The sequence below is a fragment of the Anabas testudineus genome, chromosome 6 (assembly GCF_900324465.2).
Source record: "Anabas testudineus chromosome 6, fAnaTes1.2, whole genome shotgun sequence".
In the NCBI taxonomy this organism is placed as follows: Eukaryota; Metazoa; Chordata; class Actinopteri; order Anabantiformes; family Anabantidae; genus Anabas; species Anabas testudineus.
In genome coordinates, this window is record NC_046615.1 from 7,066,371 (window position 1) to 7,307,008 (window position 240,638).

The 240,638-nt window shown below is 41.1% G+C and overlaps 3 protein-coding genes across 5 annotated transcripts; 2 read left to right on the forward strand and 1 right to left on the reverse strand.

Annotated features, from left to right (window-relative positions):
• The first annotated feature begins 29,629 nt into the window (after positions 1-29,629).
• cracr2aa (calcium release activated channel regulator 2Aa) lies at positions 29,630-45,985 on the forward strand. Its single transcript, XM_026365984.1, has 18 exons — positions 29,630-29,763; positions 32,796-33,158; positions 34,633-34,744; positions 34,842-35,031; positions 36,122-36,268; positions 36,921-37,011; positions 37,140-37,235; positions 38,088-38,275; positions 38,667-38,738; positions 38,991-39,036; positions 39,205-39,293; positions 39,449-39,797; positions 41,549-41,681; positions 42,124-42,205; positions 42,438-42,552; positions 42,859-42,960; positions 43,224-43,300; positions 43,801-45,985. The coding sequence occupies exons 2-18, from the start codon at positions 32,976-32,978 to the stop codon at positions 43,886-43,888; spliced, it is 2,160 nt and encodes a 719-aa protein (XP_026221769.1). The 5' UTR covers positions 29,630-29,763; positions 32,796-32,975; the 3' UTR covers positions 43,889-45,985.
• A 134-nt stretch (positions 45,986-46,119) lies between these two features.
• LOC113166060 (protein arginine N-methyltransferase 8-B) lies at positions 46,120-63,545 on the reverse strand. The gene is made up of 10 exons (XM_026365985.1): positions 63,471-63,545; positions 59,561-59,806; positions 57,995-58,150; positions 54,869-54,932; positions 54,032-54,174; positions 53,553-53,640; positions 52,212-52,327; positions 50,152-50,302; positions 47,407-47,528; positions 46,120-46,939 (listed from the first exon to the last, which is right to left on the reverse strand). Exons 1-10 carry the CDS (start codon positions 63,537-63,539, stop codon positions 46,856-46,858), a joined length of 1,239 nt encoding a protein of 412 aa, XP_026221770.1. The 5' UTR covers positions 63,540-63,545; the 3' UTR covers positions 46,120-46,855.
• A 38,727-nt stretch (positions 63,546-102,272) lies between these two features.
• On the forward strand, positions 102,273-240,322 carry tspan9a (tetraspanin 9a). 3 transcript variants are annotated; one of them, XM_026366626.1, is made up of 10 exons: positions 102,273-102,561; positions 139,717-139,768; positions 163,514-163,576; positions 180,429-180,508; positions 224,937-225,128; positions 227,095-227,169; positions 233,597-233,698; positions 234,029-234,160; positions 236,068-236,151; positions 239,174-240,322. In XM_026366626.1, exons 4-10 carry the CDS (start codon positions 180,446-180,448, stop codon positions 239,243-239,245), a joined length of 720 nt encoding a protein of 239 aa, XP_026222411.1. In that variant the 5' UTR covers positions 102,273-102,561; positions 139,717-139,768; positions 163,514-163,576; positions 180,429-180,445; the 3' UTR covers positions 239,246-240,322. The 3 variants fall into 3 exon arrangements, with proteins under 3 accessions (XP_026222411.1, XP_026222410.1, XP_026222409.1); XM_026366625.1 differs by lacking the exon at positions 163,514-163,576; XM_026366624.1 differs by lacking the exons at positions 102,273-102,561; positions 139,717-139,768; positions 163,514-163,576 and having other exon boundaries at positions 180,125-180,508.
• The last annotated feature ends 316 nt before the right edge of the window (positions 240,323-240,638 follow it).

The window sequence follows — 240,638 nt, forward strand, 5'->3', positions numbered from 1 at the left end:
TACCTATTATTCATCAATTACCATGTTCATTCAAGACATTTGGGCTTTATTCTGAAGACGCATGTAACACACTTCCGCTCCTACTTGTGCTGTTTTCAGTAACTTGACGCAGTTGTGAATCAACTGCATGTGCTTAGGAGATCTTGAGCGCATGCGCACTGCCCCCCTCCGGTGATGGAGGTAAATCTTGCTGTTGGTTAGAATTACTTACCACTATTAACAGCAGTATGTGTGGAGGTAGATCTCAGAGTGACGGTCAGGTAGGCTCCATAAATATCTGATCATACTCATTAATATTTGTCTTTTAATATTTTCTTATTATTTTATTCTATTCTGAGTTAGCACCAGAACTAATGCCATATTATTGTAATTAGTGGTGTAACTATCCTCATTTAACAGCTACAGTGTAGAATAAATGATGTTATAGTCTAGTGGTCTATGCATCCCTAATGGTTTAATTAAAAAACTAATGTTTCAGGCAACTAATGGCTGTAATTGTCATTTCTATACAATAATTCCTGTGTTGTGAATTAGTATCTTATTGAAAATATTTTTATTACAATTATTGTACCACTCTGGCTAATTTTAATTAACTAATTTTATAAACATAAGGGCTAAACCCACAATGACTCATGAAAACGCCTCGTCAACTAGAACCAACAGTCCACTGTTAGAAATGATAGTGAAGAAGAGGTGAAATGTTGATCACACTGTCCCCTGAGAGCCTCTGCAGTGTTACTGTTACTCAAGTGCTTCTATTGATTTAGGTCCGACCAGAACAAATAAGAAGTGTATAGCTGACCCCACAGTGACCAGTAGAGGGCTCACAGTGCATGGCGCCTGAGGGGAGAACATACATCACATAAGTCCTGAGGCAATGATTTCAGGCTGGAAAGTACATTAAAATGCATTGTCCATGATTAAATCGATGTTTTTCACTGATTATCTCCTTGTTACAAGTTGTTTTTCACGATGAGTAACTTAGGTCTGGTCATTATTAGATTTTTAGATCTTTATCAAAAACAGGTTTTAATTTCCAAACACAACAGTACAGCACTTTATTAATTAAACTCTTCCACTATCCATGACTGTTAAAATGTTCTTGGACTCCCCCTCCAAAGCAGATGTTGCACAATTCAAAGACGTGAGAAACCAGCAGCAGAAAACAAGAGAGAAAATACAGAACAATTATGAAAGTGGTGCACAGACGAAGCGAGTAGCCCAGCTCAGTGACTATTGATTCAGAGTTGTTTCAATGGACGGCCTCCATCTGTCGGCACAGACTTCAATGTAACCTTTCAGAGAACAGCAGCAGGACACTATGATGTAACACAAAGGAATTAATTAGACTGATCAGAGCCAACCTTTTTTTTCACTTGTAGGGTTCAGTTCAAGAAGACTTTTGAAATAAACAGATATTATTTTATTATTTTTTAAAGTTCATTAAAAGTTTAACTTGGCATAAAAATTAGTTCTCGATTCATGTCCAAGCAGTGTTTTACAATTATAAGTGGTTGAGGTGGAAAGTCTGTTTAGCTATTTTATATCAAGTTGCATTAAATTATGTTTATTAATTGTAATATTTATAAATGTACAGATAGTTTCCCACTTGAAATAATAAATAATCAGAAAAGTTAGTGCCAAAAATTCACAGGTCACTAAATCCCAAAGTGACATCTTCAAATGTTTGCTGCTTTATTGATTAAGTGATGCTATAAATCCCCAAATTATTCATTTCACAGAAATTTATGGAAATCCTCACTATTATGTAAATAGTTGCTGATTCATATTCTGTCAGTAAACAAATCAATTGATCCCCTAACCTTTCATTTTTATATAGTTCAGCAGTTTGATCTATAACAATACATAATCTTTATGAGCTGTTTTGTATGTAAAATTAAAACTCCTCAAGTACACTGTACTGTAAAATACTTTTTCCACTTAATACTATGTACATTTTAATGTTTTACCACTGGATCATTCCATGAACCTAACACAAAGTGACAATTCAGTGACTTGTGTCTTACAGAAATGACCAAATTGATAAAAACAGAACTCATCGACTTAGGGAATCAAATTCAGACAGACTTATGGAGTAAAATAAAATGCATTGTGAAAAGGTTTGGAACATGTGCGTGAAGGAATCATAGCATATGTACATTATGATGATAAGTTCTCAGCTTTACAGATGTAAAGTGTCCATTAAAGTAGAAACATGTGTACGCGTGTGTCGGTGAAAGACGGAGAGAAAGGGGTGATGGGGTTCTTTTCCCTGATGTATGCGACAGAGGAAGACCTCCCTGAACGTCTTTGGATCCTGAATGGTTTAAAGGAATTACAGGGACACTGCTCTGGCTGTTAGATAATTACAGGTTCAGACCCACGTCTGAGGGCCAAATCACTTCTGCATGGAAAACAAGAAGAAGAAACATGAGTGCGGTGAAACAGAAAGTGCTGCTTAACGGAGGCCCTTGTACTGTAAGTATGTCTTTGCATGAAGCCAAAAAGCCTAATCTACATGTGTGGGTGTTTGTGCAGGGAACTTGCAATATCAGCAGCATGAATGATAACTCAAATTACCCCAAGATTAAAAAGAAATACTACTACTGCTTCTGTTTTGTAAGATCATTTGTTTCACTGTCATGTGCATGATCCAGTTGGTTCTTCATGTGCATGATCCAAGCGGCTCACACTTGTGCTCTTAGCAATCAGGCGAAACATGAGATCATTAGTAGACATCGACCCTGAATATTCATTTCAGCAGTAAACTATCATCAGTAAATTACTTTTCAGTTGATGGCGTCATTGTAAGGAATGCAATGCTGACAGAACTAGAGGAGGTGGAAGATGCCTGTGTACATCAACCGAGTGACAGTGGCATTTCCATTAATATAATGCACACTTCTCGTTTTCATTAGGGAGGTAGCTACATGGCAGGTATATTAACTGTGATAGAAACTATAATCTGCCAGATTGTGTGATGTCGGGAACACTACACCGAGCCTGGTCCTTCTAAACATACAGGATACAAGATAACATACATCCACCCTCCACCTCAGTGTGCATCAGAGCATGGAGAACGTTTCCAATTTAAAAAGCAATTAAATTCAGAGCAGAGAATCCAGCTTGCTGTTATCTCTAGAATGAATTCTACTAAATCAGGATATATAACCCAATGTTCTTTGGTTGTCTGCAGTGCTCTTTTAACCACGAGCATCTTAAGAGTGCATCAGCACACTCTACATCTTGCTTTGAGCACTGATGCCCCCTGCAGCGGCAGCCGCGCTGCTGTCTCTCTCTCTCGTGAATCAAAGCAAAGAGGCAAAAGTCTTGATCCCGAGCGAAGCAGGGAAAGGTGTCTCTTTTCTTTTAAGTCACAAACTCTCAAACTGATTCTGATAAGTCTCCCAGTGAAATTACAGCAGGCTGTAGTGAGTTAGCCGTGGATGAATACCGTTGAGTCCTACCGTCCTTAAAGCCCACATCTCTCAACAAATAATGTAAAGTGCAGTAGGAGACAATTTAGCATCCATTTATGCAGAAGGTTTAGTAACAGCAATGGGTGACAGTGATTATTTATAACACTACGGCATAAAGGAAGAACAATAAAAATGTCTACGTGACCAGAAAGCCAACAAAATGGCGGCAAAATAAACAGTTTCCATGGTGTGTTTTTCAATGGAACCCATCATATTAAATGTCAACTTTAATTTTTGTTATCATTAGCAAAGGTTAGTAACTTCCAGCCCCATTTGATTAGACAGCAAGTTCTCCGCAGGATGAAAACGCAAACACAGCACTGCACAGCTAGAAATAAAAACAATAGATCTCAAAGTTAAAGTTAAGCTGGGGCTCAGCAGAGCCAGTGACTACCATCTGTTTATGCTATACAGACATAGGCATTGTCCGAGGAATGCTGTGGCTTTTTTCTGAATGCCATTTTTCCCTGTTAACTCGACCCAAGGAAAGAGGATAACTGAAACTGATCAGGAGATCACAGTGGTGGTGGTGGCACGCTCTCCGCCAGCTCACATGTGTCTGGCCAGCCACACGCCGCCTGCGTCCCTGTCAGTACGGTCACAGGCACAGGAGCGTTCACACTCATCTGCATAATGAAATTACCCGAAGCAAGGTCCTTCCACGGATGAATCAACATCTCCACTCCAGAGACAATTGCAGAAACCTCAGTTATTCCTAACCTCCGCCTCAATAACCAACATAACTGTCAGGTTTCAAACTCCAATCCACACTAGCTGTGTAGATGTATAGACTTCCTTTCCACAAGAAAACAAATGAAATATATATATATACATATATATGTGTCCTGTATTTGGCTTTGTTTTCACTTGTCTTTCATTTGCCACCAAAAAAAAAGTCAATAAAACTGGGTCTTGGTCTTTAACTAACACAGAGAGATTGTTAAAACATAAGTAAGAAGGGAATATTTAAAGTTACACACATAAATTCAAGACGTATTATGTGTAAAACTGTCTGTGACTAACTGTGGCAACAACCTGTACTAAAACCCTTACAATAACAAAATAATAATCAAAATAATGAGGCCCAGTAGACTTCTTGAACGTAGACCAGCGCATCTCTTATCCTAACCCCATAAACATGTTCAATCAGTAGTTTGAGCTTCAATCCACAGCTCTCTAGTTGTTTGGGTATCTGTTAACGTAGCACATTGTGCAGCGTGCATGCCAGAAAGACAGGTTTTGTGTGTGTGTGTGTGTGTGTGTGTATGTGTGTGTGTGTGTATGTGTGTGTGTGTGTGGATGTGCTGCACATGCACATAAAACCGGTGTGTCCGTTTCTAAGAGTGTGTGTTTACACAGTCTGTTGTTTTTGATGTGTAACATTTGGTCCCCAGCCTGAGTGTCTCTGATGAGAACTGCAGCTGATCGGGGCTAATGCCTTCAGCAGAGGATTAAACAGGAGAGCCAAGTGGAGGCATCCTGAAGACGTCAGCTCAGGTCTCCTCTGACTTCTCCTGCTGCTCTCTGCCTCAACTCTCTTGGTGAGTGCACACAAGAGCAGGGCTAACTGTGAGTGGAAGTCTCGCTGATGTTAAAAAAAAAAAAAATGTATATTTTATGATGTCATGTCTTGAGAAAGAGTTAGACAGAATTACACGCTTTGCACGGTTGCTGGTTATGAGCATCTTGGCTTTGCTGCAGTTGGGGGGGGGGGTGTTCAAATGTTCAGCATTACCTGCAGATGACAAAGGCGTGTTCATAAATACATGACTTTGATCTGTTTATAAAGGTGGAAATTGCCTGTCCTTCCTAAATTAGACCTTTAAAGGATTACCTATTACCACAAACATAAGACTAACTGGGACCAGTCCATAGAGCCTTGCTTAATCTTTGCACAAAGAACTGCAAAATCTTGCAACATTTGCAAAATGAGTCGAACTTGCCGAGAGTAGATGCTATCAGAGGCACTTTATCGTTTGCTCCTTCAAGATCACCCAGAAGGAAAATCAGTTAATTGAGTTGAATCAATTACTGGGAGCCATTCCTGGAACGAGAGCTTTTATTGTCTGTCAGATGCCAATTATTAGCCAGATCAATTTTATCAAGATGTTCTTCTGAATGTCATTAGCATAGAGAACCGGCGTAGGCCGCAATCTTAGCACATAAAATCAAAATCAAATGTGAAGTGGTCTCATGGTGTGCCTTGCATCAGCAACAATCCCTTGGTCGGTGCACTCCTACGCTGTAAACATGCTGTTTGATTTATAGTGAAGTGAGCACATAGTGCAGACTGAATAGTCACTGAATGCTAATGTGCCAAAGTTGAGACTTGCATACAAATGTCTGGCCCCTCTCACCTTTGCCAACACACTTCTCGCACTATTTCTCTCTCTGCTTTTCTTTTACGTTTGTTTTTTTTTTTTTTGGTGCCCACTATCCTCTTCTTCCTGTCGCTATGACTTTCTTTCATTCTCTCTCTACAGAGGGCAACACGCAGCTGACAATTTGTTGGGTTCATGTGATCATGCTTTCTACATAGTGGGATTGTTTCGGTGGTGAAGACAACCCACAAGCAGCTCCAACATTTTCCTAGCTTGTTTTTTTTTCCCCTCCAGAAGCGTTCATGGCCAGATATTCACATGGTGCGTCTGTGCTTAAATGGATCCACATATCAAGATTTCAGACTGGATTAATATGGAGAGGACATGCAGTAACCTCTGTTTGTGGCTAACAGAGCTGCAAATAGACTATAATTTGTTCATATAATGCGGTTAAGGAGATTTTGCACTATTTTACATCAGAAAAAAAACAACATCTTTTATACCGGTAATAATGTCATTACATGTATGAAAGGACAGAGACAAATAAGTGGGATGAAGTGCATCATGCAAAACTAAATACTGATGCGTTCTGGATTGAATTTTAAAATGTATGGACATACTGAATTGATTTTGACCTTTCATGATGGCATTAATGTACATTATTAATGTACACAATGTAATAAAAAACAAAAAGGACAATGAGTGCTTTGCTGATGTAATCAGATATAATAACTAGGTCCTATGCATTCATCAAAGAAGACATCTCAAAGACCCCGTCGGATTTTCTAAAGCCAGCTGAGGACAACAGGGCTGTTGTTGCAGACATGTTTGCCAGCCCACGCAGCGCAAGGCACAGAGATGACAGATACTAAACAAAGGCTGAGCGTTCAAAAGACCACAATGCCACAAGCAGTCTCTATGTATTTTCTGTCAAATGTGATGAATTGGATTTAAATGTTGCATATAGGTTACATGAGAATGTTTGCCAGGGTCAATGTACAGTACACAGCCTCAGACTGTGAGAGGAGTTAATGTGATGAGCAAGATAAAAATTAATGAATGTAGTTTTTTGTCCCTAGAAGCCAAGAATGTGTTTGTTTTTTTGTTTACTTATTGTTTTTAACTCAGTCCATTGTCATTTTGCATTCTAGCTGAATGTTACAGCAGGCTATTTTCCACCATCATAATTTCTTGTTGAAAAAGAATGGGCCTCAGCAGACATTGTTTGTCTCTGATTGCCATTATTCCACTGCCCAGAGCTGGCAAGCGGTCCATCTGAAACCCAGTGTTTAGAAATTAAAATCTGATTCATAAATTCCCTAGAGCAAATACTGGGGTGTAGATCCAGCATGGCGATGTGGTAAGTGCAGTAGCCCATTATTTTTTATTAGATGCTGCATCAGTGCAACCGTGCATAGACACTATGTAGACTGGAAAAATTAGTCAACACATCGGACACAATAACTTGGCTCCTTTTCAGCTTTAATAGCATTAAACAGAAACAGAGTAGATCCACAAAATATGTGCACAACCTTTAGCAACACTTATATTCCAAATAATCACAGTCCATCCATCCAGCCATCCATTATTTCATCCATCATTTTAGCCATTTTTCCTCTTAAGGGTTTTGGGCATCAGAGTCCAAGTAACTCTCCAATATCTTCAAACCAAAACTTAAAGAAATATCAGTCATGGTTTTCGCAATAGCTTGGTTAATTAACCATATCTTACTCAATGCTGTCACCATGTGACCACAACCTGTAATGGCAAGTGAGTCTCTGGCAGCACACCACTGAACAATTTTCATAATGTAAATTACATAAAATTATATATATATATATATATATATATATATATATATATATTGTTATATATGTTATTACTTCTTTTACTACTACTACTACTACTGCTAATAACAATAAATATAATGAAATAAAAATAAATTCAATCGTTTTAAATTTACCACCTGGCCATATTTATATACAACTCATACTGTAATTACTCAAATCATAATGAATGTCTGGATATATTTTAATTAGATGAATGAACCTGAACATTTGTTAACAGCAGCCATCTAGTGTGCTAGGTTTTCATATCCAGGGGTTTGCATCCATAGTGTTTCTGGTCAGGTGATTCAAATCATCTTTTAAACAACTGGATAATCAGCCCATTAAATGACCATTATCAGTAGTTATCCCACCCATAATTAAATTTCACTAGGGGCAAACTATACCTACCAGTAGGAAGGTGCACGTCACTGAACTCTGTATAATCAGACAACTTGTACTAGCAGTTGTACTAAAGACATGAGCAACTTTGATGTCGGAATATCAACACAGTTTTCTCACCATCAGTAAATCTGCAACTTTGCAAGTTGATAGGAAAAAGTCAAGCAGTTAGAATTATGTTAAAAAAATTGTGTGAAAAATGTCTATCTCTGGTTGACGAGCCACTTAATACTGTAAACGTAATATTGTAAAAAGTATGAGCATATTTAAAAGCACTCAGCTCATTCACTACATTGCCAAAGCCTGGGAGATAATAGGAAGAGAAAAATGGTTCAGACTCCCATGTGAAATTGCAGAGACTGCTCTGATAATGCAGCTCAGCATTCTCATATCACGAATAATGACCATGAGTGAAATTCCTCCACATACAGTACATAATGATGTTTTTTGTCCTTCGCGATGCTTTGGGAGCTGTGATATTTCAAAATGTTTATACCGTCATCTAGGATTACTGCAATTCCACCACACTCTCCCTGTGATATAGGATACAGTGTCACTGAGGCTGTAATGGGCCCTTTAATCTGCACATCCTTTCAACAGTGCAGACGCAGCAGACATGGGTGGGGACAGATGTGGAGCACGTCGAGGAAAATATTTTGACTGGTGATAAACAGAGGCTTGATAATGTTTGGACATTTTTCTGCAACATTTCAATTTTGAAGGAGATTGGGTTTTGCAGGTTTACATGTTTGTTTGAGCTTATTTCTGTTCTGGACATCTGGAAGTGATTCAATGAAGAATTTCAGCTTCTTCTTTTTTTTTTTTGCAGAGATCAAGGTCAAGCAGTTTGACCTTTTGGGAGTTCCTTATTTCAAATTAATGTTATTTTTGTCCATGAGGAATGCTATTTGCGCAGTACCTTAGACCTTAGATGTAAATGCTGCATTTTATTTGAATAATGTTAATATGCATTACAATGCCATGTGAAGCCATTTGATGTTTCAGTCAATCATCCACTAATCACCATCTTACATGAGGGATTTTCCCAAAGGGAATTTCCCTGGTACTCAGGAGGACCCATATTACCCCTTGAAATTGTATGTCCAGCAGCTTTTGTCCTTACACAAAACACTTTATTTTAGTCCTCTTTCCCATTCACTTAAGAATGCTAACTAAACAGGAATCCCGCCTCGTTCTTTAGTATTGGCAGTCCTACCATTTACTCGGCACAGAGAAAGCCTATAGGTTTCAAGATCCCAGAACGAGGGACACTTGACTTGAGTGCTGAACTTGAGTTATGGGATCTATGTTTATTGTGGCCTCTTCTTCTCCCGTGCTGTGATCATGCTTATCTCTCGTTAAACACACACAGATGTGCTGAAAGTGACTCACCACGTATTAATGATCTGTTGCTGTTAACATGAAGCGTCCTATTTCAGCGCATCCATCCTAATATACTGTGTTCTATTTTAAAGAGGCAAGCAACTGCAGCAATTCATTTTGTTTGTCAAGAAGTACTAGGCTGCCTGGTAAAATAGTTATACAGCATCTTCCGTGGTTCTAAAGAGAGATTTCAAATGCCACATTTTGCTTTATTTTGAGCTCATATTTTTCTTCTGGGGCTCTACGGAAAGTTCTTTGATGATTTACAAATACAAAAACTGCTTATTTTTCTCATAATGGACCATTATTCAGTAAGTCTTGTAGAGTTTGGTAAAGAAATAACAGTTTGTTTTAGCTCCTGTCTCTTCAAGGTCCCCCTCACCCCAAGGGGACTGTTGGTTCACAACAGACTTAACACAACAAACAGAGAAACCAGATTTCTTTTACATGCATTCAACTCACGTGTTGGAACTTTGGGATTTTTCCATATGGCCCCCCCATCATCACCCAAAAAGGCACTAATCAGTAGCATTATGGAAAAGGAAGAATCGTAATGTAGAACACATTCGGTCTTGTGTCAGGCCACCTTTGTAGAAAAGTAATGTGAAATAACTGGAGTGCTCCTTTGAAATAAAGGTGTGGACTGAAGTAGAAGGTTTGACAGCTGATCACACTCTTCCCAGTGTGTCTCTGAGTGGCCCAGAGACAGATGGTGTGACGATTTTGATTAATAGCAAATCATAGTTTTGAGAAACGATCCCTAAACCGTTCGCTAAGTCACAATCACTAAGTGCAAGCTGTCTATCGTATAAATATCTTTCCAATTGTCACTAATTTATTGCTGGGTTTTTTGCTGTGAATACTAATGTCGGGCTTTGAACTGCAGGCTTTGCATGCGAGGAAGCAATGTGAGGTTAATGATGATGATGATGACGACGAGCAGCGAGTTGATCGGCCTTGAATTCTCCATTCGTAGTTACACAACAAATCAGCTAAGTAATGTTCTGTCCTTGTTTCGGTCGTTTAGTGCAGGTTACACACAGTTCAGGTAAACAACAATTTGTTAGCATCTCATAACAGGAAGTAGAATAACAGATATTACATCATGAGAAAACAGATTACTGTGTTTCCAGAGTTTGAAAATGACCGTGCTGAAGCTTTTTTTTATGGTTTTGGGCCCCAGTTAAGATAAGAGAGGGCAAGAAGGTCTGCATTTAAATGTAATAGATATACCTACTGTATATAGCTGTGTCCAACATGTTCCTTACTTACTTTTACGGCTACTCTCAAGGTAATGAGGTCAGATGTTGGAGCAGGAGGGAACACGCATTTGAGTAAAGTGTCCTTACTGTACATGCAGCCATGTACATTAATACAAAGCCACTATAGCTATTATTTCTCCCTTGGTCTTCTTTTTCATCCTCAGTCTTCTGATCACCACTTATTCCATCTCTCTGTAAGTTGTGGTTGTTTTTCTGGCCTCAACACGCACAGTCTGAGTCTTATAAGGGAGTGTAGCAAGTCATTTTCACTCTCAGCATGCAATGACACCTAAGAGACCAGCCAAAAGAAGTTATCCTATCAGTTCTCGTTTTTTACTGGAAATAAAGATTGAACTTTTGCACAGTAAAACAAAATGCATGCTATTTTTGGAAATCTTTGGCAGCTCAGAAATCAGGACACTGGGCTCAGCCTTGGGCTGTGTCAATATGTGTGCAGTGCTTCGTGTGCCTAAAATTAACTCCCCCAACTCGCTGCTTTGAAACCGTGAATGAAGGTGAAAGCTCTGTCATGTATGTATGACAACTTCAATACCATTGGAGCAGGTTGACTATGTTTTTTAAGAAGTTAAATAATGTGTTTAAGATGTTGGAGACCTCTGGTAACCACCAGGACACATTTCCCACTGTGTTTGTGCAACAAGTTCTCCACTTTCCACTTCCCACAAAGAGTCCGTTTAGTTTCCAGCAAAAGTTGTCAAGTGCATCTCGTCCAATACTCTGACTTTTGCTTCTACTTGTGTAAAAGAGGCAGTACTAGAGGCAGTGATTGAGTTTGTATGCTGCTGCTGCTGCCAAACTCTTATGAGGACAATGTTGCCATTGTATAGCTGCATGCTTTGGGTGAGTATCAAAGTGAGACAGCACATATCATTCTAAACAACAGGATGCGACAATGCAATGCCCTGAGTAGCCCTCTGTCTCTCTCTCTCTCTCTCTCTCTCTCTCTCTCTCTCTCTCTCTGTCTTTTGGCTTTAAACCACCCTGCAAACATCTTGAAGCACTTAATCTCATCAAGCCCCCCCCCCCCTTCTTCATGCAGCCTTAGAAGTGGTGGACTGGCTGGACTGAATACACTCCTCCCATATGCAGCATCCCAGAAAGTGAGGACTGAGTCCTGTGACAAACTAATTAGTCCCTGCTTAAATTCTTTGATGATAAGAACTGGTGGTTTGTCTGTGGGGCAGCAACACTGATATTCCAGAAGCTGGAAAAACAGCACCCCCTGCAGGAGGGAACAGGAAGGAAAATGAGACCAAACACAGGTGTACTGTTGGAGAGAGAAATATTCAAGACAGAAAAGAAAAAAGGCTCCACAGTAAAGTCCCCACCCACAAAGTGAGAGTGTGGCTGTGGAATATGAAGGATTTATGTCAAACTGGAATCATAATCTCATCCAGAAGTGTTTCTTTTCGTGCTCCCATGAAGAACTAAGCTGCTCTGTGTGCAGAAAGACTTGTCGCAGTGTGGAAGCAGCAGCACAAAGGTTACAGATCTCTCTCCCATCCCTCACATTCACATTACAAAGCCACCGTTCATCCATAAATCTTCACCACTGCACCATCTGGAGCCCATCTTCACATTCTCTCACACACACACAAACACAAACCCATCTCACAGACATTCACTTCACTCACACAAGTCCCATGTACAAAGCCCCAAGAATGATACAAACAGGGGCTTATCTGTGCACCCACGTTACATTATAAAACACAAAGCATACGGCATGGAGAGAGTGCACCACAGAGGACAGGTCACCCAGCAGCAAGACGACTTAGCAGTGGAAAGTTCTGCAAAGCCCAGCATCACATTTCCCTGCTTCAGTTTTGCCTCCGTGAGACTGTTGGGTTTGAGTAACTCAAAGCTTTTTGCACGTCAGGCAGGTATTCGTTTGCCTCTGTTTCAAAGTCTCCCGCCAGCGAGCAACATTTCATTTTGACAATTTGCAGTTCGGTGTTTCAAATCCTCAAAAAAACACACAGGTGCAGATCCTGGAAGCGCACCAAAGCAGAACGCATGCAAGTCGAGTTTGACTGTTGCTCGACAAACACAGCCTCTGAACTGTCGTATAAATAAAACAACCGTCCAAGGCACGAGGGCTTTTGTGAAAGGAAAGCTGCGTTAACAGATGAACGTCAGAAGGTGCCCAGAGAGTAACAAATGAATGCATGGATGGAGGAGTTGACGTTGAAAAGGCGGATGTTTGTGCACTGCCTAGTGATGGGCAAAACATTCAGGAGTTTTTGCTATAATTGTAAGCAGGGACATTTTGTTCTTGCAACTCTTTTATGTACTGACAACAGCTGTTGATCGATATTGACCCATCTGATGATGACTAAACACTGATCGATGCAAATCGATGTAAATGAAATGCTAATAACATACGGTGACAGCTCGATGAGGCCTCTTAAAGTGGGCTGACCTTTCACATCTGTCTTCAGAGCAAAACCATGGGGACTCGGCAGTTCAGGTAGGAGGGCGTATCTCGCAGGCAGAACAGACTCTGTGACATTTAAAGGACACCCAAAGATGAATGGCTCGTTGGTAGCAACGAAATCCGTACAATGGGTTCTGTAATTACTGTAAATGTTACACTGACAGATGTATCACCTCTCTATTATGTCTGTGTTTGTGTGTATCTGCGTGTTTATGTGTTTGGGTGGTTGTGCATCCCAACTGGCGCCAGGCAGTTTTGGCAAAGTCCAAGTCTACTGTACTGTTAACACTGTTTGAAACCGGTTTAAAAGCATCTGAATTCAGCTTTTGTAAAAGGTGGTGTTCTGAGACTGGACCTCCTTTCAATACAACACAACCTAGAAGTTTTTCTTTTCTTCTAGTCATCAGTCTCACTCTCGTCTCTTTATCTCACAATTTCATCATATATGTCGTTGGCGTCCATGCTTTTATTCTCCTCTACATCTTCGTTCTCTCTTTGCTGTTTCTCGCAGCAGCAGAGTAGGAGACACAGAGACAGAGCTGATCTGCAAGAAACTGCATTTACCTTTTGAAATGCATTTCTTCCACAATGTTTTAGGTACACGTACAGTCTCTCATCAGTAATAACAGTTGAGACGGTGGGGTATTTATTTTACATCCAAAATTACAGCAATGGGGAAAGGTACTGCTCACATTAGACAAATGCAGGATCTACGGCTGTACCACCAGGACTCAGCTGAAGATATGTGTAGAAAAACAGATTTCTACACTGTGCAAAGAAATCCCCTCTTGCCGGGCTTCATTGCTACTAGAGAAGGATACCTCCATCGTAGTGGCCCCACTCGTTGCAATTGTAACATCTGTCTGGGGAGAACCTGTGCAGACTGAAAATGTATAACACCTCTGCTTTCATTATTTGAGATGAACCCATTCACACAATCTTTACGCCTCACAGGGAGGAAGTCAACACATTCTGGATTTGAAACTATCGTTCATAGCCTTGCTGAGACCACAGAGGAGAGTAGACGGATCGTTTGACATGTAAACAATGCAACAGACGCAGGACGTGATCTTAAATCAGACGCCGCGTGGGAGCCATCGCCTTTCCTATGGCGTGGGATCAGGTCCGTATAACTCACCGTTCCGCTGCAAACCAGCTGGTCTGAGGGTGGAACTGTAACACACACAAACTCCCACATAGCAACAGCCTGTCTTTGTACAGCAACATTAGATAATGCATGAGCCTCATGGATACACAAGAGGAAATTCGGCTTTTTTTTCTCCAGCAGGTTTGGATGCATCAGGGCTCCAGGTACGACAAGCAATTACATGACAGAGTCGCTGTCTCCTCTAGTGGCCTTCAAAGCAGCTAGTTTTGTACCATAATAGATTGCCAGTGATGTGTGCTGTTCTTCTGTGATTTGAGATTTAGTCAAAAAAAAAAAGAAAAAGAAAAAAGCTGTATTATCCGTATTATGTCTGCATAAAAGTGGCAGATGGTTGTACTGGTTGACTGCAGCATCACAGCCAAGAACCATGAATACATTTCACCAATTTCAACAATAAATATTTTTGCTTTATTAGGTTGTAAAAGCTTGAATTACGATTCAGCCTAAACATCACTTTAAAAACCAGCTGTACTGCATTGGAGGAAATTCCACACAATGAAATCCACGAGACCATCAATAAAAACGAAGGCTGGATACATCCTGAGAAACATGGATGATAGCTGTGTTGATCCACATGAATTTGCTTTGAAGGACTGATAAGCCTGAGCAGCAGGCCATGATCTAGTTCTAAAAACAAGAAACAATTACAGCAAAGCCACAAATGTTACTAGAATTCATCATCTGGGAACTGTGAATATTTGCACCAAACTCGACATCAGTCCATCTTGTAAATGTAAATGTTAGACTTTATGAGTGAAAAGGGAAAACAATTGGAAAACCCCAACAGCTTCTAATATATATTTTTCCACACTGACAAGGATTAAAAGTGACTTCAGTTTCAAAGAAATGAAACGCGCACGTGCACATGCAAAAATAAAAACTGCATTCAAGTGATTGAGACGTTCCAGCTGCAGACTTAGAGATTAATCCGACGGTAACACGTTGATAGAAATAGGGTTATGAAAAATAACTTTGAGATGCATGAAAGAAAAACAAGTAGCTGTTTCTTTCCCTGTGGCTGCGATCCCTCAGAACTGCTGGTGCAGATAATTGTGGAGTCTCTGTGAGAAACATAAATCTCTACACAATATCGCAGCCCGGATTCCCAGTTTCATTAGACACGTTTTCGACAGCATCTACCAAACCCCGGTGGAAAAGTATGGTTAAACAGTCCCTTCATGGAATCAAAAGAACGGCATCTGGAACAGTACATCTGGAGCCCAACGGCATCTTTTACTAAACAAGCTAAATTACACAAAATCATCTACATTATGCATCTCACGTGTTTCTGATACGGTTCACTTGGATGCACAGACAGATTTGTGTCATGGTCTCTAATTAGGCTTTTACCTCCCACAACGGAGAGACAGATTACTACTTTAGCTTTTGTCTCTGTTCCTGTTGTACAAAAGAACACTGCGTCATTTTAATTAACAATCTGCAGAGCAATCGCATCCCACACGTCTCGATACTGCTCCCACTAGTCTCTCCTGACACGGTTTTAAGGACCCGTTCTCTATTTTCCACCGTACATCCTTCATTCAACTACTGGACTGTTGAACAACCTTTACATTGGTTCACATTGTTTTTATGTTTCTTCTCTTATAAACGTTTTCCTGTGACGTTTATGAGCATGGCTGAAGGTGCAGGACAGAACAGCTTCCAAACACAACCCCACTAACCCCACCGCAAAAAAATAGACATCGACATGGACGCTGTGTTCATGTATATCATTTGCAAAGGCAAAGCAGACACCCACACCTGATTGACCTGCTGTGTGTTTGTCTGACAGTTCAGCAGATGAGCGTCAGAGGAGCCAAGTTTCATTTTACCTCACATCCAGATGTGACTCGTATCAGCTCATCATTTATCTTGGTGTTTACGCGTAGCGTTCGTCTCATCATAAATATTGGCAATTAAACATATAGAAAGTGTTCTCATGTGATTCATTGGAAGTTTGGACTTTGTCTGTGAGGTTCAAACACATGACAGATAACAGAAGCATGACAAGAACCCATATTTTCCCCGTTTCGTTTGAGACCGATGCATTCCACCCTCACCACTGTTTAGCAGGATATTTCAAATAGAAAGTTGAGAAGATGCAGCTCACTAATGTCTTCAAATGTTAGAGACAGTTAGAGGACAATAAATCTACTAAAAAAAGTCTTAGTTCCACGACAACAGCTAAAATATAAAAACAACTTAATGACTCATTATAATGATATACATTTCTTTACGGTGATGTGTTTTTATTCTTTGATTTGATATCATGCAAAGTCAACATAACTGAATGTATGGGGCAACTCTGCAACAGCAGCATCTCTAAAGGTTAAATACACACTCAGACAGTGTGATCTTTACACCTTTGAATATAGCTGAAGTCATTGTAGTGATGATATTATATCACGGTGACTGAGAAAGCATGTATTCTTTTTGGTCTAATTTCTACACTGTAAATCAGTTTGTTCAACAAAAACACATATTAAACTGAATTTAAGTTGACTTGTTAGTTCAACGTTGTCTTACAAGTTTTGACATGTGAAACTAACCGAATTACGATGAAATGAGAAACTTGAGAAAACTAGTTCAGTAAACATACAATATTAAACTCATTTGTTGTCTTATACAGGTCTGCTTAAGAGTTTTTCTTTTACTTTTCTCAGTTTAGTGTTCTTGATTTGATGACTGTAAGCTGCATCTGCAGATGCTTACAGGGTGCTTGTTAAAGTGTCCATGCAAACAGACCAACACTAACCTTCACGAACAAATCCTCTAACTTCAACACCTATATTATGACTTGAAGAGTCATTTCAAGTTGAAAGATCTCAAAATCTTTTTAGTTGTACAGTGTTTTTTAAATAAAAATTCTAAATAGCTGAATTTTATTGAAATGAACACACTATTCTGTATATGTTGAATGTCACTTTCTGCTAATGGATTAATGTAACGTCATTTGAATGTCTAATAAACAAACTCCCTTTAATTTTCATGTCTGGAGTGTGGATGATTATGTGTCTGACACATTTACAATCTGTCATTACAGAGTAAATTCAGGCTTAAAATGATGTAGTCAGATGTTAATGACAGCTTCAAGTGAGACAACAACTGCTTGTCATACTGTATGTATGCTGATCCCCACACATGTTTCAGAGCAAGCCAAAACAGTCCCGTTTCCAAAGAGCCACGCTGCCTCAGTGTTACCATGTGAAATGCATTCAGACTGACAGAAGCTTTGCTTTCAGTGACTAACATCTCAGGCGCTCAGCAATCAAACTCTTTTTTGATCCACCTCTCTATGATACAGGGGAAACATAATGTCCCAATTTGGTAAGAAATGATTTGCAAAAATATTTTCCTAAATACTAGTTAATGCATCTATTAGAGGAGTCTTTTGATATTTTTCTTTTATTCAAAGCCTCTACCAAAGTTAGGCCTTTAATTATATGTTTGTATGATGGGTGGCATGGAAAAAGCTGCTGACACAATGGCGACCCAAGACACAAGACAAGCGTTTTTCCTGTGTGATTGGTGATTGATGTCAGGCGTCTTTGAATCTGTGACAAGCAAAATAAAAAAAAAACATGATCACTTCTGGCAAATGTTGCTCATATTTGCCTTTACCATGACATCTAAAATGGTGGATGTTTTTAGCTCTGGCACCACTTTAGGGCTCGCTTGTGAGGTAAAGACTGTCAAAGCAAAACGTTCTACTTTTATTCACTCTTATGATTCTAATTGAAAATTGGCTGTTTTACCAATGCAGCATCATCTGGGGGCTAATTAGCCCTCACTTTATACTGTATGAAAACTGTGCCACCCGTGTGCACAACTCATCAGGAAAAAAGCGATACAGAGGGCATCTCAGGCCTATCGAACAGCAGGAAGCCTGGAACAAATCATCAAACAGTAATTTGCGCGCAGCAAAAAAGAGAAATTCAACAATTATGTAAGCATTAATATGCTTTTTTGTTTGAGTGATATTACTGTTACAAATGTTGTTCCTCGTTCAGCTGACCCCTATCCATCCAAACAGAAACAGGCACTGCAATCAGAACACAGCCTTTTAATCCTGCTACAGCACAGAAGAATTTATCGAGCATGTGGTGTGCAGATTCATACAATACTTCATCTCAAGCTGGAAAAGAGGAGACTTGATTCATGGTTTCTTGCTCAGCTTGATGGCGCTTATCTTTCTTCTGACAGCAGTCTTTGCTTTTCAAACCCAAAACAATAAAAACTGGAAACATATGTCGAGATGGAACCAAGCGAAAATGACCCACTGTGCTCTCTGCCTACAGCCTCAGAAGAGCATTTGTTTTTAAATGTCTTCTTAATTTATTTATTTAACCAGTATATGAGTGAGCTGAAGGGAATGAGGTAAGTCTCCGCTACAGACAAATAGCATTAGGTTTAATAACCCAGTATTAACACTATGGAACAGCTGTCATTAAATGACTGCGGTACTTGTGGAAAAGGTTAAAAATGATTAGATTAGTGACTGTTTTGACACTTTGGGGAATTCGTTTGCACGTGTCCTTGAGTTGCTGTGCGCTATAACATGTGCTTCAACAGGAGGTGAGACGGCACATGTAGTTTTTGAACGTCAACGCCATTTTCCAGGTCATTTAAGCTCATCATCACTCTTGACATTGAAAAAAACATAAATGAACTGATGAGTTAATGAGTTAATTTGTTCACATTTCCTTTTATGTTATGTTTTGGGAGGTTACTATGGTGATAAAAAATTTAGACAGATAAATAACAAATCTACTCTTAAGAAACAACTTTTTTTCTCAACTCAAACTCAAAATTGTGTCTTTAGTAAAACCCCATTAGTATTTCTTGGATATGTCTTGCAAAGATGTACCTCAAGGGAACAATGACCGATCATAATCGTTGCTAATGCTTTGTAGAAAATGTGCGCATCGGGAAGCAGGAATGAGAAACTGATCTGTTTTATCTCTCAACATCCAGGCACAACGTGCTGATTCTTCTGCTGTCTCTTGGTGTTTATGGGATCTTATTCTGGCTGCTGAAGGAAAAACAAGAAAGGAGAGAAGTCAGTCAGACGGTAATAGTCACATTATGCAATACAGTGAAATAATCCAGAGCACAGTGGACTAATAGTAACTTTCAACAAGTTCACCCATTTCTTATTGAAATACAGACATGGGGAGGAATCGTAGTAGATCCTTTTTTTCTCTGGCTCTTCCAGATTCCAGTGAAACAATATTTCTGCTGACTGAAGCCAAATCAGGCTCCTCCAACACCATCAGATTATCATTTCTTGCAGTTTATTTCTTCACAGAGTTTGCACTTCTTCTGCCAGAACAAGAGCTTGTTTAAAGCCATTTCCAAAGTGTTCCTTGTACTAGCAACACTCAGAAATGATTAATATGCTGAGAGGGGCCAGCACAACTCTGCCATTAACCAAACATAAGGAGCAGGAACGGCGAGTCAAGAACATGTCATCCATCATGGATTAAAAATGACTTCATTTCGGACGATTTCTTGGAAGGTTTTCATTTTGTGTGTGTGTGTGTGTGCTCTGCGTAGCTGGACATGTTTCTCTTGCGCAGACATTCATTAGATTCATTCAAATTGTTTTATTTTCAAGGTCAGACATGCTGCGCACTACGTTTAGAACATGTCATCTGATATTTTGGGTCAGTGCGAATGAATGAGTAAAGAAATGTGGCAGGTTTCAGATGGCGAAACCTTAGCATTAAAAATACGCCAGCAGGTGATTTCTGTTATTCAGTTATCCATCAGCGTAATGCATTTAATGTAGCCTTGCAGTTTCTGGACATGCAGCAGAGTAACAACTGTTGGCATACAGATATGAAGTTATTTGTAGTACAAGTTTTACATTTGGTGATTGGTAATAACTGATGTTGCACAGGAATTAATTTGAGTTTAGATATGTTGTGGGTCATTGTACTAGTAAAATTAAATCAAAATGCACACTGACTTCACATGTGTTTGCACTATATCTGTGATAAACAAACCTGCAACACCAAAACACACAATGCCTTGTATTTTCGTCACAGTTCACTTGGTAATGTGGAATAAACAATCTCCATGCTTGTTCAAAGTAATAAATCTCTGAAAGGCTCATTTATTGGAAAGAGGGTGCATTTGTCTTGATATTACATCACGGTTATGGCCACGTTGTTATTGTTTTGAGAATGCCTCCGTAATTGTGCACAGAACACCTCTTTGTCCAGAGTTTTCCCTGCAAACCGAGTGAGTTCACATTCATGAATCACACAACACCATTTCAAATTGACATTCCAATGAGCGAGTTGCAAGATGTGAGCAAAACTTGTAATCTGGAAATCCGTGTGGACGTCTACATGGCAATCTATTCAGAAAAAAACTCCATAACAAGCACCACCAAAACTTCACATGCAGTCTATCCAAAGGAACATCTGCAACAGCTCCAGGATGTGGGCAAGGGAAATGCACCATAGTTAGATTTATTTCAGGACAGACTGGAATTGTAGCTAAGTGGCTTTGGGTATGAGATACAGAGTTATGACAGCTCCCATTTCACTTCACACTTTGACAGGCGGAAAACACATCAAACATTCTGGGTTTTCTTGGGCTCTGAATTTACTGTATAATACTGACAAAAAACAGCATCGTTCCATATTCCTTTCTGTTTTTGGATATAATGCACCGAGACACGCCAGACCCCCAGAGGCTGAAAGGTCAAACCATGTAAGTGTTATGGTTTGAAAATTTCTTTAACTGAAGTAAACAAGCCACTTAAGACGCACCAAATCCCTCACTGCAGCAGTGCTTGGATAAGTCTGCTCACGGCCTAAATGCGGACATTTCTATTCCCAGATTGTTTTGTCCTTCCAACCACAAACCTCTGGAGCCAACAGCGCTATTCAACACCTCCACAAAAGAGCCCTGACTGTATGTCAATCTTGCCTGCCGGGCCAGCTGTATAGTCTAAGGATTTAAAGGATATTTACACTGACTAGCGACTGGTGTTGGCCAATAATGTGGTAATGTGGCATTCAGAAAGCATTTTATTCAGTCGTTATAAGGTAGATTTGAGCGTGAGGCATTACAAATGTCTAGTTTATTAATTGGGTGTTTTACAACTGCAAAACACTGTATTCTGTTACTGTTCCACAAAGCTAGAGAAATTATTCATACAGCAATGTTTGTTTTGGAAACCACTCTCAGATGAGGATGGTTATGATGCCTTCACTGACTCACTGACTGTCCCATGAGTGACAGAGAAAAGGTGAACGAGGGCTTGTTCAACTCGTCATGGTGATGCAGCACTCAGTGTGATTTACATCCAAGTGGTGAATGAACAAAACATTTCTTAAGCAGTAGTACCTGACACTGATTTTTTATTTTCACAACTTGAACGTAGTTTTATGAATACAAATTTGAAACCATTAGTGTTCTGAATTCAATCCAAGCCAAACTGGTGACCCACTTTCACCTAACGAATAAAAGTATGCCACCATCTGCCGACCACAAAGCTGTAAAAAAGAGTTTACAGGAGACTCGACTCGATCAGGATTCAACAGGACAAGAACAAGACCTCTTTAGGCCTTCTGATACCATCAAGTACAAAAAACATCAGGGCTCTCTTGTCCATAAAATGTTGTGCATACCAATACTGTTAAGCACATCCAGAAAACGTCGTTGAGTTATGGCTCACTGGTTGACAGTTATCATCCTAAGCCAAAAGTTATGATATCCAATTGTTTTAAGTTATCTTTTAGGTTCTCGCTTGGACCAGAAAACACCACACTAAATCACGACTTGCACGAATAACAGGACGTTACTGGTAGCTCTCTGGAAAAAAGACTGATTTCAAAAGACGGACTCTATATGAGCTGGAAAATCTATCAAATTTGGAGCAGCAATGGAACCTAATGGATAACGTCAATGATATTCAGCTCTAGTTAGAGTCATAATCATGAATCAACATTCAGCAGAAACCATTTCATCAACTATAATGCAACATTTACTATATTACAGTGTAATTACAGTGGGATGTGTGTTAATTCACTTCTGACAGACCAATTAAAATCATCTTGCACTCATAAATCCATGTCATCGTTCCCCCCACATGATGATTATAATAACAACCTGCTGTACATCAGCTGCTCTGCTCTGCCTCTGGTGAGGTTGAGAAACCTTTCTTCTCTGGCCTGCCCTTCAGTCTGACTGATGCCACGGCCTTCGGAGACGCTGGGCAAACACGTGGCTGGTACTGCTGTGGTATTTGCCTTCTGGTCAGAGCAGACATTTACAAGACACACCACCCAGTTCGAAGGCACTGCCCATTCAGCACAGTCATTATCAGTGGGAGGTCCAGTCTCTCCCTGTCTGTCTCTCTCATTGCATGCCTTGTCTGATTCCATGCCTGCAGATAAATTCCTTTTAATAACAGCACTGGGTCTAGCAGCCGTCAGAGCAGGTGTGACCATTATGTGCAGCCCATGCACCCGTAAATTTACCCTAAAACAAGTCTCTAACTTCAGAAGTTAGAGTCAGATCAGCAACTTCCTATGCATTGAAATAGTTTTTCTCGTGACACTTTGACTGTCTTCTCCCTGACTTAGCTTGCTTTATACCTCATTTCAAGTCTTTTTTTTGAACCAAATGATAGCTTAAAGTCTCTGAGGCTGCTGTGCTATGTGCGCTCTAGTTGACAGACTCTGACTATATAAAAAAAAAAAGACTGCATTTTTTGGCAGGAAAGCTGAATGAGGGCCAGGATGGAAAGTATCAGCAGGAGCCTGGCTGTGGATAAGGAGCTCTAAACTGAAGCCCTCTGATCCCTTGAGGAAGATACTGTTCTCACCACCCTCTTATTCTGCATGGGGTGATGTGAAACTTATCGAGAGCTTTAAAAAACCAGTTACACCCTGGAATCTCTCAGAAGACAAGATAAACGTAATGCGTTTGTGCATCTATGACATAGGAAGAAAAAAAAAAAAACAGAAACATACGATACCATGTGTAAGAGATCATTTGAAATTGGATTTCTTAGTATTTTGTTCCTACTATAGTTTCCCACAAGTAGAAAAACATGCACTTCCATGTCAACAAAATTTAACCCAAGCTTGAAGGTGTCAGGGGGCCATGTATAATGTAAAATATAGGAATCAATTGACTGATTGATTGACTGACTAAAAAATCTCTGGAATCATCAAACGCTGAAGCTGAATCTGTACTTTCAGCAGTGCGGGAATTGAGTTATGTGGACTCACTCACACAGTTAAGGATAGATGACCCATATCTTTTCCGTCTTGGCATGTTTGTTTACTGACATTCTGAAATGTGCCAGATTTTACATACCATGAGTTTTCTCATTTTAGTATGTTCGTGTATATCCACGTACAAGTTACCAGCAAGTAAATGATTTCACATGAAGCATTTACTTGAAGCAAGATAAAGGTATAATTTATGAATATATACATATAAAAAACACAAACTATCTTCCTTAAAAACTGAAAAAATTCTTAGTTTATAACACTGCTCTCATCAATGCATGTTCACAAAGTCCTAATTTACTGGTTCAGATATTTTTTTAATTTAATTTTATTTTTTTATTATTTTACAATAATGACCTGACATACAAATGTTGACATATACAATAAGTTAATTATGTTTGTCATTTAAATTCAACATTAGACATTCGTTTATTGAAAGTAAAATTTACGTTGTGGTGACTTAACAACATTTCTGGAATTCTAGCTAACTCCCTTTATGTTTGTTGGTTCAACATAATTTCACCAGATGTTGTCCCAACTTACAAAGCTTGACACAAACTGTTGTGTTAATTTTCTTTAATGAGTCAAAACATTTGCTTCTAGAATAAAAAGAGGGCTGGCACATCTTGGGTTTGTTGATCAAATAACATGTACTGCTGCACACAGGCACGTGTGACATACTGCTGACTAAAGGGAAACTTGACAACCATTTCAAGATGTGCAGTGCAGTCTGCATGTTACATTGACATGTAAAGTACTTTACTTTTTGAATTCTTTGAGTGTTTCATTTTATACACACTTGTGTGATTGTGATTTCACAAATCCACAAGACCTGATCAAATTCTTCGACTAACTGTCTAAAAATGTATATTGTGTTGATTTGATGAACATGGCAAAATAGGAAATAATTAGCACAGTAAATACACAGACAACAGAGCAATGAGATGCAGGTATTTAAACCTGCTTGAACTGAGAAAAAGAAGTGAATTATTTCATCTGGCTTGCTTTCAGCTTCATGAATCAATCATGTGTTTATGACAAGGCCTGTAAAAAATGTAGTGAAGCTGAAATCTATTTACTAAATATGTACCAGCTTATTGCGTTGTATAACACTGATATGAACCGGTTTGAGGGGCAATTGGCAGGTGTGCTATTTTTAGAGGTCAAAGGTTACCACTAGTTTGTTAAAAACGAGTAAGTGTATACATTTTTATTGCAAGATATACATTCAAATCTCAGCATAAATGGTCTTATTGTTGGATGTCACTGAGTGGGTAAGTGAGTGGGTGAAGAGTGGCTCAATGACAACAAGTCATGAAGTGATACAAACTTAAAAAGAGACTTTAAAAAAACACAACCATGAACTTTTCTTCTCACGCTCACAAATAAGAAGATCTGTGAAATTGTTGAACTGTGAATTAAATCTGAACTACAACTTTTACTACAAGACAAACTGAGTTCTACAGTTTTATTCTCTTCTTTGGTAAAACAGCAAATCCATCATTGTTTAGTTCACTTTACTACAAATCTCACTCAGTTTATTCTAAAATAGGGCCATGCCATGATTGAAATAACACCTGCAATTCATTTCTGCAAGCAGCATCTATCTTAAGGCTGTGCAGGACATAATATTGGCCCCTTTCTTCCTATGAGTACAGAATTTGACTCCTGTGGGTTGTAAAATGGGACTTGTGAAAGTCTGAGCCAAATAAAAGATAAAACGATAATGTTTTCACTTGCCCAGGTTATGGAAGTGGCTCAGAATATTGCATCTGGGACACATGTTTCAAACGCTGCATTCTTTTATGAAGTAAAAGGCCTTTGATTGTGGGTCTAAAAGTCAATCTACTCCTTCAGATTGGATCTGTACAGCACATTATGTCTGACGCTTTGGCTTTCAGGTAATTAGATTAGGTAAGCATGAAGTCTACTTGATGCTACTGTATAGTAGCATTGAGACGGAAAGAATGTGAGGCAGCAAGCAAAAAAGTGTATTAGCAAAATGTTCAACTTTAAATCATTGTTTATTTAAGCATATCATACTAACTACACAGTTGGTTTAACCTTTATTTACTGTTTTGCTTTAGCATCGTGGCTCCTTTATGTTATATGATCTGAAGGCAAAGAATGTAGGGGAGTCTGTCGAAGTACACAAACACTGTGAAATAATGGGAACGTCGCTGTGGTGAGTGTGTGCAGATGAAGAAACCCGTGTAACAATGGGAAACACATGTTCTCATGTTCCCTTGGGAAGGTGCATATGGCAAGTGGTACTCATATGTGATCATGTCTGAGGGTGTGAATTCAGTTTCAGGAGGGAATGGAAATCCCTGATGCAAATACAGAGTGAGGGAATAAGTGGAGGTATGAGATACGAGAGCATTAGAGCGTCACTAATCAATCAGAGATAATATGTTTATCATGATGGAATCTGCAAAGGCTGGGTGGGATGGATTGGTGACACAACTGCAGCAGCTCTGGAAAGCTTCCCCTTGTGTCACACGCCAGGCAAAAAGTTCTAGCCCTCAGTGTGTCGGCAGCCCTGCTCCAAATGGAGCGTGTAATAGCTTGTCTTGCACAATAAGAAGCTGTGCGATAAGAAGCGTCAGCAGCGGCACGTTTGCTTTGCATGCACTCTGCGTTGCTTTTAACTTTGCAATAGTCAGGAGCCAGGTCGCCACATGGCTGCATGCCAACCGTCACCACATCCTTGGAAAGTGAGCCAGACCGGTCAGATCTTTCATCGCTGTAAGGGAAAAACATTTTGAAATGGTAGAATTAAAAAAATGTGGGAAATGAGTGATGGCATTTTTTTGTGACAGCAGTTTGCCTCTTGGGGTACTGTGTTTTGCTGTACCAGCAAACAACCATACTGATTAAAAACACTGCCACCTGATATTTACCCTCCTACCCAATATGCAGCACTTGAAGTCCTTGCATTTCTGTGTAAAACATTGCTTCTCACATAACATACCATGAATGGTATGGAACAGCACACTGAGGTTTTCCCTCTGGTAAAAGTGTTGTTAACAGAACTGAAGAATTGAGATCATCTATTCATAAAATCATTTCTACTACTCAGCAGTGATACATTAACCATAACATACTCTATCTTCATATCCACAGCCCATTACTGTGAGCGTTTCAGCTGCAGATGCAGTGCACAGGTGCTGAGCTGTGTCCTCATCACATTAGCCTATTTTAGAGTGCCACCTAGAGGTTCTAGTAAGAAAGTGAAAGCCCAGTGAAGGCTCCCATTGAAGATAACATTATAAAGTTTTCAGTCATAGATTACAAAAAACATTTAATTGCTATGTTTTTTTTATGTATTTCTGTTTCAATCATTTCTGATCCATGTACACACACGACTATAAGCACAGCAGGTATAAAAACACAAACTTATAACAAGTAGGTTAAAGTGATCTTGAGGCTGTGACAGAACAATTGCCAGTGAACCTTAAGAAAAAGGGCACGGAAGTAAATGAAGCCTGAGTGCCAGTAGGGAACAACCAGGTGAAAATATGTGCAAGCACACTGTATCATAGCTGTCAGAAATGGTCTAAATTTGGAATCTGTGTAGGTGACAACAACCCTTCAAAGTAGGTTTGCCCTACATCAGGGTTTTCAAGTGTTTGTCCAGTCTGCAGAGTGGCAATGACAAAAGAACACCTCAGAAAGTTTTACAGTATTTCTTTTGCTGCACAAATATGCAAGTTAATTTTCCCTGACAAACACAAAATCCTTTAATCATTCCAGGTGTGAGACTGAGCACAGAAGAGCACATCTATAGCAAAACAAAACACAAAACCATACCCATGAATATACACAATGATACAGTATTCTCTGATCATAGCCACACACTGTGATTGCAGAGCCACCGAAAGACCATTTAAGCAGCGGCACAGATGACTCTAGGCCCCTAACCACACACCCCCACATACTCTGAGATGCAGTGCAGAATGAAACTCTCCAAGCGTGATGTCAGTCCTTCCAACGCCTTAAACCAGAGCAATGTGGTGACAGTGACTGCATACGCTCTCCCCTATTTCTTTACACTATGGTCACGTTCCCCCCTCAAATGGTGGGAATGGTTCCCAGAGGTCTTGTAGTTGCTGAGCTCTGCTTGACATCAGCGTTGAAGGGGCTGGACGAGCTACAGGCCTAATAAGAAGACTTGAAGACACAATAACTAGTTTTTTCACAGTAGTTTTCTCTACTGGATACAAGAAATGAAAATGCGTGACAGAACAGTCGTCTGCTTTCTCTCATGTGAGAAATTAATACTATTCCAGTGATCATTTCTCAGCGTCCTCTAGTGTAAACACATCTGGCTTTAAAGTCTCATCTGGAGCATTGGCTCGCATGCATCTGTTTGCTGCAAATCAGCCTTTTTAAAAACAACTTGAAGAGGAGACAGTCTAAGCTCAAGGGACCTCATAACCGCCACACATGTTGAACATCTATGTGGATTCAGTGCATGGAGGAGGAAAGTGTGACTGGGAGAGTGATTTTACACCTGCTTGGCTGATGTGCAATGGAGCAGACATTCTTTTATGATACATTATGAGACTGTTCCTCCCACAGACCTACTTCATTTAAGACTAAGTCCAACATGATCTCTGCCATTTGTGAGACTATTTCAGGCCAGATGGAGTGTATAAAACCAGCAATAGTATGCTACCAGGTCAATAAGATTAATAAAGATTTCTATAAAATCAACGATTAGACTGTTTCCTGGTTTATGTTGAAAAACTGGTGGTGAAAGGCAGTAATGTCTATTATAGTAGGTGCTATACTGCCCTCATCTGACTATCACTGATACTACAGCTGTTGATGCTCACCAGCACACATTATGTTCAATATTTGTCCAGGTTTTCCATTTTATTTGAATTCCCAACTGCATTAATAATAATGAATACTTTAACACATAGTATCTTTCTTATTTACATTGTAACAAGGTGAGCCACCATAAACAATAACAAACTTTATTTTTTATTATAAATTTATCAATAACACCTGGGATTTTCCTGCTGTGATGTCAAAATGTATACTATATAAAAATAAATACTTCTCTTTTAAAAGAAGAACTAGAATTTACAGTTGTATTTGATTAATCTCACATGAGTCTTTCATATTATTATTACAGATCTTTTTCACAGTATACATCATTGTTCCATGTTGTAACATGATAAAAAGTAGTTGATACTATTTATTAGAACATGATTGTGAAGACTGTATTCCATTTGAGTATTACTTTTGTGATGTTCCTTATTACTTAATGGAATAGTTCACAGGTCATTTGATGTCTCTTAGCCATAGTTAGTGTTTTTAATAACATGAATGCCTTTCCTGCATGTCACAATGTACGATTCGTTGTTATGTTCACCTGTACCAGTGCTCAACACTTCTTTATGCCATTGTACCAGAGTTCAGTATTGTACAGCGCTTCAGAGCTGTAGGATCTTCTCTGTAAACACTGATGAGCCACATCATTTAAACAACCTGGTAGTTTTAATGGTGTGGTGGTCGACACCGAACATGACACACAGGGTGTCACACCTATCAGACATCCCATTAAGACACCCCAGTGGTTTAATGTTGTGGTTGATTGATGTATGATTCATTCTCACTTCTCTGATCAGAAAAAAACTAAAAAATTAAAATAAATAAATAAAAATAGAAAAGCTGCCCTAGCCACGTGGGACAACGTCATCACTTCAGGCAGTGTTGTGACATTACTTTAGGTTTTTCCTCATACCTTGCTAACAAACATGTTTAATACGTTATGCATCATGAACACAAGGAAACAGATAAATATCACAGTAATGAAAAGGTGCCATCATCTAATTTGGTGGGATAATTAATTTTGAGTTCTTGAAAAGTCAGACTAGCATGAAAAGCTTCCAAAAATATGACAGAGAAACTTTACGGAAAGACTTTACGGAAGATTATAAGAAAGGACTTAGTGAAGAGCGCTCCGGCCTCGGCCACGCTGCATGTTGACTTCCTGGTTTGGGGTTACTATGGCTACTACCGATGACGGCAGTTGAAGCCCCTCCCTCTGAGGCTGCTCCGGCGGTGCTCGGTCAGATTCCTGCACACTCGCTAGGTGACACTTAGACAAACAGAGAACTTCACTTAAAGCGGATAAGACCGTCACAGAGCAAGTTCATGAAGTCCTCCGAGCTGAAATTCACTTTTTATTCACCGGTACGTAGCAAACTTTGGTTCCCCATCAGTCCTCCACCTGTAGCTTGGCGCTAATTAACCTGTGAGCTGTCTGCTCTCCGCCGTTAGCCTGACTTTACAACTTCTAGGGAAGTCCCTTCTAGCTAACGCTAACTTAGTTTATGGAGTAGTTTATTTACACAATGTCAAGGAGGCGTTATGTATTACAGGAAGTTTCTCAAAAACCCAGGGTTTATCTTGTAAACTACACGTGTTTTGTGAAACTGGAACCTGTTGTGTGTCCGTTTTGCTCATCACGACCTTTTTCCGCCTCTGTGCGACTTCTGTTTACTTTTTGCGACGACATGTAACAGAAGTCCTTAGAAGATGTAAAAGCTATTTAAATTGGTATATGGTAACCTCGGCAGCTACAGGTGGCTTTTGATTGTTATCGGATGTGAATTTCATTTTGATTTGCCTTGTGACTTGTCTTCACACCTGAAATACATCCAGCGCCATAGACGAATACATGTTTAGCTAACGGGGCCTAATTAGGAGCTTTTGGACAGATTTCTCCAGAGATTTCAACTGATGTGCTGTAAATTTCACAGTGAACTATTTTATATTATATTTTGTTTATTGTTTATTTGAGCCCATAAGGCTGGGAAAAGCAGAGAGGAGGATGAACCACTGAAGTGAGTGATGAGTGAGGGTATGAACATAGACATGGCAAAGCAAAGGAGACAGCGTGCTGCAAAAGGATTGTTTTTCCTCAATAGCCCTGTAATTTGTCATCATAGAAAATCAATCAGTGTTTTTTTTTTTTTTTAAATAGCTAATGCAAAATGGTCTAGTGAGGTAGGCCAATCTGTCAAGGACTAGATGCACCAAATTTCAAGTCAACCACAGAAACCGTAGACAGAGCTATGGGATGACCAATACATCCCTAATTGGCACAAAAAAAAAAAAAAAGAAAATTAAACAATTACAAAATAAATACAACAAACAAACGACAAAAAATTGTCTCCAGATAATAGCCTAAGTGTGTGTATGAGTAAGAGCATCATGCGGCCTGTATTCAGACAGGCAAGTGAAACTCATATCAGTTGAACACACTGTACCTTATTTGTGTGCATCCTGTTCAGTATTGTAGCTTTGTAAGCCTTTAGGCACACAGTCTGTCCTCCATCTGTTCCGTTAATTTTCTTATACATCTTAGTTACTTTGTGTTGCTATAAACATGGTTTTCATTCATGTTTAAACTTGTGTGACTTGGCAGGTAGTAAGTGTTGTAGCTCAAGCAGCTGTTTCACATGAACCCTGAAAAAGATAAGGTAACTGTATGCAAAGCAGAAAGCTCCAGCATTCAACCGCAGATCTCTGGACGGTGAGAAATAGTTTTGTGTCATTGCAACTAGTCAATTTGATTCCGTTCAATTGTGTTGTAGTGTAGTAAGGTTGGACCAAAAATGTGACCTCAGACTCTTGTGTCAGAATATGTGTAAGGTGCAGTCTATGGACAAAACGTCTGTCTATTGAAGTGTATGTATGAAATCAAATGTCCTGCCAGATGCCATCAGAATGTTTCTCTTTTCTGATGTCCTTTTTCTCCAATCTTAGGTCACTGGCCACCAATCCCAACACATTTACTGAGTTGTACAAAATAGTCTTTAAGCTTTCTGTGGCTCCTGTCCAATAGGTCTGTTCCAGTCTGGGTATAGGTCTGTAGAGATTAGACAATATTATGTATTATTGTGCACCTTGGAACAAAAAACACTACATCATTCATCATTCTTTCCAAACAGCAGTAGTTCCCTTTCTTATTTCCTTCCTCATGCTTAAACTTTATCTGTTGTTTATTGTGGGTTGCTGATTTTTGTCATGAGGTTTGTCATGCTTGCAAGATCTTGCACAACGTTCAGGCTCAAGCTTCCAACAATGACATACATAATAACAAAAACCACAAAGTTTTGTAGAAATGTTGAGATCTATAAAATGTTGTTAGTTACGTTTTCTAGTACCTCTGAAAATGATGTTTTATTAGAAATATTTGGATATAAGTCTGAAGTAGCAGCCCAATGTGGCTTTATAGTAATGGGAGATACAGAATCAGAAGGGAATTAGATGTAGGTTTAATGAATTAACACTTGTGAAAACTTTATAAGCAAGTAAAATATTGTGCTACTAAGAGTAGTAAAGTTTGAATTCTGTGTAATGTGTGTAGTACATGTCTGACCTTATAGTTTTTTCTGTCCCACTTTTCTACCCACACGTCACCTTTTCCTGTGTGTTTGTCTCACCTGTCCCACATATCAATATTTGTGTGGGTTCAGCGTGCACTGTCTGATGTTCTTGGTCATGAATTGACTGAGCAAAGTCACGGTGCTCAACAACCACCAGAAGGAAGTCTTCCAAACCAGAGCACATTGAGCTGTAGTCTGTATGAAGCTTGCCGCTGTGTTATTTCAGTCAATATTTCAAGGACAGGACCCATCTCATCATACTGCCATCATAAAGTTTCTTTTTAGTTTTGCGTTTACAGTACTTGGCAGATGACATTGATTAGAGCAATGGTTGACATACAAGTACTTGAAATAAAAATAAAAAATAAAAAAAAGCTGCATTTGGTTTAGGTGTACAGCACACATTGGGCCATGTTTCTCACACATGGTTTCATTTTACATCTTTATCAGATTGTTAGAAAGAGAGTGCTATGATAAAAAAAAAAACATACAGGTTTATATAATGTCCTAACGTCATAGCACAGTGATGTGCTTACTGGCAGTATTTCCCTGTAAATTTATGCTATCTATCGGTGGACAATTGAATTGATCCGATTCGCTGTCCTTTATTTTAATGCAAATGAATTTGCTACAGCCGGTTTACACTTTGTTTTTATTGCCATTAATGTGCTATTTTTTTTAAAGAGTGCTGTGTTTTATAGACTTCTACAGCATCATGGTTTAGGGTGTTATTAGTTGGTGTAGGTAGTAAGGTGTTGTTATTGACTATATTCACTAAACAAGGGACTGTACTTATTTAAACCGACGACTCTCCTTCTGTCTCTCTCCTAGGTTTCATCAGCTAATTAAAGAGGTGGTTGCTAAGAGATGACTGGTGACATTGGTGAAAGCTTCTGATGTACAGCATCCTGAAGCTTGACTTGCCCAGGACCTCTTTCCTCCGCTCTTCTGTTTGTACCTGGCTCATGTGAAGGAGCTGGGAAAGGCTCTTAATTCAGACTCACAAACACCATGGCAGCTTTTACTGCTCCTTGTGCCATCACAGGCACCTCGACCCCTATGGCTGCATGGAAAAGGCAAGAAAGCAGTGAGAGTGGGGACATGGACCAAAATACTATCTTGGAGAAAACCCATGAATTCTTCCAGATGTGTGACATTGAGAACAAGGGTTTCATCAACAGACGTGACATGCAGGTGAGGTTGCTGATACAGATGCATGCTGTGGACCTACCAAGCTCTAATATCTTGTAGGTAGTGTGAAGACTAACCTTTGTTGTGTGTTAGATATTGAAATAACAAATTTAGAGGTATGCTATCCTGGAAAAAAACAGAAAGTCAACGTTACTAACTTTAATAATTTGTGGAGACGTCTAATCAGGCCTAGTAATTATCAGTTCTGATTTTTGGAATCTACTTTTGTACATTCACATTATTAATTTTTTCGGCAATAACACCATCATTAATACATAATGAGCATAAAGAATAGGAAAGGTCTGTGTGCTCATTATTCTGAACAGAATTCATTCAGCACCTTTTATGCAAAAGTGGCATGAAAGAGACTGAGGACACAGCGAGCTATGTGGAAGCTTTGTAATGCAACTCCTCCACTCACATTATTGTGCAGATTCACTTCACGGGTATTCATCTCTGCCATGGCTAAACCTTTGATAAAGCACTTGTAGTCTCACTCAGAGCAGCATAAATACATAGAGAGAAGGCTTTGATCTGGCGTTTATGATAATGAATAGGAAATTGGTTGGTGAGATGGACAGTCTAGTCCCTCTATGATTGGTTTACTAAATAGTACAAACTGTACGTAATTTGAACACTTTGTACTGTTAGTTAAATTTTTTTTATACTTTTCAAAAATCTGTCGAAGTTTGGAGAGGATGAAACAAACTGTACTGTTGACATAGCATTTTTAACTGCAGTATTTTCACTGCTAAATGTGTGTTTCACACGTTGGCCACCAACTGACAAGCTTTACAGTTCTACTGTTTGCTGACACAGGGGATATGTTTTGCCCAGATAACACACTTTACAAGAACAGCTGATACTCTGACAATGATGCTATCGTTTTCCTGTCCCTCCTCTGGATTGTACAGTATGTGTGGCTTGAGTCAACATTTGGAGAAGTGTAAACACAACATAAAAACCATGAGATGTGCCTGTGTTGGCTTTTCTCGTAAAAGGTCCAAAGGTTATTGTCATTGTCTTTTATGCGATTTTTGAATGTTTTCTTTTTTTACTTAAGAAACTGCTGTCACTGCTTTCTCAAAAAATATCTCATTCTACTAAAACGCCTGTAATAAAGGATCAAAATCTGTTCTAGTGGAGCTGACCAGTGGTCAGTCATTGGAGATTTTAGCTGCACTAAAGAGCTCACAGATGTTAATGGATTTAAAGATGCATGGACATTAAATATATTCTAGTTGAAGTAGGAATATATTCCATCCTGTGGTGTCAGAACTAATGCAGTCTAATTTTGGCTGGTGTAGGTTGAAACCACAAAACCCTACACCTAATTTCTCTGCAGAAAATGTTTGTCGCTGTGGAAATCGCTGTCCTTATAAGAGTCATGCATCAGTTGTTATAGTTACAGTAGAGTTAATGTCCTTGAGTCTTTGTTATTGCCAAAAGCAGCTGTGTTTTGTGTCTTGCAATACAGAGGCTGAATGGCGAGCTCCCTCTCAGTGCAGACGAGTTGGAGAACGTCTTTGATACCCTCGATTCTGACAGCAATGGATACCTTACCCTCAGCGAGTTCTCCTCAGGCTTCAGTATGTTTATATACTCTTTGTACTTGCACAGTGCTTCTAAGATTATCAGGGGCAGTCTGAGGTTTTGATTGTGACCCTGAGCTTTTGCTTTTTCTAGGTGAGTTTTTATTTGGCCGTAAGATTTCTGTAGAAGAAAGCATGGAGGAGAAGAACCCCTGTGAAAGCCCTCCAGAGATTCTGTACCAGACCCAGTGGGAGGAGAGCCTAGGAAAAGGAGATGAGGATGAGGAAGAGAAACACTTTTGCATGCTTATGGAGAGCCTCGGAGCCAACAGTGTATTTGAAGAGTGAGTACTGTATGCATTGGTGTGTACCTGTGATTATAGCCTGTGTTGTTAGATCAACTTCATATCTTTGCCCACTTTGTTAGCATTTCCTGTAGGTCTACACTGTATTTTAGGTGACTTAGCCTGAGAATTTAATCAGCTGTGCAAAATAAACAGGAGTTGGAAGTTTCCACTCAAGCAATCTGTGCTCTGTCTCTGTGTATTAAAGCGTTACTATTTAAATATTCAAGTGTTTTACTGGGATTGCATTTGAAGCACAGAATATATATATTTTATATATACATATACAGTATATACATGTATTTTTTTTTTTTATTGATTGGATTTTTGAAGAACTTAACTCTAGAGCCAGTCACATAAAAAAGGTGACAAACAAATCTAAATGAATTACTATAAACATTTTTATATTTCTCTGCATTGGTATTTCACACAGCATTAACAGGTCATTAGTAACCCTAGTTGAGGTCTGTTTACACACTGGTTTGTTAGACTGGAAAAAATATAATGACAGGATCTTAGGAAATGCATGACTAGACTCACCTTTAACAAACACGTCCAACTCAGTATAAGTAAACAGTAGCTGTGGTGGATGCCAGATTCACACAGTCCGTTGGTTTCCGCCTACCTGAACTAGAGATGGCATTTTAGATCAGGTCAGGTTGTGCAGCACTAACTGATATTGATGTTGGCCAGACTTTAAGGATGAGAAGTCTTTCTGGGATTTCTTTGAATATCCTGACCTTAACGTAGTTCACAGGCAAATGACTTTGCTCTGGAAATAAAATCACACAGTTTTGTGTCTCATGTACTGTATATTTTTAATGTGAATCCTATTAATTACATTTGCTGTCTAGTTGGCGTATATGTTGCCTTGGAACACACTGAAAGAGTTATGAATGTTTTGTCCTTATAAAGGCCTCTGTAATCTGGTACAGCACCTGAGTTACTTCTATGTTGAGCTGGGATTTCCACCTATGTTGTCACTACGTTATTTATGTTTTTATGTTCAGGATAGTAAAATCGTTGTCAAACCTCTCTGACAACGACTCTGACTCGATGCTCTTAGTTACTTCTGCTTCTATCCTATCAGTCCTGCTGAGGTGCGCAGTTTGTGGGCTCAGCTGCGCCGAGATGAACCACACCTTTTATCCAATTTTGAGGACTTCTTGGCCAGAGTGACCTCCCAAATTAAAGATGCCAACCAGGAGAGAAGGGAGATGGAGAGCGCTCTCAAAAGGTCAGGGAAGGTCATTTAGATTATTATTTGTTGTGGAAGGTTTAGAGGATTATGAGATGTATTTTTGTATTTGAAAACGTGGTTTCTATGTAATCTCCCACATGCTCTGTTGTTGTTGTGGGGAAAATAAGATAATTTTGTAAATTGTCACGGAGTTCTAGATTATAGATCTCAGAAAAATTTCTCAACAGAAGATTGCAAATAATGAAGATATTTCACCATCTATAGTGCATAATATGTTGAAACAATTCAGGGAAATCTCAGTGCGTAAAGACTGAGGGTGAAACCACTGTTGAATGTGCCTGAACATCGAGCCTTCGGGTGGCATTTTATGAGAGACCAGCAATGCTACTGGGAAAAAAATAACATCAGGTTCTCAGTGCTAAAGAGAAAACAAAAAGACCATCCAGAGTGTTAAAAGTGAAAGAAGAATATCTCTGATGGTATGTGTGTGGATCAGTACCTACAGCATGGGTGACTCAGTAGACACAGACAAGTGTAATTAAAAGGAAAGGTGAAGTAATACAGTAGTAAGCATACGACAGTCGCAAGTGTTGCATCATTTTTTTTGCATTTTAGAAAGAAAAATGCCAACTTTACTACAAATGAGGTTTGTAGATGCATGTATCACATCAGAATTGTATTCATACAGAAAAGCAGCAACACACGATGATGAGATCCAGCGTCTGTATGAAGAAATGGAGCAGCAGATAAAAAATGAAAAAGACAGGATTGTACTGCAGGTACAAACTTCTTAGTACTGTCAAAGCAGTTTTCCTCTTTGCTTTCAAATTGACTAAACATTGTTATGTTATGTCATTTTGGCCTCATCTGTGTTCCCTTGCCTCCCTCTTTTATCTTTGCCCTAAAGGACTATGAACGGTTTCTGTCTCGTAGTCAAGATCTGGAGCAGCAGCTGTCCAGCAAAGAAAGAGAGCTGGAACAACTCTTCCAGAAACAGAGAAGGGTGAGTGAGATGTAGCAAAAAGGATTTTCTAATAGTGGATCAGTGTTGACAGTCACAGTTTATGGAAAAACTTTACATGTTAGCAGTTACGCAGTACTTACAGAATCTGAAAACACCTTTCAGGAAACACAAGTACTGTAGATGGAGAGGTGTGAATGGTCATTTGTCTCAGCAGTCCACTTGTGATCCCTTTGCCCAAGACACATTTTAAAACCAAGTGTAAACAGGGTTAGAAAGATAATGTGGTCCACACATACTCATTACCACAGTCAATCTGATGTGAGTGAGAACATTTTCATAGCAGCATTAACACTCAGTTGTATCTAGTTGTCATTTTACTACTTTTATCAAATAATGTTTCTTCAGTGAGCAGCAATAACAACTTGTGTTGATAGGTGCTGATGGATGTTAATAGGTTCCATCACACCTCTATTTACAGACTTGCACTCAGGCTTTTAAGTCTAATTAGTGAGCTGGAATTAATTCTGGTCACGCCTCACTGCAAGGACTTCTCCTCTCTTCACAGCTCCTTAGCGCCTCTAATTAATTTGTCAGATCTACAGAGTGTTTACCAAGTTCCTTGTTTGTGGAGAATAACAGTTGTCCATTCACTGGTAACACCTGACACAGCTTTGAAAATATTTAGTGTGGTTTACTGTTTATTAGAAGATATTTTGAGGCAGTCGGTTGTTTGAAGGTTTTCATGCCATTCTGTTTCCTCATGTTCATGCTATGACTGGGACAGCCATTCTTTCTAACAGCTGAGGGAACAAAGACAGGCGGTTGTCTGGATGTGTACCCAGGACACTTTATTTATTTGTCTTCTCTGATATTTTCTTGTTACATTCCCAGTTAGAGCACCAGTGCCACGAGCTTCATAGTGAACAACATGTTACCAAGGTGGAGAATGTGAAGCTGAAGCAGGTGAACGATGAGTTAGCACAGGAGCTGGAGCGCACCAGCCAAGAGCTGATCATGGCACAGGACCAGCTGAGTCTGCTGCAGGAGCAGTCCACAAGACTTCACGAGGAGAAGGAGATGTGAGTTGTACTGTTGATAGTCGTATTTTCTAAGGTGTCTTATAACTTCAGACTTGATTATTCAGCCTCTATTGTCCTCAGGCTAAAAACTACTGAGATCATTTAGCCTGTTATACAGGCAGATGGTAACGATAGTAGTCAAGTTGATGTATTTTTAGGGGCTCTCATTCTTATGAATAGTCTGAGGTTTACTCTTTTATTCTGTTCATCTACTTTCTGTTAGTCTTGTTGCGACCCTCTGTATCATTTTAATCTCGTACTGTAACTTGGTTTAACTTTCTGTGCTCTGGGTTAAATTTCATCACATGTTTATAATAAATTGTAACCTCAGACCATGTCTGCTTGATTATAGAGTTTTGGTAAAAATAAGATGCATTGTTGTCCAACACAGGGAAATATACAGACTGACTGAGGGACTGCAGCGAGAGCGAGCAAGCCTCCTCAAACAGCTGGATCTCTTGAGGTATGATCAGAGAGAAAATATAATAGAGATATAACTGTGCAGAGCTTACAAAAAGGTGTGTGAGTTGTGTATCAAAGCCATTATAGCTAGTAAACATCTAACAGCTATCAAACAAGGCAAGGCATTAAAATTAAATATATTCAAATTTGACAATCTAGTTACACAGTGGTGGCAATTGTGTAATAGTCCACTGCCATGGAAAGACTTAGCACTCTGTCTTCAATGCTGTTTTCATTTTGTTGTTGTATCCAGGGAAATGAACAAACATTTACGAGATGAAAAGGACATGTGTTATCAGGTATGTGTAATTTATTAGCACAGATAATTTACATATTATTTTAAATTTCTCTGGTCTGCACTTACTTGTCATCTTTTTGAAGACAAGTGGAATAGAAAAAATATAAATGATCACCAGTGGCCTAACAACTAATCACTCACAATGTGTATTTGTGTTTTAATTCTGCAGAATCCAAAGAATTCTCAGAAGGCGCCATGTTTGAAGGAGAGGCCTTTAATCGGTGTTGTGAAACACACAAACACAAATTTCTTCAAAAGGTAAATCATCCCTGGGTGATAGACCAAATAAAACTGAACATGTCCTTGTCAGGTTGTCAAGTTAAGCATAAGCCACCTTTGTACATTACATTTGATCTGTCTTGTTCCATTACTACTGTGTGCTGTAATGCTTTTTTTCTTAAAAAAAAAAAAAGTGAGGATCAGGAGGAGCAGACCTCCAACTGTGTAAGGCAGAACCTAGCCAATGGGTCATGCCAACCATCGTGCCCAAAGACAGGAGGGCACCTCCAGAGGATCATCTCCATTGAGGAGGACCACCTCCCACACTTACTCCAGAACAACTGTCAGGCTCAGACTCCTCTTCAGGAGTGTAGTGAAGGAGAGGAAGCCTCTGACAATGAGGAGAATATAGACTTGGTGATGAGCGATATCTACCCATGTGCATCATCTCCCCAGCAACAACAATCAACGACAAATACGGAGAAAAGAGAAACTCCAACATCTCCGAGGGGTCAGCCTGTTGGCAAGGAGACCAGCTTAAATGTAAGCATGTGTAGTCATTGATTGATTGTAATCACTGTATTCACTGTGCATAAGGCACGCATTTAATTTCTGTGATGTACGTGAACTACAGCAATGAAAATACTGTAAATATAAGCACAAACTAGTGCTTAACTGGAGTTCTTAAAACTAGTTCCTACACTCCCCTCCAAAAGTAATGGAAATCAACATTTCAACTTTCATTTACAGGTGTTTACATCTGGATCAGATACACAACTTAAAGATATCACCATTTGTTTGAACCCACACATTTTTAATGTAGGCTAAAGTATCAGAACATGGGACTGACAGGTGTGTTTTGTTGCCCAGCAGTGTCCTATTACATAATTATTTAAACAACAAACAGCACTGAATGTCTACGCTCAGTTTCAGATTTGGGTTTTGCCTGTTCAGACTGCATTTATAGTTAAGAGGTGTAACCAGCATGAAAACCAGAGCTGTCTATGTGTGAAAAACAAGACAACAGCAGTTGAAGACAGTAACATTCAGTGTGTTTACTCCGCTTTAGTAACCAGGTTACAGTCGGCTTTCTCAATAAAACTAATTTCTGAAAATTCGGCTTGTTCCCCAATTACCTAAGAAACCTGGTTTCTCTTAGTAACCTGGTTACTTGTGTGCATGTAAATGCATTGATTGTGAGAGCTGTAAAGAAAGACCCTAAAACAACTTTTGTGACATCAGCAAAAACCTACAGAGTGCAGAAATGAGGGTATCACAATCTACTGTTTGCAGAAGACTTGCAGAATAAAAGTACCGTGGCTGCACCACAAGATGCAAACCACTCATTAGCAGGAAGAACAGGGAGGTCAGACTGGAATTTACCAAGAAATGAGCCTCAAAAAGTCTGGGACAAGGTTTTATAGACTGATGAGACAAAGATAAACCTTTATCAAAGTGATGGAAAGACTAAAGTTTGGAGAAAGAAAGGATCTGCACTATAATCTTCAATGATTATGTAACACATTATGATAATGACCCAAAACTCACAGGCAAAACAACAAAGAAGTTCATCAGTGGCAAGAGGTGGAAGGATTTAGACTGGACAAGTGGATTTATACCCTATAAAGCAGAGGGGGGCATCTGGTCACCCACAGGGATGGCGCAAGTCACCTTTTTGAGCTAATAACACTTGCACTGGTGTAGATTGACTTATGCACAAATCATGCTTATAAATGCTGGAAATCCTGAGACGTGTAAACAGGCACAGCTATGATGGGCAGGTAGCTGTGGTTTTTAACCCTCCAAAAACAAGACAAACATGGCAGAAAAGCGAGAAAAACTCAAACATTTTCACAATGACTGGGAGGAAGAGTTCTTTTTTACGACAGCGAAGAAAAAGTGCATATGCCTCATTTGTGGAGAAAAATGTGATCTATGCGATCTATCCACCTGGCAGCAAACTACCAGCAGAAAAAGCTTGGGAGTTAAAGGCAGCTTTAGACAAACACCAGTCCACAAGGCCAGTGAAAAAGTCACAAAAGGCAACTGGAGATTAATATAGATCTGCACATTTTGTGATGAGCGGGGTAGGTCTTGAAAGGAGCAATGAAGATAATTACAAAACACTGTGTTTAAAGATGAAAAGAATATGGCCAAAGTGAGTACAAAGGTGTGAGAGGCTACAGTGAAAGGCTGGAAAAATAAAGTAACTGGTTGCACTTTTCCAGTACTTTAGGAGAGAAGTGTATACCCCTTTTAAAGTAACTGCTCTCTATATTCATCTATTCATTCAGGAGGAAGGTGGTCCCTCGTCGCCTGACCGTCTCTTTAAGATTGTGCTAGTGGGAAACTCTAGTGTTGGAAAAACCTCCCTCCTTCGACGTTTTTGTGATGACTGTTTCCACCCTGGCACATCTGCCACTGTGGGTACGTACTTTATAATTTAAGCGATGGTGCAAACACACTTACAACCCTTGTTAGTTCCTGTGACTGAAGACGAAACACTAGGCCCTGTGGTTGACCTCAGGCCCTGCACTAAGCACTTTCATTTGTATGAGTACAGCAGTGTTAGCAGTACTTTGGAGTGTCAGGGTAGTTAAAGACAAAGAGCAACCAGACACAGACAAAGAATTACAGTTAGGCCTTCGAAAGGTTTGGAAGTACAGTAGCAGATTATGTGTTAAAGCTATTAATCTGTGAAAGCTGTGGACTTTTCCAACATATTCGTTCAACGTATTACAACATTTTTAGGATTAGTTCATTAAGGCCATTGGGTACTTCTAGTTTGGATATTTGTCATTAACTATAACAATTATACAATGCTCAATATTTGTTTTTGATTAGAGAAACCCTTTTCTTGTATGTGCAGGTATAGACTACAGTGTAAAGACAATAACTGTGGACAACATCCAGGTGGCCCTGCAAATGTGGGATACAGCAGGACAGGAGAGGTGAGGTTTCAGCACGAGGCAACGACAAAGCCATATTATACTCTACGTCACTTCTATCTGGTGCGGTGTTTTAATAATTGGTAGCAATTTAAAATAACAGTGAAACATTGGACTAATATTTCAGAAATAACAAGGTAATAAGAGGAATATCTCAGTATTAAGAAGCTTAAAGGGTAAAATTGTAGTAATAACAAGATAATGTATTGTCTACTTCCTCCTTTTCCTACTGCAGGTATCGAAGCATCACCAAACAGTTCTTTCGTAAGGCTGACGGTGTAATTGTGATGTATGACATCACAATCGAGCAGAGCTTCACAAGTGTCCGACAGTGGCTGACGAGTGTAAAGGTAGTTCTGGTGCACGCACACAGAACATGATTTTGTTTTACTTTGTATTGTGTGCAAATCACCTTTATATTTGAAGAAACAGAGTGGGTGTATGTTTTCACACCATGGTAATGTTCAAGGGACAAATATAAGGTTAGGTGATGCAATGTTGATTTGCCTGTTCTCACAGGCTAATTTTCAAGCAGTAGGTAGGTAACAGTGAAGCAGATGTACTGTTTTAGTGTTTTAGGCTTAATAGAGCCTCTGAAGATGAAGTGATGATGTTTTTCAGCTTCTATTCTTTTCGTCTGTGTTCTTTTTTTATAGGAGAGTGCAGGCGATGACATTCCCACCATGCTTTTGGGAAACAAAACAGACAAAGATTTGGAGAGACAAGTTCAAAAAGGACTGGGTGAAAGACTAGCCAAGGTTTCCTCTATGCACTTTTCTTTTTTATGATTGTGGGGGCATTTTATCTTCATTCTTCTTTTCTTTTATTTCTAGTCTGGTGCTGTGTGGTGTGTCTGTGGAACTTGGAAAGTACTATGGGAGCTAATGTGAATTTTTTCATAGGCTTGCACTTATCAATGTGCAAAAAGTTAAAATTGCACAGACAGCCGGCTCATTTCAATGACAGGTTTCCTTCTGTTTTGTGGTAATGACAGCTGTAATCAATTGGCTAATTTTTTCAGGACTGCCAAATGACTTTCTATGAGTGCAGTGCATACTCTGGACACAACGTGGTGGAGTCCATGGTTCATTTGGCCAGGTAAGCAAAATTAATAGTTTATGTAGTACAAGAACAAACAAAACAAACAATAGTTGTGTTTCACTAAATGCATATATAGTGCAATTGCCTGCTTGAAGGGCGTCAGATTGGGATTATTTCTGAAGCAAAAAAGACAGATACTTCATTAGTTCTAAGATAAAGGTACTTCATCAGCTGTTTCTGCACTCAAGCTGACTGCAGTAATCTGTGGTCACAGACATTTCTGCCTAAAGTAATCACACAGTAAATTTAGATGCAGCTAGACTTCACACAGCTACATGACAAACAACTGCGGGAAGTGCTACAAATAACCCCCCCCAGAGTTTAAAAAAAAAAAAAAAGCTCTTATGGCATCCATGCAGACCTGGTACAGCATGTGCAGGTTGAAATGTTGCAGTTGCAGCCACCAAGCACACGTCTTCAAAGCAAAGAAAGTACAAAGGACACCGGACTTTGTGGTTTACTTGCAGCATATTTTTATGCCTCATTGTGTTTCTAAGAATTTTGAAGGAACAAGAGGACAGAGAGAAGGAGAAGACGATCCAGCTGGACAGCGTCTCATCTGAGAAGAAGAGATCCTGCTGCTAGCAGTTAAACAGTTAACACACATACACAGTAGCACTACCCTTTACTACAATACACAATGTGGTTTTCACCCACTCTTCAGCCTTGTAGCAGTCTGGGTAAACCCAGCACTATAATATATGTTGTCCTGTATCACAATGTTGTTGCACTATTATACAGAGTCTACTACAGTTTACATGATCACCCATGTAATTAGCAGTTTGAAAATAATCTCAAACTACTGTTTTATGACATTGTACTAAAATAATAATAATAATTTAAGAAATGTCAAATACCTGAACAAATGTATCTCTTTTAAGTCAAACTATGACTGTGTTATTTTTTAAAATGTGTGATATAACATTCACTAACTCAGAAATATTTATGTCAAATTGGGATTTTACTGTATATATTAATATATTCGTTCTCTGTGTCGTGTCGTTTTAGGTATTTAGTTTTTTCACCTTTTTGTACACATGTATCACATACACACAGTAATATGAACAACTGTCTAATTGAATTGTCAAACAGCCCTGCAGTTCACACTAACTTCGTGAAGAGGTGTTAATTGAATTCTGTGGCGATTTGAGCCGAGATTTCAGGTGGTGTTATGTGACATTTCCCAGCACAGATGTACTTTCACTGCATTAAAAAAAAAAATGTTGTGTTAAAGTTAAATCCACAAAAGAACCTTGTTGTGGGAATTGTGGTGGAGCATAGCTCAGTTGTATTGTACTTTGTAAACTGCCAAAAGACAATACAGTCTTTTCACTCCCCTCCTAACCAAGTATTCTAGTATACTAGTAGTATTTTATGAAAAAGGTGTTGCTGTAACATAACATGTTTGATATTGTACTACAGTTGAGTCACCAAGAGTCCTTCACTACCACAGTGTCTTGCACACCACTTTAATGTGTGTATATATGACAGACAGTAAATAGCATAAAGTGAAATAATTAATTTAATAAAAGGTTGGTTATGTGTATATTGTATGTAAAGCTCTTGTCACTTCCTTCTCATACAGCTTTTGGTTCAATGATATGAAAATCAGTTAGACAGCATCACCCAGTGGATAAGTTTGGACATTACTGTTTATTTCATCAGTTTAACTTGACATGACAATATGTGAAACAACATATTCAGTATAAGTAATACATGTGGAATTAACATGCCAATTTATTTTATTAGATATAAATATCAATCAATATCAATTTATTAGAATTATTGTGATTTTTAAAAATATGACCGTATATGGCATTTAGGTGTGTGTTTATTTAAGCAGCTTTCCTCAGATAAATACTTGTGGACAGAATCCAGATGTGCTCTTTCAATACAGTTATTTTACATTAATAAATGTACTTATCAAGTATAATTTATTATAAGCAATAATTTCTCATAACATTGTATTGCTTAACTGTCAAAGAAATAGTCATTCTATGTGCTCAGAGAAAGCAGCACCCAGTTTGTTACTGCACTTTGCATTGGTTGTCAGTAGCGTTAGCTGCATGCTTAAAAAATAAATTAGATTCCTTCATTGCTCCCAGGTGTTCATTTTGGTTTCAGCCTTTGGTTACAGGTTCTTGACTTTCTCTGGACCCAGTAGTGTCACATTTTAATCCTTAGTGGATATATAGTTGGAGGCTAATACTAGGAATATTGAAGTGATGTTTTAAAACTATTCAGATGCCCTTCAGGTAATCCAGATCCACATCGTGACTGAAGAAAACCCTTCAGTGGGTACCTTGGCAATGACTTTAATAAAAGCACAGGTGAAGTGGAAAGACTCCAGTAATTTGCGCCAGTAATGTTTAAGACTTCAGTAGCCTGTAAACACATCAATGCATCCACATGTATAGTAAAACAAACAGGATTTTTCAGGTTTCAAACCAAGATATTAGCAGAGCACTGCTGCGGGTCTCCAGCTTTGATCATTATTTCCCTCACTCGTCTTAGAAGCACATTGACATCTGAGATCAGATACTGGTTTACTAAAGCTTAGGAGCAGCTCTTCCCACGGAGCATGGATTACTGTCCAAATACAAAGGAATTTACGTGGAATTCTCTTTACATGAAATGTGTCCAGATGGACACTAAAGAAACTCTGTTATACTGAATCTCAAACCCCCCCAAAAAAAGAGTGTTTAATGGATGCGTATGAAACTATAGGAAGAACTCTAAATGCAGCAGTGGGGAAAAGAACTAGGTATACTTCGGCACTTGGTCAAGGCATAGGGATGGGGAAGGTATGTTATTGGCATGTCAACATCACAGCTCAGACCGACGACACAGGTCACGTCTCGAGTCCAGTCTTTGTAACAGTGTGAGCTTCTGCTACACACGCACAGAAAGCAACTAGTACACCAACTACGCAAACACATTACCTTTCACATTACACATAGTTGTACACGTACCTACGCAGGTTTCTCCTTGGCTGTGGTGTTAAATTATCCAGCATTGATAAATGAATACAGCTCTAAATGAAACTGCTTCACTGATAATTATTCCCTACAGTACAGTACATGACATAAGAACTACACCTTAAATTTATTGTCTATTTATAACAGAATGTGAACAACACCTTAATTCATTAGATTAGTTCTACTGTGCTGGAAAAAATGGCAACTATTCCTCCATAAGGACCAAGTAATTATGGAAAATGAATACTGAACAAAACACACAGGTACGTCACTCCATCTCACATATACATACATCACTAATCAATGACATTCATCGAAACTGGAGAATATTCCTGACCTCTTTTTGTCAGTGTTACATTCAGAACAGTGTAACAGTCAGTATCAGTAACTTCCCACCATCGCCGTACACTGCAGTGACAGTAGTGATCAATGGGCTACCTCTGCCTGGTCTTTGGCCTGGTCTCTCTTCTACATCACACAATAGTTTCCCTGTGGTCATGGGAGTGTCTCTGTCTCCCTCTCGTGGTCGTGGGTGTTTGCACTCGCTGCGGCACCAAGGTCCCCTAAATCAAGCTTAACGCATCTTGTAGTCGTGAGATATGGCTGCTTCGCACAGCTGGCCTTTGAAATCCAGCTCGAAGGTGAAGTCCAAGTCACGCTGCACATGAACGGAGAGACAAAGGAGAAAAAAAACAGGAAGGTGTGGGGGGTGGGGGAATGTAAGACATTAGAAAGTACTATCACATTTTCCATTTTGGTCTGAGAGCAGCAGAACATGGTGTTAAATAAGCACAGACTGTTTGTGTCAGACAACAGGAGGACGCCAGCTCTGCTTCTCCTTTCCCAGAGAGGCAGGAGGGGACACTGTCAAGGTCAACAATACAATCTGTCATTGTTAGTCTGGAAAACACTGCACTGCTGCTGCTGCTGCTCGCTTGACCGCTGTCCAACACAGAGGTGAAAACAACCTGCCGTGGACAGGCAGAGCAGGAAATTAGTCATTTCTGAGCTACCGCACGTGGCTATAAATAAAGTTGAGAACCCAAGTGATCAAAAGCAGATGTCTCTAGTCGCTGGTTAACATTTCCACAAACACAATATGAATAATTGACTATGAATACTCACAATATTCTTCTCATTGGGCTTCATTGCAATGCTGCCAATAATCTCTTCTCCTCTTCGCACCGTCAAGTAGTCCTCCAGATAAAACACTGTCTGCTTCCAGTGGGTGTACGGAGCATCTGGAGCTAAGATACACACACACACACACACACACAACGTTTAAGTACGTTAGTATCAGTAGTGGTCATCCCAGTATCACTGATACAGTTCCTGACATGTCTCTATTGGTTAATCCTCTTCCATATTGCCAGAGATCTGATGTGTGTGACAGCCTACACTGTGCAGAAGACAGATTGTCAGTCCATCATGTGGTTAATAGAGGAGGGCCGCCATACCTATACAGCCTCTCTCTGATGTGAATGTCAGGTAGAGAACACACAGTAACTGCACAGAGAAAGAGCGGAGGCAGAGAGCTGAGTCAATGTCCTCCCATTTGTGAAGCTGCCGGGGCGAAAAGAGCAAGGAGCCCCACTCGAGTTCAAGATGAGGGCGCTGAAGTAAAAGGCAGAAAATGCCTGTCAATGCCTTCACGACCTCTCCCGCTGCTGCTCGAGTCAGTCTTCTTACATCGCCGCTTCACTTCGCTTTTTCTACATCAGCCTGTGTGTACACATGTGCATGGAAACACGGACGGGTACGAGCTGACACCCCAGCCCCAAAACAAAATGTGAGCGTTCCCCCGGTGCTCCAAGTGATCACTGATCACTTGGCAGAGATTCAAAAGGTCAACAGCACTTAAATCGCATTTCTGCCAGCTGTCCTGGGGGAGCCTTGGAGGCTCTGCCTTTATAGACAAGCTCTTTGTAAGTCCATACATAAAAGATGCTGCCAATCAGCATGACTTGGCCCTCCCTCCTCCCTCCTCCCTCCTCCCTCCCTCTCTCTCTCTCTCTTTTGGCATAGTTCAATAAAGACACTGACAAGCTGGCTGTGTTTCTTATGCAAATTCATTGGATGAGATAGCATTTCTACTGGCCAAAATGAAATGTATTCTGTGACCCCGGCTTGCTTTTTTTTCCTCACTGGCTGGGAAAGTGTTTGCGTGCGCGCGTGTGTGTGTGTGTGTGTGTAATATCACTGTCTGTCTTCCATGACTGTATGGGAAATCAATGGCACACTGGCTCGTGTGTGTGTGTGTGTGTGTAAGTTTAGATCTGTATCTGTAAGTTTTGGCAGACAAGGAGTCTTCAGGCACTGGAAAAACTTGCTTGACAGACAAAGTTACAGAAAATCCATAGAAGGAAAGTGGGTAGGGCCGAAAAGGCTGAGGTTAGGACAGGCTGTGTTTTACCCATTTACTTATTTAATATGTTTACAGGATACAAAGCTTATGATGACAAGTCAATTACAAATCAAAATGTAACGTATCTAACTGATCACCTGGGTTGTTTGTACTCTGCTTTACATCTCATTTGAACTGATGGCATTTCTAATAAGACGTCTTTCTCCCTATCACCACTAGAGGTCAGTCACACACAGATCTTGACACAACAGCGTCTATCCATTTAAAGTCACTGCCATTTGGATCATTCATTCAGCCTGATCTGAACTGCTCTAATACACTGGGACAGATGCTTTTGAAATTTGACAGTCATCTATGTAACCTCCCCATGACCTGTCTAAACACAGACACTAGTAATCCCCAGTAATCAGCTAGGAAGGTTAAGGTCAAGTGATTTGAATCTTTGACGTTTTGGTCCTTTCACCCCTGACTTACTTCAACTGGATTAATAATGCAAGTGCCTTGTGAAGTTGTCCTGCAGCTGAGGGATTGGATTTCAGAGGCCTGTCAGTATTGCATCCTCACATAAGATGTTCGTTTCTGGACGTTTCTGTCTGTCCAATAAAGTGAATTTCAATTCAGTTTATAGGAAACACGCCAAGCAAAAACCCTGTCATGTTCTCTCGCTCTCTTCCTTGCGCCACGTGCAGCGTAGTAAGGTTTTTGCAACCAGCAGCGCTTGTTTATTTCTCGAGTGGTCGTAGCCAAAATATACTTATTCCCTTTCCGTGCTGGAAGTAAGATGGGAAGATTGATACAACTCTCACATCTACCCGCCGCAGCGCAGAGATTATCGTAAACCTAAAGGAGGACCACTGGCTCTCTTTAAGGGTAACAGATGTGTCTACCTGCACCTATAACATTCAAAAATGCTTTTGTCCTGCTTCGGACAAAACGCCATCAGGACCACTGTTTCTCCCTGCTTCCAGTTTAGCTACACTACAGCTCGCTGTAACTCGGAGCGGTGAAGAACATCAGCTCTCGTAAAGAAAGCTAAATTTAAAATGATCCTGTTGAGCAGTTTTATTTGATCAGAGGTGCTCACATGAGGTTAATATGTAATTAAATATAGGCTGTTTCATTTAACGTTTTTGTAATGTGAAATCTACAGATTTCTGTTGTTCCCTTGCTGAGGATCAGAAGGTTTCTTTTACAATACACATTTCATCTGTACAGGGCTCACTGAAACCATCAGTGGAAGAGAGCATGTTATTGTTGGACCAAGAGCTCCCACAGCTTCAGTAAAAGTTCCACAGCGCTGCAGTGTCAGACAGATGCAAAATCTGAGCTCCTGAGGGTGCTGTTTTATTGCTAAAGTGTTCCTCATGAGGCAGATATAAAAAAAAAACAAAAACAGACACACAAAGTTGAAATGATTAAAACTATCACTATAATAATCATAGTGCAGATTCAATGCTTTATAGCTGCGGTTAAATAAGCCCATGTCAGTGTGTGAAGCGTCTTACCAGTAGAAAACCCGGTTTTCTTGTGACACTTGGTGAACTCTATGTTGAAGTAGGTGACGAGTGCATGGATGTAATCGTTCCTCTGGATCTGAAGACAGAATGCTGACGTGAATGAGAGGTCCTCAGTCTTTACTGTGTAGATATCCACTTCCTGTAAGAGTACAGACACAGTCTCTTGAGAGGTCTTAGACACAAGCCATTAGTTACAGTATCTTAAGCTCTCTCTCTCTCTCTCTCTCTCTAGTCCTTATTCCATGTTATAGGAATATTTTGAATTTTTCTGCAAACATCGTCATTTACTTTCTTGCCAAGAGTTAAATGAGAGAAAACATATGAAACTACCATCTGGAACTGGTAACTTTAAGCAAAGATAAGGAAATGTCAAGCTAACATTAATTTCAGCGATAAACAAGATCTATAATACGTTAATTTTATATAACGTATTATATATAATATGTTATTTTTGATGACAGAGGGGGAGTTCAGTTCACCAAGTTCACCAAATCTACTCTCCAGGGTAACCACGTAGGCAGAGATGTAATACACGTTGTTTCATGTACCGTGCTAAAAGAAATTCCCAATCTTGCTGACCTTGGTGCCAAATGCCACATTAGCTATGGAGCAATGAGCCTGGTCTCTCCTCTACACTGCCCAACGCAACCTTGTCCATGATGGTCTGATGTCTTTAAAAAGTATCAACCTCATAAGCACATTTACCAGATGTTTCATCTGAACATGTAGCCTAAACTTCTTAAAACTTCTCTCTCCTTTTTTTTTTTTATCAACCCTATCCATCATAACCACAACCATTCATCTTAACCTTTTTTCCTTTAAAGGTCACAGGGTTGCTGGAGTCTATCCCAACTGTCATATCTGGCAACCTATCCACTCGGGATAGGTTGCCAGTCTATCTCAGGGCTGACATTAACTTAACTGTCTTTGGATTGTGGGAGGAAGGCAAGTACCTGGAGAACACCCATGCAGGCAAAGGGAGAACATCCAAAACCCACACAGAAAGACAACTAGTTGGCTGAGTTAAAATGAGGTCATTTTACCTGAGAGGCAACAGCGCTTAACACCCCACCACTGTGCCATAACCTGCAATTACTCTACATGAGATCCTGTGTGTGCTCCTCTGCTGCTTTCCAACCTTAATGAGGTCATTCAGTAATGAATTTAAAGGCAATAAAGCTTATGAGTGTATCATTCTCCAAAGGCAAGCAGCATTCCCACCACCTTCATAGATTTTTTATTATATTAAACCCTCATAGCTAACATCTTTGTTGCTTTTATATTGTACTGTATCTCACTTAAAAATGCCAGGCTCTCTGATACCAAAGAAAACCAAAGCCAGGTAGTTTGCAATCAACAGCCTGGAAAAGTAACACTGAAGTCAGAAAGATATGATTGCAGGGCAATTTTCCACAAGGACAGAGGTGAGACAGGGCAGAGCCGTCTAATTAGAGCCACCAATAAGAAGGTCACTGTGACTAGGAGCACAATCAGGAAGCCTAGACGGGCAGCTATTGACATGCATGGCACAGCCGCTTAATCAGTCTAATCCACAAAGTGAAAGGCACAGACAGGGCCAACAGCCACAGGTTGAAGTCAGACAGTGACAGCATGTTGGACAATATGTACACTGATCAGTCAGTGTCTCTCAGTAGTTTGTTTAATCTGGGTTTATTTATCACTGAAATAGTTATGTTTTTATTTTTTAACACAATTTCCGTTTAGATTTTGTTAAAAGTTAATATCAATATCAGCCTCAGAAACACAGCCACAGTAGGAGCCGGGATAAACTTGATAATCTTTTGCTGTTACCGGTGGACATCAGTGGCTTTGGTGCATAACAGGCGCTCAGTTTTCCACATGCTGCCTGAAACCATATTGATTACACGCCACGAAAAAAGTCGTGCAATGATGAAGCTGCAGATCAATACCGCGTTGCATTATGACAAAATATTGAATCAATTCTGTAATGCATTGAGTCCACAGCTGACTTTTTCTCAGGCTTTCTGATGAACACATCATATCCATCATAGCAGCATTTTACTAACCTTGACCAGGCAGGAGTTTGTCACCACCTGCTTTGGGTCCACTACGTCCACTAATGGTTCCTTCATGGCCACGTTACGGATACAGGTCATGTCGAAGCCATATACATTCTCCCACCCTGGTAAATATAGCATTACGAAGTTAGCATTAGTAAAATAGAAACATATGAAGCATTTACATTCAAATGTCTGTTCACTTCCTAAGATGGAAAGGTGTAAATGGGTTGACTGCAGCTGTGCAACATCACAGAGCGTGTCAGAAAAGCCTGGTCTGTGACCCTACAGTTAAACATCCTGTCATTTCGGTCATTACAGTTTTAATTTTAACAGATAAAGGTCACCTTGCATTCAGCGATGATTTATAATCTCAAGACCCCTTAGAAACAGGCTCCACTCCACTTGCCTTGGACATCCTTGCAGCTTATGGGCTAAATCACCACCATGCATTATTCATTACGCTCCTTAGGATAACGTGTGAGCAAACATCTCTATCGTGACCCGAGAGGAAAGTGCTACTTGAGTGCATCGGAGAACTGGTGATAATGAACAGGTCACAAACCACTGGGGACTTTTATAATGTTCTGTATTTGCATTTCTCGCTGCCTGCTAAACTAAAGCAGTGTTCGGCACAGAGTGGCTCTAATGACCACAGCATGCTGGGGTGCTTCACAATGCCACGATGACGCACGTGTAAAGGTCATCTGTGGCTAATTGTCTACAGGGAAAGAAGTTCGTGGTGTAACTTCAGACATGATATGAAAGCTTTACAGCGGAATAAGACAGTGTGATATGACTTTGTATGGATATTATCTGGTGTGCTGGGGTTTTTCATAATTTCCCAGATGTATGGGGGCGTGTGAGTAGGAGGCCTATGGGCTATTGTTCAGTTTGACTGCTGTCATCTAGGTTGTGCACTGGCTTAATACTGACTTTGGCTCTATTCTTATGCTTTGTGTCCAGCAACAAAACATCGCCCACAGTCCTCCTGGCAGGTTTAGAGTGGGCTGATACAGTGATGGAGAGACTTGTTGACTTACGGTATCAATTATCGCCCCCAGTGTGATGCCTGAGGAAAAGTTCAAAATCATTTGCAGAGTTGTAAGGCTTGTGTACTGTGTGAGTGCAGCCACATTTGTGCGAGCTCAGTGCAAATGGGTGGATGGGGTGCTACATGCACGCATCAGTTATATAATGTAGAGACATAATCTTGGTTGGAGAGGTGCACAGAGTACACTAGACACGGTGCGTGTAAGTGGCATTTCACAATCCAGGTCCAGGTAATACACACATTGTATTAAGCCCAACATAAAAAGTAAAAGAAAAACACTCTCTCGCTGAACTTACAATGTATCTTGAAGTCTTTATACTGCCTGTCTTCTATGGCCACCACATACAGAGAGGCACGATCAGGAAACATTAATCCGCCAGGTTTCTGTTTGGGAAGTGAAGCAAGGAAATAACTCAGCAATTAATTCTGAGCACATTATAAAAGAGCTAGATTTCACAGATGGTGCCATTTCATTCGTCAGACAAATGGAAGGTTAAATTATTTAGCTTTCTAGTTCTCTAAAAGTAGCAGCAGTTCATAATGTATTACTACAGAGTGAGAGTGTAACTACTATTTTCCAGTAACAAAATATTATCTAACATCATCCGTATACTGTAATTATTCCACTGATTATGATTAGAACATTAATAAACAGTTCAAATCACAATAGAATATGTTTTGCTGGTGTGTTGTTGTATTATGCGCTGAATCACTACAATCACGTCTGTAACATAGCACACACACTCAAATACATAAACAGCACACATCACATTACCAGCCACTTGTCCCTGGCAAAGATGACGGTGTTGAGCATGGACTCGTAGAAGAGGCAGTAGCCCATCCACTCAGATATTATGATGTCAACCTTCTCCACAGGAAGCTCCACTTCCTCCACTTTGCCTTTGAAGATGGTGATCACTGAAACGCAAAATGGACAAATAATTTTAGACTAATAAAGAGGATTAATATAATATATTCAGATGTACTGTAAAGCTCCATGTAAGTAAGCAACTGGTGTCATTGCCATGATTTTGTAACCAACATAGCAAATGACAATTCCCACCAATAACAGATCATGGCTTTGTGTATTTTATATGACATAGACAAAGCAAGAAAGATGTCAGTTCATTCAGGAAAGTACGTGGAGCCATGGCAGCGATGATGCTTTACAGTGGAGCAGTGGATCTTTGCCCTGTCTGGGATCAGCTGACTTCAGCTTTGTTTATTCTTCTCTGGCAAGAAGCTATTGAAAAGTGTCCCTGGTGACACGCGTCTGTCAGGATGACATGTATTCTGTTGCTCCAGCTGGTGATCTCATTCTGCTTATAAGTGTTGACTCATTTCTCAGCTTCTTTGTAATACTTGATATTCAGAGGTTTATAGATAGAACATCTGCTGACAGGATGGTTTGTGGAGTCATTATTTGGTAGATACATAGCCAGTAGCTTAGCAGTAAATTTTAAAAACATACACTTTGAAGCAAAATCCAGAGTAAAAGTGCTAAATGGTCGATACCGATTGTGAATTTCACCATCATCCCACATTAGCTATCGTTCAAAGGTGCCGTCACTACCATCAGAATGGCGAGAGGAGGAACAGCTGCAGCTCTTACCGCTGTCGAGGTGGTTGGACTTGATGATCCTCTCGGAGTACTCTGATATGCTGGAACATTCAATCTGGGGGAAAAAAGGAAAAAGTAATTAACGGGCGACGGATGAAGGGCTGTGATATTTAGGGAAGAATTCCTTTTTTTCAGTCTTTATTTTTTGAATCTTTTCTGTCCAACACTGCAGCCACGCATAAGGTTCTCTGTGGGATAGAAACCAAGGTCATCTTTGTTTTGGATCTCTCTGCGGATTCAATTCCAGTCCTGAATAAAACACAGGATGCTTACACATGGTTGGCAAAGCTAAAAAGTGTATTTAAGCTGATGGTGAAACCCCTTGTGGTCAGCTTTGTGTTTTAAACGAACCCCACTGCAACTGTTGGACAGCTGGATATACAACAGGGAGGAAGTGAGATACAGGAGCCAGCTAGCTTTGATTTTATAAAAGCTTGATATCAGGGGTTTTTTGTCTGCAAAGTTTGATAGCAATAAGTAGTTTTCTTGAACCGGACTGCAGCCGGTAACTTGCAAGGGAGGGATTAACATCTGACACTGTGCACTAAGGTTTATCTGGCAGTGTCCTGGAGTAAAGCTGAAAATCGTAGATGTTAAAAGAATATTAAGGAATACAATTTACAAGGTGGCCGGCCTCTGTGAGAGTCCCTGAAATGCTGCCAGAGCATCTTACTTTAAGTAATTAAGCTGAAGATTAGTTACTGCTCAGCTGCAATCATGCATTCAGCCCTGATGGGACCTTCAACTTCTACTCTCATTACTCTTTTGACATTTTAAATTCTTTTAAATTATCCTTATCTCGCTGCTTCACTCCCATTTCTCTCCTCTCTTCCTCCTGAAATCCCTGTGCCTCCATCCATGCCCTCTCGTTATTTTTCTTTTATGTGCTCATTTTCTGGAATCCAGCCTGCCATATTTTGCGCTTCCCGTTCTTCCCACCACTGCAGGGCCCGTGCCTGATTTATTGAGGTGCCAGCTGTAACATGGTTAAAACATATTAAAGCCCCTTCATTCATCAGAATAAAAGCTGCGCACTTCTAGTAAGCAGCTCTCAAACAGAATTAGGGCATAATTCAGCAGAAGGCATTTGTCGATACCAGGCTCTTACAGCTTGAGGGAGTCTGAGAGTATAGATTTTCACCTGAGCGTGGAGTTCCACCCACCCAGGGACTCTTTGTCAGAGGTGGGAAGAGTTATTCATGGTGCAAGAGAGATCCATCTGGTGCTAATCAAGCAGAGGACTTCTGAATGAACTTGATTGTTAAAAAGCTAGGCCAGGCTAGGACGCTTGTAGGTGGACTGAAAAGCAGAGGCACTGAGCTGTGCCTCAGACTGTCAGGGAAAAATGAGGTCTGTGAGGGGTTTTATTTTGAAGGTATTTTTCCTTTAATGAAAATACTTTTGTATATTTCTGCTTTTTCTTGCAGCATTATATGACACACGTGCTGTCTCAGGTCAGCAAGTGCAGCCATCACACAGCTACATAAACAAACTGCAATGCCAAATGTTGCACCAGGTGTACGGACACGTGCGCAGGCCACCTCTGTCTAATGCCGCAGTGTTGGTGTATGATAACAGTCATGCCAGTGCCAGCCCTTCTAATTAGCAATGATTCCTCTCCTCTTTCTGAAGCTCTGTGAGAAGAGACAGCCATTAGCCACGTGTCCGTCAGAGCCATGCCTCAGTGGGAGCACTGAACCCTCGAGGCGTGCTTAAAGTCAACACCTCCACACACACAGAGCTTCTTGCACCTCTCACTAGTGTCAGGTGCAGTCACTGTCACGGCGCTCATCCCCGTGGGCTCCCAGTAGTCCTCCCACAGCAAGTACAAGTTTCTAACTTTGCCCGAATTTCACGGCACGTCTGCCCTCTGCCTCACCTGTCAGCTGGAAATAACTCCAATAAAACAGGAGCCAAATGTAAATGCACTAACCTCTCTTAACGTCAGTTTAGTTTGGCACTAGTTTCCAGGTTGGATTTGAAATTCACTTCAAATTTTTAAAGACTTTTTTGTGTCAAGTTTTGCTTTATTTGAGATGTAGAACGGGACCTTGTTGAAGGCTGAATGAGATCCTGCCAAAGTTCATTGCACACAGGCATCTGAACTTTGACTAAACACATGGAGAAGATTAATGTTCAACTCTGCTGAACCTGTCTGTTACATAAACGTGAAGAAAATATTCAAGCATCATGAAGAAACAGGCAAAAAACAACAGTTTCCATCATTTTCACACCTACAGTTACATTTTCAAGTTAACCATTTTCTTATCCGATACTAATGCGGGATCAAACATGTTGATTGCAATATTTGGTCCTCACATGTGGAACGTATCAGCCGTGAGTCAGTCATCAGTGCATTGTTGATCCAAAATTGAAGTTTTCATTTTTCTTTTGACTTGAGATCCATGTTGTGGGTCGATGTTTTTTTTGGACGACAGCCCGGTCCTTTCACCTCACAGGCCCATCTTTCACACATCGATTTTCATAAGTGTAAGGTATGATAAAGGTGCTGGACTTTGGTGCACGGTCTCGTTTATGTGGCTACAGCCCTGCAAGATGGTGTGAAGTAACGCAGATGTGAGGCGAAGCACAAACTGTGGTCATATTTCAGTTTACAGTGCAAATACAAGATGTTAGGGAGGGAGAAAACAGACGCAAGGCAAAGTCTCACACACACACACACACACACACACACGTAAACACATTATGCCAACCAGTAACTCAGAACAGGTCTCTTGGCAATTCCAAGTTAATCCTTCAACCCCTGAAGCAAATATACACAGTCTGGAGCCACCATACAAAAATAGGTTCCACGTGGTTGTCCCCAGCTAGTGGTGTGTATCCAGCATGTATTTTCAGACATGCCCGGACTAGCAATTACTTCTGCTCGGGTGCACGATAAAAGTAAGAGCTCTCAAATCGCTAGAGCTCAGCCTGTCAACCTGCCTGAGGAGGCCGCACACTTTTATCACCTGCCCGCCAAACAGGATAATCCTGAGAGATCACTGGGAGTCTGACCAAAATGTTTCGAACGTACGTACAGTCAGAGATGCAGAGAACCGGCCGTGCATGCGGTGTGAGCACGATAATGCTCCACTGAAAAGAAACCCGTCTTACCCCATACACATGCTTTGCCCCCGCCTTAGCCGCAAACATGGATAGGATGCCGGTCCCGCTTCCGACGTCCAGCACTATTTTGTCCTTGAAGACGTGCTTGTTGTGGTACATGGAGTTCCTGTAGGTGAGCGTCCTCACTTCATCTTTCAGCATCTCCTGGGTTAGGACATAAGAAAACATATCAGGAAAATGCTGACGCAGCGAACCCCTGCGAAGGGTGATAATTTGCTCAGTTGAATTAAAAACACCGGCTGGACATTAGGGGGTCTTGGATTTGTGCTGATGCTGGCGTTAAAGCAAATAAAAATACAGGCTTCAGCTACAGTTACTCTGTTCTGTCTCAGACATGGTTCTACATTCAGATCCACAGCCTCTTTTCTGTCTGCATCTCCCTCAGAGACAGTGTGTATGCATGTGTAAGAAGAGAGAAGAGAGAAGAATATTCAGAAGTCACAGCGAGAAGTGAGAAGGGTATTTGGAAATGACAAAAATACACCTGACCTACATTCCAAAAATATCAAAAATTCATTTCATAGGTCACACTAAGAAGGTGTTCTTCTTTATAGCCTGTAATACTTTTCTCTCCTCTCTTTAGAATGCAGCTGAACCCTGAGGGAGGAGGAAAGACGAAAATAACACCTTGGATATGTGATATATGAATTAAAGATTATTCAGGATGTTTAATAATGTGTCGATAAAGACTGGAAAATGTGATATCTTAATTAAAACTGTGCCGGTCAGCCACCGCTCTTCAACAAGTGCGGACTCTGTGCGGACTTTAAGTATGACATCTTGCCTGAGTTGAGTCTCCCAGGCAGACATCTCTTGCAGGATGTCTTTTAAAGAGACTGGCAGATGATAACCCCAAGAGAAACCATGCCAGTGATCAAACAGGAAGTCTGTGTTATAACTGTATCATCTACATTAGCCAATTATGGAAGAGCAAAAAGACAAATATAATTATTCATGTGAAAGTCAGCTAGATGTTGCACAGACGTTTTCTGGTTTGACTTCAACATACTAAAAATAGTTACACTCATTAACAAGTGCACTTCTGAAGACTGACTGGCTTCTAATCCCCCACAACCACATCATGTGCAATGTGAAACATAAATTGTTAGCATTTAGTACTGTATCAAAAAAAAAAAATATTTTTTTTTTTGTTAAACAATTTCAATCTAAAAATGTCAAATCAATGTAAATTAAAAAAACCCTGTTTGAAACATAACATTATTTCTATCTGTTGCTTGTCACACACTAAATGTGTGTGTGTGTGTGTAAATATATACTACAATTTACCCAATATCTTTGCCTTATTGCCTTGTTCTTCACAAAAAATGGGCCAAGGCTAGAGTGTCCTTGACCGTTTTCTGTTTTAGTCAACACTGAATCACACAAGGATTAACTGAGGGCAGCAGAAGAACCCATGTTTATCCCAGAGCTTCAATAAAAGTTGTGAAGGACATTCAAGCTGGTTATCGTGCATGGCAAATATCTGTCTCATCATTCCTAACTAGAATCGATACAGGAAGTGGAGGCTGAAAGGAAGTTTTTAATTGTTCTTACCTCGTGGATACCAAAATGGGCGTAGGAATCAAAGTAATAATCTCGTGACGTCATCTCGTCTGGGTTAAGGAACTTGGCCATCTTGCCCCGCCCCGGGCAGCTAGGGAGGCTGGCAGCATGTGGCGTGTGTGGCGGGAGAGGAGGCCGCGGGGCTGGCTGAATCGAAGGCACAGGCTTGGGCAATGAGGTGGGCTGTGCCGACTGGGATGGAATGATGCGGATCGGCTGTGGCTGCAACTGCGGCTGCTGGAAAAGGAGAGAAAGAAACGTACTAAAGCCGAAGCCACAGTCAAACTAACTATGGAGTAAGAAACAAGAGGAAATGACAAGGTGTGGTTTGCATCCATGGCCAGTAATTGGGTTAGACTCATCAGCCATTCCCCTTAACGTTTTCAGCTGCATCTGCTCTATGCCTCTCAGCTAATCTGTCAGTTTGCGGTTTCATGCAGCTGGCTGCTGCAGTCCAGAGAGGCCACGGAGTCTGGAGGAACTTTTGATCACTCGTATGAAGTCAGCCTGTCCATCAGCAGAAAGCAAGAAAGTTCTTCTCTGCACAGAAGGCACACACATACTGCCCTGATTATCACCTCTTAGGCCTGCTGGGAGGGTCTAACCGTCTGTGTGTGTGTGTTTGTCTGTGATGTAGACAAAGAGACAGAGGGTTGAAAAAATGGATGCCCAGCATCCCAGTACCGAGCCAGGAAGCCTTTGTGGTGTTTATTCTCATTCCAACTTTCAGGCTTCTAAAAATAAAAGAGAAATAATTGGCAAAGAGGACACAAATAGGAGGCATTCTTGGACATACCAAATGGCTATATATCATTATAGTGTCGGTGTGTTTAATATTTCAACTGAAAGAAAAGACGACTACTGATAGGCATGAATATTTTTACCATTCACTTCCTCTAATCTTGGGTATAATACTTTTTCCATTACTGGTGTTGCCTTTTCATTCTGCATTTATCCAAACTGATCCTGCTACAGAATCTTTTAGAGCTTTCATTTACATGACCTATTGTCTTGTTCCCATTGTCTGGCATTTCAAAAGGCAGCTTTCCATGTTCGGGCAGCAGAGATATGTTCAGCTTAGCCACGGGATCACAGCGCACTGCAGTAAGAAGAAGTCCAACTTCTTATTCTTTAACTATATATCACAAAGTTTCCTTCAAAAAGGTCTAGGAGCACAGTCAATGAGGTGGATAATAAGCTGACAAGGAAGTCATACGGTTGTGACTTGCAGTGACAGCGCCGTGTGATGCAGTGAACGTCAAGTGGGATTTCTGTCAGCAGCATTGATTTTTCCACGTCCGAGCACGTTGATTGCCTTTTGCTCTCTCCATCTCCTTTTCTTCCTACCTGCACCTGTCCCTTTAAAAACGGCCACCATACATTATTTATCTCGGCACTCCCTCTTCCTGCTGGGCTTAAATGGCACTGACCAGGACACAGTGACCAGGAAAATGATGTGTGAAGATACCTGGTCACAACAGGGCGCTCTCACGCTGAAGCTGACCTGGGAAGGCTAAATATCAGATGTAGAAGTCGTCCTAGCAGCGTGGCCGGCCAGGCCACCAGACCTGCCCACTTCTGTCCTATTAGTTTAATCATGCGAATCCAAAACCACAGTTAGAGTAATTAACCTTTATTTCCAGCTAGCCTTATGTATGACTCCATGTTACATATAAAAACGATTTTATCACAGAGCTGTGACTTTGTGACCAATTAGTGCTTTGAATCGGAGCGAGGTTCTAGTTCAGTTGTAGGATTCCACCAGAGCGACGTTTGATTGTGACATTTGGTCGACAGTTGCTTTGCTTACTGAGCTCTGCGCCATTCTCAATCAAGTGAAGCGCCTGACTGATAACAGCTTCTATTTTTATAATACTGAGAGACGTTTGTGTCTCTGCTTGTCAAAGTTTAGGGCGTGTCTGGTTACTAGATGAAATACCCGACTCCTAATGAAGGTTTGCGAGGAACTTGTGATTAAACAGAAAAAGACCACATGTTGAACTTAATCCCTCAGAGGGAGCATCTCAGGACGGTGCAGGGTATCGACATATAGAGTCTTCTAGGATGAGAAGTCTCACGCTGTGTTAATCATTTAGTTCATCAAGATAAGGTTTTACCTGCTGAAGATTTTCTTAGGTAATGCAATACTTCACTTAGCCTTCAGAGATGACAAACAAATGTTTCTCTTTAGCAGCTGAGGCCACGCACTCCGCCAAGTGCGAGGGCTGCAGAGAATTACAAAAAAACAGCTGGCTCCAAGCCAACACTGTTTTCAACACAGTCAATATTTACAAGCAGAGCCTGTCAGGTTTAATCCGATGCAAAAAAAAACTTTTCAAAAGTTGTAATGCATACAAAGAAAATGGCTCCGGGGCATCAGTAAGGCACAGAGTGAACCAGACACAGTGTTCAGAACAGGCAGAGCAGAGCAGCTGCAGAGAGACTAGCTGAGATGCCCTGACACGGGAAACAGAGTGTAGCACACGTCCTTTTCTCTGACTCTCCAGACAGATAAACACGTTTGAGTTTCTATTTCACACCAAATGCTCCTGTCTACACTGAGGTGTGACTTGATTTGAGAAGGGCAGTCACTTGGTACTTGTTACACTTGTGTGTATATGTGGTGGGGGGGGGGTCTCACACAGTCAGTTTGTACCTGTCTGACCTTTAAAGTTGACCCCCGTTTGAATACAGTTACATGCTGCGGTCAGTGTCAATGTCTCAGGTGCACTAGTGGATAAATGCTTATGGTAGATTACAGCAGGGAGGGATTTTTACTCTAAGGTCACAGAAAATCAACCCCTTAATTGATTATTTCACAACAGTCAGGAAAGAGAATCACTTTGGTCTGCTGCCATTTTGCCACTTAGGCGCCTCTGATGGCGCAAATGTTCCAACATAACAACAGAGAGCAGCAAAGGAAGGAACAGCTCCATCCTGTGTGGTGTGATGTATCAGGAATCAGGAAACATATTGATAGAAAGGAGCTGAGTTTGAGGAGGAGGGATTCTCCCGTGAATCAACCTGCTTTGAGGGAACTTTTTTTGGTGATGAATAATGTATAACAAAAGCAGCGCGAGGCTGTCTCCAACTTCACAGGGTGTTTGAATCTTTAAAGCATCACTACCAGATAGATCAGCACTGCTCCTACAGTATCCGCCCACACTGTGAATACAGATGTGGCCCAGGACCCAGTGAAAACGCAGGGATCGTGTTGCTGTGCGGTGCGGTGCTGATTTCATTTGCACAATGAGTCGGGATAGATACGTGTCCACATCCAGAATGTGGCTCATAATGTGCATTTGTAAACTGCCTGGTAAGGTGTTTGAAGGCTTGTGACGGGACCTATTTGGACGACGCATCTTATGCTTTCGCCACACATCACTCAGTGCAACCTTTCTCTCCACTCCAGCGTTTCGTCTGCAATGTGCTGCAGTACCTTGGACAGCGCACGCAATCCCCACGTCGGCGCGGCGTGAAGCAGCAGCGCCCTGTCCCGTGCAGTCAAATATGGCACCAACAGAAACCCACAGCCTTCACTGCAACTGGCCGTTCAAGTGCAGCAGTTAGTTAGGATTCAAGTGAAACCACGCTGTTAGCCCGCCATAGCTCCGCGGTTAGAAGACGAGACCGGTAATGCGACGCATGACGTTTCCACGTGCACCCGATGCTGGACTGACTTACAGTACTTGCCTGGTGCCTGCTCTGCACAAAAATGCACAAGGGCTTTGCACATCCTTGCACAGAGGAAGCCTGTTACTCAGATTGCTGTCTTACTATCCTGCATTGTGCCCGCGGTGCAACTTCTACTAGATGCAGGGCTGCGTGGTGCAGAACTCCAAAGGAAATAGCGTGCACCCTCGTTTTAATAGGGGAAATCAAAGGTGTCTCTCACACTTACCTCACTGCTCTCAGACTCCGCCATTTTTCTCCTGAGGAGCATGCAGCGGGACGAGTGCTTAATTCCCATAAGAGCCTGCAAAAAAAAAAAAAAAAAAAAAACCTGCTCACACTTGACAGAAGTAAAGAGGGAACAATATGCGCCTCCCCGGTGTCCAGGCTGCCTTAGTTCTCTGTCATCAAATATAACTCTTATCAGTCACATCACAAACTGCAGTGTTTGTGTTCTTGAGAAATTCTAAGACTGGGGAAGGACACAAAAGTACACGGGGTCCCAAAAAGACTGCAGCCACTCTTGCCAGAAAGTCGAGCGGGTTCCATGGCGCAAAAGTTTGCAGTCCACCGGTTCCTGGAGAGCAGGGGGAGGCTCGGCATCATCGGGCAACAGCTGAGATTCAACTGATACCAATGCAGCATCCTATCCCACGATCCGGCGAGCGTGGATAGGGACTCTCAGAAGCCCGCAGCTGTAGCAGCAGCAGACTGTCATGAATACTCTGTGTTTAGCCGGGTTTGATTGATTCCTCTACCGCAACGCTTGTTTCTAAAAATAGCCCCGCAGCCGCCTCGCTGAGTGGAGAGACTTGTCGCCGAGCGCACGCACAGAAACCCGATGACTTTCACATTAACACATGCCACCATTTATGCCCCCCCCCCCCTCCTCCTCACACCACTGATCATCTCTAATGTAACTCTCGTGGCTCCTCTCTCTTCGCTCTCCGTCTCCACAAAGTGCTGGACGCCGCCTCTCCAGAGAAAGTTCAGAGTCCTGCGTGTCGCGAAGCGAGAGGACGCTCTGTGCTCAGGTTGCACGGGAGGCGACCACTCCTGCTCCACTAGCCTGAGGGGCAATATCTGAGCTGGAAGCTGTGTGCACGCCTATTATCTGCTTCACCTGCTCTGCTCTCTCCAGGATGAATACAAATAAACCCCTTTTTTCCTTGATGCCCATCTCTTCTATCAGCTGTTGGACATCCCTGCTTTACCTCTACAAAGGAAATTAATTTCAGTGCTTCCACTGGGTTTTTTTTCCCCTTTGACCTTTATTTGACCAGAGTGGTCTGCTGAAATCTCTTGTTGTATTACACGACCCCCCCCCAACACTGGACTGGTTTTGCTTTTATAAATGACTGCAGAATTGTCAGAACTACTTCATAAATAAGCCGCTCCACTATATATCATCTCTGAAGTCCTTCGGCTCCTGCAGGAGTCTATTTTGAGGAGAGGCCATCCCTCTCTACCACCCACACCACTCACCACTTGTTACATTATTCAGCAGAGAGGGTAGGCAGACACTCACCAGTCGGTAAGCGGGCACCAAGATAGAAAGCTGCCCCGGTGCTCTTTTTGTTGCCCACACTTTGTGCTATAAATACACCTGTTACATGCACATGAGTAATTCATGAAATGATGGGTACATGCATTATGCACAAGAACCTATGCAAAGGTTGGTACTGTACATGGCATGCATGCAAACAAACAACACTAAGACATGCTCTGTGGGGCTGTACCATCAAAGACGGTACTTCAGCATAAAAACATGACTGTGCAGGCCTTTTGATGTTTAGCCTGTGCTCCATTAACTCTCATAACCTCATATGCATCCATTTAATAGTTATATTATTCTAATATAATTTATATTTCAGTCCAGACCAAAGTGTTGGAGCAACTGTTCAACTTTCCCCTTCGTAAAACCCTTCTGCTCGCTGACCAGCCCACAAATTTCAGGTCTAGCCAGAGCAAGAGCATCGATATTACACCGCGCAGACAATTGATCAAGCAGTCAATCAGATTACACACTAAGACGTTCTCTGATCTGGACCTTATTGCTCTCCTGTAATGTGCTGCATCATTTCTCACAACGTGACTGAGACGTCGCTCCTCGCTGTGAGAGGATCAGAATCTGAAATGCGCCGAAATCGCTTCAGTTACCTCGTTTGTCACCCGTGTGGATCTCGTGTGTGGGTCTTTTTAATTGTTGTAAAGTTGATTTAAATTTTTGAATGCTAAGAGTCCATTGTCTGGAGCTCCATTAATGGATTCCTCCTGTCTAATACTGTGAGAGGATGTAGTTGAACTGTGTGTGTGTGTGTGTGTGTGTGTGTGTGTGTGTGTGTGTGTGTGTGTGTGTGTGTGTGTGTGTGTGTGTATAAGAAGCTACTCATTATCTTTGAGAGGGCGCTACAGCCTGGTGGAGCTTAATTAGGCAATTCTGCCTCTTTCATTTTAACTTGAACTTTTTGAATTCCAGTTACACTGCGCTACACTTACACGCTTACAAACAGAAGCAGCAAATGGCTTGGACTTCATTAACTTCAGTGTACAACCAGAGCTACAGGAACAACTCAGAGGTTTTATTATGTGCTTACACTTTATTATTCAGCGTAGGCAGCTGTAAAATGATTAACACTCTTATGTTTGCTGCTTTACTTATTCATTCGGTTTGCAGGAAGTCACATTTAATAAAGATTCAGACTGTGTTCCATTTACCCAGCCACCTCCTCTTCTGTACTCTTGTTTGATTTAGCCTTAGCATTTGTTCCTTCTTGTGTCTATTTACCCAGAGTTCACTCTGGATTCATCCTCAGGTTTTTTCTTCATATACATTGTTTGGCAGAGAGAAAATACATCATATTGCTTTGGTACAGGTGGAGCTCGCACAAGATGTTCTGTATAAGGTTGTTTGTCTAGTATATCCGAAGAGCTTTGATGGCAGGTGCTAATATTTGCCTACCTTTGCAGAATAAACCACATACAGATAATATAGTTTGGCAGGCTGGTTATTCTTTGGATGTCAAAACGACTTTTTTTTTAAATCATTCAACCAACATCATCACAACCGTAGATGTATCCGCAGGCCAGGATTTGTTTTAGAAGCTTGTCAACACTCCAATGCAGTACAACTACACGCTGTACTGATTGGAGTAAATCAATCAATACCAGATTCAAGTCACAATCACAACTGAAATTCTGCCAGACGCGATCTTATCTCACATTGTCACGAACCAGTGCGCGGGCCTCGTAATTTCGAAGACACGGTTTTGATTCTTTCCACATCCTCGTGTCGCCTACTCAGGAAAGATTTGCAAGTTCTCCATGTTCTGCACATCCAACCTTTATCAGCAGTTCTTTTATTGCTATGTGACAGTACCTCATATGTCATCCAATAATGCTTCCCATCCCTTGGCTTTCTTTCTACTTTATGCAGCTGATTTGATTTCTTCTGGGATTTGGATGCAGCAAAAGCTCCCACTGCACCTTTATCATATGATTTCCGCCAGAGGGAGGGACCTTGTTTCCTGCATGTAACACACTTAGATAGCAGCCTTCCACTGTACCATATTTTATGTATAGCGTTTCCTTCTTTCAATGGCTGCTTATTCAGTATTTAAGCTAAAATTGCATATTTATGTGGTGTACCACGGTGGTATTTGAAAATGAATTAGTACAGGCTGGAGATGTTTCTTTCACAGTAGAGCTTATGAAGATAAAACATTTTTTTCAAGCAGACTCAATATTCTTAAGCTTATTAAATCTGCCTCCGTCCTCACCCTTGGCATCAGCTCATGGAAAACAGTTAGCATTAGTCCATATTGTAATATGATTATCACAATCAAAACATCCATCTTATGACTCTTTTTATATACACTAATACAGTCCAACCCAAATTGCTTGTTAATCAAACCATTAACTTGGCTGACAACACATACTGGGCTCCTGGCAAACCTGATAATGTGGCTCATGGTGGTTTTGAAGCACTACTAAACTAAAATGTAACACACACACACACACAAATCATACTGTACCTACATATCTCCTTATCCAGTCAATGTCAGACCTTGGGCAGTAGGCTCATAGTCTGACAGGTACCCAGGTGGGTCATTGGCCTCTCAGAGACTGGTAAGCCTGGGACCTCATCACCGCCAGTCATCAGTGGCTTGTTTTTTCCACCTTAAGGTCCCAAATCTGGTGGGCTCAATTCATCAGTCTCTCTCTGACAGTGTGCAGGACCAGCTTTATTTATTCCCTTTGCTTTTCCCTTCAAAAACACTGACAAGACACAAAACAACAATAGACCTGATAGGTTTTTATTAAAAATTGGCTCCCTTGAATAGCACCAAAGCACTCTGCAATGTTTGCTGTCAGCTACTGCAGTGTTAGAACAAACACTGCATAATTTCACATCAGTGGTGAGAGTACAACGTACAAAATGCTCATGCACTAGAGTAAAACGCTGTTGCTGTTTGGCTCTTTTTTTGTTTTTGTTGCTGTTGTTGCATGTTGATTAGACCTCAGTGCTGTGGAGTGAAGCCGAGGATAAGGACGGATGTAGCCGTCATTCGGCGCCTGCTGCAGAACACAGCACATGATGAAATGACTGTCAGATCAAAGGTTGACTCTGAACCTTATTAAGCTTTCTTGTGTGCTGTGGTTAAATGTTGCCTGATTGTGTGACATTATTTTTAGCTGTTTTGTCTGATGCCCTGCAGTCGTGGGTTGGCGAGAGCCATTGGCTTCTGATGATAAACTGTGTTTAGACTGGCATTTGAATGAGTCATGCAGATGCTTGAGATTTGCAGCAGTTGATGTAGCCGTTTGCCTTTAAAGCCCGGAGCATTGTATTGTTCTAATAGAAAATGCTGTGTGATTAATAAAGGTGTGTGGTTATTATATGGTAATAGAAGATTAAGATGACATTACAGTACAACCTGACGATTATTAATCGTTAAACACGCATCCAACATGGTCACGGGGAGCAGTTCCGTTTGTATAGCAGTTGAACCCCAGATCCTCTTGGCACCATATTGAGGTGTCCTTGGACAAGCCACTGAAACCCTGTAGCAGCGCTGACCTCTAAGATCTGGCAGCTGTCCAACAACAATTTCCCCAAAGGGATCAATAAAGTGCTATGACAGGGGCCGAATCAGCGTGAGAAACCATCAGCATTAGCATTAGGAGCAGTTGAGCCGCGCAGAACTCACCGATCCCTGCTGAAGGCACTGCCAGTACAGGCTGTGTCCTGGTGTATTTTTGTATTCTTGAGACAGAAAACTTGCAAAAATGTGCATCGTGCTTCCACAGACTTTTGTTCACACTAGAGGTGTTGTTTCAAACACAAAGCCTTGTGTTTCCAACTCATTATCTGCTGCTCTGCCGAGCCCTCTGTGGGATAGGTCTCTGGAATTGGAAAAGGATCAACTGGAGGGAGCTGAATTAATTGACTGTTGCGTGTGTTGGTGGTTTAAGTAGATTCGTATGGGAGCAACTTGAAAGGTGGGTATGTACAGTTATCACACTAGTAGACAGAGTCATTGCCCACTAATGTACTGCATATCACACAGATATAGTACACACACACACACACACAGGGCTTTGGCAGCATCCTTTTAAAATCTACTTCTATTACATGTATAGTGGAACTAAAAGATAGATTGACAGGTTGTTTGTTTCATATGAGGCTGAAGGTAAAACAAACAAATGTTTTGCTGTTAAATCCACCATATGTGAAGGGACAGCATGTAATAGTTGTAGGCATGGACCTGTTTCCTGTCTTTATGAAAGACAAAGGTTATAACGTCACTTAACTAGTTATTTAACAGCAAAGTAATTAAATTATGTTACAAAACCTGTTACTCACCACAGCTCTGTCAAAACAAGCTTTGATCCAAAACCACAAACTGGACAGTTGAACGTGTTACAAACACAGTGCTTGTTAGATTTAGCACCATCTATGCGGCAGTTAAAGTTACACTTTGCAACTTGGACAAACATGATGCTCTGTTACAGTCAGATTCAGGCATGTATTTACCTGGTTGTTGACTTTAAAGCTATTTATAAGTGGAAAGCTACTCTGGTAGCACTTCACCCACGAAGCTGCAGGGATGACACACACTCTCTAGCAGAATCAGATCACTCATGAATATAGGCTTACCTATGGATAACATTTTCAAGACAGCTAAGAAGAAGAAAGCAACGTGTAAATATATTAATGGCGTCTCAGCACCAAACCAATTATCCAGTAAATCCCAGTATAGGGTAAAAATCTAATGTTTCTAAGCTCCATAATTGTAACGCCAATGTTGCAATGCACAAAGCAAACTACAAATTGCACTGTAAATTAAGTGCCGTGTTGTGTCAACTCTTTCTCCCACACTCTTAAGTCTAATGATAGCTATCATTAGAAAAACAGCAAACGTTTCTCAGAGGGCTCACTCATTCCGAGCAGCAGCTCCGCTCGTTGGTTCTTTTTTTCCCACAATGTTACTTTGTGAGAAATTGAGGTCACGCAGAATGGTGAGGTGTGTGATGTTACTGTGAGGTAGGAGAGCATTGGGGGCATAGCCTACATTGTTTGGCCTAGAATCCAACAATTTCTGAGTGTGAACAATTTTGGAGGAGGGAAGATCTCCAGGTGGCATCTGTCGACAGGAGAAAGACACAGGTGTCAAATGTCATCTCAGGGTGAAATTGCAAACACTTTGCTGATTGAATAATTTAGGTACCAGAGATTTTACGGCACTCTGAGGATATTTAAAACATAATCAATGTGTTTCACAAGCAACCAAGTAGGGTAAATTGAAAAATGTGCTTGACATCTAAAAATAAAATAGGTTGTTATGTAACCTGAGACTGTGAGTCCATTAGAAAATCTCAGTGTACAGAGAGGTACGAGTTTTTTAAGTGATGTAACAATGTGTGTTTATAAGACAGGGAATAAAATCCACAAAGCAAAGTTCTTAGCATATGTAAATCCAGATGAGCAATATACTGTATAATTGCATCAAAATATTACCAGAGAACCGAGGGGTTAAATGCAGTTTTTCCTGCACTAAGTCCTTTCTTCCTCCTTCTCGTTTTCCTCTCCTCTATAAGTTCCTGCAGTCCCCTCTGGGGAGGGGATCCATATTTAATGACCCAGCAGAAGCTGCATGGAAATGGGCCAGTGTAGAACCCAGCAACAGACCCACTGGCTCCTTTTAATGCTGTGCAGATATTTTAGGAGGACATCTAACTTGCATTGATGAAGATGCAGCCATTCCCCAGTGGGACAACTGAGGCAGAGTGCTGGCTAAACTTTTCACTGGGTCATTGACTGAGAATGTTAAACAGCTGAGCAGAGCAAAAGATTAAAGACTTTTTTACTTCATGTTTTCAACAGAGTCTCACAAACGTATCAATCAGGAGCGAAAAAATCCTGACCTTGCAGAACATGTGACCCATTTAGTCGACTGCATTCAGTTCAGTTCAGTCTCTCCTGACTACGTCCAGAGGCATTCTTAAAACTAATACCATTTAGCTTGTTTCTCTGGGTCTCCTTTCAATCTGACAGCCAGGTGTAGACAAATACGATTTCAAAGAAACAATCTAAATAGACTGAGAGAGTTTTTGACTCGCTCCCTGCAGAATGGGAGTGTGTTGCTACAAGTGGGGTCTTATTCATGACAAGGCTGACTGGTGCAGAGTCAGCAGTTATGTGGACAGTGATTGATGACCATAAGGCAAAGCTTTCAGTTTACCAATCAATCTATGTACCAACCCGCAACCATTGGTCATGAGCTCTGAATAGTAAACATAAGGTTGTAAATGCAAGCGGCCAAAACGAACTGCACCAAGAACTTCCAGCGAGACGACGTATCTCATGTGGCTTGGGAATACCTTGGGATCCTGCTGAAGCAGGAAAAGGTTCCTAAGGAAGAGAGACATCTGGACTACCTTGATGACCCTGCTGCCACCACGACTCATGACCATCGCTCCTATAACGCTCTCAGACTTCATAAAAACATGTAAATATGTTCTCAACAGTTGACAGTTTGTTCAGGGATTCAGTAGTAGCAGCTGATGAAGCCTCTAACCCTCTACTCACAAAACAGAGAAGAGCAGCAGGCTTCAAACGTGTGCTGAACACTTCAGATAACCAGTTTTTTTTAACAACTCTTTTCACATTCTCAGCAGTACTCCTGAATACCTGTAAGGCACGGTAAGCTCTATTTTGATTTCATTCTGGTTATTAAAACACCTCACTCTGCCCCTAGAGGTCCCAAGACATGATGTGCATACAACCGTTCTCCCTTGCATGGCGGCACAGATCTTCATCCCACCTGCAACATCACTCACGTACAAACAACCCCAAAACACATTCTGGTGTGTGCAACCTAATGAGGTCAGTACAATTACGCTACATCTGCAAAACGCAGAGATGAAAGAGAGACCATCCAGCTGGATGCTCTCCAGTCCTTGGCTGTGGCTTAAAACTACACAATCAGTGCACTTATCTGACTTTTATGTCTCACAAAACATCCTGGCACTTTATTTGCAAGTCGCTTTGGATAAAAGGACTAAATGTAAATGTTCTCACTGGGCTTGACCATAACAACTTTATTGTTGCTGCACATGTTGATTAAATGAGATGTGTGATAAAAAAAGCTGATCAGTCTTCATATCTGAAATAATGAAGAAGCCTCTCAGTGCAGACCTGTTATTCATCCTGAGTGTGATAATGGTGCTTTTATCGCTTACTGGTTTTCAATAAGAGCTGTCTGTCTATGGGTGTGTGTGTGTGGGTGTGGGTGTGTGTGTGTGTTTTTGCTTGTGTGGCTCGGTCACAGCTGTTTGTTTTGTTAGCTCTATCATTACTGATCTTCACTCCATTATGCAGAGGCAGAAGCTCAGATTGATGTGCAATGTGCCTTTTAAGCTCATCCAGTAAAGGAAAAGTGTGGTGGCTCTGATCACACTGCCAGGCAAAGGGTTTGCAGAGTATGAATCATCAAAATACAGAAAAAAAAAGTTTAAAGAAATAAAAAATGCTGATACTGAACAGGTGTTTATCATCTAAAAACTAAAAATGATGAGCCCACATTTACGTTCAGTGCTAAATACTTATATCATTGGTAAAGCTGTGCTTATACCTTCGTGTTGTGGTGCATAAGTGTATATCTTTTTGTGGAAAAACTTTTGGGCCCACATGGCAGATTCATTAAAAGTGTATAATGTATGCTGTATCAATGGAATACAATGAGAATTAAATGAGTGTGTAAGCAGCAACATTATGAATGATGCAGCGATCTAATCAGTGTTTGCATGTGTTACTGTTTGCTTGGGCATTAATCACTGTCCTTTGATTCTGGTTTAATTTAAGTGCATTGTGAACTAATTCTGTTTTATTTACTTCAGTGATTTAATACGATCGCTTTAATAGGAATTTATGAAAGAATTTCGGCTTTAGATCGGACGTGGTGTCTTTTGGTGTGCTCCACGTTCACACATGCACAGCTGTGTGAGGTTATGTATGCCTGTGTGCAACTGTGTATAAATCCCTCCAAACCCCAAAGCCAGGCTATGAAACCCACATCATGTGTTCTTCAGACCTTGACAGGGCTGCAGGCACTCAGTGTGTTTGTTATGGCTCCTTGTGGAGTCATTTAGCATTAGGTTGCAGTGATTTAAAACTCAGTCCCCAGGCCTAACATGTCCCCTTTAGGATTTAATGCAACAAGCTAAACATTTAGAAAGGTAGAAGTCATTCCAACTTCCTATCTATCAGTCCAAATGCCACGACTGCCCAGTTTACATTACAGCCACATGTCACACACACGTCAGCCATTGTGTTTTAATGTTTGGTGGCTTAGCTGGTGTAAAAGTTAATCACCTTTCATTTAGCCTCTAATTATCACCCTGTCGATATGGTGTAAAACTTCAAATAGTATATATGGACATCCATCAGGCTCTAACAGCCAATTGGCCCTGCTTGGTATGCAGGAGGGAGCAGGGCTATAAAACGGCTCATTGCAGGTGACATCCTCCTGAGGGCATTCTGCCAATATAAAGGCTGAAAACTCATTCATTCTGGAGCACCAATTCATATTCATTACTGTCTCACATCTGTGGAACATGACAGATTGATTGAGACTGCCCGAAAATGCGGACCCGAACTGTTTCTCCGTTAGCCGTCTTTCCATCAGGAATAACTGCATTCCTGCGTGAGCTGATTAATTAGCCCTGGTTTCTCAGGAGCGTGGAGCCAACGGGAGAGGACCCGGTGAGGACAGGAGAGTGATGAGGGTGAACATAAGGCAGAGCGGGTCACTCCCAGAGAGGGAAACGACAGCACGTACGAGAAATACTTGAAGCAGAAAGAAAGAGTGATGTACACCATATGATTCACTCTACAGTAGTTCTAACACGAGGTAGTGTGGCGTAGAAGAGGGTTTCTGACTCCTGACGTTGTATCTATTTTTAGGTTAGTATTTTCTTTCTATTAAAGTTGAAAATTAGGAATATGATCAGCTAAATGTTTGGTAAGGCTACTAACTGTGCACAAGAACTGGCCCTGTTATTATACACTAATGATGTGTAATATCATTTATTACTGTGTGCCATTTCATGCCTGTGAACGTGGGACTACCAATGATAGTTTTATCGTGACAGAAATAATTGTCAGAAAAGCCACTTTGCTTAAAGCTTTCATTAGTTTTTCAAGTGAAGCCTTGGGCTGTCACAAACTCATATCCTATTCATTCGCATTAAAGTCGGTGTGAGCAACACGTCGCTCTGCACCGTGAAGGTCAAAAATTCAACAGAAGCAGCGATAAGAAAAACAAATATTTAAGTATGGCACAACCTGAAAGCTATTCTAATTATTTTGTTCTCTCTTTTAACTGAAAGTGCTTTTCCATCCACCTGTCTTCATCATTAAACTGTGCATCTGGACATGGGAAGAACAACAGCTCTATTAGAGCTTCAAAAAACAGTTACACACAAATAATAATAAATCTAGACATGAGGTAATGCCGAACTGTCCGAGCTTTGAATTTGTGTTTTGACAGCAGAGGTTATAAATCCCAGATAGTGACAGAGCCACTGATGTGTGTATTGATGCGACTCTATTTGCCCGTGGAGGAAGTGGAGATGGTGGCTGTCTATCGGGGGCCCTGCTGCGGCTCAGCAAGATAAGATGTACCTGGCCATCTGCCTGACTTTGATGACTAGATGACTGAGGATGATGGACAGCAAACCTTATTATGGATTTGACATTCAGATCCGTGGGATCAGAGGTACAGACGCAGAGCCTCAGACGGCATTGGAGGGAGCAAACCAGCTGTGGTCCTGACTGTCTGCTTGAGTCCTGTATTTGTATAACAAGGCTCTGGGCTTTACTTTTGTCACCTTGTTGAGGTGTCATTGATTCAGGTTCTAGTGATAAAAGCTCACAGTGAAGTCATTTGATTTAGGCATTGATGGAAAAGGAAGAATCCGCCTGAATTCATATGAACATCTCCCGTTTATTGCTTTTCTTCTTTTGATATTTGTATTGATACAGATGATTTTACATCAATGTCTGGAAGTCAGCGGGCTTCTTTTCTCCTTGTGTGTGAGACATAGGAAGGCTTCCACACAAGCTGAGCATTCATCTCGAGATGCCACTTCATGGCTCCTGAATTTGATGTTGGCATTGCGAGCGTTGATGATTAAGGCCACATTTCCTAGATAACTGTTGTCATAAAAGATGAGGGAGCACTGTGAATCAGTGGTGGTAGCTCCAAGGACACCTGACCTCGACATACTAAAAATAAGTTAATATTTCATCCTCTGGTGACAGTTTGAGAGCTTCCTGTTCCCTCGTAGTGAGATTTGTTTGGCAGTAAATTGAGAGGTTAAATTCATAAGGTTGTTGAGCATATCCTGCATTCATGAAAACAAAACATAGAAGTTAAACAAATGTTCTCTTGTAACTCATGATTATGTGATGAAAACGACAGAAACGTAGGGTTAGGTTGAGTGAAAAGCTAAACTAAAAACAGGTAAAACATAAAATAACAATCAACATGTGGAACAGACATTGATGCAACACGCAGGACTCAAACTGCGGTCTCTCATGGGAATGTCCTTTCACTTAATATACTGCGTCACTGCTCCAGGCGTGAAACATGAAGTGTAGTCGACTGACATCCCTGTGTGTCTCATGCTGCCACAAAGAGAAAGCTTTAGCATTAGTTTGAGATGCTTGACAAAGTGTCGGTGTTTGTCACCCTGGGAATGACAACGAGCTGAAGAGGCTGTCGACGTTGGTACTTACAGTACATCATCATAACGTAACTTTGTCCACATCCATAAACACTATGGAAACCAGCAGTCTCTTCTAATGTTGTTTATTAAAGTCTAGCTGAAGTCTCTGGTACAGTGCTCTGAGCAGATCCTCAGCTCCCTGCCTCCCTAGCTGTCACATTTACCCTGCAAACATCTAGAGCTTTCTAAAAGATGATACTTGTGAACATACAATTTCATGTTTTTGTATCTAAACATATAAAGTTAGACACACTCACACTGTTATGAAAGGCTCTACTTCAGGTCTGTGTTTGCAAATGATTTGGAGGTTTTTATACTTCTGAAACAAAATAGTTTGTAGTTTCCCAAAGAAGCAAACTTGTCATTGAGGAATGAAGAGCTTAGCAACAGTAATTAAGGAGGGTGGGGCACTCAATCATCCACTTTATAATCATTTTTACAGTCATCCATCTAAGTATGTGTTAATGGTAACATCCTCTGGTCCACGCTTTACATCCCAACAACCTCTTCTCTTCTCCAAATGCAACCTGCAACACTGCGGCACACATACTGAAAAGAAGCCACGCATAACCCAAAACTGTAAAATGGCTCATTTCACAATCATTCACGCGTGATTAATTCTGTGTGTGTGTGTGTGTGTGTGTGTGTACCACTGTACTTATTCTGCTTGAGGAGTAATCATATGTGGCTCATTCTTTATACACCAGGTGAAGTGCTGTTGCCTGCTGCTGATTCATCCAATCCAGGTCTTTCGCGTGACAGCTGCTGAGCAGGCGTTAGCCCCTTTTCTTGCCTATGCATTTGAGATGATGATGAGAAAGTTAAACCGTGACAAGCACTCCTTACTCTGTGCTTCCCATCAGTCCTTAGTACAACCAGAGAAAAGCTGATAGGATTTTTAGAGCAGTGAATAAAGATGCCCACAGTTCGCTCTTACTGCATATTAGCTACCTGGCTGCAGCCCGGTCTCATCAGACAAACAAGTTAAAACCAAAACACATGCACAGGCATGGCTTTTGTCTTGTTGGATTTGACCTAACCATACAAACACCGGCAGGCAAGAACTCTGGATTGTGAGTTTCTCAGTTTTGCAAAGTCTAGACTGATCGTAAACACACACACACACACACACACACACACACACACACACACACAGGGGTTCTTGCAAGTTAATAAAGTGGTGCTGATGGAGAAAAGAAGCGCTCGGAGGGCTCTTTCTCCATCAGTGGCTCCTAACCAATCGTACCAATCTTCTGTAATCAGGTTTAACTATCTGACTGCAAGTGGAAAGAAGAGCCGATGCTCGGTGAGCTTCTGATTTCTCAGTCAAAGCCGCTCAGACTGAGTGCTTCCAGTTGCCTTGCTACCTACTGAGGATAATGCACTTTGTAACATGATTAAAGCTCAGGGAGACACTTTGAAGCTGCATCTGAGGTCACTCTATAGTTACGGGATATAGATCCTAACTCATACCTGGTGTGTTTGAGAGTTTGAGCTCAATGAGCAAAAAGCAAACAGTTGACGCTAATACTGAACTCTCCTGAAGATGTTTAGTGAGAATGAAGATATTGTTGTTTTATTGTTGTAGATATAGATACAAATAAATACAAGTTAAACTAGGATCTTTATTACGACTTTGGTTATCATTTGTTTTCGGTACAGATTCCTCACTTTGAACAGCTTTCTATTTAAAAATGTCTCTGAATGCTTCAGGAGGGAGAGCACTTCATTTAGATTTTGTTAAATTCCTTCACTGTGATACTCGCTTTGCAGCATTTCGACCACAGCAGCATCTGCCAGGTGCCACTGGGTGAGAAAGAGGCAGGTGGACCTAATGTTCATTGTGTCATCCTCATGTTGATGCATCGTTTCACAGGACGCAGCCGCCGTCTGCCGAGAGGAACAGTTAGAGGGCTGCAGATGCTCTCTAATCTCAGGGAGGGCTGCCTCACACACACACACACACACACACACACACACACACACACACACACACACACACACACACACACACACACACACAGATTTCCCCTCTGCACGGCTGCTGCTCCGATTACTCCTGCTAAGTTGACCAAATCCATCAGCGAGGGAATGACAGTGACTCATTTGCTGCGACAGTCATGGCACCATCACAGGGTGATTTCATAGTAAAGTCAACAGGAGGCAGTCAGCGATGCAGTCAGTTTACTCGAAAACACACGGGACGCACTGAACGGCGGCCTGAGGAATAAATGAATGAAGATGTTTTACAGCTGCTGTATCCTCTCACTGAAACACAGTGTCGATATAAATCTGTTTACTGCACTTTTCTCGATGACTGAGCTTTCGTCACATTACCGCCAATAATGATCCATTCTTCTCTTACACGGGAAAGCTTTTTAATGTGCACCATAAAGAGGAGGAGGACAGGAGGAAGGAATCCAGTTTCTAACTTCTACATAGATATTTTCAGGAGTTTTCAACCCCTTTCCCAACTAAACGAAATGATCTGGATTTATTACAATGTAAAAGCTGGTGTATGTGTGTCGTCCTTTTAACATGAGGACTTTCTTGTTTGTTTACTGTAAGTAAATCTTATTGCCATTCAGCTACATGCTCTATTTATTCTGCTGTACTGTGGCCACAGCCACCAGTGGTTTGTGCAATAAAACAAAGTTTTTTCTCCCACTGACCCAAGACAGAAGTCAATATGCTGGACCACGCTGGAGTATTGCTACACCAGAAAGCCTTCCTTTAGCATTTATGTGTGTGTGTGTGTGTGTGTGTGTGTCTGTCTGTACACTATTTGGAGATATGAAGGGTGTGTGACACATTGGAGACTCTCTGATGACAGTTGTAATGAGTCAGCCATCACTCAGCGATTAGCATCATTAACCTCTGCTGCTGCTCTCGCTTCTCCAGGCTTCTGCGGTACTTCATCCGTGAATGTTTGCACTGCAAAGAAGCAGCTTTTTCATCACATTTTCCTTTTTGTGCGAGGATTTCGCTCACAGTTGTATTATTAAATATAAATATCTTCTCAGTAGGACGACATTTCTTCTGATTTGACATACAATAGTATGCTGAAGTATAATGCTGCCGTTATATTGTAATTTTATAATACAAATAGTTATAATATGCTGTATTTCATAAATATACAACTATACTCACAAGTAGTTGCTGCAGATACTGCAACTTCACTAATTCTCATTTAATATATACTAACTAGTGTTTTGGATTTCATGTTAATGTTTTATTTTTTCCCAGTGGACAGTCTAGGTTCTGTGTTATCGTTCCTTATTCATTGCATCTGCCTGAAGTTTTTCTCCTCCGGTGCGTCTCATCCATTCTCACCTGGTGATAGATCGTCTTAGCACAGTGTCTACCGCAAGCTTTGCCTGCAGATTTAAGACCACTGGCCTGACCAGAAGGTGATGTCCATGGTGTCTACCACTCCCCATAAACACTTGCTACTTATTCATTTTCACCCTGTGCCCCAAGCTCCTTAACCACATAGAAAGGTCCTTGACAGACAGACAGCCAGGGGCACGGTCCCAGGCCCTCGGTCCCACAGCCTCAGCCGCTCAGCCCTGATAGCATAGAGAGCTGCACACGGGCTGCCAGCTGATAAATGAGCTGACAAGCCTTCTCCCCGTTACTCATTTCCCTCCTGAGGGAGGTAGGGAAAAGAGAAAAAAAATGGGAATATTAGAAAAGGGAAAACGAGAGAAAGACACAACGGGGGGAAAAAAATGAATTGACTTTGCAGCAGAGCTATTTTTAGCAAATCTGTAATGTGCTCCATTAGTCTGAGAGGCTACAAGAGGCAAGGCTGATGAGGGTTAAGGAAGGGGGCAGGTGGAAGACAGGGATTGAGAGGAAGATAAAGGGATAGGAAAGGTGAGGGGTAGCACGAGGGAAGAGAAGAACGAGATCGATGTAGAGGTGAAAGAAAAAAAGGGAATGAAAATGGGGATGAAGATTAAAACAGGCATGTCATTTAGAAAGCGGAGACGGATAACTGTGCACATGACAAGAGGATCATTTCTGCAATTGTTTCCACAAAGACTCCATGCGAGCATCCCCCCTGTTGTTTTTATTGAATTCTAATTTTGTCATGCATTGTGCTGTTGCTGGTGCATGTCCGAAGTGCGCTAAATAGCTCTGGCGAACAATCAGGGTTAGATCTTCATCTGATATGACAAGTAATTACAAAAGATCTCCTCTACATCGTGATTTATTTCTCAGCCAGTTTGCTGCCAGTGCAGCTGCAAAAACACATTTGTCATTTTTGTCAATAGCAAACTGATCCATTCCGCCGTGTGTTCGCCAGATGGCAGATCAAGAGGTAGCGTTGTTGTCACCGCTAAATCTTTGTTATATGACTATAGCATATTTATAACTGATTCGTTTCTATGAGACATGGAAGAACATCTTTGAATGACAGATGGCCAGAGATCGAACACTCTATCGCTTTAAATACAACAGAACAGGTTTTGCTTTATATATGGGCTCGTGTTAGCTCAAACTTTACACCCACCACAAACTACCTGACACTTTCCCTAGTTTGCAGTTAGGCCGTAACACAGCAATTTTAGCTCTGCTTAGCCTGCATGGACTTGATTTCCTGGCAACTAAGAGCTGCAGCCACATTAGCAGTAAATAACAAAGCATGGTCTTCAATCTTGGACTCCAGTGGGTCTTAAAAGTGAGTCTTCATTGTCTAAAACACTGTGCTATGGGTGAAGCAATCCTTTAATAGGGCTTCTTGTTGAAATAGGAGAAATTTCCTCTGGTATCAAGTGAACTTAAATGCTCTTGCAACATCTATCATACGGGCTTTTACAATACAGACTTGTTTCCAAGTCAAGGTGACAGCAGAGAACTTCAACCTGTTGACACGAGCCCCTTCCCGAAGCCCTCGAACAGCCATTGATTTTGTTGGGCAGTCCAGCAGGAGCTTGGATGTGCACGCTATAGTTTGACAACAGCAAAGAGTTTTGCTGTCCTCAGTAAGAGGTAACATTTTTGTTATTGATCTTTAGTGAAATAAATGAAAAATAATGTTAATACCTTGATTCATGTTCCTGTTTTCGCACGCCAAGGAACACTGACTCACTGTATTTGTGGATATTATGGCGACATGATCATTAGTCGAATTATAATTGCTGTTGACAGCTTGTTTATCCTCATTTTCTATAACCAGTGACTTTCCTTTAATTTTGCACATAATTGACCAACGTTTTAAATGTAGGGGTACAAAGCAGGAGGTTTGAAGATTCATTTAATTGCATATGCAGAAGAAAAAAGCAGGAAAATTCTTGTTAACATACTGGTTGGAACTTTTTAGACTGTGCTGCAATAGAAAGGTTTTACAATACAGAGGATCATGAATAAATAGGTGCTCCTGCAGGGTTTGTAAGTAAAAGCTGTTTGTACATACAGACAGATGTTCTGCCTCTCTGTTTAAAGGCTGGAAATAAGGCTGTGTGTGTTTCCTTCCAGTGTTCTGCATTTTTCAAACGCCCAAAGTGAATAGCAAAAGTCAGTTTACCATCATGGCAGATTCCATTTTCTGTTGTAGGTACAGTGAATTATGTGTTTAGAGGACAGTGACAACCAGCAAACCCTGCAGGGTGGTGCAGATAGAAACAGCATAAATGGTCAGTGGGTCACCATGGTCTGAATTAGTCCTATGAAGAAGTATATATGGCCTTGAACAATCCACAGCTTTTTCTATTAAGACATTTTCACAGACGTATGGTACCGAGAAGGTCCAGCACTAGTGTGCTGTTAGATGGGAGAAAAGCACTGCCCTTAGCTTCACTTTTAATGACTTTTAGAATAGTGTCCACGAGAGGAGACGTAATTCTTTTCCCGCAGTTTCCCTCACAGTCACTACAAGACCCATCATCAACCCATCCTCATTCCCTTCAGCACCACCTGGCAGTGAAGGGGAAACACATTGTGATTACAGCTGTCCTTTATGTTTCCACTCTCATTGCCACTCCTGTCCCCTCCTCTCCCTTTTTCTAGTTCATTGGTGCGCTCTCCATTTGCTATTTATTCGGACTGCCTGTTGTCTGTCTGGGATGTGAGTAGAAATACTAATCCAGGGGACTAAATCTCTGGTACCATTCATTCATTCATTGTCCAGACAGCTTATCCTTTAAGGGTTGCAGGGGTGCTGGAGCCAATCCCAGCTGTCGATGGGTGGAAGGCAGGGTTCATTATGGACAGTCTTTCTCAGGGCTGACATGTCAGCAGGCACATATACTATCACACCTTTATGTGCAGGATTTTTGACACAGCTTATTGTGAGTACTTAGCTATAAAATGTGTTTTGGTGTAATTTTCACAAAATGTCTATTTGGTGCACGTGTGATGTACATTTATATAATAAATCGTGTCCTTTGATGAACTTGTACATGGCATTTCACACTTAAGTAATGAGCAGGAGTACAAATATTCTTGAGCTGCTTTCATTTCCTGCCTCTCTGTGGTTTGCTTATCTTATCTGAAGCATTGTCTAATTGCTAGAATAGAAATGAAAGTGTACATTTTATACACAACAAGCAGCGGAAAATATTTTCCGATGGCTGTAGAAACACTGATTTTACAACTTGGATCCGCAGTTGATTACAGATTCAAGTGTTCTGGTTAAGTCCATGAAATCCCTGCATACAGCAACATTTCGCAATGCCTGAAGCTACTGTATGTTCCAAAGTTTCAAAACTGCCAAAGTTGAAGGTTTACTGGCAGTCAAGATGAGGGATTACTCCATGTCTGCATGGATTTCTTCTGGATACTCCAGTTTCCTCTTGCAGTCCAAAGACATGCAGTTAGGTTGATTAGTGTATTTTGAATGTGAGTGTTGCCCGATGACAGCTGGGATTGGCTCCAGCACCCCTGCGACCCTTAAGAGGGTGGATGGATGCTCTGCAGAAATTTATAGAGACACACGTTAACATTTGCCCCGGTACAAGTGCTGCAAGAATTCAAAGCACTGATAAGGCCTTAGTCCAGAGCTGGGCAGCACATTCAGACTAGATTTTACGATGAGTCAGAGTCTGTTGGAATAGCTGCATTATTTACTGCTGTCAATAAGTCACAGCTTAAATGTTTGCTGTATCATAAAGACCTACTTAAATAAAGGCTTAATCCTGGGAATGGGAACTGTGCAACTTCGATGTAAATGTGTGGCTCAGATTTACTGGCAATCCATTCAGCTACTATTGTTGTTTACGCATTAAACAACACTAGTGACAAATGACTACCTACTGGTGGCACTAATCGATCTTTTTCCCTAGATTGCTGATATCCAGAAACGTTTTGCTATGTGCTATGTGCTTCTAGGCTTAGGAGTATTGTTAGGTTTTCTATGCGCTCCAGCATTATACAGCTGCTTGATAAATATATCAGCTGAGGCTCAAATGGGTCACTCCAAGGGCAAATGCAGATAGAAAACTGCAATGCCAAAAATCTCCCCTCAGCCTCTCCCACTACTACTGTCTCCCACCACCGCCTCTTTCTCTTTCTGTCTCCCCCTGCTCCACTGATGGTTTTCCTCTACTCACCCTGTTTCCATTCCTACCCTCTCATCCCTCTGGCACTTTTTGGGCACCAATAGCATCCCACCTGTTTCTATAGAGATTCTGTTGTTGCCTGTATTGAAGTTATCCAATCCACATGTTAGATTGCAATTCAATAAAGACAAAGACAATACGGTAGATCTCACTCAACAATAAACATTTTACAAAAGATTTACATTTCTGGGCCCAACTAATTTCATACCAACACAAGAGAATAGTGTTAACTTGTACATGTACGTCTGAAAGCAACATAACTGTGCCACACAAAGAAGCCTGTCAAAAGAGTGGGAAGGAAAGCTGTGGTTTTAAATGTGGATTCAATTTTAAAATGTCATTTACCTCAAAAACAAGAATTCAATAAATGGGTTCCAATGAAATTTTTATCAGGACAGTGATGCGCTGTGGACGTCTCTCTCTGTAGCTTTAAGCTGTGTCTTTTTTTAAAGCATTGTGATCGTTAAATATATTCCACAGATTTTCACATGTAGCCTTTGGGGAGAACGATTTCATTGGAAGTGTCATTATTATTGAGTAGGAGGATAGTGTTAAGAAACACTGACCGTGAAGAAGCCTGTCTCCATATTTTTCCTGACATATCTTTGAGTTTAACTCACACTTTTCTCTAATGAGCTTCAGAATTAGTCCTTCTACACCAACACTTGGTTCCTTTTAAATTAATGATCTAGTCTATCATAAATTGCCTATGAAATTGAATGCACATGGGAAACAGGCAGAGAATATATAAATAATCTGATACCAGTTTATATACTATACTGTATCTCAGCAATTGTTTGCTAAAGTGAATTCACATATTGTTGATCAGATGTTGTTAATGGAGTTAATGGCTTTATAATTTATTTACATTACGCCTCATCAGCCCTACACTAAAAAAAAGAGGTGTCGGTCTGAGAGGCCCCTACATCTTGAAAGTGTGTGTATGTGTGCATACAAATATAATATAAGTGTAGAGCTACGAGTGTGCACCTTTCAGTGTGTGTGCAGCTTAAATGTTTGAAGAGGAACGTTCGATGAAAGCCTAGTGGAGGGCGACTGTACGGTTTGTGGAGGAACGCCTACGGCCCTCTGTACACAGAGGATGTGCACAATGTAATGTTACACTTTCATGTAGGACCTTAGTGAAGTAAATCCAACATCCTTTATTTCTTTTATCTCACATAATCTATGCAGGTTTACAGTAAATTTGGACGTGTCATGACTGTATAAACCAAACAAAATCGACAAGTGAGAGAAAAAGCACTAAACTCCTGAAGGGATCTGAAGGGAAATGAAGAATTGTCTCTAATTATCATTTTGTTCCACCTTGGTTCAGACTAAAATATAGGAAAAACCTCACCATAGATTTTCAGTATTACTCTGTGATCCCCCAGCTTGTTTATGTACTCCACCAGCAGGTTTTGCATTTCAGTGAAATATGTTAACTATTAAAAGACTTGCTGTGAAATTTGCTATTTTGTTCATCTCTTGACATGTATGGTGCCACTATGATGTAGGTGTCCAGTTTTCAGCGAAAAATGACTAGTTTTTCCACTTGCACTATGAGGTTTTATGGTTGTTCTCAATAAAGACATGAAAGATCAAATCTTTGTTTGTGTTATTATTTTAGGCACATCATACTTGTTAATACTCTTTGACTTGAATGAAGATCAGATAAGGTTTTATGACATATTAATGCAGAAAACCACGAAACTCCAAAAGGTTCACATATCATTTTCAGTAAAGCTGTTTGCCTTTATAAGGGAAAAAGACTTCTGTTCAAGATTTGAGAGGCACTCAAGTCTCTCAGCAGCCATCATGCCTCATATGGCCTATGTTATTACCCAGGTGATATGAATCGGCCACTTGAAATAGAAGAGCTTTAACGTCACCCCCTCTCCCTGGCAAAGTCGCATTGCCTGTCAGGAACTTTTTCATTCCAGGGCCAAGTGACAATAAGGGACAGTGTGATTTCTGGAAACATACACTGTTTCAAGGTTGTTTTCCTTTAACCCAGTGAGTAGGTGCACACAACAGTCATCTGCAAATATTTGTGTTTTGCAAATTAGCTAATGGTAGCATGTCAACATGGTAAATTAACATTGTCACCATGGTAATAATTATGTTTGCATAACAACATCAGCATTTACTGTGGCCAGTACGTTCCAACAGAACAGCTTGCATGACTTTAGAGTCTCAGTCCAGTTATAATGTTTTGTACTTTTAGCACGATGTGAAAATGTTGAAAAACCCTAAGAACCGAAGCCAAGTGGCTCATTGCATGTAATGATCACGCAGTGCTGATTATATAAACAGTTCTGTAGTGTGTTGTGTTTGACTGATGGCAGTGGGAATGCCAGTCTACTGTGTGTGCTTCACAGTATAACTACTGCACTTAGAAGGATTCTTAAGTCTGGCACTGTGCTGAATGTTTTTGGAGACCCATGGGCCTTTACACCAACACAACAACAAAACTAAAACATGTATAGTTGTGAATATTGAAACAGAAATTCATACAAGGAGACACAACCATGTCTACACACAAACACACACTGTATCTACTGGTAGAGGTAAGTAGAGGGGAACCAGCCTTCTTCTACTACGCTGCTTTACTAAACACGATCACACTCTTCATTCTCCAACAGACCTTCTGTTCTGCCTTTATTAAGCCCTTAAGGACCTTTTCTTTGTAGCCCTTTTAATATTTCTCAGGTGAAACATGAATAAGAATGTCACTGAAACTATATTTAAATTCTTTTGCATTTAAAGTGCTCTATTCGTGTGCTTAGAGCTGCCTTGATCTCATTGTGATAATGTCATTAAAATGATGTGAAGCAGTAGTCTACAGTAAAAAGTGGTGGGAAAGGGGCTTCTGGCTTTCTTCTATGGTCGTTGTTTTTTATTTTACTATGAGCCTCTGAATGACTTCATTGTATTGTAAGTTTTAAATCCCAGTTTAGGATTTATCTTTCAGACTTTTGTCAAATGAAAACATTAAAGAGACCTACGCCTGTATATACAGTGGCAAGAAAAAGTATGTGAACCTTTTGGAATTGATAACTAGTTCAACCCCCTTGGCAGCAATAATCTCAACCAGGCTTCCTGTAGCTGTGGATCAGACCTGCACTTTGTTCAGGAGGAATTTTAACTCATTCTTCCTTCAGAACTGCTTTAGCTATGTTATAATCTTTGGACGTCTCGTGTGTGGCTCTCACTTTCTAGCATCTCTTTTGGGTTGAGGTCTGGGGTCTGACTTGGCCACTCCAAAAGGTGGATTTTGTTTTTCTGAAGACATTCTGTTGTGTGTTTTGGGTCATTGTCCTGTTTCATCATCCAACTTCTACAGAGTTTCAGCTGACGTACAGACATTATCCTGAAGAATTTTTGATACACTTGGGAATTCATCTTACCCCCAATCACTGCACGCTGGCCAGGCCCTGATGCAGCAAACCAGGCCCAAATCATGATGTTCCCTCCACCATACTTCCTACAGCAGTTCTTTAGGCTCATCATATTTGTTAATACTCTTGACTTAGATGAAGATCAGAACCTGACAAATTAAAGCAGAAAACCAGGAAATTCCAAAAGGTTCACATACAATTTTACAGTAGAGCTTTTTGTCTTTATCAGTGAAGAGGCTTCTGTTTAAGATTTGACTCCAGTCTCTCAGGAGCCATCATGCCTCATATGGCCTATGTTATAACCCAGGTGATATAAATCGGCCACTTGAAATTGAAGAGCTTTAACGTCACCTCTCTCCCTGACAAAGTCACATTGCCTGTCAGGAACTTTTTCATTCCAGGGCCAAATGACAATAAGAGACAGTGGGATTTCTGGAAACATACACTGTTTCAAGGTTGTTTTCCTTTAACCCAGTGAGTAGGTGCACACAACAGTCATCAGCATACATGTCAGGAAAATTGGGGCTGTCTCACAGCATTATGACCAAGACAGAGCAGAGTTCTCTCTGTGGTTAATGCTGTGTAAGGGAACCATACATGTTGTATGAAAGACAGAGAAAGATAAGCTGAAGAGTGTGCACTGGAGGAAAAGCTGTGAGACAGCGGCTGATTACCAGTTCAGGGACAGAAGGGGTAGATGGTGTTGGGAAGATAACAGAGTGAGAGAGAGAGAGAGAGAGAGCGATAGTAAAGTAAACATACACCCAGAGAGCATACAAAGCGAGAGCTGAGAAAACAGCTTTGGGTCCAGAAGTCTTTGTTACGAGAGACCCATAGAGCTGTAGCCCTGTCAGCACAGGCTGTCAAACCTGCTGGCCCACCAACAGTTACAGCCCACACAGGAGTGATAGTTTTCTCCAAAGCCAAGGTTTACTGCCCCTCACACACATGCACATGCAGAAGGAATCACTTTTCCTCATAAAGGAACATTCCTACCCTTTATGTGCCACTTGTTAAATATTTAAAGACAAAAGCCTGAAGCTTTGATCATTGGTGAAGTAATACCGAGCTCAACTGCTCTTGTCCTATTTCAGCTCCACACAACCTGAAAGACAGGAACACAATGAAGAATTTAAAGAGCTAATCTGTCATTTTTTATATATCAGTTTAGACACACCATAAAAAAATAAAATTGAAAAGTGTTGAGCAAAAATTTAATCTCATAAACATACAAATCAGTCACATCTAAAATTCACCTTGTCTTCTATCTGTACAAACCATATTAAACACTGTATGTAACAATCAGTATATACGACTGACATACCAGTAAAGAATGGCTAATGATAGACATGGAAGATTGATGTAAGATTACAAGAAGTAGAACATGGCATTTATTGGTATGATAATTAAGCCTAAGGGGACATTAATCACACGACATACAATAATGATATGAATTACTTGTATATGACCATGAACACTAAGTATGTTTCCGCTATCAAGGACATTACAGTTAACTTAACCTTCACCCAAGCCTGGTTTGACTCTGCTGCATGTAACGGGTTGGTTTGCAAAAGCAGCATGCAGACAGACCTTTATTTACTTTGCTGTTCTTCATTCATCTCACACTGTTAATTGCAACTCCTTTTAAGTTGTTATGTTGATTATTTAATGCTCAGTCCAGTCACGCAACGCTCTCTTACTCAACAGCTTCAAAAGATGTTCTGTGGTTCCACTGCTGTCCTCATGTACTTACACAATTGAATGTTTCATTCAGCTTATATTAGGGGAAACCATCCAGACATAGAATTACAATTCTTCTCATTAACCTTATTTACTGAATCATTATGTGTTATTCATTTTACCATATGAAAGTGAGTTTATTATTGTTTATTGCTTTATTTGTATTTATTTTATTTCTTCCTTGTCATGACATAGCTGCTGAGCAGAAACGGAAGGAAAACATGTTCATGTAGATTTTTATTAATTTTAAGTTGTTAAGTTTCTTTTAAAAGCAAAACCTTTAAAACTGCTATATTGTGCTCTGTTTCACTGGAGCACAGCCTTGGGCCAAACACCCAAGTGAACAAAATTAGATGGAAAGGTGCTAGTAGGGGTGAATTGTGCCTTTTAATTTCCATTTCAGTGGTTTGACCCCTTGAGCCCATTAACTTTCTCAGAGGTGTTTCCATAAACAAGGGCAAGAAAAAGCATTTTAAACCTTTTGTGTTTTTGTTTTTTTTTTTTTGCATTATTTTGTCATAAAATTGTTAATGCTCTTGACTTAGATGAAGATCAGATCACATTTTATGACAAATTAATACAGAAAACCAGAAAATTACAAAAATCCATGTTTTCTTGTCACTGTACTTAAATAAAAAGGAAAATATGGCCTGACTGTATATTTCAGTGAGCACTACACAGTACCAAGATCACTGTTATCTGACACGACATTAGGAAAGGATCAAAATCACTTATTATGAATTATTGTGCCACTATTACACCTCAGCTGTCTAAACCAATGAATTTCAACAAACATTTAAGTGTTTGCAGCACAAAGAACAAAGAAACAGACGCCGTCAGCTCTCACTGGTCACTGCAGGGTGGCGTGCAACTCAATGGGTCACATATTCTTTCTTGCCCCTGTAACTGCTTCAAAATCATTTTATTTCAAAGTCTCCAGATTTCTTTTCTCTTTTAATACACTGACTTTGATTCCACTGATAAACTCCACTGCCTGTGGTCTGTTTGCCCCTTGAAATAAATGAATGCTTCTGAAGATGGATTGCAGTAGTTTATTCCAGGTATAGGGTTACATCATCATTCACATCGACTTAAACATCACAGATGCTGCTGATGTTGTTAAAAATTGACTACAGTCACATTTACTGTCCCAGCAGAGAAGCTGACAGCATCCTTTATGTTAACTGTCACCTGAAGAAACACTGCAGTTCTCTGTTTCTTTATAAATGGGACCATTGCTGCTGTGTTCAATACCACAGAAGGGTCCAATCAGTCACAGAGAGAAAGAAGACACCATGATTAAAAGAACGCTGGTTATTCCACTTTGAAAGCCGGTCTCAATGCTCCAACAAAGATTGGAGTAAGATAAGGCATTTTAAAATGCAAACAGTGGAACTTTTGGAAGATAAGATCTTTACTCAGTTTCTCCTTGAATCCAAATGAAGCTTCAGTCAGTGTGACTGTCGCATTGTCCACTTACAGTCAATGGATTAGCTTCAAATAGCCCTCAGCCTTACTAACTTCCTAGTATGCCCCTGGATAAACTTAAGTCCAGCTTGGGTGTTTGACTATTGTTAATTGTGTAAATAAATGTATTTAGCTGCATTAATAATTTGGCTTAGTTTAGCCAAAAGACTGGAACCAAAGGTCAAAACTAATCTGGCTTTCTCCAAAGCTTAAAACGTCCACCTACCAGCACCTCGTAAGTTTATTTATTAACATGTTGATCCGGAATGCACTGTAAAAATAATCTGTAGATTAAACAAATATATTTCCAGTTTGTGCGCCAGGCTAACTTGATAATTAGTGTAGTTACAGACATCGGTCAAAAAAAGAAAAAAATGATGAAAGAGTTGATGAAATGAAGGGCCAAATGAAACAGGTTGTCATTCATATCATATTTTTTAGAGAGGGGCCACAGAGAACCTTTGGGGGAAGGGAAGCCTGCTCCGTCTGCCTTTCCTGTGTTTGACTTTGTTTCTGCTGTAGCACCTTTATCATACAAACACACACACACACACACACACACACAGCATCACTGTCACCAGCAGATGGGAGCTGAGCAGCTTCATTAATCCTACTCCAGTAGGATCAGATAATTACACACCTTAAATGGAGTTTAAAGACTTTAATAAGTAAAATGCCACTTTTGGTCCCAGCTGGAGCAGTTCATGTACTCTGTCTAAGGCTTTCTCACACTCACAGAGAATGATTTGCCACACTTACTAATGGAGCATGAGAGGATTGTTATTGCTGGAGTCTTGTAGTGTGTTGATGTTAAAACTGTAATCTTCCACAATGATAGCAACCAGATTTCAAAAGGTGATTAGTTTGATTAAACATGATTTAATTAGATTTACTTACGTGCTTGTTGTCGTGGATCTACACATGCACTGATAGAGATAATTTCACAAAGCTCTATTTTCAGTCAAACAAAGCGTTATTTTATTGCAAAGTAATGAGTCAAGGAACTGAAGATCACGTCTGGTGTTGTTCCTGCATGCACAAAGATAGATATACAAACAAATCAAATGAAGAAAAAAAAGTTAATAGACAACCAGAAAACACCAAAATCTTATTGAATTTTCTTCCCTGCAGGCAGATGTTAATGCAAAAGGAAATATAAAGGGAACATTGTGTGTCAGCTAGCAATTTCCACCTCTGTATTGGCATGGACCTGGAGAGACCTCATTCTGCTTTCTTAAAAGCTTTCTGGATATTACATTGCGACATTTATTGAACAACGACAAGAGAAAAAGGACACAAGTATAAAACTAGTATTACCTAGTATTCCACTTACCAGTGATGTTGCAGGTTCACACTTCTGTCCAGACTAATGTAAATAAGTTTACATGCGTCCAAGCAGATGTTTGTGACCAGATGTAATGAAATTCCTTCCTTCCAGATGTTTCTAAGACGAGAATGGGTCATACATGAGGTCGCAGTAACCTTGACCACAATAATTTAATCAGTTCGTTCTTGACTCCAAGTGGTAATTTGTGCCAGATTTGAGAAAAATCCCCCAAGATGTTCCTCAGTTATCACATTCACAACAAGAATTGGATTAACATGAGTTGACTGTGACCCAGAAATTTGAGCCTTGGCCTCCAATATCTGAACAGTTTATCACAGAGTGGTAGACAGTTGTAGCAGATTTAAAGAAATTCCCTCAATGCATTTCTGACGTATCAGTTCACAAGATTCCCTTAAAGCACTTCATATATATCGCGTTTTTGCTTTTATTTCTTATATATTCATTAAAGTTTGATGAATGGGATCCATTTACTCCCAACAGTGATTGATGATATTGTCACTTGGGAGAACATGTAAACAGACTTTAGTCAGACAGTGGAGAACAGAGATGCATTTGACTTTTAATTTTCATGTTTTTAGTGAGTATCAACATCATTCAAATTCATTTAGAGTACCACCATTTCTATTTCCATTCCCTAATAAATGCTAATTTTGTATAAAAACCTTAATTCAACTAAAATATTTTATTCAAGTAATTATATGTACTTGTGTGTATGTTTTACCTGGATACATCATTTTAATTCCATTTGATTTAAATAATCAAACAATGTGAAATTCACCTCAGTACGCCTGCTACTTTATATCATACTACTTATACTTTATATTTATTCCATGTATTGATGGATGCATCATTTTTGGCTTAAAGACTCTGCACGAATCAAAATCCAGCTACATGTGCTCACAGGTTCTCATTTGTGTGCCAGAAGTGTCTTGATTTAAATCCAGCTGACATCTGCCGTGTCCTGAGGTGAAAACTGTCTTACACAGTTGTTCTGTGTAAATTAACCACAGTTTCCTGCCTAATACAAATGTTATTGCTCACTTTTCTTTTCTGCACTAATTAGGGCTGGCAAATGGTTAACATATACCAGATGAAATCAACGTGATTGTTCATTCTTTACACTGTATACGACACATCCACACAAGCTTGCCCACATGCAACTCTCGTCAACTACTTCCAAAGCACCGAACACTTCGCGCTGGGTCATGTTTGTATCGTCATCAGATTTGATTCCAGCCTCTCACACTGGTCTGCTACAAAACCAATAAACAATTTAGCCCAGCAGAAGCAGAAATGTGCTGACAAGAGTTTGGCAAATAGCAGTAATTGTTAATGATAAGTACACTGCGCAAAGAAATTAAAGGAACACTTTGAAAACACATCAGATCTCATTAGGGAAAAAATCCTATTTATACTAATATGGTCTGAGTAATGTAAGGAACACCAGTTCTGGTGTTCTATGGTAAATGATCGTAAATCGAGCTTCATGGTGCCCGGCAGTGAGCACAGGGCCCACAAGAGGACGTTTGGCCCTGAGACCACCAGTGGCCTCCACCAGTAAAATCATTCCTGTTTTGGGGGTTGTCTCACTGTTGCTCAAGTTCTGCACCTATGCAGACTTTTCTACCTGGTATCCAAAGCACTTTGCAATGTTGCCGTTTTAATGTTATTAAGAGTTTGACTTTGCTTTAATATGATAAATAATATGATAAATAGAAAGTTTTATTCTCTTGGGTTCTACAGCATCAGAGAGCAGGGGCCAGCTAACCCTGCTTGATGACAGACGCTCATAGCAGATGACTCACAGTCCGCAAACCGTGGCTTTCTGTCATCGAGCGTCTAACTACTGACCTGGACAAATTGATATAGGCTCTTATGTAATTAATTCCTTCACGTTTTAGGACATCATTGCTATATCCCAATGAGGAGCTTTATGGCGACCCCACAGGTGGTTAGCTATGTGGGATCTTAAACTAAACAGCCAAGGCCCTCAGGCGAGCTCTGAACTTATTATCTGACCATGCCATCTGTATCAAGGGCTAGAAGGCTGTGTGCTACCCCCATCTCGCTGGAGCAACACACTCATTACGGCTGACATATACAATACACTACTGTATGTTTACAAAGGGTGATTAGTGGAGCATAGCTGCCAAGGTACACCTATGTCTTCCAGATGGCTGCGTTTCAGATGCTCCTTATCATGCACACTCAGACACTCATCACTGGGGCCCCACACAGAGAGAAGCACCCAGTCTGCACTTTGATGATGTCAGCCACAGGGGACCATTGTTAATGCTCCATATGTGTTTAAAGTAACAACAGTCTTCAATTTGTGTTGCAAGGAACTAGCAGTTTGATGGTCATGTCAGTAATTATTTTAGGAGTTCAAGGTCTGTCTGCGAGCTTTGAATGACCATGACACAATGATTATGATGATGTCATTTTTAGTGTCTGGTCACTTTTGAAAATGTTGTTTTGATTTGGCATTTTATTTAATTATCTGGCTCTACAGCACTCGGGATAATATTTTTTTTTTTACGACTAGATGAACAAAATGCATTCATTTCTTTTCCCCCCTCGTCAAAACAGATGCTGCCTCGAATTCAGATGCAGGATGTTTCTCCTGCCATTTCTCCTGTCTCCCCGAGGTTACATTAGCCTGTTTCGCTGAAATAAAAGAAAGAAGACAGAGCTGAGATTATAAGGCGCGTCATGAGAAGGTAGTAAATGAACGGTGGAGCGTAAACTGCAGCAATCTGTCACGACTCCTAATTAGCCCCACGGTGAGAAAGGCTGGTTCACCCTTCAACCTGACTTTGTGCCATAATTGTTCTAACACATGAACACATATATTGCTCTAGTCTTGTGTTTAAGTGTGTGTGTGTGTGTGTGTGTGTGTGTGTGTGTGTTCATCCCTCTTTCTTTTTTCCCTATTTTCTCTTTCTTAACAACCTAATTACCGCTCCACTGGAATAACCACAGACTCCCGGCTCCCATAGTGAATATAATGTACAAGCTTTCACGGCATAAAAAGTCTGCGAGGTCACCCATCCAGGTCACTTTTTTGGAGAATGCCGGCTGTCACGGCACTGTGACAGCGATCAAATTTTACTTGGAAAATTCATGGTTGTGTTGTAATAATAGATGATGGTCAAAGTGAAAACCCTGGTGTGGTGAAGTCATGAGGTTCAGCTCACTAAACTTCGAGAGCTCACTGGCTGACATGTTTTCCCTTGACAGTGTGTAGACGTTCCAATATGTAAACTCAATAATTTGGGTGATTAACATGTTAAGGGTTCTTTTGTTGATTCTCTGTTGATCGGTCTGACAATTGGTCTGGTTAACGTCCTCAGTGAGGCCTTCTGCTGCCACAAGTGATAACCAGTATCGACTTAAGAAGTTAAGCTCATTTCAATTCCAAATTAATTATAACAAATGAAAGCAGAAAACCCTGAAATTCCCAAAGGTTTACGTTTTTCTTTTCCTGTTTCTTGCCACCGTATAGCTGAACCTCTGCTGTAATTATACTAAAATGGTAGAGTGGGTGCTTGTTTATTTGAACACAGGCAGTTTTTTTTTTATGTTGCTGCTGTACTGCAGTACAAACAGAAATACTGTAACTTTTACACTGAGCAGCTGTCTTCTGATCATTACTGTGTCTTTGATGGCACTAAGTTGTGGTGCCAGCAGAAATCTTCAGTTGAGTCATCAAACATCACTTGTTTCATTACTCTCTGTTATATAGATGAAACTTATCCACCACTAACAATGCCAAATGTTTTAAGGAAATATTTTTCATGGAGGTTAGGGCCTGGTTCTCCTGTGTTTCACCATTATGGCCAGCAGCAGGAAAACTGTAATGTAATACAGCCTTAGGAAAATGCACAGAAAAGCTGATAAACCATTTAAAACATCAATGTTAAATAGTTTCCTGTGAATTGTGTTATGCATTGGCAGGCAGGTTCAGTTCAGTGCAGTGCAGAAATGGAAGAAAGCAGAAATAAGATTGTAAATACACTGATGAATCTGACTGATTATGACCTAATTGTGCCATTTATTTCATAGCACAGGTTCTGAAAACTAAACAATTCTAGGTACATTTAGGTTTTACAAACTACCATCTGTCATGAATAAGGCTATGAGATTTATTACCTGCTATGTTTCATTATGCCAATAACCCATGCAACAGATGCTGCTGTGCACTCTCCTCAGTTATAAGCAGGACTAGCAGCCATGGCTGTTTTGTGTCCTTGTCAGAAGCATTTGCGGAGGTCTTGACTCTGTTATTGCAGTATGCAGAGTAGTGGCTCACCACTCTATGATAGTCTACAGAGGACCATTGTTACACAAACAGCTCTCAACCTCAATTGCCTCTCACTTGCAGGTGTTTAATGGTGACTCATGGCTGCTCGGGTGCTCCTCTCCAGGGAAAAGCCTGTTACCCCTAATCACACTCTGCCGCTGAATACAGAATCTGCCTGAAATCGATTTTGCAAGGGAAGAGAATTTCACCTTTCAGTTTAAAGTGGGGGTAATCAGCAGGCATCTAAAGCAAATAAATAGTTTTTCTTCTGCTGCATTCCTGAAGCAGCATTAAGGGATTTCTGTGTTAAAGTATACTCACAGCAACAACTTAATAGGATTTGTCCTTAACAGAGACATTGGGTTTGCCCTTTCTGTAACCTTAACGCTGTGACCCTAAGCAGGAAAATGGATGGATGGGTGGTTGTCTCATGTTGCCTTTGTCTAGACAAATAAATGACATTTTGAAATAACTTTCTATACCAGCAGGTGGCGGTAGTTTGTATTTCTCACTCAAAATAAGAATACAGAGGAAGACCTACAGCACAGAAGAGCTGTATACATACAAAAAACAGGCTATTTTCATACCACTCTCACTCACTATAGATAGTTTATAGCTTCTTCTAATAGAGATTATCTCTAATAAGAAGTTGTAAGTGGGACTGTGGTCAATTCCTTTTCTCGTGCAGTCATGATAAACAGACAATCAGAGTGGTCTCGCCAGCGGGGGTCTGCCACAGAATCGAAATGATGAACCAAAGGTGCAGGACACACATTTAAAAAACTAGACAGACACTCCCCGATAGTTGACCACTGGCTCGGTGTGTCCGAGCCCTCACTCTTTCACTTTGTTCACCAGTCAATCACTCATCATGTCTGTCTGCTGTTTTACAGGAGATAGGTGATTTAGCGCGCAACTGATGCATGTGAGTAAGTTGGTCAAGAGAGAATAGAAAATTCCACTAACCCAAAATAATAAGCTGCAAAAACTATGATTACACCATAGTGTGTTGATTCTCAGTGTGATCTGTAGAGAAATACAGGGGCAAAATAAAACTACAGTGCGGACTTTAAGAAGGTACAGTATGATTACACTCAGTTGATATGTACCTGCATGGCATGCAGGGTTGGCTGTAGACAGAAATCGTGATGGGCAAAATGGTGTAAAATGGATGTAATGTAATGTAAACCTTAGCATCCCAATGCAGAGTCAGAGCAGGTGGCGGAGGGGAATCAGGAGCAGCTGCAGCAATTTTTTTCTTTTTTCATTTTTTTTCCCGTAGCTTTTTTGCTCAGATGTGGTTGGTGAACAATTTATTAGCAGCTTGCCACATTGTCCTACTAAGTCCTTGACCTCTCAGCTGTGCTTCATGGCTGCTTGTTGCTGTAAAATGAACGTAATAGATACTCATTGTGAGTGTCACATTTTAATTTGAGTGTCTACACGAGCGATTGGGAACACTGTCCTTGTTACGCTTACTCTGATTTACTGTCAGCTGCTGTATGTCATCTTTTATTGTCTGTATTGAAAACATTGTTTTGGCAAATGTCAATTACACGTGTTTTAAAGCCCGAAGGCAAATAAAGGCCCCGTAGTTTTCACTTACCTCAGGGTTCATTTATGATGAGGATGAATGATGTGTATTACTGTAATAGCTTTTAAAGTAGCTTCCCACAGTGGGAGTGTCAACTGCAGCTGCATATAGAGCCTCGTTGTTCACAAACTGCTGGATGCTAAAACCAGGAAAATGCAGCATGTAATCTAATATGAGCAGAGCTATTTATGATATTATATGAGCTGCCACGGTGAGGTCCCTGTTGAGACTTAGAGCCATAAAAAGCCAAGTCCTTTTCCACCCTGCAATCATCAGTTAGCGTAAAGGTTTAACTACTGAGCGAAAGCCCTGGGCCTTTGGTCCCAGAGAGGGGTAACACTTTGACATATGGACATGGACAAATCCAAACATTTGCCGGCGGGAAAAGAATGAATAAATCCCATCTGCACTGTTTTCAAAAACTGATTTTTGGATTTTCTCCATGTGAGATCTGCATAGCTACTTGAGAAAGTGATGTATCTGGAGTTATTTGTGCCTGAGTTCATCTCTCTGACTATGACACGGCTGGAATGCTCATTGCCACACACTGTGTATGAATGTCCAATTGGACACTGTAGAAACTCTTCAGCACTAAAGGAGCAGATTGGCTTTTGACCCGCTGAGTTGCACGCCACCCTGCAGTGACCAGGGAGAGCTGACAACTCTTTTCTCAAAGCGTCTGTTTCTGTGTTCCTTGTGCTGCAAACACTTACATGTTCATTGGTTCAGACAGCTGAGGTGTAATGGTGGCACAAGCATTCATAACAAGTGATTTTGATCCTTTTTCAATGTCGTGTCAGATAACAGTGATCTGTGTACTGAGTCAGTGCTCACTGAAATGTACAGTCAGGCAATATTTTCCTTTTTTATTTAAATACCATGGCAAGAAAAGGTTTGTGGATTTTTTGAATTAATTTGTCATAAAATGTGATCTGATCTTCATCTAAGTCAAGAGTATTAACACATATAATAGAAGTATATGAATGCTTTGAATAACAAACTCAAAGAATCTAATTGGAGTCAGGTTAAGGTTCATTAAATGTGTTAATACTCTTAACTTAGATGAAGATCAGATCACATTTTATGACAAATTAATGCAGAAAACCATGAATTTCTTGTCACTGTGTATTTAATATACTTTGTGATACTTTTGTTTTGCTTGCTGATATGGTTGCAGATGAGGACTACACCAGGACAAATCAATATTATGTGAACTGTCTCACTCGTTGAAATGAGTCCAACAATTGTTTGTGTGTTGGTGAATTTGTGCAGCACTTACAGCTCTCTACACTGGAACCACTTGTTTTTTTGACCTTTTAGAAAAAGCAAACTAAGGGTATCGGTTCTTCCATGCTTGTCTCGAGGCACAGACAGTATTAATCTACCTCACAGCAACACTTCACTTGATTGCAATACTTTACAGCACACTAGAAATAAACTTGGTTTCCCTTAAACAGAAGGAAGACACACGTCTTAGTTCAGTTTGCTCAAGGTCGATCCTCCTCTCTGTGCTCTGACAAAGCCGATAAGAACACCTTCCACCTGCATCAGTCACTCGTCGATGCTGAGGGTCCAGCAGCTACAACAACAAACACATGCTGATTGGACAAAGACTGGCTCTAACTTAATGAACTACACATAAGAGAGAATGATTACATTTGTGGACATGTTTATTTATTGTGACTTTTGTCATTTGAAGATTAACTGTGGTCCATCAGGGACAAACATGTAAGTGAAGATAAAGGACAGAATGGTAGATAGTATGAACAGCACGACAAAAACACTTCTGTAACACACAGCCTGTAGAGAGTTCTCTAGCTCCTCAAGTAACTTCATAAAGCATGTTTTCCTGAGATTTTAGTTTATCTTTCTTTGACTTGCTGTTATGAATATAGATATAATAGTCTTATAAATAGACATTTATATAAACTGTATCTATATAACAAATGTGAAGTGAAAGATGTTCAGTCTGACTGTCATGAGCTGCCGGATGGACTCCATGGCCAGAGATCAGACAGGACAGAACTGAGTAGTCAATCTTTAATTTATATCGACAGAACACAGTAAATCAATGAATTAAATGAAACAGTCACTAGATGGGAGGAGATGAGGTAGGGTGAGTATGGTGGTCTGGTTGGTAACCGGAAGTGACGTCAAAACCAAGATGGCCGACCAACGGAGAGCACATGGATAAAATGGAGGACAATAGAGATGGTGAATGGTGGCGACTGAGAACCAGTGGAGAGTGTCCAGTAGTGTAACCAGAGTAACAGAATCACAATGACAAAACAGTCACAGAGTGTGATGAAATTCAATGTCCAAAGCAATGCAAATAAATGTCTTGTGTGGAAAAACAGGCTGGGGGAATGAACACAGGCAGTCCAAACGATTAATCCAAAAGGCTAAACTCAGGTCAAGGGTAATCCAGGTCATACACGGTTATGGCAGTTCAGAGGTAAGTCCGGCAGGCAAGATCCACAACGAAAAGACAATCCAGGTCCAAAACACAAAGGGGTCCAAACAGTCTGAGCGGGGAAAAGAACAACGAGGGAACAAAACAGAACAGAGAAAAACACTCACTGAACCAAAGGGGTGTACAGGAAGCAGAGTCAGGTCAGGCTGGTCCACTGAGGGGGAATCCAGGGTAGACAGGGTGGAAGGGGTACAGGTCCGGGAAAGGGAATCAGGCAGGTACGGATACAGGTCTGGTAACGTGAGCAGGGGGAATGACGAGGAAGAAACAGAACTCACAGCACCAGGCAAGAGACGGGGTCCAGAGCAGGCAAAATCCGAAACAAATTAGTCCAAAAGAAAACGCTGGATAGTGTCCGGAAGTTTAGAACAGACTATCTGGCAGGGGAAACAGGTGAGCAGGCCGGTATTTATACTCCAGGGGAAAGCAGGTGTAACCAATCAGGTGAGTGCATGTGACCATACCGGGAAAGGGAAACAGAAGGCTGCCAAAATAAAAGCACGGCAGGAAGCACTGGCAGCAACGAGGCTGGAACCATGACACTGACATAATCTAAATATGTTATACTTACTTTTCAGAGCAAAAACATTATTAAGTTGAGTAGATTAAGTTCTGAAGTGGATGAGGACATGCTGTAGGTACACGACACACTACAGTAACTCAACCCAGTGCGTAGTTCACATGAAGGACTGCTTCAGCTGCTTCTGGTATGAAGCAAGGCTTGAAGTTATTTTGAAGACAAGTGTTTCATGATCAACATCTGCTGTGTGTCAAACTCTGTCTCTCCCAATCAAGTTATGATAATAATGACCTCCATAATGTTAATAATATCATACAGCTGCTGATCCTGCTGTTTCCCACCTGTCTAATAACTAATTACTTACTGTATGTTTTATTCACTACAATATAGACTTAGATATATATATATATATATTTTTTTTTTTTCCATAGCTGCCATGATAGGTGACCTTCGCCACTTCCCACACACTCAAATAGGTGAGCAGCAGGGGCCACATGTCAAGTCTCAAACCATTTTTTATTTCCCAGCATGCTGAGCTTTGCCTGTTCATCTTTGTTTTCAGTGAGAGTGATCTGCACGATAGGCTTCACTGATTATCATGAGCATGCAGGTATTGTAATTAGAACAGGTCTGGCTGCCTTCCAGGTGCATCCCGTGCTGGCTATTAAGTCATTAACCTAGCATGCTCCACCTGAGCTGCCCTCCCATGCTGTAGTCATTACCGCTGCTGAGAGCAGAGGCCAAATTAGACTCATATCATGACCTCTGCTGCAATGCAAATGAGCTGTCGCATTGAGACGTACGGTTTGGAAAGTTGTTTTCCTGTTCTCTCTTTTTTTCTTTCAGCCACCTGAGACACTGTACATTGCAAGCTGATGGCCACGCAGTATCTCCCCCTCCTCATTCACCATGGGAAATGATTGTGGAATACATGATGCATAACTCTGGCAATTGTCATTGTTGAGTCATAAGAATGCCGGGCCAAGCCCCGGCTGGGAACGTTTGTAGGCTGCAGTGATTCTCAACTTGTGAGATGTCAGCTGATGGATTCCCATGCTAGCAGAAGAGAAGCAACTAATAAATATAGTGAACATATAAATATGTATATTTAAAAGACTATGCCACGCATTAGCTTGACAAACTCACAATAATGGAGGAATAGCTCACATTAATTTTGTGCAGAGGAAACTAACAGTTGCTTTGCAAATCCTTGGTGACAATTTTGGACCAGTTTGCTCCCTCTGTATTAGTCGTATTACTGAAATACTGACAAAGGCCAGTGCAGAGGAGAGCTTTTAAGTGGGCTGTCATTACACAGAGTTTTAAACACATAAGGTTTCTGCACAGATGATCCCATCCATCGGGGGAACCAGCGTGTGTGAGCACAATGATTATGTCGTTTAAATTTGTCTCACCAACAGTCATTTAAAAGCAGTGTAATCACCGACAGCAGCGGGGTCCACAGACTCTCCTGATGACTGACGAGTTCAAGATTTCTCACCCCCCAGTAGCTTTCATCTAATGCTACTGAGAGAATGCCAAGACGAGACGACTGCATTAATGAAGGTCAGGGTCTCAGGTAAGATCTTCTCGGTTAAACCGAGAAGATTTATTTAATTCTCCTCCTACTTCTGTTCTGCTGCTGATTATGATGATGACCAGGGGATTACTGCAACTCCAACACACACACACACACACACACAAGAACCACACGTATGCAGATACATTCACAAAATGTCTAAAGGGGCCTTTTTTCTTCAGTTCACTGCTCGGAGGATCAGTATGGACTCACATGTTGGCTTTAAATTACCTCTTTACTCACTTCAGTCTTATGTAAATTACACTCCTGGCCCGATGGCTCTTTAAACACCATGTTTGTGATTTGAACATATGAACCCGCTACAGTCTTGTCATCATCTAATTCATGAAGTGATTAAAAGAGACACCGGGAAGTGGAATATGCCACAATGATCTGTCACTGAGAAGTGTTTTGGGTTGTTTTGAAGATTATTCTTACCACTTAAACAACAGTTAGTGGCTATATTCAAACTATGAAGATTTATTGATGCATTAAATCCTAATTCCCATTCGTGCTAAGGGAATGATACGTTCCTAATGTTCCTAATATTTACTTTACCGTGGTCTCTGGGGTTAGATGGTGAAAGTAGCTTTTACAGCCAAATTATTATAATGTACTTCACCCTCTGAGACTAATCTCAATAAATCAAGCTCCTTCCACTCTCATGGCCTCAACCCAACCCTCTCTCTTATAAAGGTCCGGACTCTGACGCGCCTGTAGGAGTCAGTTAGAGCCTCCTCCTCTTCCTCAAACTTCATTTTGTCCTTGTCCAACCAGAATAGTCTGTCCGCAATTCATCATCAAACGGAGACAAATACCGGACACCGCAAGTTGTCAAAGCGCGATCCCGCATACTTTTTTCTTTCTTTTGACAGGACACAAGCGGAATGAAACAGTGCGTCGCGGCGACTGGAAAGTTTGTGCGCTGAAGCTGTTGCGCTGAAGTTTGGTGGCAGCCGCTGCGTCTCCTTCCCCCCTGTGGTCCGACAGGTTGCAGCTGCTGAACGGTAGTTTAAAGCAACTTCGGGTTTTCCAGGTAAGACGCACAGGGTTTGTTGGAGTGTGTTTACGCGCAGTTTGTTTTTGGGCCACACGCAGCGCTGCGTCATGGCACCGTGATGTATCTCCACTGTGTGTTGGACTCATCACGACGTCTTGTTCTTTTTGCTGCCTGTCACCGTTAGAGGATTTTAACACGACTGAACACATCAACCTGAATTAACTACAAATGAATGTCTCTATAACGAGCAGGAGAATAACAGCCTGTGTAACTGTGGGAATACTGCTTCTGTATTAAAGTACTGTTTTTATAGTGCGCCCACAGAGCTGAGTTGTCAGCGATGAGTGGTTTTATTTTCCCTCATGAACTCTAGTATAACTTTTTGATATAATAAGCTGTTTATTTTTGGCAGGGGAACATGAGTCTGTCACATGCTAAGCAGGATGTGAGCTACAGGACAAAAACACAGGCTTCATATAAAGACATCACTTGGAACTGTTCATCTTGTCTATTTTGCTTTCTAAAAATCACTTTATTTATTTATTTTATTCACAAGTCACTCTGTTTCTGTTTTGTGGCAATGTGCATTCTGCGTGCTCAGCGCCTTCACATTTGACTTGTGCTCCATTATAAGGTGATCGTGAAGGCCTGAAGGAATGTCAGGAATCTAAAGCATAAAGTCAGAGACTCTGCAGTGGTAACAGCTGAATGAGATGTCGCTCGGACTCGTGTGTGCGACTCATTCAACAATATGCTCATCACCAGTGTCTCACTGATGGCCCCTTCGATTCAGCATTGGACTGTGTGTGTGTGTGTGTGGGTGTGTGTGGCTGGAAATGTAAATTTATACCTAACCACTCTGGAGGAAAGCTTCTTTCCATCCACAGACCTCAGCTCTACATTGTGTGTGTGTGTGTGTGTGTGTGTGTGTGTGTGTGTGTGTGTGTGTGTGTGTGTGTGTTGGCCCCTGTGTTAACCAACTCCTGTAAAGCAAAGTGGTGTTTAAAAGTGAGAGGAGAATGACGTTTTGTGGTGCATCCCATTGGGTGAATAATATTTTCCAGATGTGCTGAAAACCCTGCACTTCAACAGTCCACTTGTTTGCTGCTGTAGAGCTAGAAGAAGCTTTACAGTAACAAACAAAACAAACAAAAAAACAAGGTTAAAGGGCCACTTGTAGTGAAGTAGTCACGTACGTCAGGTATTTGATAGTTTGATATTTGATCATTTCTATTCTGGTGTGAGGGAGGGGAGAGAGGTCCTGCACTGTCTGACCCCACATTCCTTCCTCCTCCGTGGCATCAGGGTCAGTGCCCCCTTGTCCCAACTGTTGTGAAGTAATATGTACATTTCCTTCTTAATTTCACTCGATGATTTTCACCAGCTTTAGAGGCTAAATTGCTCCTCGGCCGCCCTCTAACCCCAAACATCTACCACAATCTGGTTGGTTATAAACCGGGGGCTTACCAAGGATTAGAAATGCAGCTTTTGAATTCAATTCCCAGCAGTCACAGTTATCTACTACCATATCCACCGGTAAACTACAGTCAAAGCGTAGCATGAGCTCTCAGCTGCTTCTCATTGTGTTCAGCTCTTCAGCGAGGCCTCGCTTTACATAATGAAACCCGCATGCAGGCACTGACATCAAAGGCATCGACGGCAAACTTTCTCTTTGACTATTTTCAATCGATAACAATCATAACCTTTGTCGAGAGGCTTTCCTCTGGGATGCACTGGCTGATGCTCGGCTGTGGTAAACAAAAGCGCCAGTGTGAGCCTCCGACTGTGTTTTCTTCCTCAGCTTTCTCTGTGGTCCCACACAGTCGCCACAGAGCTTGGCTCTCTGCTCCGTCCCTTCGTGAAAGTTCCTATTCTCTGCGTCGAGGGGACAGGACCGTCCGTGCTGGGCAGATTTAATTCCACCAGGCCTCACAATGGAGGAGCTGTGCTGCTAAATCAACATTTATTTCATCTGTTTATTTCTCTCTTGTCTCCTGTCCCTCCTGATTTTTTTTTTTTTTTCTGACACTTTAATTACATCCCTCCGGGCCCGTCAGCACCAGGGCGACCATATCGGGGGGCTTCACCCTCACTCTGACTTTGCATCTCGTGTCACAGAAGTGCTGTGCTATTGTGCTTATTTGCAGTCTTGCAGGCGAGTCTCTCCATTTTTATATGTGCCCCTCTCAACCTGTGCGTTCATGAGATGCAGATCAGATATCTGATTCCTAGCTCTATGTACACCGCCAGCAGCACATTCTGTGCCTATATTTTGACCGCGCTCTGTGAATTGCAGGCGGTTGTTTACAGTAGAGCCTGTTTTTGAGCCGGGATCCTGCCAGCTTGAGCTGTCGCTACAAACCCATTTATCTTGATGAAACTGAATTGATGCCTGAATGTGGTTGACCATTGGTGGAGAATATTAATTTTTAGCGGGACAGTTTTGCTCCCTTTCTGTTACCACTTACAGCTTTGACCATTTCAGGCTTTTGTTTAGTTTGTTTCTGTGTCATTGCCACCTGATCTGTAAAAGAGCCTCTGATAAAGAGTTATTGTGCAGCACTTTGTGTAAAGTTCACCACCATAAACCCTGTGTATGACATGCACATGTACATGTACATGCCATCATTTTGTTCGGTACATTTGGAGTTTTGCTAGATGCGTTTAGATGTGTATTTCTAATATTTTCTGCATGTGTATGTATGTTTCTCTCTCTAATGGCTACTGCAACACCAGAATTTCTCTTGGGATTACTAAAGTATCTATCCAGCTCTCCATCATCATCTAAGCAGTATTTGTTAAAGTAAAAGTTAAGGTATTGCCTTTTACTGCTGACCTTGTGTTGTGTTGTTTCAGGTCCAAATGTCAGACTTGTTGACTTTAGCTGGCAGAGCTTCCTTCCCTGCTGGCCTGTGTAACTACAGCCTGTGTTGCTTGCCTTTGTCGGTGTTGGTGCAGTAACCACTGACACTACGTAGAAATGAATTCATAGACAAAAACAAAAACTTTTATTCAGTCCTGCTTTATTTCCATGTTGGAAAAAAATAACGTGTGATGCTCCTTTTTAAAAAATGTCTATTTTCATCAGCCTTTTCTTGTGGCAACTTTGCTCTAATTGCAAACAAAACGGTCTTACAGCTGTTTAAGGTTCTGTCTTGTTTTATTATGTTTTATTTAGATCCCTTTATAAATTGCAGGACTGAGTGTTCTTTTCTGAAGTAAAAAATAAAAGAGAAAAAAGCAGCACCTGGTTGTAAATAACGGCATTTATGTCTTGTCAAATTACATAGAGTGCTATAATTATACCCTTGTCTATATCCATTCATTAATTTCAGTCAAAACCAGTGTGTAAGTCATAGTGAAACTGGAGCCATATATTATTTTTGTTGGGATGAAGTTTATTTTTTAGTAATTATTTGCTTTAAATGTGGAATGGATTTCTGTTTCAATTTACTGGCCAAATATTTGACTGCTCAGAAACCCTCCTCCCGTCCTGGTCCAGGACTGGGAGGATCACATCCAGACGAATTTGAACATTATGTGTGAGAGATGGCTCCAGTGACTATAAACAGGACTCTGAATAATTGAGGACATGTGAAGTCTCAGCTTTCAGCATTTTAACCGTTTAACTGGACCACACTTTGTTGTTTTTAGAGATTTCTTTTATCACAGGTAAGCTCTGTTTTACGTCAGGAGGAACAAAACATACAAACGGGTGCAGTTTTAGATAAAGAGGTACACCAGCATCTGTATCAGTGAACCAGCTACACAATGAATTACAACACATGGCCTGTAGCCTGCTGGTACTGCTTGATGATAAATAACTTGTTGCCAGCTGAAAAATAATCATCCATCTAGTAATTATCCAATGGGAGGCTCTTAACTATTTGCTTAGATTAATCAAAATGGGGACTTTTTTTTTTTTGGATGGGCAGCCAAAGCCAAAAAAAAAACATTAAGTACCACTAAATTCTTCCTTGTGTCTCTAGGTAAAAACTAAAAGGCAGTCTTTCATCTGGTCTACGTTGGCAGGAGAGTGAGTGGACACTGTGTGGAGAGCGTTATCCGCTGATTAGCAGTGTCGCTGTTTTGCATGATGATGAGTGGCATAAATCACAGACATTTCCTTTCATCTTTGTGTGTAATAAAGAGCCAAGTCCTGTCAATTCAAAAGAAAAGACAAGAAATTGGACTCTGTCCCTTCAAATTAGAAGTCTGCAGATGAAAGACCCACCTGTACCGCCACCCACAGACAGCCAACGATATTTTATCAAACCAGTAATCCTTGACACCAAAATTGCTGCTACTCCTCCCATCATACGCGCCTCCACAATTCAGTCTTAGTGTGCTCATGGTTAGTCACCAAAATGCCAAATGTGCAAATGCAGAAAAACAGCATGTGCCTGAATTTAAAAATACCACTTTTGACAGTAAGCCATGCCACGTACAATGTGCCATTTCAGAGAACTGATTTCATGGAGTTCATATTAACTCCAGATCGCATTTAAATGATCCCATTAACACAACGTGTATTGTGTGATGTGTAATATAGTGTATGGTAAAGGACTTTTAGATCATTATATCAAGTATGAGCAAAGCAGAGCTTTTGTTGGGTATTTGAGGAGTTTAAAGAGGGAAGCACCGTGAGCTGCAGCAACCTAAATGTTCTTTGAGGGGCAAGAAGAGTCACAACAAGGGGGAAAAAAAATTGTTGGCAATTTGTTGGCACAACTCTGAATGCTGCCTCTCCTGTCTTGGTCTTGTTTGGTCTCCTAAATGCTTGATGCTACAATAAAAAAGAGTAAGAGAAAGAGTATTTCATTACCAGCTTAGAACCGCTACACAAGGGAGCCTCATAGGCAGAGCCAGCTCTCCTCCTGCCTCGGGCCAGTGCTCTAATCAAAAGCACCTTTTATGAGCCATTACTGAGCCTGGTGCTTCTTGGATTGGGACCTCAGCATGGCAGTTGAAATCTTTGAACATGATCCTCTCTACTTATTTGTCACTTCAGTGGACACTGTTGTGAAACTGAGCGCTTCCCTTCATCATTTGGGGAGGAGGTCAGTGGGAAGAGGTTAATAGTGGCATCATCAAATACAAAACATGGAACTGAATTGTTGTCCAGCGTGATTAATTTGAGGGAGGATGATTTGATTGGACTTGATTCATCAACGGTTCATTAAGTCGTTCCAGAAATTGTCTTACTGAAAAGCTGCAAAAACACACACGTCAGTGTAGGTTACTAGAAATCAAAGTGAAATCCACTGACAGAAAACACTTACGCACAACATTGGAAACATTTGGTTAATTAAAATGAAGAAACCGCAATTTCCAATCATCAAAGTTATACATAAACAGACTTTAATGGGCTACTGAATAAATGGAACTTTGGATTAATAAAAGCCCAAAAACCACCAAAGTACTGGAAGTTGTTCAGTAAATACTTTACTTGAAGTTACGTTTGTGGTAAAAACGTTCATTACTAACCTTCCAACCCTTTGCCTGTGCTGCCAAATGCTCTGTTTTGGGCGTGGGTGTTTTTCTGGGCGTAGGAGTGTCTGCGTCATTTAACGCGGCCTTTTGTCTGTGCAGTCTGTACCATCACTGAAACATAGGATTTCATTTCATAGGTGTCTTGAACCTCTTTACTTTTCAGTCACAATCGTGCAGGATCTTATTTGCTCCCTGGATTGCCATAAAATACGATAAGCATAGACCTTCCCTCATGCCTCAGAATTAAATGTAATGTCATCTTAGTCCATCATCAGGTCAGTATCAACATGTTTAATGCGTAGGTTTAATACCTGCAAAGCAACAATCCTCTGCTGCTTTGTGCTGATGACTAATTAGCAAATAGCAGAAATGCCACATTTACAGTATGTTTACAGTAACAGTAGTTATGAGTTCCTGAGTAGGAAGAGACAAATTACAGTAGCTCATTTAGGCTATTTAGCAAGTGTGGCTACAAGGTTAGCACATGACATTAGTGTAGTAGTTCTTTACTGCGAGTGAAGGTGTTATACTGGTTTATTTCTGTTACTTATAAAAGTACAAATACCTTTTAGTTGAAGGTTTGTTGGGGTAGAAGGAAATAAAGAAAAAGGTTTGTCCGGTGATGCACTTTTATTAGGAGTGACGATGGAAAAGCTTGTGAAGTTATGTAATAGTTGCTCAATTTACTTTCATACTTTACTTTCATTTACTTACTTCCATTTAAATTCTTCTTAAATTAAATCTGCAAAACCTTTGTGTCTGCTGTCGACCGAGAACATGAGCATTTAAGCACGATGTCACACAACCACTTGCACGGTATTGTGTGGCTGTTATTTTGTCTGATTGCTGAGCAGAGAAAGAGACTGCAGGCATCTGAGCAAAGCAAACAATCTAAAAATCAAGACAGAGTGAAACTGCATCTGAGACTTTGATGAGTGACGTGTGTTTATTTACCCAGAGGAGGGCTGCAAGCAGATCCTTTGGCAAAGGTATTCCCAAGCTCATACGTTGTGCAGCCTCCGACCTCTGAGACAGCAGACACTTAAAAAACCGAGACACTCAAAGAATAGGTGACAGTTTATTTTGAACCTTTTAACATCAAGAAATGGGTCTTGGGGTAGAGGTTTGATATGTGCCTGACTTTCATTCTGTCATTAATGTTGACGTGTTTTGACAGAGAATTAATACATTTCACCAAGATGAACTTGTTTATATTTATCTACATCCTGTTATCTCATGACAGTTACAATGGTTTCCCAATTTCCTGCTCTGCTGTTATTTTGTTTACACAAGTTCTTTTCAAAACTTTCCATATTTATAATTAAATCAGCGTTTACGCTGTGGTGTGATATCAGTATAATAGGCCAAATGGGCAGTTTGGGGATTTCTATCTTCAAATGTTAAGGAACAAATTTAGTGTAAGTGCAACTCTGTACTTGAGGAAAAACCTTTGAAAAGACTAAACTAATTATATGGGACTGCTGCTTTGTGTATATACTGTAGGTTATTTTGAAGGGGTGACCTCAGTTTCTTTGCGGGAATGAATTCAAATCTCTGAGATTTGAATACAGTGAGTGCTATTTTGAGAGCAGCAGTGCCGTTCGATTGAAGGCAATGAAGCGGAGAATTGTGTTGAATAACTGGCACTTTCTCCATATTGTTGATTAAAAACGAGATTTTTCATTGAAGCATGCGGGGATAGTGTCTGCAAAAACCAAATGTACTGCTGCACAACAAATTGCACTTTCATTGCTTTTAGATGGACAAACTCTCAGTCTGTTCTCATGTGGAGTGAAAGTGTAAAAATTACCACACGTATCTATTTCTGGACTTTAAATTGTCAACCTGCATGAGCATTTAGCCATTTTGGCAGAGACATTTGGAACGTCTTTAGGCCGTGCTCAGTTATGCAGAATGCTTTACAATGGTTGGCTTGTCAAACAGTAAAACACACTCTCTCAGTAAAACAAGATGATTATTGTGCATATTGTTGAAAGCTGCGCTGAGTAACCTCAGTAATTGCTGACAGCAAATGGCAATCACCTCCATTGTTTGGAAAACCTCGCCCTCAATGAAAAGGAAAATCGTGTGATATCATTTGAATAAAGTGCACACAGCTCACACACAGCCCGATACCCAATCATTACAGGTTTTTACTTACTTATTGAACTGCAATCCATCTATCTATCTGTCTGTCTGTGTGTATAGATAGATATTTGTTTATTCAAATAATGTGACTTATTTTACATTTTTTACTATAGTGTTTAACAGAAAAGTGATACCTCTATATCTAAAACTTAAATGACAAAGATGCAAAATATATCTGAACTCTGAAAAATGACCAACTATATCATGTTTTAAAGCTTCTGGAAAAGTTTCCTCTGGATGGTTTGTTGGTCTGGCTGTTTGCATGAATGCAGTCTATACTGAAGGCCACGCTGTTAAACAGTAGGTCCTGATAGGACTGGTCAGTCCAAATACTTGGATTACTTTTACCACATTATCCTAATACTTAGACTTTTGATATTTTTACCTACATTTGTACACAGCCTCACACTGGCCTGCCGGGTGCTGGTATAATGGTTGGCAGCCACACAAGGCATGTTTGTTCTTTCTGTCCTGGCCCAAAATGCTTGGCATTTGCTGAAGAGCCGTCCTCTTGACCCCATGCCTCCTTCTCGTTTAGCCTTCTCTCCAAACGCCACTGGGGGGCGGTAACAGGGGACCTCTCTGGCCCTGCTCTCAGCATGTGTGACACATGCATTCACATCTTTTGAGAGATCCCGTTTAACATGCAAATCAGACGAGCCCTGGGCATGCGTGCTGAATAGAATTGAGCCCACTCAGTTTTCGCACACACACACACACACACACACACAGCTGGGGCCACAAATGCAACACCAGCCAACTGTGTGAATGCATTTATTATGGCTGCGAGGGCACTTGATTAAGTAGAGGTGAGACTTCATGTATCATTTGTATTATCCTTGACACTGGACAAAATGCTAGCCACAGCACGTCCTGCATGTTGACACTGGTTTCTACCTCAGCTGTGTAAAAATCAGAGTTATTTATGAATTTATTTCCACAGTTATTTGTATCTACTGTATAGTCTTCTTTTAGATATTGTGACGAGAATGTCCCATTATTTTTGTCCGCTGTCCAAGCTCTGGCTTAGACAGCCCACGCGGAAAAAAACTGCTGCCTCTTTTTACTTAGGTTTCCTCCAAGAAAGATATAATTATACACAGCCTAATACAGAACTCCTAAGAATCCACGGCTGCTCTCCGTGTGAGAGTTGATGGTAAATTGCCTGTAAGCATGAAATTGGTTCTGTGGCAGGATGACTAGTTGTGCATGAGAGGTGCTTCATTTCCTTCATGGCTGTGAAGAAATAATAGTTATGATAGTGAATATATTATTTTCACAGCTCAACACACAGGATAGTCTCTTAATAAGACCCACATCTCAGTGCTTCATGGTAATATAGCTTACATTGATCCTCCTCATACTGTACAAACACTTGGTGGCTTTTGGCTTTCAAAGGCAAATCCAGCATTGATAAACCACGCTGTGTTATTCAGCAGTAGAAATCATTCTCACGACACATTCGCAGCAGGAGTACTGCTCATATAAGTGATGTTTATCATTTTTTTTCACTAACCTTTATCAAGCTGTGATAAACAGTCGGAGGATATAGATGGTGTCTTGCAAGACACAGTAGTTGCTGAGTGTTGAAAGTCCTACTAGGTATTGAACTTTAGCTCAATGCTTCCCCTTGTCAAACTTGGTTTCCACTGCTGACTTGAGGTTTGCTCTGATGAGTGGAGTTTGCGGTAGCCTCACACTGACCTGACTCAAGGCTGTGGTTGGGGGAATAATACTGACACACAGGCTTGTTAGTGAGACATTTTCAACAACCGGCCTGTGTCCCTCCTGGGTAATCAGTGTGCCATAATAATTCCTTAAAGAGGGCTTGACTCAAGACTTGGCTGCTCTCGACTCAGAGTAACTGTTAATCAATAGCACTTCTCATCACTGTGTGCATACGTGTTCCCACTTACTTCCCAGGCTCCCTCTTTAATATGTATGTAATGACACTTGGCTGCTTCATATGCTCAGTGTGTTCAATTCTTATGTGATTGATAAGTCTGTGTGCGTCCATCATACATCAAGTCAAGATGTAGTGAACACTGACGCGTCATTAGTTACAGCCAATGTAATTCACTCATTAATCATATTGTCAAGTATTTTTATTCTTACCAGTGTCTAGAAGTTAGTATAAATATAATATATGATGAGAAAGAAACGCAGCATTTTAATTTTATTTTCTGTATTATTAATACATACATCATTACAGGGAATGTGCCACAAAGACTTTAAGTCTAGATTCAATTATATTTGCACACTGTGATTTGACTGTGAATAATATGCAGCCCAACTGTGTTTTACAATGAAATTCTCTTTGTGTCTGATGTGAAATGGCAGACAATATTGATGGCAATAAGCAATGTGTGGATGATCATAATATAGAACAGAGAAAATTCTGTCATCTTCTTTTTTTACTACCCTAAAATAAATATAAATCAATAAAATATCATTACCTACTATTGAAGTAATCCACTTCGTCTTTGTCATTTCAATATAACAAATTGAAGTTAGCCAACATTTCCATGACATTTTTTGGCTTTTGTAAAACACATGAACTCGATCCATCACTTAGTGTTTATGTTGAAATAATCATCAGAAATAACCCACGTCTTTAATCATTGAGCTGTGATTGCTTCAAACAAATTTGCAGGCACATTTCCGCAGTGTTTTTTATTTATTTAGTTTTTTTTTTAGACGTGACATTAAAGGAAATGATTTGGGTTTTGTCAAAGCATTGACATCCAGGTCGTCACAGATGCCTGTAGAGGTAAATTTGTCTCAAATACACTGTAACTTTGAAAGATAGCTTCTTGGTTTAGCATCATGAGGTTCTTGAAGTTTTGTGACACTCAGCTTTGGAGTGCACCTCTGCACGTAAAGGAAGCTGTACATCCTGACCCCGATTCCTTAGTGCGTACTTATCATCAAAATGTATAATATCAGCTTGAAAAACTCCTTTATTGCAGACAGAAATATACAAAAGAGGAACACACTGTGTTTGTGTACTGTGTTCTGATTGGTCCATTCTTTAGGTATCTAAACCTTTTCTATCTCTGTATTTTACAATATAATCTTAAAATATGCAATATAATTTAGTTTTTAGTTGCTTCAATGTCACCCTGCCTTGAGGCAGACAGGTCTGTTGTTTCTTACAGAGGCCGTAAATTACTTCAGGCATCATTAGCTACTTCCTGTTCAACAGCATGACCTGCGGTAACCCCATCCTGTTCCCCCTTTTTTTTCCCCTCTCTCTCTCTCTCTCTCTCTCTCTCTCACCTACACACTCTCTCACCTACACACTCTCTCACCTACACACTCTGTCACCAAGCGTGATCTGGGTCACACTGCAGCAACTGATCCAAAAGGCCAAACACTGATTTGAATTGAATTGTTAGATTCAACCGCAATTGCTTATGTTAGTTGTTTCATTTCTCGGGTTGCGCCTTTAGCGTCGTGATCAATTATTTATGGAAATGACTTTCCATCATTATGTGATGCAAGTTTTATGCTGCTCGTGCGAGTGCTTAGAGCTGCCGGTTCCTCTCAGTGATTGATCGCCACCACATTTGTGTTGGTGCTCATCCAAAGCTGTGTGCGTGTGTCCAAGCAGCTCTCTTGGCATTGCCTGTGTCATTAAATTGGAATGCCTTGCTACTTGAAAAAGCTGTGATTGAAAATGTTTAGTATTAATATTTAACGTGTGATCATACTACAAGAGTTTCAAGTATTACGTTTTTGACTATTATGCATAATATCACTTACTCCACACAGTAGCTCATCATGTGATCATGACGATCTGGTCAGGTCCCCGTTAGGGGAGAATATAAATGGAGTTTTATCTCCCCTGATTCAGTTTTCCTGTTTGGACTGCCTCTGAGGCTAGAGGGCTGTCTGGCTCAGGCTGGACGCAGTGCGGTACTTTTTCAGGACAAAATCTAATTCCTAATAACCTCATATGTGCAGGCAGGCCAGGGGCCACACAGGGATTCAGGCAGGGAGGGATGCAGATTGGTAGATGGGAGGAAAAACCAACAGAGTGGCTCCGGAAATGTAGTTATGCTTGGGGATAGAAAGTCATGTGTGCAGATGTCTTCTCTGCTGAATCTGTTGTGTCCACTGAGGGAACGTTAAATAGTGAAAGACCCACACAAGATTTACTCTAATATACTAAATAAGGAAAAGGGATGGGGGGAATAGTGTACTTGTATATATTCTATGGTTACTGTCCTTCTGTTTACATCACTGTTTTACCATTTAGATAAATGTGGAGGCGTTTCAACCAGGAAATATTTCCACTAATGATTCATTGTAATTTTACTGATTTAACTGCAAAAGCAGCAAATCCTCACATATCCTTAAAACATTAAAAGTGTTATTGTATGTTTTAAAAATTAGTTGTTATTTCTGTTAATTGAACCCAAGTCATAACAAATGACGCAAATATACTGTCTGTAATATGATGTAGGGTACAAGGTCAACATCTTCATATCTGTGTAATATTATATTTGCATAGGGGGAAAAAAAACAACAAAACAAAAACATGCTGAAAATATTCCTACTGATAATCATCGCCGTTCCTTATGTTGTGTAACTGTTGTGAAATCTTGCTTGCAGAGTCCGGTGTCACAGAGCAATTGAAAAATAAAAGATTGATGGGCAAATTCTGAAGAAGAGGCGTGCTGGCAGATTTGGAGAAGGGGGCGAGAGAGAGAGAGAGAGAGAGAGGCAATAAGGGAGAGGCAGTACTAAGAATATACTGAAAGAGCTTCTCACGCTCTTTCCGCTATCACAAGCAGCTGAATCCTCTGGGAGATATCCAGCAGACCTGCCTAATGTACCCACTTATACTGAAAGCTAGGGGATCCAACTTTGAGAGTGCTGTTAGTATTATGGCATTAATGCCGGCTTCACAGGCGTCCTCACGCCAAGCTGTTGGGTCAAATCTTGAAATGTTCAGCAATCATTAGCAAAAGGTGCCACTTAAAGTCAGGCATTGATATCCAGGTGGTTAAGGCAGATCTTGATGTGTGATTTGCAGAGGGTATAATTATAGGTAGCTTTGACACGACTCTCAACGAGATGTACTGTAGCTCAGCAGATAAACTGTCAGGGTTGTACTTAACACATCACACATTTCGATGCCAGATGAACATTTCCAGTGCGCGGCCTCAGGGCAGGGTTTTTCTTCTTTTTGTGTTATTATCTGAAGTGGCTGTTTCAGACGGTTAACTTCAGACATGTTTTCCTTTGATACTTCACTCATCGATGTCAGGTGGTGAATTAAAGCGCTAAAAGAGAATATCACAGTGGCGCTCCGTACTGTAGAGCCGCGTTTCGTTGGCTGAAGCAGTGATTCAGATCTTAGAGCCGTTTCACCCTACAGCCCCTCACAAGATCTAGATTAGATGCCGCTCTTAAACACTGGCTCCAAAAACACAAGCAGGGTGGCGTTGAACCCTCATTCTTTGAGGGAAAGAAAACATTCTTATCACACATGGAAAATTTTCAATGTAAAAGGGAAATGTCAGTTCCTAGCTTTATTTTTTGTGCCCCACAGTCTTACAGTTTTGAATCCTCAACTAAAAATAATAAAACTAATGACTTGTTGACTTTCCTTTTGGCTAAAGTGAAGGGAACACTGAGTAAGTAAACACCACGTCTCTGCCTGGGCCTCTGTCGTGCCTCTCTTATGCTTCCTCTATTTTATTTTTTGCCCTTCACCAATTCTTTCCTGTCATCTGTCTTACAGCAGAACCAGACTGTTAAGTGTAGCACCGATTGTGGGTTTGTGGTGGCATGCCTGCCTGACCAGAAATTCAAGTATGTAGTATGGCAGGTGGAAGGCTGCAGGTTGTAGATATATTTGGCAGCTTCAGAGGTGACTGGCTCTGGTTTTGGACTAGCTGACATGTGGAAGAGAGATTCACAAAAAAATCAGACGAGGGCTTCTCTAGTGCAGAGCCTGTCACAGCAGACAGTGGCCCATGGCCTGTGGTCAGTTGTGGACTCGTCTGCACTGTCAACCTGCAATATCCACATGGACACTAGTTCATGTTGAAAACAGCATCCAGCTCCAGTGCAAGTCAGCTAATGTTCGAACCAGTGGCCAGAAATAGAATCATTGGAATGCTTGGGAAGTGCGGTGGCACGGGCTATAATTTCCTGACTGGCAAAGATTTGTCCAGATCCCACATTTGTGGTCAGTAGAGATAATCCTGGCTCACGAGGAAGCAGTCCATGGTAATATCTATGACATGTCTTACTATGTCATTGTGTGAATGAAAGTGTGCTCAAGCAAATATCCATATGAACCGCTGACAGCTGTGTTAGTGACAGGGCTGCTGAGTTCAGTAGCACACTCGCATTTAGTGAGAGGGTAACATTCACCACACTGACATTCACTTCACCGCATACTCATGTAATTGTCTTAAACCTTTACGTGCAATGTCATTTCTTCAAACATACTGTATACCTTCTAACACTCCAGATGTGTGTGCTATTGTTGTTCTCTGAATATTTCCTATTACAAGTGGATTTTAAGGCAGGCTGCCTGTTACTGACCACATCTGAGCTGGTGAGAAAATCGTGTTACATGTTACACCACTACTTTTTGTGGTTTTAAAGTTCAATCCTCAGCATGTTCTAATTCTGTCTTAACTCTATCAAACTGCAGTTATTGTTTGTAAAAAAAAATGTCTTAAGTGATGAATTTCCTTCTGTTAGTTACGTTTTGAGAATTAAGAATGGACGATGCCAGGAAATAATGTCTGCTGCAGTGGGTATTTCCCAGTTTTCCCGGCAGCGTTGCAGTAGAACAGACAATAGACCTCCCGGAAATCTGCTCCTGTGACTAAACTACACATTGTTTAGCGCTGACTTGCTGCTCTGTTATTGGTGTACTTCCTGTCTGACTACCTCCAAACCCTGGGGAGGGAGACTACAGGAAATAGCCTTTACGCACTTACACGCTCACATATATGAGCCTTATGATTTAACCTAAGGCTTAACCAAAACTTAACAACATGACCTCTAGTATTGCCTGGTCTAGTAATTTGCTAGGCATAAATTATTATGAGCTATAAGGGCTGCCAACCTACTGTATATGGAAAAGCAGCCTGAATTTTCTTTCAGGAATTGGTCACTAAGATAAGTGATTTACTAAGATCCTAAATAATGAGCACCAAATCTTGAGAATTGTGTTTTGTTTGAGGGCATTTTGGACTGTTCTGGACAAATATATTAACATCAGTGGTAAATGGTTGTTTTGAATGCATTCTTTCATTTCTCATTTGCATCCTACTTCTTCAAATAGCATCAGTGTTTGGTGCACAAGCAGATTGTTCCTGCTTTTCAAAGGTATTGAATTTATCCTTAGCCATAGCAAATTGCTTTCAGGCTCTTTTTGTGTATATTTCCACTTTCATATCCCTGTGTTTTGTGCACTCGGGCACAAACGTCCCACTTTAAATATTTATTACAGCAAAGGTGCAAAAGCTACAGCTTGTGCTATTCCTGTTGTGGGTCCTCAGTGCACACTTTCAGTAGATCAACTTGTACCCTTATTCTTGCGGGTGGTATCAAGTTTGCATGCAATGTACTACAGGCAAACCTTTAGTAAATGAAGCCATTTGAGTTTGTGAGGGGGTCATAGGTTAACACAGATGTGCCCATCTGCTCTCCTACTACATTCATGGCTTGCTGCAAGCATAACAATCAGAACAGAAGGGACATCAGCTAAAGAAGTGAGAAGTAAAATAAGCATTTTTTGGGAATTGTAAATCATACAAAGATATTTCAGCCAGACTATTAAGAATGCCTTATTACAGCACATCCTAATACAGCAACTCCACAAATATTTACATGTTGACTGAAGTCAACTCAACCCACTACACATTTGTCCACACATTCAAATGAGGCAGAATTCATTGCCCGGTCCATGTACTGTATAGGATTACAATGCAGTTGTTTCTGTCTTTTGGTTACTCAGTGCATATCCGCTCTTAAAATATAAAAGCTAAAGTAGGGAAATTACATGAGCTTCCAACCTCTTTCATGCTGTGATCCTGAGGCTAAATGAGGTGGGCTAACATGAATGAAGGAGCATTCTGGATCATGACTATCCATGTAAAACAGGCACCACCAAGCGCCAGCCAGCTCAAAGTGTGAAAGCATACTGCTGCTTTTCATTCTGGGTCACGCTGCTCAGGATGAAGCACCCTGTCAGCAGTAAGCAGGAGCGGAGCCTCTGAGGAGCCTTTGCTCTAAAAACTCAGTGTTCCTTAAGTGTTGTGAGCTCAGATCAAACAGTTTGACTATAATTAAGCTCAGCGTCTTCGGGTTCTGCTGGTAAGTGATTAAAGTGGCCTGTGTAGTGCAGCAGTGACCTCTGGCAGGCAGTTGGATGAATGGCATCAATCTGTCAGCTGTGCTCACTTTTCAGCTGACAATGGGCAGGAAACAGGCGACATCCACTAAGTGTATGACTGTGCTGCCCACCATGATGACATCATGTTGCCAGTGTCCAAATAAGTTGGGGAATGTTTTTAGTTCAGTTCTCTGTTTTGGAAGGACACTGTACTGTACATCATCTGTCCACACTATTGGTGCAAACTTCACAGATGACTGCAAATAGTGCACTTTTTTTTGTTGAATGGAAGCAACATCTGGGGCCTAGGTTAGCTCAGGGTAATAAAGAAGGTGGTCCATGGAGACCTGTTGCTCTGGCCAAGCTTTTTTCCCAAAGGTAAAAGAGGAAAATTAATAGCAAAGGCAGTGGCTATAAATTCCTTCACTAGAAGCTTTTTTTTTGTCACGCTTATTCACTTGGCTTTTTAAATTCTGCTCACTGTTTGTTCTTGTAGAGGGGCCCGGCAAGGACACGATTTAATGGTTGAGTTTTTACACGGAGGGGGAATTCCTTAATTCAGCCTCTTTCTCAATTGGTTTTAATAGGGGAAATCATTCTAATGACAGTCTGTCAATTAAATGCTTCACTGAAACTACTTCTGAGCTGCAGTCAAAAGTGTACATCTTCAATTATGTCATTTTTCACATGCTCATACTGGCAGCTGATGTGATCTAGTATGTACAATTTGTTTAATGTTTCTTTGTGCAACACATTATACAGTTCCCCAGCTCTGCTTGCGGCTCAGTTTTCTTTGAACGTGTTATTTTTACTGGCAGAGCTGAGGATGAAAAAATGTGATGATGTTAATAAATGTGATGAGATTAGTAAATGTGTCGTTGCTTCACTTAGTTAATAGTAGGCTTATCATGCTCAGATGTACAACATTACATTCAGATCTGCTTTCATCACTGCAGCTCAGTGAGCATCAGAGTCCTCCTGAATCTAGATCAGCTGTACTTTGTCAGCTTTAGTTGTGTCGTCCTTCTTTGTTGTGAATAAGGACTAAAGCAGATCAAGTTAAAGCTAAAGTCCTAAAACAGCTGGAAGTGAGGAAGTGAAGCTGAAACTGCTGGAAAGCACAGATCAAAACAGGACTAAGGCAGCTGCTTTGATAAGCTGTTCTCAAAGGCCAGGAGATTGGCGTGCGGGGTCAAAACTTTCAGAGACATTATTTTCTTCTAAATTAAGAATTTTCTGAAACTATTTTTCTTTCTTTTAATATGAGCTGCAGTTAGTCATTTCAGTCTGTGATGCCGGTTAGAGCATTTTCTGGCTTCCGGTTTGAAGTGAACAGTGTAGAGGTGAATCATTCAATACACAGTAAACCCTGACTGAGGAGAGGGGGAGGATGAAGGAGGTGGAGGTTGAAGGCGATGGAAAAGGGCACTGTATTTCACAGCCCCGGTTATGATCATTCTGTAAAAAACATCAAGGCTTTGCTTCGCCGCACTTCTCAGCAGGGCTCCGCAGCCTCCGTGTTTGATGGCTGTGTTGGCAGGCCACAACACAACACCCTTACAATGGCAAGTTCGCACGAGTTTAAGGAAGATCGTGGCTTTTAATGAAGTCATAAGCGGTGCTGTTAAATTTTGACTTTGGCCTATTTATGAAAAAAAGCTGTTTTTGATTTGCTTTATAAAGATCAATGCCACAAGGCCTGTTTGTGAGATAACGTTTGAGTTTGATATTTAAAAGCCCTTGGAATTGAGTGGCACATGTTTGGCTCTGTCATGGCTCAGTGACAAAAGTGTTACTGTGCTTTGAAATTGCTTGTCAGAGATAATTGTTTAAAATCTGTTTACCTTTAAAACTGACAGGCATACGTTTGACCTGCAGAATCACTGACCTTGAGTCGACTTCTGGTGCATGAAACCTGCTGAAACAGGAAATTCACATATATTTGTCTCTCTATCGCCAAACTACTTTTCCTTTCCCAGCTTTTCCATCTTTATACTTTCTAGACAGTGGTTCACCGCCAGCGACTCTAGACACGATGACATAATATATGTAAGTTATAATTCCATATCTTCAAGCGTGCCTAATGAGCTCTCAGAAAAGGATACAGATGAGCAGGTATTAATTTCCCACAACTGTTCCACTCATAATCAAATGATTATCTTTCTCCTCCTGCTGCAACGGAAATTGTTTGCCCTTCAAGTGCCCTCTGCAGATTTGACTCCAACTGCAAAGAGTGTTTGTGGTTATGTATCTCAAAACCTAGTAGTGGATTAAAGGAGGAAAATCACAAAAATAATAATAATTATTATATATTGAGCAAACGTTGTTGAAAGGTTATCAAGGTCAATGATCTCTTTTCCTGTAGATGAGTACATGCCAAAACATACGTTAAGCTTTTCAGAGGTATCTGCAGCAAATGATAATGAATGGGGATTATTCATTCTGCTGCAGTCCACCTCTTGAAACTTTTCTTCACTGCTTGTAGTGTCAATTGTGGTTGTTGAACATTTCGTTTCGGAGTCCTGTGAGGACCTGAAAAGCACATAGAAGCCTCTGAGTCACCTGTGAGTGATGTTTTAGTGGCTAGTGGAGAGCTCTTAACAATGCCTGCGAGCATTTCTCAAGCTCTGTCTCTTTATTTTAACGTGTTCGTGAGAGAATTAATATTCATGTTGAGTTTATCCATCAGGCTGACTCCATGCTATACTCTGCCTGAAACCATTAGGAGGTTTGTTGGCCATGACCTGATGGATAAACTGTCTAGTACTCGGAGTGTCATAACATAAAAACTTAAACCCATTAATGTTAAAGTGACCATATAACATGCTGTAATAATACGATAGTCAGATTTAATATTTAATTATTGCATCTATCAGTGTTCCCTGTCATTTGGCCCGATTATACCAATCTGGCTGAAAGTGGCGATTGAGTCGTCCAACAGAAACTTGAAACTTTAAATGGCACAGAGTTGAACATTGTTACAGTTTAGGACTCTGAAGACGCAGTATAACCAGAGAAAACATTGTTCTTTGTATCATCTCACACATCTGTATTACTTTGCCACAGATCATCCCATTCATTCTAATGTTATTATGTTTTCTGGTACTGATACTGTAGCAATACTGCTGCAAGCTGAGTTGAGGAGAAGACTCAGCTTAAGTAGTCAAGGTGCGCTCAATCGGGGACTACTTTATCCTTTACAGTTTTCTCTTGCAGCCATATTGATGTGTATGAGTCAATGGATCATTTAAAATCTAAACATAGTTGAGAGATCATATAATCATCACAGATCTGCAGGACGGAGACTTTTATTGTACCGCTGAGATCGTGGACTGATTCCACCACTTTAAGTGAAACCAGTTGATGGATTATAACTTGTGATCGGGCTTCAGTGTTATTAGCAAAATTAATGTTTAAGGAACAAGGGCACTGATGCAGGTTTCCTTGCAGTGTGCACCATCTAGTGAACATAGAGTGATATAGCATGAGTGGAATTTTCTTAGCCTAATTACTGCCCTGCTTCCTGATGGCATGTACCTCCCACATGATTGCTGTATATTACGCAAGCAGTTCTTGTTTTAACATACAACCATCCTCCTTATCAACTTGGCAACCATTTGCACAGCTCTACCGTACTTGCATAACTGGAAAGGTAAAGAGTCAAATAAAGAAACTACCTTCTGAACACTCTTTCTGACGAAATTCGATTTAAAATGTTATCCAACCCCTGAGGCTCTTAAGTTGCTGTTTAAAAATATCTAGTAATGCACTCGGCGCCAAAAGTCCAACTTCATTAAACAACACCGGGGGGAGAGGTCACACTTTGATCCCCCTGCTAAATAGAGCGGAGTTCGGAGTTTTGTTAAAGTTTTATAGTAGGTGTAACCCACAAAATCAATAGTGTTCAAATCGAACATTTCTAAAGGTAGCCCGAGCGAGAGGCAGAGAGAGAGAGAGAGAGAGATACGTTGTTCACCACTAGATAATTGGAAAGTAGTGAGGCTGAAGCTGCAGTACACAGGGTGTTGAAACAAGCTGTTCCCCGTGGCCATTTATCCACACCACCCGAGATGTACTCCGTCTATATATCTATCAGTGTCACTGACTTAAAATCAATTTTTCTGATAAAATTACTTCAGAAACGAATGATCTCTTATTCATGCCCTGCTGAAACGAGCCCTGTGTGTGTGGCTGACACCACTAGAGGTCAGTGTGACCCTGAAGTGAGCACACAAGGGAAGTGAAGATGTCATGCGCTGCTTGGATGGATGGCAGGGGAGTTTGCAGCATGCTTTATGGTTGGGTCTGCAGAATGGCTCCTTGGAGAAAAGCTTCGCTTTTCTTTCCTGCTTCGAGTGAAAAAGCTTTTTTCTATTTCTCCTCTATTTTTCTCTCCTCCCTTCTGTGTTTCTGTATCTGCTCCTTCCTCTGCATTTTAACCTGGGATGGGTTCAACCTGTTTATGCAATTTGCATAAGCTGGCTCCAGAAATCTGTGCTTACCCCTGTGTATTGCTCAGTCAGAGAGGGCTGGCTGTTCAAAAGGAATAGCTAATGACTCCATTGCCCTCATTGACGCATGTCAGTCTATTTCAGGCTCAGCGGTTAATGACGGCCAAGTAAGAACTGATGAGCTACGTGCTGGATCAGCCCTGCGATGTCAGCATGCCACTTGGATATTGAGGAGTGGGCAGGGTACTTTCTCCTCATGCCTATGATCACCGAAGTGTATATTCAAGCCTTGTGTCACGCTTTTGACAGCACTCCGCCGATGGAGGACACGTACTGTGATATCAAACATGTGACCCGATGTGGTTGCAGTGGCATTTCCTCACCCCCCCCCCCACCCCTACCCACCCATCATTATCCACCTCTCTGCCCATAACAGGAGCCATCCTTCAGCCCTGTCTCCTTATTGATCCCCATTTGGTCAGGGTTTATTCCCCCTCTCTTACCGTGGCCGTTCATCAGTCTCCATCTCATCAGCTGGTCCAACACTGACCCCTGCTCTCAGGATGAGAGGAGCTGTAATTGAAGGGGAAGAAGGCTGAGAAGGGGGGGAATTCGACAGTCAAGCCATAGAAGGGGCGAGAACGAGCGAGGAAGAGTGGAGATGAAGAGACGGAGAACGTGTGAGTGAGCCATTGGGCAGCTGGGTAGAGACGAATGGTATTAACTGGACTGAATGCTGAATGCAGGGGTGGGAAGGGCACTGCCAGCCCGCAGAGGCTTGTGGCCGGCTTTCACATGACTCTCTGTATGCTGGGACGCAGGAGAGTAATAGAATCCCAACGTGATGTCCTGGGGATGCTTGGGGAGGGGTGGGTGGGGAGGGAGTAAATTTAGCCACAACCGCAGGCAGGCAGGCTGCTCAACAGGGCTGGGGGTGATGTTTGCTGCTCTGGGGCCTTCTCTGACTTACCCGTCTCTGCCCTTTTGGAACAGTCATAGAGGGCACTGCTGCAATCCTAATATGAATCACCTCCTTTCCATGTCTTTCCAGGCTTAATGGTCAAGCGTTGAGTTTTGTGGCAGTAGGAGATACGTCAACCACTCTGTATTTGCAGGCTCTGCTAGGGTAGCATCTGTGGGCTTCTGCTGCTGTTCGGTTTCCAAAGCAATAATGCATGTCATACACCGATGTTTTCTAATGGAATAGATCTTCTATGATTGATATACAGATGTTTCTATAGCAATAATCAGTCAGCCAGTTAGGTTACAATAAACGTGTGTTTTTGCTGCCAGACATGCAGCTGGATATGATGCAGTATCTGTCGGCGGTTTTGTCCTTAAACACATCACGCATCTCTCTTTTAGTGTTTAGTCTTATCGGAGCCCTGCTCCATCTGTCTAGACTCATATCAATACCTCATTAATCAGGTGAAGATCATAGGAGGGTCGTGACTTTTGGTCAACCTTGGATAAAGGCTTCTCACTCTAAAAAGTTGTTGCCGGTAACATACGATAGAGAGAGATTTGATTAAACTGGATGATTTTGATAGGTCGGATATTAAGATACAAAATTATTTATCACTTTTAGAACTTCTTAACATTAGCTAAGTCAAACAGTTGCATGCCAAATTGAAACCACCCCTTCACTTAAAAAAGGAAATGACTGTTATTAGCTTTGAGAGATTTGCTCCTGAGCAGTTTGTATTTTCATCAGTAATTTATCTTGAATAACTTCACTGGAGAAACGACACGGGAGGCAATAATATTTCCCTCTGCAATAGTTTTTATTACAATTATAATGCTGCCACATGAGATTCTTAAAGATTCTTCAATCTATAGAACATCTCATCCTGGTTTTATCAAGTCCTTTGAACCAATGATTACTGAAAACTTCCTCCTTTTCTAGTCACCCACATTTTTCACTAACCGTTGGCAGGCTGAGATGCTTGTTGTTTATAATTACAGGTTTATGGTGTAGCTGTATCATCTCAGATGAGGGCTGCGCTACTGAATAACAAACACTGCCCATCTGTGCAGTTTGTCTCAAACTATGGCACAAATGATTTAACCGTTCAAAGCGAATTGTATTTTGGCCATAAAAAAAAAAACCCAAAACAAATGTTCTCTACTTTTCTTTTGTTCAGCTATGCTAAGGAAATGACTGGAGGTTTAGATAAAGCTGTGTGCGAGTTGTGTGAGTGAGCGCAGTGTCAACAGCAGGCTTTATTTCTTTTTCTGTTCTGCCTATTTGTCTTTAGCTGGGCTTAGTATTCGCCTCCTTGGCCTGAATCTTAATTACAGATCTTTCTGACAGTCCCAAACAATAGCCGTGCTTGGCTGGTGGAATCGAATTTGTTCATTTAAAATTAGTCAAATTCATGTTGGAACGCTGTGGTTATGGTTTGGATTTAAGTAATAATAGTTAGAATGAAAAGTGTAACGTAAACCCCCGATTCAATTTGCATTCTTTTGTACTACATTTGATTGCTTTGCCTGTGTAATGTCCTGTAATTCAGTTTTGTCACAAATCCTTGATCACATGTTTCCCCAGTTCACGAGAAGCTCTTTTTGGCAAATGATTGCTAGGTAAACAAATGGGATTGTATGCATTACTGCTAATCTACAATATGATCGCTCACCAGTTGTCTGCTGATTTTTATTTATTTATTTATTTTATATGTCTTAAGACGGTAGCATCAAACCAATGCAGAAAATGTTTTCCTTTTTCTTTGGATCGTTTGAAGTCTTGCCCCTTAGGAAATATGCTTTGCGTCACCTTTGCAGTAGATCTTACACTGTGTTCCTCAGTGTTTGACACATTTCGACAGAAATAAACAATGCGCGGAGCGAAGGTAATGTTTCACAGACATTTTTAAGACTTAAATGTTTTTTTGCCTTGCGGTAAAAAAAACGCAGTCTTCATCTTTATTTGTGACTGGGTAAGAGACATGTTGTTTTTACCATAAGGATAGTTTTTTACTTCCTACTAGCTCTGTGTGGTGAGTCTAACTTTATGGGGGGCAGTCGTAGAACCTTTTTTTTTTGTGGAAGCCATGTTTGCATAGCTCATTATCAGCTGGCCTGTTTTTGCTCCTGTCCCTTCCATCACACTAAAAGCTAATTCTCTTAATAACTCATTGTCTAGACTGACTCATCCAGACTGCGGAGTCTAGCTTGTTTAGCGCTTGAGCCACAGGGGTGGTCGACTCTTTTTTTAGGCGTCTCCAGCTCTCTTTGTCACACAACCTAATTGGTCAGTGCCTGGGTGGTCGGTGATGGTCTAAGATGGAGGGCAAGTGCATTTAATGTCAGGTTTTCGTGGCTCTGGATGCTGACTTTTCATTTACAACTAGAGTTTGTAATATTAGTTTATAAGCTGAAAAATATGAATATACCAGACCCAAAGGTAATTTTTTAGAAGGCACTTTTCACAAACTGGTGGAACATGTGCTTACTTTTTTTGACAAATCACTTGTTTCCATTAAAGGGACAATTGATCAGTAGCACAAAAATGCACTAATGGAAAGTAAGCACAGCAATTTAAATCTCTCATTATCTGCTTAAGGGTAAGCCTGTTTTACACAGGGATGAAGCTTTCCATGCAAACCTCTCTCTTATTTTTAACAGTTTGGCCCTCAGTCTCTGCCTGCGTGTCAGTGCCAGACAGTGAATTAATATGCATTAAAGCTAAGCGCTCAGGTGTGGAAGAAGAGACCTGGCATTTTGTGGAGAGCAGCGTTGTGAAAGTGGGCTGTGAATGATGAGGGATAGGACTGATCCTGACACTTTTAGTCAGTCTTTATTCACTGTGCACCCTCTGTCATCATTCACCCACCACTTCTTTCATCTCTGTCACGTCTGGAATGCCATAAGTTGGTTACCCACAACAAAAAAACAGATCAGTCCTCTTTGAAAACACACTTCTGTATGTACTTTTCAATATAATTGCCTTTCATCTGGGGCCACCATTGTATGGCATTTAACGGATATGTATTACACGATGATTTATGTTGTGGGCTCCACACTGAATTACCTTACAGTAGACTCGATAATAGGTTGTTACTGGCCAAGCTCGAGCTTTTCTGAGACAAATTCCTGTCTCCACGTTATCTTTGTGTTAAGTTTATTTCTCCTTCTTAGTAACTATAGTATATTGGCAAGAAAGAGTAAGAGAACCATGTTTGTTTGTTGTGTTTTTATATATACATTAGCAGCAATATCCTCAAGCAAGTGCTTCCCCTTTTCAAGTTTATCGGGTTGATGACTGGGCAACTCCTAAGGCAAATTTTGTGGGACTGAATTCATTCTGTAGTCGATTTACTTACTTACTTACTAATGTTTATGCTCCTTGTCCTGCTGCATCACCCAACTTATTCTGAGCTTCAGCTTGCAGACAGTCACCCTGACATTAGTCTGTAGGATATCTTGATTAACCGGGGAATTTGCTTACCCTCCACGATAGTCCAATGAATGAATCCTAGTCCAATGAAAGCAAAACAACACCAAATGCAATGCTCTCCTAACTGCTCACTGATCAATAGTTTCTGTGTTTAATGGGTGCATTAAATAAAGAAATGAAAGCTTGTGACTTGGTCAAGATAAGATCGTGTTTTTTGAACGAGGGGATGCAGAAAACTTACAAATTACTTTTTCTTGCCAATGTACTTTCTCCGGGGTTTTTCTCTCACTAACCTGGAGACCACCTGGAGAATTTGCAGGATACAAAAGAGAATGAGGAAAGTGACACTTCAACTACTACTGACTACTCCAACTGAAACATTCGCACTGAATCTGGAGAAGAAATAGTGACCCTAGTCACAGACATATAGTATAATACTGCACAGCACAGTGTGCAGTGTTCAATCCCCATCAAAAGTCCCTGTGAAACTCAAAGAGACATGTTGGTCTTCAGGACACCTTAACAGGTCCAGGTAGACAGCAATGCACCCAATTCATCGCTATCTCATGCTGAATGACAGACAGATAGTGTACTTGTTGTTTCTCTCTCACTACCTACATGGAAAAGGCTAACATGGTAATAATTAGCAGGGCACATCACAATCACAGCCATCAAGCATGTCATTAAAAATCTGCTGCAAACCACCTCCGTCTTTCTACACTCCTACATGCAAGAACTAAAAGTGCTAACATAGTCTTACTCTGAAATTACCTTTTGGGTCACTGCAATCTCTTTCTCAGCCTGCTTTCTGTCTGTCCCTCCTGCTCCCTCTTGCAGGGAGATGAATAGGCAGTAGAAATGACTTGGGCCCATCAGTCACTCCGTCAATCCTCCGGGGACGATCAAAGCTGCAGCAAAAGACCTATTCCATCCCCAACATGATTTAGCCATAAGAGGCAGAGGATCCGGGCGTCTCTGTTCTTCACTATGTCTGTCAGCATTCTGATAAATGAGAACCTTAGAGACAGGGCTGTTAAGAAAGAGGGCTTGAAATGTGTTGTCTCTATAGAATTGTTTTATCCTGTAATTCCTTATGTGAATAGATAGTATGAGGATGACGCAAGGAGGTGAGGTTGTGTGAGGATGTGTGAGAACAGGGTTTCCCTCAGTCATCCGGCAGCTGGAGCAGAGAATCAATGTCTCTCCTGCTAGCTCATCATCATTAAATGATGTAGCTCTCAGTCAGCTGACCTTATGCATGCAGCACTCTCCAATTCAACGTTATCTACCAAGCTCCCTTTCCCCTCTTATCTTGTTGCATCTCCTTCCCCTCCATCTTGTCCAGTGAATCACAGCATGCATCTATTTCCCTCCCTCTCTCTCTCATACTCATTTTAGGATTTTTGAAGTGTACCATCACACCGCGCCCATCCAGTTCTAGTATCCATTCAGTTGTGGCTGCAATATTAATGTGCCTGCCAAAATAGGCTTCCTCAAGCCATATCTCATTTCTGCCTTTATCAGCTGCAAACCTAAATAATGCCAGGATCTTTTGACAAGACTTGAGAGAGATAAGACAAATGGCAGAACGCTGGTATTTCATGTGCATCTGCAGTTTATCAAACAGAAGTTTTCCCATCTACTACACACAAAGTTACAAATACCAGTTCCAGAAAGTCTTTGCTATGCAGTCTGACTTCAGATGATCCTATTTAGTGTATCCTGTTGGTTCTATGTGAATAGATGGGAAATCCAGTGGTAGAGGGAGGATTGAGTACTTCTAGTAATCCCTGTGGAGAGTTCAGCAGATTTCATTGAGACTGTTTGAGAAAAAATGTTAGTACCCTTCTGTTAAAAGAAAAAAAAACCACAATGGTCACTGAATTAACTTAATACTAACAAAAGTAATAATAAATAATATTAAAAGTGTACTAAAAATTAACTGGTTCTAGACAAAAAGACAGTACCCCTATAAAGGTGTTAAATAATTGGACCATAGGGACATGTTAAACTAAAGTGTGTTCTGTAATTAGCATCACAGGTGTCTTCAAACTTGTAACCAGTCAGTCTGCCTGTTTAAGTGTACCACACTGAACATGGACCACAGAAAGCTAAGCAGAGAGTTTTCTTGGGAAATTAGAAAAAAATATATAGACAAACATGTTAAAGGTAAAGGCTGTAAGAGCATCTCCAAGCAGCTTGAAGGTCCTGTGACTACAGTTGCACATATTACAACTCTTTAGTTTAAGGTCCACAGGGCTGTAGCCAACCTCCCTGGACGTGACCGCAAGAGTACAGAAATCGTTGATTGCAGTAATTGCCTCGAAAGTTTGTGCAACTAAATAATAAGTTAAGGGTATCGTCATTTTTGTCCAGGCCAGGTTCATTAGTTTGACTTATTAACTTCTGTTGAACCACAACTCAAAAGCAATGTCTGATTTTCAGGAGTTAATTTTAGTAAATTTCTATTTATTATTACTTTTGTCAGTTTCAAGTTATTTCCATTTTTCTCTCTTTAGTCTGTATTCATGCATCTATTTTGCCGCCCTTTATTAAAACTCTCTGTTTTGAGAGTCTCACTTCTTCTTGTTTTGTGCCGCTTTGGTCTATGCTTTCACTTCAATTTTCACACGTTGTCCTCTCTCCTAAATCCTTCCGTCTGTATGCACTTCATCTTTCCCCTCACATTCTTGTGTGTCTGCTGACACAGTGCCGAGCGGACGCCTGACACCTGGGGTTGGCAGCGTTTTCTTTCCTGAATAGCATGGAAAAAAAGGGGGGGGAGGGAAGCCAAAGACGAGCCTTGTGCCCCCGTCTCAGCTGGGAAGGACCAGTGGGGATTTGTGGAGATCTAAACACCGGCAGGGGGCTTGAGAACCATGCCAAGATATTCATGTTCATACAAAAAAAGGGCACAGACATGGACACAAATTTGTCACAGACTGAATGCACAACACAAACAAACAAATGCACACAGAAGGAATACCAATAGGCCAGTTGTGCATGCTGCAAATCTCTTACCTGTGAACATCTGCTGTCAGTTGCAGATCGTGAAGGCTGTCAGTTAAATTGTAAGGCTTTGTCTGCACAGTGACTGAACTGCACTCAGTGGAATAAAACGATGTACTGTAGGTGAAATAATATTGAATGTGAGTGGTATTTTCCTCTCAACAAATTGCCCATGCCCTGTAGTGCTGCTGTAAAACTGTGTAAAACTGTATGAAAATGTCTTTTTATAGGTACTCTGTTCGCATAATCCCCTCTCAGGATAGTGGAATGTATAGAGCATGAAGAGAAGGAATTGTTGGAATGCTTTAATCTACCATATCTGTGTTTGACAGTCTGCTGTGGGGTTTTGTCCTCTGCACTGCAGTGGGACAGGAGTATATGACAGCCATTTTTTGCTAATTATGTTTTCTGAGCACACATTTCATCTGCTGCTCACTGTTCCCTGTCCGCACTTATCATACCCCCTCCTCCCTGTTCATTTGGCCCCCTCTTTAATTCTCTAAGACTGTACCACCAGCTTGTCTATTACCTTAATTTAAAACTTGGCACAGAGAAATGAAATAATAGAGGTTTTTATCAGCTATAAATCCAGTATGGCATTACTCAGAGCCGACAGACTCTGTGGAAATTAGTATGAAGGATATGAGCTACTAATACCACATTGTGTGTCAGACTGATGTGTTTCCTGTCGTTCATCCAGAATCTATTCATCTCTCTCCCACTTAATTCTGTCACCATGTCAGGGAAGGGTAGGTAGTGGTCCTACACAGGGGTTATGGTTCCGCATGTCTTATGGTTTCACATCAGAACCATTCAGAAGTGTAAAATGTTCATCCAAGGCAAATTAAATCAATCATAATTCAAATGTCTCAGATTTTTGCAATCTCAAGCAGTGTTTGAAGTTCTGAGCTGAGCGGACTGTGAATTCTGCCAACTGGTGATGATACGCCTTTATCAATTATGAGGTGGATTTTTGTTAGGCCATGGGTGATGACAGCTCACCCCGAGAGCATCGCAGCACTCGCTCACTTCCTAAGTCCCTGTGCGCAGTGATCTCTGGCGAGTGAGATTCCAAAAATGCGCACGTCTGTGATGTCTGTGGTTTGATGAGTGTGCAGCTGCACTTCTCTCTGGCATGACTGTGTCCAGATGCTATGGCATGTCTGCGTCCCTTTAGGGAGGACTGAGGAATTCTGGCAAAGTGGACACTTGAGATACCTCAGATTTTAGGCAGGCTCGGAAAGGGAAATTCCTCTAGGACGAGGACATGGCATGGCTTCTGCAATAAAAACAGACAAACTGTATCCACATGGACAGTGCCAGGCATGTGAGCACACCAGGGACATCAAACCTGGATCCAGTCCAAACCCCTGGTGATGGTTGTGTATAATGACTGCTGTTTATCTACTGTGTTGAGGTGATAATCAGCTCCTGTAGCTCCCCTGATATTCTAAACCTTCTCCTGTGCATAAGAGAAAAGATTGGCCAGGGCCACAGGGAATAGTGGTATGGCAGAATAGAAAACAGAGGAATTATTTGTTGTAGCAGGGCCTAAGGGGAAGGTCAGGTACCTTGGAATTTGTTCTGTGTCAAGGAGACTTGCAGCCTAATCTCTACATACAGTTTGGAGTGAGAGTCAATAAAAGCAATGTTCCATAGAGTAGTCATAGAAAATTTTCTTATAAAAATATCAAACCCTGATTTTAAGAGAGTTTAAGACATTCATTATGGATTTGCCCTGATTATTAATATGGTCTGTAGGCTCGGTCAGTTCAGGTCTGGTCCATTTGGTGCTGAGAACCAGCAGATGGACCATATGGCATATGATATGTAAATGTTAGTAAGTCTTTGCTATTCCTTCTGATAAAGATCATATATAACATGACTGACATTAGAAACTGATGTTGTTATGAGGTACGTGTGCAGTAATTGAATACAACAATAAACATGACAATTCCATCTCACTTTAACGTGGAAAGGATTTACAGTCTGTATTGTTTACGCCTCTCCATCCAGGATCTCACTCAACCCGTCAGCCTTATTAGCAGAGTTTGCATTAGATGGTTTGTTTTCTACTACAATAAGTGACATTTGGCGTTCCACTGAATTTACTCGTCTAGTGCCAAAACTGTCCTGGCAGTGTTTTTATTGTGTTTTTTAAGGAAGCCTGGTAACAACTGGCAAGGAACTATAGATAAAAATGATCTTTTAGCTAACTTTGTGCAAAAATCTGCAAGCGGGGGAAAACAACTTTCAAGAGTAGAAATGTGAGAATTCAACCAAAGTATCAGTCATGGCATCGTGCATCACACATCCCGCGAAGGAATAAATTAGTGTTTATCATTGGAAAACTGGCAGCGTGAAGGCAACTGTAGAAAACCTCTGTAACATGGATGACTGGTCACAGTTTGCAGGCTTGTAAACCTCCCCTGGGGGAGTGTAGGTCTTCAATTATAAAACATTTGTACATTCATTGATTTGATTCACTAGCACTGGGTTGTTGCAATAACGCATAGGGAACTAGCATATGGCACATATATCTGGCATGTACAGCATGTCATCCATACAAATGTCACAAGAGCATTTTAAATTATGTCTCTAAAAAGTACATTTCCATCAATATGATGACATTTTCTATTTTACTTTCCATAACTGTGCCTTTGTGTGTTTCACTCTGCCTCAGTTTTGCATTCACGTTGCATTCTGCATGTCTCATCGGAGCCCATGTGTTTGTTTTTATTTAACTCCCACACATAAACTCATCTCAGACACTGAGACTGTGGAGCATTAAGGAAGAGAAGGATGGAAAGTACCTACACCTTCATTGTGTCATCATTGTAAACACACCCATATCACACTTCTGGGTGTTTGTAGCATTAAACAGATGTATATGTAAAGGGGAAGCTTGCAAGTAGTTTATCTTTTAAAAGTAGAAACACATAATTAAACCAGTAGCTACAAACCCCAAATGAAGAAAGTTGGGACTTTTTCTAAAATGCAATAAAAACCTAAATCTGTAATTCGTCAGTTTGCTTAAACCTTTTATTTATCTGAAAAGATTTTCACTGAAAAACTCAATTGTATTGTTTTAAATAAATTGTGACTCACCTCTTTGTGCCAAATTTCAAGAGACCTGTCACTTAGTTGAATATTTCTCACTGCGAGATTGCAAAGAATTTAGATCTTTCACATTCTACAGTAGGTAATATTGAGAAAAGATTCAGGGACTTGCCAGTGATAAAAAAAACACTGTTGAATATGACCATCCAGACTGTTATCAGCAAAAGGTGCAAACGCCTGCATATGTGTTGATATGGGTACAATGTCAAGAAGATGTGAGCAGTGCACATGCAAAACAAATACTAACTCAAAGAGACACAGGGGGAGTATATATAGCTGTCTGGCCAAACAAAGAACACAAAAGGGTTGGGAGGAAACATCACACACGAATGAATAAACTAGAATTGTAAATGGAAATAGTTTAAATTCAAAGCACATTATTACTTCACTCTGAAAAGTTAAAGATGTTTTTAAGATTGATTTCTACATTCATTGGTGAGATGAATTCAGATCACAGAAACTCTTTTCATTGCACTGGTCAGATACATCATAAAACAGGCTTTTCTGTCCTGAAATGGGAGTTTGTAATGTGTGCTTTTGGTTGCTATGCTAAGAAGCTAAATAGTAAACTATCATGACTTACAAGCGTAATCTCTACATACAGGAACTCAGGGTCAGTGTTTTATGCTACAAACTCTCAAACTGTGTCTTTACACTAATGGCATCTTGTAAGATAAATATTTTTTATTCTCAGGCAGCTTTTAGTTTCTATTCTATTCTATTCTATAAAGAAATCTCGGCTTCACTGGAAATCGAGTTTGTCCAAGATCATGTCCTGACATTGTGTCAACACAAATGTAGCGTTATAACATTCAGAAGGCTGTATTGTTGCAGGGCAATTTCAGCGAATTGCATTGTGTGCACACCCTAAGTGTCAAAACAAGGGAGACTGGAAAGCATTTAGTACTTAAGCAGCGCTTTCCGTCCTGATGACAAAGCAGAACCTTGCTGCGGGGCTGTACGGGCCAGTCTTAACGTTTGGAGATTTGTTTTGTTTTCTTTGCCCAGCGAGAGGCTAATCGTTGATAATCATAGCAATCCTGCCTGGGGACCTCCATACTGTATCTCCCCCTTCCTTCTTACTGCTGTTTTCTTAGTGCCACATATTTCCTAATGAGATAGTCATCTGCTCTACAGGCACTACATATGCTCCTGGAAAAAAAAACAAAACCTTCACAATTGTGAATGGCAAACATATCTACTATAAGCATGAGGTTGTTGTTTTTCATACAAATAGAACTCGGAGTAACCAATTTGTCAAGCCAGTTAACCATAAAAACCTGTTTTCCATGACGATATATTCCTGAAGACCAGGAGCTTTTAAATGGCTCGTTTAAATTTGAATCTCATTCTAAAGGCCACGCCAGTCTCCATGTAGCTGTTTAAAAGGCTCCCGCCCCCTGCACACACATCCCATAAACAGAGCACCTACTTTATTAATTCTACCATGACCAGCTATATTGTTGGCAGTGGCCCATACTTCATATTGGCTCAATTTGCTGCACGTTCTGAATCATCTCTTTGACGCCCGAGTTGTAAATTAGCACAGCTGCGGCGGTGATTTGCCCTCCCATGGCGTAGTGTGTCCAAGAGCAAGGCTTTCGCAGATGAATGACACTGTGCGAGTTGACGAGATGGAGCAGAGCTGCCATAATTCTTACTCGCCAGAACACCGTGAACCTTGTCACAGCTCACCCCCGAACTGTCTCTAACAGCAGCGGCATATGTGCATGTGTAGCGCATTTACAGCAGACGTGGGAGGCATCACAATACAGATCCGTGCTTAAAATTTCTTGTGACTCAAGATAAAATAATAACCTGTTAACACAGATAATTGCTTTTTTCTTAATGTGAAAACATGAAGTGGAAATTTTCAGATGTACCAGCAAGCTAAATGGTAACAAGCCCATTATTACAATCACCTTGACAGTCCAAATTCAGTTTCTTCTGATCTCTGCCCATTTAAAGATTCGCTTTGTGCTAAAGCTATATGCTGACAGCTTTTTTTTTTTTTTCTACAGAAAGTAATTGCATGATTAAGGTTGTGCATAAAATTCGGCCCTGCCTGTTATAATTGAGCCTCTGCGGGAACCTCCGGGCTTGTACATGTATTTCACCATTAAGAAGTGCCACATAGTTTGGTTCACTGCTGGCCAATAGCTCCCCCACAGCCCCCCAACTTAACTTCCACATACATCAGCCTGCAATCAGAGACTGGCCAAGCTGCCCACTGTCTTGAATTACAGAGCAATTCACTCTGCCAACTACCTGTGCCTTAGTCATGCAGATTTCTGATGGAAATTGTGTGATGTCCATACAGAGTTGGAAGAACAGTGGAGTTTAAAAAAAAAAAAAAAAAAAAACTGCCAAAACTGTCTGCCCAGCTCAAGATCTTCCATATTTCCGTTTTTCATTTTCACATCCCTGTGGTGTCTTAAGTCAGCGCATGTGTGTCAGTGCGTGTGTGAGTATTTGCTCATGTGTCAATGCTGGTTGTACGCTCCATGGAAGGGGATCTGTTTTGGCTCCCCTCCAGCATTCCTGGGCAGAAGCGTAATGCCCTCCATGCTGGTTCGTTCTACTATGAACGATGGCGTGAAGAGTCCAAGCTGGGTGGGACTGAAGCACGATGACAATGTGAAGAGACGAGGGACTGAGAGTCCGATCTTAGCAATGCAGCTGTCGAGGATTTTGAAAGTGACATTTTCCCCTCTTCCGTACAGTAGTGTCGGATTAAGGCAGCGCGGCCCTTAACCGTGGAGACACTTTGGCCTGAGAAACCTTGTAACATGCCAACGAGAGGAAACAGAGTGGGAATGATGGTGGAAAGAGATTTATCTGGACAGACAGATATGGAGGGACAGCTGCTGGGTGCAAACGTCCTATAGAGAGAAAAAGGAGGGGTGGAGAGAGAGAAACAGAAAACATATCCACAGTCATTCATATAGATGATAGTCGTTTGGACTACCCTTAGGGTCGTGTTCACAAAGCAGACTCTGCAGTATCACAGCTGCAGTGCACAGTGGATTTCTTACACCGACAGATACTCACATGCAGGGCTGTGAGGCATTGTGGGACACTTATTTGGACCTCAAGGCTTAGTCAAGGCACGATCAATAGCCTGTCATCTCCATAAACAAAGGAGCGATACCTTCATTTTTACCTGGCCGTGCTTCGTTCCACACCCTGTAATTTCAATTTAGCCGTCCACCACCCCAGCTGTGCTGTATGTGGAACAGAGATTAAGCGCCGAAGTGCCTGAGTTTATGCATTTGTGCAAGAAAAGCAGCTTGAGCGTTGGAATGGATGGAACGCTATCTGCAGCATGTTGTTCATAATCCTTAGGGGGTTTTAAACCTTGGATGGCATGATTCACAGATGAACAGCGAAGCTCACATAAAAAGCTAAATCAGCCTGGTTCACACTAATTCCTGTAAATGCATCGCATCTGGACTTTTGGCATCCCTCCCAATAGAACTTCCAAAACCAGTCCAATCAGGCGAGTGTGCAGCATAGCCTCAAGTGGTATTGTTAGCCAATTGCTGCCCTTTTTTTTATGTTTAAATTGTTATAATAAACACTTTTTTAAACTCACATTTAATCTTGAACATTATACATAGCCGTGTTACACAGTGTATGTTTTTTTTTTTTTTTTACCCCCCCAGGCTTGTCTGGCAGCACTGCATTTTGTGAACACTTCCTCAGTAGAGGTTCTCAGCTGACTTGCCGACGTTGGCCAGCGCTGGCTGACACTACCTCATTCACAGCTGTGTGATCTCTGTATTCGCCACAGCTGCAGGGCTCTGCTCTCTCCCATGAGACAAATGATATGCCATTACCACACACAGCACAGCGTTGACTTGTCTCCGTGTCTCTTCCCCGGTTTTCTTATTAAAATAGGGTTATTTGTTTTCACGCTACTCAATGCAAGGCCACATTCTGTCTGTTTAAAAAAAAAAAAAAAAAAAAATGACATGATGAGTTTAAATCTGTTGTGTTTTTTTTTTCTAGATTGTTGATTTCATTCAGCCTCGAGAACAGAGCACCATGTGTTGGAATGCCAAGGTCAGCTTTCTTCCCCTGTCGGATCTTGAAGAATTGCGTTTGAATGCTAAGATCCAAACTCCCCACAAAGCTGTGAGAAGGCTCTCTGTGTCCGCTGAAATACTGAATGTCTTGTGTGTTCCTCAAGATAACAAGCTATCATCATAGTTGCTGCAGGATCTCACGCAGGCACACATCTGAAGCGCTCGTCCGCGCACACGCTGCATGCGGACGCGAGCGGGGTAAAGGGCCACAGATGGTAAATATAGCTCACAGGGAGTGAGTGATCACATCTCAAGCCAAATTACAGTCTGTTTATAGCTATAGGAACATTACAAACTCTGCTGTATGATGCCTGATGAACAGAAACCCGCGTCTATTTTCTCAGTGTGACTTACTGTGGAAATGTTGTTCCATCAGTCTGCTAAATGAATGCTGACAGCCATCTTGTTTTTCCCATGGTCACTGTTTAGAGTTGGCAGTCCAGTTGGCTGTTGACAGATGCCCGGGGAACAGTAAGGATGCAAACTTGTAATGATGAGGAGTAATGATGTAATGTAATTATATTTGTTTTGTTACACAGCGTGTCAGTAGAGCCCCAATTAATTCTGGCTGCTAATGGGAGGAACAAACTGCTGTGTTTTTGCCCGCTGTGTCGCTCTTTGGTTTATTCTTTCTCTCTTCAGCAGTTGGAACGTTCTTGTTCAGCTGATCTCTCTATTTTTCTTCTTCTCTCCCCCTTTGTTATCGGTCTTTCCTTTATTATCTAGCAGTCCATACTTTCTGGCCACAGTCACACAAATTATGCTCATTCTCTTCTCCCCACTTACCTTCTTTGTGTTCCTCTCGCTCCTGTTGTGCCCGAGCGCCCTGCCCAGGCGCACGCTGCTTTTCACTCCATGTCTGACCTTAGATCTTTTGGATGTTGTATCTTTTGATAGAAATCGAAAACCCTGAAGCTAATTCATTCCATCTTGTCCTTGCCTTTAAATCCTTTATGTGATAAATGTGTTTGTAATGAAAAGAGGTCATGAAACAATAGGGGAAAAGTAGACAATTCTCACTGGTATAGTAACATTCATACCTGACTAGTGGGATACAAAAGTGGACAGTCATCATTGTCCATCAGTCAGGCTCGACACATTTAGCCATTATGCTCGACTGGATATTGACTTTGCCCCCAGCCAAACCCTCTCTTGTGTATGCATGAACATTTCAATTCACCATCGGTCTTCTTGGAGACAACATGACATTGCCACACAGAAAGTGCCCTGTCCTTTGGTGAGCTTATGCAACAGCTTCCACAGCAGATAGAGGGGAAACCTTAGCCACCAATATCACAGTAAAATGGAAATTAAAGACTGTGCCCTCGTAAGTCATCCTGTGGAGAAGAAAGTGACCCTTCTTATACAAGATTGAGGTGCTAAATCAGCCCGCAGACACTCCCTGCTCCTCTCATCCGAAGGTGCTCCCGGAGAACCATCATTCATGCCGGAGAGCAAGTGCTGCACTTTGATATTCTCTGTACCTTTCCTTGGTTGTGTAGCTCTATGTGCCCATGTCTTTTCTTTTTTTTTTTTGGTACACCAGTGTTTTTGATCTCGGTAGTGTGCTTGACAAAGAAAGCTCTGGAAGATAAAGAAAGGGAATTGCATATGTGCACGGCTGCATAGGTGAACCAGACCAACACATTTGCTTTCAGGAGATGTGTCTCACCTCTACGCGTTTCCCTGTGTTTGTGTTGTGACTTGGTTTTCTGCCGCAGCATGCTTAAGCACTTTAGGGGCTTTACTGTGTCTGAGTGAGGCTCAGACCCGCTGGTTGACCGTTCTGTAAAGTCACTGGGAGACAACTTAGGTTTACTGCTGTGTAACCTGCTGTAAACGCACTCTCCCCAAAGGTTGCACTGTGGACCCTGTTCAAATTTTAATAATATCTTGAGGCTGGTCGCAGACAAGTTTTTATATTCCTGTTTTATTGTTTGAATAAGGGCGTTTCACCACAACACTACAGTTCACAGGGTTGAATGAAGGAAAGAGTGGGAGTTAAAACATGGTTGCCTGATTTATGAAATTAGTAAATAAGTACAAATAAATAAAATTCACATTGTAAACCCAAGATTTCACCGACAGAAACTTACTGACTCACTGTTTTTGCAGACCTTTGCCGGCTCCAGCCTGAGGTGCCGTCTGTCTTCCTACATTTAGAAAGGTAAGATTTCTGCTTTTACCTGCCACTTCTTTCCTCCATCTGCTATGGCAATCTGTTAACATAGAGGCAAAATGAAACGGAGAGTTTCTAATTACCCAAGAGCATTTAACAGCATCCCTCCATGAACATCTCCTGTGTATTGCTCTGTTTTTTTCCCTAAGAGGGTAAGGCACTTTATCTCACATTAATTCAAACACTTCTTTAATTTCAGCACACACTGTTGCACCTGGGATTACTCTGCACGTAGAGTGGGTTAGGATACAGATGTAGCAATGATAATCTTGTCCAGATTACAGTAAACCTTTGTAAATGTGAGGATGAATCCTTCTCTGTGCAAGGGTTACACTGATAATCATCCGGCGCTTGCGCATCCTGTTGCGTGGTACCAGTGCTTCAAAGAGACATGTAGCTTAAAGGGGTTAACTAAAATTAGCTAGGTAACAGATAACCTGTGCCTTAAGGTCAAAGTGGGCGCTGAACTGTCAAACTCTTTGACGGGGCCTGTGGTTGAAGAGCTGGTAGAAGGGGGAGTGTAGAGTGAGAGAGACACTGAGATGACCAGAGAGTGAGAATGGCTTCTGTGCTATTCATGCAGGGAGATAAGTGTTTAAGAGAACCCGTGTCAAGGTGTTAAGTTCCATGGCCGAAGATTATTCATAGGTGTTTGGGATTGAAAGGGTCAAGGTTTTGTGGGTTCTATGTCACGCTCTCACGCCTACAGTGTATCTCAGAAATCTAAGCATCTTGTACTAGGCTTCACAGTCAGGGTGTCCAGGGTGTTTAATCACTATGTTATTTTATGTTTTTGAGCACATGGAAGAGCCAGATGGTTCTTTTCCATGGTAATGTGTCTTATAGTTGTTTTTGGAAAGACTTCAACACTGGAAAGATCTCTATATAGTTACATATGAAACGTAGTCTCGCCTCTAGAGCCGACATCTTCATGAGTTGACTGTCTTTGACCTGTCTGCCCACGTCCTAATTTGCATTACCCTTGGTACCCCCAGGTCCCTTGCCATTTATGAAACTCTTTCTACCATTTATTTCTTATAACATTTAGCTAAGTCTTTCAACAGTTTAGTCATCATAAGTAGATAACTGTCATACTTCGCTGTTCACTTGCTAATTAAATTTTACACATTTCTGTGTGAGCTGAGACAGGATGTTCAGGTATTACCACATGTGGTAGTAAATCACAGTTGCTACCTTGTAAAACTAGTTATTTCACAATATTCATATCAGGGATGGTCATTTCAAGCTGAAATGCTATTTGAAATGCTCTAGGAAAATGAGAAAAAAACTGTACACGAGCTGTTCCATCATGCACCGAAGCAGAGGATTCTGGATACTGAACATCAAAACCTTGATGCTTTGAATAGAGCTGCCTGTCCACAAGTAACCTTTTGTCAAACTCCTTAAAGCTAAACATCTTGCTCACGGTGTTTGTGTGGTTGTGTACAGAGGACAAATCCCATTACGAACTTATCACCATTCTATTATTTATGGACCTGTATATATCAATGTAAATATACTGTATATCACAATGTAAACATTAGAATAAATGCTCTGTTATAGTCCTGCCTAATAATGCAGCTGAGCTCTACAGCACACTTTAATAGCTCTAAATTGCCTTAATTTCACTTAATGCCTTTTTATGATTTTATGAAATGTACGTCTCTTTGATGGCTCATTAGACTCTTCATTTCGCCATCTTGTTATTGATTTCCTACTTTAATTAAGTACTGGTAGCAGATTACAGATATCTTTTTCCAGTAGATCAAACAAATGCATTCCCATGTTATTCTAAGCTTAAACTAAGATTTATAAAACAAAGAGTGAGATGGAAGTGGGCATGGCTAATGTCTGAATCAACATTAACTTGTCTTAGTGTGCAGATTTATTTCTAGTGTTTATCTGCTAATTTAACTGTGTAACACCGGCTCTAAGGAGTTGTTGTGAAATGTGATGTCAGACATGAGCGACAAACTACATGCATCCATGAGTTGTGTTCTTCTGTGGCAAATCACAGCTTTCAGAAATGCCACAGGTCAAAGCGAGCTAACAAAGCACTTTAAAGGCTGACTACCTCCGAAAGACTCACTAAATTGGTAAACCCAGTAGCATTAAGGCTATACACAACCCATGAGGCAACAGTCTTTGGAGAAGACTGTTACATTGGTTCATTGTTCAGTGGAAGAGTGTTAGCGTGTCTGATGCTGTGTTGCCAGTGAAGTATTTGCATTTTTATTTCCTTGGCCAAACAGTATCACATGCACTAGTGGTCACCAGAGACTTTGTATTCCTGTCTTTAATTGGCTATTGATTGACTCTGCTATGGCAGTGGGAGACAATAAATTACCGCCTGGTTGGGAGAGGGAGGAAACAGACAAGTTAAGTGTGGGGGTGTTAGTGTTATTCTGAGTGTCAATTTAGGAGTTCAATTATTTATACGTGTCTTATTTTTATGTATGTGGCAAGGATCAGCGACGCAATGCATGATGAAACAAAGCCAACAGAGGCCCTGTTTTGGACACCGTTTATTTGCATAGGTCACTGCACGCTGATTCTGTTTGGGGGGAAAAATGATGTGAGCATACAGATATGAATTGTATATTTGAAAAGGACGAGCTATTCAGTTTGAGCCTCAGAGCGTCTCCATTTGACAGCAGACAGCAGGCTTCTTTGTCAAAGTAAATAATGCGACATTATGTATTTATGTCTATTTGCCTGCGTCCTTACAGTATGTGTAGGAGTGCATGAATTGGTTCTGTCATGACAATGCAATATGATGCTCTTTTGAATAAATATCGCTGTTCTTTGGGTTGTCCCTGACAAACATTTGCATTTCATTGCAGTTGTGTAAGAAAGCACCGGAGAATGGTGTTAGAGATGGAGAGAAATTTCTGATTTCCTCATTCTTGAGGGTAGTTTTCCTGCCCATTTGTTCCTGAGTGGAGTCTGATCATCAGAGCCTTCTTAGCCACCCTAATTCAGCCTTCATATCATAAATCCCCAATTTTTTTTTTCTTTAAAAAAAATATTGCATGAGTAATGGTAAATGTGACTTTGCGTCTTGAGGGTCTGTCACGCTTAATTAGAAATCAAATTACGAAGGAAATGTCCATATTTCTAGAGTTGTCCAAAGCACAGCTGTCTGGAGGTGGTGAACAAGCATGTGTTGGTAGAAGTGACTAAGCAGTTGTAAGAAATTATTGGAATGTATTCATTGGTGTGTTTAAACATTTTTTTTTAATTCATTTGCCCATTAAATAAACAGTAACATACACAGATATACTCCCTATACTAGATACTAGATAAAAAGTTTGCATATTTTAGTGAATGAATGCTAAAGTTTTTACTTTACACTCCTCGTTCCCACCTGATGCAGTCACACCGACGCCACCGTCGGCAACACATCAGCGCGATTGACCACACACAAAGTCATCCACAGAAGTTAATGGACCACCCTGCTACACGCAGACATACACACACATCTCATGGAGACGTCTACCTCTTGATTGTTTCTTCAACCTGTTGCTTTGTTCGGTCAGTCAGTTCATCCAAACTGCTTAATATAACCAGTCGGTGGAGCCAGAGAAATCTGTGAGCAGAATTCCACAGCTCTGTCATCCTCAAACTTTGCTGCTGCTCTAGGCTGGGAACTATCCCAGGAATGCCCTGTCCTGCTGTGTTGCACACATCCAGGTCCTGTTCCTGCAAATGCAGCTCGGCTCAGATGGGCTTTGATGCTAGCCTTGCACGTGTGTGTGTGTGTGTGTGTGTGTGTGTGTGTGTACTTGTAGGCTGTGCATGCTTGTAAATGTTTGTGTGAATGCTGACAGTCAGCCAGCGCGGGTATTGATCTGTTGCCATTCCGACTGGAGCCCAAAGGGCAGGCTGGATCATCTGTCAGTATACTGAGAAGGGCATTACAGCTGCACTGGCCTTAGATCACAAATCCCAGTCTGAGAGGTTTGAGAGAGCCAGAAGGATAGAAGCTGTTAAAGATATAGTGTGTGTATGTATGTTAATGTACGCATCTGTGCTTTGCCTCAGTTTGCTCAATGAGCTTTGTTGATTGAGACAAACAGACCCTCTCTTTAGGCACTGTGACTGAAGACAACAATCAGAGCTGACCTTCTCACCTCCATGACCACCCACATGTTCCAGCCATCCACTGCTAATTGCGTCTCTGTCTCTCCCAGCATCTCTCTCCACACCTCAGTGACAAGACAATTACACACCACTCAGACATAATACAACATAGATACACATCGACTAAATTGCTTGCATATTAACAGCTGCATATATATACTCTACTCGTATGCACGTAGCCCCAGGGACAAATAATACAACATAATCATGTTGCAGTTCTGCTCATAATGACTGTAAAATGACTTCAAAGGTTAAAATATCTCTTTCTAAGATAAGAATGCGAATTCAGCTTGGTCCAATGCTTTTCTCCTTCGTAAGACCTTTAGTGACTCTGCTTTTCTGATCTTTGTCTAAATTCTATTTCGTCAGGCTCCCATACTGTTATTGCCTTCATTCACAGGCCTCTGGCATAATATCTATCCACTGCAATCACGACTGAGATTAGTTTTGCTTTTAAGTTGACTGAAAAGCAACAAGCACTATGTTGTTTCATATGAGATACACGGGGCTGATGGTATTGATGAAATCCAAGGTCGCCACAACTAGTCTTGCGTGACTCCGCTCTGCCGTGCTCCTTCACAGTGATTATTCCATTACTCTAAATCTTCTAAATCTGTTCCCAGCGCACATTTAACACGCTGATGGGTCTCTGTGTTGCTTCAGTTTAAACGTTTCATGACACCACCAGCCTCAGAGTGCGGGAGCCGCTGACATTCGTCAAGCAAGAGTGCCGATAATGGATAGTCACAGGCCCATTTGTATTTGTTTGTCTGTTACCTTTTCATCCCGGCTAATGGATAAACGACCTGTTTGCGCGCTGACGCATGTGCTCTTTGCGCGTGACTTTGAAAATGACGTCGTAAATGTAAATGCATGTTTTAAAGGAAACACTGTAGGTTTTTATGTTTGCTTCGAATAATCGCATGTCAGCGTCAGTCAGGTATGCTGCCCTGAAACACCTAGAAGTGAGTTTGGTGCCTTTTTGATTTGTAAACATGATGTACCATGAATACCACACACAGAAATAAGTAAAAACCATCTTACCATCATCTGTATCATCATGAGTTTGAATGCTGCAGTATTTGTAAGATGAACATTTTTCTTTACTGTGTTTTGCATGAAAACTCAGAGGTTTTATTCAGTTTGATTTGCAAAATTAAGGTGTTTCATATGAGTCATTGCGTTCTATTTCTCCTGTGAATGTTTTATACAGCGCGTCCCCAGTGATGGATGTGGTCTTACACTGTAACTCAATCAGTTCCCACCCTATATGGCAGCCCCTTAATAACACTTGCAAACATGCGATTACAGCTGTATGCATATAAGTCTGAATGCCTACAATCACATGCAGGTTGTATTTTATTGTTTTATTTCCACCTCCTTCAATTTACATGTCATCTTCTCCTACTGTAGTGGTGGCCTTTAATTCATGCCCCATCCCCTGCTGTTGTAGCTAATAATCTAATTAGTTTAAAAAAAAAAAAAAGTCTTGCATGTGTCTGCTAGTAATCCTGTCAGATCCAGTCTGTGATTCCTTGACCCAAAGACTGATAACAAAAGGTTATTTCCTCTTGAGGGAGACTGCACATTTTTCACACCGGGGTACCAAATCAAAACCATCTCCTGTGCTGAGGTATCGACCGAAAACAGGGTCGAGATGAGTTACAGCCTTTTGTAAGAGTTTCAGGTTCAACAAAGATGACACATATCATCTTGTTTGTCACGTGTAAGCATGAATATTGATTGAAGAGCTCGATATAAGTTGAACCTCGTTCAGTGGAATCTTGCACAAACTTTGGGTAGAAGATTGTTTTAACCCTTAAATCCCTTAAGTCTCGTCAGCGTACATCACTTGAAAACTGTCCATTTTCACACATCATGATGTAATTGCTTACGTGCATTTTATTCTTAACACCACACGTGTGGTTGAACTAAAGACCAGTGTTTGAAATGGAGCTTTTTGTGGAATTTCAGTAATCAATTATCCTTAAGTTGGCATTGAGGCAAAACCAATGAGCAGACTAGTCCATTGATTTTGAGAACATGACAAGGTTGAAAGAGATTGATTTATGTTTAAAGCAAAATTCTTATACTTCAGAAAAGATAGAGATATTTATTTAGCTTTTCTTAAGAAACCTTATAAAGTAACAGTTCATATAAGTAGAGTTTTCTGAACAAGTGGTTTTCTGAACAAGGCTGTGCCTTTTTATTTTCTGAGTGTTAATATTTCTTGCTTGAAAGTCACAGAGCACAGTTAAAATGTGCAAAATGACCAGAAAAAGACACAGAATTACAAACAAGACATCCAGTGACTTCATATAAACAAAGCGACCTGTGTCTTTCAGTGTGAGTGTCCAGAGGAGACGGGGGGGCTCTTACTTTCATTTCTCATAATTTGTTCATGGAGAGATTGTTACTGAGATCATCATTATCTCTCACTACAAATGAAAAGAGCAAAAAAACAAAAAACAAAAACTGTCCTCAAATATCCCCCAATCCTCCAAGTGGAACATTCATTAGGCTGCAGCATGTTTACAACACTAGCTGAGTGTTTCTCCCACCATAGTCTGTCTGCATTGTGTCGATCCTGTTCAGCTGGGAGTTACAGTACAATATAATTCAGCATGATGTCTAAACAGATCTGCATGTCGACATGGTGAATGCATGCACGGCATGTATGAAACAAATAGCTTTTTAATGTGCAGGGCTTGATTGACTTGAGTATGGACTAATGTTAGATTTCAACCAATGATGATCCAGAGTTTTTTTTTTTTTTTTTGCTTGTTTGTTCTTGTTGCGTCAAGTCCTAAGTGCATTTGAGTGTGTGATGTATGTGTGTGTGTGTCACAATATAAGATGTTTACAAACATCTTTCCTCCATTCAGATTAATGTATCACTCCCTCTGAATTTGATTCATGTCTATTTACTGCTGTTGTCCTGTCTGCGTCTAAAGCTTTAGTCCATGTTCCTTTTACTTTCAGTATGACTGTACACTCACCTCCATTTGAATCCACTGACAATAGACACCTCTTGTTACTGGAACAAGCTTACTTGTATCACTGTTGTATCTAAATGGAATATTCTGTTTTCAATAGCAACATAATAATCTTTTCATGAAATGATGTCGACACTGTTGTGATTTGAGATGATAAAATTCTTTTAAACAAAGGATTATACAGTGATGTAGGTCTGTGGCTTCCCTAATCCGTCACTGGGCTAGAATTGTGTTTGCATGTTGGGGTAGAAGTGGGGGGCTGGTAGATTTGAAGCAATCATACTATGAATCTATGTATAGACCATGCAGACAGACAGATGGCTAGATTTTAGTGATGCTGTTGAATATTGCACTAATACCAAGGATCAAAGCAGATCAGAAGCAACCTTTGACCTCAGAGACAACACTGATGACAATAGAAAGCTGATCTGGATAAGATTCAGTTCAAAACGATAGTTAGTGTCAGAGGAATGTTAGAGTCGGCACATTTGCCTCTAATTGCACACAATTACATCCATAATGTCAAGATATTCAAACTGATGCAAACAAACATGCAACAAGTACACAATTAAAATGCTTGAAGCGAACTAAAGCAAAACGTTCATGCTCATCTCCAGGCGATGAATCTAATTTCTAACTGTGTTTCTGGTGAGTTCAGATAGAGGCTGAACTATCAGTCAAACACACATACAGTAGAAGAGTCACATCGCAGTGTCCTTTTGCAGTTTGCTTAGAGCTAATGTCTGAACAGTTGCTGTTTAGTGCAACATGAACAACGTAACGGATGTTCTGTCAGAACACACTGCAGGGTTGGGCAACAAAACGCTTGGTTAAGGTTAGGGAAAGAACAGTTGTTAGTGATGGGTCTGAAAGTCTCTTTGGTGTAGTATTCAAATCATCTATTAAAGTAAAAGTAAAAGTAACAGTACCACAGTATAAAAATACTCTGTTACAAGTAAAAGTGCAAATTAAATGTATTTAATGCAGAAGTCTATTTAACATCCATTAGTATGAAATTATTGAATTTGAATTATTGATTCAGGAATGTATAGACATTACTAATGGCATTTTAAGAAGTAAATGTGCAGTCAGGTAGTTAATTCATAATAATGCATCATAGGTATTAGCTTTTTATATTTTGCAAAGAACTAAACATTAAAATAAATGTAGTGAGGTAAACATTTAGTCATTTGCCAAATGCTTGAGATAAGTCTCCCACATGGAGGGCAGTGAATTTGCCACTGCACTATCCAGCCCTGGAGTTTATATACATAAACTACATCATATAACATTTCAACCTGAGACACACCAGGGTAAACATAAAGTAAAGTACCTTCAAATTCTATTTAGGTACAGTACTTGAGTAAATGTGAGTGTGAATGGGGTTGTTAAGCTTGGTTCAACTTGTGTCTCCTGTCACTCCTGCAGCATTTGCATATACATACAGACCAGCTGCCCCCATCAGTAGGAAGGGGTTGATGTGAGTGGGCTATGGTCTGCTTTGCAAGGCTCCTCATCTACTGCCCCAGCCCAACAATGACCACATCCCTTTGGCGATGAGCCCAATAAACAGATTTTTGTCTTGCACTCTTGCAAGTAGTTTTCAGCATTTAAACGCATACTTGGTATTTAGTTATTCCTATTTATGATGCACATCCACTGCTCTCCAACACATCAAGGTCCTCCTGTTGCCTCCTGTGCCCTATTGAAGCACCATGCATGCCAACACATACAGTATGTTTGTGTTCATATCCTCTTAGAGCCGACAGAGGAGGGGAGAAAGAGAGGCAGAGGAGGGAAAATCAAATGGGAAGTTGTAGACCTTTAAGTGCAGGGTGTGTGTGCTTCAAATTGCCATGAGCTGCCACAAAAATTGAAATGGAAACCCCATCTGGCCATGAGAAATCCATTGGGCTTTTTTTTTTCTATTCTCCAACCTCAAATCATATATTCCTGTCTTCCAGGTGGAGTTATTATTTTCCTCTGTCATAGTACAGTACTATAAAAAAGTGCTTCTTCCTTTTTGCCCTTTTAAAAGATGTGTGAAGGCGTATGGCTAAAGAATTAATTTCATTTTTTTTAAAGCCCTGGAGTTTATATACATAATGGTTTGGCTTCTCCCTGGAAACCTTCGAGGCTGAGTGCCTGGCATACAGCATCCCCTAAGGTGTGTTAAGAATCTATCTGGTCCCACGCCTAACAGTATTCATCACAATGTAAAACGCTGTGCCTCTGCAATGCATCACAATCCGGCCACAGGGTCACTGTAAATCATAACTGCAATGCCCTTGACATCTGAATTAGCGCCATAAACTACTTTTTTCAGACATAGTGGATAGTTTAAGATCCTTGTTGACCACAGTGCATGAGTGTGACTGAGCTGCAATGTGTGTGTGAAGCTCTAGTGAAGGGTGCACTGGCTAACGTTATAGCAGGCGGAGACCGTCTGTGCCTATGTCTGTCCCTGGCCTGACTGAAGTGATTTATGGACTCTACCTGTTCAGTGGCTTTGGTCCAGGCTTGGTGTGGTCTCTGCACTGCACAGCCCAGACATCTTGATGAGAGTCTCCTCTGTTAAAGTGCTCTACCAGTCCCTCATTTAACGCATGCAATAACGCACAGTGACGGCCACAACTGTGCATCTGGTGATTTGTGGTGCATTGACACTGATCAGGCATGTGCACAAACGCGTGCAAAACACATTGTGGGAGCGGGTTTAAGAAAAAGTTCTAAAGGAGGACATTCGTCATATTAATATTTAACAGTGAGGAGTGAGTAGACTTGTAGATTAGTTGTGGAGCTCCGATGTGTCCAGCTGGTTGCACACTTGCACCAGCTCTGTGTGTGTGTGTATCGGCTCTAGTCCCCCATAGCGCACCACTCAAAAATCCTGACTATAAAGCAATGGTTTATAAATTCAAATCCCAAGTTAAATTGAGAGTTTCATTTCTGCTGTGTTAATAAAACAATAAGCACAAGTTCTTTACACGAATGATTATTCTCACTGTCTGGTGTCATTTGTATGCTTGATGGGAATTTTTTTTTTCCTCTCTGGGGATTACAGAATAACTTCCCGACAATCCTCTGGCTACTGTTAGCTTGCTGAATAGCCCGCAGAGGTACAGCCTGCTGAAAAACCTGCAACAAGCACAGGGTGCAGCAGCTTTGGCAGTGGATTAAATACAAAGCCTTGGGCATTTGGAATAAAATGCTCTAAATGGATTTGGCCTGTACTGTTTAAATGGAGAATGCTGCTAATAGCTTTTCATTAACACAGGTCCATTGCCTGCATATTTGGTGATAGTTCAGTGGACCCCCATTAGACAGAAGGCAGATTCATTCCCTTTACCAGGCGGTAATATTGATACAAGTTAACGAGGGTTGTGTAGATATTGTGTTTGTATTGTTTTCTGTGATTCCAAGTTTGAAATGGTTTATGGCTGTATTGTTTTTGGATGATGTTTATCCCCCAGTTGTATAGTTCATGGTGGTCATAATGCGGTCAGCAGGTAGAGTATGAAAACACAAAGTTAAAGAAAACAAAAAGTGGTAAATGTGTTCACAAATAGTAATATTTATCTTTTTTAAAATCTGAGTGCCATTTGTTCATCAGGAGAAATGTTTATGAAATTTGAATATTGGTTTTTGCTGTTAGAAATCAACAGATGGAAGCATAACAAATGCGTCACTTGATGATACAGGACCAGAAATATAAAAAAATAAATAAATAAATAAAAAAAAGGAGAAAATGAACTGCCAAGAAATGTGTCATCAGAGCACTGTCATGCTGTGACCGAAATAAATGTGGGAATAGTTTCACAGTTGGATGTTGAGAAATATGTTGTCCAAGCAAAGTAGCCCGTGACTCATAAGGGAAGTGGTCAAGACGGCGTCATATGACAGAAAAGGAAAGTATCAGATGCAGCAGAGGATGATCATCTGCAGCAACTCCTCACTTGGAGTTTTTCCAAGCATTACCAAACTGTTGAAGCTGGCATGTGAAAAGAGCTGTTTGTCCTATGTTTCCTATAATAAACCTTCAGTAAGAGTCATTCATTATTTGCTGCTCTCATCTTTTTTCATCTGTGCCGTTTATAACTTCCCCATTTGAAGTCTAAAGCCTAACTCCAAATTACCCCGATGCCATAATCAAATCCACAGAAGTAGTACTTGTACTCCCAACAGTAACTAAACTGACCTGTGTGACGCATTTTGTGCCTTAGAGAAAATCGGTCATTGATGAAAGTTCTCTTGAACCGCTCTTACATACCACTTAGGAAACAAACCTGTTCACATGAGTGGCTCTCGCACAAGGCTCGCTGTGTGTGCTCCTCTAACATACGAGGATCTGCTACAGCGCTCGCTCGTCTGTCTGCCACACAAGCCTCGGCGGTCAGAGTCGGAGCTCTTGTGATTCCACGCTGTGTTTTCTACATCACGACCACCTACAAGCCTCACACACACACACACACACACACACACACACACAATCCTCTCGGTGCTCTGAGCAGGCCTCACGCCGTTCTCCTCAGCAGTCAGCCTGTAGTCTAGATCAGACGGTGCTCCCCTCATTGGCCGGCTCAGACGCAGACATCGAGCCTTGTGGCGGCGTTTTGGGAGAGCAGCTCTCGATTGTTTTGTTGCAGAATCAGACATCCCGTATTCAGGGCAGGGCCGTTTCATTAGCTTAATGCTTCACCAGGTTAGAGGCTTCATTAGATAAATGCACCCTTTCATCTCTAATCAGATCAGCAAAATCAGATCAGTCTGTATCATCAGCTACCTTTTTCACATGGTGGAATCTCCCGCTGTAGCAAATATTGGAAGTACGTTTGCCGTCCCGTGAGATTTTGTTTTTCTCATAATCCCTTTTTACCTCTCTCTCTTACTCTCTTCTTTTCATTCAAACTCCGTTATTGCTTTCTCCGTAAAAGAATTGCGAGTGCCAAATATGTCAAAGAATAGCTTTTTTCCTCGTGGCCCCCGTTCACTCTGCATTCTGCAGGCTGCCACGTCTCTCTCTCTCGCTCTGCGTGTGTTTGTTTCCTTTTTTTTCTGTTTTCTCATTCATTCTTACCAAGTGCTGCAGTCACGGCGAGGGATGAATCCACAATTGGCCCAGAGTATTTCTCAGAGGGTTAACTCTAATGAGAAAACTCAGTATTTCAAAGTTTCATTCTAAAAAAAAAAAAAAAAAAATCATTCACATCTGCTTAGGGCTGGTGTGACTGTAGCCTGCAAAGTCAGGCCTTGTATTGAGTAAATGGAAAAAGCTAAGTCAGAGTGCAGTGGCTAAGCATTTTTCTGCATCTCTCTATACCTCACAGTGCTGAAGGTGTAAGGTGGCTGATAGACATTGTGCAACAAAATGAAAGGAAGTTCTCCACACTGTCACCAAAAGTATAAAAAAGCCCACCAGGTGTCTGTGTGAGGTGTGGGATGAAAAGTTCTCGCAGCTGAAGCTCGTTTTAGCCTCTCTTTATCTCTCTGATGTTGAGCTCATGGGTATTCTTGAACCTCTGACCTTATGTTCCTCAGTCCATTCTGTCCTGCTCACATGCTGCCTCCATCCTCCGGGGAGATGGAGGTGAAGCAAATTGATGAGATGTGCCGGTAGATAATTTTATAATGTTGCTAGCTCGTCATGTTTTCCCAAGCAGGAGCAGCTCTCGCCTCTCTGTCTTTATCAGACTCATGGACATGCAGTGATGCAGTGCAGATTAAGCTTTTTCTTATGTGTATAGGTATATTTTTTCTGTGTCCGCAAGGTTACAAGGATATTTCAGAACTTCTCAAAGTTATGATGTCAGCACTTTTTCATTGCCAGACTTTTCTTAAATACTCAATATGGGTGGTTACTCTTCCTTTTCATCACATGCTAAATTGTCTTCTGCATCACCTCCTGTTCCAGGATTGATGATTGATTGATGAACTGCTTTTGACTGGTAATGATTATCAGTGACTATTAATAATGGTAATAATAATAATAATAATAATAATAATACATAATTATTAATAATAAAAACAACTTTTATTTTTCACCATGCATGTAGTTTAATATAGTGCATGAACACCAAAGTAAACTCTAAAGGAGATAAAAGAAATCTAATTTATTTGGGTAGTAATCAATGTTTTGCCCTCGTGTTTGTGTACAGAAGTAGAGAGTGATAAATAAGTAATATGAACTAAGCCTGCTTTCCTTTGCTCTTTAGGGAGCTGGTGTGCTTTTCTGTGTTTTTTTTTAAGTGAACATATTGGACTGTGGTCAGGGCGTAGAGTGTACCTTTATAAATACAAACAGTGCTCCAATTATTATTAGAATGTCTTCCTATATTTAAAATGCTCAAGAATAGAACTGTGTCCTATACATTTAAATAGTTTAAATTTTCATGTTTTACTCCAGCACACTACATTTAAAACCTGACCAAAACACTTACTTGAATATGACGTTAAACTGCTGACTTCAGCTTTTTAAGCATTTGATGCTGTCATCCATTGTGGATGAGCAATGTATGAATTGTACCTGTAGCCCTTTTTATACTGTTTAATAGTTGTCTTTCCTTGACAATGCAGCAGGGTGCTTACTGAAAACATGCAGATTAAGCAGCAAAGCAGCATTTTTCTGCCCAATCAGTGAAATGTTCTGGACCAGCATCATCCGTCATCTGACCTCAGTTGAATTTCTTCTGTTGCTTGTCCTAGTTAAAATGTTTCACACCTGCTGAGAATTCATATAAGATAAGGAAACCAGAACTTGTTAATCCTATAACTGTGGTACGAAATGTAAAATCAGTTGTTGTTCTGTACTTGTTTGTTTGTTGTTTTCAAATGGTGTGTTAAGCTCTAATGCACACAAGAGAAAAGGCTTATATGATAAGAAATACTGTAAGCAATGTGTTTATGGCTTATGTAACATTGTCCACCCAAAACCACTTAAGAGCTGCACTCTTAAAATGCTCACTCCAGTTGTTATTGTAATGCAAAGTGACACAGAGATTACCGATTTTACATTAATTATTACTGACTACAGCACCTACACAACAGACTTTACCTAACATTACCTAACCATATACAGTATGTACTGTGTAAGGTAGGAAAATGTCAAATACAGTAAATACAAATCATTTAACTGTATTTTCAAAAACAGATGTAAATTTGTTTCTCCTCAACAATTTTTGTGATTAAAGCTAGTTTTGCCATTCATTCATTTGTATCTTTAAAATATAGACTTTAAAGTGTCAAACTTAGCTCGAAATTACGTTTTTTTTTCTGTATCCTCCTGAAAATGACACAGTAATGCACATAACAATAAAACTGTAATGTTTCTGATGAATGGATTCCTGGCAGGCTCTCCCACTTTCTCTCTGTGGGTGTCAGGTAACTGACAGCAAGCAGAGTGTAATGGAATACATGCACTGAAGTGAAACCGTTCCATTTTGGGAACAACGATGAAACCAACACTTTTGACAAATCCAAATGAGGGCCGCATGTTTACGGCAATAGATCGTCAAACTGGCAATTTGCGAGTCTGTATATGTTGTTTTTCACGATGTATAAAAATGAATAGAGTCAAATGGTCTCCACTGAAAGAAGAGTTTTGTCATTTCCTGTTAAGATCACTGTCCAGACTCAATGCAGACTGGGACCCAAATTTCAGTATTAATCCAACCTTAGCTAGCATTGGTCCCATCTGGACTCTGCACATCTAATTCATTAATTAGCAAACTTCTTAAAGTTAGATTTTTCTATTAAAAGTGACAGCGTATAACAAAAATTGTAATAAGAATTTACCTATGGAAGCATTTTGCATTTACAAAAGACCTGACCAGACCTTCTTTCCTTCCTCATTTACATTTCACAATGCATAGTATCAGTCCAAAGGGACCTTCCTCAGCTGCACATTCTGATCCCTATACTCCACCATTGTCTCAAAGTAGTGGTTACTCTCCAGAAATCTTACTTCATCCCCGGTTTTAGGTCTCAACACATGGCTCATGGGGGCAAATTAGCCTGCTCCCTGCTGAGGGCCTTTGTTAACATTTCTAGAACAAGGTCACAGTCATTTTCGAGACTGAAATGGCAATGGTTGTATTACAGCCTTCAACGTGGCCAGAGCTGACCTGGAAAGCTATTTAAATACAGTGACGTCTGAGTGGGTCACCCGGAATGGCACTCATGTAGGAATGAACTAGAGCTCATTCTCTTACATGGTAGTTACTTAGCAAAAGGTGAACCTCCTGCCAATCTGACCTAAGTCACAGCAGGACAAATGAAAGGGCATTGCACTGAGGCATAATGTTAGGATTGTAGTGGTTCCAAAGTGCCCAGAGAGTTGGACCAGAGACATTGCTTACATACTGCTGGAGAGAGTATTTCAACCTGGAAGTGGTCCCACACTACTGGACAGGTCAGCAACTACGTAGCAGCCAAGCAGGGAGGCCCAGTGTGTGTGTGTGCCTGCGTTCCACTGGGACTGCACCTGCCTGCAGGGCTGCTACCATCCTCGTTAGGAAAAACAACATTACATCAAAGTGAACAGTGACTATTTATCCTGCGCACATGTAGACTGAGTGCAGGAGGCATTTAACTATGACAAGCAGCAGTTCCAAAGGGAAAAGGGGGGGGTGGCTGTAACACAATAACTGAATTCTGGTACAAATAATACATCTTTTGAGTCAGTATAGCTGAGGGAATATAAACTTGTTTTACACCTTTCACATTCAATAAAAAATGCTTGACTTTTGAATGCATTTCACACGTCTATGAGATGCTCAATGTACCTCTGAGAAGTCTGTCTGTTTAGTAGACAGTGTGTATGGAGTATTAGTGTCTACTGTTTACTCTTAAACATAATAAGGTGTGTATATTGTATCATTGGAAAATGCATTACATACATACTATTATCAAGTGGACGTTAACAATATGGCATTAATAGGGTTTGCAATGGCTTACATCTCGTAGACATATCCAGTTTATGAAGTCCATAAGTCCATTTAGTCCAGCATTTTACATATTGGGTATATATAAGTTTAGGGAATAAATATGAGTTTCTCCATTTGCTTTATTTCATTGCCACTTACTATCTAGTCATCCTTTGTCGGTGTGCTTAGCTGTAGCCATTTTTGTGTGATAGTTTTCTTAGCTTGCAGCCAAAAGTTTTTCAAAAAGGCGTTCATCCTGTGCCTCGAGGTTCTGAGGTTTTTCCTAGATATAATATGACCAAAAAGCCCATTGCCTCCAGCATCCATCAGTTAAGTCAAGATTCCCTTGAATAATAACAAACAAATCTGATCTTTAAGTCTTTATTAAGAATAACTACAAAAAAAGAAACGTGTGTTGTGTGTCATTACCAAATAATTCAATCTTAGTTTAATCAGTCCACAAAACATTTTGCCAATACTGATGTAGAGTGTCAACATGCAAGCGTCAGGAGTTCAGCATTGCATAAGAAGCCTTATGGTGAGAAACCAACGGGACTAGAATGGTCTGTCTGGTCAAATGGAGCATCAAGGGTGACCATTAATTAAATTAGTTAACTTAATTTATCATACATTATTGGTAGTAGAGCAATGGATAATATTTCACCTCTTAGGACCTAGCATACACATGCATGTACATCACATTTTGGGTTCTTGTGCATGCAAGCTGATCGCAGCCTTTCACAAATAGGTGTAAAAAGTAAAGGGGATAACTAGTTTTTAATGCAAAATGTTTTGAATGTGTTATAGGTTCATGTTCTTGTATGAAGAAAAACACGATCCGGGTGGTGTTTTGTTGACTTCATTTGCTTTCCACACAGATTATTGTGTGAACTGATTAAACCCCTTTTCACTCGAACTTGTTAATCTGTAGCTGTTTGGGAGGTTTTGCATTGCCGGGTCTATGAGAGACAAACTAAAAGAACTCTTTGTAGGACACGTGTTAAACGCGCTTACTCTCACTTTGCCAGTATCTTGACACTCTGTAAACCTGACGTTGTAAACGCTTGGTTTCTGGAAGTAGATCTCTATTGACGCTGTTTGTCTTCTGACTGAGTGAGAGGTTTGGATGAGAGTGAAGTGACAGAGTTATCACATGGTTACAACAGATGCTGAAAATTATAGGGTGAAAAACTGGAAACAGAGTGAGCTGCACTTCAATGCCCATGTACTGAGCTGTATATAGTAAAGGCCTGATTTACTAAGATCCTAAATAGCGAGTACTAAAATCGTGAAAATTGCGTGTTTCATTTATGGGAGTTTTGTGGCTGATCTTCTGAGAATACATGGTGGTGACGGCTATATTTAAATGAGGATTTGGCATAATTATAAACACAAAGGTTCAAAATCCACAGTGTGCTTTTTTTATTATGTTGTTTTTTTCCAGGTGTCATCAAGTTTGCACATATAACTACATCAGGTTTACAAAAATAAACAACTGACAGAAAGCAGTAGTTGATTAAACATGAACTTAATGGATATTTATCTCTTTTAAATAGTATAGCTTAAGATATCTACTCTCTACTCTGTTACTCTGTATTCATGCTCTCCCCAAGATTCTTTCTTTATTTGGATTCGGAGCTTTATTTTTGTCCCTCTGCAGTCTTACTTGTTTAAGGATCTCTGTACCATGTTTTCCCCAAGGTCCATTTGCACTGCCTCCTGAAAGTGGCTGAGCCAGGCCTAGAGCCAGGAAAATGTTTGCCCTTTGAACAGTATCTTACTTTAAAGCAAGAGAGTCACTTAGAAGTAAAGTGTACAGACATCTGTGGCTGACTTAACTCATAGCTTTAAAGCTTTTAAAGATTTTTTTTTTGACACCAGGTAGAGCTCCTTCTTGCTATCATATTTTTTCCCCTTTGAGGACATTATCCAATATTCAGTTATTTCATTGTAGCTTAGATTCATTTTTTTCTTGTGTTATAGGCAGTGTCATTTCAAATAGCTGATTCAACCTCTGAACACGATAGCAATTAGATAGCATGTGGCCTCTATTTTAGCCTGCGTTACCCTTGATGATTGCAGGGCTCATTTTACATTGAATCTCATTCGGAGTAATGGAGTTGGAGATGAGATTTGGCACTTGGAAAGAATGGTAGTGAATCCATGCATCCACCCAGCACCTTCCCATGAGTGCACGAAACACTGCAAAATGAAGGTAGAAAGCGAGGAATGTGTCGTAGTGGTTAAAACGCATTTCTGTTTCCTAAAAGCTCCATCCCAAGTACGCCATTTGATCGTGCCAGTTCAATGAAGTGGATCAGTCCCTGCCCTGAGATGAGAGGAAATGTTAGCACTAGTGCCACCAGCCCTTCCCAAGCCGCAGATACAAATGTCACATTTACACGGCCCCTTCTGTCACAAGTCATTACTGAAGAAAAAGGAGAAAAGGGAGTCATGGGGGTGCAAATTGGCCACTGTGGGGTTTTAGTAAGTTGCAAGAAATTTGCATTCATTTTTAACAAATATTATAATTTCTCAATTAAAGAGAAAAAAACCCTCAACACCATCTTTTTGCTCTCATAGTGTATTTGTATGTGTGCCATTTTGTTTTCTTCCAACAAGCCCAATTCAAAACAAGCTAGTATCAACTCTGAACTCACTGATCTACTGTCTTCATCTACAGTTAAGTCCATAAATATGTTTGTTTGACATTTGCACACCACCACATACCTACATATTCTACAGATGATTGGTTGTGGGCCTTTCTGCCCTCAGTGCTGTCTTCAGCAAGTGAAAAGCATTTTCTATTGGGTTGAGATCAGGTGACTAACTTGGCCATTGAAGAACATCCCATTTCTTTTCTATGTGAAACTCTTTGTTAACTTTTTCTGTATGTTTTTGGTCACTATCTATCTGCAGCATGAGGCACCATCAGTTTTATATTATTATATTTGGCTGAATCTGAGAGTATAACCCTTACACTTCAGAAATCTTCCTGATTCAGCTTCGGGTTCGGCATCTTGTCCAAGGACACTTTGATGAGAGAAAAACTGGGAATCGACCACTGACCCTGCAATTGATGGAAAGATACTGCTCCACAGCCACATCTATCATTCTACACTGAATAATTACACATCTCCTTTTATCAAATTAAGGTCACTGGTCAATTTTTATTGAAGCAACCTTTGGCAAATCGTGAGCAGATTAAAGGAGTTTGAATAAGTTTCGATTATCTCCATCTGCTTCCTTTCATGTATTACATCATATTTTTTGTTTGAAAATACATTTGTCTGAAAAACACTGTATAAACCTATGCTTGAAAACAGCTTGGACACAGCTGTAGCATTATTCTTATCTCCCTTTTTTTTTTCTAAAAAGGTGAATAATGTAAAAAACAAAAAAAACAGTTGCCTTCAGGAATAATTGATGCTCTTGCTCTTTCACATTTCAGCACCAACATGACCGCACGCATCCATATTTGAGTGAGTACGTAGGATTACATGAATGTGCGTGTCTCCTTCCTAGTCATGTAAATGGACATGAACTTAGGTAACCTTTCCAGCTGATAGGTTTCAGGGTAAGACATGCTGCAGCATAGCTTGTCTCTTCAATTTTATGTCCTGGTGTCACACCATCCCTGAAGACTACTGTCATTTCCCATTTGTCACCACCTAAACATTAACATGAATTTCCTTCACATTGACATTTCTTTTTCTATTGTCTACACACCCTGTAGCTGCTCTTTGTATCCTTTAAAAAGCTTATCTTAGATAAGCAAGTATGATAGCTATGGCTTAAAACAGGACTTACATGTTACTGAAACTGTGGTACCATACTGTTGGTATATCACGAATGCTTTGGTACCATGGTGTTGGACTGGACTATGTGTAAATGATGAGTACATAGATCTACATCTGATACATACACACATACGGGCGTGCATACAGTAACTTAATGATTTGTTATTGCAGTTTATTACTGCATTTGTAATGAAAACACTGGCGAGGCAGGATAAGACAACATTAGATAGTAGCAGTGTGGGGAAAAAAGGAGATTTAGCCATAAGCCCTCACTGTATCAAATTTACCAAGCCTTGCAGATCCCTTGTCAAGTGAGCTTACTTCTTAACCCAGATATTAAAATGCATTTCTATTCAGAGCACGCATGAGGAATGGTCATTGTTGGAGGAGAATATATATGTGCAAATGTAAGAAAATGGCATTTTGGCAAAAAGAGGCAGACAGCTCCTGTGCTCATGTCTGTGCATCTGTAGAGGCTCATGTAGATTTGAGTGGTGTTCTGCACCGTCTCGAGTGATGTGACACAGGCTGAAAGCATGACCAATCATTTTTCATTATTGCTTTGCACTAGTGTCCAGACTGTGCAACCCAAGGAACAGGTGTTTGATGTACTGTACGAACATTAGCAGGTTGTGGGGTCTGGTTTTCCGTGTGTCATTCTATTACAGCACATCTCAAGAGTTGTGTATTTTCTCACTCACTCATTACACTGATGTCTGGAATTAAAAAAAAACACAAAAACATCTCCACTCTTACTGAATGGTAATAGTGTTTTCATTGCAGAACAAAACCTCTGGCACATCATGTACAGAAACTGCTGCTGCTGATGAGTTATGAAGCAAGTGTAAGGTGAATGAGGCCTGGTGAATGCAGTGTATGCTAAACATTTAAATACTCAGATGTCAAGATGAGATGCTTTTTAAATGAATCGCGACTGATAATTTCCTCATTTAAATCTAACTAGAAGAATTACACTGCAAGACATTTGCACTTGACATACTGCCATCTCAGAACTGTCAGGAAGAAAATGTGTCTAATTAAATCTCTATCTCTATGTTTGCAGTGGCAGTGCGAGCAACCCTGATGTTGAAACCCTGCCAAACCTAATATTTGACTCTGATGCACAGCTGCCATGCCAACAACACCTTAAAGCCAATAGGTGGAGATCACAGAAGGGATGAGGATGCTTCTCCCTTATCTTCCTCCCGTTTAACCCTTAGGGCTTTATTGTTCCTAAGGAATCGTGTGGGGGTGTCAAAATCCTTTTTTTTTTTTTTTTTCTTTCTCTGGCTGTAGATTCATTGAAATTGTTTTTCTCTGTCTGCAAAGATGCACAAAGCATGCGTGACTTGCTGTGGTGCAGGGAAAGGCAAGAGTTTGTGTGTACAGGGTACACAGGAGGAAAGCAAAGTGAGGCCTCCAAATGTGACAGTGTGGGACCTTCCAGGCACAGACAGACAAAACAGGAAAAATCCACATGGATGAACATGCAAATTCGTGAACACAGTGTGGTACATCACGAAGAGTAAAAAATAAACTCTGTACACAAGGACGTATAAGCAGGCTTCTCTCTAACACCCACTCTTGCACATACAGTGGCAAGAAATAGTATGTGAACCTTTTGGAATCATTAATGCATAAAACCATGAAACTCCAAAAGGTTCACATACTTTTTCATGCCACTGTATAAAGTGTAACACACCGGTTGTTTAGCAGGCAACTCGCATAGGAATAATTAAACTGAGAGGAGTTATGGCAACACGGAAAAATGAATCAAGTGTAAGCCAGAGCTACTTAATGTCTCACAGCGTTGTGTACTCAATTTTCACATTAGCAACCTCTTGCAAACCGTCTGACAGCAGGGCCACCATCTTTTATCTCCAAACAGAGAGGACACCGACAGAGCCGACTGGAGGGGGAGAGAGAGAGAGAGAGAGGCATCAGGAGAGAAATTGGGATGCTGAAAGGAGGAGGAGATGAGAAATAGACTAGACACTGGTGATATATTTTTGGGAGAAATTGGGTTATACAAAATTTAGAGGCAGGAGGGATGGAGGGAAAGATGATGAAAGCACAAAAGAGAGAAGATAAGGATTTAGAAGAGGAGTGTATAGATGCTGGTGAAGGGATGAGAGGGGATATGATTTAGGAAATAGTGACTCGTACGGTTTGCCGTGTGCCAACTGGACACTTGCAGTGGAGGTTGCTGTGTTGGCCTCAGTGAGCATGTCTGACAGCCATCCACTTAACTCAGTGACCTGTATCACAGCACAGAGTTGCAGTCACACAATCCTTCAATGAGCCAAAATATTACTCATCAGCAAGAGCACAGCGCCTCATCCATCACACTTCCTGCACTCGTCTTCACTGGCAAAAAAAAAAAAAAAAAGATCCAGAGTGGCTGGCCATAATTGCCTGATCATACCCTTAAGTCTTAATCAAACAAACAAACAAAAAGAATAAAGAAATAAATAGAGTGCATCTTTAGCTTTTGATTTTCTGGGTCTCTTTAAAAATCTAAAATACCAGTTGATTTTCCAAAAATGTGCATTCCCGTCTGTCTCTTTCATTTATTTTAACGTGCTGTTACTGTGAAAGTGATTTTCTTGCCTTTCTGTAACTCATTATCTACTGTGAAATTACTCGGTAGTTGCAAAAGATTTCCACTGCTTTGCTCTTGCAATTTGTTGTTTCAAAGTAGGTACCGCTTCCAGTGCTGCTGTTGTTGCCGGTTGTAAATGGCAGTGCCCTCAGCGGTGCATCTTTTCGGCTTCTCTTTAAAGTGATGATTGCATTGCAAATTCTATTTCCTCTGCCTGTGCGTCCCATCCAAGCCATCATAAATTTATGGAGCTCATATCATTCGTTCTCTCGTAAAGAGTTACCTCGAAGGACCCTTGTTCTGAACCTCATATCACCAAAGCCATCGCCAAATGGCAAAGCGAGTGAAAATGGCTGCACTTCAGAAATCAACGGGTACCACGGAGGGAAGACACAAAATTGTCGCGTCCATCCGAGGCGTGTATTAAGGTAGAGTTGTGTATTTTAACTGGAGGTATGAATCGTTCTTGAGAGAGTAACTGAGGGTATTGGGAGGAAGGAAGAAGATGGAAACGCTAAGTGACAGAGCGGAGCAGCTGGATGTGAACTATTGAGCCACTCTAAAAATCTGCTTGCAGTAGGCCACTTAACAGATGCCCTCCTCTTGTCAGTAGTTGAAGTAAAGTAGCAACTCAGTTAAAGTTTGCCATAAAGTGGACATCAGTGCCATTATTAAATAATACAATATAATTATTTTATTTCTTTACCTGTGTACATATGATGAAATGGTCTGAAGGGCGAAAGTGAAGTGAAAAGTGATATTTTCCTGATATAAAAGTTTTCAACCTATACAGAGTCACAGCTAAGTAATAGTGGTCGAACTTTAAACTTTACACTTTATAGCTGATTAGCTGGTTGATGCATAAGAAAGTTATACTTCATACTAGTGCCAGAGGATAATAAAATGGTTAACTGACTGAAAGTGACAGCAATCTAGAATAACTAATACGTGGAAATTGCTTTTCTTAAGCAAGCTTAAGCTAAATTGAAAGGGAAAATCATATTGTAGTAAGGAAGGAGTGACTGAATGACCAGGACTCCAGCTGATTGCAGCCTTTGGCCCATCAGTAATCTGTGACCACACAGACACTCCTCCAAAAGGTGGGCAAGAAATCCTCTTTAGGAGTGAAGCAACAGCTGCTGAGTGCTCACTGCTTAATGTCGTAATAGCTACTTGAAACAAATATTTAGCAGGTAAATTGTCAAAGAAATGAGGCCACCTCTGGGCAATTTACCCCCTTTACACGCCGCATTATTCTTTCTGTCTTGCAGGGTGTGACTGAAGGAGAAGATTAATTATATCCAACACAGAATTAAAGGCAACATCATAAGAAGGTAATAATGTGGCACCTTACGCAGCATTTAACATTTCTTTGCCTGTCTATAACAGATTTTAACGTGGAGTTAAATACATGTAAACTGAGATATTTTGCAGCATTCACCCTTCCTTTCATACTTTGGCTTTGGCTGTGTGTTTTGTGTGTTGACACCTGGGAGAAAATTAAGAGAACTGTGTAGAAAACTGCATTGCAGTATGATGGTAGAGTGGGGGTAAATTATTCTGTCTTCTTGCATTTGCCCTGCTGAAGTTGTCAATACCAGTGTCTTGAGGGGGCTTGAGATGTGCGTGCTAGCCTTGAATTGAGAATCCCATGGGCCTGGACCTGAGCCTGTGATCTGTGCTGCCTTAAGCGTGGCTGCATGGATGGGGAGGGCCGGCTCAATGAAGGGCCTGGCACAGAGCTCCCATCCTTACTGTAATCAAACTCTATCTGGGCCTGCATGTGCAATATGCTGAGCTCAGATTTCTCTTATCAGGGGGAAAGCATAGTCCAGAGGGCAATGGGGGTCAAAACCCACGCATTAATCCTCCCATGTGGACTACAGCTCCGGCGATGGCACGTACACACTGTGATCCCTGTTGGCGTGTCGTGATGATTTGGGCTTAAAACTTAAACATTTACCTTTTTACCACCATGTTCTCATACACAAAGCTCAGCTGTCAAAGTTTTGCTTAACTATCAGATAATGAGGGCTTTTAAAATGTATTTATGGTTCCACCTTTTTAATCCTGACACTTTTTTAGGTTTCAACAAGTAGGGTAGTGAGTCACTGGAAAAGATTTAGGTGTTTTCTTTTTTGTGTGTGTTCTGTTTGTGAAGGACTGAGATCACTCAGTTAATCAACCTTGTTTCTGGTTGATTCAACTTGTTCTATTCAAATGGATGATGGTACTTCTGTTCATAATTATATTAGGAGAAGAACAATGGCCGTCAGACTTGGAGCTGGTTTAAAGTGAAGGCTTTCTCAGTTTGTTAAGCATGGGCTCCTTAAGAGCTGCGGTCTCTTCCAACAGCTGTTTAAACTAATGGATGATTCCTTAGCCGGCCAAATGTCTTGTACCTGTGCTGCAGAAGACATAGATTGATTCTTCACCTGTGCTGAGTTGTGAGGTGTTTGTCTGCTGCTTTACCACTGCGCTCCTAATATTTGTTTGTGAATTAGAACCTGTTTTTTTGTCAAGTCAGAAATTCAACCTTTTAACAGGATGCTTGGCTGAGTAATCGTTTTCCTGCACTTCCCATTATGAGCCACTTCAAATCAGTGTCACGTTGAGGATCTTCCACATTTGTTTTACTAAGCAAAATAACTATGCCCTGCAGCTGTGTGTGCCCTTCTGGAAGCACTCTATAGAAGAAATACACGAGCACAAGAAAAAAATGTGCATATAAGCTATCTTTTTGAAGAATACTTACTAATTAAACATACTGCACCCTATTATACGCATGTCTGAGTGCCCTAGTTACTGCAGCGGCCATTTCTGCGAACGAAATAATAAGAGAGCTCTCAATGAAGATGTCATTATCATAGCTGCTATCAACATGGCATTGCTTCATTATGAGCAGATGCTTCTAGTATGGCAGGGCCCACTGCTGTCGTCATAACATAGCTCTATATTAGTGTGTTTTCTTTTTTTTTTTTACTTTTGACATTTTTAACTTATCAGCAAGTTGCTGAGATCCAGACAGGAAGCATAGGGGAAATGAGAGCACCATTTTTATGTTTTCAACCCCACTAGCAAAGAGTGTACCTCTGTTCCAGGTTCCTTGTCAGTACAGTTTAAAGCTAATATGAGCTGTTCTGTTTGGTATGGTTCTTGTACTCTAAAATCCAGTCAGTGTATGAAAAGGTGCAACAGTAAGCGGAAAACATGAGGCCTGTCAGAATACAGAATGGAGGTGTGGGGCGTAAAGCTGCAGGCAGTAGTATATCAGACATGGAGGGCCGTTGACCCTGATTTCCGGGCTGTCACAGATGTGGACACCCTGCGGATTCAGCTTGCCATTGTAACGCCGTCATTCAAGCCCCCTCAATGTCACTCCGCCCCGCCCGGAGCTTAGAAACGCACCTAAATCTAGACACAGATCAGGAATGCATTAGACATCTTACATCGGAGCTAACGTGGTTAGGTGACCCAAGCGGTGATCCCGGATCAGTTCAGCTATTCCTAGTAGCTTTATGAATATGAACCCGGAGGCGTGTTCAACAGCGCGTCTCACGTGTCCATTAAAGCGCTTCATCAGAATGTGTCAGCTTTCACTGGGGTTTGTGGAGACAGTCGGCTCACAGAGTCTGCTTAGTGATGGTTTATCTGGGAAAAAAAGAAAAAAGCTGTGAGTAAAGGCAAACACAGTATCCATTAATGAGGCAACAAACGATAGATTAGTCATAATTATTAAGGACACTGTGTCTGTGGACCTATTTCCTGCATTTTTAATGCAGAGTAACAACTATAAAGCATCAAGTTCACCAACATGAGGCGTTACAGATGATGAAATTCCATTTAGACCTGCAGAACAGCAAAAAGTTGAACGTATCCAACGTTATCCTCTAATCTATGTTTGTACGTCTCCTTTCCTCCGCAGTCACCTTGAGTAAATGCTTGGGTGTAATGAATTGCCGTATGAAATTTGAGCTGATATTATGAATATTAATGTGGATGCAGCACCGAGAGGAGTGGAATTATTCAATCGGAAAGTCCGGTATCGCCAGTCCCAAAAATGTAGTTTATAGAAAGGGCAGTGAGACCTTTAACTCAAGTCCTATTTGTTCAGCTGCCTTTTTAGGAACTGGCATGAATCATAATGCGGGGACTGCTTCTTTGTGTGTGTGAAGAAGGTAGACATCTCCCCTCTGTTGTATTATCAGGAACACAAACTGATTATGTGTGGGGGGGGGCTTATCAAAGAAATCTGGACAATTCACAAATGTTTTTCACCTCTCTGTCTGCACACTGAATGCTTCAAAACCATTTTTTAAAGCTGATGGGCTCTTCACTTGTCATTATGTGAGGTTCAGCCTTGTTAAAATGGATGATGACTGTGTGCTATGTTGAAAGAGCATAGATGAAGGACGGTCCACCCCCATCCCCCACACCCCCAGTGCCGCCTTCTGCTTTAACATTCTGTGCAGTGTGCAGTTGCTCTTTGCCTCCACCTGTGATGTGGCAGGAATACCACAGTGGAGACAGACTGGAGCCGAGCAGGCTCTGAACAGGAAATAAAAACTCCTGACAAACTGAATTAGGAACGGCTGACCCAGCTCGCCCAAATTCCACGTTTTACGCCATGACACAGACAGACACTTGGTAAAACTGGGCCACACACGGACACACATTCTGAGTGACATTAAGCACACTTAGGCAGATAAATATGAGGGTCATGGTCTGACAATGGTGCGCGCAGGGGGGCAAAACTCAAAGCACACTTTAGATTGTGGGCTGAACAGGATTAAAAATGTATCGAACAGACTAAAAATAAATATTTTTTGAGTATAATTATGAATCGAGATAGACGTCTTTTCTTGGCAACAAGTTCGTTCCGTGTTGTGGAGATTCTCAGGATGGACAGGGAAGCGGGAAAGTGAGACGAGTTGCATTAGTGCACGTGTGTCTCCCATAAGCGCAGCTTCACTTTGAAATGCCCTCACTGTATCATGAATATCAGCGGTCGATCATGCAGTTCTGTCCCAGGAGGGTTTAAGACGCTGAGATGAGCAGTTATGTCAGCCAGAAACGCCAACTCACATTTCCACTTTTCATCCAGCAGAACTGTGTCCGAGTCTTTTTCCTTTAACCGCATCCTTCCACACATCTTCTGTGCTCCATCTGTTGTAAGTCACAAGTTTGTTCCGAGACAGTTTCATGTGGGTTGCGCTTTCAAAACTGTCTTTTCCTGTCGTTGTCCCCTGCATCGATTATAATATTTCCTCTGTAACCCACAAACTGGAGTCTTTGCCTCTTTCAATCAAGTGTGTTTTTCAAATCGGTGGCCGTCTCACAAACCCGACCAGCAACCGTATTTCTGCTAAGGCTTACATTTGCAAACACCTGCTTTTTTGTCTGAACACACACACTTTAATCATGCAGCTCTTTGCAAGCTCTCCCTCGGTAAATAGCCGATAGCCTGATTTGGCTATCTCCTCTCTCACAAGACTTGTTTTCACAGCAGCTTCACTTTGTGATTTCGCTTCGGTGAAAAACGTCTGCTGTGATGTCGGATTCCTCTTCAACACCTCTTCCTTTTGTAACGTCTGCTCTGCGAGCCTCGTGTTTGACACATACGACTGAATTGTGCTACCTGACACATGGCTCCATTTGGCCACAGGAAAGATTAATCATTACTTTCCCCTTATGTGTCCCATTTAGCTGTAATAGCATCATTAACAGCTTAACAGGTATGCATGATGATTAGCTTGTGTAGTAAACACCCCGTTTATTTCTCCATATATGAACGTGATTCAGTTGAGTAAAGAAGTTACTGGGACTGTTTTCTCACTTTGCTGAAGGTCAGTGAGTGAATAGGAAATGACAGGGGAGAGTGTGTGTGGGTCTGTGTGTGTGTGTGTGAGAGGGACCAAGAGAGGAGATGACTGCATAAAATATAGAGTTGTGTGTTTACCGTGCACTGACAAGAAAGAAGACAGATACTGCATTAAAATAGTGACTGACAGACACACTGCGCCTTAGCCCCATACTGTATCTGGTTTCTTTTGTGGGCACATGAAGTTAAAGATCTCCCCTCTGTTCCTGTCGTGCTGCATGTGTAACAGTAGAGCTGTGCTTTGGGAGGGATGGAGCCTTTAAATGAGCTCTACTCTCACCCCTCTGCAACAGCTGCAGAATATTGGTTTTTACCTGGCTCAGTCTGCGAGGGAACATTATCAGATGTTGCTCGGCTCCGGCTTTGCTTAACAAGCAACTATGCGAGGCTCCCGAAAGAAGTGGGAATGTTGTGAGCGAGGTCATATGTGCACAGCAGTGGGTAGTCTTTAGCACATCTTTGCTGGTGTATAAAATGTGACTGCTGTTCTCTTTGCTCCACAGAATGCAGTGACTGTCCAACCCGCTGTATAATGTGGGAACTCCGTGCCCTCTCGCAGATGCACAGTCACCCTCAGAATGATGTTTTGCACACAGGACCCCCCTTACGTCAAGTGACGTTACTGTTTGATCTGTGCAGATTACAATTCCAGCGCTCACTCGTAATCCTTTGCCATGGGTGATAGAAGGAAAGGCAATTCATGGCCTTAAATCATTTTGGTAGTGGCCTCGTGCTCTTGAAAGTGATGTAAAATTGATGATTGGGCGGCGGAGTGGCTCCCATTTCTTTCCCAATGGCCCCACAGCCTCTGAAGTTTTCGGGGGCCACGTCATGGCTGATCTTGTTACAATTAATTTTCACTCATTTCCCTGGAGAAAACACATTCATTTCTGCTGCTACTTTACTTAGTGTATTTTTATATGTGCATAAGCGCACAGTGAATAATGTTAAACTTGTTGATGCTGCGCATAAATTGCTTTTGCCTTCTTCATTATACTGTGGGATTTTTTTGTTGAGACAAAAAATTATTTTCATTTAAATCATCCACAGGCAATTTTGTTCCTGCATCACGCTGCCAAAAAAGCATGACATTGGATGCGAGAATACTGAGTTAATTTATAATCATCAGTCCTCAAAGGGAATGTGTAGAACTGGGAGCTATCATCACGAAATGTGTAAGTAGGTAGAATCAGAGAAGTAGCTGCAGCCAATTTCGGCTCGGACTCTGGAGAGACAGTCTGCAGACTTTAATTAACCGAATTTGGCAACTAAGCAAATGCTCTCTTTCCATGAGAGTAATAGATGTTTCCATAGGTTGAAGAGATTGATAGTAATAGATTACCACCTTCTCATTTGATAAGCAAGAAAATCCAGTTGTTTTATTTATGATGTCTGCATCTTGTTGCTGGGAGGCTGTGAAATTCCATTTTCTGCTTGGGGAACCTATAACTCCAAATGTCATTTCTGGAGAATTACTGCTATACTGTATGGACTCTGTGCATATGATGAGTTGGCCGGTGTGTGTGTGGTGTGTGTGTCTTAGTAATTCATTTGTATTTTTTTTTAAGAGGAGTGCGGCTGTGTGTGGAATTCGTTGTGTTTCCGATACAGATGGATATTGTTTTGGCAGTCGTTACGTTTCTAAGATGATCAGACAATGTGTTGCAGTATTTAGCAGGTTGTGAAAGACACTCCACATGGCTTGTTCCACACCATTTATGCAGCTCTGTAGACATCTGCTGTTTTCATTCCCGCAGCTATGGAGGTGAAGAGGCTATGTGTGCTGCTTTGTGTTGTTTACATAAAACATCCATCAGCACTAGTTTGTGCTCCACTCCTTGCTGTATCATATTGTAGTCTGCTTAGACAAAGATCCTCTGTCTCTTCGACTACAGTGGGTGATTTCTTTCTTTCTATTTTTTTTTTTTTTTTTTATGGGGAAAGAAAGAGGTTTTGCAGACAGCAAAAGTGTTGTGCTTTTTTATGTGATTTGAGATTTTATCTGTTGCTTTCTTAGCAGTTGTCGATACATAACTGGAGGTTGCGCCACGAACACAATGACATGGCAGCTGCTTCTTTAGAGGAGGGCATTAATCCACGGCAGGCCAGTTCCTGTAAGGGTGAAGGGATCCAGGGCATTTTGCCACACACACTGTCTGCTACCTCTAGGTCCCTTCTCTCTTCTTCTTTGCTCTCGTGACTCGTCTCTTGCCTCGTCTCTCTCTGCGTGGCGGTGGCAGAGCGGCTGCTCATGAATGACTACAGCCATATTGACAGTGTCTACGCCAGGGGCCAGACCTCATGTCCCTAGATCAAACACGCATACACACACACACACACACACTAAAACATGGGCTCACCATATTGTGGGGAGGTGCTACCCAGCTGGTTGGGCTGGAGCTGAACTCTTGTGGGCTATCTCCTCCTCTCTGCAGGTTTCAGCTATAAATGGTTTCATCTTTCTTTTTTTTAAGGCTGTGAAGGGCTTTTTTTTTTTTTTTTAAAGATGAAATTCTCTCCCTCCCCACCTCTTTCTATCTTTCTCTTTTTCTTGGTCCATGTAGGTGTGCACATTTCATTTCATGATGAGATTATGTTAATGAGAAGATGATATATATCATAGGCAGCTCAGGATCACGCAGGAAACAATGCCCCTGAGGTACAAACAACAGTGTAAAAGACTGAGATGAAATGTCTTTGTGGTGCACAAAATCCACACATCCTTGCCTTTGAATCCTCAGCCAGGAGCTGTAGTGCCAAGTAGCACAAATAGCAGAGAGATTGATACTTTGCCAGTCCGTGCGCTGTCTTTGCTTTCACATCTTGTATCTCGCATTCCCTCTTGTCCAACTCCAGCTCTCTTCATCTTCATCTTCAGCTCGGCACAGCGGTGCAGCCTACTCCTCCCGTGTTTGCATTTCAGCATAGCCAACTAAAATATTGATGAACCCCATGTGACCCCTCATTGCTGTGTCAGCGGCTTCTTCAACATTCCTTCAGAGAGAGAGAGGTGCTCGTCTGCTTATTGACCAATGCTCAAGGTGGGCACACTACACTCGAACAGCGCCAGCTGTTTTCCATTCTTATATGGGTTTGGAAAAACAGCTAAAACTCTGATGTTGACCTCACTCCCTACAGAGGCTGACCCTGTAATCTGGCTACACGAGTAGGTATAGATCATACACTGATTTAACATGGTGGGAGTATCCATCAGACAACATCCAAAATACGCTAACAACCGCAGTGGAGCCATGCTGACAACACACAGAGTCAAGGGCCATCTCTTACTGCCACATGAAGGAGCCACTGGGATCTCTCCACATGCTGTGTGCCTGATTATCTCTAACAATACTTGTGTTTGTCTTCCACCTACTCCTTTCTTTAGTGCAGTATGGCTCATCTCACCCTGTCTAACCTTTTTAGCACCCAGAGCTCTTCAGTGTGCCCTATAACCTGTTTTCCCTGAAGCACAAGAGGCTTAGAGAGAGAGAGAGAGAGAGAGAGGAGAGGGGAAAAAAAGGGATCCGGTCACCATATTCTTGTTCCTCCATAGCCTTAAATAGTTTTTATGTCGAGCCAGCAGCATCTGCAGGTTATGGAAACTCAAGCTGTGAGTGGCATCTCTTCATTTGCGGTTGCCATTTTTTCCATATGACTTGGAAGCACAGTGATAACTACATCCTCTTTATTCCATATCGCTTTCACTTCCTGCCGCACATAAAAGAGCCATCACCTGCTTCCTCTCTTGGCCTCTGTGCCACCAAAGCTAAACCCCTTATTTGTTCCATCCAACACAAGTAAGCACTTTTCAGTTTAGTGTGTAATTATAGCCTTTCTCTAAGTGGCAATAAATAGTGCAATTTTTCCACTTATTCTTCACAGTGTATGGACTTGCTAATCATGTGTGTGATCTCACCTGACATCAAGGCACAAGTTCTCTAGCAGATAGATTTGTATCTGCTGCTGCAAAGCAAAAAAAAAATGCTGAGGCAATTGACACGTTGCATGATTCTGGTTTTGTGCCCCTTGGTTCAACGTGTATTATAATTGCATAGCAGCATTGTCTGTTTGACCAGCAGTGTTGAGCTTTGTGATGGAAATCAATACGACAATATTTATTATATTTCATAGATAAATGTATATCATTATATTTGAAATGTATTCAGAAACACATATATTCACATGTGTTTAGTACTGCACTTTTGTGCATCTTATCAGCCCTCTCTCTGCACTTGTATAAACACTAAAGTAATATTCTTAATCACTTTCTACTCATATATATGGTAAATAAATGCATTCATCTTTTTGGTAGTTTTAGTAGTTTGGGCATTAATGCTAATATTTTACAGCATCTGAAAGATCAGTGTCCTCTCAGATATAGCAAAGCTTCGGCATACTTGTCAAAGTAAAGTTTAATTAATATGGAGCCAGTAAGTTGAAGGCCAAAATTCAGTGGCTCGCTCGCTCTACACATTCCCAGTGAACCAGTGATTGCTGATGTACCATCTTTTTCACGCAGCTATGACTCTCTTAAATATTACATCAAGCTCAGGACACTGGTGGACTTAACTATTCCACTCTTTGATCAACATTATCAGAACACTGTGTCACTCCTGATTTATCTGCGAAGCTATTCTTGGATTCATATATCTCACGTCTACAGACTTCACAGGCGTATTACCCCTCTGCGATAGCCTTTATTGAATAGGACTTTAGTGCACTGTGATACTATGTTGCATTTCAATGGCAAGAGACAGTTTCTGATCTAAATGCTAATGTAGTATCCTGTAGTCTGAGTAGACTTACTTTACTTGGGAAACCACGCCTGTCGCTCGTGTCCTACCTTATCTCCCGTGGCTCTGATGGACAGGCCTGCAGGAATTAGGTTTCGATTGGGGCTAGGCTGCATATCTGGCTGCTGGGGCTTTATATATATTTAATTTGAAGCGTTTGTGTGTGTGTGTTTACTGATGTGTCATAACTGCTGCTCTTTCACTCAATTTCTGACAAGAGCCACAAAGCATCTCCAGTTCCCAGCAGTTGGTTCCTTTTTCTCAGTGTGGCTGTCAGGGGTCTTCCCACTTGAGAGGAAGGAAAAACAAATACAGAGCTGTTAAGCAAGTTTATCTAAGCCCATGAAATGCATTTGGTGGAACAGTGTCTGGCTTTGGAAATGCTCAGTCAACAGCTTGATACTCCCAAATATGGCCAGTGTTTAGGGTATTTGACTTTGAGGATCAGTGCTTGATCCTTTCCCGCTTTAGTGCCATTATCTAGAGCTCTCACATGCTATCACGGATGGATCTTCAGGGGAGTGTGATGTCATAAATTCCTAATTAACACCCTTTCCAGACACCTTTTATTGACTTTTTTTGTTGCAAATCACCCAAGAATGAATGAACAATGGCAGCGCTGTCTGGCCAGCCTTGTCTCAGAGGGTAATAATAAGCATCATAAAAGGGCGAGATAAAACCATAAATATCAAACAGGACTGACATCTGATTTTTAATTTGATTTGGGAGATGAGGCAGACATCCCAATTGATTGCGGAGCTTGTTAGCTCTATGTTGCTGCATGTTATTTGTGCAAAAGTCACCAAAAACGTGTTCTCATTATCACGTTTGTTTAGCATGTTTAGTACGGCCCATGCAGGACATGTCATGTTGTCTGTGGTGTCTGTTTGCGTCCACAGCAACAGACTTGGCGAAACATTCAGGGGATCTAAGGGCCACAAGCAGGGACATATTGTGTGGGAGGAAACCCTTTGTAGTTTTAATCCTGTCCTTATGCTCAGGCCTTGATCATACATTCACACCAGAGTCATGTGCCACTGAATGTCATATAGTTTCAGATTGTCTGGTCCAAGGTATGCCGCAGTAAATCTTTGTGCAATGGGTAGTAATTATCTATTGTTATATATATATTTGTATTCTTGTTACATGTATAAAAAGAAGTAGTTCCCCTTTATGAAAACCTGGAGTACCGTATTTCAAAATACTCAATTACTGATTCTTCTCAAGTTTCCTGGATTGATATTTTAATGGAGCAAGAACTTTTTTTTTTCCCTCGAGGCCGTCATGTGTGAGGTGACCTTGTGACTATAGTTGTGACTCAATTTTAGTCAGTAAATCAGAGACATTCAGTGACAAGTTATCAAAGACATCAAGAAATACTGACATTTATCCCATGAAAGACACGATTCTCTTTATTATTCAGCTAAAAATAGTGGGTCTTCATTTAATTCCTCCTAAAGGCCTCTTGGAAGGTCCTGGGGCCTTGAAGGTGATTGAATAAAAAGTTTAATATATCAAATTAAAAAAAAAACAACTTGATTGAATCTTTCTTGTACTAAAAACAAACATCTTGAGGTCACAAACACTCGATCAGGCGCTAGAACAGCAAAGATCTGAAATAGAATTCAGTGAGCGAGCAAATATTGTTGTTACTTCTGCATCGTAGCAGATTAAACAGATTTCATATGTGCATGTGCTATCAGCTGGTGTGTTGTGAGGTCTATCACAGACTTTTATCCAGTGACATTTTAAGACAAATTAATTGCATAGATGAGTAGGGCTGCATTTCATGAATTCATGATAGATAAGTCAATTATGCTCTTGATTAATGGAATAATTAGTCATGCAGTTTATAAATGTCAGAAATAATGGCAAACGATTATTACAGGTAAGCAGAGCAAGACAAACCAACACAAGTGTGTGTCATTTTGGAGTCTACGAAATCTAATAAGCAAAAAGAGGAAAAACAAGCATAATGGAGTAAAACGTAGCAAAACAAGCCTCTGAAATAATGTCTGAAAAACTAAAGCCTTCAGAAAGACACACAGACAAACACACACGCAGTCGTACTGCTCACAGTCAGATATTATATTATGGACTCAAAAAAAAACATTCTCTCAAGCAAACAGCTTTCATGGTGAAAAAAAAAATACTAGTCATTTTTTTTCTAGACGTAACAGATAAAGTGCACAAGAACAATCTTGATTAAAAGCAGATTTCAGCTCATATTACGAAGTACTGTAAAGCATGAGCGGTGTCTTTTAGCTTTCCCCATTCATATTTTGCCCAGCCGTCTTCTGTTGTAGGCACTAACTGAAGCTCAGACTTTTGTGATTGAATCCCGACTTAACTATCAAAGTGTTTTCACTTGGAGAACTGAGTTGTTTTAATATTTCGGATATCATAAAGTAGTGGATACCCACGTAGTTGGACAGAACATACTGATTCAAAATGAATGATTAATGATGCTAAACTGGTACAAGTGACATCTCAATGTTTAGGATGTAACAAAATGTTCTGCTGGTTCCACAGTGCTTATGTATATTTTGTTATGTAGACCTACGTGTTTAGTTTTAAATGTAATTAAAAATTTCAAGACACCTATGTACCTCTGTACTAAGTAGCACTGGTCAGCCTTTGAGAACAGTTGAACAGCGTCTGTAGCGGCGCTGCAGAGAGATTTATAAAGCCTGGTGATGTAACAGTGATGCCATCTAGGTTGACTGAGTCTGGGTTCGCAGACTATGCATTTATAAATTCTACATTACATACTGGACAAAGTGTTGGCATGGAGGGTCCAGTGAACTATTTAAGAAATGAAGGATTTATGACACTCAGCTGGCAGAAAAAACTCTTCCCTGTTTTTGGAGTCCACTGATTAAGCAATAAAAAGAATGAGAAATTCAAAGTACAATAAATGAATGAATAGCTATGTTGTCTAGTTTTACAATTGAGAAAATACCACAACTGCTACAGCATAACCTTTGGTAATGTTTGATGTATGAGATGAGATTAGAGAAGACAAATAAATACAGCTTACTGCAATTATTTTTATAGATTCACAGTAAGTCACTAACTACATAAGACTTAGTCAATAATCTAACTAAACCTTGGTAGTTTAATGTGTCTATTGAGAATATTATACAATGTTTGAAATGATAAAATGGCCGCACACACATTGCTATGATACAATATTAGTTTGTAGCTGTTTTCCTTCTAACACAATGCTTGTCTTTCACGCCAAGTGAACCAGCATGTTATGAAGCTATCTTGTCAAGCATAGCCTCTTTATTTAGTGTCTTTAAAACCCTCTCCTTCTAGTTTATATGCCTGATACATCATGCAACCCAAACAGCAGAGACATAATTGTTATGGCTACGGGTTAGTGATGGTGAGTAAAATTACATTTTTCATCCAGTCCAGATGAATTAGAAAATACATCTCCTTTCATAGCATAACAGTGAAATAATCCATAAACCATTTAAGGTTCAGATAAAAAATAATTGTTGAATTGTAGAAATGAAATATTGTTAACAGTTGATTATTATTCTTTGTTTTTCAGATAACGTCTCATTCAGTTGTATCTTACATTTGTGTCAAGGATTTTCCTTTTATTGTGTAAACACTGTATATAGCAGCACATATTGCAGTCTCAAATGTACTGTTCTTGTATAAAAGGAGCATATTGTTTATCCGAGTACACTAATATTTGTCTTACTAATCTGAGGTTTTTCTTTAATGGATGTGTTGACACAGTCTTGCCATCACTCATGTGTCATTATGAATTCATAATCATTACACACTTTCAGGGTTAAGTGTTTGCTTCCCGTTACCTTTTGTAAAGCACCGTCTGAGGATCTGTAGGAGAGTCCCAGTTGGATCCCTCTGAGCTCTCATTTGTTCAGTTTTGTCTCTTTTCAGCATTAATATGTTAAAGGAGCTGACACATTAGAGATAATGTTCAAATACAATCTCATCCCACTAACTGCCCCTCATCTCAGCCCGGCCTTCTTCTCTGCTGCTGCTGCTGCTCCGCATACTTTTCATCTTCTCTCCGAGCCTCAACTCCTCTGTGTCATCCTGCAGACGACGGTTTTTCTCGAGTCTCGCTTTTCTGTCTTTTACCCCTTCAACTTAATGCAGCAGCACAGAGCCCTGTTCCTCTGAGTCGATGGATAGATCTGCTTGGGGCCAAGGGAGGAATGGGCTCAGATGTGTCCTTCACAATACTTGCAGAATCAGTAACATGCACACTAAAAGCCCCAATGAGCTCTTACAGTGTGTAACTTTCAGAGGGAGGACAGACGGGACGTAGATTGAATTCAATTTGTAGAAAAGGGCCTGAAGGCTCACTCGACAGAATGTGTCTGGATGTTGACAATCTTTGCAGCTTTTCATATCTACCCACATAGCCTGATGGGAAACCTTGTCACAGCCATTTTCATCCTGTGACTTTGGCAGATGTACTCAACATCTGAATGAACCTTAATCACATAAAGCTGCGACCCATCACCAAATCTGTCTGTGGAACCACAAACATGAGGTCAAAATGTCTGAGGTTTTGGTGAAGGCCAAACCAAAGGAGCTGTTAAAATGCTGACGTCAAATGATGAAAGCTTTTCAAAACCATCAGATGCTTATTGATGAAAACTACATAGTAGTTCCTAAGTCGCAGGTCATGTAAAATATAAGGACGACTGTGCTCTCTCTGAAAGATATATTTTACCATTTGCATTACTTCCTTTTAACGAAAACCTTTCAGTGTTAATTCAACAATAATAGAAATTCAATTGATGGTTTTGTGATGAGAAGATTGATATCACTCATTTGTAGACCAGCAGCTGGAAAAGGTATTTATTTAGATCAGTCCAAAGGTAACTATATCTACCTACCACGTCTTCTAAAGCACATAAACACATTTGTTTAATCCACAGTGTAAAACCAACAAGTTGATGGGGGGGGTTATATGACATATTTAGTTTATTTTTGTTGGCTGGCGGCAGTGACTTCCCAAGGTTTTCACACTTCACATCACTGGGATGACTTTAGTAGGTGACTGAAGATATAAATTGTAAATGGTCTGCATCTTATTGGTACTGAAGTAGCCACTCAAGGCTCCTTTACCCAGCCTCTCATTCTGAATTAATATTTATAAACCTATGTGTAATTTTTTTAACCATCATACATGTGATGTAAGATTTCTTTTGCATCCTTTCTGTGCATTTTAAACACAATACATGCACTTCCTTGAGGCTGATTTTTACTCTACAGTAATGAAATGAGGGTTGGATTAGGTTGTCTATGTCAATTGGGTATTACTGGATTTACCCTTAAGACCATTCAGTTGAAACTCTCCCTCCATCTGTCTGGAGGCTGAGCCATCACAGAAACTCAGCTGAGTGAAGACCAGTTCCACGGCAGAACAATGTGCAGTGTAGCGGTAGACTTGATTTAGCCAGACAGTACCAGAGGAGAAGTTGATTCTGGGAGTCTATAAGGGCAATTATACGTTATGTTATTCCAATTGTTAAGGTCTACCATGGGTAAAATTGAGCTCTAGCAAATTCACACTCAATAATTGCCCAGTTTTTGACAGTTAAAGGATCCTGTACCATTTTGCCATTGTTCTGTTATGCACTTGTACCTATTTGGGGAGCTAGATACACTGAAAATGGAAGCTTTGTCATATTTTGTCAGCTTGGTGTGTGAATCAGCAGAGCTATTCAGCATTTGACCCTGGCTTTGCGTTGGAGAGTGCTCAGCATCTTAAAGTCGTATCCTTTTTCCGTGCTTCGCATGGCGCCAGAAATTCCAAAGCCTGGTCGCTGCCAGTTAATTGAGTCCCCTTACATGGATGTGGGCTGCGCAGTGATGAATAGCACAGAGCAACAGTGTGACCGAGCTGCAGTACTGTCACTGTCACCCCACGTGAGATGCAGTAATCACTCCTCTGATTGTCGCCTGATATTTCAGGCTGATTTTCACAAATTTGTGATGAATCACCGTCTGTTGGCTTATTTATGGCAACATTAATCAATAAAATTACAGACTACAAATTAAAACAGTGCGAAACGGCATGCTGGCATGTGTGAAATCGCAAGGTTTCAGTGTCATTAGCAGACTGACAGTTAAAGCTTTGTTCGTGCAAAAGAGCCCGCCTGCAATTTCCATCCACCCCCACAACCCTGCTCCCCACCCACACATCTTTTTTGTTTGTTTGTTTGTTTGTTTGTTTTTGTTGAACTCATTTTTGGCCTCTCAGTTCCCCCGACATCACAGATGAAATGACTGAACATGTATAGTCAAAGCAAACACAGTGATGGGCTTATTAAAGGCACAGTGAGTGGAGAGGAGGAGCTCGGGTCTGGCTGCAGCTGCATTGGTTGTCGGCTCAGTGGGGAGGGGCAGTAGGGGAGAGAGAGAGAGAGCACAGGAGAGAGTGGGGGGGAGGAGGGCAGCACTCTTGTTGGGAGATACCCGGCAGTCTGCCGATAATAGCACATCCACCATAGCGCTGCTATTGGGAGGGCAGAGCACAGGCAGTGCGGAGGACTGAGCTGCTGAGCGCAGAATGATACACTAAAGAAGACAAGCACACTCAGAGAGAGACAGGGAGATAGGACAGGGGAAGAGACAGCGCATCAGCACGTTGAGAAGAGGAGAACAGAGGAGGAGAGGAGAGAGAAAAGTTACCGGGTCAGCAAGAGAACGTGGAAGTGGAGCAGCTGAGACTCCCTGGGGTCTCACTCCCACTGGAGCAGCCCGACACAGCAATAAGCAGAACAGGAGGAGAGTGATATTACAGGAGAGGATAGAGGTAGTGCTGTGACAGACTTCCTGGAAAGACAGACCTGACATAAAGCGAGGGTAATGCTCCTCACAGGACCCTTCTGCACAGCTACTTCAGGAATATCACAGCACGACAGCAGCAGCAGCAGCAAGCAGAAGACATTTAATCTTGGTGGAGGTGCCTGATCAGTGCAATTCTTACTTCTATCCTGGGCACTTTCTTACCCAACTGTGTGCATTGAAGTGGATGTGATAGGCTTTTATCTTTTTTTTTTTTTTTTTCCCATTCTCCTTTTTTTTTTTTTTTTTTATTCGGCTTCAAAGTGTGGAGCAGTGGGGATTTGGAGGAAGAGTTGTTCTGTCCTGTCATCTCTCTGAGACTATGGTAGACTGTGCGCCAGGGTACCCTTCATCAGCAGCTGCAGCCCTAGAGCATGGAGAAGTCCAGCAGTGAGGAGTCAGCCATTCACCGTAGCCCTTCTGTAGACAGCCGCGACTCCGATTTTCCTCAAGCCTCCACATCTGGCCGCCCGTTTGGCAGCCGCGGCTTCACTGCCGGTGCTTTCTACGGCTCCACGGGGCCGCGCAAAAGCGCACAGCAGGCGCAGGCTGGAGCGGCGGCTGACGCCAGCGCAGGAGACAAGACCAACAACAAGTACAGCTCACCCAAAGGCAGCAAATACGTAGTCTTTTACCTGGATCTATCCTTTGTGTTCCTTTTAGAATTCAAGAAGTGCAACATGGCAAGAGGCTGCCTCTGCTGCTTGAAGTATATGATGTTCATCTTCAATCTCATCTTCTGGGTAAGTCGCTCACCATTTTGTGAATGTTTTGCTCATCGTGCAGTTCTTGTTCGTATTGATGAAACTGACGTTACAGGACACAGGCTAGATATGTAGATATGTGTAAGAGATGATGCTGAGTCAATTTGGCTTCGGTAACTCAGCGTATGTTTATGTATACTGTCTCAGCATGTCACTCATTTTTACATGTTTATTGGGAAACATTAGGGTAAAGTCATGCTGTGTTAAATTATTCCATCAGGGTGTTTATGCCTGTTCCTCTCTGTTGCTATTTTTGGATGTCATGACAGAGTCAGTTTCATTGCACCAGGTCTTCTTTTGTATGTGACTCATGAGGTGGGAAGAGGGGGTTTGGATTGGGAGGGTAAGGAGCATATGGGTTCATTAAGGTCACCCATTCAGATGGTTATATGATTTACAGTGAACATGAAGTTGAAATGCAGCTTTCGGCATGCAAGTGAAACGGAATATGTCTCTACAGTGCAGTTACATTGATGAGCAACACAATATGCAACAAGGGGATAGGAGTTGAGTTGGTCGCCAGCGTCAGAGTCTCAAGAGATTCTGCAGGAGATGATCAGTTTTTTTGCTTAATTTTATGTTTCACTCTTTTAATACAGCACCTGTGCGGTTGGTTAAAGCCCCGTAAGAGTCTTATTTTGTGCTAATTACACTAATTACAGTAAATAAAGAATTTCAGTGTACTACTGCTCTCCATGCCAAATTTGCTCTCAAATAGATTTCACTGGTGAAACGTGGCCAGCGTGTGGCAGGCTGCGCTGTTCAACCTTGCATGGGCATTAGTTGTAAAATAAAAAATGCGCATACCCTGAATGTTTACAGAATGGATTATAGGGCTTATGGGTTATGGGGCCACATCTATTGTGTGGGTGCAGTGAAGCGTGAGGCGTAAAAACATCCCAAACACCGGGGACTCTACCAACCACAGACCACCATGTCACTGGGCTCTGAGCTTTGCTAAGTGGGGCACATGGGAGGCAGCAGAGTGGGCATTAACTGGAGCCCAGCTGTGAACAGACTAGCATCGAAAACACACACGTGCACATGCGCCACACGAGATCTGTCTCATAGTCCGTCTCCATATATGAAAACGGACAGCACTGCTAGTGGCCAGGCTCAGGCCAGAGGCAGAAAAAGGTTCTCTGCTGCTTCAGCTTCATATAAACCTCAAATCATTACCAAGTCTACAGAGGAAAGGGGGAGAATGATTGGCAGTGTCATAGAAATGGATCAGGGGATCTTCAGTGTGCCTTGCATTGGTGTAAATGTTTGTTTAAGGCAATGAAAGGGTCAGAAAACCACTGAATTAATTAAAACCAGACATTGACTTATCTGGATGTGAGCACCTCTTTTGAACTCCATTGGTACAGTATGTGTACACAGCAAGTAAGTGGTCTGGCCTTGATCACTTCCACTGATTTAGAGGTGGACATTTTAACCTGTTCCCTTAGTAAAACCTTAATTCAAACAATGCTTAAATAAACATGAATAGGTAAATGTACTGTATTTAAATCATACACTGAAAACACCTTCATGATGCCACAATAATTTATGAATAGATTTAATAGAACCTGTGGGCTATTCAGGAGGGCACAGATTATGCATCCATCATCTAAATAGGTAATCCTAGTAAAGGTTATGTGGGGTGTGGAGGGGGTTGGGGGGGGGGCTGGAGCTGTTCCCAGCTGTCATTGGGTGACAGGCAGGGAAGACCCCGCACAGGTCACCAGTCGGAGCCACACAATGTGACACAGAAAGACAGGCAACCATTCACATTCACCCTCACACCTATGGGTGATTTAGAGCCACTAATTATCTAATTGCAAAAGCTGCAGGCGGTAAGTGGGCTCAAACCCCCTGACCTTTTAGTTTAGGGCTGCGAGTGCTAGCCACACTTCTAGTGTGATGCTGAGGACACAGATAGTATAAGACTATCACAGACTCTGAATATGACTGATCAAATATATACTGTATTTACAGAGTTGAACAGTTCAACTGCTTCAACAGACACACCCACCTCTGGGGAATGTGGAATTAATGTTGCTTTAGCTTAGGCTCATTCATATAATCTTAATCAATCAAATGCATAAGCGTGACTGCTCATTAATGGATGAATTAATACTGCTTATTATCATTCGTTCTGTGACCTATCATGAGCGAGCTGCGATAGATCGAGGCTTTATGACACCCAGCATTAACAGAGTGACACCATCAGCTCCCCGAGTGTCAGTTGTGGCCTGCTTGGCTTATTTAATAGATCGGAAGCTGCCTCTGTGCAATGCTTCAGGTCAAACTTTACCAGAGTCCTAAGGTCATTATTATCTTCTTGAGGATCAGACATAGAGGATTGGTGTCAGGGCTTTTGCTTGCCAGGGTTTTTCCAGGCTACATTTCTCTTTCAATGGCAACAGCCCAGCAGAAGTAACTAGCTGCTGCACCACATTGATGATAGTAATGCAAGTGCATTACAAACATCCTGGGAGTATGCAGTAGCTCTCCGTTTAGTGTGAGATTTGTAGACTTTCTCTCATCATGTGCGTGAATACACCATATAGTCTGTGCATGTGTGTATGTGTATTTGTGCGCGCACACATTTCAGCATAGGAACCTTAAGTGGCTGTGGACATTCCCCAGCAAAGCATCCCCTGCTGTGCGATAATTGAATTTTTACTCTGGTAATATTCTTTTAATGGACACCCACCATGAATATTCCCTTCTGTTCTCGCAGATTGATACTCTTGTTTTCTTCCTACCACTAGATAATTTTAATGACAGTTTAATCAGTGTCCCATTGTAAATTGTGGGTTGATGGTGAGGTTAGGATGCAGCATGTGGCGGGAGTATGCCAGAGACGACTCAAAGCACATTGACGCCTGTGACTGGCGTGCTAGATTCTGGAGCAACACTGTCCCCAGTTGAAGGTTAGTGGAGTTGGGAATAAAGGGTTAGCTCTTCAGCAAGAGGTCAGGGGTGCCTGAGCACACAGGAATAGAGAGGAGAGTGAGAGGTATGTTGTACTGTATCTTGACACCCCTGGGACTGTGCTGCTTTACCTCTGACACTCCAGCAATCACAAGGTTACTGCAGCGGGTGGGAAGGTTTGCCTCTGAAGCCCTGACATCTCATCCCAGGACTGAAGGGGGTATGGTGTGCTGTAGGAACCTGACACCAGGTACAGCAGGGGTCTCTTCTCTCTAAGTGTGCACACGTGCACAAGCACACTTGCAGTACACACACACACACACTGATAGCAGCTATCCTTGAAAGTACACTCACCAACCACACACAGGCCGCTTCATGGGGCTCACAGTAGTAACTTGAAACACAAGGTAAACAGCGGCAGGCACTCCAGGCATCTCTATACATGTGCTCATCCTCAAGCCCCCTAGCAGTTGTTCATGACCATCTGGTTCCTCTTTCTTATAGAGGATTAGAACAGTCTGACTGTAGGGGGAGTTTCGGGTAGATTAGAGCACTATTGGGTGATGTGGTTAAGGATTGAGAGCACAGCTCCTTCGGGTTAGGCTATACTAAAGCCAAGTCATCAAAGCAAATGGTTTTTGTGTGTGACAATGTGTATGTGGTTTAGTAGGGAGGGGGATCTGTGTTCACGCACACACTCTGTAACTGTTTGCCCAACCCGATAAGGTGATTGATGTTAAGTCGTATCGGTGTCGGCCTTGTGAGCATGTAAGTGTTGGTGTTCTTACTGGGAGCAAGGATTTCTGCCTGCAGTGTGTCTTCTATAGCTTCCTCTAGTAATCACTACCATTCATTTTATCATTCACTGCAGCACTTACGTTGTTCAGTGATACCGAATACCTTTGACATATCAAAAGATAGGAAAAAAAGAAAATGTCCGGAAACCACAATTTATTCTTCCAAATCTTCAAAATCGCGCACAGGTGCATTGCCTTTGCTAGAGATAGGTCGTGCAGAAGCAAAATATCCGCATCCCAGCTGTACCATTATCATGCCATAACACAAGCCAAAGCCTCATTTTATATTCATATGTTAAAAAGTGCTGGCTCAGCAGTCTTGTCCTACAAGTACAAGAGGGGTGGTAGTATCAAAGCCATCCTTTTGTCAGACGAGAGGGAAAACAAATGTGCTCAGCATTCATGAATTCCTATGCTTACTTAGGGGATCGCTGCAGGATTTATAAGCCATGTGGACCAAAGCAACAGCAGATTAGTTACTCCGCTGATTGGTTTCCCCGCTGATTGGTTTCCTCACTGAGTTTGGCATTGAAGCTTTCAAATGTAGCCGTCCTCTGATGCTACGAAGAGTAGCTTTATTGACAGACTCTAGGTGTTGTGTAAGAAGTGTGCGTGTGTCTATGCAAGAATGTCTGCGCCTGGTTTTAGTGGAATTCTTGAAATTTTTTTTCATTTTGACGAACGCTGTCCGCTTCCACTGGGATTTCAATCTAAGGCACTGAAGCGATTTGCCTGTTTCTCATTCTCCATAACGGCACTTGAAAAGTTCAGTCATCTTTTACGGCTTGAGAGCCCACATACAGTATTGGAACAAATTTGTCTTTTTTCTTCTTCTTCTTCTTCTTCTTTCTCACAAGATGCACAGCTGCAAAGCATCAGTCACTGCCAGGTGAAACAAGGATCAGGGCACAGGGAAAAAAAAAAATAAGGGTTGAGTGCGCCTTGCAAGATGATGAAACAAGCTGTGTGTGCTGCGCTGTCACATGCATTTATTCCCATCGATGTGCCGCGAAAGGCACCGGCTTTGGAATTGACTTTAAGTTAGGAATAACAGAATGCAGCATCAACCTCAGTCAGCATATGACTGCCTAAATTGTGTCATGATAGGATAGGCAGTCGGTGAATTTAATAAAAATTGAGGTATGCAAGAATCCACCTCAGCTAGTCAATACATCATTCAATTTGTGTCATGCATTCATACTGTGTAATATGCTCATATACAGACTGACTAGCCTGACATTTCTGTAACATTTTCATACACAACATCACCATATTTATGTACATTTTTTCTAATGAGCAACACCTATAGTTCTTCATATAGTTGCCTTTGCCCAACAGACTGTCTGGGGAGATCACTTTAATTTACACGTCTCTCTCTCTGGCTGCTTTCGATTTCCCGGCTGTGTTGTGTAGTGCTGCAGAGCTCATTAGCTCATGTTGCAGATCAACTGAGGTATGGGGCCGCTGCGTTTCACACCAGGGGGCTGAGATGATAGACCAAGAGAACTGGAGGTGCATTTGTTGTTTGGGTAAAGGAAGGTAGGCTGTCTCCCAACCCCTCACTTATCTCTGTTTGAGTGGGGATGCGTGTCGGATTCGATGAGTTGTTGTTTCTGACACGCGCAGTATGCAGAAAACTGCAGCTGTTTTACTTCAATGAGTTGACATTCATTAAATAATCTACCTGACAAAACAAGATTACACATCTTAAGTTATAACAAGTTATTTCCACTGTCTCTCAGTCAGATGACATTAGCATCTGACATAATTATTATATAGCTTCCTCCTTGCATAACGATGTTTGAGGTGGACTGGGTTAAGTCACAGTGATTTTCCAAAGTACTCCCAAACCCATGCAGTTATATTTATCACAGTAGTAGCTGAGATGAGTTTCTCATGCAGTGACACCTGAGGGCCCAAAGGTCACACACTAGTCATTCCTTTTATTTCCACAATATCATGTATTTCTTTGCAATCTTGCAATTTGAAAATTGTTTGAACTAATTGCAAATTTTCTCATGACGTTTGGACCAAAGTGGTGAGTCACAGTTCATGTCTACTTTTACAGTCTGAGCCATTAGTAGATTCTCCTTCCTCACATCCAGTCATGATCACTTTTTACTAATTAACAGTGAATTTGTGTTACCTGAATATTTTAATAGCCATTCAGTCTTATTTTTTGTTTTTTTTGGTTCTGCATTTTTTAAAAAGTCCAACTTTGTCTGGAAATGGAGGGTTTGTAGAATCTGCAGTTGGCTTTTCGGCATAATACAACACGGCTGCAGGTGCAGTTTTAGCCCAGTTGCCACAGTGTCAGCTGTGTGACAGGTGAGCATTCGGGGGGACAGATGAAAAAACAGTAGCTGCTAGGCACAGGAATTACGGTACACATGATACTTCAGGCTTTGGTACAGTACATGCCATTCAGTATTTGTTCCTTTCTCATCCAGATTATACACCAGTGTACCTCTATTATGCTGAATAGGAGCAAATGCAGCGTTATAACACATCTATCTGCTGCCAAATAAGAAAACACTCATTTATCTGATAGAAGCTGTTGCTGTTATAGTGTTATGCATTACTTGGTAAAAAATCTATCATAAACAACTAGACAGTACCTCAATCCTAAGATTTATCATCATTTTCTTTGCTTCACAGCATAAAAAACAGAGATAACTCACTTTTCTAAATATAGGACAGAGGAATTCGGAGTAGAGAGAAAGGGAGAATGAGGGGGAAAGATGAGTGCCATTAGTTCTGCATACATTAGCAGAATTTTTGTTATGCCTATGTGCCAGATTGTGCACCTCAGGCAACAGAGTAGGCAGCATCGGTGTTATGTGGTCAAAATTGTGTATGTGTATATGTACAGTGTGCAGCAGTAAACATGCTCACAGGTTGGTTACTGTTTAAAAAATGGCTTATCTTATTTATTCTCTAGTTTGTTTTTGTTTTTGTTTTTTTTGTTTTTTTATTAATGAAGCAAGGCATCCATTCAGCAGCTTTGGGGAACATTTTCCTCAAAACAAGCTGTTTCTGTGCAGCTTCACAGTTTAGGACGATTTCACATTTCATAATGGAATTCAATTTGGAGCAAAGTGATTGGTCTTGTCAAGCAAACCGTGGTAGAAAAATACTGTAGTCTGCCCGAATCAGTGGTAGAAAATGAGCCCAATTATTGCGGCGTTCGACTACCTTTGAACATTTCACATATCACGCAGTGACAGTTGGTGGCACCTGTAGACGCGTGGCCTCGTGCCAAACGCAGATACTGTAATTTTGACTTGCTCGAGCTTTTCAACTGCTATTGTAGTTTTTCTTTGTGACTGATATCTTTCAATGTACATAACCTTCATGCTGCTTTGTTGGCCTTTTACAGAGTGCACAAAAGTCTCAGATTTATTTCAGCTGAGACTTGTGGAACACACTATGATATATTTGATTTAGGTGCAGAAAATAAGTTGGCGCTTTCACTCAAGCAACATTAGAGATGAAAACTGTTTTCAGTGCCTTTTGTCCTTGTTCTGCAGGAGTGGTTCTAAACTACTGTAAGATCTACTCACCCTCTCTTTTGATCCCAACAAGACCAATCAATGCTAATCTGCACCTAGGCAGTAAATTAATGTAGAACATTGGAACAGCACGCTAGTTAAACTACTCAGCATTTTCTGTGACACCTGAAGGCAAATTACTGTGAAATCAATGTCAGTCTACACCTCCAGTTCTACTGAGGAGGCTTGATAAGTATATTTTCTTGCTTTTTGAGAGGAAATTAAATTCCCTCATTCCTTTAAGATTACTCTCTTCATATTCATTTCACTGCATATGGGATATGTATATATGAATTAATTGTAAGTGCATTAGCTGTGCACGGGGTGTGCTTTTAGTAGTGTACAGGTTTTGAATTATTGACTTATCATGATACAATGGAGTCCATCAGAAGACAATCTTAAGTTCCTTAAGTTCTCCAGGGGTTATCAGTTGCAGGTCGAGGATGCCCCAGTGACTCTCAGCCCTATTTCCCCTGGGCTGCTAGTTCAATTGATTGAATTGGACCTGATTCTTTTCCCACCATGAGCCCCCTCAAACAAGCCACATAGCTTTTCAAATTTATCTATTGACTTCCCCTTTTCTAAATAACATTTACCCAGGACATACTGAGCTGTCGCGCCACAATACTCTTTGATTGAGTAAAATATGGTCATCAGATTGACATTGAACCAGTGCATTTTAAATGTGTTGTCTTGAATGTCGGTCAGGGACTCAGACATTCGTTGGTAATGAGCCCAGGACACATCTCCAGCAGGGTTCCAACATGAAACGATGCACACCCTGGTCCACATTGTTAGCCATGACAAATGAAAGGCAAATTTATATCTAAACATTAGCGCCCATATTGATTTGTTCAGCTGAGTTGCCATAGATTACTGCTGCATAATAACTCAGCCATAAAATACAACATATTGTAGCTTTCTAGATGGAAACACACCAGCATGTATCCTGACTAGACATCTGCAAGTGATGACATGTTTTTATTGCTAGTATTTTAATGGAGCAATTTTATGTCCTGCGTGCAACATAATGTGCAATTCAGACCTCAGCCAATGTTATGGACTGTTTGTTGTGATTTGAAATGCATGCCTATCTTGTTGTTTTCAGAGCGAAACCCAGATCTTCGCAAGAGCAGGTTGTTGCAGTGCTCTCGTTATGTCTGATCCAATTTAAGCTCAACTCATATTTGATGTGCATGAGGTACGCTCACAACTGGCTCTGATATTCTCCCTGAAGAGGGGAATGCAGTAACTAGTCAAGATCCTTCACAGCTACACTAGCAAGATAACTCGCTGTCTGACAGACTGTGTAAACGTAATAGGGGTTATTGCCTTTCTTCCTGCATGCAAATTCTTGCAGTTTCTTATCACATCCAAGTTTTAAACTGTCCCTGCGACTTAGCCCAAACATAGCTAAAGGAAATTGGTCTGCTTGTTTATTTTGCACCAATTTGCAATCACTGTACCAGTCATATTCCCAAACATGAAAGTGCATTTGCTTTGCGTATCTGTTCTGTGTCAGAAGATATCAAGGTCTTATGTGTCCTGAAATCGAAAATCTAAAGCAGTCTGGTTGCCTGCAGCAAGACTTAAACAGTATAAGAAGGAATGGGACGCCTCACATCTTACTTTTTAAAGAGGATTTGACAGTTTTATTGCATAGCAGGAATACAAGAGCCATCCAGTAAAGTTGTCAGTAATAGAAAAATATTCATCTGAAATGACAAATGATCAGGTTAGAGGTGATCACATTCGTGTTAGATGTTAGAAATTTTCTTTGTCACAACATGTGAGTCATTTAAATAATGCAGCAAACACAAACAATGCAACGGTTTGAGTGGAGCCCTCAGTTATTAACATTTACTTCATCTAATTCAATTAATAAAATATGTTTTAGCTGCAGTTACGTAACTGTGCCATTTGAAAACCAGGCGACAGAGTATAATTTAAATTTAATATAATGCATCAACACTGCAATCGGTTAAGATTTATGTTAACTGGATATGTACACAATTTGTCCATGTGTCGTTCTTGGTTATTCCTAATTAAAAAATCGCCCCACTCGCACACAATCACCATGTGTCTTTAGCAGTTCTGTCAGTAGTCATTATTTCTGCACAGATGTCTCCATTTCTCTTATTAAGCCACCCAGGCTTCAGTAATGGGTGACTTGGGATGGCAGCGGAATACAAAAGAGTGAGTCCAAATGGAGCTTGGTGTGGGCAGACAGAGGTTAGGCAAAGGAGTCTAATTTGAGAAGTTGATAATGGGGTCATCACCACCTTCAGTGAATGATCTCATTCATCCACAGCTAGCCAGAGTAATTATTATCATGCACCTTCCGTCTGTGTATTCACTTATCAGTCCAGTGTGGTAAAACAAATCCCCATCGCTGTGTTTTATCCAGTAATCATCTCAGTAAAGGACACAGCAGTACATTTGGGGTCAGCCCATTAATGCCCCTTCCATTTCATACTATTTCAGGATTTGCTTGTCGTCACTTTATGTCTCCATCATGGCAGCGTTTTTGAGTTTGCCCAAACTGGTCGACTGGGCCAGTTTGACCACAGTTCACAAGTGAACTGGGACAGATGGGTTTGGCCAGATTTTTCTCCCCAGTCTCCCTCTGAGAGGACAGACTGGCAGACCCAAAATGCCGTCCTCTTCGTGGGTGGGAAGAAGCCAAGCATGAAGGCATAGAGGGAGGGGAGGGACCTCTTCCCAAGAGCAAGAGAGGTGAACACACTGATGTTTGATGACAACTCCCCTAGAGGTGAGTCACCCTCTCTGTCCCATCCTACTCTCTCTGTTTCTCTTTTTCTGCCTTGCATCCACATCATGTCATTTTTGCTTTCCTCCTGGGGACAAACTCGAACATCATTTGGTCTATTTCAAGAAAAAAAAAAGCTGAAATCAGTTTAGTTTAATTGGAGGAAGCAGTGATTGAAATACTTAGAGATTATTACGGATTGAAGCAGATTTCCTGACTTTGTTTTTCAGTTAGTGCCGGTGACATGTCTGTCTGTGATGAAGCGCCGCTTCTTTGCCCATAATGTGCTGCACACTATTAATTATGTGTTTTTCCTCAGATAAATGCCCACACTTGATTAAAAAGCAACTACACAGTAAATCTTCTATGAGGACCACTATGAATAAATTGCATCTGACAATATGAAAGAATCACTGCTGGGTGTGGTCAGGTGCTGTGTGTCTCTGTGTAGGTGTACTTTATACAAAAACGGAGACCTAAATCCACTCCACTCTACATGCAGTACCCTTCTACAACTAGCATGTACCATGGAGTTTGATATGTTAGAATATCACCTAAGTCAAACTAAAGCACCGAGTGTACACACAACACATGGGCTGATGTCGAGTGAAGGTCACTCATCTCTTTACACAGCATAATACTCCTACGGGTAACTGCCTGCCAGCCTGCGTGTAGTCTGACTTTAACAAAATACTGTGTATGCTATAAGTGTGTTCTGTAGTAATTAGTGAAGTATCCAGTGGCCCTACGACAGAGCTGCAGTAACATTCATTATTTAATAATAAAAAAGCCTGAGTGATAAATAAGCATTAGATAGACACATTAAATGTGAACGGAGGTGTACCTAGGGAGCAGACAGTAGATTTCAACTCTTTTTTTTTTCTTCTCTTTTCAAACAGCACTTAACTCCCCAGCCTTATTTGCTGTACTAAGCACATACAGCTTCAGAGTTCAGATTCATTTTATGTATTCTTCATCTAGATTTAATTCACTGGCTTTAATGTTTTGTAATACTTTGCTGCAATTTATAAGTTTAATCAGACAATTATAATAGAATGACCCTTCCTTCCTTCATTCATTCATTCATTATAATTCAAACCTTGTCCTTGTGTACAGAAAAAACATTCTCTCTGGGTCTCTAAATATGCTGCATTGCAGTGTCCACATACTGTACGTACCGTAGCTCTATTATTATGCATGCATGTGCAGAATGTAGCAAACATGCAATTTATGTGACCAGAAAATAAACAGTGTTTTCAGAGCTCAAGCTCCGAGCAGGAGTCTGATTGAGTTGCAAATGCAGATCATGGTGGTTAAAAACGGGGACAGTGTCACAGGTGAGGTATTCTTTGCCTCTGTCACTATTAACGAGAGCCCAGTAGTTGACACGCAAAGGCATATCTCTGTTTGCTCCAGCTAGAGTGCTTCATCCGTCTTCACAAGCCTCCCCTCCCCTACAGTTAATTTTTCATTGAAGTGCTCAGCTTGCGAAATACATGGATGAAAACAAAATGTCCCACTGCATGTTCTCACTTTCTCTTTAATTCTTTCATAGTCTGTCGGAGAGATGAAGGGATCTCTAGCGTCTTTCATCCAAAATTGCCTGGCAGGGTCTGTTAGTCTTTTCTAATGGATCATCATAGATACCTGTGCAAGGTGCAAACACACCAGTGAATTATTTTAACACTGAGGACAAATTGACCAAATAAACCGTTTTCTAGACAAGTTAGAGAAAAGGACTGTAGTCCTCATATGTAATTATAGTGAGAAATCTTCAAAAGCAATCACATTTCATGCTGGGCTACATCAGAATGGCTTTATTATCCTGGTTTAGCTGCTGATCCAACATCACCTTAGAACGCACTCCGGCTGAAGATCCTGTCTGTTTTTCATATTAATTGTGGTGGGCGGTCAGCTTTATCGCCCATAGACCTTCCCCGTGATCAGCAGTTTCCATTTTCATTCGCGACACATTTATTTGCCGACGCTGAGCTGCGGCAATAAAGGAAAAACAATGCATCAATATACTTATATGCATCAGTGCTAGTTACAGAGGGAAGGGGGGAGTGCAGCTGCAGGGATCCTCATTATATCAGAATCCATCTCAGATGCGGGCTGTTGTGTCCGCAGAGACTCGCAGTTCCAGTGCGAGTGAATATGAAGTGCGTGGAGGCAATGCAGGAGAGCATAAGTGCAGAGCTGCCTGCAGTTTCTGTCAACTTTTATGTATTTCTGCATAATGCATCCAGTTGACTTCTAGTGTACCAAAAAGTCAGCCAAGGTGAGGAAAGTGTTTTGCATGCATATTTATACTCGTGGCTTTAAATCCATGTAGATCTAAATGCTGAATTTGCTGCTTTTACTTACAAACACGAAAAGACGTTCCCGGTTAATGGGTTTGCTGTGCTGCTGTCCATCACTGATGCGTCTCACCTGGTAGCCGTCCTGGCTGTGCGTCTAACCTTTTATTTTAGTCATTCTCATAATACATCTCAGCTGGTTTGCTGATGCCCCCCCGCTGTTCTTTTTACTGTGTGATTGTCAGTGCGGCACGCCTGACAAATGCTTCTTTGACACAAGATGTGTCATAGAAAGATTGTGGGGAAAAAGTAGGTTGCCTTCAAAAGGGGTCTGTTGTTCTCTTTCAGCTGTAATGAGCAGCATGGACGGATGGGTAAGAAGGCGGGGGGAGCGGTTAAAGGAGTTCTGACTTTGCCATGTTTTAATCTGCTCTTTAAAGCCACTTTAAAGTTTAGCTTCTTTGACAAGAAACTGTGATTTTCAAGGAGCCGTGTCCCGTGTTCAGTTGTTCTTTTCTTTCTTAGTAGTTATTACTAATTAATTTCCTGTCAGGTTCTAGTAAGCATAAGTTGACATCTGTCTCTTCTTCTGGGGACCGCTCTAAGTAAAATGTGATTAAAGCTCGTAAGGACAATGGGAGCTCTGCAAGCAATTTAGTGGCTATAAAAATTGGTCAAAACTGTCAGATAAGGTAATGTGAGGTAAGGTGAAAATAATCAGTGTCAGGTCATATGATTTAATTGATTGAATGCAAATGGGTCACTTAAAAACTAGCGTACATAAATTCTGCTTGGCTGGTTTAATTTTCCTCAGAGAGATCAATGTTGAACTTTGTCACCTTTATCGATCGGATGTCCTCATCTCATTCCTTCATCTTGTCGTTTTCGAATACCCAGGAGATATTCCTCTCTCTGGCTACACAATAGAGAGCCTGAGGATTGTGACATATAAAACAACACAGTGCCTGGGCCGGCTTATTCCTGGTCCTAAACATGAACTCATTATGTTTAAGCTACAAGTCACAAATGGCGCACAGGGTAACTCAAGCAGCTCAAGGGCAACAAATGCTCGCCACCCACAGCTGTACTAATAAAACCCTCTCTCCCCTCATGTTGTTTGATATAAATTAATAGAAATGTAAAGAAAACTGGTCAATGTGTTCACTTATATATAAATATAATGCAAACATAAACATTTCAACACATACAGATGATGCTCAAATATGCCACCAAAGCAGAAAGCTGGGCTGAGCCTCAGCTTGACACAGCGATGAGTCGGGATGGCGTGGATCAGCTTTAGCTCTATCTTCTGCCTCATTTGTTTCTGTCTAAACTAGATAGCCCCGCTATCTGTTGGCAGCCGTCCTACAGTGACAACATGACAGGCTCTTTCAAAACATCACCTGTGCGGGACACATCGAGCGCAGCAGACATGCCACTCCACCGTTATCCACCCCCAAACTCCTAGGATGGAGGACAATTAGAGGACAAATCAGACGGGAGACGGCCATGCTTAGAAGCTTGTTAAGACAGCGGGGGAGCCACAGTGCGCATTAACTGAGCCGACACCTTTTGATGTTGTTCCTGTGGTTCGACAGGTGGACAGGCAGATATTCTTCCTCTTGAAAATGTCCCTGTCACTTTGGCAATGCAGAGGGGGGGAGCACGCAAGATGGTGCAGAATGCTTATCGCTGCCGCCTTTCAGCGCAGAGTGCTCTCTAAATGCTGTGTCTGGATCCGTCTGAGGTGGCCTACTTGAGAGACGCCCTGCCCAGCACTTGTTTAAATGTGTGTGTAATCTAGAGACGTTCCTTGGTAAACAAGCCCACTCCGAGGAGGGTTATTTGCATGCTAAAGCAGAAGAAAGGGAGGAGCAAGACACCTGTTGCAACAGTGGCTGGTGGATGTCTATGATGTGCTTTGATTTTTGAAGGGAAGCAATCTGCCTCAGTCTTTCCACGTTCCTCCTGAGATTTCAGTGCTTTTCGTGGACTTTCAAAGGAGTTTATGCTGTTTCCTTTATTGCATGTTGGCCGGATGTAGTGATTGCAAAGCAAAGCAGCAACAAAGCAGAGTCTGAGCAACTATGGAGTGGAGGTATAATTAAAACCAAAAATGTATTGTATATAAAATGGATTTTTGCCTGCTATCCTGCATTACCAACTTTTAGGCAGAGCTTTGCATTCTGATTTTCCAGCATAAAGGGACCCCGCAGGTGAAATCTGCCATGCCAGGAAGTGAACATCTGTTCTGAAGATCACCTTTACACTACTGTTCCTTGTAAAGGTTAGCCTTTGCTGTAGATTTCAAAGCTTAAGGAACACTTTATGCTGTAGGTGGGACTCAAAGTAGACTGTTTCTTAATCTCTCGAATCCTATCAGAGGTTGGTGGTTTAGTATTAATAGCGTGAAGAGCAAACTGATATTTTCGTGTGCACCAGCCTAGGTTATCAGCTCCGGTGACCGCACGCTGTAGCAGGACCGGACGCAGCAGTGGAGGCAAATCTTCTGATATTATCCACGTCCCTGCACAATCTTCCCTCTGCAGGCTGTTCCATTACAGTGGAAATGAAGAGTGAGGGAGAGTTCAGGGCAGTCAAATAAACAGTTTTAGGTGGAGAATTTTATTATGTGTAGACTGAAGCGAACGGTTTGCTGAGAGATTTGTTTCCTCAATTAAATGCTGCCAGCAGCTGTAGATCTTTTTGTTTCCCCGCCACGGTGATTAGCAAGCAGAGGACCATTATTTGCTATCAGGGAGCCTCTGCTTAGGTCTTAGACTTTTAATTTTACCTTTTTCTTCTGCTCAATAGGCCTGCCGCCTAAAATATTAGTTAGTTTACTTGTACTGTGGCTTGTGCTTGTGCTTGTGCTTGTGCTTGTGCTGCGTCTGTCCTCCTCCCTCGTCTCATTAGCTCTGCAGTCTCCGGATCAACCGCCCCTTCCTCAGCATATGTTTGTTTGCTATGCAAATGCTTTTTTGTGCTGTGTGTCTTTTTAACAATATTCTGTGGGTTAACGCTCAGACTACCTTAGAAGTTTTCACATCCAGCCTTGCTCCAATCTAAAGAGGTGTGACAATTGAAGCACCCAACTGCACATGCTCGAACAAGCAGACAGAAGTAGGCGTTCTTGAACACACCATGCTGCACGCCAACATGCAGTCAAATGTTATAGACCACAGGCTTAGTGGAGACAAAAATAGCCTCCTTTCCTTTTATTCTGAAGCTCATCTTAAACTGTAGACACACACTAATCAGATAGCTACGCCGTCTGAGTTTGCAACGTTTGAGCGAATATTGAATTTCGTGTCGACTGTAACTTCCAACGGTCATCTGAAAATCAGTAAATTGGAGTTGCATAATTAGTCAAGGGGGGAAAAAAAATTTTAAAAATGAGAGACATACTTTAATCAGCATTATGCCAGACACATTTTGGAAATGCTCTTTACTTGGCAACGAATGGCAATGTTATTTCTAATCCGCCACATTAGTCCAGACAGATTTTATAGTCAAGATGCTTGAGGAATCCTAATGAGTTTGGTGACCCTTTCACTGACTTATCACACCGTCATCAAGATTGAAATACTTCAAACAGCTAATGGATGGATTTTCATGACATTTGGTGGACACATTAATTCCCCCCTCAAGATGAGTTGTTAGTTAGTGATCTCCTCACTTTTCACCTCAAACCATCAGCTTAGCATCACTTAGATTATCTGTTCTGCTCATTAGCAAATGTTACCATGTTGACAAATTAGGATGCTAAATATATTATTGTGAGTGAAATTAGTATTTAGCTCAACACACAGTTATCTTAAATGGCATGGCTATGATTAGTCATTGCTTGATTAGTTGATCTCAAGAATAATACGTTGTTTGAATTGTCTTTGAATTATACACTAAGCTATGTTTGATCAATAACAATGAATTCCATTCCCGTATTTTTTACTGGAGATTCAGCCAAGCTGTTGTCTTCGCAGGTCAGTCACACGAAGCCTGGATTTATCCAGTGTCTGAATTGAATTTGAGATGTAGTCAGAACTGATACCGGAGTGACTGCAGTGAAGCACCCTGTCCTGGAATAATGAGCTGTTCCCTGTATGGAGAGCGTGGAGGGTGGAGAAGAGTGGAGAAGGGGCAGGTGTTTACAATATACTGTAAATATGGAGGAAAAGCAAAAGAGCCATTTCAGCAGCTATTTGGAAATGGTGTTTACAGCAGCCTCCTCCTCGCTCAAATCTATTACCAGTCATCCCTCTATATATCTCTGCATCCGTCTATGATGTGTGCCATGTTATTGGCTAAGCACTGCTGACCTCATCGTGATGGAGTACAGAGAACCTGGACTGGATTAGAGTCTGCTTGAAAATCTACAAACATCAGCATCATGTGTGCAACAAGTATTATTATCATTACCTCTGGGTGACTTTTCCACCAACATTTGTTAGTCAGATTCTTCCTGAGTGATTGCACATAATGGAAGAAAAGTATTAATTTGCGATACCATCATCTACAATTTCATTATAAGAGCCAAATGTGGAGATAGATGTTATTTTGAAATCCATTTAGCAAACATGTGTTCCTCTTTGATGCTGATTTATGCCTCTTTTTCAACATACACACCCTTTTGTTATTCTCATGAGAACATTCTTGAACTGGATGATGCAGATATAAAAGCAAAACTCATCCTGAATCATTTAAAAACTCTTTAAACATCTATTTGCTGTATAACTTGCGCGTCTGCTTTCATTTTTTCGTTTGGTGGCATATTTTTATTTCTGTTTTTAAGATATATATTTACAGAGTTTTCCCAACAGGCAGAATTACACTGATTCACTGATGTTCAACTTGATAAATCATAGCACAGTGCAATAATAATAATGCATAGGACCAACAATAAAGGAATAGTCCAAAATGTTTGAAATACAATTATTCCTATATATCATATCTTATGTATGATATAAGATATGACATGAAGGGCGTGTTTGCCATTTCCTCTGCTGTTTGAAGCTCTGCCTGTCAGTATTTGTGACATTTACTTTGTCACCTGTGGTGGATAACCAGTTAAGACAAGGTCCCCAGTGATAAGTAACTCAGTTGACGCGTAAGATGACAATGACAGTAGCTCAACTACTTTCTTTACTTTTCATATTACCTCTAAGTGAGGTTGCAGATATAAAGCTATATATCTTTTTAATTCATTAACAGCGTTCGTGTGTGTCTAGAATTGTATGTGCCCTGACATTTCCTGGGAGACACAGAGTCTGGGTCATGTCACCAACCCAAACGTCTTCATCTCTGACTCCGTCATCTCGTTATCACGTAGCACAGCCTTCTGTGTCAGTCGGTGACTCAGGCACACACACACAAAAAGAGACTTAAGTGGATGTTTCCAACTGTGTATCCCATTAACCTCCCAGAACAATTAACAGTGACAAAAGTCGTGTGCCTTTTACGGCCCTTGAAATTTTAATTTTGACATCTGTAGAAATCAAATGGTTTTTAGTATAGTGCAAAATGTCCTAAAAATGCTCTTTGATAAAGACTGTGATCTGTAAGTGAGACTCAGAAATATTTAAAACATTCCACAGTATTCACCGTTCCTTTTTCCAAGGGATTTTGCAGCCTGTCTAGAATAGAAAATGTGCTCTGACAGAGGGATAATTGAATTGACCACCTTCACCGCCCACTGCAATCCGCCTTCGCCTCACACCTCCTCTGTGCCTGTGCAACGGATAGTGATTTCTTTGAGCTTCAGAGAGAAAATAGTAAGATGGGAGTGTATTGATCATTCTTTTCGAGAGTGGAGCTTCACAGATCACTGAATTTCCCAGGCAGCCAACATTTTTGCACTAGAAGGGATGCTCTTCACATCCAGCCTCTGGTTATCTCTGACTGAGAGCAGGGGCTGCTAAGAGGCTTTAACTTATCATTGTCCAGAATATAAATCACCTTTTATATACCCGTCCTCTTGTGAATAAACAAAACAGGGAGATATTGGCAGCCCGGCTCCTTCTACTTCTCTTTTTCTTGCGGCCTTATCACTCCAACCAGAACAAGCATAATGAAATATTACGATAGACATGAAATTTAAAAACAATCACGGAGCGCTCCGGCAGGCTTAGTTTTCTTGTAGTCAATATGGTGGTAGTTGTCCTGCAGTGGAATATAACAATGCTGGGAAGGCAGAGAAGTGATCATTCATTATTGATACCCATGGAGGCAAAAAGCAGAGAAGTGAGTACAATGTCTATCTAGGTAAGATCTCCAAGAAAGGCTGTGTGATTAATGGCTGTTTTTTAAACTCACGGTTGCAGTTAGCATTTTAATAGCCTGGCCTCTTTTTATAGGAGTGTGAGATTATTAATTACGACCTGTTAATATCAAGATGAGACCGATCTGGCACAGGGAAATGTTTATATTTCAGACATTTTATACTGCGTAGCAATCAGGTTAACCGCCTGCAGGGCTTCACTGTATCACATAATTTAAATTAAAGAGCCTGAGATCCGCAGTCTGGCGCAGTTTGTTTACATGGTCTGGCCGTTTGCTGACACATACAATATGACTTCATGCATCTGAGAAAATGTAAATGTGTGTGCAGCCATGAAGCAAACATCTTCATCTTCGTCGTTATTTTAGTTTTGAATTGACAAGGCAGATGCGATGTAGCGGTTTTGTTTATTTTATATAATCTTACAACTGATGTATGTGATCATTTCTTTGCGCAGATGAAAGGATAATAACTGTGAGTCTGAGGGAAAAAAATACTGCAACTTGCAGTAATTCCTTCCTTCCTTCCATCTCTGTCCTTTTTCAGCACTTTCTCAAATTAGCAGCGTACAAAGGGTTCTAGCCTTAATATTTCAGAAGTGGGCAGCTTGGCGAGGCACCATCTCAGTTGAAGCAGAATGAGAAAACCAAATGCAGTGATGTGTCAAAGCGAGTTCCCCTAACAGGCCGCAGAAAGATCTGTATGTGCGTCTGCACAAATATGGATGAATACAGTATGAGCATGTTTCGCGTGTTTAATATGACAATTCTCAGAACAGCTTAGATGTGTTGCACTTTTTTTTTTTCTCACATCCCGATTTCCAGCTGTGATACATCTACTTCTTATCTAATTACAAGCCAACTCTCAACACCATGATCAGCATCACTGTGCATCTAATGAAGGCTTGACATGTTGACACAGACTGTCTGAATATTCTTCAACAGGATATGAACTGTGTCCTCTGGAGCGAGTGTGTGCATGTGTGTGTTTGTGCGTGCATTTTTGTCAATGCCTCCTTCACAGCAGTGGCTCAGTATGAGAAGGGAGTCTTGCCGTGAAACCGGGTCACATGTACAGCTTAGTAGCACTAGACTTTTAATCAGGTCTAAAATGCACAGCTGGGGGGCTGGCCACCAGTTGATTCGTCAGCTCTAATTTCCATTTTCATTTTTCATTCTTAGTCCAACTATTTAATTTCTATTGTTGTGTCCCAGAGGAGCTGATTTAGTACTGATTATAGGAGGATCTCATTACATAGCAAAAGACAACCACCACAGTAATGATGAGGAGAGCTCGTGGCCACACAAGGCACCTCAACATCTTTTTTGTTTGTTTTTGTTTTTTTATGTTTTTGTTGTTCCATTCAGGCGGTGTTTGAATTTTCATGAGTGGCAGTATAATGGCAGTATAAATGACCTAAATGTGATCATTGGCTGTGCACATTACTCAGGAAAATCCACAGCCCCCAGAGGGTCCTTTGATAAGGATGTGGGTGCAATCCACTGCACCAATGACATTAGGGAAGGCTGTAACAAACTAAACTGTGCTTAATGCAGGGTAAGACAATTATGTAATTTGTAATTCATGTTACCTGCAATCTTGTAGAACTCGTGTGGAGATGTGGAGGGGACTTCTGTGGCCAGGGAAGATTATAAATCACGTGAGAATCAGTACCTGTCAGTCAGGTATTGTTCTTCAGATGCTAAATGATCAGACCTGTCCTGGAAAACTCTTCGATGCCTGAATGCTCATCTGAGTATCAACATTTCGTGCCATTGTCAAGAGAAACTTAACAAAGAATAGAACTTTTATATACTAGACTGCATGTGGCCCACTTTATGGACTTAATTTAAACTGCCTTTGCAAATTGATCAGCTGTTTCTAATAAACTCAACAATCGCTATACACATATTTTTCAAACCACAACCATATGAACAGCAATCTTCATAAAACTAGTGATATCAAAATAAGTCTGATAGTAATTGTGATTACTATATGAATAGTTAATAATTATGTAAAAAAATTAACCACTTAAATAATTAAACAAACACTATCTGTGATATTTTAAAGCAGCATATATGAAATGAGGCATTATATAGCAGAGAAAACATTTTCTAATAGTTTAGACAGCTAAACGTAAATATACTGTAGGTCTCTATAGGATTAATCTGTCCTGGATGTTCTCCTGCTCTGGATCAGCCGAAGAAAAGAGAAATGGCACAAACATTAACTCATGGATGAACTGATTAGAGTGTAGAGTTCAGAAATGCATGTTAACTAAACCTTAACTGACTGTCACAGCAGTGCAGCCGTGAGGAGGTAGTTCTAGTTCCTCACTGTCTAATTTTCACTTCTGCTGCAGATGTATGCATCATCTTCAGCCCCAGTCCTGCCTGCAAACCAACAGATCAGCTCTGTTATGCTGAATCGTCTTCCGGAAATCTAAATCACACCGCCTCTCAGCCCGGCATGATGAAGAGATATGAGAAGCATGGGGACATTGCACATTGCTGCGCGCCAGAAAACAGTGCAGCGATTCCAATTTAGATGTCATTTTGTCTTGTTTTGAAGTCCAGCTTGTCTAAAAGGCAGCACAGAGACGACACGTAGCAGAGAGTGGTTATTGCCTTCAGTGCCTTATCATTTGCTAGTACTAACAGCTGAGTGTGGTGTATCCAGGGATTGGAGGGACTGTTAGGTAACAGCAGGTGATTCTTCATCAGGCCACACTGTCTGCTCAGTGTTTGGCACACAAGCAGACAGACTGTTTCTGAATCCCAGCCTGCAGTAATCGGGCAGAATCCTAATGTCAATGCATCTGCAGGGTGGAGGAAAGAAATCAGACCAAGTACTGCCTCCTACAGTAGGCTTCAATCAGTCCCCATATAATCATTCGTAGGTACACTGCATGTTTTATTCATGGCCATGAAGTTTTTTTGTTTTTTTCCTCCTCACACAGAGACCGAAAACCCTAACTAAAATGATTTCAACTATTCTGTTAATTAACTCAAAGCTAAAGAGTGCGCTCGGCCCCAGAGGCTCGCTTGGCTTCAGTGTGCGACCTTTTTTTTTTTGTGTGTGTGTATTTTCCTTCAGCAATCTGTCCCCCGTGTGCTGTTCTGAGGTCGGAAAGCACTAATAGGCAGGCTCAATCAAGAGGAAAATTAAGTGCGCACAACAATACCAAATGGAGTGTTTCACTGCTGTAATGATTATATAAGTCAAGATGAAATGACAGGGCATGCAACTAATGGACAGTGTGATAGTCACAGTGCATTTCAATATTCCTGTCACACTGAACTGGATTTATTGCATTTTTGTACATTTTTAAAGGGAGTATTTTTTGGGTCTGATTCATCTGTGTAATGAATCCATTGTTGTCCATTCAATCCATCTCGGTGCATTATTACATAGAAACACACAAAACGAAAACATGCATTATTTTGCACAGTGTCGCAGTTTGATAGAAAAGCAGTAATATGTCCAAACCGTAGACCGATCCCATCCAACCGGGTGTCTCTCAGCCTACAACAGAATGTTTCCTTGAGGATTTTTCAGCAGCGATGCTGTGAGCACCGTGAGCACGTTGGTGGAGGAATAGCTTAAATCAATCTTGGAGTCAATATTCTGAGGTTCAGATAGGTTTACTGACGTCCTGCAATGATCCAAGTCAAGCCTTGTTGTTTTTTTAATGTGCCAGCCTTTTAGACTCATCTGAATGAAGATGCAGGTATTGGACAAAGTCGTACTGGTCTTGTTTTGAACCTCTTTGAAGTTTAAATCCCATATGATCAGCATATTAATAAAAACATTTCTGGGAAAGGCCATTTGTGAATTGTTTTGCACTTGTCATTCACTTTTTTTGTTTCTTCTGTGTAAATTAAAGCTACAATGTGTATTTCTTTCTTTTGCTCATACTTTTCTAAAATTTTTCTTGTGGAGAGGTCATGTTGTGAAGATGTGAAGTCAGACTCAAAGAAGAGCAATTCCAGCAGTGCAGAGATATGTGCTACTAAATGTTGTTGAGTAAGGCTCACCCTTTTAACTAATCAGAGGTTTTCAATCTTTACTTCTGATCGATTGTAATCTCATAATGACTAATAACTGCAGGACTATACAGTGTGACGGAGCATAGCAGAAGGGCATCCGTGCATGGTGGAGCAGGGAGAGGTTCGACTGGTTGAAACAGCTTTAATGTTAATTAAATATCAAGTTGGGAATATTACATGTGTAGTAAATAAATTGTGAAACCTCGAGAAATGATCAGGTGATCAGTAATGAAACAGTTTGCCTCACTTGCACAAATGTGCACCAGAATGCCGACTTGACATACGGTAGGTGCAATGTTTGCACAGTGTTTGGGAGTGTTCCCCAAAAAAGTCAGACTGCAGTAAATATGTCTATAACTAGATTCCCAGTGTGACGCTGCTGTGTCTATGCATGTGTGTGTTCTTTTGTGGATACTCAGGGTCCTACTAGACTCAGTCAACTGTGCACAGGATAGAAATTGCAAGTTGCATTGGTTGCACTTCATCATGGTGCAGGCCTATAGGGAAACACTGCAGTAGTACTGCCTGCAGTAGACCATGTAAAGTAAGAGAATAGAAACTGATTTGGGCATCAAAGAACCTTTCCGGACAAAAGTCACAAGGTCTAATCTATCCCACGCTGTGTCTCTAAAGTAAGAGTCTTTATTTATATCTATCCCTTCCCCTTTCCTCACCAAATCATAATTGGTCTACCTTTTCTCTAAGCAGCCAGCGTGTGAGCTACGACCTAAACACCCAGCCCGAGGGCAGGAGATGCCATCTCAAATTGGATTTGGAAAAACCCAAAGAGAATATATTGTTCAGGTGGTGACGAATACAGAAGCGCTCTCTGTATATACTGCAGGGGCTTTTTGGGCAAGTTCGTTTGAGGATAAAAATAGTTAAAAGCTCTCTCTCTCTCTCTCTCTCTCTCTCTCTCTCTCTCTCTCTCTCTTGCTGTCTTTATCTGTGCACCCCTCCCCCATCACTCTCTCTCTCTCTCTCTCTCTCCTTGCATTGGGACACTGACTCTGCACATTTTCAATTAGCCAGGGCAAAGTTTTCCTCATTAATTACGCTACATTAAGATGATGCAGGAAGATTTTAAAAGGGGAAATTATGCAAGAGAATTATGCAAAGGTCCCTGGAGTGGCCCTTTTTCCTGTTGCTGGGCTGAATGTCCCTCATGTTACACTTAGTAGGTGCTTTCACTAAATACGAGAAGTACTGTATGAGCATGCCTAAGCTGGGTTTATGGCTGTTTGGTTGTTAATGTCAATCCATAAAACAACACTTAAGACCTAGTAGCGCTTTGCTTAGTGTAGTTCATAATGTAGCTTGCTCCATGGCTTTGTGTGAAACCATGATTTTCTGCATCTCATAATATGTGAGCCCAGCTGCAGGGTCTGTGCATCTTAACACATTTTTTTGCTAATACTATTTCACAGACCGCCACTTAAGCCCTTGTGTTTATTGTTATTATTTTGCAGGTTCAAGGTGAACTGCGTACGCTGCAACTTTTCTCAGCCCTGAGCTGAATGTAGAGCAATATTTTTTCCCCCCCCTTTTACAGTATTCATGACTCCCTGCTGTGAAGAAGCTCTTTCACATGTCTGTGCTCGACAATTTAGAAAAAAATCTGTGGAAAAAGTCTTTCAATAGCCAGGCAGCTGGGGTTTTAATTAAAATTATATCATGGATCAACAGCCAAGTGCACTTTAATGAACATGATCACGGGATGGGGAAGTAAACACACTAGACAACTCCCATCACACAAATAATGGTTCCATAAAACCTCCACGACTCCAACAATATGCGCTTCTCTTATTTTATTTGCACCCTTTAATTGTCAGTTTCTCATTAATATGCCATAAAATCCCACAGGCAGCCTAATTTCCTTGTTACAGAGTTAATTACCTTTGGATGAGTATATAGCATATGTCATGTTAAAGTTCACCATAAATAATAGAAAGTTTGAAAAGGAATGGGAATATCCAGAATAAAAAATTCAAAGTCTGTTCATATATTCTGCATGTCATGCTCTATAAATGATATCATGACATCAAAGCAACTTAGGCTTGTATATTTAATATGTTCTTGCATGTATCTATCCCTTTGCACATGTGTCATGTCCTGTAAAATTGCTTTTACCTGCCAGAATCGGATGCTGTAAAGTAGAAGCTGCTGTAATGAAGTAGCACAGAATAAGGTGGCCATAGATTTGCATTGTCATGGAAGAAGAAACAGGAGAGAGAGACTGAGGGAGGGAGGGAGTGAGCGAGGCTTAGGTTGTCGGGAGAAGAGCAAGGCATTAATGTCATCTAGCAAATATAGCTTAGGGTTGTAGCAGTCCCCGCCAGGAATATGGCAGCATCAGGCTTCTGTGTGCCAAGCCTGATGGATGAGGTGGAGCAACTCGTCAATCACGAGAGCTCCTGTTTCCCCTAACAGATCGGGCCTCACAGTGGGAGAACGTACCCTCTGTCGCCGCTGCCCTTACACCCACAGTGACGCAAAAAGCCAGTTAACCTCAAGCACAAAGGGCCTGTTTCCTTCACACCTCCGAAAAACAACTAGCTCTGACACGCAATCACCGGCTTCTACTTGCTTTGGCGTTTGACACCAAAGCAAAGGCCAGAGCAATTAACCCGTTTCTCAAGGGTAATGAGTCTGATTCTCGATGCAGATCAGCTGTGGTTAGTGTCTGTCCTGTGAATGATACAAGACTCCACATCAGACAACGGTGCTAATTCTGCTTTCAAGGCGAATATCAGCAGCTCGCTCCAGGTCCGACATCACAGAATTAATCCTCCACATCTATATCACATGATTTAAGTCACTCAGTCATTACCTCTAATGCTACAGGGCACGATGTGAACCGTCTGTATTTTAAGATTTCTCTCTTGAGGATTTTTCAGCCACAAAGAGATTTCAGTTTCTAAGAAGCCTAAACCTTATTCCTATTTACAGTCTGTAGTGATATTTTTATTTAAGAAAAGACCTGTTATTGACTGGCAGTGGCAAAAAGCAGGGACCCAGAGGTCTTGACTAACTGACAGCTCATGGCAAACTGCCCAGACCTGGACAACGTGTTGTAATGAACACAAAAATTATCTTCTCTGAGCAGGGATTTGTGAGTCTTCAAGCAGTCACCTCCTGCCTGATTTGCCTCAGCTCCCACATTAAGCCTCATCACACACACACACTGAAATGCCACAATACTGCTCAGGTTCCACAGTAATTGCACATCTTATGTACTTTTCCCTGTGTAATCTCTGTTCTCTGCCCTCAGCACTTGCACCACACAAATCCAATTTTGAAGGCTCTTTTTTATGACGGAGATTTGCATTTTTAGACCTTTTTTTTTTTCCACAATAGGAACGAGTTTCACTGGAAGTCTGCAAATTTGCTAATTATTTTTACTGTACAGAAAAGAAGATGAGCAAAAATGACCCTTTTTAGTACTCTTCATTCTCCTTCCTCTGTGTCTCTCTTTGTTGAGACATACTTTAGGGTTAAATCTCCTTTACCAGGCCAGCTCAGTAACAGTGTCTCATGAAATCTTTGTTTTAATGTAGTTAAAGAGTGCAGGTGTCAGGGAGTTAAAGTCTCTATGCACTGACACAACATTATAGCAGTCAGGCGTTTATTCAGCACAGCAGGAGTTAGAGCACAGCTCCATGTGTCCTGCATGCTGATCTGCTTTTTATTTCCTTGCTTCATGCTGCGTTAGATTCATGTGTCTTACATCTATTATCTGTTGATTATTAAAAAAAAAAAAAAAAGAAAAAGCGCTGACAAGAATAATGTTAAAATGTTTACTTTGATGGAATTCATTAAAACTCCTTTTAAGTCCGTTCCAGCTTCGTTGAAGTGTGGCGCGTGCTTTACATTTTTCAGCAACATCCTGTCATGCACCAGATGTTGATCATTTTATTTCTCTTTTACATGGATTAGTGATTGTATTAGCGCATGCTTAAATAGTTGCACATCTTTTAACGTGCGTAAAACAAACAAGTGCGTATTCTGGCTTCTGAGCAAAAAAGAAAAAAAGCCTTTTCTGTCCTATGTCCTTGGTGAATAAACAAACACAATCTTGTATTGATGTGTTCTAATGAGAATCCTCTCTGACATTATTCTGAACCTCAGTGATATGCACAGATGAAGATGCTTGACTAATCAACACCTCATATTCGTACACTTTTATTTCAACACCCCGCAAACCTCCTTGCAGACTCTGTTATCATCTTCATCATTTGCAAATCTGCAAGTCATTCAGCAGAGTTCTGTACTGTTTAAAAAGCTTTTCAGCCAGCGTCGAGTTCATGCTAGATTACACGGGATTGACCGCATGAAGAGCACAAAGATGATCAGACGATTTGAAAGGCCTGCTCCAGAATAATAGGAGCTCTCTCATGAGGTGGCGCGAGATGCAGCTTAACCTTTCAAGGAGGAACATAATGGAGAGCAAAATGAAGTGATTATTTCTTTTTTGGAGGACTGATTCTGCAACTCTGGAGAGCAAAAATCAGGGCAAGGCTTCTGGGATAAATAATGTGGAACTACTCAACTTAATTATTTCTTCATAATTTAGCAAAAAGGGTCAATCTGGCCTTTGGTCCCGCGATGGAGCCTTTCAGCACCGGTTTTTATGGGTTGTTTTTTTTTTGTTTTGTTAGTTTTTTTTTCCACTGTCAAAGAGCAAAGTGCAACAGAAAACCAACTTTTCCTAGTAATTTTGTGAAATTAGTTGTAATTTCTAAGATTCTGCAAAATAACATTAGCTTGTTTAGCTGATAGTTCTGGACTTTAAATGATCAAACGGGTTTCTATGGAGAAAGCCTAGTGTATTTGGTGTTTGGGTGGAAATGATGTCCTAGAGGCTTTTCCATCACATCAAGTCTGCCCTCCAATATCTTCATCTGTGACATGTTGAATTTTGGAGGATGTGGGTCACGGTAAGAAATGTTGTTTTCATCCAAAGTTTAATAAGAAGTCATCTGCCTGCAACAGAGAAACGCAATAGTAATATTAAAAAAAGAAAACATCAAAAGACATATGTTTAGAAAGAGGTCCTCTCTGGCCTTCAGCAAATAAAAAAAAAAAAGGGGCCTACATTTTTCAAAACTAATTAATTGACCATCAGCCACATGTGAAACCTTCACAAGACGAAAAGCTTCGTTTCTGCCCCCACAGTCAACCGGCATTTAAAAGTAGTTATTACAGGAAGGTCTTCAACAGCTCCATCATGTACAGTAACGACCTTGTTTGCCCTCGAGTTCAGCAGTCACAGTGAAGGATTTATCTGGAGAGCGTGTGGACTTGAAGCCAGTATACTAAATCTCAGACAAAAGGAATAAAAAAGTTGTTTTTTTTTTAACTACTGTATTTATGCAGTTTTACAGTGTCGTTCCTTTTCGGCTCAGATAACCTCATCCCAGCTTGTAAAAATTATTATTTTAGGTAAACTTGACTTCTATTCAGTGTCATTAAACATTAGAACTCCATTCATTGAGTTTGTCTCAACTCCCAAGTCAGATGTAATCTTCTGGCTGGCTGCCACAAAGGTCTTCATTTCCTCAATCCCTCCGATTTGTGCTCAGCTAACAAGGATTACCACTGAAAGTCTGTTTACTTAGCTAACTATGAGCAGCATGGATGACAGATGTAGCTTAAGTTAATTATTCATCCCTGACATTTAGAGAGCTACACCTTTGCTCCACCTTCTCTGTTGCTCTGCCAGCCCTTGTATCCACTATGCGCAACACACGCGCACACATTCATTATATTCTTGATTTATTGGCTGTTTATTCATTTTCTACACTTTACAGAAGAATTGAAAAGTGGGGGTGTGCGTTTGCGTAATAACGCAGTGATTCATGCTACAGATGGATGCTGTCTCTCTGCCCCAAAGTTATTTTAGCTTCATTTGGAAATCAGAAATCACAATCTGGCTTCAGTAATGATGAGCTGCCGTTTCCCTCTGTTTCTACTTTCACTTTAATTTAAGATCGTGTTTATTAATGGTATCTCCGTTCCGCACTCACTCATGAGCGTGTGTCCAGAGAGTGAAGATCAAGCCTAATGAATGTATTTCCATTTTTATTATATGGTTCAAATCAAATCTACTTGTCATGGAAACTGCAAATTAAAAAAATAATGAACTTAAATTTAAAAAAAAATTACATGAAAAATGCATTTTCTATCAAAACCACGCCATTCAGGCTTTTAAGCTTTAATGTCTCCCTGCCATCTTTGAGTAAATGATTTTTCTTTTCCAATATCAGGACAGAAAAGGTTAAGAGTAGTTATGAGAGGAAGTGCAGATTTCTCCTTCTCTTATGTCTAATTTAACACTCCCCTGCTTCCATGTGAGCTTTATGCATCTCCTGCATACGCCACCCGAATTTACACCTTAAACACATTTTGCTTTTTGCGCATAGCTGGGCGCTTCTATGCAGACAAACACTTTTTTACTTGCTTTGTTAGTGAAAAGTTAAATTTATAATAATAAAATTTAATCATTTCACTTCAGTACACTTTGGGGGTTTGTTGCTGCAGCCCTCCTTGGTCACCTCTGGGCCTGAGCTTACAGTGGCTAATGCTAGTGGAAGTTTGCAAACTTTGGAGATCCTGCTGTGAACTGACACTGAGTCCATTTGCTGAGTTGATTTATTTATATGCTTATGTTTTTGTTACACTGTACACTGAACTAGTCATGAACTCTAACTTGAAAATATGGCACATCTTGTCTCATCTTGTCAACGTCTCTGTCTAAACCAAGAAAGGCACTCTTCTGCTATGGCACGACATTTACTGTTCCCGTTGCACTGGAAAGATGGTCATACAGCTCGTCTCTGCCCTAAACCCTGTGCTCACATACACTGCATAGCCTAACTCACATTAACATCTTCAAAAATACTGGGCTATTCAGATCATGTGTCCCAAATCCCACAGGAATGTTCCCTTTGAGTCGCAGAGGTGCATGGTTGACCCCCCTCACCATACCCCCTCGTGCCCTGATTTTCAGATCTGCCTCTTAAACTCTCAACTGCCCTCTTCTAGTGCACCCACAATTAATGTTCCATCATCCTCCATTTATTCTGAATTGATTCACTTCATTGCATCAACTCACAGGGGAAATATTGTTCTGGTTTGTGTTATGGAAAAGGGTCTGGATCTGTTACGCCATTGGCTGATTTTAGATTAAAGATCTTGCACTAAATCACTGCAGGCCTTGTGACAGAGCCCCAGCCTGGTCCCCTGTATGAGTAAGCTTGCCAGTGCTATCTATATATAACCATCTCAATCAGCTCAGTGGCTGGTTGGACTTCAGCTGACCTCACTGCATTATATGGGCCAGAGGGACCACTGACCCAGCATATGGACCCAATGCTCTTTGTAAAGACTGACAATGCAGGTCCTCAAAGATCTTTTTACTGTATCTTTTTCTAAGTATGACCATTGGATTCTTGGAACATGAAATGAAAAGAAATGTTGTATTTTTCAAAACGGTGTGCTTCGTTTCAAAGTTTTCAATGCAGTTTGAATGAAGTGCTTGCATTATTCAGTCAATCATGTGACAGTCAAGAGTCTATAGACTTTACATAAGCACAAGAGCACAAACTTACCTAGAAACCTAGATGGAGGTGGGATTAAATTTGAGTAGACATAATTAACATTGAATACAGATATTAAACACAGTAATGTCATTATAAACATTATAAACTACTATTTGACTTCTTTTTTTTTTTAATCTTAGATGGTTGCCAAGTTGCCATGAGAAATCAGCTACATCTGATTTGTTCTTCCATCTAGTTTCCCCGTCAGAAACCACAGGAAACTCGAGCACCATTTCACAAAGACAAATAAAACACTTTTATCATTCCCAGAGAAATGTCAGCGAGGCTCTGGTGCACGGGTTAGTCTGTCCCTGAAAGTTCTCATTTCAACATCGAATTTCTTCTGCAAATCTACCTAAACTTTGTCCCTGAATGGCTGTGATAACTGAGGTCAGCGACTCTTAGAAGTCACTGTACTCCAGACTAGTCAAAACTCCCAGTATTTATTCAACTTCTTTTCTGAGGGGACGCTCAACAAATGATAAACCTGTCAGCCGTCAACTCCCACATAAAACCTATAGCTGGCATCTCCCCCCCTACTGCTCACTTTGTATTAAAATGATTGGGTGTCACTGTGAAAGAAGAACTTTGTGTTCCAGGAAATGACACAGAAGGCGTTTTGCTTACTTGTGTCATTTTTCTTCGGGGGACCTGACCTAGCTTGGCCCCCTGACACTGACCTGGACTGCAGGCATGCTTGACAAGTCTCTAAATCAACCAGGGGCCTCCGTGTTCCCATGAGGACACACTCAACAAAAGAAACCAGAGAGACGCATTCTCCTACAGTCACTTACTCCTCTTTATTCTGGGAAGTCAGAAGGGCCGGAAGGGATTTATACGCATTCAGACACACATGTGCATATGTAGTTGGGAATAAATCGTATATGAATCTGAAGATTAGTAGCTAAATGTGCTCATCCCCTGCACAGTAAGACTCTTGGCCTGACACCGAGAATTATGGAAGTAGAGAGAAGTTAGAGAGACCATGGTAGTTGTTCGTACAGTATATGAAACTTTTCTGTCCTGCAGCAAATGAAAGCTCAGTTTGGACAAAGATTACATTGATAATACAACATCAATAAAATACAATGTGCAAATGTCCTAAAGACCTGTTTAGAGTTTACATAGATGCTGTCTTCTAACTGCGAGGATGAGAAAGTCATTGCTGCAAATGGGCATTTGTGAAGGATTTGTTTCTCCTCGTGTTACCCTGTAATTATGTTTTTGGAGATGCAGTTGAGGCTCGTCTTCATGTCTGGAATTCTGTGTTTGCCAGCAAGAGTTTAAGCACCAGAGCCGCTCAGCCTCCCTCTCAAATCACTACATTTTGTGGCTGAGTAAACATAATAATCTCATTTTATCTTATCTCATCTAATCTTGAGACATTTTATCTTGGAAAAAAAAAAAAGCCTTGAATTGAATAATCAATCTTCAGCTAGTAAATAAATTTAAATGTATCCTGCTGTGCAGTTTGTTTACTGCCATAAGTACAGAAATAGTGAAATGATAAAATGAGGAAGTCTTGGTCTTTAATAAAACTACATATCTGATGAATTTGATGTTGGAATGGCTTCATCTCACTACTGACTTTTTTCCGTGCCTTCTTTGAGTCTGTTGGCTGCTTTGATTTTAAATGGTTTTGCTTGTGGGTGGAGTGATCAAGAGAGTTCCTTTAAGCAGGATGGCAACATTTGTGTGCCGCTCCGCAGACTGAAAAAGAGAAAGGTTACAGTCTTTTAGGATTACCATATTTTATTTTTTAAGGCCGCTGACAAAAGCAGCCCTCGAAAAACACTGTCACACTGACTCCAGGTGTGACTCATACTTTGGCTCCAGACCAAGCTGACAGCCGGCATGGCGGTGTGCCGATCACGTACAGAAATTACATTCAATATTCTGTTGAAACTAATCTCCCTGTTAGCTTTGTCTTTGAACTCGTGTCTGATGACAGACTGGCCTCCACTGCAGGTGTTAGAATTCTTCAAGTGATGACTGGGGGTCACTAGCAGCAACTGGAAAGTGAAATACACACAACATGTAGTCAGCATGTAAGCATGCAGGCCTGTGCACTTTAAACTGTGCAGTATTTTTTTATTATTATTATTTAATTTTAAATTTACAATATATATATTTAATGGCCTTGACTTCACAGATATCACAGGATCACAGACTGTCTAGAGCCTGTGATTTTTCAAGCAGTAGATTCTTTGTGCTTAGAAGAATTTCTGTGCCTGATAGCGTGACCCCGTATTTGGACTTGTCAGACAGATGATAAAAAATTCATCAGTGGAAAATCTAATTTTCAGTTATGTACATCTTTTCTCTCTTCAACTATAGCACATATAGTACTTTAGTGCAGTACAATCAAACTCTAGTAGTGTAGAGTTAACTCATGCGTTAACAGGGCGAGCTTGTGTTAAATATAAATGTGTAAAGCAAAAATACAGATAAATCCAGAACAACTCATCCTGTCTTTTTCTTTTTTTTTATTTGCCAGAGGTAATACTAGTGGTAGACAGATATAAAAGTCTGAATAGGCACTTACCTAGTTAAAATATGGTATAGACACATCCTCATGAAAAAAACATGAAATAACAATAATAATATGTCAGAATAATATAGGGCATCTGCAAAAAAGGGGGGAAAAAATCCAGATTTACACCATAAAAGAAAGATGTCATTAAAATGAATGACTGTAATACTTTTCATGCACATGCTAACTGTCCCTGCAGGGCATTTTGGAGCCATCCATAGATAAGTTATAAAATATGCACACTTGTGGGATGTGGGGAGATGGCTGAGTGTGAGGCTGTTCTGTTGTTGCTCCTGCTGAAATGTGGTGTGTGTTAAAGCGGCAACTGAAACAACTGAAAACCCGCCATCGCTCTCCACGAGCTGACCGCGACTTTCTCAGGTTTCTCCGGCGTGAAAACCCGGCTCTTCATCATCCACGTGCTCTTTAGGGATTACCATATATGCTGTTGAAAGGGTTAGTGTGACAAGTTAAAGGCAGGTTAATAGAGTACAGGCTGTTTGTTTCTGACAGACTTTAATGCAGATCTAATGAGTATTGATTTTCTTCAATGTAGTTCTCAGGACAGGCATTGATATGTTCCTTCTGTTCCTCTTCTAAGCTGTTATCCTATCCCCTCAGAACATGAATACTTTGGACTAACACTGTGTGGGTTGACTGGCCAGTGAAGGTCACTGGTCACATTACAGCGTCAATGTAACACTACCGCCTGAACGAAGCTGCATTTCTTCTCCGTCTCTTCTTCTCTCTCCTTCTCCTACAACCCTGAGGTGATTTAATCTCACAGTATTAATAGAGGGATTGATACACCGCTATCTTTTAGGGATGCGTTTCTTTGTGCAGACCATTGCACAGAGATGAGGGGAGTGATGGGGATTCATGGGGGTTAGCTGACCAGAAAAGTGCGGTTACACAGTCCATTTCCCTTCTGGGCTAATTAGCATGTCAACTGTAAAGGCGCCTCCAATGAGCTGTTCAGGGGTGAATAGGAAATCAGATAAAAAGTCAGTCAAGGAATCTTTTCTGTGTCATCAACCTGCCACTAAACCTTGACCTTTATGTCAGTCACAAAGGGGAGACCGTGTTTATTAACAGAGCGGGTTTGGGTGTGGTGCTTTTCCCTGACCTCGATGATATTTGGAAACTGTGGAAACTGTCACAGAGCATTTACTACTTTCAAGTGCTGGCTGAAGGTCATTTCTTCTGGGAGTCCTTCATGAAAAGTTTCATATCCTCACAGAGACCGAGCTGTGCACAATACCGCGTAATTCTCCCTCCATCGTCCCACATGAGCTGATGTTGAATGAATAAAAAAGAAGCAATAGGATCCTGAAGAAGAGGAGAGGTATAAATAAAAGCTCCTGCAATAGCCATGGGGAACGCTAAAGATGGCTTCACCATATGGCATTAGACTATAATTTAAGTCACATTAAAATTGAGAAGGGCGGGTTTTTTTCCCTAAAGAAAGAGGTTTTAGTGTGATTAACAATGAGGAATTCAAGAATCTTATTTTTGTCAATACTACAGCTGTCAGGGCTTTTTTTATCTTTATCTTTATCTTGTGTCAATAGATTTCTTCGTTCTTTTTTTTTTTTTTTTTTGCCTCTCCCACTCGTCAACATCAAGGGAAGGTTTCCACAGTGATGAATTAGCAGAGCTTTTTTGGCCTTTAGACGAGGCTCAGATACTGTGGCTGTCGTGCCAAAGGTGAAACAGAATCACTCTCCCCGCTGATGCAGACAGAGCATCATCAACATTCAAACGGCGGAGACAGGCGCACTGCACCTCGTTGCATACAGATCGACTCTCTATTGGTTAATGTAAGGTCTTGTTTTCACTCTGCCTTCTCGCACACTCTAAGTTTATTATCTCCAAAATGAAGTCAGTTGTGGCACACACTCAGTGAATAAGGTCAATTATCCAGGATTTGTGCCTCTGCAGTATCCCATTATTCCAGCAGGTCTGCAGTATTCCCAATGCTTTTTTCTTCTTTTCTTTTCTGTATGGTGATACACTTTGAATCATGACATGTATTGGAGGATGCACTGCAACATACTTGGGTAAAAAGTGTTAAAAAATGTTTGAACCATGAAAGGAAGCAACAGGGGAATGAGGAAGATATAGTATTAGGAGAGCCCCAAAAGGGCCAATATTAAAAGATTCAGTTGTACACCATCGGGCTATTTTATCACTTCATAGCAAAGGGTGTAATAACATTAGCAAACCTCTCTGTACAGTATATTCCCCCAGCTCTGTCTTTTAAAGTGTGGTGAATAATTTACTATATGAAGAGAAAAGGCTATTTAAAAGGCCTTTATAAGTGCAGGGAAATAGTCATTTAGCCTGTGGCATGGCATGCAGAGTGACTATTGATTGTATGTCTTTCAATCTGCATATCCTCTTTTCTCACTAGACATCTGCCTAGTGCTCTGGTTTTCACTTAAGCGGATGTGCATATTTTGCGTCTTCATCTTCTTTCTGTCCCTCCAGGGATGCATAATGCCTCACATTGCATAACAGAAGTGTTTCCATTCACAGTACCACCGCTTCAGGAATAAACATATGCTTAGATGTTCACAATTTTTCTCTTAGGCATTTGTTAAGAATTTGTTCCAGCCCTCTGCAAGCCATCTCAAAGGCACAAATGGTGAATACATGCTGTGTCGTTGCACACAGCTACTGTACAGAGTTGGGCATCACTTTACCTCCTCGTATATGTTTTGGGGCGCAGCCACCTCAGCTAATGGCAAATGAAATCATTTTCAAGTTGATTAAGAGTGTGGGTGAGCCTTCATGGCATTGAGGTGAAATGTTTTAGTCCATGTGCTCGTGCCAGTATTGCTAATGGATGTTGTGGTCCAGCAGCAGCAGGTCAGATGTTGGTGGGCTGTGCGGTACTCAGACTATCCTTACAGCAAGGCCACACGCCCACTCTGTGTTTTTTCCGAGTGAAATGAGATGATGAACCCTCTAATGCACATACACAAGAGCAAGCGAGAGAGACAGAGTGAACCCAGCATGCTGTTTTTGCACAAGGTCAGGCACACTGACCCTGTAGATAAAACCATAACAATGCACTTCAGATACCCAAGTACTTTATTCATTTCCAGTGAGAAATCCCAAGGCTACTTCTCACCTCATTTTAGGCCGTCAATTCTCAGACACTAGAAATACATTTGTAACGACATGTTTTGCTCTTCAGGCAATCTCACGCGTAGCCAGACGAGGTCACATCGGTTCATCCCACAAAGTCCCCGTGCCCATTAGGAAAACCAAATTATGCTGCAGTTGTTGATGTTGTTAGCTGAGGTTATTGTTTTGTTTGTGGTTTCTGAAATAGAGACGCAAGTTGAGAGATGCGGGTGTATTAAGCATATGGACATCTCTGCCGGGGAACTCTCTGCAGCAGATGCCCCCATACAAGACCATTTAGCTGTTCCCTACTATAGGGCTCAATATTAATACTGCAAGGGGTGAAAAGGAGCAGAGAAATGTGCTGAGTGCAACACTTAGGCTTTTCTTTTACTTACAGCACACTATAGCAATCATATAGAGCTTCAGGTGTTGCTTATTTCCTAGAGCCCTTTGGTTCTCTGCTCCAGGAGCCATACAGGGAACAGGTTGAGTGCCCAACCTGTATAATACGCAAGGCACTGGCCAGGCTTTACCTGTGCTGAGCCAGCATACTCATTAAAGCCTTCAACTAGTGAAACTCAATGGGAGACTGGCCAACCGGCTGCCTGCTTCTGAGGATTTTCAGCATGGCTGCACTGGCAGACCAGAGTGAGATATTTATATGAGCCAAATGTGCGTGCTCTACAGGCAAAGCAGGTTATGCGGCGAAAACAGGAACTCATAAAAAGCCAACTGCTTTCACGCAAATAAATATTTATTTTTCTTAATGCTTAACTTTTTTTACTGTACACAAATGCCTCGTAACGTATCTCCATAAGCGCCTTTGATGTCAACAACAAGCGGCAGTAGTCACAGTTAATTAGCACCTTGTGTGAGGTATGACTCCCTCCGCTATCAGTCCTGTTTATGTATTTGTATTTCATTGTCCTCGTTAGAGCGTCGCTGGCTTTTTATGGTCATTTAAGTTGCGAAGCGATAGCAACCTTCCCTGCAGCCACCCCACAACTGCAGGATGAGGAAGTAAAGGAGCTTTTGTCTCACGTGGCGGCGTTTGTCTGCATTTGGACCAGTGCTTTGGTCTTTGGCTCCGTGCTGTGTACTCTGCTAGCAGGCGTCATTTTGTGAGCATCTCTCAGAGTCTCCATCCACACTCTAACTCCCTCTGACTGACGGAGGCGAGTAGAGATGCCTTGCTTTCTGAGTCCAATCATGGAATGACTTTCCCCTCGCCGGTGCTCTCCTGCTTGTTTTGATGCAAAATCGAAGTGCCTGTGGGTTCTCGGGCTGATTGAAGAGTCTTGTTGGGATGGTGGGGATGTAACAGAAGAATTAGTCAGGGATGTCTAATAGCGTTCCTTCTGCCATTCACTTCACCTTCTTCTTTTTTGTGTCTTTTCCTCTAAGGCAGATGTTGTTGTCAGGTGTGAAAAGAGAGTGTGGATGTGTCAGCACAGACAGCAGGGACAGCTCTGGACAGGCAGAGAAAGGCTGGTCTGTCTTTAATCCTTCCTGGCTCAATTGATTTAGAGTCACTTTGCAGTGAATAGGCCTTTCAGCTCTTCGGAGGAGTGAGAGGGAGGAAGAGAGACGTGGCAGGTTCTGCATCATTGATAGGCGCATCACTGAAGACCCCTAAATAGAGTAAACGACGCCCCTACTAAGGCATCCAAACAGAACCATAACAGAATTGCACTATCCTGGATGCATGACTAAGCATTTGATGGGTAGTTGAAACATTTACTAAGCAAACATATCAGCACTGAACTGAAATGACTTCTTGATATGTCATGTTTAAAGTAGCCAAGACATTTCTGAAAGTTAGTTGAGATGTGTAGGCTATACCTTATTTACTGAAAAGCATCAAATCTCAGTTTTCTACAAATGAAAGTGTACATGTTCTTAGGAAATGGCATGATGTGTTAGGAGCTGCTCCATCAGGCAGTGTGATTTGTTTGGTAATCTGTTGTATTGAGTTCCACGACCCAGTGGTTGAATGAAACTTTACCAGATACAGCTTTATAATCTCAAGCTCCACATCTGTCTCGGCCCTTTGAGTTCATGCAATGTTTATTCTTAGCCTGAAAGCACTGTTTCCCTCAGTCACCATTGCAAACCCTGTGAATAATTTACTTGTTATACAACTCAGCTGTACACTATCCACTGGGGAATGAATATGATGCCCCTAGGAAGCCTGGGGAGACAAGGGTGGAGAGTTTTACTGGAAAGCTCTATATTGCCTACAGCTTAGCTTGTCTACAATGGGGATAAATATTGTGTAAAGGCGTGAAATGGAACACATGGGCCTCATAATGCAAGGGTTAGGGATTCATTTCCTACTGTAACTACCTATGCTCATATTCTTACATGTATTTCTGAAGCAGCATTACCTGCTGCAAGTGTTGGATACATCCACAACATTAAGAAAAACGAGATACAGATACAGAGTCAACAGGAGCAGTCCACTCAGAACTTGTGTGTTTCTGTTTTATAACCTTATAAAGTGTTTCTCGAAAGGCAGTTGCCTTTTAATCATAATTTAAAAATTACTTTTTCCTTTCCTTCCTATAGAATTTGATACAAGAAAAAAGTTGGAAGATGCACCAACTTTCCTTTTAACTGCACCATATACTGTAATTGTTTGGGAACTGAGAACACTGTTTGGTCTAATTCAGCTCATCGGCTGCTGGATGTTGAAATATTTGAAATATTTGTTCATTCTTGATATAAAACTTGCTTCCCAACAGTCCGTGGTCACTGTTGTCCGATTCTGCTCTTCATGATGCACCGTACATTTTCAGTAGGAGACAGATCTGGACTGCAGGCAGGCCGTGTTATACAGCATGTTAAGCCCCACACACAGTATTTACAAAGCCTCGCTGTTGTAGGACATACGATTGAGGCCGGGCATTGTCCTTTTTATATATCCACTGACTTCCCAGAAAAAGACATTGTGTTGATAGAACGATATGTCTCTCGAAAATTGAAACATATAATGGTACACTTACATTTATGAAAGTCACCCATGACATAGGTACTGATGAACCCCAGTGGATCAGTAACTGTTTTGTTGCCTCCACTGATAAGTCTGGGTGTTTTTATTTATCTTTGGCATGGGTAACCTGACATCTATTATCCCTGAAGACGAGCTGACATGTGGACTCACCTGACCACAGTCTTTGTCTTTTTGTCCATTTGACTTGAGCTTAGCCCCAAAGAATGTTATAACCCGTTCCCTGAAGACTTCCAGCCTCGTCCCCACTCCTTGTGAAGCTCTCCAAACTTCTTGAATTGGAAGGCTGCAGTCATCTCTTTGCTTTTTCACAGTTTCTTGCCTTTCAGTCAACTTTCCATGACTAGGCTTTGATAGAACAGCATTTCTGCACAGAATTGAGTTTTAGATTTTTTTATTTCTGGGTTTAGCAGCACTGTTTGAATTAAGAAGGTTTTCAAGATGCTGACTAGAGGCTTGAAGGTCATGTGGCAAGCCCTACTTCTTGAGCCATAGCCCCTCATTATAAAAACGTACTTGAATACAACAAAGAACTGTTATTAGCAAGTCTCAAAAGTCAAAGTACACTTACTGCTGTTGACAGAATAATTCAGTTTAACTGTGTTTGGTCTTATTCAGCTTATCAGCTGCTGGGTAAAGAGAGTGAACTTTAATGAGAAGGAGAGAGGCTCCGATGACCTTCTTTCCGAGCATATAACAAGGTTTATTCTGGCTTGTCAAGGAGGAGGACAAGGTGAGTCAAAGAATAACAAAGAAGGAGAAATAATGTAAAAATAAATAGTATTCTTCCATGTCACCTGAGCTTTTGCATTTCTTACCCCAGTGCAGTGAACAATAACTAACAGTAACAACATATATCAGAGAAGACCTTTTCCACATGGTGGGTGCAACATACAAGTAGCATAGCTTTTGCCTTTTTCACTCCAGTTTGGTCCTTTTTCCTTGTTGTTCAGTAATTCTGTTTACCTCTCAAAGTTGGCAGGCTATTTAGTTCTTATGCAGTAATATGAATCACAGGCTCGCAGGATCACATGGAGAGAAATTAACAATCTTCTTTTTACTGGAAATGAATATCCTCTGTCTTTGTTTCAGTGCAAAATCAATGCCGGGCTAAGGCACAGGATGTTGTGTGCTGCATGTGTTTTTTTTTTTTTTTCCTCCAATAAAAAGATGGGAGTTGTGGTAAAGGGCAGGTGGAATCCTGAAGTGATAAAGTGACTCGATTGTCAAGCAGTGCAGTCAGGTTGGCATTTTCCCCAATTTTATGGTTTACTGTGCTGCAATGGTACAAGTGCTATCTAATTACTTAAGCAAAAGGTTAGTTTTCAGCACAGCACAGCAGATGTCTATAGAAGATTATTATTTCTGTGTACAAGACAGATGCTTTGTCAAACAATTATTTACACCCATTTGTAAAATCCTTTTGGTAAACTGAAGGATGAATCTTCAACACACTCTCCTGGTGCACTCGCACATCAATCACCCCTTCCAACAAACTCATTCACAGCAGCACTGAGCTCTTGTGATGAGAGCAGTCATAGAGGACGGCAGTAATTTGACAAAAGCCGTCATTCTCTGTGACAGGATGTAGCCACCCATGTGTTAAGAGTGTGAAAATGCCCTCCAACATCCACACACACACATAGACCCTGATCCTCTGAGGAACATAAAATGGGATGCTATTCGAGGTCTGTATGTGTCACCTAACTAGTTACTGCAGCCTCTGATAAGTCTCCAAACTATTCACTTGGGTAAAGGGTCAGCCTCTATACATTCTCCTTCTTCTCACTCACGAAGCTCAGTCTCTCTTTCTGTTACACACATCTGAAGTGTGGGCTCAATCTTTCTGGCTTTAATACTTTCCCTCCTTCTTTCATACACCTTATGATTGACCTCCTTCACCTCCCCTTCCTATTTAGGAAGTTGGCTCACAGTTGCTTCAGACAGTATTATTGCAATTATTTTCACCCTGGGCTTGTTACAAGGGCTCAAACAGTGAGGCCCCATTCATCTAGCGACAGTCGTATCTCATGTGCTCCAATTTCCTCCCCCAGAAAGTTAATGTTGCTCTACTCTCTTCTCCTCTCTGCTAGACTCCTTCTGTCACTTCTTCCACAAATGACATTTAGACTCCGGACTCTATTCTGTCTTGCCATGGAAGTACTCTCAAAATATTGCTTAACACATATGAAAAGGTCACATATTCTCTCAGCCTGCTGTCACTCTTTTTTATTGATTTAAATTTCCTATCAAGCACAGGTACACATGCCCAGCATCTCTTACTCCAGTCAAAAAGTGGTGTTAATTCAGTTCAGTGTTAAGAGCAGCCGGCTTTCTACTACACACCGCAGAACACAGCTGGAAGATGTTTTTCTATCAGCCTCAAACATGACAGTAACCTTCAAAGTGATAAATAAGAAGGAGGCATATCTGAAAGTTGCAACTTTCTGCAAGACAGAAATACATATTTAAAAATCAAAAGTGCTAAAAGACTCCATCCCTTGCTGAAGTGTTTCAAAACTGAAATAGTAGTAGACTTGACAAGTTGTCATGCGTCACCCTCAGTTGTTTAATGACGGGTTTCTCTGCAGAGTTGCATACATGTGCTGTACAGCTACACTGAAGTGGCTATAGTTGTGTAGTTTCCCATCAACGGATATACCTTATGTTAACACTGGTTCGGTTGGTTGCTCTGGGACTATTGTATTAAGTGACAAGTAGATCATACATGACCATATCAGAAACATCATTGCATCAGTTGCCGTATTGACTTACATCATTCAAACCACGAGCTAGTTCATACTTGATTGCATAAACTGTTATTTTTGTATTTCCCACTACCTGAGAAAATATTATAGTAGACCAATTTATTCCTCCAGCCCAAATGTTAATCATAACCCTGCAGCATCGACCAGTAGGAGAGATGCAATAACAGAATGACCGTCTTAATATTAAGCCTCCTCCTGACTTTGTACTCCAGTATTTTGGGATTCCTTGATCCCTCCCTCCAGATGGGATATCAAAACATGACTATCCCACAATTAAAAGTTAAGGAGCTCAGCAGAGGAACTGGAGGTCAAGCCCAGTGACACACGCTAAGGTCAGATAAAACCAATGAGATCAGAGCTTATACTGAAGGTATTTCCCGTGGCACAGACACAAAGGTCTGATAACAATGTGCTGTAGTAGTAGTAGTAGTGACGGCAGTAGAATCAGGGCAGAGATTAGACGGTGCTTCTAGTAGGCTCAGATCAGACAGATTGAGCGGGGGGCTGGGTGGTTTCATAGTCACTTAAGAGAGCGACACACTTGGACGAGCTCCCTTCACTGGGCATTAAACACAATTAAGTGAAGGCACAGTATCCCTCCCCACCTGGAGTCTTAAACCTCCCCGTTCTCCCTGTTACTGCCTGTAAATCCACTCTATCTATGTGGCCTCTTAAATTTACTATTCCTCTCCCGCTCCATCAGACCATTCTCTATATAATCTGGCCTTCTGACTAGTGTCGGCTTGATTCCATATATTAGCCGTTCTGCATAAGGACACGACCTTTACCAGCATTTTCAATTGACGTTTTCATTCTCTTCTTTTTAATCAGGGACGCACAAAGGGCCGACAAGTGCCTCCCAGCAAATACAGTTGCCTCTGAATTATTTAGACAATGGATGATTGAAAGTCCTCCAAAGAAGCACCGCACCTTTCTCTCGCTCTCTCTCTCTCTTCTTCTTCTCTCAGGGACAGCTTCACTCAGACCACTCATTCATTGTGGGTGAGAAAGCCAATGTGACTTCCCTTCATCCATGTGTCACTAAAAAAAAAGTGTCCTTCCCTCAGAGGCCGATGGACAGGCTATGTACTTGCCTTCAACCTTGATAGCGGCAAAGATTTTGTAAGGCTTCAGTCTCTCACAAAAGAAAACCCTGAGCAGTGCAGTCAATCACTGATGGAATTTCAAACAGGGCTTTCATCTACCCTGAGTTTTTTTACGTACAGTCCTGATTCATTCTCCCTGTGTCTTCACTTTTAATTGCATCTAGTACTTTCTCTGTCCTCAGGAGAGCATGGGCATCATGCACATCATCGTGTGCCTGGGTATGCCGCTGTATCCGTACTGAAGCACTCTCGGGGGAGGTTACTTGAACTTAGTGTATATCTCCTCAAGATCCTGATGGATTCATTAGACCTGAGGTGTCTTTCACCACCTCGTGAGGTTTGCATTAACAACCTCAAGGTTACTCTTAAAACATCACCACATAACATCACTGAGAGCCATGTTTGGGTTCAGGGGGCTTGTAATGCGCTTTAGGTCACTCTGCTTGCCTGCAGTGTGACATAACTGATTAACAGACTCATGCCATTAGTCAAACTGAACTGTTTTTGTTGTACGTGTTCAAAGTGCAGCACATTCTCGTGTTGATTATCATTTGTCAGGTGACGTTTCGCAGCTCAACAAAATTAGCACTGTGTGTGGTCGATTAATTATTTTATTGTGAAAGAGAAAAAGGAACCAGTAAGGATTTGTGATGCCGTATGTGAGTGTGCGCCCTGCTGAGTGTTTGTTTGCACGCACACCTGGTTTGTTGTACATATTGCTGATGGGCATTAAAGTGCTCTGGAGCAGTGGTGTGAAGATGAGGTGCGTGAATTAATGGGAAGAAAGGGCAGCGGCGCAATGATTTACCATGTTGTCGTTCTATATTTTGACCTCATTTGGGATTTAGTATTTCACTTGATTTGGTGCAGGCAGAAATGTCACCACTTAGTCACCAGCCTGTATTTCAGTGAGCTGTGGGCATGTTGTATTGCCCTTATCTCTGGCAGGTGGACCAACACATCACCAGGCGAGACAGTCCACTTCACCCATCAAAGCACTCCATACACACTTTCTTGTACTAATAGACTCATATTGCATTCTTCACACAGCAGCAGCGGGGTCCTGAGTGAGTGAGAGCAGGAAATTGCTCCCTCTAAGTAAAGTTTGAATTCATTGCAGGTGGGGTGGAAAGTTTACATTTTGTTGGGTGGCAGTAATTACTGTATATCTATTTGTTCTGGATTTAACGTAATTAGCTCAAACGTGCAAAACCAGCAAGGCCCAAGTCCAATTTCAGCTCTAATCTCTTGCAGACATATTATTGGCTTATCACAGTTGTAATTGGTGTAAACCCTTTTGTTTTTTGAGCAGTGTTTGCTGATGTATGACTGTGTGAGTAAGTCCCCAGGCAGCTAGAGAGGAATTGAGCCTGTTGCACTGGGCTTTTTGAGCTGGGATTTGTTCAAATTAGGGCTGTCCTAGTCTGCAGATTACTATTTTGTTCAGGAGGTCTGCCATTATGAGGAAAAATCTTCCAGGGGAGAGCTGAGAATGAACTTAATCATTTCTGTAAACAACCATAACAGTGAAAAGATGTGTTTGTTTGTTTTTTTCACCTTGTCGCTTGTCTTATCTTTCACCTTGCAGTTATGTGGCTGTGGGCTGCTCGGCGTGGGCATCTGGCTCTCTGTGTCTCAGGGCAGCTTCGCTACCTTCTCGCCCTCATTCCCCTCACTGTCGGCTGCCAACATGGTCATCGCCATTGGCACCATCGTCATGGTAACAGGCTTTCTCGGTTGCCTGGGTGCCATCAAGGAGAACAAGTGCCTGCTTCTGAGCGTGAGTTAAATATACATACCTATGCAGTGCTCCTTTACAAATAAGAGACACACACACACACACAGACTGATATCCATGAACAACACTCAATACATCTCTTCTTACACTCTTACTCTCTGTGATTGGATATTTGTTTCACACATGCCCCTGTACCACTCATGCAAATATTGATAGTGTCTCGTGGAGACAGCCTCTCATATATGTGTCTATACACCTACACACAGCAGTCACAGGCCAGCGAGAACTCAGCGGTATATTTATATTCGTCTTTAATCAGGAACCAGTCGTAGGCAACTGACGGGAGTAGTTCAGTTTGCACTGCATCAAACTTCACGGGCTCACAGAGGAAAATGAGAGCTGAGCAATGGGAGTGTCCCTGTCTGAAAAGTAACACTAACGCATTCATGTCCTTTCAGTGACTTTGGTCACAGCCCACTGTGAGAGCTGTCAATCAGGAGGCCTTTTTGTGTCTATACATAGCACAGTAAAGGTACTGTGTATTTCTCAGCACAATAATTGAGAATGTGCTGTTATTCATAACTAAAGCTACATTGTCTTGACGTTGCATTGTTTGCTCCAAGTAGTCTTCTATCTTAAGCACAAGTTAATTACAAAAGTTTACCCAATGGTTTGCGTGGAAAAAAATAATAATAAAAAAAAAACTTTCATGTATGAAAACTTTAAATGAGTAGTGTAGTTGGAGCTGTGGGTACTTAACATCACAAACAGCTCAATCCCTTCAAGCTCTTGCATCAGTCAAAAGCCCCACCAAATCCTCTGTGTTTGACATGGCTTCCTTCACCTGCCTAACAACTGTGAAGCAGAAAGGAAGAGAGCAGAGTGCAGGGAGGGAGCGGAGGAGGGGCTGGGAAAAATGACCAGAGTGAGAAAACACAAGACTTAATGGAAAATCTAGAAGTTTCTCATTAAGCCTCCTGCCACATAAGTGTGTGGCAACGTTTCATATTTCCATAATAATTCTTTTTGGTGCAGAGATGCACTAATAATATATACATTTTATTTTAGTCTGTCCAAGTACAGCCAGGGGTAGGGGCGGGGGGCGAAGGTGGGGAGGTGCAGGACCTGAAAACATCAGAGTGGGTATAGATCTCCTGGAGCAAACAGATCTGAGCACCTACCTTGACATATCATCTCTGAAGTTACTCAGCGGACAACTCTCTGTGGATTAGAAATATTCATTTTCACTCTCTTTTTTGCTTCTGAAAACTGTTTTCGCAGACCTTTTTTTTTTTTTTTAAAGTGGGAGGAAAGCTACTGAAACATCTGTCTTAAAAGAAACTGTGATTCTTGAAAGCTCAAAAGTGAGAATTGTCAGCAAGTGAGGACATACACTCACCAAAGCTATCAGAGCAACACTGTGATACACTAAACAACCCACATACTCCACCAACAGCAAACTATCATCCACTACAGCGTTTCATTAGGGCCTTGATACAAATAACAGCCTAACCCCTCCCTCGCAAATGAGTTTGGTTTTCTGAAATCTAGGTTCGATTGCCTCCTCCCATGCTGTGCACAAGAGCTTGGTAAATATCGAGCTGAAGGGGATTGAAGTAGGGAGAGGAGAGCTGTAGATGAGATGCAACGCTGTGTTAAGAGGCATTAAACCTTCTTTCCCTCCTCTCACACACTCGCAAGCCCTCCGGCGCTTAATTTCTCCGTTTTCTCCCTGTGTCACTCCCACCTCCTCATTCCTCACCCTTCATCTCTCTTTTTTATGTCTTTCCTTATCCTCCTGAATATTTTTTTTTATGTGTACGTGTGTGTGTGTTTGATACTTTTTCTTTAATTATTGAGAATTCTGCTACAGTCGCGTAGGAGATCCAAGTAGATTCATAATCTCCCAGATTGAATGTGAATGTGTTTTCATTTGTATGATAAACTGGATTTACCAACACGCCCGAGCAATTGTTAAAACAGGACTCTCCCTCCTTCTCTCCGACAGTTCTTCATTGTCCTGTTGATAATTCTCCTGGCAGAGCTGATACTGCTCACCCTGTTCTTTGTGTACTCAGAAAAGGTAAGTTAATTTTAAGTTAATTGTTCTTGTTAACATTTTCTTTTATGCAGTCTAACGCTTCACAGCTAATCCGTAGCCTGTCCACAAAATGTCAAGTCCGTGGGGCGCACGTGGACGTTTGACATCCGCAGCACTGGAAAGCTAACGCACAAGACCAACAGCGACTGCACAAATCAATAAAAAGTGTTGTGGTGATAAACGGATCTATGCTTCCGGGAATCCAGAGCAACACTTGTTTTATATGTGGTCGTTCCTCAGGCAGGAGACTGAATGTCTTAATTCTGCCGTTGACCCAGCAGACAAAGGTTAGGTCACCAAATGCAGGCCAATCCCCACCAGTTGGCTCCCTGTAATTGGACCCAAGCATATTTCCCATGACCCCTGATTGGGTCCAAGTTAGATCTATGTCTGTGTGGTGACAACAGATGTAGATATGAAAAGTACTGGAGATTATTGACATCCACGCTCAAGCCAGGTTCCTTTCCATTTGTTATAAAATCACACCACAAATGATTCAGATTGCAAATGTCATGCACAGGACAAGCAGTGAAGTCTTCTATTTCTTTTCAAGGACACAGTGTTGATAGATCCGTCTGTTTATATATTCCAAGTCTCTATGTCACCCAGCCCCCAGGACGTTTGCTAATTCTCCCCCTTTGTTCTGAGGTTATTGCTCAAACGTAGTCTCTCAGACAGATAATGGAATTCATTTAGCAGCCAATCCATTCTCAGATTTGGATCAGGTCTCACAGGCACATCCTGTCAGGAGTAAATATGTCTGTTGCCTTATCTCCAAAATATTACTGGCTTAACTTTGAGGGGGGAAAAAAACTCCAAACCTCTGATCCCTCTAGTGGAATTTAAATAGAGAGCCTCTTGACTTTGCAGCGGCACATTCCCACCACCTGTGAAGTCGGGATAAGATAGGACTGAGGGTTTCTCAGATGAGAAATCAAATGAGTCGGCATTAGGTAATAAATAGCAGCGCTGCCGTGCATTACGTTTGTCCCATCTTGCCAAACACAGCGAAACTACAATAATGCTGATCACCCCCTAACATCGTTCGCTCTCGTGTTCAAATGTCATTGAAAAGCAAGGGCCATTACAGCAAATTATATGTTATTGGAGATGGCATTTACAGGCTGCCTCCAAATAAGATGCGCTGCATATTTGAGGAAATCGCGTGGTGCTATTACTCATCATCATGGCTTTAAGATTGCAGGGATTGGATAAAGGACAATTCATGTCCATCACACAGGGTCTTTAGATTGAGCTTTTGTGTTATTATTTGTTTCTTCTCCTCCTCTTGGCTTGCCTCTGTAAAGTGAAGGATCTGGTATCTGGTATGCTGTGTGAGACTCTCCTCCTCTGGTACAAGCTGTGATCAGAGGAATCCCTAATTCACTTCTCCTATTTGATCTCCTAATCACAAGGCATTTATTAACAAGTCTGGAAGACATACAGTACTTGGCAGCTTTTAAACGTGTATCGACAGGAGCCTGCAAAACAGATATTTTAGTCTTTCAAATAGGTCATCTTTAAGTCATGAGTGGTGCTTCTGTGAACTGTGATCCTTGTGGGTGACAAGTTGTCGATGAAATGTGGGGAAGGAACCAACATACAGTAACTGGTTTGCTGCAGGGGCACATTTTTTATCACGGCTTTCATTCATTCAGCCAGTCTCTGCCTTTATTTCTGCATTTCCAGCACTTTAATCCAGCTTAAGATGTGCTGCTCACTCTTCTTAATGGAGAATTTTTCTCTCGTGTTCTTGCCTCCAGGTATGGCTTGTGTGTAGGTACTCCCTCTTTGCCTCAACAGTCCCGTGATGCTAAGCGCTCTGATTAAATGCCATGTACTGTATAGGCCTTAGTATAATAAAGGCTATCCCTGCAGTTAGCAACCAGCTGACTAGAGCAGATGGCTGGGCGACAAACCAGATTACAGCCATCCGTCTTTAACGCTGTGACCTCATTGTGCATCCGTCGACCTAGTGTGCCGAGCAGAACACTGGTGAAGGTTTATTAGCTCAGAATGAAGAAGCTGAACCTACTGTAGCAAGCAAAAGATGGAAGTGGAACTAGTGATTGTTGTGTTGTGGAGATTTCACTTTAAGGGTGATTTCACAAAGGAGGAAGGAATGTTGGATACATAAGAGACTAGAGTAAATTGTAATTTGTCTCACTAACAACCCAACAAACCATCAGACAGATACAGTCATGTGTTGTACTTGTGTACTGGCAGAATTACTGTATGTTCAATCTCTGGCCATGCGTTCTATTTCTAAACCAATTTCAGAGGAGTAGCGGGGATCTTCCCCCAGCTCTGATGAGTGCCCTGGCCTCGGGCTTCCCTGCACAGGCTTGCAGAGCAAGCGAGGGAATTAAATGTCCTGTTTAATGATGTGCTGTTGGGAACCTCTGGCTGCGATGCAGCTTCTCTTCACATCATTTATTACACTTTCAGGGCAGTTAGCAAACGCACTTGTCCAAAGCTGTGCAATGAGAGCTACAGTGAAATGTTGTTAGCCTCAGTTCTTAGGTCGTAAGCATCAGAGGATTTGACAATTAAAGCCAGTGTGCCCTGACAGTAGACATATGACAGAATAGTGATTGTGCAAGAGAAGATAAAATTACTAAACACTTTGAAAAGAGGTACAACGGAGTGTGTGTAACAAATTAAGACCAAGAGAGTACAGCTGATGAAAAATAGGTGTGACTGTCTGTTATGTATTAGAACCCTTGTACAGCTGATTGGAGATGAGCAATTTTATTTATCAAGAATCTGTAAAATAATAGCAGTTTATTCGGGATTGTTTAGCTGTTGAAGGCTGCTTAGGGTGAGCCGTGCTTTGTGATGAGGTGGAGTGGATCAGAAAATAGAATCAGAAATAATAGTCCAGCTCTTGCAGGTTTAGAATAAGAGATTGTTGAGTGAGAAAAGTGACAGCATGTAATGTTTTCAAATATTTATCTAGTCGAAATATGTTGCAGAACCTATTTTGTTGTGGACAGGTGCTGCCAGCCTCTACCGAGAAATTGGGCTCACTGAACAACCTGACAGGCGTGCAGAGATATTCCCCTCTACAGCTTTCTGAACGAGGCTTGGCCTTTTGACGAATTACAGAGCAGAGCACATTGATTTTGAGACTTGCACTAACACTAGCTTAAGTTTCATATTGTACCTTGAATGCTTGTATTACTTTTTTCTTGCTTTTTCTTTTATGAAAACCTTCAGTGTGCACAGAAAGTGGCAGTCCACTAAAAACATACATTTCTTCTGGCTGTATTTTCACACGCTATACGTACTATTTTTCTTATTTCACCGATGTTTTTCGTTGTCTTTCATCGTGGTAATATAGATACTGAACCACCTCCAGAGTCGAGTGTATTTTATTTTGTAATTTGTTGTTGTGAAATGGTACTGCAGGGACTATGATTCATTTGAAATAGAGCACGGTAACAGCATTCGAAGGTTATAATTGCTTCAAGTGATAAATAGTAGTTGAGTAAAAGTGAATAAAATTCGCACTCCATACAAACATTTCTCTTCTATATGCCCATCACGGCACACATTGTAAACAAGCAATGCTTTCTGGTGTTATGTGAACAACTCTAAATGCTTCACAGCATTTACCCAAACAGCCTCCTGAGCCTCCTGAGTTGTTAACCAGATGTCTGAGGCAAAACTAATGAGAAAGAAAAACAAAAAAAAAAATCAACTCCGGTGTACAACTCAAATAGCTCTAAATGTGTTCTTCCATGGAAGAGTTTGTGACCTTTGCTGCCTGAGGAGAAAAATTGGGTTTGTTTTGCATTTTAATAGTTGAAATCCAGATGAAAAACATTTCTGAGTTTTGGAGCGGTCTGCACAGTCATGGCTGTGAACTCTGGTAATGAGTAAGCAGCGTCGCTCCATATCTGCACGGTGACAGGTGCCGGTGTGTATGGTCCTCGAGCTGCTTACATTTCACCTGTCCAATTCTGACATAAAAAAAAAAAGAGTCCTCACACTCAAATGATTAATTCATCTGTGCTGGGATCAGATATGTTTTGGAAACAAAAATAGCTTCTAGACATTACCTTTTGGTAATGCACTGGCTGCGCCATATCAAGTGACAGGAGTTTATCAGGCAATCCACCACCCACTCTCTGTTCTCGGCTGCCATGCACAGTGACAGAAAACACACGTAGCAGTTTGCCTTATCAGCATGTTTATCTTCACTTCCTCCTCTTTTTTTTTTTTCTCTCTGCTCTCCCTGTTGCACGGGCTGAAGCCTTACAATTTCTGTGATGGATATGCTGTCTTGTATTACTGAGCATGGACTCAGTCAACTCAGAGAAAACTGCCAGCTTGCCTATGTAATGAGAAGTATGAGCTGTGTCTTACTTGGTCAGTATGCCACAAATGAGGCATCTCACTCATACCGTGCGGTAGCTTTCAGAGAACATGGTGCAAATTAAATGTTATTGAAGTGCAGTGTCAGTTTTTTTTTTTGTTTTGGACTGTGAACAGTTTCTATCATAATCAACATGAGCATCAGTAAATAAGATAGTTTTCCATGTTGGGAAAAGAAATTGGGTAATGCAACAAAGACGTGTTTGCATCTGCTCCTTTTGCAAAGAGAAATGGGTCAAAGTGTTGCATGATCAAATCCCTGTTTGTTCTGCAGTCATTTGTGTGCCTCTTGTTAGTGGTAAATCTGGATCATTAAGTTTCATTTCATGCTGTAACAAAGACTTCCACACATGAAGCGGTAGATGTGCAGAGACTTATTGGAGGATGGATTTTTATTGTAGTGGGATGGGGGGGCCTTGCTCTCTAGTGAGGAGTCAGTAATGAGCGAGCAGCGTCACATATAGCCTAGATGGAGAGAGGGGAGAAGATGGAGGATAGAAACAAAGCACGAGGCAGAGATTGATCATGCTGCTCTTCATTTCATTTTCCTGCACAAGGATAGATATGGCAGGGCCTGCAGCCTGTGGTGCAAAACACAGATCCTCTAATCTGTATTAGCAAAGTTAGGGAGCAAGAGAGAAAAAGTCATTTTTAAATGATACTTATCTTTTTTCAAAGATTTTAGAGGATGTTTTAATTGAGTTTAGCATGTTTAATGATTACTAAAGCACTTTATTGCCAATGAAACTTTAATTACCCAGTAGAAAATCAGTTAGAGTTTTCTGTTTAATTCAGCAAATAATTTTCTGATCCCTTGCAGCTTAGAAAACAAGGGTTTGAGGCTTTCCCTTGCCCCCAGTAGACTGCTGAACCACTTAATTTAAAGCGTAATCTAGTTCAATGTATGATCAAAAGGTTTCTTCAGGCTCTTATATTCAGTACAGATTACAGGTCTTTACTGAGCTACACATGTAATTAGTTGAGTGACATTATGATTGTATTTTCTTTTACAAAGGCGGGCTTACATTATCCACCAGGTTGTTTTCCTGCTCAAGGATTTACTGAGCAACCTCCAAACAATCTCTAAAGCTAAACATGAGTCCTCCTACACTGAGTCAAGAAGCTGGACAATAGCTGAAATCACCTTGTTGACAGACATGATTCTACTTCATTTATTGTGTGCAGATCTTTTTTTCCCTCTGGTATAATCTGAGGCCTTAAGCAATATTAAAACAAGTCATTATGTTTGTGGGGATGTAGCTTGTATTGCTTGTGATGGTTCTGGCAGCACGTGTCATTTTTCCCTTAGTAATTACCCCATATCTGAAGCGCCTCTCAATCTGTCCTGGCAGTTAGCAAATCCCCATGGGCAAAGCAAAGTGCGAGAGAACTAAAGCTCTGATATTGTATCTCATTAACACAGCCAATGAGATATTAATCTCCGTCAGACGTGGGACAACCCGTGAGCACATTGTTGGGGTGCAGTCAAGAGGAAAATGCTCCGCTGAAGGGCATGTTGGAGCTGTGTGTGCAGCGATGCGACACATGACAAGTGTCAGATCTGAAGTCATCATGCAAAAGTCCATGTCACTGTAACAGGGTTATTTTAGGATGACAAGAAAAAAGTTTACCGGTAAATGAGCTGTGTAGTTGCTGCTGTTTCCCACTGGTATTTTGGTGCTGATTGCTGTTATTCTAATTGTTGCTAACCGTTACTGTCGGCTGTGTATGCAGTTTATTTTTTCCCCGTTGATGATTGGCTAGTGACCCATCTGCTACAGATAATAAAAGAAACTTGACTGCACATCAGGGTCACTTCAACGTTATCATTTGCATCCGTGTGAAGAAGACATTGACTGTTTAAAAAGAGAAAAATCATGAGAATGACTTCTTAACAACTGTACTCCAAAATATAGACTAGAATAAACACTCGAACTCAAGTCACAGTTCTTTCTGAGCTTACCTTTTTAAAAACAGGGTAACTAACCAACTGCTGTTTTTTTTTTTTTATTATTATTATTATCTCCAGGTGAGTGAAAACGCTAAGCAGGATCTGAAAGCTGGACTGTCTCTCTACAACTCAGACAACAACATAGGCCTGAGAAATGCCTGGAACATCATCCAGGCAGAGGTAGGCAGACTTCACACCATACGTTACGTCAGATGTGCCAAACATTGGCATGAATATTCAATCATAGCACTACAAGTGATACATAAATGCAAAGTTTTACTGAAATATTTCTGCTAATGTACTTCCTGGCTTGTTGCTGTGGCTTTAATGCAACATTAAAAGTCAAAATTGCCTTGTTGAAGTTTCACTCCATTATTGAAGCCCTCTAAAGCAAAGCGATAATTACTGTGCTTGTTACATTAAAGTTAGTTTGAGGTGCCTCTGGACTGACCCTGGCATTAACTAATCCTGTGTCCAATGTGTGTGTGTGTGTGTGTGTGGCATTCACAGTGGAAGTGCTGCGGTGTGATAGCATACACTGACTGGCACGAGGCCCTGAAGGAGATGGTGGTTCCTGACCGCTGCTGCCAGGAGCACTACCAGAACTGTGGGCGTAACTCCACAAACATGTTCTGGAACAGGGTGAGTTTAAACTGACTGTAAAGTAAATGCAAACTTGTTTTTTTTTTACAACCCCACTTATATATAATATGATTATGAACAGACTGCTGAACAGACCCACTCGACACAGAGCTTCTGTTTGAAGTTTTAACATTTCTCTTAAATCGCTTAAGCATGATTCAAAACAGATACAAAGTGTCTCAAATGACAAGGAAGAGAGAAAAGCTGAACTTCAGAGACACACACTGACTACAAAGAAACTCCAAAGTACAACAAGGAAAGTGCAAAACAACCACAGAGATGCAAAACTACCATGTAGAGGCACAAAGCTGCTAAACAGCGCAAACAGATTTATTTATCTACATTTATCTTGTTCATTCATAACATGTTTTAATATACAGTACAGTTTTTGCAAGTTTTGCATGTTCAAAGATATGCACAAACTTAATATCACTCGCAAAAAATGGCAATAAAGAGATCGACTAACAGCGTCTTTAAAATGAGCAAAATAGTGCACGCCGTGGATTTTGCACCTTTGCCATAATAAATATGTAAAGTGAAGTTTTGCAAAAATACAGGAAGGAAGAAATGTAAATACATAAACCGAGCACAATGTGATTTACCAAGCCTGAAAGGATTGCAGTGGCTCTGACTGTGCCTGTATTCAATACGTTTGATAGGCAGCAGAAAAAAATCATTCATAAACACATCATCTGCTCCGCGATACAAGTTTGGTTATACGTTGAGTTACGGGCTGGTTGGTAATCAGTTATAAGACGGAGCCACATAATACCTGCCGCGCTAAAACTTCTAGCTTCTCTGCATTTTCATGCATCTGGGTCATTCCAGTGCTTTTCATGTTCGTGTTGCCCCGACTCCTGAAGTCCTTGTTACGGGCCGTTACATAAAGCTTAGGCTCACTCTGGACGTGCTGAATGAGGCCAAACACAAGCTTTCATGAGGTTTCATAAACACACAATACCGAGCATGTGTACAGGAAGTGTACATTCAAATTCTTTGCATGTGCAGACTGTTGTTGACACAAACAGTGTCATAACCAACGTTGTGGCCATATACCCTTGATCAGTACATGATTAATTGTGGGATTAAACAATGTTCTTCTTTCAAGCTAGCATCGTTATAATATTTGTAAAATCATTACTTGTATTAAAGATTGATTCATTTAGTCCTTTGCTGTTTGGAATCTCAGTAAACAAGACCCCATGGGTACAGGATTCACAGCGGATACACAAATAATGAATCTTATGCACCTTTATTCCATTTGCTCAGTAGGTATTTTTACATCTCTGTCTAATCTGTGTATATTTAAAGCAGATTAAAATTCCTCTTATTGCTTTGAAAAAACCTTGCAGCACAATGTTCACCAATCTTCACTCCCCATTACAGGTCTAATCTGCTGCTGGTCTGGCATGTGGTTTGTTAGCAGGTCCAAAGTACGGGGATTAAAAGCTGTAAAATAATTGCCAAAACTAGAATAGGCAGTCATTGAGCTGGCCCATTGGGAAGTGCACCACTGAAAGCCTGTGTGTAATCCTACCCAGAGGAGATGGCCACACGCTGCATAGTTAAGACTTACATGCTGCCTCAGCACTCACATTCAAAAAAAGGGGGCAGCACTTTTCAGCTGAAACCACAATACGTCTTGCACCCCACCTCTTCCCATATGACCCACTGGCTGCATATAAAAGTCATCACTCATGGATAATTCACGTTGCGTGATAGTTAATTCACCTGAGGGTATGTGTCATATGTCAGAGTTGATTTCTATCCTCTAAATGCAAGAACTACATAGTGGGATTTTTCCAAGTGACCAAACAGGCGACGAGCAGCACCGCGACTGAAGTGACACGATTCCTCTGCCAGCCCCTTTTTCAGCTGTATCTTTACAAGCCTGTGCTCCATTTCAGGGCTGCTTCGAGAAAGTGGAGGAATGGCTGGATGAAAACAAGCACCTGCTGGGAACCATAGGCATGGTCATCTTGGTAGTGCAGGTAGGAGGCTTGGTGATAAATTGGTCTTTCTCTCTATATGTTTTTGCCTCTCTCCCATCTATTTTTCCCTTTCCATTTCCATCAATTGCTTCGTGTCTGGGTGCATGTGGTTACGTCTGCTTGTCTGGCAACAAACAAGTGCATCCGATGGCCCCTGTGCCACCACCGTCTACTCAGAAACTTATGAAGCCTGTGCTCAGTGGGCGTTCTGTGCACCCACACATCTTGAAATATTGAAGTCATTGTCTTCTGCAACTTACTCTGTCTGGGGGAATCAAAGCTACCTGGATTTGTGCCAAGCAGACTGTAGTGATGTATAAGGAGCCATCAGAAGACAGGAGAGCAGAGATACTAAATAAGAGAGGAGCAGGTATAGAGTCGCAGATAAAAGGCAGTGTAGAGAGGGGTGATCATCTGATGGGACACTTTCTCTTTTTCGTCCTAAACTCCTTAAATCCACCCCTCGACACTCGGCTTCTGTTTCATTTTTCTCTCTTTGCAGTCGTTTTTTCCCTTTAGTTGGAGTTTGAGTTCTAACATTGTGCTCAGACTGAACAAAGTAAGGCTTTTGTTTTTTTTGTTTTATTCTCCATAAGTTTGCACACATTTGATTGCTTGAACGTTTTTCGCCATCTTTGTTCATTCCCTCCAGACAAGCCTGTGAACTGAATGTTGCATACAGATGTTAGCTGTAAGTAGGCCCAACTAGAAATGTATGCACCAAGTGTGTGTGTGTGTGCGCGTGTGTGTGTGTGTGTGTGTGTGTGTGTGTGTGCGTGTGTGTGTGTGTGTGTGTGTGTGTGACAACTCAGACTGACTGATCTCTCAACTCTCTGGTTTCTGTCCTTTCTCCTCCTCTGTGTGTTTATGAAATTGACTTGTAAAGCTTCACACTTGCTCAAGTTGCAACTTTTTTAACTTGCACAGCTCCATTTTTTTTATATATATACATATGCACAACCACACTGGGCATCAATGGCAACGTGATCAGACAGCAGTCAGACGCAATCGGCATGGGGACGTTTTGTGCAGAGTATACACGAGCATGAATGATTGTCTGTCAAGTGGACCCTTCCTCTTGCCTAGGATAGACTCGTACTCCTCAACAGATGGATGTATGGATGGACCGACGTGTCTTTGTTCACCGCCTTGAGCAAATCTTTTCACATCCTCTCACCTCTGTATGCACTTGTGATTGGCTCTAACTTTCACTTCAGGGTCAGTCAGAACATACTTTAAGAGTCCTGCCCTGCACCTGGATCAGTCCCTCTAACAAAAGCTGTCTGTGCTGCACCCTATACCCAAATCCATTTACTCTCTCACACCTATCTACCTAACATTTCTTACTACACATACAACTCCTAATACTTTAACTTAAACGTGTCCAGCTCTGACAGCACACAGCACACACCAAAAACGGTGCTATTGTCGGTCCGTCTGACGGTAGTCTGCTTGCATGTCATTTGCTTTCTGCTTTCTGTTCATGCCGCAGTATACATCCTCCCCTGAACTCCGCTTCTTCTGCTTTACTTTTAATGCTTTCAGTATTCCTCCTTGCTTCATTTTCTCCGCCTTCCCTGGCCGAGCTTTGACTGTGCCTGTGCAAGACAAGGCTTCGGCTTGCTAATCCATGAATCCATGGTTCATTGGGAGCGAAGTGCCCTCGCCATACAATGTCCACGTTGAGTTTTGTGAAACATTTTTGAGTGTCCTTAGGGCAGGTTGTTCCTCGAGCTTTAGTTCACAACCACTACACAGTCAAATCAGCATTGCACACAGGCCGAGTTGAGATCAATGTGTATTCATGACAAGATTACACTTTTCCCTTAAATGCATTTCCTTTTACTCACAGACTCTTCTCTGTCTGACACATCTCATCCCTCTCCGTCCATTTCTTCTCCAAACACACGCACAGCATGTACACGTACAGCATTGTCAAATATCAGCCATGTTTGGAAAGCCTTAATTAAACTGTGCAACACAGACACGGCTGGCGTTCATTTTAATGATCTCTCTGCCTCCCACTATACTCACACGCTCCCATACGTACACGCCGTGATACTGGGAAGGGCTGAGAAAGCAGAGAAACAGACCTTGAGCTGTCGGATTAACAGACTCGAAGGCAAGGTGGAGAACATAACCGTGAGGAGCATCATGAAAAGCCGATGCCCCACAAGCCTGCAATGTTACATAATATCCAGAGGCACAGAGAACTGGCTTATGAATGATTTAGAACAGCAACATATATGACAGACTTTGGCAAAAGCCTTTATGTACAACTTCATCCGCAGTGGTTTCACAAATCTCAGCAGTATTTATATATTCTTAAGCCAGGACAGATGATTGAGCTTTGAAGAGTCCTGTAGGAGAGACTGTCACGCTGTCTCACTCAGACTGAATGAAGAAGACAGTTAAAAAGTTTCTGTGTGTGTCAGAGCTGCACAAATGAGCCACGTGTAAATAATTTGGTTGATTTTGAAGCCATTTTTTCCACAGCTCCTGATTCTTCAAACTGTTACTTCACGTTTTGATTGACACCATCTTCAGGAGGCGTTTTCTCTGAAGCATTTCTATGAGTTCGATGAGAATCAGCTGCTTTCCCCAAGCTAATTGCAAACTGTAGGAATCTCTAGTTGAGGCTTTTTTGAAGGAAGTCAACACCTTTTCTTTTATTAAAGACCATGCACCGTAGAGTACTTTGCAGTTTCCCCGCTATCCGAACTTTACCAGATAATAGTTTTAGGATCAGCCTTGTGACTGTGTTTGATGTGGAAGCAAAAGGGGTAATGGAAACTTCAAAGAGATAGCTGGCTATTTTGATTCAGTGGCATTTCAAATTAACTTCATTGACTTAATGCTTGTGCACGCTGTACTTTTTATTTTTATTTTTTTACCATCACAAAGATTCCAGAGCAAAATGTCCTTGTGTAAATAAATAAATAAAACTGGCCTAAAGGAATCAAATGCAGACATATATACATACAGACACATATTTACCATCTCCTGTTTGTTTCCTCTGCAGCTCCTGGGCATGGCGTTCTCCATGACGCTGTTCCACCACATCCACAGAACGGGGAAGAAGTACGACGCTTAGCCTTTGAGGAAGCACCCGATGGAGAGGAGCCCCACTGCCTGATGGGATAAGACTCTTGATTTAAAAACCCCCTGCTCCCACTCTCACTTTGCAGCCTCCTTAGAGTATCCTCTGCCACCCCTCTTACCAGACCTCCTGTACAGATTCGAGCTGCCCCCCCCGCCCTCCCCCGCTCTGTTTCGCTCTCTCCTCTCCACCACCATTCATTTTGCCAAAGAGTAACACATCTGGAAGAGAAGGAACACCTACTTCTGGCAAGAAAGGAAGAAAGTGTCTTTGTTTTTTTCTTGGACTAATTATTTGCTGGAAGGAAGAACAGACACTGAGACAATGAAGACTGTACTAATGTCCACACCCCCCACTCTGAGGCAACAGAACACATGAAACTGATGATACCATCCACGCTTGTGGAGTTTTGTTTCCCTCATGCTGAATAACATCAACGTCCCATCAATGTAAATGAAATAGTTCCAGTATGGCATGCTAGTTTTTGTTGTTGTTGTTTTGTTTTGTTTTTTTACTTCACTGATTTACCTTTGTTGTCAAAATGTCTGTTTTCATTTGTCTTTAATCTTTTGGGTTTTTTTTTTTTTTTTGTAAGTATGTTATCAATGCTATTGTAGAATGTAAGTGTTGAACAGATCAGTGCAATGAGTTTCCAGACAAGCAGAGTGTGTGTGTGTGTGTGTGTGTGTGTGTGTGTGTGTGTGTGGAGGGGCTGCTGGGTTTGATGTGATATCAGTATGGAGGGCTGAAGAGATTCTGGGAAAGTGAGTGTGATGGAGGAATGTCGTGTAAGTGCGAGGAATCACGAGCCGATTTATTTTCTAACAGCATCTTATGCACAAATCTGCCCGCGAACACACATGCACGTGTCGTACTGCCTCCCGGCAGCCGTCTTCCCATTCTCTATGAGACCGTACAAATGGTGCGAGATGGCTGTTTATCTGGGCTCCACCGGGAGTGTCAAGTGAAGAGGGTCTGGATGATGAAGCTCTCTCCCTGTGAGAGTTGTGTGTGGCGCTTTATGGGTGTGTTTTATTACACTGACCAAACTGCAAAGGATAAAAAAAAAAATAAAAAAAAAAACACAGCACAGATACCAAGAGCAGCAAGGGCATGAGGGGCAAACACAGAATCAGACGAGTTGTCTCACCATCACCCATCAACCGCGGCAGCAGAGGTGGTTATTCTGGAGATCTCGTCCACTCGCTCTGCCTTCCCCATCACACTCTCTCTCTCTCTCTCTCTGGCTGTCAACTCTTCATGCCTCCATCATTCTTTTTTTTCACCCAAATCTTCTCTCCGCGTGTCAGTAAGCAGTAAGCTTTCATGCTGCGAATATACACACAGCATTTCTGCTGACATTCCTGCTCATCACACAGTCACACCT

Bases quoted from the DNA above. Each gene is read 5' to 3' on its own strand.
- tspan9a (XM_026366624.1), top strand. From the start codon at position 180,140: ATGGAGAAGTCCAGCAGTGAGGAGTCAGCCATTCACCGTAGCCCTTCT. The intron at 227,170-233,596 runs GTAAGTTAATTT...TATTATCTCCAG, and splicing joins TCTTTGTGTACTCAGAAAAG to GTGAGTGAAAACGCTAAGCA. The intron at 236,152-239,173 runs GTAGGAGGCTTG...TTTCCTCTGCAG, and splicing joins TGGTCATCTTGGTAGTGCAG to CTCCTGGGCATGGCGTTCTC.
- LOC113166060 (XM_026365985.1), bottom strand. From the start codon at position 63,539: ATGGGAATTAAGCACTCGTCCCGCTGCATGCTCCTCAGGAGAAAAATG. The intron at 53,641-54,031 runs GTAATGTGATGT...CTTCCCAAACAG, and splicing joins TTGCCAGGGACAAGTGGCTG to AAACCTGGCGGATTAATGTT. The intron at 50,303-52,211 runs GTTAGTAAAATG...GTACTCTTACAG, and splicing joins CAAACTCCTGCCTGGTCAAG to GAAGTGGATATCTACACAGT.
- cracr2aa (XM_026365984.1), top strand. From the start codon at position 32,976: ATGGCAGCTTTTACTGCTCCTTGTGCCATCACAGGCACCTCGACCCCT. The intron at 37,012-37,139 runs GTACAAACTTCT...TTTGCCCTAAAG, and splicing joins AAGACAGGATTGTACTGCAG to GACTATGAACGGTTTCTGTC. The intron at 42,961-43,223 runs GTTTCCTCTATG...TAATTTTTTCAG, and splicing joins TGGGTGAAAGACTAGCCAAG to GACTGCCAAATGACTTTCTA.